Raw genomic sequence first — 275,277 nt, forward strand, 5'->3', positions numbered from 1 at the left:
TCCTCATTGATTGACAGTGTGACAGGTGAAAGTGATGGAGCAGCTAATAGCGTGTCAGTAAACGTAAATCAAGACTAATGCCAGACTCAGAGGATACGCGATTGGTGGTGGGACTTGGACGGCAGGGTCACCGACCCCTCGGCAGGGTGAGGATTGGTAAAATACAGTTTGTATTCATCTCAGGTGTCTCCTGTTCATGGTCAAGGTCAGGGGCTGGGTCTTTTTCAACTGTACTGTACATGTTTAGAGAGATAATTTGGCATGTGGGTAGACTGATGGTGGTCATATTTGATGTTGTGCACGAACATGAACGCTCCATGTTGTTGGCTGGAGTGATGTTGGTTTGGTCTGAGCATTTTTTTTCCATTTGCAAACAGAGTTGTGCAAACACTGCACCGAATGGACACCTATCAGACAAATACGAGATTTCGGTGTATCTAATAGAAAGCACTTTCAATCACCTCCAGAAGCTTTATAATGTAAGGTAAAGACTCTGCAGTAACAGACAGAAAGTCCCAACAATCAGATGCTGATGAGCAAATGCTTAGTGACGGTGGTAACAGGAAGAAACTTCCAGCAGAACCAGACTAAAGGAGGAGAAGCAAAAGACACATTGTGGAAAAGAGCCAAAGATTAATTAATATATGGTAAAAAATTAGAGGGATGTTTGCTTATGTTATCTGTCGATTATTGCTTAAATCAGATCAAAACACCCCAACACAGACCCGATGAAGCAGGCTAGCTGAGTTTCGGAGCCTGCTACTAAAATAAACTCACCAGCTCCTTTGTTAGGTACACCTGACAAACTGGTTTAACTGCTTGTTAACACAGAATTTAATCAGACAATCAAATTGAACCTGTGGATCTACACATGGTCAAGATGACTTGTTGAAGTTCAAACCGGGCATCAGAATGGGGACAAACAGGTGATTTAAGTGACTTTGAACACAATACGGTTGTTAGTGCTATTTTGAATATTTCAGAAACTCTTGAGCTACTGGGAATTTCCCAAATAACCACATCTGAGAATGGTCCAAGCAGCAGTTCTCTGGAAGAAAATGCCTTGTCAGAGAAGGTCAGAGAAAAATGTCCGGACTGCTTCAAACTGATAGGAAGGCAACAGTATCTCAAATACCCACACACAGCAACCAAGCTATGGAGAAGAGTGTCTCCAAATGCTCAACATGTTGAACCCTGAAGCAGATGGGCTCCACTAGCAGAAGACAACAATGGGTACCACTCTTGTTAACTAAGAACAGGAAATTGAGGCTACAGTTCACATAGGATCTAAATCTATGCTATGAAGAGTTAAAACAGTACTGAAGGCAAAAGGTGGCCGAGCACTACCAAGGTGTACCTAATAAAGTGTTCGCAAGTGTATAACATTATTTAACGTATGGACATTGTTTACAAGTATAAACTACATGTAATAGTTGTGTATGTACTGTATCACTTTCTATTTATGGTCATTCCAAATATATAATTGTATAGTTCATAACTGAGAACTGCTGTTTGTAGCTGGAATTTTTCTAAACAATTAGGAGAATGTCCAGGTTTAGAACACAAATACATCCATTTTAATTTGAGAAAAAATACAAAAAGAAACCATGTACAATCTATGTACATTTTTTTTGTACAAGACAGTATATTTATCAGCAGATTATATTTGACAGAGTCAGGTAGATCAACTCAGCACCATCAAATAATCCATTTATCCATCACATCTTGAACGCATCCAAACTAATTAGACTGCTGTGTCAAACTTCCGTTTGCTGCAATGATGATGTACTAAGAAATCCTATCTGTGATAAACAAGAGCAATATCTTGAATTCTTCCTGAACTGATAGGCAGCCAAAAAAAGCAAGTTTTCTTTAAAAGAAAATGCTGAATGCAGTTTTCATGTATTATTAAGACTTGAGACCCACCTCCTATCCCCATAAGTATTTTATGTTCTATTATATATCTAGTACATTTCCCAGCAAATAAGTTTCTATTTCCATCCTTTACAGCAAAAAAAATAGATTAACAAAATTAATGCAACATACTGTAACAGTAACATATGACGCGTCAGTCTTTTGATTTGTTCAGTGGATAACAACACATCTGTGCATCTTTCAGTCATCCATATCTCATTACACTGTATGACACAACCTGCTAACCTTTAACAAAGCATGTGGCAGATAGGACATGTGTGATTTATTGACTGAAGCTTGTATCCATCTGCCCCATCAGCCCCTCGGGCCTCCTGTATGCCACTTTTCGCTTTAGTGGGACTTAATATGGGCCCTCCTCTTGACCTCCTGCACTGCCTGGCACTATACTGGCATGGAGGCATTGATGGCTTGGATGTTCTCCATGTCAGTACAAGACTTTATTCTCACAGTGGAAAACACGTGGACTCCCTTAAAGGAAGCCTGTGTCCCTGAATGACTGAAGGATGCCTGCTCAACTGAACTCTTCATGGCACTTAAAAAAAAAACACTCCAAAAACTTTAGAGGTATACAATGCAAAGAACATCTGAAAAGATGTAGGAAGGAGAGACATCTCAGTCCAGTGTTGTGAGTAATGCCAGCCTGAATGAGTTGTGCAATGAGGGTTCAGGTCTAAAAAAAAAAAAAAAAGCACAGTAATCAAGTATAATGAAAGTAAATGGTGCATTACTTTTCGAGTTTATGCCGGTTTGCAGCATGTACCACTTTGCTATGTTTAAGTGCCTCAAAAATATTCTGTAAACAAATAAGAAGCAGTTGTGACAGTTTGTGATAGATAATGATGAGCTGACAAAATGGAATGTAAACCCTGATACAAAGCAAAGTAATAGAAACAGGAAAACGAAGGATGTCCTGTCTTTCGATAATTGCTGAATTGGTGCTACCTTTCATCTTCGTGATGGCTGATCAAATTCTGCCTAACCTATCCATGTGCCACATACAGTACTTGAATAGTCTCCGCATTCCTACAATAAACCAAGATCTTTTATTTTTTTGAGATACATATTCATCTTTTTTTTTTTTTCTCAACAGAACAATCAGTTTGTCGATTTTTATGTAGAGTGAGCGACCGATGTTACCAAATATTAATTCCTTAAAGTTCAGGCTAGAAAGTATGGCGTTAACAACCCAATTATACGTACATTTTACTCACATATTTTTCCAAAAAGAAACCTATTTGCTACAATGTGTGACAACGATGTAATCACAGTTCAAAAGTTCACTTCAGGACAATGTGTATGAGGCTTCAGCATAGTTGTACCACACCCAAAAGACGGACACTGAGGCTCAGATCATTTTGATTGAGAAAGAAATGTCATCTATATCATGGGTTGAGTTTACACAAACATATTTAGCACAGTATCATCTTTTCCATTTTCCAAAATTGTTTTCTATTTTCAGAATGACGTTCTCTTTACAATCTATAGAGCAGGATCGCTGCAATAAACAAATAGCGTCTCCCGGTCATATTCTGTGGAAAATACCAGCACACTTTGTGGTAGTGTACATACTCCTACTCCATGCTAGGGACCTAATTTAGGTCACAGTCATCTAATAAAGGTCGTTCGGTTCTGGTCTGCACACAGTGGGAGAAACTTTCTATTCATCCCGTCATTATTAACCATTCTAATCCACTGCTTAGTTAAGTACATTTACCCTCTCCCCCAAAACACAACTCCTTTACGCCTTTCTTCCCTTTATGCATGTTCTCAGCAAGGGACGCTTAGTAGTAGACACATTATTTAGTAGACACTGCATCTGTGCAACCAAAGGAGGCTTCCGATTAGCCTAAATTTATTTCTACAAGCACTCAACAGAGCTGAGCTGCCAAGCTGAAGATGTTTTCACAATGCAAGCTAGTCTAAGCTATGTTAGCTCCAGAGTGATGCAGTCTGTCAGAGAGGGGCTAGGGTGATTAAAAAAATAATCATTTGTTTTAGTATACGTGACAAAGTGACAGTCCAACATAAAATCTTTTGATATGTAGTTGTAATTAAATATATCAATTCAGTCTTCTCCTAAAGTACTTTTAACTTTGCTCTTGACTAGAAAAATAAGTACAAATTGATTATGTTTATGGATATAAAATAATTATGCTGAAATGTATAAATCCCACTACTTTTTTTTTTCTTGGACAAGGTTGACCATTAGGAGTACGAGGCTACCGGGTCAATCCTCCATCCATGCAGCAGCCTCATTTGGATATATAGGCGCGTTAGCATACAGAAAATACACTCATGTTGCACCCGAGCACGTTCCACTTCCTTGTCCTTATGCCTGTGGCATTTGTTGCATTTCCACCAACTATGCTTGAGCATTTCCTCGTGTTCGAGGACTGAACACAGCAGCTTGGCGTGCGACATCTGGGCTGGCAACAGAGAACATCCAAGCTCTTTACTGCCTCTGTGCCAACCCCGTGCCAGGCAGTTGCTCCGATCAAAGGAGGACCCACTGATGCCCACTATTACGCAATATGTGGCATTTCTTTCCTCATATATTAACTTTATGTTACAGGCAATACACCACTTTGCTGAGTGGTCCCAGTGCTGTTACAGTTATAACGCCATGCAGCTGCTGTTCATGTTAGATACGCTCAATCATAGTTGGCTATTTTGGTTTGGTTTTGGATGCAACTCAATGCCTTTGTTAGAATATCCAAGTGATTTATGATCTACTACTGTTTGTGTCTATTATGACTCTTTTTTTTTCTTTTCAAACATGCTGTTCCCTCAAAGGTCCTTCATCACATACAAATCAGTGTTGGTGGGGAGTGACAGTGCAGCATCAGAAGGACAAGTGGCTGTAATACGACACACACATACACACAGTTTATACATAAACCTGAATGCATGAAGGACAGAACAGGTTTTTGTTGTTGTTGTTTTTTTTTTTTTTATCCTTTTCATGTATTCAGGCTGATTAACCGCGATATCTACTGGGCTCAAGCACAGGTATCTGACATATCAGCAGAAGACTCGGGCTCTCCTTCCAGCCAGCATGCACCAACACTGCACCATTGTCTTGAGTTTTTAGATTACCAATTTGCAATATTTGATATCCTTTTTTTTTTGTTTTTTGTTTTCAGGCCTGGATTGATCTCACTCTACATGGCGAGTCAAGGTGAAACAGCAAAACCTTAAAGCAATGACACGATGAGTAACAAACTGAGAACAAAATTAGTATGCCTCCAAAGCCGAGCAGCCCTTCCTCCGTCATCTCCTCAATGACTCTTTACTCAGAGGTGGCGTGGGGAGGTGGGGGGTGTTGATGTTTCCAGTTGTTCTGTGGAAAGAAACTTGTTCAGTTTTAGTGCAAATAGAACAGAAGCAGACGGGAGATATGACGGCGATGAACCCAGCCGGTTTGACGCAACTGAGTTAATCTTTGGGAGATGATATGATCAGTTTATCGCTGCAACCCTCATCCTCCAATAACCAGTCACTTCAGCCATGGAGTCTGGTCACATGAAGAGGTGAACTATTGCAAAGAATTACAGGAAGTACTCTTCTTTCTTTTTTTTCCATCAACTCTCAAAATAATTCCAAAAAGTGCTAGAGAGAAGGAGCTGTACAATCCTTATTTGATTGTCATTATGTACATTTCTATGGACGCATAAATAAATAAAACAAATGTCCAAGAGCATGGAAGTAACATTAAACATATACACATAGGAGGTCCCTTCCCAGTCTGGGTTCCTGTCCAACCCTCAATTAGAAGAATGAGTGAGGAGAAATGTGTCAATCTTCACCACCTCTGTCATCATCATCATCATCATCATCCCTCCTTTGGTGATCTCTTCCAATCTCTTTCGTAAAGAGCGTACAGATGTCTGGTGAGTCAGCAAGAAAGCCTGGTGTTCAGCATTCATCTTCAACTTCTCTGATTGGTGGAATCAGACTACTAGTGGATTTGTATTGGTTGACTTGGTTGGCCATGTGAGTGCTCATGGGCTTGATCTGAATGTTCCTTGGGTAGGCATTTTCTGGTTCATCTGTAAACCATTTCTTTTCTAAAGGGGAAAACGTGAGAGAGGAAGAAAACAAGGGTTTAGTTAGAAAAAGTATGCAATGCTGGTTTAGTTACAACCATACTGCCTCAGTTTAAGTGAGATTAAGATTTGCATGGCATTCTTTGTCGTACGCAAGGTCCACTTTCAGTTTGGTTTCTGGTGACCTGAGACAATCTGAAGTTGATATGGTGGCATTGTCCATAACTGACTTTGTATTTATGTGGGTATGTTATATCAGATTTCTAATTAATTGTGGGAAGACTGATAAGACAAAAGAAAAAAGAAAAAAGAAGAACAGACTAGTATGCTATACAGTACATACTAAAGCATATTTCAGGATCTGCTCACCCAAATTACAAAACAGAAAACAATGTTTGTTTGTTTTTAAACCATTTCTCCTGTTTTTGGATAGTTTTGGTTTTATTTCCAGATTTTGAGACATCCATTCCAGAGATTTCTGCTGTCACCACAATACAGAGTCAATGTCAGTTGACTCTGTGTTGTCAATTCTTAAAAATTAGTCTAAATAAAGACTATTTTTTTAAGAATCTCTTTATAGCAAAGAAATAGTCTGTATAAAACCTCCAATGAGTGTATTCCTCTGACCAGCCAGACTCAAGATGTGGAACGGGTGGATTCAAATTCAACATAAATACCCTCAAATTGCCAAGGGCAGTGTGAGTGGAAGCAAATGTGGGACTTTTTTTTTTTTTTCAATTAAAGGAAAAAAAATCTGGGTGAATTTAAATATCAAGCCTTTACAATATTAAAGTATAGCAATAGATTTAGAAATCTTGGTATTATCATTAAAACTATGTAGATGCATTGCCATTTACAAGAATACACATTTGACACATTTTTACAGGGGCTCATTTACCATTCTAAGAAATATGGTGTGTAAAATATATACACACACTATAAATAATATATACATAAATTTGCAAGTCATTTAAACATTATTTACATAAAAGTAATAAAGACAAAATATTAAGTGCTGGTGCTAAGAAAAAAGTTCGGAAGGGAACAAAAAAGCATCTCTCCATCTGTACTAAACTGGCCTTCCTGTCGGCCTGTCCCATCACCCATTGAAAATATTTGATAATTTCCCTTAACAACAATAGTGGATTATGATGAATTATTTAAAAGCTGAAATTCAATATAAGCAAAAATGAGGAAACATTTTGCCTTGAAAGCAGCAGAATCTCCTCAGTTCACACCCAGAAAAATGAAGGATTAGAGTATTAAAAGAAGAGGGAATGCAACATAGCTTTTAGTAAGTCTGTGTCCCGATTTTTTTTTAAGCGTGAAATCAAGTTTAGAAAACAAAAAGAAACCAAAGAAAATTATTTTTAAAATATTTAACCGGTTATTTGTTTTTTGCTTTTTTAAATTTTTGCATTCTGTTATTCTGCTACACAGCTTGCTCATCAAAGATTGGCCACACTCATGATAATAGTATAAAAGATGATATAAAAGGTACCAACCCTAACCCTACTGATCATAGTTTAAAAGACAGATTTTAGCACTGAGATTTAACACAATGATTAAATTAGTCCCCTTATGAAACCTGTTCTTCATGTAGTGAAACTGAATGCAATGTGCAAGGACCTGACTGAGAAATGGGCTAACTTGTGAATGACAAGTTGCTAGCTGATGAGCATGTCCCCTTGAACTGGTTCATTGCTTTTTCATGTAAAAAGTGGCATAAGCACATGTGTGCACAAATGTGCTGGTATATAAGATGGAACCATCAAACATCAGTGAAGCAAACATCAGTGAAGCAAAAGCATCTCACCGAATCATAGATACAGTTTGCAGATTTTTCTTATTAATTCAATTTTCAATTCAATTCAGTTTAATTTTCTTTATACAGCGCCAAATCACAACAACAGTCACCTCAAGGCGCTTTATATTGTAAGGTAGACCCTACAATGATACATACAGAGAAAAATCCAACAATAATATGACCTCCTATGAGCAAGCACTTTGGCAACAGTGGGAAGGAAAAACTCCCTTTTTAACAGGAAGAAACCTCAGACAGAACCAGGCTCAGGGAGGGGCAGCCATCTATTAAAGCTTTTTTCAAATGGCTGTTACCCAAGCGTTTGCTACTTGAAGCTATGCCATGTTCTACCATTAAGCCACTTAAAAATTGAGCAGGATTTCAAAAGGTAAAGGAGAGGACTGGTTCTGCACCAGCACTACATTGGTGGAAAAGAGGTAAAAGGTCCTAGCTGTGAGCAGGGATGTATTATTTCTTGTTTGGTAAAACTGGGGTTCTGTTATTAAACTGTTATTATCCAGAGAGGTCCCACTGTCTGTGCTTTTCAGATGCAGCATCTGAACATTTTCAGCACACACAATAAACCTGAATTACTCCAACTAAACAAAAACCAAATAAATAGCTCATCTCCTCTGGAAAAACAAACAAATAATAGTGGATTAGGATTGACAGAATAACAGGTAACCAGAGGATGATCCACAACTGAACCAGTACTTTGTACTTGTGAATCTTTTCAAATATCGACAGGAAAATGTGCCTTTTGTGGTAAACTCTAAATTGTTAGTGCTGTGAAATTCTATTCACTTGTGTTGTATTTGGATGGTCGCAGAAATCAAAGAAATAGATACCATGCAATAAAACCAGAACTTTTTGTAGGACCATTTACCGATAGTGGAATTATAGAAAATGTGTCTTTTGCGATTTGGGTGATCTGGTTGTTTAGCTAATAATTTAAAAAAGTGCACCATACCCTAAACAGTCGCATTTCGGAGTGAGCTCTTAAAATCACTGTCAGCATGAGAGCAGGAAGGAGATTTGAGAGGGTTGGATGTGTCATCTAGGAGAGAATCTCTTCATGTTTAAGTAGGCTATGAGAGCAGTGTTTCTGAGGAAAGGGAAGTGTGTATGCCAGCTGTCAGAAGTTTGTAAACTCACTCCCAGCACTTCACAGGCGACTGCAACGCCATTCAAGATGTCACTTCCTTTTGGGTGAAGTTGTAATATCAAATTTTAACTTTGCGATGTGGAGCACACCCTGTGCACGCATCCGTGCGTGTGTGTGTGTGAAAGTGCTCGTCTACATGCAGGACTGCATGTGCAGAGATTCATTTGTGTGGGCTTGAGTGTGTGTGTGTGTGTCAGCAAGCTTGAGGCTGCAGGGCTGTGTGTTACAGCAAAGACATTTGATGTGTAGAATTGTGCCTGAGGTGAAGCAAGATGTCTGCCATCTCTCTCCGGAGTCTACTGCTGATACGGTGAACTTAGTGATGTCGCCTCAAACCACCATATCAGGCGTGCAGGGTTACAAGGAGGAGACTTACAGACTCATATTCCCCCTTCAATTTAAACTCTAAATTGGTCACACCTCCCACTTTTGCAGTGTGACCGATGGCACAGGGCTGGACACACTTTCTTAAAGTTCTGTGAAGAAGTAAGCAATTTGGCTGCATCAGGGGGATTTGAATCAGTCTGACCTACATGTGAGCTATGGTACATGTATGTACAGTATTACAACACGTAGTTGCTCTGCGGTACATGCTGATGCTGTTATAATAACATAGTTGCTGTGCTAAATGAGAGGATAAATTTTACATCTGAAAGTCTGCTACAGTCGTCTCATAGCATTCAATAGGAGGGAAGATGCGCAAACACACAGACCTCTCACACAATGCAAACCATCTCAAGTTCAAATAAACCGTAAGAAGGCATGATAGATAATGAGAAAAAAATGTGGAAGATGATTTTGTCTGTAGGAGAGAGGAAAAAAATCATATCATGAAATAAATAACTGAGGTAGAGGCACAAAGGAGGGGGAGGGCAGGGTGGGGTGGGGTGGGGTGGGGTGGGGTGGTAGGGTGTAGGGGTTGTCTCAACCTCATGCAGTGTGGAAATGGTCCTGATCATGGCAGGGAGGCAGGAGCAGCAGCAGACATTTTGCTTTCCAGATGAAAGCAAAACTTAAACTGAGGCATGGTTTACTTAACGTCTGAAGAACGTAAGAAATAAAACAAACTCCCCTCATCATAACAATATCCACAGAGGACATAGTTATGATCAGAACCCCAGGTAAAAAGGTTGCTAAGTCATGCAGAATCGTTAACTTGCATACCTTGGCCCATTCTATTCATCCTTGTTGCACTTCAGAAAGAGAGGTAAGTAATCTACTGTAAGTGAGGCGTATTTACAGTTAATACACAACTAACAAATGGCTACCAGTCTATCTTATGCGTACATGTTGTCATTACAGCATTCGGTTGATATAATACATCTACGTTTCAAGATGTATTCAGGACTTTTCCTTTACTCCTTAACAGCTCTGGAGTACGATTGTAACAAATCTGCATGCTTTTAGAATATGTCACGCTTCAAAAATGACTTTATTCTCCCAAGTCAAAAGAAAATTACGCTCATTTTTGGGAGAAAATATGGAATAAACACCAAGTATTGTCAAAAATATTTCACCAAATTTGAAAATAATCTTATAAGTGAATAATAAAGTACAGGAAATAATAGCCTGCTCAAAAGGGCTACCAACATGGACATGCAATAAAGCAGTACAGATGCACCATGATTAACAAAATATCAACACTGCTAATGAGGGATGATCTTATGAGTATCTGTAATGTCAACTTAATAATAAATATCAGCTACAGTAGCCAAATCACAGTACGTTACATCCATGATCCAGGTGTGCTGATCATGTGCACAAATATCCAACACATAACAGTTACTTACTCCACAAATACTACAAGATAAACACAAAACAACTAACTATTAAGACAAATACAACAGGTAGACCAAACAACATATTGAAAGTGAGTTGTGGTTGGGGCTTTTTACTGTAATCTTCTTTCCAACCACAATGGCCGTTTAATCCAAACAAATGGCCTTACTGTTTACAAAAGAGGCTCGAGTCTTTGAGGCAAATAAATGAACCCAGTTCTCCACAAAGTGAGTTTACCATTTTGCTTATGCCATGTTATGACTGCAGTGATGTCAGAGTGAAGACCACATGCAGATGATTATGAACAAAACACACAAACACAGGGCATGGACGCAAAGCACAAACACATAATACACAGTAATCATCAGTGCATGTGTCATCACCGTCTACACACACAAACACACACACACGCACGCACACACCTATAGCATACTGTACAGGTTGGGTATAAAACACTAATCAGGCAGATTGCAGGACATGTGCGTATGCGTACTTCTGTTTTTCGCGGGACTCCCGGGTCTTGCTGCTGCGGTTCTGCCGGTTCGATGGGGGGATGGAGTGCACGGATGAGCTCTTTTTGCTGGAGGAATGGGAGGAGTGGGAAGAGTGGGACAAACTTGTCCGGGACTGGCCGGCGTTGTGGTCGAACTGCATTAGGCAGAAGATCAGGTCGGTGGGCACCAGTTCAAATTCGTATGGAGGGTTTGTGATCACATACCTAGCCGGAAAACACATGTTACAGACGATAAGACTCAGATACATCAATGAAAGAGCGGCAAAGCATTTACTGCAACATTTAAAAATTAAACATAAAAGTCATGTTAAAAATAAAGTTTCCACAGGCCTCTAAGTACACCCTTACCTTTTCTAGAGGGATTAAATTAATAAGTAGCAGCCAGGCGCTTCTAATCAAATGCAACTGAAAATCAGCAAGCGTGATCAACTCTGTAAAAGCATGGGTTTTGGCAGTTTGCAGTCTGGAGCATTCAGGTAAATGTTAACACAATAGCACAATCTTCCCAGGAGTGGAGCTCCCAGCAAATTCACCCCAAGATCAGAGAAAACGATCAGAGAAACTCTGACATAAAATTGCATAAAACCCAAGAGCTACATCTCAGACTCTACAGGCTCTAGCTAGTGTTTTAAATGTTAAAGTTCATGACTGCACAATTAGAAAAAGACTGAATAAAAATGGCTCATTTGGAAGGGATGCAGGATACCAGAATATGAGCACAAAGACATCGACGAACTGTCAAGCACGGTGGTGGAGTGGTGATGATTTGGGCTTGCTATGCAGTCACAAGACCTGAACACCTTGTAGTCACTGAGTTTAATACAAATGCCTCTGTATACAACAGTACTCTGGAGTCTACAAGCGTAATCATTCATTCTATTACATCAAGATATTCATTTTGTCAATGAGCAAAAGCTTGTATCATACCGTTTTGTACATTGGCTTGGTGCACCGAGATGTGCATCTCTTAATCTGTAGATTCCGAAACACAGCATGTTGTATGTCTTCAGTGCTTTGCAGAATAAATCTCCGTAGCAGCCGCCATCCTGGTGAACAACAGAACAAAGAAACCATGATTGTGTGTTAGGTCAGTCAGGTTAGGACAATAAATGGAATTGTTAAGTTGTGAGATTCATGCGCTCTGTACCAGTCTTTTGCTTGCCAGTAAACACCAACTTTTGGCAGAGGAGACTGCAATAAAAACTGGCAGTGTTGTAAAATTATGCCAGAGTTCATCCAAGAAAAAAACAAAACAAAAAAAACTTCATTACTCATAGTTCACAAGATTAAGAAAACCTGTTAAAAACAAGGTTGGAACCAATTAGAACCAACACCATGTTGGTTCATTGTTCTCTTCAAAGCGATCTTCCCTTTCCACCCACTAAGGCTTGCTTTGCACAATCACTGTTCTTCACATCAGATTAAGGCCCGGGAGCAGCAGAGGTGGGCAGATGTGTGCTGCTGGGTAGTGGCAAAATGTGTCATCTGCACTTAAACATCCACTTACCCCTAAGTCAGCAAATGGCCCGTCGTAGAGGGCTAGCTGGGCGACGCGACACCTGTCTCTGTTGGCCAGAGTTTGCGGTGTGCTGTAGCCTCCTCTGAGAGCATTCTCTTCAGCCAGCAGACCCTCCAGCTCTGGCGTGGCTCCCCCTGTTACCAGCGTTCGAATCAGCGTGAGGATATTATCATTAAAGTATGTCTGGACAGAGAAAAAAAGGTATATGTATAAGCAGATGTCATTAGAGTCACCAGTAGAGCTGTAGCAGACATAAGTAAAAAGTGCTTAGACCTTACTACCTCTCACTACTCATTAGTTATTGAAAACATATTTTCTTCCTTACCTCTTGTGATATTTCACTGTAGGTAGTTTGGACTTTATTTACTGAAGTTATTAATCTTTAGGTTTCTGATAATAAATGAATTTATTTGAAAAGTCAACAGAAACACATCTTTGTAGAAACCACTTTGCTGTTATGGTCAATAACCCACAGATCTCAACACTGACATTTTTCACTGTGCCCGTTTCTTATAAAATATAAATTTTTTTAAATGCTGATCTTTTTATGCAATAGTGAATATTTGCTTTAAAAAAAATGATATTTTAAAATCTTTCTTTTCATGCGCCATTCACCAAGATGAATACATTAAAATATTTTTTTAAAAACTGACTTTGAAAACAGAACCATATACATGAATAAATACAACTAGATATAAGTGCAAACATGCTTTTTTGGCTTTTTTGGGGGGGTTAGTTGGTGAACCAGCCCTTTAAGTATTCAGTATGAGAAATGTTGCATTAGGTTGCACTAAAATATACATAAAATTCAAGATACATAAATCTATCAAATTTTAGAGCTACATGGTCAAGGACATTTTGCTAACCATAGTACATGTGGGATCATTGCATTAAATAAAACACTAGTACTTCCACAAAACATAATTCTTTCCTCTACGCACCCCACAAGGTCTGCTTTGACTTCCGAAACAACAATTTGACTGCGATCTGCAAGTGTCAGGTTCTCCTGTCCTTCAAGCCGATCAGAACCTGCTTTTGCTAAGAGTGAAGACAGCTGATGTCACCAGGCAGACGGGCCGTAGTGGCAGCGCCCCTCACTGGGACCCTGACAGGCCTGCAGAGCCTCATGATGGATGAGCAGTGTCCATTAGCTGGCTTCACCTCTGACCAGTGCCAGACTACAGCTGACGCCCGCTATACTCCCTGCACAGCTCAGCTTTGCACGCTACTCTAACCCCTTATTCGCAGAGAGAACTGCTGGAATTAAGCCATCACAGCACCAAAGGGAAACAACACACTTGGTCATCGGGAGAGGGAGAATTTTTCTGTAGCTTGTTTTCTGCCCATTTCATCTTTTTTCTTATCTCCGGCTCAGTGATCACAAATGACAAAACAGCATTTCTTTGGCCCCTTTCTAGCTGCACATATATCACCACTACTACACTAACTTTTAGTTTACTTTGTTAAAATAAAACTCCTGAAAGTTAAACAGTCAACACTTAGGGTGAGTGATGCCAACTATTTCTCTTCTGATGTCAGTGGAGTTGGCAGGCATATGTGATCAATGTACTGTGCCATTTCATTTACCAACTTCTGCCTACTTGAAATGCCAAAACTGCGCATCTACTTAAATTTATGTCAACACATCATCTCAGGATGTGTTTTTTTTATTATATACACCAGCTGAGTTTGTAACTTATAGGCAAGTACAGGTACATCTGAAAATTTATTGTTCTAAAGCAATTTAATTGTAAATAAGGAAAATAAGGAAATGATCTGGGTTTATTAACATAATGCAATGTCTTAACTCTACCTTAATCTACAGTCTCTACCTGAGCAACAGCATGCAGTTAAGTCTTTATGTACTTTATTTGAAACTCTTCTCTAATGAATATAGCTATTAAAGCATGCAGATGGAGAATTTCAAAAATAAAAATTGTAAAATTTAAAACAAGCACAGTGGGTTTTCAGTCTGTTTAGGAACTCACCGCACTCATCAGGGAGTCGAGTACACTGACAGCGAAGGCGGTGCCACAGGCGAAGGGCTGAGTGAGGTACAGCTCTGTGTCTGGGTCGTCATCATCATCTTGGTCCAGGAACTGAACGTTTGAGTCGTTCACTGAGAGAGGGGACACAGCCGAGTTAGAGACGGGCAGAGTGAAGTGCACACCTGAGAGTTTAATAGCATACGATACACTTCTTCTTCTTCTTTTTTTTTTTAAATGCTGAGTTACATTTTAAAAGATTAGGACTCATCTTAGTAATGGAAGAAGAAGGTCTCAGGCATATAGGTATTGCGGTATGGTTGGAGCTTCCAATATAATGCAACATCAGATGCACATTATATCTCACTGCATATATACACCACTGCACTTACTTTAAAACACAAGAAAAAAAAATAAAATTCATTTCTTCTCCAAACAATTGACATGTTTTCCACTGATCATGAAATCAAAAATTATTGTAAAATTGATGCCCAAGTTTAAAAATACTCTTGTTTTGTCCTCATATGTTTAATTGTTTGGAATGTGACAAATATGTGTTGCTGAATAAAATACCTTTTTCATTTTTTAATATGTATATTGTAATATATGTAATTCTATGTACTGTATATAACATGCAGGGTGCGTTTCATACATTTAGGCAAACCACAACTTTAGATAACCATTGAAGAAGTCCCCAATCTTAGCATCTCTGTAGCTACTATATACTCATTTTGGTTTTCCTTTTATTATTTATTATATTGCTATCCAAGGTACATAACTGCACAGAATTTCAAAATACAGTGACAGTAGCATACATAAAAACAAAAACAGATATGTATTTAAAAAAAAAAGCATATATCTATATATTTATAAGGGTTCATTAAAAAGTAAAATTTGAGACTTCAACAATGGCTACTATCTCACATGAGAAAACCATGCACTTAATGACATGCTATGTTTTTTTGTTTTGTTTTGTTTTTTAGGAAATTCCTTCTTGATGGATGTGTTTGTCACATCATCACCATTGTGGAGATACATCTCACATATTTACCTGCGCCCCGAAAGTCAAATTAAAACCAGATAACAACACACTTTTTATATTATGATGAAGAAAAACATGATCTGCACAGTCTAAATGAAACTAGCCTGATAATAAATGGATTTTTTAAAAAACCTCTTAAGTGTAATAAAAGAATGAGTTCTTGCTGCAAATCTTTTTCCCTATAATGTATTTCTAGCAGCAGTGGACAGCGATGAATCTATGAGCCAACATTACTCTAAAAGAGAGCATCACACAAGTTTTCTGTTTGACTTGTGCAGTATCTGTGCCTCAGAGTTATGGCATGAGGGAAAGAAAAAAAAGAAAAATACATTTTAAAAATAAACAAACAGCTTAAAAGATTTTGTTCGTTGTTGTTATTTTTGAAATTTGATTTCTTCCCTTGTTTCCTGTGAGCTGTGGAACAAAAATGTCAGTCAAAGAGAGAAGGGGGCTGATGCAAACGGGCCTGGGCCAACGGAGTGAAGGGGGGGAAAGCGGGAGTTAGTGTGTGTGTGGAGGTGGCAAGGAGGGGAGGTAGGGGTGGTGAGAGGCCGAGGGGGTGTTGCTATGAAAACAGCCACAAGGACAGACTGAACATGATCAAAGGCCTAGCGAAGCTCTGCAAAAACCCAACTGGAAGAAAGAAAACAAAAAAAAAATGCCCCAAAATAAATAAGAAAAATAAAAAAATCAGTAAAAAGAGGGCCAAAACAAGACAGTCAATTTCAGCCAGAACGAAGGATAAAAATGTGTTCAAAGTGAAGCCATGGGAGCGGCGAGAGCCTTGACTGCAGCCAGATAAATCAAGACAAGCTGATGAGGAGCGGAGCGACGGAGCGAGGGGGAACGAACGGCAGCAGAGGACAAAGGCTCAGCTTACCCAGCTCTGTTATCATTTGTATGCTGGTTCCACTTTTTTTTTCCTGACTGAGTGAAACCAATGGCAGTAGTTTGCCAGGTTTAGCTAATGGTGATGAGACAGTGCAGAGAGAGGGAGAAATTGTGTCGTTATTGAAACAGTTTCAAAGACTGCAGTAAAGGCATTCGGGTGTCTCGAGACTGCTCGCGTCAACTTCGGAATTACTCTGAAATATTCACGGCTGTCCGGTGTCTAAAAGTGAAGCACCCCGGATTAGAGTGCACAGTAGATACGAAGCCCGAGCTGTCACAGCACCTTGCCGCTTCAACAACAATAAATAATTTCATGGTAAAGCAGTGAGACGGATAAAGAAAAGGATCTTATCCATAAACACACCTACTTCACACGCCATGCAAACAAAATTGATCACGAAACTCAGATGAAGCGTGTTTTTTAGGTTTGAAAGTGACTTTAATATGCTTCTGGCACTGTAACCTGAACATATGACAATGTAAGTACAGCATATATTTGGCGTAAGACATGCAGCCACTCTTCCCTTTGTATTCTCTTACTTCTTCCTTTCCTAAAAGACAATGTTATCACATCTAGTGATGCTGCAGCTTGAAAATTTTCTAAGCAAAGACCATGCAGAGAGGCAACTCCAGAGCCATGAGCATTAAGGTCCAGGACAGAAGCCTTTGGCTCTAACGTGGACTATCTAGTTTTGATGATTACATATGCGGTTAGGAGTGTAATGGGAGAGGCTCAATTCAGGTAATGGCTGTGCTGGTTACAAGTAATATTAGGCAGCTTCTTTCTCTTTCTGGCCTTTTCTTAGCTGGCCTCATGCTCCATTGCTCCCTAATTGGGTCAGAGGAGACAGAGTAGCTAGTCTCTAGTGCTTTAGAAGGCCCCTCGGAGATCTGAAAGTTTCATGAGTCCCCATCACCATTGGGAATACAACCAGTGGTATTGTGATTAATAAATGGACCCATTTTGCAACCAAGGCACTTTTCCTCTTCTACCTTTTCTCTTCCCTTTTCTCCCTCTCTCCATCAGGCTGAGTTTCTCTTGTCCATTAGTGGACAAATGGCAGGAGATGTGGCTTTTGTCCCGAAAGTGCGTGTTTGATACCTTTAAGTTGAGTCACCACTTGACCAAAAAAAACAACAAAAAAAAAAAAAAAAACCTTGCAGGATCCAGTAACCCACATCCGAATATGAAGTTGAGTTGGGCAAAGCTATCAACAACATGAAAGTGGACAAAAATTCCACACCGTGCATTCTTTAGTCTGTTTGACCTCGAATGAGTTGGAACTTTTGATAGCAGAATGATGCCTGAGATTATTAGCTCTGTGTGTCTACATCTGGAAATGAATAATGAGTTGACTGGTAGTTACTGGATGTAACATGCAATGTTTGCAACTGAGGTGGGTGGAAACAGTTTTACCTAGTTCTGTGATGATGGGGATGTTGGATCCGGTGGTGACAGATGCCTGACGCACGAAGCCATGTACTGGACTGCTGTCTGGAGATGACCTGTCCATTCCAGGAGGCGTGAAACCTTTACACATTCGGAAACAAAGACATAGGCTGAATACATCAGCAGATAAAACAGCGTTATGGATCAAGTATTCAGGCTGGTCAGCAAACTTTATAGCTGATGTAAAGGGTTTAAATCTTAATATCTACTTAATACAAATAAAGTCATGTGAAAAAGAAAGTTTTCAGTTCAATGCCACCCTCACTGCTTCCACAGGCATTAAAGCCAGCCGGGTGCTGCTAATCAAATGTACCTGATTAACTGACCATCAGCAAGTGTGAGCACCTCTATAAAAACACAATTTTTGACAGTGTGCTGGTCTGGAACATTTGGGTGTGCGTTAACACAATGCCACAATATTCCCAATAGTGGACATCCCAGCATCACCCCAAGTTTAGACCAGGCAAAGCTAAAAAAAAAAACTGCATAAAACCCAAGAGCTACAGGTTTGACCCTATAGGCATCAATTAGCATGTTAAAGGTTAATGTTCATGACAATGTAAGTAGAAACAGACAGAATAAGTATGGCTTGTTTGGAGGTGCTGCCAGCAGAAAACCTCTTTTTACTATATAACAGCATAACTTCAGTTTAAGAAAGTTAAATTTAAAAAAAAAAAACAACCCAATGCTTCTGGAAACTGTCCTCTGGAAGGACAAGACCAAAGATGAGAGGTTTGGCCATAGTGTATAGCACAGAGGCAAATCTACAACAGAATGGCTGAGAATAAAATGAATCGAGGTGCAGCGATGGCCAGTTAAAGCCCAAACTGATAATAAGGAATCTATGGCAGGACCTTAAGAGACATGTGCATAAATGAATGCCTGCAAACTTCAGTGAACTGAAGCAACATTGTAAAGAAGCCTGGGTCAAACTTTTCCCACAAAGATGTAAGAGATGGATAAAGTCATGCAGAAAAAAATTACTTTAAGTTATTGGAGTTAAGATGGTTCAATAAGCTACTGAATTCACACGACTGGGCATTTAAAGAAAAAATTGTTGCTTCAGCTTCAATTTATACTAAAAAATAACTACATGATTTTGATAGGTTTCTATTATTACTATTTACATTTGAATAAATAAAATATAATAAAACAATAAAAAATTATTAAAGTTATAGCAATATGTTACTTTTAACTAATGTTTTCCTACTAATTTACTAATTATTTATTCTTTGAGCCCTAACTTACATTTTGTGGTGTTTTTTGAATTTAATTTAGTTTCACCTCAAACATATAATGCTATTACCAATGCGACTACTCTTTATGAGGCATAATAATTTAATAAACATAAAAAATCAGATTCCAACTTAAATGTCGTCACTGTGTATCGGCTTAATGTGGGTCTTACTCTTTATGACAAATAGCAAAACAAAAATGTGCAGTCTGTATGTTTTATTGTAGAAGTATCACCGGCATGAGGGCATGACCTAAAACTCTGCATCAGTACAATTACAGATGCATTCTATCTTACCCAGCATGAAGTTTTTGATGTGCACTTTATGTGCGATTCAAATGTGTGGATTGAAGAACACACACGGACACAAAGAAGGCAGCTAAGTGAAGCAGGCGCCTGCCTAAAAACTGCAATAGTGATACTGTGCTTTTAGGGGTCAGCCAAGACATATTTAGCATTCACATCCCTCCATCAACTGGCAGACATAAATTTTATATGTTGTTCATTTTGTTACAATAAAATTGGTGAAGTGGATCCTGAAAACCTTTTATCGAAAATGGTGTGGCACAGAACCATGAAATACAAGTGCAAGTGACAGGAGTATGAATTCACATGACTTCACATTTTTGCATTTCCTCAAAGTGACAAGTAAACACCTTAAATCTGTAATGCTATATGCATAATGCATCAACTGTGTTTTGACATCCATCATTTAATGCTGACTACAGCAAAATGTCAGCTTATAGTGCCACCACCAAGGAAACATAATGCAGGGAATATATTCAGGTCACAAAGTTTTAAAAGGCTTGCAAATTCTCTCTGTGTGCGAGTGTGTGCGTGCCTTTCTGTCAAGAAACTCAATGAGCTGCTTACATTACAAAAGAGATCTTTCAGCCCTTTGCAACGGAAAAGGCACCAAATAGTTTAGTACACAGCGGGAAGCACACACTGAACTGAAGCATGGATAATCATAACTTTTGTTACACCAATTATTGAACTAGGAGATAGCAGCGGTTTGACACTTCAACCAGGGAGCACAGCTCAGATAGTGCAAGCATCATTTTGTCGATGTCCATAAAGGATGATGTTTACTCCACTGGAGAGTGACAGCAAGTTTTTTGGATTCTGCCTCTAAAACGCCGCGCTTATTGTATCATAGTGAACATGAAGACTGTGGGAAGACGTAGGAGAGCGCCTTCCACTCTGCGCAGCGCAACCCCAGAAAGTGGCGTTGGTGAGAACAGGGATACATGAGGCCTGCTGTAGAGCTGCTTTCAAAACCTGTTAGGTTACAAACAGCTCAAAAGTCGTTATGCAGTGTGAGCTGGCAAAATCCAAACAGAGAGCTGAGCCTCTACTGAGCACTGAAAAACAGAAGAGCTCAAATGTGTTTTTCATATGACCCATATGAAAAACACTGTTTATCTCTAAAGAAAGACACTGTTTATCTTTATAGACTAGTCTTGTGTCCTTGTGATTGAAATAACAGTATGCTTCTTGAATTGCCTAATTATACTTAAAACAGTCAATTTTCCTCTTTTATATGTTTTATATTAATGCTAACTTTTTTTTTTTTTAATGAAAAATGAAAATGATGCCCCAAAGCAAAGACGCTGGCTTTTGCTTTTGTTAGACTGTAACTTAGTTTATTCAGCTACAATCTACAATAGATGAGTGAGATCTGGGTTACATGCCCCCTTATCCCTGTAGCCCTGCGGGCACAGCTATGCTCTGTGGTTGACTACATGCTACAGCAGCCGGGAGAAGCTCTCCCCCAGGAAAGCGCATGTTTACTTATTCATTTGCACCTCTAAATTCCACAGACAGCGTCTGAATGAGAGCATCGCTAGGAGGAAGGAATCCTCACAGCAATACCCATGATACAATAGCAGCGCCTGGTTATATGAGTGTATTTTCTTATGTATGCATGATTGCATGTCACTGTGTTTTCTTAAATGGGCCGTTAAAGTAAGACCCGGTTATTGATAATGCCAGTCTCAAACCATTGGTTTGGGTTAGAAGACATAAACCTGCGAGCTTCTGGATGGACGTGGCTTTCTGCAAGTAGTGCTCCCCAGAGTGGACGCGCTCTCAGATTTACTCCTGCCGATTGTTGCTTGCTGGCACTATTATCGACAGCGTATCGCTCACACAGGCTGGAGAAGTAACTGCATCGGCATTCTAATAAAAATGTGGATATGCCCTCCATTACGAAAAGAAAAGAAAAAAAAAGGCCTCTTGAACCTTCACTTTGATTTGTATTTACAACAGTCGCTGTGGTGGCACTAACTGCTTACCTCAAGGCATGTAGAACCTTTCAAGCTAATCATAAACTGAGGATCACCTGTTTGTGAATGTTTGTGGATAGGATGCCTTGGCATGAGTAACCGAGTGTGTTACGCACCCAAACGCGTGCGCACGCTATGAAGCACTGAGGTGTGTGCGTGCATGTGTTGCTGTTTTGTTGTGACTAATGAGGAGCAGCTGAATTGGCCTGCCTGGTGATTTGTACTAGCTGCTTAATGATGATGAGGCCTGATGGGATGCCTGGTTCGTATGTTTGTCTGCAAACATCAACAATCTGTTCCAGACGATCTGCCAGACTCCAGATCAGGGGGAACAACATCAAATGACACAGTCATGTTGATTACATCATTAAAAAGTATTATCAAAGGTTTAGCAGCATCTAATTGCCAGGGACAAGACTGAAACCATCAGAAAATTGCACGGAGTAAACACTCTTCAAAGGCTTGATGAAGGTATAAACACAATGTTTCTGTGTGTGCACATCTTCAGTTAGAGTTACAGTAATGTCAGTTTACAGACGAGACTCAAAGCAGACTTTCAGAGAATTTCAGTTATGAGCGCTTAGCAGACTCTGTGCTCGACAAACTACATCTACCCTTCCTATGTGGCCTTCTCACTGCCCTCCAGTCTTTTCCTCTTTTCCTTTTCCATTTTTTGACTACTCTCCTTTCCTCCCTCCCATAACCTGTCCCCTTTGGCCAGGAGTGTACATGGAGTCTAATGGGACACTTCTTACCTTGGGAATTAGCCTGTAAGACCCCAATGCTGTCATCAAACTGCATAGATTTGATGTTGAGTGTTGCCAAGATGCATTCCTTATCCTGCAGAGACGCATCTTCGATATTGTTCTGATTGGCTGACAGTATTACACACATGTCGCAGAGGTTGATGTTGACAGCCCTTAAATCTGCCCGACTTAATGGTGTACCCTTCAGGGCGAGGGGAACACAGAGAAAGAGCAAGACAGCGAGAGAGAGAAAGCAAAACACAGAGAACAGACAGACATGGGGGAGAGAAAAATAAATTTAAGAAGTGAGCAGAGTGGGGCTGTGGGAAATTAGTTAACAAGTATTCTTGTTTTGAGGCGATGACATTCCACTGATCTAACCGGGCGTTGGAGATTCAGAGACATGGACTAATCTAAAGGCTAGCCTGCGCTGAGGGCTGTGTTTGTGATTCTCCTCTGATCATCAGTCAAACCAGGCCTAACAAGCTCTAAGGCAGCAAGCCACGCCATCTGTGATGGGCACTGCAGCTGCAACGCTCATAAACTCCACTTTGGATATGCAGGATGTGTCACTGCTAGGGATGAGGGAGGCTCACTGAGCTCTCATGAAGTAATCATTCAACTGAGAAATGCGCGATCAAACTCAAAATGACAATCGCTTGAAAGATTTCAGCATGAGTGCAACTTAAAATGTCAGCGCCTTCTAGTTGGACAGATATTCAACATGCAGGTGAAGTAGTACACTCACAGGTAAGATGGAGACCTTGGGGAAGTTGTGTAAAGTTTCCCACTCTCTCCGAAGGTAATCCAGCGAGCCCACAAAAACTATAGGCTTTAGCTCGTGGTAATGGAAGTTGCTGGCTCTTAAAGGCATCACCAAGTTTCGCAGCCCCACTAAAGCGGACGTGACATCCCCAAATATACAGACCACTACATGGCCGCTTAGCACTGTCATGGAGGCTTCACTCCGGGTCTGTAGGGAAGAGAGGGACACGGGGAAGGGGGGGAGAGAAAAGCAGAGAATGAGGAAAAAAAGCGAAGGCAGAAAAGAGATGAGGAGGCACATAGAGACAAACACAGGTTTACAGAATAAAAATGAGTGCCGATAACAGAAAACTGGGTCAGGTGCATGAAGTTAAAACCCCCCCAACATATCTAGAGTTTAAATGTGCTTAAAGGCATCACATAAACTGTTATATATCCACATGTAATCATTTATTAACCATGTGTTTGGTTTTATTATTAGCTCTTCATTAGACAAATTAAACACGCACGAATGTAAGCTGTAAACTGTTACATTCATAAAAAAGTACAGCTGCAAATTGTATCATATTTTCAGCTGGCGGCAAATGATGTTTATCTGTGTATCTGAAACATTTTGGTGAAGCAGCCTTCATATTCCCTTGAGTTGAGTGAAAACAGCACCTGGGTCACTCGAGTCTTAGACAAAGCAAAGATATGTCGTATCTTTACTATGCACAGTAGGTGACTGCGCCTCCTACTTGATCCTACACAAACAATTTATGCACTAACATAAATGCTTTAAACCGTCTCGTTAAAGCATCTGAGCAAAGTCATGCACCGAGTGTTGAAATGCTGCTCACTCATTCCTTGGTGGATATACACATATACTGTATATATAAATATAAAAACAAACTCACCTTGAAACAACAGAGAGGCAGTGAGAGAAATTTCAATACACATTAGTATGTGATTGTGTTACTGCAGTACTGAGGGGAAACATTTGCTCCTGAGCATACTTACTAGTACCTTCTTTTTTTATATACACTATTTTTCCCCTCACTGGGTAGCAGTTACAGAACTTTTGCCCCACTTACCAGGATGACTTTTTCGATGTCTTTTGAAGGGCACCAGTGAAACATCCCTGTCGAGTCATACCTCTTCACGTTCATGTCCATATTCTCAATTTGTTCATTTCCAGGAATTAGAAGGGGATCGTGTCGACTGGAAAAGAGAAAATATTTACGTTAGGCTGTTTTGTGGCAGAAGCCAGGCAGGGTTTCTTGATATCTGTGCTGTCTGATCGTTAAAAGTCCATCTCATTCTCAGAGTATGAAACTTTCTACTGCACTGCATAACTAGAATATCTTTCCCTCCAATCTGTCTCATCCCCTATGTAGAGGCATCAGAAAAGTCAATGACCCTTGTGCTCACTGTGGTACAGAGGAGAACAGCAAGATGTGAGTACTACTGACTGAATGGCATGACAACACAAGGCCAATTACCAGCTTTTACCCTCTCTTCCAGTTCCTGACGCCATGTGGCGCAAACAGTAAAAGCTCCAACAGGCTCGCACTTTAAATATTTCAGGAATTTGCCCAATCACATTTTGCTTTCCCAGCTGATGGTCATTAATGTTTCAGCAGCATGTCACAACCAAACAGGCTAATCCACAGCAGTGGGCTGCTGAGTTTTATCTGCTGTAACACTGACCATGAAAGGGTTCCTGTCAGTGTTGTTACGCTGCCTCTCCTGTTCTTGAACTTATTCTACAAGACATGTTCTCACAGCCCCTCTGAACACGGTCCAGAAAATGTCATCAAAAACACAGAGTCAAGATAAACGGCGGAAGTGCTGTTTTCCCACAAAGGCCCCTTGTTTTGCAGCAATGTAAATGTAGTTTATTGAGAATTTAAGAAAAATTATGAAAATTCAATACTGCTGATACTCCTAAAAAAAGGGGGGGGGGAAACTGCAGAGATAGACATGTGAGTAATATGGGAGAAAATATCTCAAGAATTTGACATACATCTCTCTCAGTATCACTCTCTCTATCCTCTATCAACACTGTCATTCACTGACAAGGCTTTGATGTTGTTTCTTCCTTCAACCTGCATTTGGATTGCATGCCATCGCAGGCAAAAGTTAAAGTTAAAGAAAAAAAAAAAGCTGTCAATTAGCCACCCTCTCTCTCTCCACCTCTCTTTCCCCCCCTCTCCCCTCTATCAGTTAGAGCAGGTGATAATAACACTGACAGCATTTAGTGTTTTTACACTCAGCCTGAATCTTTCATCCAGAGCCGCGTGTTGCGCCAATCAACTCCACGGAGCCCCCCGTCACTTCAATCTGCTCAGCTCTGCTCGCCTCCACACAGGGGCTGACTGGCGCATGCAGACGGGCTGCCGCTCCACCTCTCACTGCCAAGACAGCTATCTTTCACAGAGCTGTCAGCGGTGTGACTGGCAGCCTGTCACAGGCTCCGCACACCTCCTTCCTCTTCCTTCTCCGCGCCTCGGGTTGAACCTACCACAAGGCTCAGGCAGAGCAGACATGACGTCTGTGCTACGGGGCCACGCCCAAGGGATATCAGCTGCAGATGATACTGTGACATCTTCTGCAAATGGATGCGTGTTGTCAGTCATGACCCATCGTGAAGGTTTGTGTGGGTGTGGGGTGGGATGGGATGGTGTTAGCGCCACGGCAGGAATGCGGTTCATTAGGAAATTTACAAGCTGGATTGGCTACTAATAAATTATTTAACACAGGGCTCCTAAATGTCACCCAAATAGCAAGCGAAGTGACAGATAAATGCAGATATTCTCTGCTGAGAATTTTCAGTCCTGAACAAGTAGATGCAGAATTACGTGAACTTTGCTTAATTTCTAGCATTGTACCAGAATGCAAACTAAATGTTGTGCTCGGTGAAATACAATATTTTATCAGATGCACTTTTATGGAGGACAAACAGTATTTCCCTTACAGCATGTCTCACTCCGGTGCCTCCCTCCCTCCCTCTCTGTCTCTTTCTTTCTCTCGTACCCTCTCCCTCAGTATATTTCAAACAGAGTTGAATTATTCCAGTGTATCACTCTGCAGTCACAAAGCTGGGGATGGGCGTGCTCCCCCAATCCCTCTCTGCCAGACTACGAAGGCAGCTTCTTGCTTTGAAAATTTTTCCCATCATGCAAACTGACAAAGGCATGCTTTTCAAAAGCCCACAGCCAATCTGTTGATCATTATTTATTTACAAAGGCCTTCAGGCTGCGAGTCCTGTAAAAACCATACTTGATACGTATGTTCGCTCTCTTGCTAGCTCTCCACTGTGTTTTCCCCCTTCTTGCTTGTTGAATAAAGTATCCCTAAGGCTACCTCAAACAATCACTTTTCATTCTGCATAAAATCCACCTCGCAAAGCACAACGGTTTATATAATATATATGGTCTTATATGTTGACAGGGGCAGCTGTGAAGGGGTGGAGGGAGGGACTGTGGACTGCGATGGGTAATTTGATGTTCTGCTAAAGGCTAATACTTGGAGGGGAAAAAAAGAAAAAGCTACACCTATAACAGAGGACCTGTCATCCCAGCACCCAAGAGCCAGCAGAATACAGAAGCAACCCTAAAGCAGAGAAAACTTTGACACCGCTTTGAAGCGTTTTCAAAACTGAGTAAATAACTCGCAAGGATTATTATCACTGCGAGATCAAAGCGCAGATGCATATATTACATGGCAAACGGGGACTGTCTTCTAAGCAGAAAAGGAAGAGAAGAAAAGGTTTTGTGCTTTAAGTTAGGCAAACTAAAGAACCTTTTAAAACAAGCAGTTATCTGGAAATGTGCCAGTGTCTCGTTGTTTTTGTAGCAGTTTGCTCCCTCTGAGCAAGGGCATCTGAGCTGATGCTCTGCTGCGAAATAGACTGAAGGGTATGACTCTGTGTTGGGCTAATGGTTTGGCAAGTGTGAAGGCTTATTAAGTGCTTGTTTTGTTGTGAGGGGGAGGCCGACAACTATACTGGACAAAAATCACATAGGCATGCCAGTGCAGTAGGAGGATTGCTGCCTGAGGGAAACTAGCAGGGCTAACGTACACGGCACTCAACCAGAATGGTACAGTAATAAGTGAAAACATTATGCAGTGTATGAAAGAGAACAAAACAGAACTACTTTGTATAATAGCTCATATTTATATTGACTTTATTTGGAAATGTTAACTATTCCACCTTAGAGTTTGCTTATTTTTTAAAGGGTTTAAATTCCATAAATAAGATTAAGATTATATATATTACGAGGTCTCTCTTTAGAGTTCCTTAATGTAAACCCTCGCTCTCATTAGGAGACGAGCAGTGTAGCTATGAGTGTTTCTGTCCTGTTAGATCTTCGCCACCGTGCCTTCATCCCGCCGTCCCAACCCGCACAGCTCGGCCTCCCTGCATTTTCCTCTCAGTCGTGCGTCTAACCCCGCCTTGCAGTCAGAGGAGCACAAAAACCTACCCTTTTTATCTTTCAAAATCAATTAACAGCAGTTTAATTCCAAAGGACAGGATAAAAGGAAGGTAATATTTGAATTCATATTTGATTGTGACGATACATCTCGCATATGGCCTTAAGTACCAGATACACTACTCACAGGGGTTCCCACAATAGACGAGTAGCCCGAGGGCAAAGTAACCATGCAGGTCTCTCTGATTGGTTGGTGGTGTCATTAGTGCCAGCATTGTTTAAGGAGTACATGTGGACCAGAACGGAGGAGGTGACAGCTGGGTCTTTAAAGCCAGAGGAGTTTTCAAACGGCTCCTCACAGCCGCTTTTCATGACAGAAATATTATTTCAGCTCTGTCATTAACAGCTGACAGCATGCCATCCTAAACAGCCAGCACCTAACAGGGCATTTCTCTTCTCTTTTTCACTCACAGAGTTTCTTACCTCCCTCTTCTGCCACCCCTAATTTGCCCCCTCCCATCCATCCAAACTCCCACCATCTCACCATCAGCAGCATACGCCTCTGAAGTATCTCTCAGACACATACCCCCCTCCCCATGCTCCCTCCCATCTTCCTTATATCTGTCTTCCTCTCACTCCCAGTTTGAAGGCTGGAAGAAGAATAAAATCAGCATCTCTTACCTCATCATTTTGGGCGAGCAGTTGGGTGAGTTTCGCATCCCTCCGTTGCGCTGCTTTTTTTTGGGCGAGAGCGTTGACGGATGCTCGTCTTCGACTGAAAACACATGCGCACAATGTCAGAGCAGAGACAGACGGTTCAGAAAGAGAGCTGGACCTGACATGAAAATAGGCAACAATCAATCAATCATTCAATGCAAACCACAAAAAAAGAAACTGAACGCAAGAAAAGGAAAATTAATAATTCAATGTGTCAAAATGGAAGGGAAATAAAAATAGAGAGAGAAAATATTAGTAATGGACAAATGATTAAATCTGAAAAAAGCCGGAGGAAACCACGGAGAGAAAACAATTCCTGACCTAAAAGGAAGGTTTATTTAAAAAATAAGAATTTTTTTTTTAAATGTCCCCCATGTTGTGGCTATACTAAGGTGCAATATTGCACATCCTCCACTGACACTTCACTGCGTCTGTTCACCCACCGAACTCTGCAGGCGGTTGGACCTCTAGCAGTTTACATCCAAGTGACCATGCTTACCTAAAGCATTAATTGCAATGTGATGCTACAGACTGTTATTGTCACTGGGGCATGGGCAAAAGCAATGACAATGATATAAATACAGGTTATGGAGATGAATTTTGAGTGCGTAGTTGACTTCCTAATGAAACTACTTGAACCCCAACACTTGTGAAAACTTGTGTCGGATTAAATATACAGCGTCTTTGTTTCATGTTTTGCTGAACAATGCTGTGTTATTTTATAGTCCTCTTTTGTTTGTTTTTTTAAAGATTATTTGATCACATTTGAACTCGGTTTTCTGTCAGCCATGCTTCGCTAGGTTGAAAAAAAAAATCATCTAAAAACAAAAACACTGTTTCTGAAACTTTACTTGAGTCCCAGCCAGACAGAGAGAATGAGAAAGAGCAGCCGGAGTGAGTCCAGGCCCAGCTGTCTGAAGATTTCAGTCAAGCTAACAGTAGTCTGATCTTCTTCACTGTCTGTGAGTGTCAAGAGCTTTCAGACAGGCACCCAGATACTCTTATCCAATCTACGCTCTCCCAGCGCAAATGTCAAGTGCACCGTCACTTCAAACCCGCATTAGTCCTTTGGTTAGAAATCAATAACACAGCATGATATTAGTGCAAATCAATGTGCGCGCTGCAAGCCGCGGTTATTCCAAGCATGTTGAATTTCATTATTCTCTGAGCACCCATTCTATGCTGTCACCTAATTCTGCTAATAAAAGATAAGAAATATGGCTTTGCCTTCTAATAAAATGTCATTCTCTGACATTTCCTTTATGCAATTGGGCAATCAGAATAGCTAATATCACAAGCATTTTACACTTTACAAATAATTCTCTCTCTGATGTACTTTGAAAATACCACACAGCAGAAAGTATGCTTTCCTTGCTATACCATTTGACAAACTCCTCTTGGTTTAAACTTAATTTTTTAACATTAAAACAATTGAACTTTTTGCTTTCACGGACACCACGCTGCATTTCCCCACTACATAATGATATTAGTGCAAAATCCCTGAGCTCACAACACCTAGAGCCACTTCTGAAATAGCACGTTGTCTACAGTAAATTCACCTGTTTTATCCCGGCGCTTAAAAGTTATCTCATATAGACAGTAGCAGCCACTGCACTAGCAGCCAGATCTGTGCAAAGCAGCAGAAGAAACAACAGCAGCAGCTCCAGCAGAGTGAGCCGTCATGCAGCAAACAAGACAAAATGAAGAGACGGGACAGCATTACTGACTGATGCATCCCGCTAAGGGGCCAACCTACAGTGCCTACTGTGACTGAGCAGCATGGCATTACTGGGGTGGCAGCGGTATTTCACTGGCAGACTGCGGGCCCGGTTCAGTCGACTTTCAGCCAGGGATCTGGTCGCCACGTCTCCTGGACCCGAGATACTGAAGCGCAATTGCGAGGGGTCGTCCCCGGGCCCCAGCCGCATGTGGAGCAGGCATCCTTTACGGTTATTAACGAGAGGGATGTTGACTGTGCCAGGGCTGACCAGGGGGTCCTGGCTGGGGTGCAGGGCATTGGGAAGGAATACATTTGAGGTGATGGAGGTGGAGATGCAGCCGGTGGTTTTAAGTGTTCTGTTTTGAAAAGGCGGTCTAACTTCATCCGTTACTGTCAAATAGTGGAGAACAAAGAGTGTGAAAACGCCTGCTTTAAATGCTCAGAAATGACTGAGAAAAGAAGTGTTATTGTATTTCAAATTAGATTTTGTTAAATAGATATTTCAGGGTAAATTCCATAAAACAATCATTATTTCACAGTATGTTAAAATGAATATCTGATCACTATTTAAGAAAAAATGCAATTTAAGTTTTGACTGAACCAGCTTAAAGCAAAAATATATTAATAATAATGTTAATAAATAAAGGCAGGAACCATGTAGAATTTCCTAAAAATAGTTGAAGCCTTCTTAATTTGCTTTTCATTTGTGTTAAATTCATTAGAAGCCTCTTAACTTTACTTCTCATTTGTGCTGCGCTCGGGTAGAACAAAGCAGAGGCATGGCTTGGCTAAAGCCAGTCAAAACCAATTAGATATTGTCACTTCAAGTGAGCGTGGCACACCACAATAATGTCAACAAATAGAACTAAATATTTATAATATTATAAATTCAAAACATCTAATCATTAAACATGTATTGGATTCCTTTTGGATTATGTACACAAGTGTGATTTAATTCCGCATGAAAAATGTTGAAAAACAGAGCATTTGGAATTTTCACTATTACACTAAATCGCTTGAGTATGAGAATAAATACTCGCATATGTACCAAATATGTTCAGCAAGTCGTTTCACCAAACTCACAGAAACACACACTCACACACAGTCCATCTGTGGCTGCAGAGTCAACCTGCATGTTTGTATGTACTGAAAGGGTCATGGCACACTGTAGGAAGACAGCAGTGGGAGATGAGTAAAATATCTGGTTGCAAAGTTGACTTGGAGAGGCGGAGCCCTTTTCCTCCCTTTGGTTGAAGGGTGGTTGGTTGGTTGTTTGGAGGAGAGAGCATGCTTGGGTGGCCCTGGGCGATAAACAGACGTTTATCCCAGCCGTCAGCTGCCTCCTTGATTTACAGGGCGCCACCGATAGCTCCTGGATTCATCTGGCCCTTGTCAAACACGTGCAGCGTTACAGAGTGTTCACCCGCCCTGGCAGGTCCACTGTGCATCCTGAACAACCCAGACGGCAACTGTCCCTTCTTGAAATGATAATCACATGACGGTACTGTCCTGCATGCAAGCCTTATCAGATCGCCGTGACCCAATGTAAACTGGATGATGAGGCAGAGGAATAACAAGTAAAAATGTTTACTTTACTATGTGAGCTAAGCTGGCTTTGCCTTTACAGTGTTTGCTGCATGAGCGAGCTTTGTTCTTCAGCTGCATTGCAACTGCATGAAAGAGCTTTTTAAAGCCATGCATTGTGGTCTTTACAGTTAAAAAAGGGAAGAAAAAAAAACTTATGATTACTGCGCTTCCTTTTAGTTTGCTTAACAGGTGAGGCAGCCATTATTTAATAAAGGAAACCAAAAAAAAGCCCTTATTGTCAGTATGCCTAATAATAACAAATACATTTAAAATGTAGACACAAAGTGTTAGAGGTGACAAATAACATTTCAAAAGTGAAATGTATTCTTAACCAGTAAAATAAAGGAGGGGGGGGGGGGGGAGTCATTTAACAATTATTTACCAAAGATTTACCTATATTGCAATCAGCTTTGAATCGAACGCCAGCCTCTTTATGGCTTCCACTGTTTCCTGGTGTTGTAGCGCCATCTGCTGCTACATGCAGCACAATACAAAAAGAATATTTCATGGATCTACATAGTGTTATCAAACACAAAATGATCTCAGTACTTTAGTTTGCTGTCAAAATATGTTAAAATGATTTTATCATATTTAAGTTAAATATAAATAAACTGGATATTTTAAAAGAAACACTGAAAGTTTTTCAAAAGTTGGTTTCCTTTTTTTTTTTTTTTTTTTTTACAGTAAAAATACAAAAATACTTAAGCAAAGCATCGCTACTAAGAATGTTATATGACATGCTGAGGGAGCTATACTCTATACACAAAGCTATGGCAGAAGGACAGGGAAACACACTTACGTGATCTGACAAATCCGTTATACTTATATTTGGCTGGGGAGGATGCAAAGACAAGTGGCAGGTCACACACAAGGAGAGAGGGTGTAATGAAAGAGACACATTAGGAAAGACATCAACATAAGAGCCGTAGATGGAAATTAAATCAAATGTAAATCTGATGTTGTCTCACCAAAAGGTATGAGGGCACAAACCAAAAAATGAAAGTATAAATAATTAAAAATCACTGTAAAACCCTAATGGTGGCACTGATTACAGTATGATGTGATGGCACATAAAAGGCAGACAGATGAATGAAAGAACTGTCCATTCACAGAGTGAGCCATGCTTTTAGGAAAGTGTACTACACCTGTAATGAGATGTAATGACGGTCTAATGGCTGGTTTTAATACATTTGAAAAAAAAAAGGAAAGAACTACATTACATGTCACATCATTTCCGTGTAGATTTAGCAATTCCATTTTTTCCCCATTTTATAATAGAGTTTCGTGGGGGGTTTTTATATCTAAAAATGATGGGAAGTGTGAGGCGGAACAAATAAAGCCACAATGGGAAATAAAGAAAACGAATACATACTTCAGTGCATGTATAAATCCAAAACAGACAACAGCTGCTCAAAACAGCTGCGCTAACAGAGCACTAATGCATAGATACCTGATTTTCGCATGCAGTCCAGAAGTCTTATACAAATAGAGATTTTAAAAATTAGGGGTTTTTTTTTTCATAACTTGAGCTCAGTGCACGATCTTTGGGGTTGTACTTTTAAAGGGTTCACAAAGGTCTCCACTTTTGCCAGTGCAGTTAATTCTCTGGTAATTACAGTTTTTGACCTTGACCAAGAAGATATTAAAGACCGGTACCACTAGAACTACTAATGTAGTAAGCACTTGAACTCAGAGCTGCTGACACTCCCCACTCTCTCCCAGAGTATCTTCCAGCAGTAAAGGTCACAGTGAGGGCCCAGGGCTGGCCTATAACACAGATCCTCAAAAAGAGACCCACAGTGGCCCTGGCATCTGTCTCTAGCAATCTGCCCGCACCGCAAAGGCGGCAGACTAACTGGCTAGCATCTGGGGCATTGCGAGGCGGCGTAGGACAGGGTGGGTGGGGGAGGGTGGTCGAGGGGGTGGAGGTCTGCCTGGTGGACAGGAGCTGTCAGGGCAAGTTTGGTGATGAACCAGCAGGGCTGGGAAAATGCAAACATAATTTCTGTGTCAGGATGGATAAGGTCCCCAGCAATGAGATGCAGATTCACACACATGCATAGACACCGAGATACAAGTGCATGTTGTTGCGCACACAAGATGTGCACATGCGCACATATACACAGCCCAGAAGGTTGTGGACAAGCCGAAACCATCTCCCTAACCCCAGGCCCACATCCCTTGTCCAGAGCTTAGCAAACCAAGTTGAAACCTCTTAACTGACTAAAGATTTTCTAAAATAGTGAAAGTCAAGTCACAAAAAAGACTTGTTTCATTTACAGACAAAAAAACCTCTTGATGTAGCCAAAGAATTTAGAATAAAGTAATATGTTAACTGCCTATAATAAAAAAGAACAATGGAGAACTACATTTTTCTAACCACTTCATCTGCATACATATCATTACTCATTTAATGAGTTTGTGTTAAAAGTTGCCATAATAAATATTGTATTAGTCGTTAAAGCAGTTTACAGTTGTATACTTCTGCCATCCTAACTTGCTGATAGCTGTCTGTGCTACACACAGACATGTGGCCCTAATTTGGCACGTGTAGGAAAACAGCAGCTTAAACGAAGCAGTGCTATCCAAGAGATCAATAATCAAAGTGCAAGAAAAAAATTAGTTCAGAAGCGTATGAAGTCATCGTGGATAAAGATGTCTTATCCTCTCAGCCTGGTGGAAAAAAAAAAAAAAGAGGAAATAGGGAAAGGAAATCCAACAATCCCTGACTGACAAAGCCCAATGCGCTCCTTCACTAAACTCACTTTGTTCAGATGAAGTCAGGGTTAAAAAGAGAAAGAAATCTAAGACAGAGGAGGCTTTCCTGAAATCCTACAGGGGGTTGAGGGAGAAGTGAGATCAGTAACCATGTAATGGCCAGTAATTGGTACCGAGGGATATCAGCGCAGGCCCAACTACAAGAGGCCAAGCCAAACTCATCATGGCATGTTTGACACTAATCTAGGCTGAGTCGGCAGACGGTGGGAGAATGTTGAGAAGGAAATCAGATCTGTATGTCTGAACCCAAGGCTTTGATAGCTAGGCCTACTGCTGCCATGTCTAATTGACAAACAATTTAGTATTTCCCATCCACTCAAAAGGAAAACAGATTTAAGGCGATCTTCTAGGAGCCTCGGGCCTCTTACCTTTCCTTTATCAAGCCAGAAGCACTTTTTATAGTTTCCTTTTTGATTTTAATTTCTCCTTCTCTTTGCTGTTCCTTTATCTATTTTCTTGTACTCTTCCCAGCTACATAAAGCATTCTTTTTCTCTCATTTGATTTTTTCCTCCTTCCTATTTCACTGCCACGTTCCTACCGTATAAATGTGACAAACTATCAATGGCTGCAGGACAGATGAAGTGCAGGAAATACAAGTCTGAACAATACAATTAATGTGGGGGGGAAATGCATGTATGTTTTCTTAACCGTTGCATAAGTAAAATTTGATTTCAGTTCCATTATTATCTGTGCCCTGCTCATCATTTTTAAGACCTGGCAAGATGATAGAGGCTTAAACGGTATTTCATTTATGATTCATTTAAAATCCACATGAAAGCAAAGCCAAAATCTTAGTATAGTTTCTCATCAAGGTTAAAAGAAAATGCAGAAAAAAGCAAAACCTACGTCAACTGAAAAGTGTACAAACTTAAAAAAGGATTAACTCAGAGGTTTGAAAGAGTCTTCAAAGTAAATGTACAAAAGGCACAATTAACAAATGTTATCATTAAAATGCAGAATAAAATCTTTCATTTTTGTGTATTCAGACATCTTACCTGAAACAGTTAAAAAGAGACATAAAACACCACGCTCCAACAGTGACATTATCACACGACTGCATGACTGGTGCCGCATGCGGGAGCCACATGTCTAACATCTACAGTACTTACAGCACCACCACTGAGCCACGTCACCACTTATCAACCACACATACTATAAATCAAAGAAAATCTAACCAGATATAGAGAAAGAGAGAGATAGATACAGAAAAAAAAATAAGATCAATATAGAAAAAAAAATGTAAAACAACACAGAAACACATAGACCACGGGTACACAAACAATGGGGTCACAATAAACAAATTACACCTCACGCACGCACGCACGCACACACGTACGGTATGGTACACGGTACGATACACAGAGCACACACCACAGACACGTAACAGCATGTGTTGGGCGGTGTAACTTACAGGCACGTAAAGTGGTTGCGCAATCATGAACAGAGACAGAGGAAAGTGGGTAGGCCCTCTGAAGGGTGTCCATGTTACTATGTACACTGCCTGACATGCAAGAGCAGTCTTGCTCTGAACGGCCGCAATCAAAACAACATGCCAGTTTCATTCGTTTGTAGACGGACATCTTGGCTACAGTCATGTTTTGGGATGAGAGGAGAGGAAAAGCAGCAGGTTAATGGCAAAAGGAGAAATATACATCTAGGGGAAGTCGGAAGGTAACTTCATCAGAAAGTGCAAGCCTTAGTCACCTGCTCCCACAGGCTTGAGCCCCAAGTTATATTAACAAACTCCAAGAGTTACATTTACCTTAACAAGTCAGCCGGCACATTTCATTTTGCCATTTTAAAAGTGTCTCTAAATTGGACACATTATCTATTATTATAATATTATCAATTAAAAATACAACAGTCATAATGCTGGTGATTCTCTTAGGAGTTCAAGCTGTGCGCTAAGGCTGTAACAAGTCAAAAAGGCAAAATTATAACAGTGGGAAAGAGAGGTGGGGAGAAAGGGAAGAGGGTAGGGAGGCATTCGGGGAAGAAAGGCATGAGCAATGTCTTCAGCAGCAAACCTCATACAATGTTTCATACATTTGTACATCCTCTATCCATTTGGCTAAAGGAGTGGATCACGTACCTGTATCCCATCATGCAGCTGTAGCGGTTCTGTCCAAGGCATCACACTAGTCTACTGGCTAGACTGGCTAAATCATGCTATATTCAAAACCTGTAATTTCACTGCTGCACTCCCCAAAGGGACTTCACTCTGATGTGCATGTGCTTAAACGGTATTATTACACGCTAAAGTGTTAGTTACACAGTTGTTGTTTTGATGTAATTTGAAGTCATGTTTGAAGATACAAATGGGAAGTATAATTCACAAGAAAATGAAGAAATAACCATTAATTTGATCCTCTACTTAATATCCCCAAATTATCAATTGTTTGCAGTGTGCCTGATTTTAAACACTAGTTTGTACCTGGGAAATTCTGAATTTCCGTTTAAAGAATTTATCTAATGTTCTCCGTATACCATAAATTTATAACCATTCACGGGCCATTATAATTAGAGATGGCACGATACCACTTTTTTATGTCCGATACCGATACCGATATCATAAATTTGGATATCTGCCGATACCGATATGAATCCGATATAGTGTTTTTTAATCAACAAAACTGTTTTTTAAAATATCTTGCTGCATTTTGCAAGTCTGCAAGTTCATACTCAAGTTTAAAACAACAACTACACTAAAGCTATTCTGTTATACCTGTGTACAAAAAAAAAATTTAATAGTTCAGCAATACTGATCAATCTAATAAACTTAGACCTACACCATCCTCCCTATTCTGGTATTTTAAAGAGTACTTAGCGTAAATATTAAGCAACCTAACTAATAGGGTTCCAACTCCCAGCAACAACAAAAATAATTAAATAAAAAATAGGGAACCACCCCTCATGCGCCACCTCATGATGCTTAATCGACGTAATCAACCTTAATTTGATGCAGTGTGAAAAAAAAATGCACAGAAATCAATTATTTTTCAAGAAATATTAAATAGATTCAACATCTTTCTTCAACAAAATTGCAGACTGCACAGATGGTACCTTCCCAAAGGAAAAAGTACTATAGCTTACTAGGGTATATATATTAGACTTAATAGTCACTATATACAGTAATTGACTTCTATTCATTTTACATCAAATTAAAACTTTGTGTGTCAGATAATTATTTATTAAAAGCTAGACATTTTAAATGAGAATAAGAAAGAAAAGTATGTCTTTGTGCCCCCTTTTCCCTGTTAATGCCCTATCGGCCCCCCTGGCTAAACTTTGCTAGATCCGCCCCTGCACAGTTACCAGCGTCAGCTACGTAGAAAAAGATCCTCGAGTAGAAAGTAATATTAAATACATTCTAACAACAGCTTATCAAGCTTAAACGTGCTGCTGTTGTTCAGCCGCTGGTTTCCTCTTTCTGGTGCAAAGTGGACCAAAAACAAACGAGAGACAGACTCGCGACAGAAAAGCCGATCAGCTGATCATTTAAGCAGTTTCACGATTGAAGTAGCAGCAAGAAGAGGCAGTCGCTCGTTAAGCTTAACGCAGGAATGCTTTACAAACATTCAGAGATGGACTTACACACTTGCTTTACTTCTCTCGGGGATAACTTTGTCGGAGATGAAATGCCAGGTTGCTAGCGAAGCTCCAAATGCTATCCAGACCACCGACAGGTCCCGCATGCCACAGCCGCTCTATCACGTGATGCATACTGCTCCGACGTGCTAACGTTCTGAGGTGAGTTACGGCGTGTTGCAAGTTTTGTGAGGTGCTTTCGTGATATTTAATGGATCGGATTACATTTTTTATTTTTCTCCGATATCCGATCCAGTCATTTAGGTCAGTATCGGACCGATACGTAATATCGGATCGGTCCATCTCTAATTATAATACATGTAATTTTGTCTTTCAACCAACCAGCAAAACTGGTTCCCAACTAGCGTTTCCAACATACAATATAAAAGCATTTGAGCATTTACATACACCTACGTTTTTGTTTTTTTCAAGCTCGCTGTTGTGTGCATCAATTCAGCACATACAGCCCAGTGAATCTTTCAAATGGTTCCAGTCCACTTATGTTTCTTTTCAATCATCGCCCAAGTAGAAAACAGGCAAGATGACGATCTGGTGTGCTAATTAAGTAAAAAAGGATGTAAAAGTAGTATTACGCCAGACAAAAGTTTTAGCTACAAAAGTCAGCCTACAGCCAAGTGTATGTGTGAGTGGTGTGTGAAGCCCTTGAACCCTGAGGGAAGCGGGAGTGAAAGTCCCCAGAGTAGCATCTCTAGATTGCTGTGACTCTGGACAGAAACAGTCCCTGGTCCCCATTCTCTCATTGCCAAGGTGTAAACAGACAGCAGACTAATACTGTCTGGCACCTTTCAGCATCTTTGACTCTGACTCACATTGGAAAATAAGACCTTGAATGAAGTAATATGTTTTCAGCTCCTGGCCAAGGAAAGAATGGGAAACACAGATCATATCCCATAAGATGAATGCATCAGGGACTGCTGTATCCTGTGACATGCATATGTGCCTTACTAGCATGTGGAAAGCATGCAGGAAATGTAGCTTAAGTCCTGGCAACAAGGAGAAGTACACAGATAACTGTTCACAGTAATGAAACAGTTTTGGGAACATGGCGGACAAGTGCAGTGAGGCCGTCAGGTCATGCTGAAGTTTCTTTGCTTCGGTGTTTTTGTTTGGGCGCTTGGAACATATTATGTGGGCTCACTGGCAACTTTATTAGGTACACATGTGAAATCTAACATAACCTAATACAACAGCTCTGCTGTAAACTCTGCTTTTACGAGGCTTCTTTATTTTTTAAGTAAACGTGAGTTGTCACGTTCTGGCCTGTAAACATGTTCAGTCTTTAACCCTCTTTGCATGTAATCAAGTGGACAAATGGAGTAAGATGAAGAATTGAAATAAAAGTAGACTCTATGGCAGAGCTGTTGTATTGGTCTGCATTTAGCGTCACAGGTGTACCTAATAACAGCAGCCCATGAGTGTGTATACCACAATGTAGACTTCTGACAAATGGAAGGGGAGCAATGGAAGACAGAAGACACATACACGCACACACGCACACACACAAAGACAATGTATTTTACTTCTGACTTCACAAATACCTAGATTCTGGTTTAGGATGACAAGGTGTCCATTTCAGGGCATTCCTAACTGAAGATTCAACATAACAGCGACCCTGATCAACTGTCTGTGTGGGCTTGATTGGCTACTACTGCCTACAAACCACTAATATTCTGTAAACAGAAGCTATCAGGGTGCTACGTTGAATATGAAGGATGTCCCACAGAAAGCAACATTCTGATATCCACCTAAAGCCTCCTTATTCAGCAACAGTGCAAGGAAAAAGATTACTGCTGGCTCAAGAGGTGAACCTTTGAGCAATAACTAACAGAGAGTGCAGTATCCTGTCAGAGTGGGGCACATAAAAGTGGACAAAACAAATACTTTTTTGCTTGAAAAAGCCAACTTTGTACACAAGTGCACACCCCTCCCCATACCCTGCTTTATATTGTAACATATAGATATAAAAGCAATGTGAAATAACATGTTAAGGATGATAAATCTGTAAAGCCGTACAAACTGATTTATTATCCTAAAACAAAAAGGCACCCATCTGATCCTTGCAATTTTGTTGAACAGGTCTCAGGGGATTAGAGTTTCCTCTACAGACATCACCATTTAACTATGGATATCTATTACCGCACAAGACTCTGGCACGGCACTACCATCTAGTGGGAACTGAAAATTATGACAATGCCGCGTATTAATCCTAGACTTGTCTCCCAGTAAAGCGAGTTAAACAAAATGGCCCAACGACAGTCTGTGTTTGAAAGGCACAAGGCTCGTGCAGTTCTGAAAAGAACCAGTGATCTCTGAAACATCAGCCCAGGCTGGGCCAGGGCCCGGAGTTTATAAAGGGGCTGAGATCACAGCAAAGGGGGGTAAAAGGGGAGACCAGATTGTTTTGATTGTGTTTTGGCAACGTAGCTTAACAGGATTTGAAGAACATCCCAGAAGGACGTTTTCTGCTCTCTGCCACACAAAACTACCTTTGACAGAAAGCAGATCATTTTAAATAGCAGTAGATCTTTCCCCCGTGTGTTAGTTCCTCTAAATCTGTTTTTAATGTACGACATCTCAGATTTTTATTCTTCTGTTCTTTCTCTGAGCAAATACACTATAAAGAGGTTAATCACATGTAATGACACAAGACTCGCAGCAGATTGGCTTTTAAATGCCAAATACGTGTTTGGTTTGATGATCAAAGAGTGAGCAAAAACTGCACACCTCATCGGCCGCATCCAATCGTGTAGCGCTTTATTTAATTGTCATCTCCAACAAATCAGATCATCAGCCGGCTGAGCCTCTGAGGAGCAGAGGCCTGATGCTGGTGCGAGTTCAATATCTGCTGTTTTGGATTCAGTTTGTTCTGAGCACGGTGTAGAAATGGGAGGCGAGGAGAGGGATGCAGAAGCTACACCGGTAACATGCAACATAGATACAATATACTATTTGCTGAAAAGGAAGAGAAATAAAAAAAAAACAAAAAAAAAAACACTTGCACTGCACTCTGGGTAATTAGACACCCATTTTCATTTTACTCACAATAAATCACTACCAGTGAGTAGTTAAAATAAAGTGGTGTTTTCCAATGGCAGCAGGGAAGGAAATACATCAAAAGTGTGTCACTGGTCATAAAAAAACATGGGAAAAAACAACAGAAGAGAACAAAACATGACAGAACAGAACATACAGTTGGACAGAATCCCATTACAGTAATGGAACTGTCATCTTTTTAATGCAACTCTCTTGTCAGCAACAAATGTAATAAGATAAAACATAACGCCATCAGCTGAGTCTCAGACATGGAGATAGTAGGAAAGCAAACAGAGGTAAATAGTTGTGGTAAATAAAACTAGAGTGTGAAAAACCTGTTGATTCTATTGAGTTGACAGAGCAGAAAGCGTCTGAATAATTGAAATGGCACAGACAAAAGAAGGAACTGGAGGGTACCTATTTTAAAACCAGGCTATGTCTGTAATGGACTGCTCACCGTAACAGCCTGTGACCTTTTATGGAAACATAGAATATTAACCTGAATTATTTATCCATCAGCTAACACATTCTGACAAGTGTCGCCTGCACATAGGTCAGGATGTATTTGCGTGCATTTCCTGCCTTAATGGTAATGTTGTATCTGCATAAAACATTCACTGATTTGATGTGGGTGTTTGCATAGCTAAATTAGAAAATTAACAGCTAGCAACCCTATCCATAACATTTGTGACCTATAAAACAATTGAGAAGAATGAAACAGCCTTAAAATATTTCACTGAGAGCATTCATATGTAAGTAAGAGGATAGGTTTCCTAATTCCTCCACCAAGCTGAGGCTGAGGCACAGCATGTGATCAGTACTCAGAAACTACCAGGCTGAATTTCATTAAACTAGGTGAAGCAGGTAAAGCACTGGCAGAACCTGAACCCATCCTTTATAATTGCAACATAGGGCACTTGGTGGATCTGCTCTACTTTCTAATGTTTCAAATGCGATACAGAAACAAGCCTGGTTTAGACTCTTACGCTTTCTACTTACATGTTAGCACTTTGCATTTCATTCACTGCAATACAGTCTCAGTTTGTGCAAATAAAGTGGTGATTCAGTGGTTAAAGCAAGATGAATAGACATTTAAAGATGGCAACAGCTACATTTTGACAAAGAAACAAAAGTGCTTTGACTTATGATCATACTATAATGGAGGTTATGGAAGCTCAAATGGGACCAATAACAAACACTTTCCCTAAGAGTATAATGGCAATATAATGTTTAAAACACAGATTCAGAGTACAAGAAGAACAACAACACAATGAAAGGCATAATAACCATGTGCACACCTATGAATAAAGAGAAAGACGAGACCCATAGGTTGGTCTTTGGAGTGAGAAGGAAGGGAAGGAAGGGTGCCAGTGGGGCAAAATAAAGGCACAGCTACTCACGTCGCTTGCAGCCGCACTTCTTGATCCGTTTGGGGTCTGTGATGTCATCATGACAAGCTTTGCAGTAGAAAAATGCTCTAAAAGTGACACAGTAAACATGTTTAGCGCTCCTATTCATTTGTCAACTGACACGGTTAGTGACCCCGCCGTTTGGCAGGATGGCCCAATTACCTTTTTACTTCTTTGGCATCACTAGCGATAAAAAATCCCAGTGTTCCCTCCTGCAGCTTGACATGGTTGCCCGGGTTGATGAGAATGCTGGGTAATCAAAGACATACAGACAAATAATGCTCATTAACATCTGGACATACACAAAATTCATGCACACAACATGCTAATCAAGAGGAATGGTACACACACTTGTTGAAGCCCTAAAATTGAATCTGGACTTTGCCGGGCTTCCTTTTTTGCATCATTTTAAACACATTATCCTTCCCTTTGTTACGTGTGTCTTGTAAGTTACCACAAACACACTTGCTCCTTCTGATTTGAGGCAATTTACTGATGCGATACTCACACGGATGGACAAAAATGTACAACAGTAATGATCGCACATTGAATTTTAATTCTTTTCTCTACGAAGTGGCATTGGATTGCCCCGGGGGTGGAAGAGAAGGACAGAGAGATACAAGTAGAGGGACGAGGGCAGAAAGAATTAAAATTATGGCCATGGAGTGGTTTTAGTCTCAGCACTCAAATGCAGTCATCTAGTCAGAACAGATGTTATGATGTCCACTGAGACACGGCTGTCGTACAGAGAATGTCCAGTAGGTGTATCTCAGTTAGTACTTGACAGTGGAATGCAAGGGAATGAACAGCTCTTTCTGTTTATTATACTGAGCTAATTCTTACAATTGAGTCTGCTCTAGACTCTGCTAGGGGAAAATAAGACTGGTCCAAATGTGTTGCTCCATTACAAATACTTGTAATGCATGTCTAGTTAAGTACAAACTGCTTTAATCATTTTCATTATATTTTGATTTAAAAGAAATGTGTTACTGTAATAAATAATAATTACTCGCTTCTTTTGTGATAAAGTGGGATTTGGTTTAATAGTCAAGGGTACTTTAAGTGATTGGCTGTATCATTCCCCATTAATTAGACTAAGACAAAAAGTAGACTCCACACACAAATATGCACACACGCACACGCACACACACCCCGGTCATTAATGGTTACCTGTGGGCAACAATCATCAATGAAGTGAGTGTGAAGTAAGATATCAAAACACTGTACCCACAAACCTTTAAGGGTCACTCTTTCAAAATACAAGCCCAGATGAAAGATGATCTTGATTCTTTTTTTTGTCTCATTCGCTGCTCTGTTTACATTTTAAGCTTTTGTAAATTTGCAACATTGATAAACGAGAAAAGCTCGACTGATTGTGTGTTACCAACTTGATTCACACTTACGCGTGTAATAACTATTCACGGCATTTTAGTCATTCATTTTGAAAGAGTATGTGAGGTCTAGATTCGGGGGAGAAGGGAACAAGTATATTATCGCACAACATCTTTCCTCTGAGCTCTGGAAAAAGGTTACATTAGGGAGGAAATTAAAAAAAAACTATTAAGGGAGCAATTGAATCCATATACATATTGGGATGTGATCAAATTGCACCAGTCATGCAGATCAGAATTTTCTTTCCATACTGCAAGAAGTAAAATAGCACCTAACATACGCTCAGATTGAATGGCCCCCAGAGAAGTTAACAGGCATTATATCTGGCATGCTTTTTTAGTCAAAAATAAAACAAAGAAACCAATCAAATCAAGACAGTTCCACAAACATTGCTGCCCAAATCTGAGATTTTACAGGTGTAACTATCCAAGACATTTTTCTTGAGTCGTGTGCAAACTGGTGAATAAAAGCCAAGAAGACGCATCAAAACCTCATATTGTGAGCAACAAGGCAAGCATCAAACACTTTATGTGATAGTGTCGTAGCATGCAGTTACCAAACAGTATGAGGAGGACAATAATAAAACAGAAAGGCATAGCCACTGCAGTACAGGTATAGGGACAGGTACGTAGATGCAGACGGTTGCAGTAACTTCTGTGCAGTTGGATTGTTTCTCAAACACCAAACTGACAGGAAGTGACCTCACTTAAGAACATCTACTCGAGAGACGCACGAGCATGACTGTACACGGTGGCTGAGACGCACAAAACTCCGCACTCGCACACGCACACACACTCAAAACACAAACTCTCCCTTCCGAGGTGATTGCACATACGCAGACGCGCATACATGCACAGATGGATACACATTTGGGAATGAGGACATGAGAGGGTGATGGGATGCAAGAGTGAAATGTGGGCCACATAAATAAAACTTCAGTTTGGATAAACCCAATGCTATCCAAAATCAACAGCTCCATGCCTTTTCTAGTGTCTTAAAAAAATCATGAAAAAACAAAGATTGGTGAGGTGCTGCTGGTATAATAAAACCATGAAAAACAACAACAAAAAACATACTGCTATATCAATCACCGCCTACAGCAGTGGCGTGTAATCAGTCATTTTATTTAAAGATTATATCCAAAGTTGTAGGATATCAGTGCCTATCAACACCATATCTGATGTCTGAGATATGCATACAGAAACTCCTCACTGTACTGTTCTGGTGAAGACTTTTAAACACCGATGAGTGGAAAACGTGGCTCGTCAAAGCTAAGAAACAGTAGGGTAACGACTGAGCGACACTGAAAAAGAACTGAAAGTGTGAGAGAAAGAAACTAAAGGAGCAAAGGAGTTTGCTTGAGGACAAAAATGAAAAGATCAAATAAGAGGTAGATATGGAGAGGGTGAGTGTTTGGCCTTGGTACAGCGACAACAGCAAAGACAAAAAGAAAAAAGAAAAGAAAACAGCACTTCTACAAACATGTCCAATTTATCTATCCTCTCTCTGCCTGCAAAGAAGTTAGTGCATTAAGCACAAGGGACACCATAAAAAGGAGTTAGAAAAAGAGGCCTGTGAGATAGTGTTTGGAAAAATATCCTTGGGGAAACTCCCAAAGTCAGAAGCTTTAAAGTGGTGACGATTGGGTGGAACTTTGGAAGTAAGATAAGGTAGAGGGCATACCGCTTTCGGCTTCTGCAAACAACAAGAAAAAATCTCAAATCAAACAGTTATCATGAATATAAAAGAAGAGGAGAATATAGCTGTTGCTAATGCTTCTCTGCCCATTTACAAGCTATGCTTTCATTATATGGCAGCGTGTGATGCAACTTTGTCTTTGTCTGAGGGCCTTGCAACTCAGAGTCATAAAAATGAAGAAAAAACAGTGTTTGAAGTTATTCATCTTTTACAAAAAGTACATAGAGGGCAGAGAATATGTTTAATAAAAGGTTTGAAAGTATAAATAAAATATTCTAGGGTGTCACTATAAAATGTACAAAAAGAAAAAACGTAAAAGAAAAAGCTCAACTACCTTGAAAGTGATTGGACCATGGACACAATTTAGCCCACTGGGTTATATAAAGTGTATTCAATTAGTATCAACTAGAATTTACATCATCTTTAATTAATATTAAATTAACCATGCAACCTCGTTAGTACACAAACATTTGACACAGGTGAATGGGGAAGGGTGAGTGGGATTTGGCAAATTGAGACTACTGAAAAAATGCATTTTGTGTCGTTATTGGTGATAAAACCAGCACTCATGTAGAGTTAGTGATAATCATAAAGACAGAGCAGGAGCACAGTAAAAAGTGCAGGAGACACATTATGTGAAATTTAAACGTGAAGCAAATTTGTTATTTAGGTGTGAAGTTTGTCTCTGAAAAAGGACCGTGAACATGAAGTTAATCCAGTGCAGTACCTAGTACTTCTCTGAAACCAATCACAGTTTAACCACATTTCAAGTTTTTTTTGTCCTGCATACCTGCAAGGTTTACCTAAAAGCTTGTGACCCGAATCCTTGGCCAATATCAATCCCATTTATTTGCTTTTTAAAGAGGGTAATAGCTCAGAAAAAAATAAATACTGAATTATTTATTATAGGGAGTACCTCATGGTGACACAATAATGCTCAAGTGTTCACCAAATTGATCTGAAAAATGAATATCAACTGCATAGATAACAAGCTGCAAAGAGGACTTGAGAGGAAAAGAAAAATCGAGATATCTTATTAGAAGATCTACTTTTAGCAAAGTACAGTGCAGTTCACTGTTATCACAGCTGTATCAGATGCTCCGGAAAGATCCGCTATACCAACCTGCTCTCTCTCTGCTCAGACTTGAATTCAATGGCAATAAGCAACAGCTTCAGTTTCACGTAACACAGCCTGTAAAACAAGTGCACTCATTAGAGAAGAGCAGGATATAAGCAGATGACTGATGTGTTCAAAAACCGTTAAAATCCACAGCCTTACATCCCAACACTCCTCTTTTTTGTCATTCTTACTTTGCATTATATATATTTTTAAGCTACCTACCATTGAGAGTGGTCGTGTTGATCAAAGAGTGATACTTACTCGCAGACCATGGGGAAGGAGAGGCCTACAAAGGCACTGGACAAATACTCTGTGTACATCTCATTAGCCACTCCTTCAAGGTAATACTTCTGCCATGTGTCCTCCTCGATCTGATAAAAAAAAAAATGAAACAGGGAAATGTCACATGTGTTGGTTAAGAAAAAAAAGTAAGAAAAAAAAAAGAACAGTTTTCCTTCCAAAAGCAGCCTAATCTGGTCAGCAGATGTCCCACTGCACAACATCAGCCTGGTCATTATAAGCTGATCTATCATCTTTATGACATGAGAACAGTTTTTTGATAGAAGCAAGCACCTCTTCAATTCTAAGCCGCAGAGAACACTGAACAGATTCCACATGACATGTCACACAATAAAATATGATGTGCCAGAATGACTGAAAACACACTAATGGAAGCCCGTCTCTGGACAGAGATGTCAATTTTTTTTTAGGGAATGCACTGTTTGACAGACCTAGTCCATGTGTCAGCAGAGAACCTTCTTATTTAGCCTATAATCCCTTAATAAATCACCTCATGTGCAAAAAATGCAATGTGAGAAATCATTCGTCAATAGTCCACTCTGTTACCTCAATAAAGGACCTCATGGAGAAGAGGTTGGCTAGCATTGTCGACAGACCCTGGGCCAGACAACTCTGCGCAATGAAGCCTGCCTTCAGCTCTGCCAAGCAGATAGCATCATCACCCTCCTTCCAGTTCCAGCTTGGAATATTCAGTAGATGGGCCTTCATCACATGAAAGTTAGAGAGGTCAGAAACACAGAAAACTGTATATATGAGTCACATTTCTTTTGGAACAGATAACATTAATACAACCCTCATATCTGCTTGAACTGGGAACTGGGTTAGCATAAAAACTGGAAACTGGGGTAAGCTAGCTTGGCTTTATGCGGTGGTATTGAAATCCAACATTCAGGATAACAAAAGTCCACTAATTAACATGATCTACCTCAATTAGTTCAAAGCTGAAATGCAAACATGTGAATGCAAATTAAATTAAACAGTTACAATAAACAGCCAGTTAGCTTAGCATACAATAAAATAAATAAAAACTAACTAGCTTATCCTAGAAATGTAGAGCTGTTCCTTTCCTAAAGTCAGCTAACTACTAGAAAAGTTAGCATCCTGGGTAAATCCCTTACAATGTACAAGTCTCAGTTAGTGTACCAGTTTCCATACATAAAGGGCATCATTCACAGCAATTTAAAAAAATATATACATATTTGCATATCTCCTTGCCATGTCATATGACAGATGCAGTGTTTCAGACACACAATTATTAAATATAAAAGACACATTTTCAAAAGCTCACATTTTCTCCTGTAATACTATTTACCATGCTAAGTGCTGCTCTATTAATTCTTCATTTAAAAAAGTGAGGTCCATTCTTCAGGAGCATGCACAGCATGTAAGCAGCTGAGCGAGTGGATGCTTTAAAAAGTCACTTATATGTCAAAGTTACCATGAATCCTTAAAAGCACCACATAGCTCTCAAGCTGACAGGATTGCCATTTTACTGCAGCCATAATCTTTCTGTGAGGAAAGGTTGGAGAGCGGCCAAGATGAAGTGAAGCAAACATACACTACACAATGCAGGGCACCGAGACGTCTCACCTTATTGTGATACTGCAGCATCTGTGTGATTATTCTGATCTTGGGGTGATAGTTCTTGATGGAAATGACCCTTTGAAAAACAGGCAGATAAAGTGAGCAAGGAAACATAACACCTCCGCAAGCCAGTTGTTACTGATTGTCCAGAAGAGAGAATACCTCATGATGTTGGAGGCATCTTCAGCATCAGGATCTGCACAATACTTGTTGGCTAGGATTAAGCAGGCATCTGCTGACTCGATCTATGTGTAGAGTACCAAAGAAACAAATATGACAACATTAAAGTGCACGTCTGTATTTAATAAAAAAGTATCCAATATACCAGATGGTTTAAATCTGCTCAACAACAACAAAAAAAGTATTTTCTTTCTTTCTTCTGTCCTGATATATTTTGGCTAAAAAATTGAAATGGATATCATTAGATTATCATTCTTCTGCATTTTTTCTTTACTCTCTTTGTCAGCTGAATTTATACAGTAATACGTTTATAGCCTGCTAATCAGTGACGCACACAACTGCAGCTAATCTGTGAAAAATGTTTCTACTCTTAAGTTCAACAACAGCTGTCAAAAATGTTAAGGATTTTCATTGCTCCAGGAGTCTCGCCACCAGCCGGTACCTTCACTCGGGCCAGATCATGAGGGTTGAGAACCGATCCCTGGTAGAACTCTACTTGGGTAAAATGGCGTTTGAACAAGGCTTCCAGCTCAAGATTAGGGGAAATACTAAAAAAAAGAAGATGGGTTAGCACATAAATATAGCTCCTATGCAATAGTTCGTTTGTTGCTAAGCTACAAAGGGTGAGAAAGACAAAATTAACTTACTTATGGAGAAAAACAATTTCTACATTGACATCATCCCTGTCCTTGTGTAGGAAGTCTTTGAGGAAGTTGGAGACACTTTCGAGGGTAATATGACCACAGACCACAATGTGCCTGAAAGAGGGAGGGGGGTGAAGAAATCATCTTGAGTGGGCAACATAAATCACTGCAGACACTGGCATGTCTCCCAGAGATAATCAGTCAAACCAAAGCACTCTAACATCTAACTCAAATAAAGACTGAAAAAAATATATATACATGTCAAGAAATGTCTTTTCGAAGCAAACAACTAACCGAATTATCATTTTTGCCATAAAAGTGAATATTTTCCTCGATGCAATGAAAGTGGTTAAATTCTGCACGACAAGTACAATCAAACACTCAACTCGCGACCACTTGAAAAAAAAAAAAATCTAAGATATAATCACACAGCCCACAGTGGTTGGACTGTCATCCGTTCTCAATAAAAAAAAATTGTCCCTTCAGCCAAACCGCCCCTTTGTGAGCTGAATAGATGTTGACAAAGACATGTACATCAATATGCTTGTGCTTTTACACAGAGCATTACTAAAACTCTCAAAATGATTTGGAGGCCTGTGGTTGACAAGAATTGTAAACAGGGCCTCGGAGTTTTTGACAGGTCTCTGGCAAGATTCGGTAGTGCATTACAGCAGAGGGATCTGTCAGAAGCTGTACGGGGCTGATTACAGCCGTAAGGGAGTGAGAAAGGTTTGGAACGGTTTGAGGTTTGAGGTTGTGTCCCTGTTTATCTTCTGACGACAATATAAAGTGATCAAGTTCAGGTCAACTTCATATTTATGCCAACTTTATGGACACTCGGGGCAGTTTGGATGGACATTGTTCCAGCAAATAAACTTGTGGTGCTTCTGTAACTCGAATATTTTAACATCCTAAATCTAAGAATTCAAATATTGGTGTTAATAAAAAAAACATTGCCTTTATTTTACATATTTCCATTGCATTTTATCCTGTTATATTAGGTTATCTTACTACTTTATCTCGTTTTTTCTTCCTAATAAAGTCATAGTCATGGCTGTTGGTATTAAAGGGACTTTAAGCACGAGCATTCAATAATTCTGATTTAATTCAATCACGCTAATGTGGATTTAAAACCCTTCATAAGATTAATTTGCACTATGGTAAGCTGAGCTACTCTGCTGGACTTACTGCTAAATGTCATTTGTGAAGTCTTATTGCCAAGCCTTGCACAGTAAAACCCAGACCTAATACTGACATAGATTAGTGTGGACACTCGGCAGACACCCTAATTACCCTATGGAGACCTGTAAGGCAATCTGTGTAATGACAATGGCCTTATCCACCACTTGATGTGCCAAGAGACAATTGAACCACTTTAGTTTTTGAGTGCCTGGGTACTGGACAGCTTTGCACTTAACACAAGGTGTATTGAGTTACTTTTTCAAAAAATAAAGAAAAAAAATTGGTGGTCATATTTGTTTGAAGTCCAAGTTCTTATCGTGTACATTTGTAGGAGAGATTTCTATTATCAAGTGCTTACACAGAAGAAGGGAGTCGTGGTGAACAGACTGGCCTTTAAAGTTGATGTCTAAAGCTGTATAAAGCATTATTGAAACCTGAATCAGTTTGGCAGGTTTAAAGGGAACAAAGATATTTATTGATGTTAGATGAGAACCATAGTCCAGATCATTGAGTGTTCTTCTGCCCTGTACCTGAACTGATGTGGACTTGGCAAAGTAATGCGACGGGCATATTGAGGGAATGACAGTTTGTGGATGTTACAGGATATAATGTTCTTCGCAGATGTTGCGTCTGTCCTTTAAGAGAATCTAATGAGCGGTCGTGATTGCATGGTTGGCCAGAGCTGAGCAAAGGGCCGTGTGGTCTTACAAGCTGATGAGCTGGGATGTCTGTGGGCAGCCAGCAGTATCTGGCACAAGAAGTCTCTCATTTTATGAAATGTTAAAAAAAAATTTTTTTTAAAAACCCACACACACACAATCAGTCATGTTTTCCTATTCAAGTATCCCGATGCTCGTCCGAGGGTAGAGGAAGTTTAAAGATTTATAAGGCAAATTATTTGATTCATGTGGGTTCAATGGAGGTTGTGGATCTTAAGCACAAACTTGGAAGTGTAAATGCATCTCCGTGACATGTGCATTTTTCTAAATAGGTTTTTAATCAGGGAAGCAAACTTTTCTTCCACATCTTGAACACGCCACTAATTTAGGTCCTTATATTTAAGATGGAAATATTCACTTGATATCCTTAAAGGTTTCCTACTTCTACTTAGTTTCCCTCTCTATCTCTGTGCCAAAAAAGGCATCAAGCTGAATACCAAGATCATAAGCTAGTTAAACAGGACATGGGGGGAAGATATTAAAGATAATTCAACCATTTATAATTACCCAAAAACTAAATATCTCCCTTTTTAGTCAACCTGATTGTGCAGTACAGTTTTAGCTAGACATATACAGAAAGAATCAAAGGAAAACAAATAAACATAGCATTTAGAGGGAACAGGTTTCTTTCTTTTAACAAGAAACCATAGACAACAACTCAGAAACTAAAAAAAGGTGTGGCACAGAGTCACATTAATCAAATCCAATGGGTTTTACAGAGCATGCACACAAGAACATGCAGCCAGGAAACATCTCAGGATGTCACTGGGGATACACTTAATACAGCGAACAAACACAGAGCTCAAACGTCAGCAACAGAGGTCACTCACTTGGTACTGCTCTAATCCTTAGGGTGACGAAACTTACTGCAAGAATCATCTTTATGAAAATGTTGCAGTTTCAAAATCTGTGTTCCCTGTTTTGGTGTATCACCTTTCAGGGAACTTAAAGAAAGGGAGGAATAAACACCATCTCCTGTGTTTAATGCCAAGAATCAGCTAGGTGAAATGTTACCAACACTAGCCAATCAAATTAAGCTCACAGACATAACGTACTTAGTGCATTTTGTCATTGTGTAATTACATGAAATTGTGTTGGAACCTCAACTAGGTGCATGTTTTGTGAATATGCAAATACGTGTTAATTCCTGACACTGAAAGTCTCCGAGTCTGCACGCTTCAAGTTTGTAGCCTCGATGGAGGACTTTCAAAGTTGTGTGTCAGAGTTCAGCCAGGGTTGAAGCCAGTTTTCATGCCAAGTCCTCTCTTGAAGTTGGGGCTAATGGAAACCATAGAGTCATAATGGAAACCACAGAGCCCCGAGTGCAGTGGGCGCCAACAGAACGCAACACTTGTCATTATTATATCAGCGCACACAGGCTGAGAGCTGTCATTACGCTCACGGGTGTATGCTACACTACACAGAGTACTATAAGCAACGCTAGCATGAAACAGAAATCCAGTTCAGATCCAATCCAACCTTTCACTTCCAAATAAGTTTTGAAGGCCTGGTTCAAATGACAGCAGCCAGGCCCAGAGATGAAATGAGGGCTACATTTAATAAACTTCACTATGTATCATGACTTCATTGTTTGTGAGCTCTGTAATCAGGCAGATACGTGTAATCCCCTAATCTTATTTCCAAGATTTGGAGGATTGTGGGCTGATAGCTGCGAAGTGATAATGCACTGAAGCCCAATGAAAATCCTAAATCCACATGGCAAACCACTTTTTCATTTGCATTACATCCTATAAGCACATATCCAAATGAGAATGTAAAAGAATGTAGCTACTCTTGAGTCTTTGATGAATATCTTCCAATTGTTACAATATGTTTGCACTCTAACCAGAAGGAGACATGGAAGGGGGGTGTGGATGGAGAAAATAAAGTGTGTTGGAGAAACTATCCACGATTTTGACAAGGGCTTCTCTCAGCACCCATCTGTGAGCCTGGGTTGAGGTCACTGGCCAAACATAACATTTCATCAATCTTATCTCAATGACAGGCAAATGTTACTGCACAAAGGCTTTTTTTTCCCCCTAACGTCTTGTTCTACTGCTGACTCCTCAGAATCTGCTCCGCTGAACAGAATGACTGAAACTGGTGGGGGTGAGATTGGAAAGAGAAACAGAGTGAGAAAGAGTAGACAGCAGATAGTAGCAGATGCTGGCTGCCGTACAAAATTAGAAGAAAAGAGACTGAGGACAATGAAAAGAGCACTTTCCCTGTTCTGTATACGCTCCCTTTGGATTAATTTAAATCTGTGTGCTGAATATTTCAAGGTTTGAGCCACAAGGAGGGAAGAGGAGAAGAGAACTTCACAATAAGTATTGTGGCACGTTTGTACAAACACTATAATAACCACAGTGTCACATATACTTCACAGTGTACTGGAGCCTCGGCTGCGAGAGGGCAGTCGCACATTTACATAAATATGAGAGCCTCCAGAGATAAAGTCCACCATCACCACCACCACACACACATAAGAGCCAGGCGGGCATCAACGAACCAAGCAGGCAAAGCAAGCCAAAAGCAATTGAAAGCCTCCAATGGGAACGAGGCATCCAGCATTCAGGGTGTGGGAGCTGACTGAAGATCAGGGCCAGAGTAATGTCAGGCATTGATGATGCGATGCGCTAGCAATGACAGACAACAGAAGGATGACTTTATCATCCATTTAGCAATTAATGACAAAGCCACAAGACTGCAGGTCATAGAGAACATGCCCGATATGATGCAGTTAAGGAAAAAAGTAATTCCACAAAGCATGCAAAACGAATTCAAGCAGGGAAAAAAATGCATATAATAATTTAAAAAAAGCAAAAGTAAAGAGAAAAACAAAAAAACAAGAAAAGAAATTGTATCCTGCAATGCTCATTGAGATTGATTCTTAAAAAAAAAGACCACCAATAATAATGCACTTGCAGATGTTTAAATCTTTCTATTTTTTTGTGAGAAAATGCTTTAAAAGCGGATAGTAGGGATTTCATGACTGTTTTGTTGCTTTTTGATTTGGATTCTAATTAATCCCTGTAGGCTAGCCTGTATTGATGAGACACACTGGGCACACGTTACATTAAATAGAAGCACCACAGGTTAGTTTCCTGTTAGGCTAAAGTGTAATAGTCATGAAAGCTCTATTTTCCAAATTAAATTAAAGCGCAACACAGGATGTTTCAAGGAGGACACAGAAAGAAAATGAAAAGCACACAAATGACTTTAGGAAAGCTTTGAATGGAGGATAGATAAAGGCAGACAGAGGAAGAAGACAGAAAGAGAAAGACTGAAAGAGAGAATTAAAGGGCATGGACATGTGTGTCCTATTGGCCAAGGTCTCCAGTCACGCAGTGTGACTTGACATAATGTACCTTTACTTTAACTGCGTTTAAACTTTACCATTCTAAAAAAGTCAAGTTAACTAACCCCCAGTAACTACCAACTTCTGGAGGTGTACCTTAGTCACACAACCACACCTTGTCTGGATTTCAACTTACTTTCTGCCTCGTGTCGAGTTATAACTCCCTCCGAATTTCTTCCGATTAAGGATGAGAGCAGCAATTTCTGGCACGTAGCGAGCAAACATGGCCTACATGCATGGAATAGAAAAAAAAAAGAAAAAAGCATGCAGAGAGGGTTCTACCGCACACAGAAAAACAGCAGAACCATCTGGAATACTTACTTTCTCCCATTAACCGCACTATAGGAACCACCATATTTCTTGCGGTTTCCTATTAACTCTATGATTTCAGGGACGTAGCTGGCAAACATGGCCTAAGGAGAAGATAGAAGACAGAAGAAGAGACTAAAAAAGAGACTAGTATGGCGCAGAGTGGGTTGTGGAGCGATTGGTGCGTGAATCCAGATTTCTGAGGATATAAAAAAAATATTAGCCTGTAAATCCCATCGCTCTCATTACCTGGAGAGACTCCCTAAAGTTCACAAAAATCAGTGGAGGGAAAAAAGAAGTAGCCCCAGTGTTTAAAAGTTCAGAACGGGTTTGGTTAGTGGGCAATAATTTTGTTACAGCTGACAGCTAGTCAGTCTGCAATTAACACCCAAAACCTTTCTTTGGAGAAAAGCTGAGGAAGAATAAAAACCTATGTGCCATGTTTTGTCCAACAAACACAGATGACCTGGCAGGTTGATTTGAATAGGCACACCTGATGGTCCACAGCTGCAAAACACATTAAGACTCATTTGTTGGGCTAGAAAATGAGCTGGATGCATTTTGCAAAGGTTGACAGCCTGTCGTCCCAGCACAGAGTTATGTTTAAGCTCACTGCTTACCAGTGGCGTATACTCGCTGGCGTTACTCGCGTAGGCTTGCATCTACAGTTAGCAACACAGAGATGCCCTTGCTCGGTAAAAGCATACTTCACTCGTGCCTGGAAAAAATGTACTGTTACATTACCAGGAATAGTGTGACATTATGTGAGTTTGATTTTATCCTTGGCTTTAGCATACCTTCACCCTGGAGTCATTGCTAAGCCACTGCTGCTGAGAGGAAGCAGGCGGAGGTATTCGCCTAAAGACTTCCAGAACTCGCAGCACTAAGAAAACCTTGCAATCTATCACCATGGTCACAATATGGTACACATCCACACAGCTGTAGGTCATCAGTGCATACTGATAGCTGTCTTTGTACAGAATTTGGCTAAATCCTCCAGTCTTTGCGAGCGAAGACGAAGGGCGTGCGCGCTCTTCTGTATGCGACCGTGTGTTCGAGTGCTTACAGGTGTTTGCGTTCATGCGTGTTTACATGTGAGTTACTGTACTAGTGTCAGCCCAACGGGACGTTAGATCAGAGGAAGGTAAGAGGGCAGGTTGTGGGAAGCTGCCGTTGCTATGGTAACATTCAGGCTGGCCTAAGCTTCATCTCCCTGCCCCTGTGTTTGTTGGAATTGTGGGAAGAGACACGGAAGGAGGGGTGTCCTGAAACCGCAACTGCTTTTAAGAGAATAACAACATCATCAGACAAAAGCTTATAATCTAATCAAACAAATATAGGGAGGACACATAGGGGGAAGAAGACAAAGGAGCACAATGATCTGTGACTCCAGGAGACAAGATACAGTAGGCTAAACAGGAGGATACAACTACACTGTGACAAAGATATAGCATGTACTGTCTAGGCAATATAGTTCTAACAATATAAAAACACTACACTAACATGTTATACAGTATAGATCATTCTAAATATTAACATCACATTTTATTTATTTTATTTTTAGACATTTTAAACAGTTCTAAACAGTTTATTGATGGGGGCAGGCAGGAATTTATAGGGAAAATGGGATATAGGGAGAATAAAAAGTCTGATTTTACCAAACCGCCAAGGATGAAGAAGACCATAAAGAGGCGCCCCAAGGTGGTTCTTGCATAGACATCCCCGTAGCCCACTGTAGACATAGTCACCATCAGCAAGTAGACACATTCCCAATATGATAGTGACTGGGAATTTTGGAAGTTTTCCCAAGGATCCCCTGAGTTTTCCACCTAAAATTGACAAGGGAGTGATGCAGAAGGATCATTAGATACAATTCGCACAACCAATTTGTAAACAGAGTTTTTCTAAAAAGAAACAGTTTCCTGAGATTTGATTAAATCCAGCTGCAAGTGTGCCAGCATTCATCTCACTTTGTGACATCGTCTTCATTTAGTGAGCCTTGACTACCATCTAGTGGTAAAATCATTTAATACCTCACGAGTACGGATTTTCACTTTAAAAGCATCTGGCTTAACTGAAACCAACACTTTGATCAGAATAAAGGGAAGGTGAAGGAGGAGGCAGTTTTATGCTCCATTTTATGTGTTTGTAATATTAAATACCACATCCCTAATTTTGGTTCACAGGAAAGTTCCAAGGGTTAAAAACCCTATTTACAATTTACACGCATCCTACATGTGATCAGTATTAAAATGACATATATGCAGAAATCTAATTTAGTAGAAATGATCTCAGGCAGGAATAAAAGCAAGTCATGCAGTGTGATCACATGAAAAAAATCTGCTTTGTTCAACACAACTACTTTTTCCCGCCACTGGAAGTAAGCCTGATAATAACTACACGAAGTGCAAAAAAGAAAAGAGGAACGCTTCACCTGTCCTGGAATGTGACACGTGTCACCAATTTCTCCATTCAGATGGGATTCATGTGAGAGTTTAGCCGAGATAACAAGAGTAGATTTCAATAACAGGTCTAAATAATAAATCTGAATACAGATCACATGGAAATTCCAGGCATAAATTTAATATAAAAATCTGAGCTGATCTTTCAGAAAATACTGATGATTCACACACATAACATGCTGGTTATTTGCTTTGTGACAGTTAGTTAAAATTTGCCCTACAGAATAAACACAAGATATTTACACAGATAGGGCTTGGCTTTAATATCCCTGATATATTTTATGTACATTAAAGTTAAAGTCACTAAAATGTCTTTAATTATGCTGCCTCCTAAGTTTTAGTGGCACAGCAGATAGTGCCCTATCCACATATGACATCACAGCAATGTTTTAAACTTGGAGAAATTTAATTTTTTACTAGCAAATACCATTAATTTAGGCTCTTTATTCATACTATCAGACTCACTGAAAGTGCTAGGTGTCACACTTGTGTCAGTGAGGTAGTTACAGTTAGTTCACTACAGTATCATTCTTTCTGGAACATTTAACTCTGGATGCCACTGGCCGTCACATCTGTCCACTTACCAAATGTATGAATCCAGCAGCTGTGAGCCATGTGCTTATGAAGATGGAACACAGGTTCACCAGCTTGATGGAATTGCTGCACAGAGTGAAAAAAAAATAAAACTCATTTAAGGCGGCGAGACCAGTGACAGAAAAAAAGAGATTTGTTTTATTCATATATATAACAAAGTTTTTTGTTTTTTTTTACATCTTACAATAGTTGAAAGGAAATCAGGTTGAATAAAAATGTCAGAATTTTGTTCCCTATTATCTATTGTTTCCTTTTGTTTACTCCAAATCAACCACAGTGTTCATCACACACTCATGGTAAAAAGAAAGTCCCCAATCTTTCAGTTCAAGGTTTAACATAATAAAAACAATCATTTAATCCCCACCAGGTTTTAAAATTAGGTCAATGCAACCTCAGATGAAGAACACTTATATTACACTGTGTCGTCATTTATTTCACAAACATCACTGTGCAGAAATTTTGGCCCACTCTTCTTTAAATATTGCTTCAGTTCATTGAGGTTTGGGGAATTTGTTTCTTTTTCAGCCATTCTGTTGCATGTTTGCCTCTGTGCTCTGGGATCACCGGCCTGTTGCATAAGCCAGTTTGGGCCAAGTTTTATATGCTGGATAGGTGGCCTCACATTATACTCCAGAATACTTGAGTATACAGATTGCTTAATGTGCCACTCGATGATTGCGAGGTGCCCGGGTCCTGTCCCTGCAACACAAGCCCGAAGCATCAGCTCTCCTCCACTGTGCTGACAGCTGATGTTTGGTTTTCAAATGTGGCACTGTGCATTATGCCCAAACATGTCCATCTTGCTTTCTGCCCAAAACAAGCCACTCTTGTTCAGTCAGTTGCACTGACATGAACCTCAACATTTAGCAGGCTGTAGAGTCTGAGGTGTAGCTTTTTTATTTATTTTTTTAATTTTTTGCTGAGATGTTCACTCCTGGGATGATTGCCAACTGTCTTGAAAGTCTAGCTGTGAATGACCTTCATCCCCCGTAGAATACTGGATTACTTCTTTAAGATCATTGCTGATGTCTTGGCATCGAATGCTCCAGACCAGCAAACTGCCAAAATACGTGCCTTTATAGAGGTCCTCACACTTGCTGATGATTAAGTTAATGAGTTAATCAAGTACATTTGATTAGCGGCAACTGGTCACCACTTACCTTCTTAATATATATATATATCGAAGTATTTACCTAATTGTTTATACACCGCTTCTGTATTTTGGCCTAATTTGTGTGAACTATGGTATGGCTATATTATTATGTTATACATAATATATGACTTGTTGTTTATCTGAGAAGATATTTACTAAATTTTAAGAACTGATAAGGACCAGATGATTTGTATTATGTCCTGATAACCAAAGCATATTTATTTAAGACTCTAGGTGATAGGTTGGTCTTAATACTAAAAATTCTGTTGTCAGGGTATGTGTGTGTTTTGTAAATGAAAAAAAGAAAACACTTTTCTTACCTTGTTTTCAAGATATTTAAGAATTGCAAAATCTCTGAGAACTGTATCAATCTTAGTGCTCTCAGGAATCTTAAACCTGCGTGAACAGAGAAGAACAGAGAAACGTATCAACATGTAACATGCACTGACAGGAGGGAAATGTAGAGACAACACCTGTGCAGACATTGTCCTGAGTTCAAACAACATGAGGTTCTGCATGTTGGCAGATCAGCTAGTGATGCAGCCCACATGTTACCACAGCATTTAGGCACAGTACAGAGCAACATCATCCAAATCATCAAATGTAGCTTATAACATACAAGAAAACAAAACAAAAATAATACATCAATAAATAAATAAATAAATAGCACATTTTCTGAATAATTATGGTGTCAACCAAGTTAGAAGGAACATTTTAAGCCGTGAGTGTCAGTGCAAAGAGCAGGTCCCTCATGGATTATAGAGCAAAGTGGCAACTGTCTCATTGTCTTTTTATATAACAGGTCCAATCCCATAGAACAAGCATACATGGATTTATGTCAGTGATAAAAATTCCTACTGAAATTATACAATCAGACCCCACAAATATAAGGTTGTCACAGGCACATCAATGATTCTGATGAAGCAATCTCACGTATTACACTTAACCTAAGGCTCTTACCCCAGTTGGAGAGAATGTGTAAACAGGACCAAACAGAATAGTAAAGTCCTGTCTGGCTTCCCTTTTTCTCCTGTCCATGATGGCCCTGCCTCACCCTGTATCCATTCTGAAAAAGATCGCCACAAGACTTCTTTCGCCTCCATGTCTCTTGGAGGGTTTGCAAATTTACATCACTGTGTGTACGACGGTACACAAGCAGTTTAGGAGGAATCATTGTTTCTGGACCAAATCCAGTACTTGGGACTTGACTTCAGGTCAAGAAGTCTGTAATCCTCAAATATTTAGGGTCTTTAAGTATTCCTAGTAAAATAACCAAAGAAAAGGCTTTAAAAAGAAAGGCTTCCTTGATAGGACAATGTTGCTTCTGTTGGTGTTAAATCATTGGTCTCCGTGCATTCAGCTGCAGTTGTATAGGTTTTCCATGTCAGTCGCATCAGAGAGTGTCTCTGTGAGCAAAATGTCAGCTCTAATATAATTGTTTTTTTTCTCCTCATTTTTTGTTACAGTGCCTTTAATCCCCACAACCCAAACAGATTTACCTTTCTCCTGCCCCTTTTAGTGATTTACTACTAACCCCTATAAAGCCACGTCTCCATCAACACAGCTGTGTCAAACCTTTCAAAAAAGTCTGAACCATGCCAGGGATTAACAGAGATGAAAATAAAGCAGAACAAAAACAATAATCCGTACATAAAATGAGAGACCTGTTTTCACAATGAAATTTCAAACAACTCTGTCTGACAGTAAAAAAAAAAAAAAAAAGTAAAAAAACAAAAACAAAACCCATCTCTGTCAGATTAGGACTACAGATAAGGAATCTACACTTCCATGTAAACATGTATTTAGGGCATAAATTCCTGAAACTTTTTTTTTTTTTTTTTTTTTTAAACAGACACAAATGAATCCTCCAGCTCCAGGTATTTTAGCAGAATCAAAGGAAAGACTCCCTCTGGAGCTGGAAGCAACAAGACGACATAAAATCCAGATTATATTGTCATGACCCTCAGTAATCACTTTGTATCTATGGCAACTGAAGCTGTGTTTTTCTCATGTTTATGGCCCAGAATGGGACTGAAATCTGAAAGAGAAATCTGATATTGTACTTTTGCAAAAACCTGTTTGTTTGTTTTTTTAAACCCAAACAACAACAACAAATTATAAATACACTCACCAGCTCCTTTGTAAAGTACTCTGTGCTAGTACTGAGTTGGACTCGCTTTTCTCTTCATAACTGCCTTAATGCCTCTTGGCACAAATTTAGCAAGGTGCTGGAAAATATTCCTTTTTGAGCCATACAAACATGATAGCATCACACAGTTGAATTTACAGTCATCTGCACAAGATACACATCTTTATTTCCACTAAATCCCAAAGGTGGTCTATTAGACTGAGATCTGGTGACTGCAGAGGCTATTTGAGTACAGTGAACTCACTGCTGTGTTCAAGAAACCTTTGTGACATGGTGCGTTATTCTGCTGGAAGCAGATAAGCAAAAGATGGGTACACCGTGGTCATAAAGGAATGGCCATGTTCACCAACAATACTCAGATAGACTGTGGTGTTTAAATGATGATCAGTTGCTACTAGCAGGTTTTCTTGACCATGTCTAAATGCACCGAGTTACTGTCATGTCGTGTGGCTGATTAGATGTTTGTGATAAGCAGCTGAACGATTATATCAAACAAAATTGCGTTTCTCCTGTCCATGATGGCTCTGCCTCACCCTGTCATGTCGTGCGGCAACACAGATACATGTATATATAAATAATGCTTTTTAGTTTATTTTTAGTTTTCTTTAGTTGTAACAACGACCATCTATAAATAATGTCAATGAATAATAAAACAGTTGAACAAATGTACAATATTAAACTTAATATTAATTAAGGAAAATAAATTAGCAACATAAGTTTAAATTTCATATTTTTTAATGACCACAAATCATGTTTTCATAGACGCTGATATCCTATTGAAAAAATGTAATACTCCCCTTGGTGTTATGCTGCTTCCTGTTTTTACTCCACTACATGATGGATGCAATTATTGTAGTTTATTTATTTTAAAGCTTTAGATGTGTATTATTTCGCTGATATATCAAGAAATCTAGCCATATATGGTGTAACAACAGGTCAACAACAGCTGCAACATTAAATGTATGAATCAATAAATTCATAAGTATTATACTATGATATCATTTATACAGATGATTCTTGAAAGTTTTACTTCAACTACTTTAAATATGTTTTGTTTATATCATTGCTAGCCTACTTAAGTAGTATTCTAATTTTACTTTAGTATATAAAAAAAAATCCAACTGATGGTGTGGATCGTAATTCATACTGCACACATGTAATCCTAACTGACCTCACTGTGTTTTGCCTTTTCGCATTGGCTTTGGATGCAGTGATTCACACCTGTTTAACAATAACAAACAAAATTGTACATAAAAACAAATGACTACGCTCCACAAACTGAAACTGTATATTTGTTCGACTGGCAAACACAGAAATGCTGTGTTGCACTTACAACACAAAACATAGCAGCCAGCTTTTTGACATAAAACTGATGTGACAACATCAACAAATACTTCGCAAATTTGGCGTTCAGATTGCAAATATCAGACATGCCACCAAACACACAGTGATGCTGCGATGCAGGTGGCTGCAGAACACATTTTTCTCAATTAGTGTGAAGCATCTGTGTTTGTGTTATGCTGTACATCTGTGCGTGTGGTATTTTGTCTTGCGTTTAACACTTTGTGAGACTTTGTGGAGAAATATCTGTTCACGCTATCACATCTGAGACTTCACCTACACTGAGTGAGAGCAAGAAAAACAGCCCCACAAAGGCCTACAACAATTATAACACACAATAATTTCTTTTCTATAAAAAAAAATGTGTATTATGTAAAAATCATGTTAAAAACAAACCAAAAAAGAAACCTCAATGAAATTCTCTTGCTGTGTTCATGTATGAGAAAATCTCTTTCCCGCACATGCTAAAGCCTCTTGCACACATGTGTCAGCTTGCCAGATGCTCATTCAAAAAAAAAGGTTTTCTGTTCTGTGCCCGCTCTTACTTAATTGAGGCTTTGCAAGCCCAAGCACTGACTCTGTGTCACATGTCCTGGACGGGCAGCTTTCTGGGGCTTTTTATCAATCGGCAGGCTGGAGCAGTTCATCTGGGATAACACTGACAGTAAACCAAGCCAGGATTAGATTATATGATGCTACGCTAATCTAAACACACAGATCCTCAGCAAGTGTACACAGCACTGACTCTTCCTGCTCATTCATGGAGGATAAACAGTCCATATTTATCAATACATACAAAAAAAAAATGTTCAAACTGCAACACGCGAGAAGCCTGGCTATACCAAAGAGGCTTAAACTTCCCTCGAAACAGTTTCCCTTCCCTACCATGGGCTGAAGGGCCATATAAAGCGATCATGCCCATATCAGGTGCTGTAAGCCTCTTTCAGCAGGAAACCAACAAACTAACCCACCACTAGGAGGCAGTAGCATGTCAGAATATAAGGCACGTCTGAAGGCTACAAACTACTGCACATTCTTCAGGCCAGTGAAGCTTCAATAACATTAGATTGACACCATTTCTTACTGGCTATCCAAAAACAGCACACTTTAATCAAATACAATGAAATAGAAATAAAATAGACTTTGCAGTTGTCTTTAGGTATTTTCATGATGCCATTTGTCTTTAAAAAATTGTTTTATTCCTTAAATATTTAAAACTGGGAAGGTAGTCCTCTGTAATGGCTGTGGTGGAAAGGCATGGAGTTAACTTACAGAGTGTGAAAGCTAAGGCTCAGTAGCCACAAGATCTATGAGCATCTTTCAAACGGCAAATCCCACACTGTCAGGACTCTTGGGAGAAATGTTAAGTTCAAGTAGTTAAAGGAGATTAATTCCTTTTTCCAAGGAAGAACTCTACATGCACTCTTACATTAGCCTCACATCATTCTCCTCCCCTTAATCAATGTCCAATTTGCAAAGCCAAAGAGAACATGACTTAAAATGTGCACAGCATATACAGGCACTGCCTTGTGTGCAAAGTGGGTGAATACTCTACCACAGAGCACAGGGCAGAGCCCTTATTAGTGGGCTTTTTATTAACCGGGCACACCTCCACTGAATTTCCACTGGTCTTCTCCAGGACTGAAACGAGAGGTAGTATAATTGTGATATATTATGCTGGCTGGTGTGTGGTGTGTATTCCCTACCAGCTAATTGAAGTGAAGATGAACCAATCCAAGGGGATTGAAGAGCACAATACGCACTCTTAACAGCCACCATGGCTTCTAACAAAGCCTGCGTTAAGGAACAGTATGGACACTTAACTAAATGAAAGTAACAGCAGTTGTGCATTAGCTCGTTTTGGCCCTGTTAAGCTGTCTGATGGAAGTGAACAACCACATACACAGCTAAAGCAAAACGGGCAATTTCATTTATTTAACAGTGAATTGCAAAGGTCACCATCAGAAAGCAGATCAGGTTCTGACTGATACCGTTTAATTGTGCTTATTTTCCTCCCACCACAGAGTTCCATATTAACTCCCTTATTAATACAGGATATAAGCAGTTAATAATGACTGCTATTCTCAGGTTCTCGACCTGAATATGAAGACACTTTCAGCACATGATTGGTATTCTAAAATCGACCGTCACATCCTACTGCAGATCGACGCTCTGTTAATTTTATAACATGGGCTTCGCAGCACTTTGTTGCTATTAAACACAACGCCCGGTAAAAATAAACCCATCCCAACGCATGACAGAGGGTTTTCTGTTCTTTTACTGTGCTGCTGTTAGACAAGTCCAGCACTAAAATAAAAAATGTCTTCGTTTTTATGAGGTGGAGATGCCACCTCTCGTGTCACCACTGTGAAACTGAAACGCACTGAGTCTCCCCATTTAAAAATAATGAAGAGCCCTGGAATCTAGGGCATCTCTAAATAAAAAAAACATTATAGGCACATTTTGTTTAAGGATAACAGCTCACAGTGAAGCTGGATTATATGTTAAGGTGTTGTTCTTTCCTGCATCAGGTCTACATGCAGGATATTTAATAATCATTACAGAACATCAGCCAGCAACCAGACCACTATTTCACAATCTTTCATCATCCTCATCAAGGGCCTAACGCCAACAGTCTTCTGGGGAGGAGATGAGGACACCTTGCATCATGAAACCAGACTACTTGGCTTGGCCACGTCTAATTCATTACACAGCTTGTTCCGTGTGAAATTCGCGAACCACTCTGCGCTTCTTAAGAAACCTTCATCAACTCAGAGATCAAACATTCACAGCCTCACATTACTTCACAGAGTCAGTGATTCTGGCGGGCATGTAAAAAAAAAAAAACCTGAGGAAAACCAGCATTATCGAGTGATTCCTCGTGTTTCTTCTCAAATTTAACAAAAACCTTGCCAATGGCAATATCGATTGCTCTACTCTTTTAAAACTCAGTGAAATCCTTAAAAATGTAGCAGTGAACACCAAGAGCACCCTGAAACGGTCACATTTAATTAATTGTAATATTTGAGCACTCCTACTGTTACTGATAAAGAGTGTTGGAGACAAACTCGACAAAAATGGCAATTTGAAGGAAGGCTAAATGTCATTATTAGTGTGACTACTGCATTAACATTGTCGCTCAGCAATTTTTGTATTCCAGTGACACAATAAGACCAACGCTGGAATAGTGTCGGCACGAACGAGCTTCTTTTTTGAGGTTTTTAAAAGCAGAGAGGCGAGAGTGTGTATAAGTGTGTATGGGGATATCACATGCTTTTACATGTGCATTTTTTTGTTCGCATGGATGTGAATGAGTCTAATAGATGGTACAGCACTGTGAGGTACCCCAGGTGCAACGCCTCGACGGACCAAGTACTAATGAATGTGAAGCACAAACATGGAGAGTCACCGAGCCACAGCCCTACTTTGAGTCACTTTCACTCCCATTAGTTGATCCACTCTGCTGTGTCTGTGTTCCCTGAAACATCAGAGGAACCCAGCCCTGTCACTTTCAATGACGAGGGAACATTGACTGTAGCCGCAAGCAAGAGAGCCTCCGAGATTTGCTCCCAGTGATGGGGAGACGGTGGGAGTGATAGGAGGAGATAAAAAGGAAGGGTGGCATTCAATGACAGAGGGCAAAAAGGAATAGAAAGACACAAATGTGAGGATGAAAATTATTAAAAATAAGCGGAAAGGAAAAGCAATAGGGTCGATAGAGTGAGAGCTATAAGTTTAAGTTTATGGATATGGAAACTTACCAAGCCAGCTTCTGTTTAAGTAGACAGAGACGAACACAGGAGGAACAGTGAAGAAGTCAACCACTGAGTTGACCTCCAGCCAGAACCACAGCTTGTCATTGGCTGCTATAAACTGTCAAAAAGAAAAAAGGTGACAACTGAAGGTTAATTTTGCACAAAACATCCTGACTTTGCCACAGCCCGCTCTTCAAACTGCTGTGTCTTCTTTTGACAATGCTGACTTATTATACACAATGACAAAAGCTTCACCCTACTTGCTGAGTCATGCAGTAATGGTTGTTGGTGTAAGCAGCTTATGAGTTTGTTTGTTTTTTTCATTCATTCAGGATGTCAAGCATCCGGATAGCATTTGCACCATCGGAATTCTGCTCTTGCATGACAGCCATGCTGGGAACATCGTTACAGCAATGTCAGCTTAAACTAAAGGTACGCTGTTTGAGTAATGGGTGACTAAGGTAAAAGTCTGCACATGCATGTCCAAAAGATTACTGTGTCTCAAAGTAACTGTTTTTTATGCCATCATAAAAATAAAATCAATAAAAAGCAGTAAATGAATGAAGTCAGATGCATTAAAGAGCCTTTTTGAAGATAAAACAACAGCTATATGGCTGTATTTTGTAGTACATTCATTGCACAGCTGATGCATGTAAAAAATGGGTGTGTGCATGCACCAGCTTACCCGCAGGCCAAAGTAAAGAAGGAAGAATACGTTGAAGGCCATATCAATCTGTAACGTGAAATCTTTGTAGAAGTTCTGGCAGGATTCTATAGGACTAGAGACAGAGAGAATTATCAGTTAACAGCAATTATCAGTCAGTAAATGTGAAATAATTTGATCAAAATATGGAGTTATAACCACTGTAATAAAACTGAAATCTCCCGTAATACTGAGCTCAATGCAATGATGGTGTTTTACGTCGACTGAGTCCGAGGAGTGAGTGGGAGGGGCGGGTCATAGAGCAAGATGAAAGACTTATGGCTCTAGCTTAGCTGTAGAGTCAATCGCATCTAGATGAAACGGCCAAAAATATACTGAAAGTGGAGTTTGCTTTGATGTGACAGTACTTTCAACACGCATAAATTATTCCTCGTCTGTCACACACAAATGTTCCAAAAGATAGTCCCTCATTTGAAGAGAATGTGTGGAGACTGCAATCACTGGGCTGGTGATACTCTTCAAAAAGGCAGATGATGAAAAATGAGTTATTAACTGTCTGGTCTGTCATATGATCCATTTTCTTATTTACCGCGTGATGATTAACCATTAGCGAGTTGGTGCTCGCAACAAAAGCAATAACAGGCTCTGTGCCCACCCCATTCTTCACTTGGTCATGGGCCTATAGTATTTTGCTCTTGAGTAATGAGGAAATCCCACTGTGGGGATAAGCATGAATATGCATTACGGTGTGGCTGACTATAGGCGACCTTTTGGGAATGTATAGAGCGGTGAGGGAAGACACACTGGGCTATTACCACAGCACACAGTTCAAAGTCAAGTTAAATGTTTAAGTCTACATGTGTATGTAGGGGGCCCATGGGGATGCAGTGTATGAATCAGAATGGAGTTTACCACATAATGAGACCCCCAAAGGAAATGATTAGTGAAACTTAATCATCTTCCAGTTAACATCAGACCCTTGATCACATGATGCTTTTTTTATAATGGCTGACTAAGTAGAGAAGGAAGATTGCTCGAAGAGGATGATCCAACTTCTAATACGTGGCCTTGTTGGGCATATCCTAAAGACTGATGCGATCTTTTAGACACTGATGCTGAGAGCTAGGATGATATGGATTAGTCTAATTTATGCAGCAACTGTTTAAAAATCTAATCCTTAGAGCTAAAGTAATGGACCACCAGAAGTATCTCTACGCGATATCAGATCAAATTGAAGCAGCTCACAGATAATAAGTAAATAATAAGTATTTGGCATCCAAAATATTCATCCGCAAATCTTCTAACATCTACACAGTGAAACTCACACAATGATTTAGAAGTTCAACCTTAGCTAATGTTTGCAGACCTAAGCGCAAGTCAGTGTCTTAACAAAGCACATATGATCATAAGCACACATTTATACACATGCAGATGGTGCATACTGAAGACACCATTTGGAGCGGTCACTGTGGAGTTTTCCCTTGGGCCCAGCTCTGGCCTAATTCTGAATAACCACTAAAGTCATGTGACTGACTCTTGACAATACAGAGAAAGCATGGCAGCAGCAGCAGGGCTCGTGTGGTTCACTGAATCTGCCGTCTATTCGCTTTAGAAAAACAACACAATGGTTACACAGAGAGCTCGTGTTTAGTCATTTTATAATCATCATTGGAAAGCAAAGCTCATCATTAACTAAAGTAGGGGGAAGACACAGTGAGATGATTTCATCAGTACAACATGGGTACAGTCCAATTATAGAGCGGCTGAATTTTAAACTGCATATTACGGCAATGTGAACTACAAAGGAAGAAAAACAAGAACAGACAGGTGACTTTTTTCAAGTCCACTGTTTTTTCCACCTTCTCCCTGCATTAGATTTGCCAACCTTGGCTGTTCTTTTGTGGACATTTTTAAAAGCACAAATAAAAATGAAGCCACACTCCTAATACAGGTGTGCTAATAAATGGATTCGATGTACTGCAGTCATAGAGTTGAGTGCCATCACACGCGTACAAATTGTTATGTTTTGTCTGCTAACATTAAAGCAACATTTTTTCAAATAATGTATTCCTTTAATTTAATCTAAAGCTGCACTAAATGCAGCAGAAAGCAGTTCCCAGCCAAAAAAAAAAAAAAAAGCTGACTGTGCACTACAGTACCTGAGCCTCACAGAAAGATACACAAAGCAGGAACTACTTGACAAACTAAGTGGAACATTTAGAAGCTAAAAGGCCAGAGAGACTGTTTTATATTGTGAGGCCAGGTTTAATATTCAGACGATGTTAAGTAGAAATATTTGTTCCAGAATTCTGCTAGAAAAATGTTATTTATTGAAACGTGCAAATATACATGCAAATATCTCTTTTATGACTGTCTGCTGCCTTTTGTTCTGCTTTCTGTCAAGATGATCCCACACTGCCTCAATAATGTTGGGGTCCAGACTCTAGGGAGGCCAATCCATGACTGACAGTGTTCAATTTTGTGTTTTTCTCTCCAACTATGCTTTTACTGGATTGGCAGTGTGTTTGGGATCATTGTCATGCTGAAAAATGAATTGGATGCTGTCTGCATTCATAATTACATGCATTTTGTCAACACCACTGGATGAAATCTTAATGTTTTTTTAGTTTTTTTTTTAGGCCCGATATTTTGTCTTCCACTTTTCCAGTTTCCTCAGTTTTGTTGTAACCGCACACTGAGCACAATAGTGAGATAGCTGAGCTAATAGCTCTTTAGAAATCATCTTACTTGTACCAAAATACTATTGTACGCCTTTCAAACTGTGTTTTCTTTATACATTCAAGTAAAGGGATGGGAATATATTATGTGTTTTTGCGACTGGCTACTAGTAACAAAGCACGGAGACCATGTTAAAAATTACAAGAAAGTATGAAAGGAAATGGAAAGAAATTACGGCTGACCCAAGAATTTAGCACAGTATGTATTATACATAAACAAGCAATTCATTTGTATTACAATTCTCTGTCTATCCGTCAACCATAGAAAACAAGAATTTACACAAGACAGATTTTGCGAGAAAAAGATGGCATTACTATTCAGTTTACTCCTGCTAAACTTGGATTTAAGGAACTCAGTAGGTCCTTGGCACAGAAACAGATGCCAGGTCATTATATTCCTACTGGGTGTAGCTCAGGAGGTATAGAGCAGGTCAACTACTGATTAAAAGTTTAGCGGTTCGATCTCTGGCTCCCCTAGTCTGTATGCCAAGTATCCTTGGGTAAGATACTAACCCCAAGTTGCTCTCAGATGCATCCATCGGAGGATGAATGCATGTGAATGTTAGCTAAAAAGCACTGAAAAGCATAGAAAAAAGTGCTGGTGTGAATGGGTGAATGTGGCATGTCGTATAAAGTGCTTTGAGTGCTCCATGAGGGCAGAAAAACGCTATATAAGAGTCCATTTACCATTTACTGATTCTGATGAGTGAACTCTGAGACACCCCTCCTCAAACTGACCCCTTGCAACTCAACAAAAATTTCTTCAGACATGGCATTTTTAAGTTAGGGGATTTATAAAGGATAACCTAAGGCAAAATTCATTCATAGCATATAATCCTAAGTAAGAGAGCAGTGGGCGACACCTGAGAACAAGCTCCAAGTTACTGTGCCTTGATCAAGAAAAATTAACCCAGCAAGTTTCTTCCTGTGACAGAAGGAAACCAATGAAAGCCTGGAGACAACATGTAAACTTTAAAAGTTGACATTACTGTCACGTTAACACTTTTAGTCACACATACAATCAGAACTGCTCCCAACAAACAGATGTTTACATCTGCGCTGTAACTGCAATAATTTAATCAACCGATTTGCACTACAACCTGGTTTGCCTCTTATCTGTAGTTAATTTTATTTAATTTTAATAACTGTACAGTACTCTGTTTATAGTAACCATTGTCCTTAATGTAAATATGTAAGAAAAATTGTGTATGTTTCTGTTCTGTGTCCTGTTTACCGTTTGTTGTATATGTGTCTTTCTGGCTGCTGTTACAACCAAATTTCCCCTTGTGAGACAATTAAAGGATTATTCTATTCTATCTATTCTTCTATTCTACATCTCCAAAAGTTGATTCTGTTCATCTGGACGTAGCGTTTTGTGGGAGAAACGTTTCGTCACTCATCCAAGTGACTTCTTGGATGAGTGTTTTAGTCACACAGCTCAAAAGTAGTCATGAAATAGTTAATGAAGCCTTAAAGTTAAATGTTAAGGACAAAAGCAAATAATTAGCAACAACTGTGGCCTGACAAAATTCAATTCAAAATCCCTTAAAAATGGGTTCATACTTGAGAATTCTGCAGCCATGTCCAGGTGCCACTGCATATGCCTTCGTCAACGTCACATGTTATCAATTTGTCATGGGATAAAAGTGGGTTGCCCATGAATTCACTCATTATTGACCTGAACAACTATTCAAAAAGATGATAAGCCTTTTAATTCTGTTATGCATTGCCCAGCAATAGGATGGGCGCTTCTGTTATTGAACCCCACTATCTGTGTCACCTTCCCACACAAAGAGTGTGTAAGACAAGACAAAATCCAGATTCCTGCTTTCAATGTCATTTCACACTCTGCAATCACAAGGGATTCCTGGCCACATGCTGCCAGTGTCCTGCAGAAAATAGATCTGCCCACCACAGGTCTTATTACTCCTTAAGCTCTGCCACAGCCTGGGGTTACACCATCGTGCCTGACAGGAAGAGGAGACGAGAGAGAGACGGAGCAAGAGGAGGGAGCAGGGGTGGTGGGAGAGAAAGAAAGACAGCAGCAAGACATGTAGAGATTAGACAAGGAGAGAAGAAAGGTTGTGACATAAGAGGGAGAAGAGCCGAAGATGTAAAAGTGACAGCGGAAAAACTCTTCATCTCCAACCCCACTGTGCTTATTACCTAAACTAGGACTAGATATGCACATGTATACACACGCAGACACACGCAGAATAACAATTAGGGGCAAAATCTCGCAGGATATTAAAGGTAGAAGCATCAAAATCCTCTGATCCCCACCTAACCCACCGCAACATGGGCCAGACAGGCAAAAAGTCATTTGCGTCTCAAGGGCAACAGAGTATGTTGATGATGATGATCTAAAAATAGTCCCGAACACCTTCAGTCCGTCAGCAGGACCCAGTCATTCGTTAGCCTGCACATGACCTTGGCTAGCTGCAGGAGCAACAGCAAGGTTTCTCCCTGAGGAAACAACAACAACACGCTACTGCTGACATGACTAATGCTTACAATCACCGTGCAACACACACCAAATCTGAGTCACTCTTCATAGACGAGAAATGTCGCACTCTTTGTTTTAGATTATTGCATTTTCTGAGTCTCATTTTTTAAAAGTCATCAGGTGTTAATAAATGTGCTCGGGCTGAAAAATACGGATGTGTCGGGGATAATACCCAAACGTCTAATAGCTTAGGTGCAGCATTTCTCCAGAGGACAGCACATGGAAGCGGCACAGCAGGGTGGGGTCTGTGAAGCTGAAAGAAGGCCAGGTTGGTACTCTGATTGATTTAGGTCGAGGCACCATTACTAAAATAAGAAATACTTTAGCAACGACAAGGGCAACGGACAAATAAAATCCCTCCAGGGAAGCTAAAAATAGACAACTCAATTTTGTAATGTGAGTGCAAATGACTTGCCTCCTGCTGCAGGCGTATCCTGTATTAAGACTTTATTTTAGTCTCAAGCTGCCTATGAATGAAAATAGCTCACCTTTAAAAGAAAGCACAATTTCATATAATGCAAGCAGCAAAAAGAAAAAGAAAATCAACAGGTGAGTGCATTTTTAATATACTGCAAAGCCACAAAAGCTAAAATACATGAAACAAGCAACTCTGCTTTTGAACACAAACTAATTAAGAGATAATAAACTGTGGTTATTCAGAAAGTGTAAGTCTTTATCAGCTCACTGATGAAAGTCGTCAAGCAATTAAGTCGGCTGTGCTGAGTCCTACTCCTATTTGGTCTCATTTCAGGTCATTTAATCAGGGCATTATCACCTATTCATGTAAAATAACCTTCTTTAAGGACACAATATTAACTCCTTAATGCCTAGTCAATTTTAATGCACGAGATTTTGCACGTTTTTGAGGCTTCTACATCACCAGTGTGATTTTCTTTCCCCCTGAAAGGGCTATATAAATTGCACAAAACATTTTGGAGCAATAAATTGTATTAAGAAAAGTGCCAGATATAGCAAATATCACAAAAAAAAAGAAAATTAATATTTAAAAAATTAATTTGTCACATGGTTATCAAGAATTGTCAGGGAATTATTTCACTGAGTTTATTATATAACACATATATAATATTTATTGCAATATTCTTATCAAAAAGACATTTCTCCTAAAACTCAGAAGTAAGATTCCTTTAAAATAGTTTATCCATTAGAGAGAAAAACTATTATTTTAATTCTATCATAGTTTAATTCAGTTTCAGATCATTCACAGTAAGTGATAGAAAACTTACTTTGTGTGTTCAGAGAGTTTTAATGGTCTGAAAAGGTAAGATTACAATTTTTCCAATTTCTTGTCTTTCCATGTTAGCCCTGTAATAGACTATAGACTATAGAATACCTTGGGTGTCACCAAAGGTCAACTGGGAGAAGTTCACGATCAATAGTCATGGGAACTGTTGAGAGCAATTCATGGTATGTGTAATTTTGTACCAGTTTGTTTTAAGTTTTTTCTAGATGAGGACCAATCAAGAAAAATGAACATTTTTTTCCGATATAGAGTAATCATTTTTGTCTTCTGGGGTATCTCCCATGCTGTGTCTAAAATCGCGCTCACTTATAGAACATCAGGAGAAGAAAAAAGAACATCTTTGTTTATTAGCATCAACATGGCAAGATGTAACCATTTGTAACAGCAGGTTTCCATGGTAACTTTAAGCCTCTTAAGCTCAAATTAAGTTTTTTGTTGCTAATGCACAACCAAGTCCTGCAGTGGTACTTCTGAGTAAAAAAAACCTCATAAAATATGTATGTGGGGTAATCAGGTTGTTAGTTTCTAACTGTTGCAAATCAGCAACGTCTGCCTGGAGAGGGTTAACAATCAAACTGACAAAGTTTCAAGTGACCTGGCTAATCATGTGTCCAGTCATTTCTTTCATTAGACCTTGACCATGATGCAGTGCATGCACGGGATTCACAAGGTAACTGTCATTATAATAATGCTTTAGGACTGTTATGCTATATTGTCACATCTATAGCTTAATCGAAAGTGAACCAGGAATATTTTTCAGACTCTTTCTTAGGCCACACGCAGATGACAAAGGCAATTAAATAGCCTAATTTTAGCAGTGTAGGAGAGAGGCTCCATTGTGACCAAACAGTGCTGTTACGTTCCACAACATTCACAAAAATGTTGTTGACATTTAATCATTTCTCATAGTTTTTCCTTTTCATTCAAGTGTTGATAATCGCTCAGTTATCGGGCAAGAGAAAATCCCCCTAAGAGTTTGGATAAAAATATTGAAATGCTATTTTTGTCTCAAGTGGGAGAGATTTTGGTAAATTGATGAAAATTGCATCTTGATGGGAGTCATTTTTCTTTTTACCCTGCAAGTTGTGGATTAAGTCTGAATCCACTTGGGAATGGTGTTAACTATGACTTAATCATACTCATAGTTACACAGTCCTCGCTGATCCATACAGAAACAAAGCTATTCCATCCAGACACAACAATCAGGTGTTGCAAACACCCAACGTCCTTTAATAGGCTACCCTTCATTGTGACAGTCTCCTGTGCTTGCCTCAGTGCTCAGCCATATTTCTCACCTTACCCTATTAATGAATAATCAGGCACTGCTTCTTTGCGATCACACACCAATGATAGAGTTACGGGCACCAGATGCTGCTTTTCAAGCCTCTTTGAGGCAAAATTGAGTCTGTATGCTTATACAGACGGGCACCTCTTCACATTAACGTGCCTGTGCAAGCATGCGCATGCAGAAGCATGCATGTGTGACATGGAGGGATCGAGAGAGGAGAGAATAGTAACAGAAGTGGAGCAGGAACAAGGGCATCCCTTTAAGAGCAGCCTGCAGAGACTTTGTCCTACATTCCTCTTTGTTTCATGGGAGCACAGAGGAAGGGGAGGGAAAAAAAGGGATGAAGAACGAGGGATGGGCCAAGGTATTAAAACAGATTCAGATGTGGGCGGGAGAGGACGCAGTATTCTCCCATTGAAAACATCCCCAAAATAGCATCAGTTTGGCAAGTGAAGTCTGCCGCAGAGGAAGAGAAAAGGCATTGCCTTATCATCCATTATTATGTGCACTGTGGTAAACAAGCAGTTTGAGAAAATAAACAGATGGACAATCTTTTTCATTAAAGTTACATTACCATTCATTCGGGGGGAAAAAATCATAAGAAGCAATCTGCTTAACAACAACAACATGGTTTCCAAGTCAGTGACAAGTAATATATTTGTTCAACTGGAAGGGCATCCAATTACCAATTCCCAGCTTTGAACTCTGTCTACCTGCTTCCACAGAAGACTTTGCTGTTTTTTTTATCTGTGGAGAATACTGGCCAGCATAACTCCTGCTAGGAAAAGTCCCATTTGCCGAAAGGTAGAAGCAACACGGCTCCTAGGAGACTGACCTGGGCCTCCAGAACGCTACATTTTCTTCAGTGTTTTACCCTTATGTGGCCTCACGGGGTTTCCCTACATCACTGAAGTAGATATAAAAGCCCATCGTGCAGCTCCAGCCTCACGAGGTCCAACCCACATGCACTTACTCCACCGCATGTCTCTTTTTGCCATCACCACAGGGAACGAACCATAATCCTTCCCATTACTGTTGCCTTTTTCACAGACAATTTCAGAAGGATGTTCAGTTCATCCCATGGCCAAAATAGCAGATTGGGAAAGCAAGGCACTGAGCCTGAATAGTCCATGAGTCTGGAGTAATTGCTGCCATTAAAAGAGTGACCTATAAATCTGCGCTCATTGATTTCTCAGTCATTAACATTTAGTGGCAGGGATGCTGGTGGGAGAGAAGGTCATATCTGGGGAGCTTTTTTAAACGCAAGCATTTGGAGGAGAAGAATGCGAGTGTCACCATTGCAATGTATGAATTTTTTTTTTTATATCCGACATACATGCGTGTGTAACATAAAACAAAGGGTGATAATGAGAGAAAGAATGTGTGTCCACAACTGTGCCCTTGTGTAGAAGCTTGTTGGACTGCGTGGGCTAATCATAGCCAAAAACGGGGAGTAAAATGTAAAGCTTGCGACAGGTGCAAGTGACAGGTAGCGTAGATGCAACGTGTAATTTGCACAATGGCCAGCACGATACACGCCTTGGATTATTTTGAGGTCAGCAGCTGCAACTTTCAGATATTGTTTGCAATTAGATGTTAGAGCAGATTGGTGCCGAGACAAAGATGTCTTTCTTAGAAGACAGTTGACAGAGAATTAGGATGTGGTCAGCTGACATGTAACAAATGGCGCAGAGCACGCAAGAGGCTTCAGCTGCTGTAGTGAAAGTATGGCCATAACACAAGGCTGGTCCTATTTACGATGTGAAATGCTAAAGCGTCAAGTGGAGCTCCCTGGGGTTGATTAGTAGCCCCCCTCCCTGAGTGGAAGTACACACGTGATAAATGACAAGCTTGAGCTAATGACGACAGTAAGGGTGGAGAAAGCCTCAGGTTAGTGCGAGCATAGAGACATCAGGTCAGTGCCTCTCAGAAGTTGAGTCACAAAGAAATACACTTAAAGTTTGCATTATGACATTCAAAGGTGAAATAGTCTAAAGAAAGCTACAGCTATACATTCTTTTTTAACCCTATAAGTTTGGTGTTCAGACATTAAGCACACTGAGTATAACCTATACTTTATTACTATGTGATAAGTATAATTGAGTGTAGTATCCAAACCTTACACCTACCAGTCACTTTATTATTTATAATTTACTAATAGGGGATTGGACCCCCATTAGCCTTCAGAACTGCCCTAATTCTCTGTGGCACAGATTCAACATGATCCTGGAAACATTTCTTAGAGATTTTGGTTTGACATCATATCATCACACAGTTGCTGCAGATTTGTTGGCTGCACATTTCCTGTTCCGCTACATCCTAAAGGTGCTCTGTTGGTTTGAGATCTGGTGACGGTTTAGGCTATTTGAGTACAGTGAACTCACTGTGACGTTCATGAAACCAGTTTTAAGATTGGTTAAGCTTGGCATGTTATTCCGCTAGAACTTGGGTAACACTGTGGTCATAAAGAAATAAATATGGACAGCAACAATACTCAGGCAGGCTGTGGTTTCAAGCGTTACTCAATTGGTACTCAGGAGTTCAAAGTGTGCCAAGGAACTGATACAGGCAGGATGGACGGATGCTGTCATTTTGTTTTAAGATCCTACATGTGAATGTCACAGCAGAAATCGGACCAGACAACATTTTCACCCAGATAACTGGCACTCGGTGGATATTTTCCCCTTTTGGAAAATTCTCTGCAAACCCTAGAGATGGTTGTGCGGGAAAATCCCAGGAGATAAGCAGCCAACAACTTGTTCAAACTTACTTAAATTACCAGTCCTTGTGCTAAGTTTTAACTTCAACAGATCATGCAACGAGTTACTTCCACGTTTAGTTTAACCTGATTAGTTTAACCCGATTAGTGCCTGATTAATTTATCCCTTAATTTACATTAAGGGTTGAAACTGGTGTACATGATGAATGTACACCAATGTGTGTGCAGACTACACAGTTATATCAGTTATATGGATGTGTGATGCAATATGCTACACATATTGTCTCCAAATATGATCATTTTTGCATGAGTGTTATGTAACAGCATGGCTCAGCTGCCAAAGGACTTTTGAGACCACATTTCACTTTCAAGTATCATGTGATGAATGCCAACCAGGTGCCTGTGATTGTTATTTTTTATTTTATTTTTTAATCATCCAGCAAGGATTTTTACTTGTAAAACTGTATCTTGAATCCCCCTTTTTTTGTCCAAATAAATGAATCATAATAATAATTCCAAAAACGTTGATTAGAAAGAATCCTGGGGTTGGGGTGGGGGGAACACAGAATATATATGAAAAGATGTGGAGGAAGAAGTAAAGGTTTTTATCCTGAGGTGCAAATGACTGAGTGGATTCAGCCCATGAATAATTTTCATCTGATGCTAAGAGATAAGACTGAATAAGTTGGATTGCATTTCAGATTTACTTCTTTTGAGAAATTTGCATCTCTATTCCTGTTTCAGACTCGGTTCCCTCAAGACACAATTTCACAGTTAACACCAGTAATAAAGCAAAAATAAACTACAGAAGCAAGGCATTACTGCAAGAAATAAATATGGTGAAATAGTTGCACCCGGTTTCTTCCCTGTATGATCAGTAAGTTAGGATAACACTACAGTCAACATTCCCTTACCCGCAGCCACTGCAGATTTATTTTGGTTAATCACTAATGCATAAAAGTAAGTGCTGTCAAAGTCACTGTGTGTTTTTTTAGGGCACTGTCATGCATTCCTGATCTTGATTTTCAGCATCAACCTCTAACAAACAATTACATGGTTACAAGGATGCATATGGAAACTAGGAAGATACAAAAATATGTTCCCCGCCCCTCAAAATAACACTTCTGATACAGCATATAAACATACAGCGTATTACAGGTTTTGTTGAGCAGTAATAATATACACACTGGAACCCTTTATCACACCTCCTGACAAAGAGAATTAGGTTGATTAAATGTTTTCTGGCTCTCCATTTGAGCTGCTATATTTTTTTAGCCAATAATTTTGTATCTCGAGTGTAGTCTGGCTATGGGATGTGCTGCCAGAGCTAATAACACAATATCTTTTACTAGAGAGAACCAGAAAACTATCCCTTCAAAAGGTACAGTTAGACTGAATGGTGTGAAAGTAGCTGCAATAGATGTCGGAGAGATGCCAGGCCTGCAATCTGTCTCTGGGTGACTGCCAGCCAGGGATACACATAAACTGACAATACCCACACACCCGTACTCGCACACAGAACAAGCTCCCCAACACATACAGTATCTGCCTATCTCTGTTACCATGGAAACTGACAGGCCTCCCATTGACAAATCTTCCGATGGAGATGTGTGTATGTGCGTGTGTGTCCATACAGTACGTGTGAGCATCGCTGCTTCTTGAGTGCTTGTGGGGGTGTTGATATGTGCGTTTGCATTTCAGAGATTGCACTCTGTGAAGATGAGTAAGCACACATGTGCGCCCATCATTCAGATACAGCGCGCAGGCCAAAATAAATGCATGTAACAAAAAACTGTACTCATTTAATTTAATCTAAAGTTGTCATCGGTAACGCTGGTGGAGCATGAGTGAAATTACACCCTAATGAGACTGACACTTACTCTGAGGAGTCTATAAAGTATATTCCAAGGGCCCCGATGCTGAGTGCAAAGACTAACACCACCTAAGGAGAGAGAAAAAAGACAAGGGAAAGAGAAATTACTTTCATGCACTTCCACTATGCTCATTAATACAATTTACAGTAAACAAAACACTGCACTCATCTGGGTTGGACACAATTTGCAACACTAGTTACAGCATCTGTAATTAAATAGTGGCTTGCCTCCTGCAGGTTGCAGAATGGGTAGACATTTTCAAATAGCACACACTGAATAATGAATGCCAACTCTCATGTCAGCAAATACCGCGTATTGAACACAGGCAGTGTACAAAAGGAGGCGGCACAATTACAGGGAGCAAAGGAAGGGTGCACATAGGCAAGCTGATGAGAAGAGCAACAACAGTGTGTGTTTTAGGGGGTTAAGAGGAAGCACTTAGAGAGGACCACAACTATCAAGTGTTGACATGTGCTTCCAAGCTACTGCACTGAAACAATGTATTATGCTAGACTGGGGTCTGTAATGTTACTGCGACTATCTATCACTTCCATTAATAACATCAATACCAGAACCCTGCAGTTATTCATGTTTTTTTATATCTTGCAAAGATTTGAGTCCCAAAGCATTGCTATAAATGAGTTAAGTGGATACGGATCTTATAAACACGAAAATAGTATCATTTTCTTCCCGTCTCTTCAAATGTAGTATAAAAGAAATTCAGAAGCTGCTTGAAAACACCTTATTGTAAGCACATGCATGTCTCTTCTTGTTCCAGACCAGCAGTTAAAAAGTGCCACAATAACCCCCTGCAGCAACATCAGGGCTCAAATCATCATCATCCTCACTGTGATCATCACAATCATCGTCGCAACAGCTGACCAATGTAGCGTCGTATAATAGTTCCTCTCTGATGATCCCTTCTCCCATTCAGCCATCTCACAATAGAAGCTCAATATCCCTGCTGATTGGCCCATTTATTATTGATGATGGGAGCTTGATAACTTTCATGTGATGGGTCCTTTGTATTGATCCAGCGCATTGTGGCTGAGGTAAACACCTCCCACCCACCCACTCCTCATTGCATTTTTAATAGCTCCCTGCTTGAACAGGGGATGATGGCAATTCCGAACCCAGAGAGGTCAAGGGAAGGAATAACTAAACAAGCCAAAGACATCAATGAGGTTCCGCATAAAAGACACAAAGAGAAAGCTCAAGCTGAAACGCTACCATAATGTCAGCAATTTTGGGGTTTTTTTTTTAATGAAAGGCACTCCACTACTCTAAATAGAAGAGGTAGTAGTCCATTATGGTGCATTATCTCATTCTAATGCTGCCTTGTTGTGTGTTTTTCCCCAAAAGATGGCCATAGATAGTCTTTGGCAGATGCTTGTTGAGTATCAAAGCCAAACTGAGTAATCTTACACAAGTTTTGTATTTTCTTAAGAGAATCTAATCAATGTTATACTTTAACCTGTTTGTTGGAATACTATTGCTTATGTAAAAGAAAATGCATTAAAATGACATTGATTTCTGTAATGATGCTCTGTAATTTCTGTAACAATAAATAGTCAGGACATCTTTTCTCACTACTTGTGAGAACTGATTCTTAAGCAATGTTCAGACTTTCAGGAGGTGATAGTAGACAAGGTGTTTATGTTGCATTAGCAGACACCTAATCATCTGTGGTCTGGTATGCCAACACTTCATAATAGTAGCATGGCTACTGGTCTAATACCACATCCACCTGTAAGTTTTAGAGAATGACAGAAATACAATGAATACAGGAGAATCTAATCTACTGTACATTCTAAATCTGACAATACTACGAGAGTGCAATGTTAGTTCTCCACAAACCACGAATGGATCTGTAAGTCTCAGGAAATGTGACTAGAATGAAAGTTAGTGTCAGTCGCTTTGGAAGTTTGATGGCTGTGATGGTGGAAAATCAACATTTCAAACATAGCAGAGACTGCATGTAAAATACTGATGTGCCCATCGAGATGGACTACCATTATATGAAGCATCGATTCTGGCACTTTGGCTAGGCACCAAAGGCACCATAACCAACTTCTCAGTTACAGTAGCCATACCCTGTAACATATACACCTTGACAGATATTGGATTTTTAAGACCAATTCTGATGCCGATAATTGGTATTATATATCAGCCACAAAAAACATAATTAGATTCTCCTACCATTTGTTATGTGTAATTATTCATGAGTTCTCACTAAGATAATATACTATATAATATGATACTCTGCCCAACTCTGTGCGGATTAGCTGGTTGTGTTTGTGACATTTTAAACGCACATATGTTGTCAGCACTTACAGAGTTTGTGCGTTGTGCTGCTTAGAGAGGGCACTTTGGTGGAAAAACTATGTAACACAAGTACTCATAACATGGTCAAAGAGTGTTTCTCCATTCTGTTCATCACTTTTTAAAATTTTCATTTATCGGCCGTTATAACGCGGATATTGATATAATGGCAAATCACTAATAATTTCCAAAACATCATCATGCTTTAATAAAACACCCTATTTTGTCAACTATTTTGCTCTAGATATAACCAAAATTACAAAAACAAACAAATAAATTGGTGGGCACTGCTTGCTGGCTCTGCAAGAATGAAAATTGAGTTAAGTCATTAATCTTATAATATCTCAGTTTTTCAGTAAAATGCATTAAAGAATTAAAGCAATAAAGAAAACACAAGAAAATACACAGAAAATGAAAACAAAGCAGTTAACAGTGAATACCCAGCTCTGAGCTGAAGAGATGAGAAACGTCATCATCTTAAAATGACCCAGTTATTCAACTGTGTTTTGCAGCCCACCCCTCCCCACACCCCATACACTACACTTTTCCTCACTCTCAGTGTCTCTCATCTATAAGGGCTAACTGTTGACCTCAAAACCATAATCTACCAAGGGCAACCAACTGAGCATCCGCCACTTCAAATCAAGGAAAATGCAATGACAAACAACAGCAGCAGTAATAGCAGAAGGGGCATTTCCTCCACTTCCAAAAAGAAATTTAATCAGAAACCTCAGCAGCAGTACAAAGATTACTAAGTATAGCTCCTGCATTTGTAATACCTCAAAATTATTTCGGGGGGCCATTTATGTAAACATTCAGTGATTCACATGTGATTAAATGACATCGGTGAGTCACATTTCTTATCAACTGGAATATGCCAGCATCATGTCTGAGGAACAGCTTTCGGACATGATGTCTAGGTTTTCATTGGTGTACCCCTTTCTATATTTAAAGTGCTAAGCTAAATCTGTCAAATGCTTTCCGAGGTGCACTTCAGCAGGCACACTAGAAGACTCCAAGTGTAAACAGGGCAGCAACAAATTGTGGATGTGTGTGTCTGTGTGTGTGGGTGTATGTGTTTGTGTGTGAACTTGAAAGCGTTAGGGTTTCAGGTTCTCTTACTGCAAGCAGGCTAAAGGCGGCGGCTCTCAAATGACACGATCAGAATTGTAAACACATAATAACACTAACTTACACATATAAACACACATGCAAGTCTGACACACTGAGCTGATTTGTAAGTCTAAAGAATTTTAAGAGCCCATCACAGCTCGCCATCGGAAGCGCCCTAAAACTGAGCCAAAATTTCACACATGACTTCCTTCCCCAACAAGGATCCTATCTAATGACTTCCTCTGTCCTGTAACTGCACTTTGTGACAAGAAGACAGCGGACTCCCGAAGGCAGGTGATGTAGGGTGGCAATATACAGAGAAATCACTTCACATTAAGGCCAAGTATGAGGTCAAGAGGTCAGTGAATCAAAGCTCCTCTGTTTCTACCATATTTCTTTTAAGTGATCAAGACAGAGTACAGTTATGCATTTCTCCATGGTAAACTGAGAAAGGGTTAAAAACATGCCTACACACATTTAGATTTCACTAAAATTAATTTTAAAAAGACATTCTGCCTATAATAACCAGAATGTGGGAATGTCTTCTTTACAGTGGACAAACCAACTAAAATTTGACAGAAGTAGTTTTTACTCATGTTGATTAAGACACAATATTTTAAAAGCCAGTCTGACCTATGCCTGTTTACAGATGCAGTTTACTAAGGCCTCAGTCACACAGGCCAAGAGACTGGTTAACAACCATCTAGCAGCCACTGGTTGCAAAGAAAAAAATTAGTACTCCCCAACTGCTTGAAAGTGTTTGCTGGAAACCACTGTGAAATCAATTGCTAAAGTCCTCTTTACACAAGCCCAGAGACCAGATAGTGATCCCTTAGCTACTGCCAGTTGCTACGGAAAAGCACTACCAGTCTCAAGGCTTGGGTGACAAAGCTCTAACCAAGCTAGCTATCATTAGCTGCTAAATTAGAAATCCACTTTGTCATCCATTTAAGGGAAGTTTTTCTCACGGGTTAAAGATGACTTTCATAGCCGCTGAAATGCTAATTCATTTATTAAAAGCTTTTGCTATAGACATAATAGCAGCATGTGACAAAAGAGGCAGTCCTACTATGTATCTTGCTGCTGCTGGTACATACAAATGTGTGCATGCATGTATTTATGTATGCTAGTAAGCTTCTAGAGATAATTGAAACAATAAAGGGTGTCATGAAGGGTTTCTAGGAATCCTGATTTGTTTCCGAAGATTACATGAGTGGGAAACATCTTTGGGAAGTCAAGAATGCCCATCAGTACTGTATGGCATCAGGATAAGCTTGTTCATTAATCCAGCCTGGCTCGCTGGGTTAGCCAGAAAGAAGAGCTCCAAAATGTGTGATTGATGCCTCAGCCAGAAAGGATTTCAGAGGTCCACAGCCAAGAAAATCTCTGGCCAATCCAGTGTAGCGTTTCTGCTTTTCTATGGTTTTAATCCCCAAACACATACAATATATGGTTTGTATTTTTTCAACAGACTTCAAAACAATAAAGAACATTATGTGTTAATTCATATTCTATACAGATTTTCTCTGAATAATTGACCTGTCAGTGAAACAGAAAAGAGATGCAACACTATAGCTTTCCCTTTCTCATCAACTTGTCACAATGTTTGCACTGCAGAGCAAACATTTGCATCAATCCCAAGTGTTTGCTTTCATAACATCCACTCCTACATTATCAGTCACGGGTCTATGGTGTCAATGCAGATTGAGATGCACTAGGAAACAGAATCGTATGTCACCGTGAGGCAGAAGTGTGAGCCTCTCTCTGAGGGAATGTCAGCAAAGGAAACCTCCATTAAACTTTGATGGCATACACCCATACATCAGCACACATTGTGATATCCCCTGTCAGAACGCCGCACTCTATATTCCAGCCACAGACTGCATAACTCAACCTAGACTACTGATTCGCTCCGTGAGACTGAACAGAGGTGCCACAAGCATACCAATTCACGCCAGCGTGTTCCTATCGAATACACCGGCAGCTTCGGAAAGTACGTGATTATTAACAACAGGAGCCAAACAAATTCTAAGGCTCAGATTATGACCAGCGGACTGGAAAGAGACCTAAGAGCCTCAATGCAATTAGCAGCACGTTGCTGAAATCCAAATATAAACCAAAAGTCCAATTTTTTTTGGTTTGCTTTTGAGGCAACCTTGAATTAAAGCAATTTACTTCTAGGCTTTCAAGGGACTGAAAGTCCACTTCACACTGTCTGATGATCAGTCTGCTGATAGCTAACCTCTGAACAGACTTTCCCTTGGCCTGATTGCTAATTGCCACCTTCACTACAAAAGCATTTTACTGATTAAATGCGGTTTCAAAACTGTTCTTATTTTTCTAAAGCTGGAGCTCTGTTTGTTTTTTTATAATACTCTCTTCTCCACTGTATAAGTTTAAATTAAGAGAGGCACAGAGGACAAAAAGCAGGCAGCAAACGAGCTGAAGCTCGAGTGAGTTGTGCATCAGTGTGTCTGTTTTTTTTTTTTTCTTCCATTATTTGAATCCACTGTAGACTGAGTTTATTTTAGTCAAGTCTATTGGGGAAGGAGATGGAGGAGTTGAGTACTGAACTACATCTAGTCCCCTGTAATGAAATGTCTACCACTACTGTTAGAATATCTCGGTAATGTTTTATACTTCTCATCTGTCTAGTGTACATCTGTTTCTTTTTAACAGTTGTTATACGTCTTAGCTCCTTTTTAAAGAAAAGAATCTGAGGTTTTATGAGGTTGAATTGTCTGGTTGGAATCGAGTAGTGAAAATACTGCTGGCTCTAAATGTTGCGCTAGGCAACACAATCCTGTCTCCTTTCTTTCCACTCATATCTCGTCCTCGCTCTCACAGCTAGCTCAATTTGTGTTACCATCCAAGGTCACACAGTAGCTGTTCTCTGGGGTCTCTGGGGAACAGTTGAATAGAGACTTGGTTGGAGGACATTAACATGTCCTTCAAGAATAATCATTATCATTCATCCACCAAAAAACTTTGCTTTTAAAGCCATGAAAAGTAAAAAAGTTGGATTTTCAGCATTTACATGTTTATTCTGTTACATACACTATCACAAGCAATGTTGGAAAAAGACCTTATGTCTGGAGAACTGTCAGAATGGACGTGAGGGAATGTACGAATAAGCAGAAAAAGTAGAGGTTCAATTTTATTTATATAGCGCCAAATCACAACAAGCTGACCACAAAAAAAGAGCATGTAAACCACCAGGGCACTTTGCATGGTAATCAACACATAATGCACTACACAGAGACACAAAATGCTGGCAACAACGTCGCCCACTAACGCAGATAACATCGTAGGGTCTGTAAAAACTCCTTGCAGAAGTCTCAAATATTGTGATTTTAGAGAAAAGCATGAGAAATGGGGATGACTCAGCCCATTTCCAATAAATCACTGGAAAGTTTGAAAACAATGCAGTGCGTGGTGAAATTACAGATTAGAATCTACATCTCACTCTCCTCACATCCCTGAATTTAACGATACTTTCTTCCCACTTCCTACTTTTTCTTCCATTATTGCTTTTGCCTGCTGCCAAAGCCATAATGTCTTCAGCTATAAAAAAAATAATAATTTTAACATTGCAAAAGCTGGCAATGTGACACTGCCGGGACTCTGCCCGATTTTGACGCATGAAAATACAAACACGGTGTGAAATGTAACACTTTCAGAGCGCTGACTCTGTTTAAAATGAACTCTGGCGATGTCAACAGAACAGGTGCAAGCCCGCAACAAGCCACAACAAGAAGAGTTAGATTTCTGCATTCCAAATTCTGCATAGTCACGCTTAATTTGTTGCTGGCATGTTTTGCAATACCCGATCACACAGATTTAGAGCCATCTAGAGCTGCAAGGATTGCACAAATAAAGGCAGGTCAACCATTTTGATAATAAATGCGCACAAATCAAAGTTTAAAATTAGTATTAGCTGTATCTAAATATTCCGGTATTTTTATATTTCTATTTGGCCCAATTGTTTCAGTGAGGCACATGTAGGGGTTTGGAACACACAGAAATGCTTATATAATAATGCTTATAGCTACTGACTGCTAATTCTGAGGATTAACTACTAATGCTCTAATATGAAATCCTACCTATTCCTCAGACAGCATATGGTGTATTATTTCATCTTACATAACACCAAGAAATGACTAAATAAACTTGCTCACCCCCACAATGTTTTTTTTGTTTTGTTTTCAAATCCCGAAAACAAATGCGCTCTCATACAGTGGGGCAAAAAAGTATTTAGTCAGCCACCGATTGTGCAAGTTCCCCCACCTAAAATGATGACAGAGGTCAGTAATTTGCACCAGAGGTACACTTCAACTGTGAGAGACAGAATGTGAAAAAAAAAATCCATGAATCCACATGGTAGGATTTGTAAAGAATTTATTCGTAAATCAGGGTGGAAAATAAGTATTTGGTCAATAACAAAATACAACTCAATACTTTGTAACATAACCTTTGTTGGCAATAACAGAGGTCAAATGTTTACTATAGGTCTTTACCAGGTTTGCACACACAGTAGCTGGTATTTTGGCCCATTCCTCCATGCAGATCTTCTCGAGAGCAGTGATGTTTTGGGGCTGTCGCCGAGCAACACGGACTTTCAACTCCCGCCACAGATTTTCTATGGGGTTGAGGTCTGGAGACTGGCTAGGCCACTCCAGGACTTTCTAATGCTTCTTACGGAGCCACTCCTTTGTTGCCCGGGCGGTGTGTTGTGGATCATTGTCATGTTGGAAGACCCAGCCTCGTTTCATCTTCAAAGTTCTCACTGATGGAAGGAGGTTTTGGCTCAAAATCTCACGATACATGGCCCCATTCATTCTGTCCTTAACACGGATCAGTCGTCCTGTCCCCTTGGCAGAAAAACAGCCCCATAGCATGATGTTTCCACCCCCATGCTTCACAGTAGGTATGGTGTTCTTGGGATGCAACTCAGTATTCGTCTTCCTCCAAACACGACGAGTTGAGTTTATACCAAAAAGTTCTACTTTGGTTTCATCTGACCACATGACATTCTCCCAATCCTCTGCTGTATCCTCCATGTGTGCTCTTTCAAACTTCAGACGGGCCTGGACATGCACTGGCTTCAGCAGCGGAACACGTCTGGCACTGCGGGATTTGATTCCCTGCCGTTGTAGTGTGTTACTGATGGTGACCTTTGTTACTTTGGTCCCAGCTCTCTGCAGGTCATTCACCAGGTTCCCCCGTGTGGTTCTGGGATCTTTGCTCACCGTTCTCATGATCATTTTGACCCCACGGGATGAGATCTTGCGTGGAGCCTCAGATCGAGGGAGATTATCAGTGGTCTTGTATGTCTTCCATTTTCTGATGATTGCTCCCACAGTTGATTTTTTCACACCAAGCTGCTTGCCTATTGTAGATTCACTCTTCCCAGTCTGGTGCAGGTCTACAATACTTTTCCTGGTGTCCTTCGAAAGCTCTTTGGTCTTGGCCATGGCGGAGTTTGGAGTCTGACTGTTTGAGGCTGTGGACAGGTGTCTTTTATACAGATGATGAGTTCAAACAGGTGCCATTCATACAGGTAACGAGTGGGGGACAGAAAAGCTTCTTACAGAAGACGTTACAGGTCTGTGAGAGCCAGAGATTTTCCTTGTTTGAGGTGACCAAATACTTATTTTCCACCCTAATTTACGAATAAATTCTTTACAAATCCTACCATGTGAATTCATGGATTTTTTTTTCACATTCTGTCTCTCACAGTTGAAGTGTACCTCTGGTGCAAATTACTGACCTCTGTCATCATTTTAAGTGGGGGAACTTGCACAATCGGTGGCTGACTAAATACTTTTTTGCCCCACTGTAAATCAGTATACAACCCTAGGAATTGGTTTCATTCAACCTTTGTGGCCTTTAAGAGACAGATGTCCACAAACTGTCGTACCTAGGCAACAGAAACAGTGATTGACAGGGGGAGAGAGTGGGAAGGGGGTCGTTATGGAGGAAAGCCTTTCAGGTCTGACAGGGTGACAGATCCTAAAATGAGCATCTGTCAGTGGGAGATGAAGAGGAGGCCCGTGGAGATCCGTTACAGATTTCACAGGACAACCTTTCTGAAAAATCTCCCTAAAAGCTTTTACAGCATCATTAATTCATAAAAAGAGATTTTTTGGGGGAGGTGTTACTTGTGTACTATGAGAGACAGACAACTGCAAAATTAAACGCCGCTAACAAAGATTAGCTTATGTGAGTTGTACAGTATGTTCTAGGTACTGGAAGGGCACCCCACCCTTCTTATGTCTAATCGCAGCCTTTTCGGGAGTGACCATGACCTTGTATGTTCTCGGAGAATATCAAAAGGACAAAAGAGAAAAGGAGAGAAGGAGAGAAAATAGATGGAGGTGATTATGACAGGAGATGGAAGGATGAGAAAATATTAGAGAGAGCTCCTCACCCCTGTGGGACATAAGGAACATTAAGAGGTGGCAGAAAATGGCTTGTGGCAAAGACAGAATGAGAGCAAGCGAGAGCAGCTGAAGAGAGATGGAGAATAATAGAGCATGTCCTCTAAGGCACAGCAAGAGCTTAAATGCCACAGCGTGTACGTGTCATTGCACGTCTTCACCTGTGTGGATGTGTGCGTGTGAGAGGGTGCATGTGTATCATGCGTTCAACCTTACCAAGCATTCAACCTTTGAGTATGTCTACGAGACAGAAGGTAGGAGCCCTACTGGGATTATGCCAGCACAGAGAAGATGAGCGCATGTGACCGGACTGCAAAGAGGTGCTGACAGTGTTCTTGTGGGGTTGGGGGATATTTTTCAATCAGCCATCATATCCTTTCTTACTCTACGACATTAACCTATAGGTGGTTCCATCTGAACGCTTCACAGTGTGAGCGTTACCATAATCGTAACCATACATACGTATGGCAGCTAGAGGGCAATATTATTTTCAGCAAAATGTGACTGTTCAGCTCTTACAGCGGCGCTAACTGAGTGGCAGGTCATAGTTCAGCTGACACTACAAAAAAAATAACAAAACATAACAAACTGATATATTTTAGGTTAAGTTTGGCTTTTTGCTGCTAGGTATCACAGGTCCACAGACTTCTCCCCGAGCCCCTGGGAAATGTCGAGTGTCCGTAAATGTGCAACAGCCCACGAGTAAGCCAGAGCCTCAGGCATGGAGGGTAACACTGCAAGGACACGATCCAGAAACAAACTCAGTTTGTACACCTGAAGCACAAGATATTGCAAGTACAAAAAAGCAGCTTTCACAATGTTAGCACTCAACAAGAAACTGTAGTTATTCTGGGTATATTGTGACAGGTAAAGTGGAAGAAACTTATTAAATTTTTTTCCCTCAATGAATTTTCAATTTTTCGTCATCATACAGTACTTCAGCCTGCAAAAAATGTAAAAAATACATACGTGAACGTTTAAATAACATGATAAAAAGGTTATTGAATGATCTGCCTCATTCTGAAATCATTGCAAACATAAACAGGCTTGTTTTTCTGTTTCAGGAGTGAATTATGGTGATAGACAGAGAGAGCACATTCAATAGATGCACAGACACATAGATGGATAGGTGGATGCTGCGACACTTTCTATTCTAGTAACACCTCCGAGCCTTTGAAGTTGTTACTTTTCTGTCTAATCAGCCAAGTTTTTTCTGAGTCAACACAGTGACAACACTCCCCCACTGTTGCTAGACTTATAACCGTTTAGGCTACACACGTTATGTTAACAGGGCACTTAAACGTTCAGACTAATTTAACACACAATTGCAAGGTTAACAAGAATAGTTGTCATGACTATGTCTAAGGTGGCAAGTCTGACTCATTGCAACACAAGCAGGGAGGCTGAGTGCGCTACAGAAGACCTGATACTAGTAACGCAGGGAGGTTTGATAAGGAAGTTCTTTGTTTGATTTAAATGAGCCCAAATTCAAGTATGATGCCGTCAGCTCATGCACCTCTGGACCATTTTAATCAACACTGCGGTTATTTTTAGGGCTTTCAGCAGAATGTCTTTGCGAAGGGGAGGACAAAGTTGCAGCTAGTCAAATCTGGCAAGTGGTGCAGGTGATGAGTGAAGACTGTGCTCATATTTTAAAAAATTCCTGCGTTGTTGATGTGCTCTAAGATGGCTCAAGATGGCACACATCATAGTTCACGTTAAATCTTCCCCTGTGGAGCAATTAACTGTACCTAAGCTGATGAATGATCAGAATAATGACAAGTATTCTCCCTGCCTCACTCTTTGGGGCCCAGTCACACGGCCCTACAGTAGATACTGGTTGGTGACTACCTACAACCAACCAGACCAGTCTCTTATGTTTGATCATTGTTTGTAATGTGGAAAAAAAGTACAAGTATCCACTCGCTGGGGCGACCAAGCTAAAAGAAGCATTTACCTAAGTAAACATTTACCAACATACTCAAGTAGCTAAACAGTGCAAAGCTTGTATAGTTAAAATATATTTAAAGTACCTAAAGTAAATGTACTTATCATGTAGAATGGCTATTTTATGAATCATATATGCAGGATATTATTGGATCATAATTACTGATTTATCTCTCGCTAATGTTGGAGCTGCTGGTGATTTTAATGTATGTATTGCTCTGTAGCTTGAGATATAATATTGCAATTTGTCAGCAAAAGAATTTAAGTTCAAATAAATAGGATAAACTACTGTGTAGTGGAGTAAAAGAAAGCAGCACCGCATGGAAATACTTATATTAAGTACAAGTATATCAGTAATCCTCAGTAAAGTTCAACCCCTTATTGGACATGCCCCTGAGCTGGAGTCACTGCGGTCATTGCTTTTTTTGGCTTTTGACTCTTATGGTCCTGTTCTCAGGACTTTTTGCTCACACCTCATATTTAAGATGTGCTATGTGAGATTAATGGGGAGTTGGAGTACAGACTTATCAATCAACTAGTCCGCTTGTCTGGGCTTGATCCTGGACCACTTACAATCCTTCTGATTTAATGTGTAATAAATTAGTTTTTAAGGTCGTTGCATTCATGAAAATGAAGACAAGTAAAGTTTTATGAATCACCACTGAATAAGATTTCTACTTCTGGTGACTCGTGCACCCCTGCTGGCCTCAGACTGAATCCTGTCAAAGTCATCTTCTTCCCCACTCCCTGCAGCTTCAATCAAAAGGAAACACTTAATATCCCGCAAGACCTCACTTCAGACTTCTTCCATACTGGGAATCCTTTCAAAGTGACAACATGACACAGAGTGGGTCTCTTCTTTTTCGGTGTTTGTTTCCAAACAATAACCAGAAAATGAGACACAAATCTGAGGGGATTTTCCCTGGTTTTGTACGGAGCAGTCGAGAAGCGCGGTGACATGTCACTGCTATTAATTCATCCCTTCGCAGATGTTCTATTCAAAGCCAGATTTACTGTCTGCATGGAGGTAGTTTACCAGTAGATCTGTAGCTTGATAGACAGCAGAAAAAAGGAAAATAAAGTCTGACAGAAAAGAGCAGGTGGTGTGACAAATTAAAATGCATCAGTAGTGTAGTGTTACCAGAATCTTAATTGGTGAAAGTGCAATGACTGATTTTGTTGAGCATAATCTCTGAGCAGAAATGTATGGGTATCCCTTAATTATTAATTTCAGCATTGTTAAGAGTCTAACTGTGCCCCGTATCCACTCATAGCTAATGTGGCATTTACATAACTGGTATGATTTCCCATCGTACCACTGAATAGATCGCTCTCAAATCACAAGAAATAAAGTTCCCTGTGTGAATACTAAAAGTCTTTTCCCTGTGGTCTCATCAAAATATATGCAGGTCACTAGACACTTGTCCAGGCACCACTTACAGCCACACAGTTCCATTATGTACCTTAAATTACAGCATAAATTATCCCTGTCACAGTTAATATTATCAAAACTTTATCACACCAATCCAATTTCTGTTACAATGCGTGCAGAGCAATTACTGTGTCTGATGTGTAATGCAGAATCCAGCAGAACCTTTTTATCCCCCTCCAAAAATGTCATACCACATTTCGCTGCCAGAGGGACAGTCAACTCCTGCCAAATGTGGAATTAAAAGTTTATGTTCCTTTCCTATAAAGCAAATGGAATAACTACCAACCAAATTATAAAACCATATAGATATATGCATACTCAATAACCTTTTTTTTTTTCTTCCTTTTCTTAAATTCACCTTTTTATGACACCAACAACCCCCCGTCAGGTACATAGGTTTCAACTCAGAAGAAACGCGACAGTGACATGATCTTTATCTAATTTAAAAAAGGTTTTATTTAATTTCCTGAAGGTTAATGGGAAGTTTATCATCCGCGACAAAATCCACTTTTTCTTGCTAACAACGTAGCGGGTTGTGATAAGGCAGAATGCTCACGCTCAGCAAAAAGAAGATGAGACTAGGATCCACAGAGAAGGGAAAGCTGCATTAGTATTCTGTGTTTGCTGGCAGGTATAAAGTGCAGAGCAGCAGTCTCTGAGTTTATCCCACCCATGTTTGCTTTCTGCCACATAAGATCAAGGGTTACATACACCTGTCCAGCTAAGTAAATGAGGTGGGTGGATGCCTGGAACCATCATGTATGACCTTAACACATTTCTGATACCTTCACCCACCAGCAGGAGGGATAAAGGTGGCAGCTGTTTTAACAAACAGAGGTGTCTGGAGAGCCAAAACATCCTAAAACGTCATATAATATTTCAAATAGATTTGTAACATTAGAAACTGTTAAATTTTTGTACTACTCACACTTTTATATACACACTTAAGATATGTGGAGGGATGAACAGAAGGCTAATTTGCTAATGGTTTCTATTTCTTTCCCTTTTGGGGTATTTTTATTAATTGCACTCTAGTTAAATTGTGCTTATTCCTAAGATAAGTATTACTCTCTACAGAAAAGAGCTAATCCAACTAAGAAAACGAAAATCAATTTCAGAAACTTCAATTTAAATACAGTTTTTCACAGGAACTATCTAAAAATACTGAGAGCTTTTTTCCCCCCATAATCATAAGTAAACAAAGAAATACCATTAATTATTTAATTTAGAAAGTATATAATGTTTTTAACTTTTTGCCGTTTCTCTTGCAGCCCCAACATTAAGAATACACTTCAAGTCAAACTATACCTTAATATTCACTTGGTACAACTTTCACCTTTCACCTCTGAACATAGGCCACTGGTTACATTAACTATTAATTTGCATCATGACAATACTCATTATCCAACATGCTTCTCAGGGAAACAGTCAGCCGTGTGCTACCTGGAGAGCTGTCAGCGTTACGTTCAAAATACACAAGCACCGATCTACAGGCCAGCGAACATTTTCTGTGTTCGGCCAGTCAACCTCATGTATACAGCAGCTCAGCTAAACAGTTGCATGCACACTTGTCCTTAGTGTCGAAGCTCCTCAACATAAATGAGGACACAAAGTTTGCCAAAATAACAGCACAAGCATATTAATCTCAACAAGCCTAATCACAGATATTTTAAAGAAGCTAACAAAGGCAAACTGGCTAAAGCTAAAACTCAAAGCCAGCAGGCTCAGTATGAGCCTGAGTACAAGCAGAAGATCAGAGCAGCTACAAGGAAAATTATGGAGATGAGGGAAAAGAGGAAAGAGTTGATGTCCTGTAATCTGAAAAAAAAAGAAAAAGAAAAAAGAAATACAACCAAAATATATTTCCATAAACAGTAAGAGGGGAAGAAAGAAATGACAGAAAAGACACTCAAACTATATTATGTGCCATTTTCTTATAAGGTACCTTTCTTTAATATCCTTACACAAAACAACAACAACAACAAATTAAGAATGTTATCACTGTAGAGGCCATACTTCAAATAAATATCATCACAAATTAGGGAAAAAATTAAAAAGGTTTTGTCTCCCTTAACAAATCACAGATTTAATGCACTGCCTGGCAATCGCACAAAGTGACGCTAAAAATAGCATCCCAAAGAAAGATGGGTTTTCAGAAAAAAAGTGGAGAGGTGTTCCCAGCTTTCACAGCTCCATGAAAGGCTGTGTGGGTAAACTGTTCAATAATTTAAGAATGAAAGAGTCAGAGAATCCAGAGAAATGTCTAGAACTGAGCCACAAGCCCAAAGAATCTAATATTGAATAGCTGTGATCTTCAAGCTCTCATTCAGCACAGCATTGAAAACAGACATGTTTCTGCAGTGGAAATCGCCACATTGGCACAGGAAAACTTAAAACCTACTGTCAGTGAACACAGTTTGTCCACGCATCCTCAAATACCAGCTCAAAAGTACAATAAATAAATAAATGAACGCACACATAACCAATCATCACCTTGTTTCTTTGGCCCACGTGCATATAAGAGAGATTGATGGAAAACTCGAACCTGAGAGAAATGAATGACTTTAATATAAATTATGGACACAGAGTCTTCTGGGCTAAAGAGGACAGAGACAATCCTGCTTATTTTTAGCAAAAACCCCACATTCAGTGTTGCATATGGAATCTACCAACTGAGCATTTGCGCTCCTGTTAATTGTATCATCCTGAATATTTTTTGAGTTTCTAATGATAAACTCAAAGGATGTACCCATTTGCAAAAAGGCAGAAATCACTTAGCAATTACACATAATTATTAATTTGCTTGAAATGCCCCTTCCAGCCCATTGAAAAAAATGGATACATAGAACAGAGGCACCGAGGGATGGTAAGGAGTGAGAGAGAGACAGAGAGAGAAATAAAAACAGAGACAGACGGAGGGCACAAAGCTCATTCTTGTGAATAAGAGATGTGAGATGTTGCCACGGTGATATGCCACTTGTGGGAATAACTGTGAATGCAATGTGCCAGAGAAATGCATGCAGCTGCAGCAAAGTAATAAAAAGGGATCACAAAACAAAGGCATTATTCAGTCTTCAGAGGCTAGGACAGTCTGCCCTTTTGGCCCCTTTTTCAGAGGGAGTTTTATGCTTTCATTACTTCATCTCAGTATACCAGTGATAGATCTCTCCCTAGCCTCTGGTTTGCAGTCAATTTATCAACAAGAATATTTCCAAAGAAACTGACGTAACTGGAGGAAAAAGAGGATGTAATTTCTAATTAATTGATCTTTTTGAGGAGAAATTTTCATACTTTTTAATACAGGTATGAACAGAATTACATCAATTTAATACATTTAATAGAGTTTTAAATTAACATACCTATATAATTAGATAGATGTAAGAAAATGGTACATAATATGGTTTGATAGCTTTCACTGATAACAGCTTAGACCTGCTGCGTAATTTTTTTCTTCCTCTGTGTCTGCTTATTAAATTTTTTTGTTTGTTTGTTTTATTCCCACCTGCTTTTTTCATATGATTTTTACTACATGAATTCACAGAGGGGCAATCCCAGTTTACTTCTCTGTGAATCACTACCTTATCGTGGTGGAGGGCTTTGTGTGTCCCAGGGATCCCAGGGGAGTCCGGCTTTGTCTCAGTCTGAAGTTGCCCTTGAGAGGCGGCAGGCTCGGGTGGGTATTTAAATGTATTTATTTATTTATATTTATTTTGATAATCTCTAGTCCTGTGTTCAGTGTGTTTGTATTGCTTCCTCCCAGTCTCATTATGTCTGATTAGTTTCAGCTGTGTTTCCCATCCCCTTATCATCCTCTGTGCATTTAAGCCCTCAGTCTTCCTCTGCTCGTTGTCACGTCATCCACATTGGCTGTGCGTTCTCATGTTTGTTGCAGGTTCCCTCATTATGCCAAGTTGTGAGCTCTTCATTTCCAAAAGTCCAAGTTTCTAGTTTATCTTTTGTTTGTTTGTTTTGGTGTGTTTTCTGTATCTTTTTGGTTGTTGAATCACAGGAATAAAGCTGCCTCTGAGTTCTGCGTTTGGGCCCTACCCTCACCTGCCACACAGCCTTCTGAGACATGGAGGGGCCTTATTGAGAGGAACAGCCTGACAGATCTGAACTTGAGTGGTGTGTGTTACCGGACTTCTGTGCAAGTTTGTCCATATTAAACACAATGTTCTAATATAAGGTTGTCCATAAGTGACTCTGGATAAGCACAAGAGGAAGGATGGACGGAGATTGATCTACCTGAAGGATACTTTGTCCCCACATTCACTATGACTGTGCACATATCAGACAATCATAATAATAATAATAATGATAACAGAAAATATCTCCCTACATTATTCATGCATGCAGTCAATTACAAGTGTGTCTTTGCCAGGTGAGGAGGCGACAAATTAAATTAACACCTTGGTTCCTAAAGACGAAAAAAATACTAAGGAAAACAGTGGTTGGAGACCATTTGACCGAAATGACTGTGACTGTGCAACCTTTGCCTTTGAAATGGATGCATCAAAGACATGGTCTTAGACCACTCTTCAGTCAGTTGCTGTCTTCAAGTCAGCTTTAGTGAGTGAAGATGGCGGTAAAACAGGAAGAAAACGACAATAAGACAGAGTTAGTTTGCTGTCACTTTTCAACTGAAGTGGTTCATATTCAACCCACACAGTCTGTTTGTGAGATTCTCATGGTTAAATGTGATAAATTGCAAATTTAAATCAGAAGTGTCGACATGTATCAGAGGAGAAGGGCAAAATCCTAGGGCTAAGGGCCGACCTCTTCTCAAATAAAATGCAAGAGACTGAAGAAAAATCATGTTAACAATATTAGTTTTAACTCTTCTGGGGACAAATTATTCTATTACATTGTACAAACTATTTCCCCATAAAAACCTGAAATCTGTGTTTAACAACTATATGATTACTGCTGTGAAAAGACATGCAGAGATGTTTTCTTTGTGTACTGATTTTTATGTAGAAATGTGACTAAAAGCTTTAAACACTGGAACCTCTCTGCTCTTGAATTAAGCAGGAATGCAGGGCTCTGCACTAAACACCCAGGACCAAGTAAAGAGCAACAGGACAGAGCAACCAACTGGTCACCACAAGCACTTGCAATCAGTACTAGACACCAAAAAAAAAAAAAAATGTGAATGCAGTCTCTCACCAACCACTGCTTTTTACTCTGTTGCAAAGAGGCTGTCCTATATTTTTTTTAAATATAAATTCTCTATAAAAAGCCTAAAATAACACCTAAAAAAACATATAAATTATCCAAATAAAGCTTATGTAATATATGTGAAAGAATATTTTCTCCCTCTAAAAACTTTAGAGGGAGTCCCTTTCCCTGTATGTCTCATTTTCACCTGCCCCTTAACACTCCTCTCCCTCCCTTCTTTCCTGTGTTTGTTACATCAACTATGATCATCCCCTAATGATCTCATGGAAACTCTGAGCAGTAAGTGGCGGGCTCTGGAGGTGATGTCTTTTAGGGACACTCTGTGGCCGTCCCGTCCCAGGAAACAGAATCCCAGTGGGGGTAAACGGATCTGAAACCTGGCTTAGCAGATGGTCCCCACTGAGCTGACTCCTCTAATAAGCAATTAGAAGCACTAACATGACACGAGTGACAACAGCATATTCAGGATGAACCTGAAACCATATATATGACCAGGCCTTTTATGAGAATCAAAGGAGGGTCAGAAAGTTGCTGTTGTTTTTTAAAATAAACAAGGAAGCATGTCATACAGAGGCTACACATGGAAATCTCACACTTAATCCTGCACCTTCTAAAGCTCTGCACAGCACAAGAGGTGTTTTTCCCGCCAAAATAAACCCATTATGTGACGGCCTCTTTTTATGTAGGTCAGTTTTAGGAGGAGTACAACCATCATCATCCATCTTCCACCATGGATGTTGCTGCAATAATAACCTGTCCACCCTTTAAAGCAGAGGTTGGGAATCAGTCAGCCCCATCTCTACTGATCCTTCCACTCCCACACCAACTTTCTGTGTGACTCAGACCTGCTGATGTATAGATGAGACAGGCTGAGAAGAGGAGGCAGTTCCAGCTCCACAGAGCAATTGACATGCGGCATATAAGCCTGCACCAAGAAAATGTTGAATGTTAATAATGTGACACTTTATCAGTGCCCACTGGGAAATTCTCATAATGCTTAACCCACTCCAGGGAGACTGGGGCATGAAGCATGAAGTTATTTAGATGGCAACACGATTGGATCCATCTCCAGGTCAATTCCAAGTCACTGAGTGTACTTCTCAATTAAGGGTGATCTATATTTGTCTCTGCAGATATGCTGTTAAGTTGTTGACAATGCATCCTTCTGCTCTTCTTTCAGCTGTTCGTCCAGTAACAAGATAGTTTCCCCTCCCAGTCTCAAACCTCCTGGTCTTTTGCATGTTTAGCAAATGCTAACCTTAACCTATAAACTATGGAGCCGCTTTACAATATAGAGAAAATCCAAATTGTTTGGTTGAGCCTTTCTTTCCACTACACAGCCAAGATGGTGTCCATGAGAGCATTCAGCTAGCTCCAACTTCACTTTGTAGTTATAACTTGACCTTTTTCACTATATTGCTTTTTTTCACAATATAGAGAAAATCCAGGTTAGCTCTGTCACCTCACTGCAAGAAGGTCCTACTGTAGGTCCTTCCTTGTTGTGTTTTAACTTAAATATCTACAACTTAAAGATAACTTATTTGTATATCTGAAGGACTCTTAATACTTCACCGAAATAAGCTATAAATGATTTATTAAAAAGAACATTAAAATAGAGATCATTCACTCTTGTTCAATTTGTTTTATCAGTAGTATTGCAAGCAAAGGAATTTTCTTTCTTTGGTCATTTTGGCAACATCGTCTGTCCCTAATCTTGTTTTCAGAAAAAATTAATAAATGTGTCTGGCAGCAAGAGGGTTGTTTAAATTGGTCGGATCACTGTGATGCTGCAAGTTCTGATCCATTAGATATGCGTCATCCTGGAGGCACTGAGTCACTCAGCACTCCTCCCTGAGACCACACCAGGCAGCCACGACAAAGATGAGATGGGGAAAGCGCAGTCTTAGATCTGACAAGGGTCTCCAAATAACAAACACGAGAATGTCTGCATCTTCTCTGACTGCCTGCTTAGGTCTCTGTCCATAGCCACGTAATTTTCTGCCTGTCTGTTTTCCTCCCGTGTTGATTCTTTGCTGTGTGACTGTGTACTCCTGTCTGTCTCTCGCCTGCAGTCTAATCTGCTTGTGACTCTAAATGTAATCTCATTTCTGACTACCCTGTCACTCTTCAGCCCGAGGCTTCAGCAGAGCATAAATAATCATATTGTAAAAAGTAAACAGTCATTTGCTTGTGGCTTTAATTTTCTAATAGCATGGGCCACTTGTTTAAGAGCTAGAGTGGGTTTGCTGTAATTATCTAAGTGATTTTGGATTTCCTTATGACACACTTCAAGGGCAATGTCACCAGAGTGTTTAAAAAACAAAGACTAAAAATAACCAGAGACAAAATGAATGTGTGCTGTCGCCACAGACACTGTGGCCTGTAAGTCACAGACAAATTTGATCTAATAGGGAAAAGGTTGGGCACCCAGATAAATGAGACATTTAGTGTCTGCTCTCTTGACCTTTTCCTCTGCAAAACAGTTTGAAGGAAGGTGGGACAGACAAAGGTCGCAGGGACTGCAGCACAAAACGATGGGTGTAGGTCACCGACTCTTTAGCAACACAGGCGCAAGGTGGCAAATGGATGGGTTAATAGATGAGAGAGGAAGAGAAAAAAAAAAAAAGAGGGACGAGCAAGGATGAGTCATCGCACAAAGCCTTATGATAGGCCTAAAGGGGGGGCTGCAGGGAAAACCATTCATGAGGACAAATTGACACAAGCTAATGCAAAGTTGTAAAATTCTCCCTAGTGCTCTAGAAATGTAAAAGCCAAGGGAGAAATTGAGCAATTATAACTACACTACATACTCCAATGTGAATGGTATAAAAGAAATTTTACCCCGGTGTACATTTTAAACAATTTAATAAATGTATCCTCTGTAAATTTGCCATTTTAAGAAGTTCAACACAGATGAACAGCACTGTGTACACTTCTTAAATAAACCAATGTGTCTATTATCAGAAAATATAGAGCATGATAGCAGGGATCCTTGTTCTTTTCTTTCCTCCTATGACACGTTGCTTTCCCTCTCATCCCCCGTCCACCTCCTCCTCCTACACTCCTCTACTACTCAATACAAGGCTTATGTTTTTTATGTGGCGGCAGCCCAAAAGGAAAAAATAAGCCAGGAGGACCTGACTTCACACTGCTGACCAGTGGCAATGGTATGAACACAAATTCTGAACCACAGCTAAATCTCACCATTGTAAATCTAAATCAAATACAATAGTGTCTCTTATCTACAAAGGTACCTACAAAATAATTAATTTGTAATTGTTTGCTGCCTTAAACACTGTATGCATGAGAGGTAAAATAATCAAATGGTTCTTTGTCACCACTGGACATAATACTCTTTCAGCATACAGCTTAATTTCTCTGAAAGGGACCGAGTCTGCCACACATCCTCTGGGCACTTTAAGGATTTAAGCTGACTTTTGACTGTGGATAATTACAGGTTATTTCAAATCAGATGAGGTCAGTAATATAGAGAGCAAACGCATCCATAGATCTTGTGTTGCAATGGACTCTCACCAGGGATAATGGACTTCAACTTATTTATAGCACATATCAAGCAGGTGAATTTGCCTGTGTTTGCCTGGTGGGAGGGGTTTAGAACAGACAGGGGAGCTACAGAAGGAGCGCTGTCTATTTTCAAAATCTAGCAGGCTAAAATTATAACAAAGTGAAAACAAAAATAGATCACCTTTCATAATGAGTTTGTGTGTGAACACATTCTATGTTGCTGTATTTAGTCTTTGAGCTAAAGCCAACATCAGGATGCCAACACTGCTAAAAATGCTCATGTAAAGCCCCAGTCACAAAAGCCTAGAGAACAGTCTGACCTCCTGGTAATTAGTGGTTGCTAAGGAAAAAAAATGTGCATTCCCGAAGCAGTTGCCAAAGAGTTTGAAGTCACTGCTAGTCTAGGTGTAAATGCTTGCCTAGCTTTGGTCATGAGCAGATTGCCATGGTCGGCCATAGTTACAGTGGAAAATGGGACAAGTGCTTGGAGACAATTTGGCATCTTTGATGCGAACTACAGGCGGCTATGGCAGTCCACTGGTGCCTGGAGCAATAACAAGGAGGTTGTTGGTGCCTCTTGGTGACCAGTTTCACCTAGCAACAGCCAGCCAACTTCCAGCAACCACTCGCCAGCTAGCAAGAGAAAGGTGGCTGTTAGTCAACTGGTTTCTACGCTTGTGTGGCAGATGCCTTAAGCAAATGTTTTGAAGAGATGTATTAAAGTTTTGGCTAAATTAAAACTTTGAAATGAGATAAAGATGAAAAAACTTGAGGGAAGTTTAAAATGTTGCAATTCTTAGAGCAGGAAAATGAAACTCATTTTATGTGGGCGAAATGTGAGTGAAACTCCCCTTTTTAAGAAGTGAAGAAGTTTAACTACACACATACAGTAAAAAGGCGCTTCTACTGTAGTAAAATTGAAAATAAATGAAAGAAAGCACATCTTTGGGCTTCAAATGTAAGAAATACATCTATAAAATTACAGAAAACTTCTGGTAGCTGTCTGTCCAGACTGTCCTGTAATTACAAAACAAACTTTTTGTTAATTCATAGAAAATGTCCATTATTTACATATGGATCCATTGTAAATAACACATTTCTTTAGTAGATAAGGTAATTCATAGGTTTATCTGTTGGCTATGGAGAAGGTCTTCATCGGTAGGAAAAGATGTGAAACAGTTAAAAGTCTAAAACTTATGCCATCTTTAATATTCTCCAAAGTCGGCCAGTGGACTAGATTTGAGTCTTTGCTGGGCCAATTCTGGTCCTCAGGCCTTATGTTTAACACTCCTGTTTTAGAGGATGACTTAATGTTTCATTCCAGTCCATTCAATACTTGATTTAAACTAAAAAAATATCAGTCTTGTGGTGACACTAGGAGAAAAGTCAAGGAATCAGCAGTCAATATTCTTAAGACCATAAATTCCAGTATCACAGTCATACCATTTTCAGTCATTTATTCACCATGTAGCCATCTTATACATGTTTCTCTATACAGAGAACGCATTCATTACTTCTCCAGTGGCATAGTTGAGGATTTTTGTTTTCCTATGTACAGACCTTGTCTTGCACTAGACACATCACACTCCTTCTGCTCCCTCCACACCAATCTCTCTGCCACCGTGTTTATCCCCCGAGGTCGCTTTTGCCAAAAACAGTCATTCATCACTTTTCAGAGGATTTACGTCAATGCCAATTTGATTGCCATCAAACTGATAAATTGCGGCAAAAGACAAATTAATACACTGTGCAGCCTGATTAATCCAACAGCTGAGAGAAATGGAAGCAAGGCAAGGTGATAGCCTGGAGGTTTCAGAGGTCATGGAGTTTGAGTTAGGGGAATAGGAGCAGACTGGCTCAGAAATTGAGTTTCATTATGGTGGAACACACTGCTGAGGCAAAGTGTCATATCACCAAACTGGGGGAGTTAGGTGAAAAATGTGTCTGAGCCCACTGTTATTAATTTAGAAACAAACTAATTTGTTAAATGTGTGTGATTTCTGCAGAGATGGCCTCTCTGGATCTTCCAACATTGATGTAACTGATGATGTCTGACGGCCCCTTTTGGCACCCACTGAGGAAATTTACAAGTTTGTGAGCATTGTTGTTTTAAAGGCAGAGTTGGGTAATAAGTTTCAGTCATGTGCATTTGATTTTTAGTTATATTTGATAATGATGAATTAAAAAATACATAAAAATATGATGATTATGATAATGATTTGCAAAATACTGACTAGTCTTTCTGCATGCTGAGTATCTGTGTCTATATGTGGGCGGTTGTGTTTCTTGTAAAGATTTCTCATTGAGCTTTTACAGCAATGAAGTAAACTGCTCCCCCTGAACGGAAATAAAACATAATTTTGTAAAAACCATATGCTTGCATTCATGCAGGGAAGTGTAATTAGCAAGCACAAACAGCAACACATGGGAAACTGTCGCCACGAACATAAACACGCACATATAGCACAGAGAAACATACTGTGTCTACTCAGGCAAACACGTCTCTCATGCACACACATACATTCAGAGGCAAACAGTCTCTGGCAGTGCCCAACGTCTTCTGTAAACGAAAAAAAAGAAGTGCTTGCACAAGCCCAAGGACCTCTAGCACAAAAATGTACTTATACATGGGTGTAAACACAAACAGCGCCAGCATCATAAACAATCCCAGTCTGAAAAGTACTTTGTAGAGCACGGTGAATGACAGACGTTCTCTGCACAGGAATCATGGGGAGTGTGAGCGAACACTTATTTTCTCCCCAACAGGATGTTTGAGGACACATGGAAACGTGGTGAAACACACTTGCAGCAACCTTACACACTACGCACAATCTCACCTTGGTCTCTGCCAAGAAACGCACACAAGCACACACAAAGACACACTCACACAGTAAGAAATTGTTTGAAAAGAATGAGATAATAGAGGGGCAATCACGGGAAAAGCTACGTAGCAGGAAAGCAAGCATGTCAAAGAAATTTGTGCTTCCTGTCCTGTTGACTTCTATCATTTTACTGAAGTGTTTAAATAAAAGGAGCTGGCTAAAAAAGAAAAAAAGGTGTGGATTTGTCACAGCACTAGTTAAAATGAAAGTGTTATCACTTAGCTGTAAAGAGAAACAGATGTGTTGTATTTTCAGATGATAGGGGTCGATATGCAGAGTGCCGTGCAGTGTGTGGGTGGATGGTAGGCAGAGGGATGACCATATAGGGTTTAGGGAGCGTGCCATGTGAACAGATGGTCTCTGGTTGCCACCCAAGATCCCATTAAGAAAGATGGCAGGACTGACCTATTTCTGGACCCACCGTGTCAGGCAAATCCACTGCACCGGGAGATAGGGGGAATATCTACATTCAGTGGTTATAATCCTTCGCTGTTTTTGTTGAACATTATGGGATTACACACATTGTCACTGTAACAATAATGCAGGAATCTATTACATGATACGCTGGGCTCATGTAGCACAAGAAGTTAGCCAACTCATATTTCCAGCTGTCCGAGTAGTTGCTTCCTCAGACGTTGTGCCCTTGAGCGCTTAATTAGGTCTTTCAGGAAAAACAACTGGGATGATACGGTTGTCGAAGTAACTGATGAGCTATCCACAGCCTGACGGGAGGTGCGCTCTTTTTCCACCTATGTTCCCGTACGCTGTCCCTTTGCGTGGACAGCTGTCTCATAAGGGCTCAGGGAGACACATTCTTCTGAGTGCACAGTACAGTCAATTAGTTGCTGCTCTGCATAAGCCTTTTTCCACCTGTCGATTAATCAAAAAAAACTTCATCACAAACTGGAACCTGCTAAAAATGCTGTGATTTTCTTCTCTTCTAATTTCAATCACTGTGTTAAAAAAAAATACATGTTTTCCCTTGGACGCAAACTTAGTGTTTGTATTTGATAAAGCGGTATTACAAAGGTGTGGAGAAAAAAAAAGAGCTAAACAACAATAACTACTAACCCATACAGCAGAACAACACTGGCTCACGCAGGCAACATTTCATCTCACTGGCATCTTTTTTTGTTGGTGACATGTTGGATATACTACGTGAGGGGTTGTTGGGGGTGGGGGGGGGGGGGTCTTTTGGGTAAGTCACAAAAGCTATGGTGAGGAAAAAATGTATTATCAGCACCTTTGCCTTACACACACACACACACACACACTTTTTTGTTCTTCTGCAATTTTCTACTTGTGCAGCCTGTGGCTCACCAATGGGATTATTTTTCAAGACATGATCGCCAACAACCAGAATGATCAATTCCCATGCAGCATGTCCGGTCCTGATGGCCATGCAGCGTAGGCGAATGTGTGCTCATTAACATTTCTTTCTGATCAGAGCAAATTAGCTCGGTAAAGTCACTGCACATCATTTAAAAAAAAACAAAAAAAAAAAACACAGGCATTGCCTTACTCGTGCTGGCATTTCATCACAGTATGGAGCAGCATAGTTTCCTAAGCTCCAAAATACATTTTACAATTGCTTTCCCACTGGTCAGGTGCTCAGAGGTAACTTTTTCTTCTGAATGAAGGTAGCACCGTAAGTTGGCAGGAATTTGTTGGGGTGAACTCTGTTGTAAAAAACACATGAATAGTACAAAGGAGACAACCAGGCTCCCATCTGTGGTTAGGTTTAGGCAACGAATCTGAACATGAAAGTCAGTTTCTAACCTTAACGGAGGATTTGACTGAGACTTCCAAAATAATATATGCGACTCATTATTGCACAGCACATATAAATTTTTCTAGTAATTCAGTAAGCCTGGGGGTATAGCTGATTGTTCACAAACAGGGAAGTCATCAAGGCAGACAAATGAATGGGGGATGGAGGGCTCCGCCTACCAAAGACCATCCTTCCCAGTGTGCTTTTGTCCCTTTTCCATCTGGATAGAACCGAATGGGGTCTACATCAAGATGTAATCCCACCTGTGTGTGTGTAAATAACCTAGTTGACGACATCCAGGAGGGGCTGCGGGAAACGCTGCGTGAACTCGGCTTGCTCCGCGAACCAGGCCTCGAAGCCTCGGCGTTGCCTGATGCCGGCGGACGGAGGTGGAGACATCGGAATTGTTGCGCGAGGAAGCGGAAGCGCGGCAAGCGGGCGGGAGTCTGTGCTAGGCTAAAAACAAACCCTAGCCGGCCGGCTCTACCGTCCATCATCTTATCCAACGTCTGCTCCCTGGATAACAAACTGGATTACATCCGACTCCAGCAGGCCACACAGCGTGAGATTAGAGACTGCTGTGTCTTTGTTTTCACGGAAACATGGCTCAGCGAAAGAGTACCGGACGCCGCTATTCAGCTAAACGGGCTGGCCTCGTTTCGCGCCGACAGAAATGCAGCTCTGTGCGGTAAGACTCGCGGTGGCGGCTTGTGTGTTTACATCAACGAGAAATGGTGCAAGAACTCTGTGCTAGTCTCTAGTTATTGCTCATCGCTGGTGGAGTTTGTGACTGTTAGATGCAGACCTTTTTACTTACCACGGGAATTCACCACTGTTTTCATTATCGGAGTGTACATTCCACCTAGCGCTAATGCTAAGGAAGCGCTATGGGAATTGTATACAAAGATCAGTGAACTGCAAAATACACACCCGGATGGACTGTTTATTGTTGCTGGGGACTTCAACCATGCAAATCTCAAGTCAGTGCTTCCTAGATTCCATCAGTATGTGGACTTTGGGGAGAAAACACGCTGGATCTTGTTTACACAAACATCCCCGGCGCATATCGGGCAGAGCCCCGCCCCCACCTCGGCTACTCAGACCACATCTCTGTTATGCTAATTCCAGCATACAGACCACTCGTCAGGCGATCAAAACCGGTTCTGAAGCAGGTGAAAACCTGGCCAGCAGGAGCCATCTCTGCTCTTCAGGACTGTTTTGAGAGCACTGACTGGAACATGTTTAGAGAGGCTGCAACTTACGGCGACTTCACTGACTTGGAGGAGTACACATCATCAGTGTCCAGCTATATCAACAAGTGCACCGATGACGTCACTGTCTCCAAGATCATCATCTCACGACCCAACCAGAAACCGTGGATTACTGCGGAAGTGCGTGCACTTCTAAGGACCCGAGACTCTGCCTTCAAAGAGGGAGATAAGGTGGCGCTTAGAAGAGCGAGGGCTGAACTTTCTCGGGCCATCAGAGAGGCGAAGCGCGCACACGCCCAGAGAATCCACAACCACTTTAAGGACAGCGGCGACACACGACGCATGTGGCAGGGCTTACAAGCCATCGCTAACTACAGGACGACACCACCTGCCTGTGACAGTGACGGCTCCCTCCCAGATGTGCTTAACAACTTCTATGCTCGGTTCGACAGGCAGAACGACGTGGCGGCGAGGAAGACCACCCCTCCTCCGAACGACCAGGTCCTGTGTCTCACTACAGCTGAGGTGAGGAAAACTCTACGCAGAGTCAATCCACGTAAAGCTGCTGGACCAGACAACATCCCAGGCAGAGTGCTCAGAGAATGTGCTGATCAGCTGGCAAATGTTCTCACCGACATCTTCAACATCTCTCTGAGCAGTGCCGTTGTCCCCACGTGCTTCAAGGCCACCACCATCGTCCCCGTGCCCAAGAAGTCTTCTGTGTCCTGTCTCAATGACTACCGCCCTATCGCACTTACACCCACCATCATGAAGTGCTTCGAACGGCTCGTCATGAGACACATCAAGACCCTGCTGCCCCCCTCACTGGACCCAATGCAATTTGCATACCGCCATAACCGCTCAACGGACGACGCCATCTCCACTGCACTCCATCTTGCCCTGACACACTTGGACAAGAAGGACTCACACGTCCGAATGCTGTACATAGATTTCAGCTCAGCATTTAACACGATCATCCCCCAACAACTGATCGGAAAGCTGAGCCTGTTAGGCCTGAACACCTCCCTCTGCAACTGGATCCTGGACTTTCTGACCGGAAGGCCTCAGTCAGTACGGATTGGGAACTGCACCTCCAGCACCACCACACTGAGCACTGGGGCCCCACAAGGCTGTGTGCTCAGTCCTCTGCTGTTCACACTGCTGACTCATGACTGTGTAGCAACACACAGTTCAAATCACATCATTAAATTCGCTGATGACACGACCGTGGTGGGTCTCATTAGCAAGAACGACGAGTCAGCGTACAGAGAGGAAGTGCAGAGACTAACGGACTGGTGTAAGGACAACAACCTGTCTCTGAATGTTGACAAGACAAAAGAGATGGTTGTTGACTTTAGGAGGACACGAGGCGACCACTCACCGCTGAGCATCAACGGCTCCTCTGTGGAGATCGTTGACAGCACCAAATTCCTGGGCGTACACCTGGAGAAGGACCTCGGCTGGTCCCTCAACACCAGCTCCCTGCACAAGAAAGCCCAACAGCGTCTCTTCTTTCTGAGAAGACTGAGAAAGGCCCGGCTTCCACCACCGATCCTGACCACCTTCTATAGAGGAACTATTGAGAGCATCCTGAGCGGCTGCATCACTGTCTGGTTTGGGAGCTGTGCCATATCAGACCGCAAGACCCTACAGCGGATAGTGGGAACAGCAGAGAAGATCATCGGGGTCTCTCTACCCTCTATTGAGGACATCTACACCACACGCTGCATTCGCAAAGCCACCAGCATTGTGGCTGATCGGACACACCCCTCTCACACACTCTTTACACTCCTGCCATCTGGAAAAAGGTACCGAAGCATTCGGGCACGCACATCCAGACTGTGCAACAGCTTTTTTCCACAAGCCATCCGTCTCCTCAGCAAAAAGGGACTGACTGATAAACACGCACACACACACATACACTAACATTATCACTCAGCTTAACTCAAATACCTCAAAACATTGAGACTGGACTGACTAACCAACACAAAGCGCAAACACACGGACCTACACCACCAAACCATCGCACACACCAACCTGTAAATGCTCTTTTGCACAATATTATTACTAGATATATTATATATTATTATTTTTTTGCACTAACTTGTCTTGTAGCACCTTGGTTCCTGGAGGAACGTTGTTTCGCCTCACTGTGTATTTTTAAACTGTATATGGTTGAAGTGACAATAAAGTTGAACTTGAACTTGAACTTGAACTTGAAGTGTAAAACACAGAGAGAAAGACTGAATGTGCATGGTATTTCTACTCTGCTCTGCCCAGGCAGACGGCCCCCTAATGTCAAATGACCGAGCGCCACTACACAGCAGTTGCTATGGTTACCAGCCAGGTTCTGTGTACACGGATACTCATCGCAATCTCGATCTGCAGTGAAGCACCGATGGCAGAGCAAGAGCCCCGCAAAAGAAAAACTAAATAATATTAATAACATAAGAATTCACCTACCCACCCACATGCACATACATACACACAAATCATGTTTATACTGTATGCAGTACATGTTGAGAAATACTTGCATACATGCACCCACGAATGTTAATTCCACCCACATGAGAAGATACTGTACTCACTTCACCTTCACGTAGCACTCACTTGAGTAAATACTCAGTTGTGCTGCATATCATTAGAGTGAGCAAGTAAGCAAACACAGCCTGCTGGGCAGAATTATCAGCCCCAGCACAAGTAGCACAAATCGCAGTAGGCGATACACTGGGATATCACTATGGCTAGAAACCCCTCTAAAGCAGCCGGTGCTTTATTTCTCCCTGACTGTCACAACCACTCTGTTTTACTCTCAATCTGCCCGTCTTTCTCTCTGTTGGCGTGTCTCCCTATATGTTTCTTTGATTTATCTCTCACTCTCTCTCATATACACACACACACACCAATGTACATACAGGGCAGATTGGGAGCACTCAGTCAGAGCAGGAGATGAAAGGGAAGAGGGAGCTGTGTCCATGCCAATGGAGCTGTGTGAGTGGGGAAGTGATGAAAGAGAGGCTCATTTAGTAAATTGACAGTTCCCTTCGGGATTCTTCATCTTCTTCCCCATGAAAGGCCTGAATCTTTCTCAACTGCGAGCTATTCTCACCAGGCATGAGGAAGATGTCATATTCCAGCAAACATTAACAATGTCAGTATTTTAGTTTGGATCCATCTCTCTCCTCACTCCCACTGCTGCTCCATTCAATCCACAGATGCACAGCAGATGTCTGTGCAAAACACACCTACTTTTCATACGCTGATGTAAAATGAGATGTAAAATGAGCACTAGATGCTCCCTGACTAACATACAAATGCAATGTGTTTCATTATTATTATTATTATTATTATTATTATTATTATTATTATTATTATTATAATTATAGTTCTGTCGTAAAATTCTTGAGCTACCCATCAGTATTGGTCTTTAGCAATAGTTCTCCAGGCTTTGTGAAGGTCATTGAAAGTTTTTCTTTGTACATCTAGTCTAGTCCGTGTCTGTCCTTTTAGAAAAATGTGTTCTTTTTGGTAGTTAAGAAACTTAACATTGATGAATCATCCAGGCATAGAAAAGATATCTAACTTCAGGGATAATCCATCCAGTCTACACATGAAAGACAACTTAGCAAAGAATCAATTTTAAATTATATCTTTAGACATTTTGCTAGCAGTCTGTGCAAAAAACACATAATTTGCTCCTATTTCTGTAGCTGAATTTATATATATATATATATATATATATATATATATATATATATATATCAAACAGACACCATTTAACAGACAATTACACAAGAACTGGACAGAGAATCAGTCAGTTTTATGTAATGATGTAGGGACGAGTTCAGGAGTTTGGTCTCTGAGAAGTCAAATTAGTCAAGCATGATAGCAAAATTATAAAGTAAACGTCAGAGCCAGTCAGCAAATGTTGCTCATTTGTAACCTTAATAGACATTTAGCAGGAAAACATAATTATTATCACAAATGATTACAAAAGCCCAGAAAAAGAAACTGTGGTAGTCCACAAAAAAAACCAAAAAAAAACAACCTCAGCAATGAAAATATTTACACACAAATTTGAGCTGATACACTAATCAAGCATAACATTCAACTACTAAAACACATTTCTGTCTTCAGAAATATAAGTAAATACTAAGTAAACTGGAATTTGGCATGTTAATCTAAAAAAATAAAATAATGTGCTCTAGGTTTTTTTCAGCTTTTCTATAAAACTTTACATTTGAAAAATTCATGGATAGTAATAATTATGTCTTAGCATTGAAAATATCATTTCGATTAAAGACCTTATGCATAATTGTGGATTAGCCATTACAGAAACATAAAAATTGATTTTTGGTCATAACCAGTACTGTTAATTTAGGGCAGCTGTGGCATAAACCTTACACCAGATGGTGGACTAATAAATAGTCTAAGCACCGTGTATACACTATGTTGCCCAACACTTAAATGGGCCTCAATTTTAATCAAGTGCTGTGAAGTCTTTCCATAACTCAGCCAGTCTAAAAGGTAACAGAGGTAGCATGCTGCTCATAGTTAACTCTCTGTGCTCAGACATTAGACTGTGTGTGGAGGACATATGGGTATGCTTATAGGGAGAACACATCAGCAACTGTGCTGGTGGAAAGACTTTTTTTTTTCTTTTTAAAAATTAAAAGCTGTTTCTCTAAAGCTTTGTCATAGTAAAAATCAAACAACAGGAGAAACAGAAAGAGAATTTGACATCCTTTAGGATATGTATCCAACTTAACAGATACCTCACTACACAGACCAGCTAATTCTGTGCCAAACTATGGAAACTTGCAATATCTAAACAATGAAATTCTGAGGGTGAAAAAGGCGACTAAAAGCAACACAGGACAAGGAGTTTGTTTACTTCATAGTTCATTGTTAACAAACATTAACAAATCTTCCTCATATGCATCTAAGTATGTACATGCACACCCACACACAAAAATAAATGCAAACTCATATAGCAGAGTGAGCTGCAGTGGGCCACAGAAAGGACACTGTAGCACAAAAAAGGCCGGACAGTGCCAGCCAAATAGCCAACTGATGTTCAACTAGCCTCTGCTAGGATAAAATGAATTGCCCTACAGTATGTCTCCAGTGGGACTTGTATAAATAAGGTGAGGAAACGTGTACACGACAGTGGATTGTGCAGTGGATTTATCCAAAAGCCAACTTGATTGTGAACACTATGTGCAGTCCTTTTGCCAGAGGAAAGACCAAACTGTTGCACTTAGTTAACGGTGGCTGGGCCAAACGAAAAAAAACCTGATGTATGTGTGTCTGGGTTTGGTATCTGACATGTTCATCCCCATCAGAAAAGCGAAAACTTACAAGAACTCTGCCAGTGAGTGTCTGAGCGGAGATCATGACACCGGCCCAGTCTTTGACTGAAGTCATCCATCCCACTTCATTGGCTGGCGCCTCCTCCTTCTCATCAGGGCCCTTTGGTGCTCTGTCGGCTGCCTGATTGTTGGCGGGGTTGTTCACCTTCTGAGCCTCCTAGAAAAAAAACGGAAACGAAATCTGAGTAGGCAAATTAAGGAAACCGACAGGAACACATTGTTGATTATAAGCAGATAAGTCAGTTTGTTTAACAACAACAAATTATACGTTATCCCCCACAGTAAGGCAATTTGTCATAATCCATTATTTCCACACTTCCCATTTAATGCCTATGCATCCTGGCAGCATCATGTTCATGTTCCTTCTGAGTGGCAGAACTTCGGGTTACTCACCGTATACCTGCATGAGCCTAAAATACTTCTGGGGATACTGCAACTTAACAGTTCTAAAAAAATAAAAATAAAAAATAAAAAAAACCTGATAAAAACTTTCAAACTGGTTGTTGTGGATCTAAAATGATGGCACACTTAACAGCCCGCATGGCTTCCCACTTTTCAAACACATCTTGGTGAACTATTTCTATAATATATATCAAGGAAAGTTTGCAAAAGAGCAGCCATGTTAAAAGACTGTAGGAGATGGAGAGCATGTACTGTACGTAGTATAAGTTTCTGAACTTATGTATACCCTTAAAAAACTACACATTTCTTTAGGACAAAAAAAAGGGTGTCACTGCACCCATCACGCCATCATAGCATCCATCTGCTACTATTAATGGTGAATATGTGTGTTCAAGTCAAATAACAAGATGTGTATGAGGCCACTCTAATTTTATTGCGCATATGGCATAATTGTTCCTCGGGGTAAACTGTTGTTCTCATGCAGCCCTTTTAATGTGCCTTCTCGTGTCTGGCTGAGTGAGCAGAGTTGCATGGCACTTCATTGACATGCTTTGTTTGGCACAGTCGCTGCATGCAGCTGTTCCTCTCTAGAAATTCGCTCATTCCTGATTTGATACAAGTAAGCACTCTGCTACCTTGTCCTTCTGCCAGAAAATGAAGCAAGTGGATTTCCTCCACTTTTGTCTTCCTCAAAGAAAAAAAACCTATATTCAGGCATAATAAATGGAGTCCATAGAGAATGCCTGGAATTGAAATAACTTTAAAGCCCCTGGATTATGTGGCATCGGTCCACTCTGTGGGAACAGCCTCATAGTGCACATGTAGCACTAGGAAAACATTTTACATGTCCCTTCTCACAGTGACATCTGACAAGTAGCCATCAGAGCAGATTATGTGCTATGTCAACAAAGTAAAATTAGTGTCCCTGTTGTGTAAGTGTGGGACGTTTGTTGTGATGACCCCATGAAATTCAAAAATGGTGACGAGTGAAAACTATAAGTGTTTACAGTGAGTTTATTCTTGTTTTTAAAACCCAACACATCATAATTCCTAGAACTTTATGAAGCAATAAAGACATGCAACCAAAAGCCAGCTGACCACTGGGGTGACCGATGCACACCCACATGTGATACGAAAACAAACCAGACTGCAACTTGAGTATTTCTGCAGGGCTAAAGAGCAGATGAGCCCAAGAGAGTGCTCTGTCCATTTCAAGAGGATTGTCTGGTTAAATTGGATTATATTTGATAATGATATGGCATGGACACAGCTGCCATTTTCCTAATTTCATTCTAACCCATAACAATGCCAATAAACTGACCCTAAAAAAGCCTGCCTTAGTCATAAGATTATTATCCAGCTCTGCCGTTGGGCCTCGCAGTACTCCAGTGGGTAATTCGGTTAGTTATGGTTTATATGCTCATTAAATGACTCAGCGTTTGGAGACTCACAAACTTTTGAAGTACCTATCGTGAAAGTGACGTGAAGCATTCAGCTTTGCTTTTGAGCACCACAAGAATTCAGTATTTCCGACAGGCTGCTATCAAGCACATTTAACATTTAGAAACTTTAGCTTAATATCATTTAAATAAATAACAGCCGGTTCAGGCATTTTATTTGGCAGAAAAAGTGAATGAGGCATTGACCTGAGACAGATATAGCCTGGTTCAAAGTTAAGTGCTGTGTTTGTTCTAATAGATAATTATCGTCCACTTCACCAGCCTGCGTTCAATATTTTTGTTCAACACAAGAGGTGCTATTGCTGTTTTGTTGTTCACTTTCTTAAAAGTAATTAAAATAAATTAATATTACAATGCATTCTTAAACACAGTGGTTCAACAAAACCCATTGCAACGGTTTCTTATTCACCCATTTGTTAGCATACCAGTGGTATTTAAGGCTACTGTAGCATGTGCAGGGGCTACTACCCCGTCTCATCCCATTCTCTTTCCTCCTTAAGTCCTCCACTAATCACACCGTAACCAAGATATCTGAAAAAGTTATCAACGTTTTATAAAGTTCAAGCTCCCACCATGAAACTTTATTGTATAAGAGCTTACCGGATATGTCACACTGCAAACAGTTAAATACTTACATCTAACTGAATTTCTCCCACTCCCACTCATCCACTCACTTTATTGCATTGCCAGCATGCGGCAAAGACCCAGGAAAATTTGTATACATGCACATACACATGTCACCATCCACAGGGATGTCTACGATTTCACTCTGACTGACACTTGATAGCACTCCAGACAGGGTGTGTGTTAGTCTATGCCCACCAGTTACTTCTCACCCAGAAGAACCCCAAAACCTCACATGCTGCACAATTATACCACAGCAGGAGCACAGCACATCACACCAGGACTACAGTGTGTCGTGCAAATGTCACATCGCTTGTTTCTGGCTCTCTTTGCCATTTGCAGTGTTGCTGTTTTTTTTGTTTTATTTATTTTAAGCATGTTAAAAATCCCTGCAGTCATCTGTTTGGTCACAGTTGTGGCTTTACCTTCATGAATTACATTTCATACAAAATACAAACTGCACATTACATTTACTTTACAATGATTTCATTTCAAATGAAACAAGGATTTCCATCTTGTTACAAAATAACTGCTACTATTTTGTTTTTTCAATAATATATTATGTGAAGACCTCCATGGATGCCAGTTTAATCACAGGACAGTAGTTCTCATTACAGGGAGTGCAGAATTATTAGGCAAGTTGTATTTTTGAGGAATAATTTTATTATTGAACAACAACCATGTTCTCAATGAACCCAAAAAACTCATTAATATCAAAGCTGAATGTTTTTGGAAGTAGTTTTTAGTTTTAGCTATTTTAGGGGGATATCTGTGTGTGCAGGTGACTATTACTGTGCATAATTATTAGGCAACTTAACAAAAACAAATATATACCCATTTCAATTATTTATTTTTACCAGTGAAACCAATATAACATCTCCACATTCACAAATATGCATTTCTGACATTCAAAAACAAAACAAAAACAAATCAGCGACCAATATAGCCACCTTTCTTTGCAAGGACACTCAAAAGCCTGCCATCCATGGATTCTGTCAGTGTTTTGATCTGTTCACCATCAACATTGCGTGCAGCAGCAACCACAGCCTCCCAGACACTGTTCAGAGAGGTGTACTGTTTTCCCTCCTTGTAAATCTCACATTTGATGATGGACCACAGGTTCTCAATGGGGTTCAGATCAGGTGAACAAGGAGGCCATGTCATTAGTTTTTCTTCTTTTATACCCTTTCTTGCCAGCCACGCTGTGGAGTACTTGGACGCGTGTGATGGAGCATTGTCCTGCATGAAAATCATGTTTTTCTTGAAGGATGCAGACTTCTTCCTGTACCACTGCTTGAAGAAGGTGTCTTCCAGAAACTGGCAGTAGGACTGGGAGTTGAGCTTGACTCCATCCTCAACCCGAAAAGGCCCCACAAGCTCATCTTTGATGATACCAGCCCAAACCAGTACTCCACATCCACCTTGCTGGCGTCTGAGTCGGACTGGAGCTCTCTGCCCTTTACCAATCCAGCCACGGGCCCATCCATCTGGCCCATCAAGACTCACTCTCATTTCATCAGTCCATAAAACCTTAGAAAAACCAGTCTTGAGATATTTCTTGGCCCAGTCTTGACGTTTCAGCTTGTGTGTCTTGTTCAGTGGTGGTCGTCTTTCAGCCTTTCTTACCTTGGCCATGTCTCTGAGTATTGCACACCTTGTGCTTTTGGGCACTCCAGTGATGTTGCAGCTCTGAAATATGGCCAAACTGGTGGCAAGTGGCATCTTGGCAGCTGCACGCTTGACTTTTCTCAGTTCATGGGCAGTTATTTTGCGCCTTGGTTTTTCCACACGCTTCTTGCGACCCTGTTGACTATTTTGAATGAAACGCTTGATTGTTCGATGATCACGCTTCAGAAGCTTTGCAATTTTGAGACTGCTGCATCCCTCTGCAAGATATCTCACTATTTTTGACTTTTCTGAGCCTGTCAAGTCCTTCTTTTGACCCATTTTGCCAAAGGAAAGGAAGTTGCCTAATAATTATGCACACCTGATATAGGGTGTTGATGTCATTAGACCACACCTCTTCTCATTACGGAGATGCACATCACCTAATATGCTTAATTGGTAGTAGGCTTTCGGGCCTATACAGCTTGGAGTAAGACAACATGCATGAAGAGGATGATGTGGACAAAATAGTCATTTGCCTAATAATTCTGCACTCCCTGTATTGCACACTGAACAGCGATAGCATATTGAGCAGCACTGACGTTTAACATTCTGTCTATGCATGCGAGTGCGTTTACGGTGAATGAGAATACATGAATAATGGATGTAGTCACGAACTAAAGGCTAGGCAGATCAGGAGACATAATGTAAACAAAGAATTTCTTCTAGCTTATTTGAGCGGCCGGCGGTGGGCTAAGCTCACGCACAGAAAGCCAGTGAAGCAGACTGTTATGGGAGAATCCATCTGCTGGCTATATATAAACACATCTGTGATGTCAAACAGGGCGAGACAGGCAGACAGAGAGAGAGAGAGAGAGAGGGATTCAGAGAGGGAGCCGCAGGAGTCAGTAAATGTGTTTACAACCAAAGTCCACAAAGGACAAAAAAAGTAAATATTATAATAATAATGAAAAAAGCAAAGACTTAAACAAAAAATATATGGTTGGATGCTAATGCTCACCTGGTGGTCAGAAACATGATGTATATACTATATATAATATATATATATATCATATTACATTTTATTGTTTTCAGTTCATCTTATTAACAGGTGTTATTATTCAGTTCCCCACAGGCATATATGAAATGTAATAATTCCCTCCTGGTGCAAATTAAACAATTCAAGCTTCTACAGTGAGCTGTCACATGACACATAGGCAACACACTGTAAACATCTGCTTAAACAGAGGTTGCTGGAGCATTAACCCTGTCCTTGCCATTACCACCCCTGACCATCGCTGTAACAAAAAAAACAAAAACACTTCTGGAACCACAAGTGTTGTAACTTATTGTAACATTTTTGCAACCCTGTGCAGAGCCTATGTGAACTTTAGCCTCAGTTTCCTGTTCTTAACTGACAGGAATGGCACCTAGTATGGTTTTCTGCTACTGTAGCCCAATCTGCTTCAAGGTTCGGTGAAGATGCTCTTCTGCATACTATTGTTATAAAAAGTATTCATTTGAGTTGCTGTCGTCTTCTTATCACCTCAAAGCAGTCCGACGTTCTCCTCTGACATCAACAAGGCATTACTGCCCAGAGAACCACCGCTCCCAGGATTTATTTCTTTTTTTAGGCTATTCTCTTTAAATCGCGGAGATGGTTGTGCGGGAAGATCCCAGCAGATCACCAATTTCTGAAACATTCAGACCAGCCTGGTCAACCACGCCATGTTCAAAGTCAGCATTTTGATTCTTGGTTTGAACTTGCGCAGATTATCTTGAGCATATCTAAATGCCTGAATGAACTCGTGCTGTTGCCAGACGATTGGATGTTTTGGCATTTCTGTTAACAAGCAGTCAAACAGGGGCACCTAACAAACTGGTCGGCGACTGTATATTGGAATCCCGGCATTATTTCACTCATTTTGAGTGGGTATTTCAATTTGGTGCCTCAAATTGATGATGGTGTGTCAGTGGTTACGGCATGCAGAAATAAACATAATTGGTATCGAATATGCCAACCAATCACATTACAGTTTGCGTTACAGTCTTTTAGATAAATCAACATTATTAATTTTAGTATTGCATCAGTGCATAAAAGCATTTGCAAATGAACTTCAGAAGCATTAGTATGAGTCACGTTAAGGCCTAAAATATATGTAGTTCACCTACTTCAAGAATCTTCTTTCCAAAAATAGATGAACATTGTTAATATTAGGACTGTACCAATTAACAGAGTACACAGGGGAGGGCTGGTAATAATGAGCAAGAGAGTGGCAGAACACGAAAAAAAATATGACACAGGAAGGAAGGAAGACAAAGAGAGGAACTGACAGTGAGAAGTCTACAGGACGGGGACAAAAACACAGGGACTGTGGGGTAAAAGAGGACACTGAGTCAAACAAAGACTCGGAGGGAGGCAGAGAGATAGAATGCCAGAACAATAAAGCAAGAGGAGCAGAGATAATGACAGAGACAGAAATTAAAAGACATCAAGAGAGACAGGAAAACTGAGCAAACACACGACTGACAGAGAAGGAGAGGACAGCGACAGAGAGACAAAGATACTGAAAGACAAGGGGGGTAAACAAGTAGCTGAAAGACAGACAGCGGCACAGATTAGGAGCAAGAGAAATGGTAAGTGAGAGTGAGAGAACAAGAGACAGAGGAAAAGACAGAAAGAATAGACAACGGAGAGAGAAAGAGAGAGAGGACCATGCCCGTCTGACTCGGCTGATCTAACCGGACTTGGCTTTAACGCAGCTGTTCCTCTGGCTTTCATTCGCATTGCTGGGGAAAACTCTATTCCACTGTGAGAGGCTATTTATAGCCTCACCCTGGGAGATGAGAAACTAGTGAATCTCATAACATGCTTCGTTCCCCCTGTTTGCTATTTAAATGCCGGTACAGTTACCCAGTGTCCCTGGGTTACAGCCCTACACTGGGTCATAGCAGAAGGGAACACGGAGGAAGAACACACACTCTCCTTAGAAACCAGTTTAAAAGCCCACATAGACAGGTGCAAGGCTGGATATGATAACACCGTGAGGAGAAAAGCTATTCCTGTGTAAAAACCACGCCTACTGAATCATATAGAACTATGGAGGCCAAATGTTACAGACTGGCTATTACCGAGTGATATGCAAATCTCTGCAACAAAGAAATGAGCTCAGTTATTGTCCCAGTTGGTTTTTATGATCAAATAAATGTATTTATTTCATAGTTGCCCCTTGAGAACCCAAATCCGTTATTGCAAAGCGCAGAGAAAGAAGTTCACAAAGTTCTGATTTTAAATGATAGGCTGAGGGCTTGTTATGCTAACGTGTTTAATTCAGGTACGGACTGGAATAAAATCTGGATGGTGCCCATATTTGTAGATTATGCCCCCAAAAAATTACAAATATGTATATGTTCTGTACTAAATCTGCCTGGAGGAAAGTGACTTTATGGGGCCTAACACAAGATGTATCAAGAGTATTATGAAAGAGAGTGGCACAATGGGTTTCTCAAGATCTTGCTTTCACAATCCCCGGAAGCAAAGATTGAAATTGAAAATAATATCTGATTAATTTCCCAGCCATGGGCAGCACAAATATCCTATCTGTTGTTGTCAAAAAGAAATTCCCACTCAGATACTAATCGATACTAAAAGTCACTATTGGATTAGATACTCATTTGCGACAATATGAATACCAGCAGTGCCTCGCTTTTCAGCTGACACACAGTCCCTGCTCTCACTAAGAGGATGCAGTAATATTTCACATTCATAGCGCTGAATTTCAAGAGGTCAGAAAAGCTCCTGTCTTAAAACCATTAAAGTAATAAGGAATTATCATGAATGTAAATCTGGCCAGAGCCACATTAACTTTAGGTGCTTAATTATTAGTAGTTAGCCTTAGCTGCTAGCCACATTAGCTATCTGTTATCTTAAGGCAGGGGTGTCAAATTCAAATACACAGTGGGCCAAAGTGGGCTAACATTAATATTTATCGAAAAAAAATAATCTTCCTCCAGATATAAGAATGAATCTTTTCTTATGGACTCAAACAAGTTTAGCTGAAAAACTGAATATGGAACAAGCAAAGCTTAATACTAAACAATATATATATTAGCTGTATAATACCAGTAGGCCAGCTCTAATAGTAATTTGGTATGGCTTCGCGGGCCAAATGTAATTAGGCTGCGGGCCAAATTTGGCCCACGGGCCAGAGTTTGACACCTATGTCTTAAGGTAACGGCTAGCGGTTATAGCTAATAATAAAATGATAACATTGATGTGGGTTATTTCAATCAATTTCAATCATTTGTTAGATTTTGTACATTTATAATTTAGTTAGTTTACTCAGCTACTGTTTTTACTGTCTTGGAGCAACTGTGACACATAATTTTCCTTATTACAGTATTTTGATTCTGATTTATTTGCATCTAAAAAGTGTCAAGTTCCAGATTCCAGCTGAGAAAAGTCTACTAGCAACTAGACAGAAACAGCAGAAGTGTACTTTAAAAGTGCCTTAGCAATGAAAACATGGGGCAAAGTCAAGAGAACCAAAGCACTAAATATAGGATAAATATTTATTCAGAGCTTAATACATTTATTAAACCACCTGTCATAAAAACAAGAAAATACTTTAGAAACTTCTAAACAAAAAAAAAAAAACTTTTTTAAAACTAAAGTAAGACAAATTATATTATAATTTATTAGGCAAATAATCAGAATTCTCTTTTTTATGTCCAAATTTGAATCAACAAACTGAACTCAAAACTCACAACTTAATGAAGCAGGATGTTCAGACACTAAAATTCATTTTTCTGTTCAGGAATGGAAGAAAACAACTGTAATTCATCTTAATCAAAAAACAATAATATACATTATAATTTTTTCTACATTGTGTAAAGCATTAAATGTGAAAATTTATAGAAAAGAGCAATGTTTTTGTTGAAATTTGAAGCTCAAGGGTTTAGGTTCATAAAGAAAAAGAAAAAAAATCATAAGCTTTTCATAAATTAGGACAATGCTGTGAGTCAAAACTCCAAACTATGCAGACACTTTCAAATACGTCATCAATCAACAAAATACCATCAGTGCCGCTGAGAAGTTTGTCCATCTCCAGAAGCACATTAGCCCTGTGCTGCCCCTCTGTGCCTGAGCACTGCAGGCCAGAGAAGGATTAGACGATTTGTAGACACTGAACTATATAAATAACATCCACAATATCGGCAAAACAGGAAGACAAGCCAAACGGTTTACATCTCTCTGCATCTCTGATGGACAGCATGCCCATCTGCACAACAGGGCATGAACTCAGTCCTACTAATGGCTGCTGTTCAAGTGCACATTTTCTTTGTCCCGATTGTAACGTCTCTTCAGCTAGCTAGAGAAAAATGATAAGACATGAATATATGATCTGATGGCAGCTGATGCTGACTAAAACGTCCCTCTGTTCATACAGCAGAAGACAGAATAAAGACACATTCACATTAGCGCTGCCTTATAACTGGAGGGAGGCTGACAGAAAGAAATATCTTGAATGTACAGTCCGATCGATTCATAATACTGTACTGCACCTCTCCCATTGATACAACATTTTAAGCCCCAGTGGTCCAGGATAAAAATAGATGATGCAGTAAATTGCAAGACTGAAAGGTCAGCACTTGTCATCCGTAACGTCTTTGAGTTTTATCATCTTAATGTCAGCGGATAATAGAAGGCCAGTGGCTTAAATGAGGGCATACTAAAGTTGTAGGGTATATAATAAAATACCCTGAATGAAAGTTGGGGTTTTTTCCCCATTTGATCTGCTACAGAGCAGAGAAAATTAACAAATGCCTGCTGTGTCTCCTTAAGGTGAAGTTGTTTGGCAGTAACAAAAAAAAAAAGAGCCTTTTTCAGTCAGGACAACAAAACAAATACCACTAACTGCTGGTTTCATTTAGTTTTCGGTGTGTCTGGGCAATAAATGGTATTACAGCAGTTTCAGACCCTAAAAATCAATACAATAATTTTCTTTGCACTTTCCATTACTCTAAACCAAGTAGAAGGCTGAGATTACATCACTGGAATTTGCACCCATCAATCACCTCTGCTCTCGTCTGCGAACCTTAATTCAACCTAAACAAGGCGAGAAACTGTCAATCAAGCTGTCAGCCTCCCACAAAAAGCTTGTCGCCTCATCTGCAGAGCTTTGCCTCCACTCCATTACCCCGCGACTTCAGATCATGTCAGAATGTGAGAAAGCATAATAACTTAGATCTAGACGGAGGTGTGCAAATTTAACAAATTACTGTGCAGGGAGAAAACACACCACAAATGTAAAATCATTACAGACAACCACAAATTCTCCTCCACATGCTGTGGCCTTGCAATAATTGGTCATTTGATTCTCAGCAGGCTCAGGCTATCATCTATATTTTCTTTCTTTTAAATCATCAATCTGATGATGGCTTGTTACTATGGCGATCCACACATGCTCACATTCTCGTTTTCAGTGCAAATTAGATCTGAATGGAAACACTTTTTTATTTCCTGGTCAATTTAACAATCCATTCAGTGTGAATGCTGAAAATTAAAAGACAGTGGTTACTGCAGAGTTACGCATCTGGATTTTTATTTTTATTTTCTTACATTGTGGACATGTAAGAAACACCACAACCAAAACATGTTTGTGGGCCAGACAGTAACCCACAATAATTTCCCAGATTTGGTTACATAGCATTTTAAGCTTAACCTAAAAGTAGGTGGAATAAAAATAAATAAATAAGAAAACATGCTTGAGTGACATCAGCTTTTATCATACTACAGCCATCAGTGAAGAAATGACCTGAGGCTAAATTCTGACATTTTGTACTGCAGCCCACGAGTGTGCCTGAATGAATTTACAAGCAGTGAATAGAAGAAAAGCCCAACAAAACATGGCCAAAAACAGGTCCTAAAAGCACTTAGACTGAGGTTATTATAGTTAACCAAAAAGAAATGTTAAATCGACCTGCTGTGCTCTTGTTTGGGATGCGGACTTGATTTTTCCAGGCTGTTTCAGATTAGTTTTTCCAGTAAGTGAAACACAAGAGGAATGAAGTGCACGGAATAAACTGGATGTGGAAAACAACCCAAAACATTGTAACAAAATAAAAGTAAAAAATATAAATAATATAAACTTTAAAAAAATGATACTGTTCAGGGAAAAACACAATGCACCTATTTTTAGTAAAAGGAAAAAGAAAAACCAACAACAAAATATTAAAAAAATCAAAACAAAACTCAGTGAGAAAAGCTGCTCTGGAAACTAAATTTAAAAAATGGTAACGAAAAACATAATGACACAACTATAATAACTACTCTCATTTAGACATCTACATGTTCCCATATAGTCCACATTTTTGAAATAGAAACTTTCTGTCCTATGTAGAGTGTCAACATTCCTTAAATAATTACTTCATTAAATAATTAACTGTGTCATTAATTAATTACACTTGGAAATAATTAAATTAAATTTAAATTTATTTCATGTATAACATTTAATAAATTTTTTTATCTATTTCAAATCTTCATTAATTATTGACAGATTTAATTAAATATTTAACAAAGTATTCATTTTGGCACTCGTGGCCCGCCGTAGTCTTATACTATATTCTCTGCATTAAACGCTACTGTGACCCTTACTTGAAATGACACTGTCCTTGTGATGCTCTTGCCGCTTAAAACCTCCAACCTATATCTGTGCTGCCACTCTGTGAAGGTTCACTCTGTTTTCTATTATTGCTCTCAGAATCTGGACTTTCGCTCGTTCAAGGGCGATGGACATTTTTGCTTGCCTATGTGTGTGTGTGTATGTATGCTCAGGCCAACGACTGATTTCTGTTTCATCTGGACCACAGTCTGTGTCGACGTCGCTTACCACACCTATGAATCAAGAGGTAATAGTGTTTCTCCTAGTTTGTAACCTGTGTCAGAGCCTGAAGTGAGCTCACAGCAAACTAAGGCGCACACCACACAATAACTGTGTCACACAACCGAGGCCAGTTTTTAATTTTATCATCATTAATAAAGGTATAAACCTACTAGTTAACGATTCCTAAAGACTATAACATTTTTTTACTGGGTCTGAAAAGCATTACATGCTGTACAGGCAATGTTTACTAAAAAAATGCAAGGAAAATGAATTTTCCTTCCTCATTAAAAACAAGCAAACAAAATCAAAGACTCAGTAAAAACACTCTCCTGTCTAAACCTGTATTCTAGTCATTCAGCTTTAATGCATTTTATTGGTAGATTACCTCAAACTAATCACTTACCAAAGCAATTTAATTACAGTGATGTTGGAGGGTTTTTTCTTTAGTTTTTAGGCACACATGAATTACAGTATCCACACTGTGTTGTGTCTTTAATAGACTCACTAATTAGCAAGTCAGGCATGGCGTTTACAGAATAGTAAAAGACAGTTAAATTATTTTTTTATTTTTTTAAAGGAGGCTGTTTACTATTATCTATTGTATGTTATATCCATGTATTAATTACATGTACTAAACAGATTCAGACCGGCATTTTTTGCAGTATTTGATCATTTGAGAGTTTAAATTTGTACTTCCTTGTGTAACTTCAGCTTCAAAGTACTACGTAAATGTTTTCTGAAACCTGTTAAACTGAAAGTAAGAGTTGTGTTTCTTCCACACCTGTCACACCTGAACTCAACAGTGCAGAGAACAACAACAGACACAGCAGTACAACAGCAGCCTTATCAAACAGCCACCACCTGTCGTAGCCCTGATCTCTTATTGCCCTCGGAACACTTTAACAAGCTTTCTCCCTAAATACAGACAGACGGCTCGCTCTCTGTCAATAAGTGACTCAGCGTTCAACAGACAGATGAAATCGGGGCCCCATTATCCCGAGCAGAACAGGCCGCTTAGGTGTTTCCCAGGAGCGGAAAACAATCAAAATGGTAGCTGTTGCCCTAATTGGCTCCCTGCTGTCTAACCTGCACTGATCAATGGCTCGGCTCTATAAAGACCAACATCCAGATATGACTGGCAGATGAATCTTTTAGCAGCAGATTGGTATGTAGTGCTAAGCAGTGACGTTCAGTGTTGAAAGCAAACAAGGCAGGAAACAACAGGCCGCCAACCTCTCACTCTTTTCTCTTTTTAACAGTTTGTAGTTGTAGTTTGTGATAAAGTAATTAAATCAAAATAAAATGTGATTTGAAAATCATTTAAACCAAATACTTAACAGTAAATAGCAAAAAGTTCTGATATTTTCTTTGCTTATTGAATTTCAACAAGAAACTTGTTTCATGGTGAAAGGAAAAAAAGTTAAATGTTTCACAACTAATTAGGTTAATTAGAAGCATGATTGGGTTTAAAGAGCATCCCAGAGGGCCTCCCTTAAGCAAGTAAGATCAGGATTTCTGTGAAAGATCGCATGGGTACATTTTCCAAAGAAATGTTTCTCAGCTGAAAAATACAAAGAAGTTTGGCATTTCGTCACTTATGAAACATAATCTGATTTAAAAATCCAGAGAATCTGTTGAAATCTCCGTACACAAGGGGAAAGACTGAAAATATTACGAGGATCTTTGCTACATCCAGAAATTCAAGTTGAACCTCCACCAGGCAGGAACATAAACAAATGCCGTTACTTTCTCGATCAAAAGGTTTAAGATAGAACTGAGAGGAAATGGGAAAGTGTTCTTTGGTCTAACCAATCCATATCTGAAATTCTTCCTTTGAAATATGGGTGCCTGGTCCTCGGTACGTAAGAGGCGGGGAAACATCTGCCTTCTTATATTTGCACAGTTTAAAAGCCAGCATCCCTGATGGTATAAAGGATGCATTATTAGTGGAAGGACACATGCAAAGGCTTAGTTAAGGCTGACTCTGAATTAAGGCTGATGCCTATATTCGTTTTGGAGCAATGCAAGTTTGTGTATGACTTTCACTGATTTGACAAGGCAATGCTAAACATATTGTTTGTTTGTACTGCTGCAGAAGAGGACGAGTGCTAAACGGACCTGCCTGCAGTCCAAATGTGTCAGTATTCAAAGCATCCTTAAATGGAAACACACAGCGATCCAACCTTTTTGGACACCAACCTTCACTCACACACACACACACATACACATTTTTTTAAATCAGCAAACAGGAACAGTGTACTTTTTGAATCAGCTGGATCAATCAATCACTGTTGACAAAGCATTAAACAGCTTCGGTGTTTATCTTGTCGTTTGTTTTTGGCTTAAGCCGACAAGAGATTAAAAAAAAACTCTGATATTTAAAGAACTAGTCATTCCAGAAAATGTGTAACTACAGAACAACAAGTGAGCAGGAAAGGCTGCATGGTGGGAGTCCTGCAGTCTATGCATACGATATGAATGACTAAGTACGAACACGGTCTCTCAGCACACCCAGCAAGCAGATTTGCATATATGCAACAGCATGTCCTCGATAAGCTATGATTCACTCGATTACAAAATCAACTTCAAACGTTAAAACAGGTTTTTGGATAGCACCCGCTCAAGTTATCCCTAATAATATGTTCCTCTCTGATGCATTATCACATTTAACATGTCAAGCCACCGCTTTTACTGCTCCCGTCAACATTTTCACACTCGTTACCCCCTATTTGTGCATTTTTGTCCTCTCCACTCTAACAGCCACGTAAAAAGACCCTTTAAAAGGTATAATCACATGTACCCATTTCTTTCTATTCCCCCCATATCTATTCTCAGTGTCATCTCTCCTTGTCTATCCTGTCTATTCACATTTCCTTCCAATTCCTCCTAATTTCTTTTCACTTTCTCATCTTCTATACTCACTTTTCCCCTCCACCAGCTTAAGAAAAGTCAGAATAAACCAAGAAGATTAGGCTCTCTTTACTTGAGAGACAGATCTCAGTATCTTTATCTTATCCTGATGCAATAATACCTTAAAATCTTTCACTAATGCCAGTGAGTGCACGCGTCTATATGATTTTTTTTGTTTGTTTTTTTAAAGATGAGGTGTAGGTATGCATCGGATGTGGAACAGCAGCAAAAGAAGTAAAGGTTTGAAATTTAATCTGTTTATTTACTTGTTTGATTCCTTGTCTAATGCGAAGCACTAAACAAAGATGAGCTTGTTTGTCTTCTGATTTCTAAAAGAAAAGTGTTTGATCAGGTCCATAAACTGTATTGCATAATATAGAGGTCAACAATGTTATCTGGGAAGTGTTCTTGTTGAAGGCAGTAAAAAAGGCAGTCATCTGAGCCTAATGATTCAGAGCCGTGACCTTGATTTGAGAACAGCTCAGAGGCTAACAAATGGAAGTGCAAATGATTTTCTTACTCTAGGCTCATTTAATCATTTTAAATTTAGATCTCACGCCTCCCACTGGGGAAAAGAAATCAGCTTCTTTCATACAGAATTTGCATGTTTTACGCCTGAAGTTAGGAAAAGGAATTGGGGAGAGGACATGGCGCAGATTGGTATGGCTTGTGCGCTCTTATCAGCCAACACCAAGGCCCCCCCGATGTGTTCCACGGGGAAGATTGCGTTTCTTTACTGTGACCTCACACAGAGAGGACTTTGACCTTAGCTAACAAGATCCATTAAGGAGAGACGAAGCCTGGATGAAACACTGCATCAAGTTTGTGTACACATTCTTAAGCCTACAGAGAATCAGTGTAATTACGCAAGATGGCAGCACGGCAAACCAATCTGTGCGTTTATAAGAAAGGTCAGTGCCTTTGGAGGAACGCTGGAATGCATTGCACAGCATTAAGCCTCCATGTGATGTCAAGTGTAAAGCATGCTGCCGGGGAGGACTGAGGCACTCTTGCTCGGTCTAGCTCCGACTGCGTGGTGACCAACTTTACCAAATCAAAGGATTTTCGCAATCAAATCAAACATCCACAGACAAGGCACACAGAGCTTAGAGGAACCACTATGTGCCCAAGCCCAACTACATTTGTTTGTGCTCAGTGTAAGACGGGCATTGGGGTTTGGTTTCCACTGTGATCTGTCCGTTCCTGTTAGCGCCATTGTTGTTAGAACAGGTTTGCGATTTGAGTAGCTGACAGAAAGTGTTGCGGGATTGCCTTTCGCCTGAGGTCAACAGAGGCATTCCCTGTGATGGTGCTGCGATGTGAGGGTGGTTGGTGCATGTAGGGGTGGAGAGAACCACCTCCCCAGACTCAGCAATTTGACCCTTGCAGGCTTGGTACAGGCTGCACTGTTAAGCTCGAATAAACAACACGGAAAATTCAGCACAAAAATGAAAATGTGTCAGGGTGCGTTAGAAGGAGAGTTGGCAACAGCTTTCACAGGGGATGATGTGAAGACTGAATCAGCTCTCCTTCACTGTCCACACAGTCTGCACTTGATCACTGCAGCACTTTTAAAACCAAGGACAAGTCACTGAGAGTGACATAAAATGTGTTGCGGTTACATTTGCATGACAGGGGGTTTTAATTTATAGTGAAGCAACAATACGCCCAATAAGGGGGAATGAGAGAGTCAGTGTTTAATAAAGGTGGTCACTTTTAAAATAGAATGTCCAATACACATAGCAATTAAAGCACCTATAGTCTCTTCTAGCAAGTAGAGAACTATGCAAACAGTTTATGTGAAGGACACATTGTGCATTATGTTATAGAGAAGACAGCTTCAGGTTTTGATAACTTAGAGTGCCCGTCAAAGTGAAGTGACCTCAAGCCTGTGAGCTTCTCTTCAAACGCAGTAGTGAGTAAATCCGCATCGCTAATCTTCAGCCTTAGCGCATTTATTTAACCCGCTCTGGATATCATCTTATGGTTTACTGTAAGAACGTCTTTGTTTCCCCTTCCACTGGCTAATAGCCAGTGTTAATCAATACTGTTGTAAGTACTTTTTAGTCCTCAGCACTGGGCTCATTTGTCAACATAAAAGCCGCAAGGCCCCAAAGGACTAATCAAAAGGAATGAACTAACAGAGAAATTCACAGCCTGGAAACATGAAAAGCAGCAAGGACGTGTAAGGAGGGGTGTAGCAGTGGTTGAAGCATGTTCAAAGACAGCTTTAGATTACAACATACAGTGTGGTGGCAACTGATAACCCAGAACCGAAGACTGACCAAAACGAGATTCAAAAAAAGGTTTAATTCAAAGCCAATGACTCATTACAGCCAAACAAGTCCAACATGGGAGAGTGAAGGAAATTACCTGAAGGCAGACTCACTGGGAAACTTCATGCAGAAGTATCACATTTCTTTGAGACTTCTCCACTTACACATGCTATTTTGATTTCACTGGTTTGCCTAATACTGCTACACGCAGATTACTGTGAGTACTGAGATGATGCTGTCTAAAGCTGAGTATGAAATGCGGTATGGTTTTTTTTTTTCATCTGCAGTGGTCACCATCTTGGCTAAGTAATGGAAAGGAAGAGGCCACCAAGTAATTTTTAACAACTTGGTCGATATTATCAGTGCTAGCTAGCAAACTGACTGATATCAGGCATTTGCTTTGCACATTAATGCATTGTTTGGGGCTGTTGTAGAACAGTGTTGTATCACATGTGTCGTTAGAGACTCAACACTTTGATGATCACATATCAAAAATTGTATATATGTGCGGAGATTAGCCCCAGAGGAGAGACAAGGAGAGTGTTTCTCCAAAAACCATCTTGCGAGTGCTTTATGAGCTTGCCACGGTTGCCCATAATTTACATGGAAGACTCCAACTTGTCTGCAAACACTTGTCAACTGCTAACAAAGCAGAAGTACACAGACAAGTCTGAAATGGAGAGCATTCACCTTAGAATTAAAAGCTGTACCTCGCTCATGCAAACAAACGGTATCATTTTCACTACGAAGGCAAAAGTTCTCAGTTTCTGGTTTGCTCTTTTTGCATTTTTTGCTCAGAAAGTAGAGGGCAAGTGTTTGCAGAAGTTCATATTTTACATGCAAAATATGTATGACAGCTGCTAGTGACCAAAGCAACTGCAAGGAGGTTTTTGGTACAGCACTGTATACCTCTGTGCGCCCAAATTCATCCATCCCCTCACCAACAGAGGGGGAATATACATTTTTTTCCTTGCAACCAGTGGTGGCCAGTTGCCCACACAAGTCTCCACACTTGCAGGACTTGGGTCTTCTTCAAATTAAGACAGACAGGAAATGACAATTAGATACATTTGACAGGCAATAAGGCAAGCCTCGGTTAATCACACAATAACAGAAAATATATATGGGAGAATCTGGAATAAGTGGAGACATACATATAACAAAATATAACTGGAAGCTAAATAAAGATGTCAGTAATACACCAATAAATTCAGTTACAACTTCCACTGTGTTTGGGAAACACTTGATTCAAATTGTTAATATTATGAGGAAATTACATAATTCAGATTTGATCTAGAGTACCACATGCTACAGTGAAAGTCTACAAAACTTAATAGCTGATATGGGAATAAGTTTGATTGCTGAATAAATACACTTAGTGATTTAATTTGTAAGTCACAATTTATCCCAACATCGGCTCCAACTGCAGTATTTTTTCATTATTGCCTCAATAAGTATCTCAGCCTCTTCCAAGCCTCTGCATTCATTTTCCAATAAACTACGCAAATTTAATCAATGACATTTTAAAAGTCATTTTATCAATTGCTTCAGTACAAGCACAAAAACCTCAAACGCATGCTTAGATTTAAATGCACTTCTGCCACAGTTTTCTTTTCACCGAAAACCGCTTCAACTCTTTAAAGAAGGTCCGGCGTACGTGCGGCCGGCACAGGGAAGGATGAGATCATGATGGACAAACGTCGCTCTCATAAGAGCAGTCCAGCGCTCGCTGCTTGTCGCTAAGCAACAGAGACCTGGCAGGCAGACAGTAGGTGTGTGAGACAGAGTGCGTGGGAAGGGGAGGTTTGGAGCGGGGGGTAGAGAGAGGGACAGAAGCAGAGAACAGGGAGAAAAAGACACAGAGCCAGGCTGAGAGCGAAAGACAGATAGGAGGTGTGATGCAAGACGCCAGTGGGAGAGATTTGACCAGTGTCAATAAAGGATTGTGTGGCGTAATCAGAGAAGTGATAATTCAACTGTCTGAGAAGTAGATATAAACACTGGTGTGCATCTTAATCATAAGACAGGCAGTGGTGTTTATAATAAGCAGCTGATTCTTTTTTGAGTTCATTCATATTTCTTGGTTTCACCGTTGTGAAACATGTCAGCATTGATTTGCTGATCTGCAGAATTAGTTTCGATGTTCAAGACTCAGTCCACCGTTTACATTATTTCTTTATTCACATTCGCTTGACGGTCAGAACTATTGCGTGTCATGAACAGTGGGAAGCGAAGGAAAATAAGGCACCTGTGTTGTTTGTGCATTTGCAGGCCACCTTAAGGCAAGATGTTTAGTTTTGTTGTTACAGGAATATATTAATTATTTTTACACTGCTGACCACGTTTCTGTTTATAGCTATTCAGTTCACGCCGTGATTTAGTTTGCTTTATATGCTCTCAGAATCAAAGCACTGACAGAAATTAGATCTAACACTGCAATGCCATAAATGGAAAGGCTTATAAGTAATGCACCGTAGGGCCTTTTGATAAGATTATCTTTGCTCCAATTTTAGCCTTAAAGTAATCTGGTCAAGGAATTGACATGCAATAGTCGGAGAACAGCATTAATCCTGTTATTATCAAATTATGGTTTGCACAAAAATGCATAGCTTCGGTTGTATGGTCAACGTGTTCACAGTGTTTATCCAACAGTCCCTGGGTAATCCAATCTACAGTTTTATGATTTGGGACTGAAATCGAGAAATTAGCAGGTATGAAAGATACATGCTCATTTTAACTATACAAAAAGCCACTTATCATGTTTGAAACTGGACATCACAATCCAATGGAGATCTAACTGAGATCCTGTCTACATGTAAACTGGCAGTTTGGTAAACTTAGCTTTTTCTGTGTGTTTTGGCCTTTTGTCTGCAATTTAAATCACTGAAAGTTGGAGCTTTAGAAAAAACTGCTTCCAGGTGAAAATTTATCAGAAACTCTGCTTCTGCATTTGATGGAGACCAAAATAAGTCAGACTGTGCGCTGTGTCACGGTTTGGTGACTTCTGATCAGCCAGCACTTCTATACATTTGGGGTTAGGTTGCTACGTTGTTAGTTTGGTATGCTCTTGACTATGCTTGAGATTTTTATGTGTGTTTTCACGTGTATGGAGAAAAAAACCCACTGCCCACTCTTTTCAGTTTTGTCAGGCTAAGTTTAAAGTGTACCCTGCTTAACTATAATACTACTTTTTATTTGACTGTAATTTACAATAAAAGCCTAAGTGTTAATGGAGGTCATATATAAAATGTGAAAAATAATGTAACTGAAATTTGTTTATATACATTTATATATTTATAACAGTCACCCCAAGAGGCTTTGTATTATAATTTAACAAAATTAGAAAGAAAACCCCAGCATTTAGACAACATGGCAACAGTGGGAAGGAAAAACTCCATTTTAACAGGAAGGAACCTTTAGCAGAACCAGGCTGGGGGAGGGGCAGCCATATGCCACCACACCACGTGGTGACTGCAGCCATCTCCAGACTTTTTTTGGAAGACCTCCTTCTGGCTGTTCAAATGTCCAGCAGGGGGTTGCATTGGCTTCAGAGCCATCTTTTATATACAGTCTAACAGTTTTGGCAGAAAATTTCATTTCACAGTAACACAAAACCTGAGCCAAAAGTGGGACCAATAGCTTGACACTAATATTAGCACAGGAATATCGAACGTCTTTTTACAATATTTGTTAAAAAAGTCAAGATTCCAGGTGAAAAAAGCAACATTTCTTTCATAACATTTCATACTTTTAACCATAACTGAAAGAGTAAAGCTTACACATTTTAAATTCTTATTTCCACATTAAAAGGTGCAATGCAAAGGAAGCATGCTCTCTTAGTGCAGGTGGCAAAATACTAAAATACCATCACTTTATTTTTAGCTTGGTGAACAGTAAAAAATAGCCCAAGTGCAACCTTGGTAAACACTCAGTCCTCGCTGCCTAGGCTTTACAAGACATATATTCTCCTGTGTGGCCTAATGTCACAAACAGCAGCCAAGTCTCAAGGAAATGTCAATGACAACGAGAGTGCTGTGCTGGGGTAACATAAGGTTGCCCTAATTCATACTAAGCTTTAATGTGGTCATACGTGGTCATCGCAGCCAATATTAACCTATCACAGGCTTTGCATGCTCTGTCATTCACTCTTTCAGTGTTTCAGCAGCAGCTTTCATCCTGTCAGTCAAGTTAACTTCGCTAGCTTTTCCCACAGCATGATCAAGCAAATAATATTTTGTGCACTATTATGCCATATTTGCAATTCAACAAACCCATTAGTGGTAACATTTCCACTGAGATTTGTGGCCGCAAACTAAATAAACGTTTAGCGGTAGCATCTTCCCGTCGATCATCACGGGGCACCATAAATGCTCCAGGAAAAGCACCGTAACAAGAGAGACTCTTAGCAAAGACGCTGCACATCCCAGGGACCTCAATAATGGACCCAACTGACAGCACTCTAATTCAATCACGTGTTGCAGTTGCAGCTAAGCTGCCTTCAAATACCCGTATCTATTTTAAACCCTGTTCAACAATGATAGACCAAGAAGAGCCCAATATGCCTGTAAAAACATTACGCAAAAGGAAAGAAACATACACCGCCGGCTCTTCTCAGTTTGTCAAGTGTTAATGTGCATTTCAGAGTATGTGCATGGATAAATGCCTCTGCATAACCTCAATGTCCCATTATATTAGTATATAAGTAAAAGGCACACTTGATAGACCTTTTTTTCCTCCCTTTTTCAAACACAATTCTCATATCAGAATTATCTCTGGATCATCTCTGAAGGCTTAATTTATAAAAGGAGGACCTATTTGAAAGGATTTCCAGCAAGATTGAAGTCATTTCTTTTGCCTCTTAATCGGAGCATACTTGAGCCTTACAGCTGTTGTTTACTATTAAAGCAGGATTAGGGCCAAGTTTTGCTGGGTAGTTCCAGGAGATGTCACTGATCACATGGTCATTATCAGAACGCCTGGGTCTTTCAGATCATTTCCTGCAGCGTGTCAACCTAATGGCCTCAAGGCCGTTTCCTCATCTGCACTCTAGCCACGAAGCTAGAAAGAAAATTAGTCACGTGACAAAGGAGAACACATACAACCGCAGACATTACAGGCTAGGCCTATGCTTCCTTCTTTTTCCTCTGTACAGCAAATGTGTTTTTTTTCCTCGTCATTCACAAAAGGCCAATGCTTTATTGTGAAAAACACCCTGAGGCCTTTTGTTGCTATTGATTTATGAATATCAGGGTAAAGAACGCTACCTCCAGGTAAGTCTCAGCCCCATCAATAATGCAGCAACACTATCTGTGTCCACACAAAAAATGCACAACACATCGGCGTCTCCATTATTCATGAGCGTTTCCACCTGTAGCACCTCAGCTGTGTTATATGCGTCCCATAGGAAGGCGTGCAGGAGCTCAGTGGAAACCACTCGATGCAGTATTTGTAGTGGCACTACATAAACGTTATGTTGTAGGAGCTTACACACCATAGTGCTTTAGTAGAGATAACACATATTCTTTATATAACCTCTAACCAATAGGAAATGCCCTAATAATTAAGATCCATGTGGTAACACACATTATCCCATATTTATGTCATTTCTATTAAAAAAATAAAATAGAATACTACAACAGTATATCAACAAAATCAAAAAAAGATGCCATTTGGATTACTTTTTCTCATATTTAATGATTTCTGCTACAATAAACGAGAGCTACCTTTAAAAGAGGGAGTTCCCAGTGCTTCTGTTTTGTTTTGCTTTCCTAACACAGAGGACAGAAAGCATCAATCCACAGCAGTAATTGGAAAGATGAAACAAACAACAACAACAAAGGAAAATGCAATTTGGCTAAGAACATTGCTGACGCAGAAAGGAGAAACTTTAAAGGACCAAATGGCTGGAAGAATTTAATTGCCTTGATTTTTCTTCCACTTTCAATTCCCAAAGCCCATTTAGCTGCTTTTAAGTGCCTGTAAAACTAAATCTGAATCTAGACTTCTGTTACTTTTTGGCATATGGAAACAATTCTAATAACTTTTCAAACTGGAAGGTCATTAGGCAGCCCTGTGGTTCACGTGGTAGAGCCCTCACTGCAAGTGGCCCAGGCTTGATCCTGCCCTGGTCCTTCTAATTCATTTCCATAACTCTGTGACTTTCCCTTTCTTCAGCTTGTACAGGTCATTCCTCACCAAGAACAATGTCCTGTCCCAGAAGACTAAATGAGGCAATCAGATCCATGGAAAGATTGTCTCCCTTGTGCCATTGAGTATCATGAATTCTTGGATTCTGCGTGGCAGTTTTTACATAATCCTGCTGACAAACAGCAAATACATCTTGCAGTACATGTAGTTTTATATTTATATCTATGAATGCTGTTCTGCTGTAAGGCCTATAACATAGCAGGGTTCTCACTTTCACTGTGTCACAGCAAATGGCCCATGCTCCTTATTGAACTTACAACCAAGAGGTCACAGCCAGGAGGTTAAAACTAGGTCAGACAACTGTACTGCCATAATTCAAGCAGACAGTATTTATATAAGATCACTGCCATGATGCCTACAAGTAGCCTGCCTGTATTTTGAAGCTATTGTTATCATTAATATTAAGATTACATTAAAAAAAAATTACATTTTACGTTCGATTTTTGGAGTAACAGCTTCCACATCTGGTGGATGAGCAACTTTATAGCAATTCAAGTTAGATTTTATCCTATTTGTTTTCTTTTTTTTTCCCCCCACTGTGCCCTAACTGCTCTGCTATGACACAGAGGCTGCACGGAAAAACAAAACCACCACCTGCACGGCATACAGTGCTTAAATGTCAGATTCTCGATACTGCTAATGGCGTGCAAGCGCGCACGCTTGTGTGTTTTATATGTGTGTTTACTTTATGTGTGAGTAAAAACAGCAGGGCCAAGGCAGGCCTTGAGAGAGCAGTAAATCATATTATCCAGCACAGTCTCTATATATCACAGCTGCTGCCATTCTGCCCACTGGCTTCCGACTGCTGTTCCAAGTCCCCTCTCTATATTTCATGCCTCTGAACAGACTGCTAAAACTCGAGCTATCTCGGAATTACATTGATGACTTCATAATGTTTTAATGAAATTTTTTTTGTCATCGTTTGAAAGTGCAGAATGTCCTCATCTCAAGTATAACAAAGAAGCTCTTTTTCTTTATTGGACCAGTGCGTGGAAATGGACGTAATGACTAGACTCTGGAAGGTTGAACAAGGCTAAGACAGATCCTCTTTATCTATTTATAACAAGGAGATGTATTTCCCAACTCGTGTGTCTTTGTTCTTATCGCCTAGCATGCATTTTTAAATCGCATAAACCCTGTATTTCTCACACCCACACGCACACCTCGCCAAGAATGGGGTGCTTTGATCGACGGGGAGCGTGGCAGCGATGGTCAGAGGCTGCGTGTCAGAGTAATTACAGAGCAGCCATGTTAGCAGGCCAGAACTGGTCCCACGGGAGGAGGAAACAACTCGCATAGGTAGGGTTTCACCTTAAAAGTCAGCTCGCCTCTGTACCGTTCACTGCCTGGACTGACATGTGAGAACACTTAGGCTAATTTCTCCAGCGACCCTTGTCAACTTTGACTCTGACCCCTTTTGGAACAGGTGAAAAGCTCGTTCTCTAGTCGCACACAAACTGGAAACTGGTTTCCATTTCTAATCCCGGGAGCAAAGGTTAAGTCCTTAAGTTTGAATGCAAAATCACAATGAAATAAAAAGAAGGCAGAGGAGTTATTCTCACAAATTGTTAAAAACGGACAGCAGACGTCTGTTTTCTCCCTTCCTGCTGACTGTTTCTCCACTTCAACCCTCTCCTGTCATACTCTTTAATTGCAAGTGACTGGTGAAGGAAAGTCTTTCCTAATATTTTAACACTGGTATGTTTTCACGTGTCATCTGTGATTTGAGTTACGATCTGTTTATACCCCCCCCAGGGCAGGGAACCAATTGAGCAACAACGGCTTCCCAGAGACCAGTCTTGCCTGGCTACAAAATTCACAAACCGTGGCTCCTTTGGGGAAACATCAGGGAGACCCGAAGGACAATGACCGATGACGATGCTTTAGGACAGGAGAAAGGGAGATGGCGGCCGACGCAAGGGGAGCAGAGAACATGCAAACAGAGGGAAAGCCCAACGTATGGAAACTAATAAGGATAAGCAAGAACAAGGTCAACAGCAGATCAAACTAAAGAGGACAGATGAATAAAGGGAAAGAAGGTGAAAGCCTGTGGCATTCTGAACACTTGCCAGAGTACTTCTGTTGCTCATGTTCACTTGAGACAATGTGCAGCAGAGCAGCTGCTAAGCTCAGCTGTCTCCTATTGCATCGCTTTGAAAAGCACAGGAAGGCAAAACCATTCATGGGTACCTGGGCTGTTCATCAGGAATGACCATCGCAGTCACTTAATTATCAGGACACAAAGCACAGGATAAGCTGTAGCATGCGTAACGACACATGGAAGATTATTGAAGATGAAAAATGGAAGTTAATGAATATGACAACAAGATGTTTTTATTACAATTTATGGTGCACAGTTTTATCCATTATTATTCATTATACTGTTTAACTACCTCTCTATATAGCAATTTGCATTGTAGTAGCATGAAGTGCTATTCACAAGCTGGATTTAAATGCTTCCGATTGTTCAAGGGATTCACACAAAACTAGGAGTGCATTTCATTCATTTTTATCTCACTGACATGAGCCTCACTGCGTGCTGCTCACTTGCTTATTCTTTCCACTAGTGTGCCTAGGGTCTAAAACTGTGCTTTCCATTATTGCTCATATTGCAAAGGTAGCTTTTATTGTGAGGTAGTCACATCAATTACTGCGTTTTGGTCATTAGAGTTCGGAGGTTAAAACCATCATTTAGCAAATGAGTTTAATTATTTACAAGCAGCTCCAAGCCTCCAAGTCTTCAGCCAGGTAGTTGGCTCTTGTCGGGAAAAATGAAATTACTGTGTGACGGAAAATAAAGATGCAAACAGTCTACTGTGTTTCCAAAAAAAAAGGAGCTCCTCAGGAAGTGTTTACTGTGCCCAGAATCCCTGAAACATGGATGGAAATCTGAAAACCAGAAGTGGCTGATGTAACTGCCATTACACACGGCTGTCTTGTACAGAGCGAAATCTTATAATGCATTAAATTTGTCAATATTCAGTCCTTGAGGAAAACTGCATATATTTGATTTATTTAAGGCTACTTTCAGCTGCTCCCTTATTCACAAGGGTGTCGCCACAGCGGGTAGCGCCGCATGTTTGATTTGGCAGATATTTATGCCGGATGCTCATCCTGATGCAACCCCAAAGGGATTTGTGTCTCCACATAGGATCGGACTGCGGTTAGGTGTAAACCAAGAGAGGAATTCAACCATCTCACAAAACTGCCAAAATGTACAAAACAGCAAAATGGCTTTCAGAGAATCTATAAACATAACCGCTTCTTAAAATGATCAAAACAACAATGGATGATTCCACTCAGAAGTGTGTGTGTGAGTCTTATGTGAGTCTAATGTCTAATTTAAAGGTTTGCCTTGGACTGTTTTCCCCAATCCCACACCTGCCCCTTCCACAGATTTCAGACCATTAGTGTCTGCTCCTGCAAATGCACTAAGTCACTCCTCCTGGCACAAATAAAAGCTCTCAGCCCTGCCATGTTAGCCCTCAAATCTTTTGCTGAAAATCCACTGTTTACCTGGAATGCACATTTCAGTAATAACTGTATGTTATTTACAGATCAGAAACATTTTGCAGATTATAGATAATGAATAAAAGAACCAATAAACAATCGTTTACTGGTTTATTCAAGGAGCAAAAGATTCTAGTTAACTCGAAGCAATGCAGTGATGTTCCTTCTAGATGAAAAAACAAACAATAAACAGTTATAATGATGAAATATTAACATTTCTGTAGACAAAGTGTCAAGCGCCAGAATGGTATTTTGTATAATCAAAATTATCAGCTGAAATAAGCTTATCGAGCATTGTTATACAAAATACATTGACTGATCATCAACAAGACGTGTCAGTAGAGATATTTCCAACAGAGACTAAGATCAACCAAAATAATTCAGAAATGCTGTTAGCACCATCTGTGCTTCGTGTATTCACCACAGAGCACCTATGAATTAAGGTGCACCTTAATAAAAAATGACATTTGAGAACCTTCCATCCATTTTTTAAACAACTCTAAAACTAACTGCATCATATCAACCTTAATATTTCTGCTTCTTGATTTCTGCAGGCTAGACACTGCGGTTGCACAACCGTTTGGAGATCCTTGACATTCACTGAGTGCATTTTTGTTCCCCAAAGAATGAACCGTGTCGATTCTGAACATTTGTGAGCTTCCTCCCAGTGGCACCCTCAGGCTAAAATGTCAGCTTTGCACATAATGCAATCTAATATGCATAATCTAATAAGCAGATTGCCATGAAATTTGCTGACGAAATGCTCCCAGGGGAATAACCCCTTTTCTTTAGCCCCACTTTCATGACTTTCATGAACTTTAAACTTTTTAGCTGGTAAGCGTCTAAGAATAGCATTATCCCTGCGGCTAACGACTTGCAGAAATTTGGACCTCTTCTCTTATCATTTTGCTCTTATACACCAAATTTTAGCTTTAAAAACATGTGAATGCTGTGATGTTTTAAGGCACAATAACAAACTAGTTGTGCAATGCATGAAGAACCGTACTTTAAATGTTAACCAGTTGCACACCAGTTGTTTAATTAACTAAACATTTGAATACTGAGTACTGTGTGCATTACTGTGAGACACTGAGTACAACCCATGACTCGGTAGCTTGTAGAACCACCTTTAGCACAATCTTCTAAAACACTTCACATCAATTCATTAAAGTTTGCACACAATTGTTTATGCACAGCTCTGACCCGCCCACCACAGAATTTCATTGTAGTTCAGGTCTGGTCTTTGACTGGCCCATTGCGCTTTGATTCTTCTCTTGATGGCCTCACGTTTGACTCTGGAATACTTTGCTATGAAGAGGAGTTCATGGTCGATTGAATGACTGCAAAGTGCCCAGGTCCTGTGCCTGCAAACAAGCTCAAATCATCACCCCTCCCCCACCGTGTTCTTTAGAGAGAAGCGGCTGTAGCGTCTAGATGCAGCTGAGATGCAGCATTCCATGGTCTGACCTTGGGCTGAATTTCCTGGGACATCCACTCCTGAGAAGATTGCGTGCATTAACACACACCTAAATTCTTCAGACCGGCAAACTCACAACATCTACTTTTACAGAAACAGATGCTCACTTACGTATGATCAGTTATTCACGTGCACTGATATGCAGTGTGATGGAGAGGCCATCACTCCTATATTAACAACCTATTCACACCCCTTTTTAGTTTCTGTGGAACCAATTAAACCTGCTTTTGGGCCATGAGCTTTCCAACTTCATTCTTTAGTAAAGAGCAGTGAGCAACAGAGAGTTGCTCCATAGACAACCGAGAGCTCATAACAGGTTATCAGTCTAAATTAAGTTAAAATTTTCATTAGCAATTAGCTGTATGCAAAATTGTTGAAGAATTTTCTTTCCATGTGTTGAGTGTGAAAAGGGAAACTTGATCAAACTGAAAGATGAGAAAATTTACTTCTGCATCTTTTCTAGACATAACTTTTAAGGCTAAGTGATGATTTAACATCAGCTCATTCATCTTCCCCAGCTCTATTTTTATATTACAAAACAACAAGGTTCTTGATTATTTAAACAAAAGACACAAAAATGTCTAACAACTACTTTTTAAGTGCTCACCAGCACTGACACCGTCAGGAATGTATGAGCACGAGAAGCCTCGCTCATGCTCCCTTCCTGCGCTCTCCATGGTGCTGAAAGTCTCTACTTGTGTAAAATAACTGAGACCGGTAACGATCATGCTTAATAAGCCCTGTCAACACACAACAGAGATGGAGCACAATTGCAGTGTGTCACTGTGGCCAATGGATGTCATGTCTTAGATGAGCAACACTGATAGAATTACGTAGTCTGAATATTAAAACTAGTCCCCGCTGCTCCCGTGGACAACATCATAACTGAAATAGAAATTTCAGAACAGACCACAAACGGCCCCTAAAGATTCAGGATGTTCATTCTAAATGATGCTAATAACGAGAAAAATATTGTGGTAGCACTACTAATTTACAACTTTGGCAATGCCATAGCCAACTTGATAGTGCATGTACAACATGGCCTCTAATACTCTAAGAAAGTCCATGGTTCGAATCCCAGTGAAGCAGTTTTTGCATGTCATTATTCTATCTTGTGAAATAAATAGTTAAATAAAAATGAAAATCATAGATGTATTACTTATCATACCTACATATGATTAACGGGGAGGCCAGGAAATGGCTGGATCTGTCCCATGGTGGTGAATGTACAGCCTGCCTTTCAGAATCTGTTGTGAATGATCAACAGCACTTTCTGTACAAGGCATTTATCTAGTCATTTGCTTCTCCTCATCAACAAATAATATTTCAAGTTGCTGGTTTGCCCACTGAGAGCAACTTAGTACTCTGCATCTTCCCCAAGGACACTTCAAATTGTAGACAGAAGAATCGAACCGCCAGCCCCCGCCAGCAGCGAACAAGCGGAGTGTCAATAATTACAGCAGAGCCACATTTCTTTAACTGTAAGTACCATACTGTTTCCTAAAGAAAACTGGCCCTGCCAACACATAAAACACTTTGTACAGACTCATCCACAATGTCACACATATGCATAATGTATAATGTATACCCCCAAGCAGCTTTTCCAAGTCTGTGTAAAACGATGGGAGTAAAGAGTGAGGCATTACATCTGACGCTGACGCCCTAACCAGCAGCTTCAGAGGAGACACCTACTAGAGATATACAACTCTGTGTATGGGCGTCAGCATTTAAGGCACCTTACAGCAGGAGATATAGTGTATGCATTTTGTGTCATTAAAGTTTAAACCGATCCATGTTTAAAATGGCTTTAATTGATAGAAAACACACTGCTTAATGCAGATTAAAAGCTAACAGATGACTAACAATCATCATATACAATGCTGCTTAATCTCAATAGCAGAGGCTGTCAGGGAGAAGTATGGCAACTCTGCATTATCATCCATCTTTAATGAGAGCAGCAGCGAAGCCATGCACTCTGCGCATCATCTGTACATCATGTCTACACATGCTGTCATATGGAGCTCAACACTACGGGATTCATCTTACAAAGCTCATGTCACTCTGAAATTGGTCTGCATCGCTTGGTTCATGTCTAGATACATTTCACAGCATTCAGAGCAACGCTGGGCAACAGACGGAACCTGAGTGAGACAAGACCTTCTGGGATTTCACTTCTGCAAGCATCAAGCAACACTGTAATTGACAGCTGGGCTATTCATTCTGCGCAGCCACTCTGGAAAATGTCAGAAGAAGTCAAGAGGTAAAATCATTGTGAAGCAGGCCTGCATACTTTGCCTGAACAAGGTTCAGCTACTAGGCTGCCCTTTGCTGTCATTCATGTTTGCATTCACCCTTCAATAATATTCTCTTTAATCCGCGTCTACGCTTCTGTTTACTAATAGAAACGGACTGGGTTGCTGCCATATGAGGGGCAAGCTAAGCAATGTAGCATGCTGGCTATGAAGGCAGAGAAACCTGATCCTGCTGTTAGCCTGCAAGGAGAAAAACAATTAGCATATTAGCCTGGCTACCTAGGAGGTTAATCGAGACTGGTTGCTGAGGGCAGCGGCTGTGGTGGTGGTGGTGGTGGAGACGAGTAATCCTAACACTTTACCAACCTTCTCAGAAAATGGAAGTTTTGCTTCTGTGCTCACCCACAGATTCGGCCTCACAGAGTCATTTCTGTTGCTAAGAGAGAGAGCAAGAGAGAGCGAGAGAGAAAGATTGGATCTCTAAAGCAGAATCACCGCCTGCTGGGATCTGTGAAGGTCACTGCCATGTCCTCTGCGCACTCCCTCTCTCTATCGCTCTCTGTGCATCACCGCTCACAGCTCAAAGCACCAATTATAACGTTAACCATGTTTTGATGTCCATGTGTCAGTGCACCACTGGCATTGTTGATATCCGAGGTGGGTGGTGGGCTAAGGGGAGTGGAACGAAGATGAGGGGGAGGCTAGGAAATGGCTGGCTCTGCCTGATAATCAGCACCAGAAAATGCGAGTCCCATGGCGGTGAATGTGCTGGTCTGTCTGGCTGCTGTGATTCCATGCAACGACATGCAAGGTTAGGCTGTTTCTAGTACTTTAATAGCTCTGTATGGCAAACATAGAACATCCGAGTATATTTCATAGTTTAAACAGTCAAAAACATTCTGAGACAGTTCCTTTTTTACCACTGCTAAGAAACATACAAACATGTAAGTGACTTTTTAAATTAAGCTATAAAAGAAAAACTAAATCCAAGACATGCTGCACGAGGGATGATTATATGCCGCTATCCCTCTATGAACGTCCAAATATAAAAACCAGCTCAACCTTTCAGGTGAAAAATTGTCAGGCATAAAAAAAAGCTTTAAACGTTGACTTCTACGACTTGACTATAGGTCGTGCAGACCCAACCAATGCAAACTCTGACATTGAGCCGTTTGACTACAGCTGAAAAAGAGAAGTCGTTAAACACTAGAAACCATAAGCTGTAAACCAGCAGGACAGCCAGGTACTAGCTAGCTATCTCCCTCCTGCAGGCCTCCCATGCCAGCTTAGGTCTCAACCAGCAGAGATATATGCAAATGCGTTTCCACTGCCAGTTTGACTGGAGGAGGATAAGGTGGCTTAAGACAGTATCGCACACACTTTGAAAATGTTAGAAATATCATCCCAATGCTCTTCGCCCTTGTGGAGCCAGGTACGCATTGCCCCTCTAACCTTTCACCTTTGAATGCTTCCTGGGGCACGGATGTCCTTTTAATAGTTCAGAGACTGGCCAAAGAAGACATAACAGCCTGACAGCAGGGTAGCATAGTGGCGGCCCTGGGTGTAGGGGGGCGGGGGACCTCTGTCTATCCCATGATATACATAGTCCAGCCTGATATGTGGCCACTTCTTGTCTGTGGATTAACATATATCCCTGTGGCAAACTACAGTTGTCCCTAGATGGCCATCATTTCAGGCCCAGGGAGGATCTTCACTAGATAATAACTCATGAGTCACATGTTCCACATTAGAGGAGTATGAGAAAAGAAGGTTAATCAGTGATACCGAACATAGCCAGTTTGTAAAAGCTTGTTAAATCTAGTGTGTGCTGCTCAAGTACAACATCTATTTCTCCATCTGCTCAGAATCTAAAAGCACATTAAAATTGTGAGACATTTTTACTAAACTCCACACAGCTTATGTCTTTTTCTTTTTGGCTGGATCTTAAAAATAGATTAATGGGTTTTAAGTGAGCTATGAAGGAAAATTTCTGCTTTCCTTCTTAACATAGCTGACTGGATATTTTTTTGAAGAGGTCATCCTTGCTCTGGAAAATATTGCCAATTTGAAGCATTTTTCTGACTTCTTATAGACTGAACAAAGAATTCAAATTAAATAAGTAGCCAGCTAATGATTATGAAAAGAAGGGCTGGGAATAGGCATGTGAGCTGGAGTGGAAACTGGTCACGCTCTGCCCTGGGACAGCTGTGAGGCATGCTCTCTCTCCCGCAAGTGTCAACAACACATGACAAGACGCGTGCAATTCAGCTACTTGCCACAAGAACATAGTCCACCTACACGCATGCCTTCAGTGCACTTGTGCATGTGTGCAGATATACAGCTCTTTAGGAAAGGGTTTGTTTTTTTCATGTATTTTTTCAATTAGTTCTGGATTTTCGTAAGCTTTGGGTTGAAGGGGACCAAGTTGGGCCAAGTTAGGCCGGGGTTAGTGAGAGCGACAGCTGATGGCAGGGTGTGTGCACTATGCTGTTCTGGCAAAATGCAGCTGGTCTGTTGCCAAGAGCAAGGGATACACAGGCTCACAACAGTTCCTCTCTGCAGGCACCTCAACAATCTATTCTGCTTAAAGGCGCACCGAAGAGTGCACCAGCGCACCTCATTTCCTCTGCCGTGGAATATTTTTTTCCTTGTGATACGGGGAAATGTTGCCAAAGACACGGAAACACTGAGGTGGGGTTCGGACTCATCTTTCATCAATTCCTTAGAATGAAAGCTAAGCCTTAGTGCATAAAAATCAATAACAATCTTCAATTATGGAAAATGCATTGGAATGATTTAAAATCCACCAGGGTTGCCATATTTCATTAGAGAGGCTCATTGGATTGATTTCTCCTCGCAGTTTGAAAGCAGATTTAAACAATACAGATTTGCCGTTCCACCGTTAAACAACCAAGTGTTAGTTATTAAGACTCTGATCATGTTTTTACCACGAAAACTTAAACCACACACTGACACGGGTCAGAGAAGATGGAGCCTCAGGACCAAATACGTTCTCAACCTTAACTTTATTAGTGAAAATGCACAAGCACAGTCTGGCCAACACATCAAACTCCCATTGAGGAAAACAAACCTTTAATAGCCTTGTGATTGCCCTGTTGACACTTGTCTGTTGCAAACATCAGAAACAGCACATGCTTAATTCAAGGTTTCAACGATAAATGGGCTATTTTAAATTAAATGTAATTATTTTAATTTATTACTCCTGCTGAAGGTTAGGATTTTGATATCAAGGAATTTAAAAAAAGAAACTACAATAGGCTAAAATTTGAATCATTGTACAGTCCTGTACAAGAGTCTTGAGCCATTCATTACAATTTGCTAGGAAAGTGGTGCAGTTATTTATTGAAACATGTAAACATACATGGAAGTACAATGCGGTATATGAGGCATAAACTGTTTGGGCAATTCTTATGAGCTTGAAAATCAATATATGCTATGACCACCTTTTTACTACAATACAGTCTAAATCAGGGATGGGCAATCTCAGTCCACGAGGGCCGGTGTCCTTGCAGGTTTTAGATGTGTCCTCGAACCAACACAGCTGATTTAAATGGCTAAATTAGCTCCTCAACATGTCCTGAAGTTCTCCAGAGGCCTGGTAACGAACTAATCATGTGATTCAGGTGTGTTGACCCAAGGTGAGATCTAAAACCTGCAGGGACACCAGCCCTCGTGGACTGAGATTGCCCACCCCTGGTCTAAACTCTTAAAGAAATTACAAGAAAGCTTCCCTAAGTAGTTTTCAGGAATAGTTCTTCAGGCTTCTTCACAGCTCTTCTTTGGCTGTTGTTGGCTACCTTTTGCTCCTTTCTCTCTCAAAATGGTCCTACACTGCTTCTATAATGTTGAAGTCTGGACCCTGGGGAGGCCAATCCATGACTGATAGAAAAAACACACAGTGGAGCACTTTTATTGTGATTCTGAAAAATAAAGTCATTGCCAATCATTGTCATTGACAATACTTTTTTGTCCTCCACTTATCTAGTTTCCTCACTTTTTTCAAGGACACACTGCACACCATGCCAACATATGCCAAGTTTTGGGTAATAGCACATAGCATCTCTTTGGGAATCATCTTGTTGGTTTAAAAATAAGTGGAAAGAAAAATGCTATTTTATGCCTCGCAAACTGTTTTATCTTTGGCTTTTTTAAGGTTCAACTAAAGTGTTTGTGTTACAGTGTGCTAGTTACAAAATGCATGAAAAGATTTGCATTTGGTTTTTTACAAAGTCATCTGTTATGTGTAGACAACACTGGTCCATCGGTGCGTTGTTTTATGTGTGAACGATTCAGAGGTCAGTATTAAGAGGCTTAACAAATGAAAAAATACATTCCTCTGAAGATGGCCAGGTACATCGAGTGGACTAAAGATGACTGAAAAAGCAGCCAATGTCCAAACTTTGAAAGCGCTTCAGAAAGTCTGAAGAACTGCTCCTTGAAAACAAAATATAAAAATATATATAAATTAGGGCTGAACCCAACACTTGCACAGTATTTAACTTCAACACGTAATTCATCAGTATTACAATTTCCTATAATTGGGACGACCTTTAAAATAGCAGCATTACATATGAAAGATTTTGCAAGAAAATTTGACAAAATTTAAAGAAATAGCAGGTGACTCAAGATTTTTGCACGGTAATGTAAAAATGAGCAACAAATGCCGTATCACATAAAGCAGAATTTATATTTATAGAGAAAAATGTAACACTGGTGACGGAGAGGGTCAAACAAATTTTATGTGTCAGACCGCAAATGTAAAACAGCTATATTTGCTGTGTAATTTAATGAGTAAACAATAGTGTATAATATTTGTCATCATTACTACAAAGACAAATATAGAGTGTAGACCCAGGACAAAAAAAGCATGCAAATATATCAGATTTGGATACAGCAAAGCAAATACAGAGTCGAGTGTACATGCAGAGCGAGGAGCACTGCTCCATCGCTGTTCTCGTTGGGCTGTTTAGACAGAAACAATTGCACAGTCCTGATGGCTGTTGGCTCTAAAGTGAACATAAAACTCTGCATGTTGCACCTTAGGGGGATGAGGGGGAGGCTGAAGGTAGCTGCATCAGCTGTTGTACTGAGGTGAGGTGGGAGGTGTATTTTTTTAGCCTCATTTGGTGTATATGTCTCATCAAAACACAGAGATACAATGGGTGGTGTGGTGCTTGGACTGAAGTACGTGACAGTTCACTCTTTTGTTGCTCGTACAGCAGCTGTGTACTGTCAGTTCATACCGGTGTGTAGCTGATGTGAAACCGCATTGTAACAGAAGCCTGTTTCTACATCTCAAAGTCCATCGCCAGGTTTCTTCTGAACATCTGTGGAGTCTTGTGTAAATGAAGTAGCAGTTTAACAGTAAAGTTGACCTCATGGGAAAAGATTTTTAAAAATTTTAAATGTTCTGATTGTGTAAACAGACCAACAGTGACAGTATATGCTTTGTGTCTGCACTTGTATGGTTACGAGACTCCTGCAGAGGTCATGGAGACAATCTACAAAAAAGAGCTTTGAAGCATTTGGTATCTGGACTTTAAGGCAAACACAGTTATTTTCAAAGTGTGACCAGGTCGATTTAGAGCCTCACTGTGCACCCTTACACTTAAATCTATCCAAACAGCAAATAAAAACATAACCCGAGTGTTAAAATAATAGCAAACAAAGTGCAAAATGCATTAGTCACAGATGGGGTTTTAAACTGTACTCTGTAAAAGAATGGCGAATGACTTATACTGCCCCCATGTTCTGCCTCTTAAATGCAGACCTAGGTTGCTGGAGCTGGAAAGAGTACACTATGATCGTAAATAAAAAGAGACACATTTGGAACCTGCCCTCAGACTGAAGCAACAATTGTTCAAAGACAGGAAAATTTATGCCCATAACCACAAAATCAATCGATAAATATTTTGATTATTTCATAAACTTCATTCGAATAATTTTATTTGCTTCTCACCTGTAGAACAGACCTGATCGAGGATTTCTCAGAGTTTTCACTGAGCCACTTTCTACAGAGGACAATGGCGCCATTCATGCTTGAATAGAAAGTGGTGCCACAAATGCAAAGCCTCTATACGCCTCCTCCTCCTCACACATTCAAAATAACACAGGCGTCATATAAGAACTCCTGGAGGTGGCATGATGCAGAGTAGATAACTAGACCATTAGATAACCATACTGCATTGAAGCATCACACCACAAAAAACGGTCCAGGACTCTACATGAGGAAAATAAAGAGCAGGCTTATATATTAACAAGCCTGTCAGCGTGGCCTTAGTGTCCTCCACTTCAGTATCTCTGAGTGGGTATGCTTACATTTCCCCTCAGTCATACATATTCATTATAATTTTCTTGAGTGAGACTTTCCCTTCTTAGGAAACCCCTTATTTAGACTGTGTGAAGTCTTTACTGTAAAAAGGGAATTGAATAATCAAGCTCACCCAGGCAGCGAGAGAACGGCTGTTTACAGGATAACTTGAAGCAAATCAAATTAGAAATGTAGTAAATATGTGGTTTAAAAATGGCATTTGGGCAATCTGAAATGCCTGGCAGATAAATGATTCCATAAATATAGCCATTACAGCACAATGCCAGAAACATCAATAGCTTTTTTTTATTATTATTATCTTATGTTGGGCTTTTTTTTTTTTTCAGTCCACATAGGAGGAAGAACCAGACCTATAAAGTATTGTTCTGTAGTGTGGAATACAAGCGTATCGCCTTGTTTTAGAGAGGCAGAGGTAATGCTGTAAACATCGCTTGTTTACGGAGTTTTGATCATTTTTCCAACAACTCTTAGGTGCATCTATCAGCTTTGCCGTTTTAAGAACAGCACAGCGCAGGTTTGCAGACTTGAAATGGCCCCAATTCCAAAAATCCAAAATACTGCACTTGACGTTTTACTTCGCTACATCTTCTCATCTTTTTCCTACTTCCAGTACGATCCTTTGATCTTTCACTTCTATCTTATAAGCCTGACAGAGAAGAGTTAGGATACAGCTGTGTATCAACAGCAGAGCACACAAGGACACTACACAAGGTATGTAACACAACACCCCCTCTAAAACCCTTCGTCACCCTCAAACCCCCCGTTTCCATTTCCTCCTGTGTCTCTCTCAGAGTTTCCACCTCTGTTTCCTTGCCCGTGATTCCAGGTTCCCAGTACCGCCACAGAAAGCTGACCACCGCCACCACGCCAGCTATGCATCCTGTTTCTGACATATGCCAACTTAGCCTGCTGCACTAGTCAGCTGAACACAGATCCAGTTTCCCCTTCTTAATACCCCTAACAAGCCTTTTCCCTCAGCAGCCAAGTGTCAAGCCTATCAAAGTCACCTAACGGGATGACTCTGCCTTCCACACACAGCAACACAAAAACAAAGGGAAAGTACGAGCACTAACTAAGATACACGCTCTCATTTTTTGCTATTTCTCCTCATTTGCAAGATATAAGATGCAAACAGATACCGACTAACAGTCACAAGATGGATACCTAATTATATTTGCATGGTTTGTTTTCATCACTTTCTCAGCGGGATGATGAGAAGTATGAGGGAAGACATATGGTTTGATGCCATTTCTTACACCAGGATCCATGAGCACAACTAAATGACAGAATCCTGACAGCTAATACTGGTGTAGAAAATGTATTTCTATTAACAGGATACGAACCACAGGCTTTCAAGGTGGCTGTAATTAAACCGTCTCAGCTAACTATAGAACATTCTACAATCTTCCTCTTATTTCTAAAATCCTTGAAAGAGTGGAAACAGTAAACAGATTATTTGCAGAGGAATGGTATATTTGAAGAGTTTTAGTCAAGATTTAAAGTACATGGTAGCATAGAAACAGCACTAGTGAAGGTTATAAATGATCTGATTGCCTTTGACAGTGAACTCATCTCTATGCTCGTGTTGTTAAACCTCAGTGTAGGATTCAATACAGCTGATCATATCATTTTAATACAGAGACTAGAATGCATTATAGGTATTAAAGGGACTACACTATAATGGTTTGAATCATATCTATCTGGTAGACTCCAATTTGTTTATGTAAAAAACAAAAAGTTAGTCATGGAGTTCCACAGGGTTCTGTACTGGGACCAATACTATTTAAATTATAAAACACTGCTTTATTTATTTCTCTATAAAGCCAGTTGTTTTAACACCTGTTAAACAACAGGTGTGTCTTAAAGACAAACATCTGGATGAGCTCCAATTGTCTTCTCAAGTCAGACATAACTGGTTATTATATTTGGAACTAAACATCTTAGAAACATGGTGTTTCACGTATCGTGGATGGCAGTAACCTCCAGTAACAGTGTGAGGAATCTGAGTCATTTTTGATCAGAATATGTTATTCAATGTTCACATTAAACAAATATTTAAAAATGCTTCCTTTCACCATCGCAATAGCTCTAAAATTAGAAATATCCTGTCTTGAGGTGATGCTGAAAACCTATTTCATGCATTTGTTACTTCTAAGGTAAACTACTGTTATTCACTATTATCAGATTATTCTAAAAGTTGCCTGAAAAGCCTTCAGTTAATCCAAAGCACTGTAGTTAGAGTACTGACAGCAACTACAAAGAGAGCATATTTTTTCCACATATTGACTTCTCTTCATTGGCTCCCTGTTAAATGCAGAATCAAATTTAAACTCCTTCTCTCCACATACAAAATTTTTAAGAATCAGAACCCATCATATTTTAAAGACCTCATAGCAGTATATTATCCTAATGGAGCACACCACTCTCAGACTGCTGGCTTGCTTGTGATTCCTAAAGTAGAATGGGAGGTAGAGCCGTCAGCTTTCAGGTCCCTCTTCTGCGGAACCAGCTCCAAGTTTGGACTTGGGAGACAGACACCTTTTAAGATTAGGATTAAAACTTTCCTTTTTGATAAAGCACATATTTAAGGCTGGATCGGTTGTCTTTGAGACATCCTATAGATATGCTGTAATAGGTTCCAACTCCTGTGAGACACTGAGCATTGATTTATTTACCACTGACGCATATCATTACATTTTTGTCCTCTCTCTCCCTTGGAGCAGATAGGAGTAAAACACACTTTTCTCTTCCTGAGCCTGGTTCCACAAGTGAGATCTTCCTGTTAAAAGGAAGTTCTTCCTTTCCACCCCCGTAAAGCCCTTGCTCATCAGACATTTGATTATTGGAATTTGCTTCCAAATAAATAGAAACCCAACAGTATTGTGATTGTGATTTGGCTCTATATTTAAAAAAAATAAATAAACATTAATTGAATTTAAGGGTGCAGCTCTTTATGTCCCATTTTATACCAGTCCTTATAAGAAAGAGATACAGGCAGGAAAGGGTCAAGTCCACCAAAAACACATGATAGCAGAGCAGTGGGAGTGAGAAGGGTCATTCATTTGAATATCAAGGACAAAGGATATCACTCTCACTCTCTGTTCTATCTGTCCATCAACACAAAAACATCCTCTTTCCCCCCAAATTCTATAAAACCGCTGAAGACAGATCGGCAGCATGACTGCACTTGCTTTCTTGTATTTGTTCTTTGGATTAATATTAACATATCTCCCATGGCAAGTAAGCATCGTAAAATAAAATACTGTAAGCCGTGTTTTGCACACTCTGCGAATTACTTTTAAAACACCCCTCTGTTCAGGGGACCACTTGGACTATACACAAGTGTGTGAGTCACGTATGAAGCTGCCTTTAATACAAATGTGAATCAGCCATGATTCATCTACCCCCAGCAAAGTAATGGGCAGTCACCCTTATTATACCGTTTCTATATTAGTCCTTCGACATTAATCATCATGCCACGAAAATATTTGATGTGCAGCACAAACACCTAGTGTAAACATTTAGGAGGATAAATGCAGGGGGGAAAGGATCCAAAATTGAAGAGGGCACGCTATCTCAATCTTAATGTCCATGAGAAGTCCCAGTGGACTTCATTAGGAGTGCAGGATCATATGCGTGGTTACATAAAACTAGTGCATGCCATGTGAAATCCACACTTTCACCTGAGAACTTAGCAGCTGACATGGCATGAGGATACTTTTGTGTTTTGCTAAAGCTAAATAAAATGAAGGAACTGCTCTCCTCTCATCCCACCCATAGCTGTCATGCAACATCACCCCCTTCATTCAGGAGTGGGAGGTAGTAAACAGCCAAAGGACAATAACAATCATGCTGAATTCATTCTAAAGGCGCTTCAATCGGCACAGCACTCCGGGGTGTGCAGAAGATGTACATAAAAAGGAAACCATCAGATTCAGCCAAGGGAAATGCAGCTTGCGTTATGAAAGCCATTATAGAACAAGAAGTCAGGTCAGTGCCATAGAAATACACAAGGATGTGTATAGCATGTGCATCAGTGATTATGTACGAGCAAATTCAGAAAGAAAGACTGTTGATGGGCCAGCAGACATACCTTGTTTTTAATGTTGCAGTGACAGCAAACAGTCCACAGATATTTGAGGGTCCTCCATAGCAGAATGATGAAGAGACCCCCAAAAAACGTCACCATGGAGGAGGCGAGGAATGCCCACCACATGCGCTGGCCATTATTGTCGCAGGGCACCTCGGACGAGTACGGGATGACAACGTCTGCCATCCTCGATATTAAGATCGAAGAGTCCGGATTTATGTTATTATTGATATTGCTTGTCCTCATAGAGCTGTCGCTTCCATGGGGAACCGTGCCATCTGCCTCAGCTAGCATTTAGGAGCCTTGGAGAGCCTGTGCCAGCGTCCCCAGCCCCACTCACCAGCCATATTGCTTGGGAAAAATAAAAACAAATCCCCCTCTTTGCTGTAGATTATGTTAACCCACCCGATAAAGTCTCTTTCTGTTTTTCACAAGCCTGTGAATTGTTTGTTCGTGACAGAAGGAGACACGGCACACGCGAACCTATCCAAAACAGCGGGTCGGTGGCCTTTGGCGAGAGGCATTTAAATCCGCAATAATGACGAATCTTAGGCGCTTCTCCTTCCGAGGGGGTTCTCTGGCTCTTTCACGCAATATGCCATGGCAGAGACGGCATCGTTTGCAGCCGTCGAGGCTGCCACTGATATTTCGGTTAATGTAAACACAGCGCCGGGGAAAATTGTTGCAGCCCAATCTCAGCGAGTCGACCTCTAGCCGTCTTCCATTCAGGTATCCTGTCGATTCACAGGCGGAGAATCGATTTCATTTTCTTGAAGCGTTAATCGAATGTGAGAGGACTGGAAAAGAAAAAAAAGGTTGGAAAAGCTGGGGAGAAAGTGCACATGAATCTAATTTAATTCTAGAGGTGTGTAGCTGTCACTGCAGAGAACAAGACTGTTTTCTTGCGGGCGTTTTCGTTGTCAATTCTGCGTAAAAGGGTTGGCGCTCGGGTGGTTATCGCTGTCTCCATTCGGTCCCCTGCAGCCCTGGCACGGAGCGGCCAGCTGAGAGCGCCTGTCAGATCCGCTCCAGAGGAGAGCGGGGAGATTTACAGGTAGGAGGGCGGAGCGAAGCGCTAATAATAAAGACGGACAGAGGGCAGAAATACCGTTTATTCCAAGTACCGACCGGAGTCCGCTGCTCGGACGTATAAAGAAGAAGTGGGCTACAGTTGCGCCTTTGCGTCTTTATTGCACGCCAGTGACGCACGTCGCAAAACAAGCAGGGATTTTAACAAAGGGACTGTGTTGATCAGCCACAAACTTCAGTATCCTGATTAACATAAAAAAAAAAACGATAACCACTCCCACCCCATCCCCACTGGGTTCTTATACAAGGCAGCATAAAACAGCCTGTATGGATATTATTGTAATGAGTGTTCATTAAGGATAGTGCTCCTTTTTCAATTACTGAGTCTGTGGATTTTCATCTATGCATGGTTCCCATTTAAAAAACTGAACTTGGGCCACAGGATAAATGCCCCTCCCAATTACTGTAATATGCTTAGGCTTTTAGCTCACATATTGGGTCAAAAACAGGTGTGGATTGGTGATGACGGCAAGCTATGACTAGCAGTAGTTTATGGCTGCCCTCAAGTAACCAGCCAGAGCAAAGGATATGTGGATACAGCTGGCTTAGGGCCCTGAATAACCACTGACCTCTCTAATGAGCAGCAGACAGGCAGGTGCACACAGCCACCTGTGTCACAAGGCTCCAGACTTCTTAGAGATCGTTTGCAATGAAGTCCCATCAAAATGTCTTTCATAATACTTAACTTTAGCTGACAGCTCAGCCAAAGGTTTCTTCTGGACTGCGATGATTGCAATGCCCGAATTAGCAAAGATCAAGGAAAGGAATATTAACAAGTGTTGCTCTAAGCCAGTCATTTTAGGGAATGAGTTTCACCATACAAATCCCCCATGAAGCCTGGTGGTATGAGACCTAATGTCAAGCACAGATTGTTTGAAAAGGTAAACATGCCGATGCATATGAAGAAGACGTGTGGTAAACTGGAAATATCAGTGTTTCAAAAACAAAAGCACCTGTAAATGCTACAAATCTGTTAAACTGGTGTAAAACACTGAAGACAAAGCTGTCTGTAAATGACAGCACTGCAGAGTTATGACTGTCTGCAGAAGCGCCTTGCAGAACAACACTTTACCCACCTTTGGTTCACATATTTAATAAGAGTAAAAGAAAAAGAGTAGCAACCTCCAAGTTTTTTTGTTGTTGTTGTTTTTTCTTAATCTTGTGATTTCCTATTTCCTTCCTTTATTTACACCAAGTTTGGTGAGAATCAGACAGGACAAATGTTAAAGCACACCTTTATTCAAGCAAGATTTGATCAGCAAGTCCTCAGCCTGGGACATAACTGTTCAAGTACAGGCATTAATCCACAGCTCTGAAGTCGTCCTCCTGCTGGTAAAACAGTGAACTGTCCCATTAAAGGCAAATGATGCTGCCCCACATTAGGTCTGCCATCATGATGCACTGCCAGGAAGCAAAAATGTTGCTTGAACTCAGGGTAGACTGGTGAAATGATAATAACTTTTAATAAGATTTCAAATGCCTTCAGATGAAAATATGTATTAATGCTCATTTTATAATACCTGGTTGTCAAATCTCATGAAAAAAAAGAAAGCACCCATAGCACATGTCCCATAATAAATAGTGCTGAGGGTTATACTGTTAGAGGGAGCTTCAACTGGTCTTTCCTGATGAAAGGCCAGCTGTTGGGTGAGTGGTTCCTGTGGGCCAGCAGAACTTTCACTCAAGGATGAGGAGGCGGACAGACGATGGGATTGGCATTAAAGCAGTCAGGTGGTAATCTGCAGGACAAATCGAACAAATCCATCCCACCGAGCGTAAAACATGCCATCTCACTTCAACAACGAGATGTGACGTGAGCCTGGAAAGGCCACGGCTCACCAGTGCGGACTACAAAGATCCTTCGCTGTCAGACTTCAGACTTATCGTGTTCAGTTGAGCTGTCAGCAGCTGTCTTGAAACAGACACCCCAGCAGGAAGGTTGGAGACCATACTCCTTTCTAAAACAGGCACGAGGAGACTTGGAGGACATAAAGATCTTGGGCACTGCATAGTAGAGCTGCACATAAAAGTCTATCAGATTTAGGGAGTAATTTGAGGCCAACATCTCGAACAACATTCTCCGGAGAGCATTTTCACTGCCATGTTTATTCTCACCATTGTACAACTACAGCACATGGCCTGATATCAGAATCAGAATACTTTATTAATCCCTAGGGAAATTATATTGCTGATTATGCAGAATCAGTGCTGGATGTTTTTTGAGACACTGGGCGCTCTCTTGCCTCAAGGAATCCAACAGGCAGCTGTAGGGTGGTCACTCGCTGTGATATTATTGGTTAGAGGGCCACATGAACCCGGATGAAGAGCTCAGAGGTATCAGACTACAGTAGCTGCAGAATTCCAGCTGCATGGAACATGATTCTCATATCTTATATAGATCTGGACTATTTGTTCATTTTTGTAAGGAACACCTTGTTTTCCAAGCAAAACTCTTGTTTGTGTTAAAGAAATTATAGTGAAGTCTTGGTACTTGTCTTTAATGGAAATCTGATTGATTTTTTAAAAATCCAACATGAAAGAAAAGATGCTGGTAGAATGTAAGAATTCAGTGCCAGATTGGCCAGCATAAACATCAAGATTACACGGGTCAGTCACAATCAGATGGCAACACTGGGCTTAACAGTGTAACACAATGATAATTACAATAAATAATATCATTTTATACTAGCTGGTGTTCATAATATACCCAGTGATAAAGTTCAATTCTATACAAATATCAGCGCTCCAAATTATGATGTAACACACTTATGTCCAAAAGAAGGTGAGATCTTTGTAGTAATCTAAGAAAAATCACTTTTAGCAGTTTGATTCATCGTGTAGTGATTTACACATTCCCAAAAGATCCACAGTTTGATCCCAGGGAGACACAAATCCCATTGGATTGTGTCAAAAAAGTAGCCTAGAAGTTTGATGTAGCTCTAAAGGTCTCTGAACCGTTTTAATCAGGTAGTCGTATTAAGTGCCTCATGTTTCTGTATTTGATAAACAACCAGTTTCCCAAAATTTAGGAGAAAAAAAAAAATATTGGTGGATATAATGGAGCTGCCTTTACAAATGACCTGGATCAAACCAATTTGCATGACTTGTCTCATGCTGCTCATACTGCTGCTTTTATGCCACTGAAATGACGCTGAATTGTATACTTTTCTTAAGTTCCAGGCAGATATTTTCCAATTGCCTTTTCTCATCTCTGAAACCATTTCATCTGCTAATTTCAGTAAAACAAGATCCCTTTTGTCCTTAAACATCTCTGTAGGACATGGCTGCATTTTTAGTGGCGCATTTGCTCTCAGCTCTCCTTTAAACCATGATCCAAAACATGAAGATGAGACTGAGAAGCATGCTGAAAATCGTACATGTTGTACCAACATATTTTCTTTGATACTTCCCAAACATAGTCATTTAACCAAAAAAAAAAAAAAAAAGACTCAATGAGCCCATGTTGTGATACAGAAAATGAGCTTTATTCTCATGTTAATGTCTTAACATACAAATCACATTCTTTTTAATAAAAGAAAAATTCAATCAGTACCTGGCATCTACACTCTTTCTCTACAAGTACAACCACTTCACGTTGTGTCCTGCTCTCTAAACATACGCTACCTACTCATAAAAATAGTAACATTACAGTTTGCTTCTGTTTACTCCTTTAGCCCAATAGTCAAACACGTGGACCTTTTTGTTTTGTTCGAAAAACTGTGCAAGAGTAGATCCCTTTTTAATATTTCAAATAAGAAGTGATCCTTTCCCCCTAATTACGAATAAAAAGGCCATCAATGAAATGTAAGGAACTGATGTGATACATAAAAACATGAATTAGCCACAACAAAAATTAGAGTACCTATTCATAATCTGCTGGAAACCTAAGAACAGTGACATGTTTAAGGTTCACAGAAAAAACAAGTGCAAAACAGAAATAAAGGATAAAGTTGACTTAGTGGATTTTGGCACAACAAGATACAGGATATGGTTTGATGGAAGGGCAGAATATCTGTAGTCAATATTTTTTGCTTCTTGAATAACAAAAAAAAAAAAAAAAAAATTAAATAACAATGAAAAGTCAGTAACATTTAAACGGATCAGAGGAAACTCCAATAAGACATTACCCTGCAAATTTTGCTTCATAGTGTCTCTGAATGAGTACGTAAGTGACTGGCAACGAACCACAGAGAGAGAAAAAAAGTCTTTAAAAAGAAACATTAAAAAAGAAAAACACATGCTAATACCTGCAAAGACGTGACTTGACTGCCAGACGTTCCTAGGCATATGACCTAGTGAAAATACATGAACTATATATTTATATATATATACTTATATATATATTTTTGCTTGTTTTTTTTCTGTATCTGCATACTGTATAAGGTATACTCTATAGTGTTGTTAAATATATGTTAAAGAGAGAATGATAGTTACACAGTGGTCTGTCTAGCCCTGGAGTGCATTCTGAGGAGTTGACCCGTTGGTCGCCGCTTCGACCTATCCTCCAAACCTCGCCATTGTCATGCGCTCTACATAGTACTGGTCTCAAATCAGCCTCTGAATCATCTAGTCCACCACGGGTGAAATGATACATCGGATCCAGATTAGAAACTCAGAGAAAAAAAAGAAAGAAAGAAAAGAAGAAAAAAAAAATCCTCAGCTTTCTGGCTAAGTGATCAAGGGCTGGTTTCAGATCAGGCCTTTTCTCCGAAGGCACTTCCGAAAGGCCCGTAAGCTGTCCACACACCCAGCTACTACAGAAACACAATGCATAGAGCAAACATCAATGTGTTTAGAGTTTTGATGGCCATCACTGCTGAGATGGGCTCAGTAAGACCACAGCTACATACTTCAAGAGGTTTGATACTTCTTTTCTTTTTTTTTCCTTCTTTTTTTCCTGTTTTGTGATGAAACACCACGCGAATGTGATGTCTGATCCTGGCATTACATTTCTATAGCATAGTATCAATGTGATTCAACTCATTTGAAATTGTCATTACAATTGTGTACAACAGTCTCAATGTTGCTTTTTTTCCCCCTCTCCACACTCAAACTCACACGCACACACATACACACACACACACAATACAATTAGTTGTCAGTCATCATCAAATGGGTGCATAATTTCAGGGAAACCACAAATGTCATCTGGTACACGGGCGGGTCAGAGGTGGCTGAACTTCATTAGTAAGGAGGTTTGCGTACATGGGGGCGGGGCACACGCATTCAAGCAAATATTGAACACCAATAGTCAGACTCGTCTTTTGACTGTAAACGGACGCTTACATTGCAGCATCACAAATACACCACCACAAACCCTTAGGGAAGACTGAAAGAACTCTAATGTTGATATCCAGTGCTACTAACCTGCTCCCGAGTACATCACAAAATAAACGAGGTTCTGATTAGGAATCATAACAAAAGACAACATTAAAAAAAATATAGCAATAATTTACACAACTAGCTCTATGTAGTGTACCTAATGGTGTAGTGTGAAAGGGTTAATTAGTGTGCGGGGAATGGGGATGAAAGCCGAAGCTTGCTGTAATAGCTGCTCGTCTCCTCTAGGGGCAGCCGAGTGGAGTCCACAGGACTTTACTTTGTTCTTGATCAACTATAGTCATGATCTGAGTGCAAATGTACGGGAGGGTGCCGCCTTGGACAATACCTGAAAAGACAAAAATACTTTATTAAAGCCAAGCGTTTTTTTTTCTGTTTGTGGGTTGTTGTTTTTTTTAAAGATAACTTGACTGAATACATACCTGTGAAGAATTTGCTGTATTCTTGTTCTATCTTCTGTGCACTTTCAAATTGCTCCTTGGAATGTTTTTGAGACACTTTGTCTCGCAGATAAATCGGATCTTTCTGTTCCCTGTGAGGGAAGGAAAAAAAAAAGTCATTCAGATCACAGTCACACTTAAATGTTTCAGAACACATTTTTAAAAAAAAAAGAAAAAAAGAAAAAAGAAATCAGGAAGGGGGCAAACACGTATTCGTGGAAAAGTGTACAAAACCATCTTTTCTACTCTTCCATTGTGTCCAATTAAGCTTTTGATAACTCAAAACATTTAATACAAACTGACACTTTCAGGTATTAAAGTCCCAATTTTAAAAATACAACAACAATGTCCAACAAACACCTACAGATATTAAGTGATAAAAGGCATACAGCACTTCAACTTGGGGGGGCGGGAGCCAGGATGTTTCACCAGCTGTTTCGGATTATGCAAGTGTGTGTTGGAGCGTGGTGCTTTTACAGATGCGCCAAAGGGTTCATGGTGGGATAGAGAGTGTGAAGGCTTATCCTGCTCCATTTATCCATCCATCCATCCATCCATCCATCCATCCATCCATACAGACACACACACAAAAATACCGGGACATCCCCAAGTCATGCTGTCCAAATTTGTTATAAAACAGGTTGATACTTACTTGATCTGCTTGGCGTTTTTGTAGCGGACAAAGACAACAATTGGATAAATGTGAACACTGTGGAGCCTCTCAATGGCGTGCGGGGCGATGTCGAGCAAACAGTGACAGCCCTGCATCAAAAAGACATAAAAATAACGGCAATCATCGACGACCGTTTTCACCATCAGCGATCTTGCCTTTTATTGTCCACTGTCAGAGATCAAAGAGCCACAGCTGTGATAGCTTATCTTGACCAAATGCAGACAGTCGTTTCATCTTGTCCGATAAAATCTGAAGAGAAAGAAAAGCACAGAATAATACCTTATCTGTTATTTCTTTTATAGAAGCAACCGTGGTCACATCAAAATGTCCACTCCTGCGCTTGTAGTCGATGAAGAGGCAATCTTTGACGCCCCGCTCGATGGCTTGCTGGGACGCCTTCATCACCTCTGCAAACGAGACAGAAAAAGTACGAGAGTGAAGATTCCTGCTATGAAAGAAAGTAAACACTGAAATGAGAAACTAAATGCTTGCTAAATTACACCCTAAAGCTTTCCTCCTAAAACGTTAGTTGCAGTTCACTGATGTACATGAGGTATTCATTCTCCAGATTTACAGGTCTGAAACATCTGCACGACATCACCTTACCCAGTACACATCTGCAGAACTTTCCGGGGGATTCTTTCACCAGCATCTCCTTGACAGGGTCTGTGAGAGGCCCGAGGATGAGTACTGGTCGGGGAGAGGTGCACTCCACCTTCTGGACTCGCTGGTATGCCAAGCTCACACAGTCTGAATAAAACAGGACAAGCAGGCCAATCAAAAATGCTGTTCAACTACCACTACTACAACAACACATCTAAGCCTTTGATCGCACCATCAAGGAAGGGGATGGAGTCTGTGCTGATGGTGTCCAAAGCCACCATCTCTTTGCTGTCTTTGGAGCTGCTGCGTTTGTGTTTCTGTTTCCTCCTGAAAAAGGATCTGCGGGCTGCTGCAGAGAGAGTCTTACTGGAGTCTTCCTTCATTTCCGTCACGCTGTGTCTGCGGTAAAACTCTTGGTCCATCCTACACAACAGACACAAAACAAAGTTTTAATGTAAGAGAATCCAAACCAAAGGTCAGTTTGGATTCCTATTGTAGATATTAGACTGCAGTTGAGGAGTTGGTTTCCAAAACAGGATCACCTTTAATCAGAATTTAAATGTTATTGACTAATGTTCCTAATGCCAAGACAAACTAGAAGCATATTGTTTAGCACCACACCTCTGCAGTACGACAAAAATAAGGCTACGTTCACACTGCAGGTCTTAATGCTCAATTCCGATTTTTTGATCAAATCCGATTTTTTTGTCTGCTCGTTCACACTACAAATAAAATGCGACAGCAAACGCGCTCTAGTGTGAACGCTCAAAGCGGCCCGCATGCGCAAAAGAAGCTGTCACACACAACGCGCTCTGTTTAGACCCAGAGCAACAGTATTGTTTGACTGATGGCCCTTAATATGCAGACTTCGGACTTCGTTTCCCAATTTTTGCTTTAAGTTATTTTGTTATTTACATAATAATGTAAATAACCTAATAATGATCCTTATTGCTGTTTAAGAGAGGAGCGGTGCTTCAAATGATAGCTGCAGATTTCTGTCAGAATCTGCAGATTATACAGTACAAATAAAATGTTCACATTGTCTTCCCAACAGTTTCACTAACATCTACACTGGATGGCCAGGAAGCGTTCGCGATGTCTTCTCGGGCGCTTCTCTGGAGCTGATAATTGGCTTCAGTCTTGTGTCGGTGACGTAAAAGGCGGATTTAATGCGACTTGACCGTTCAAACAGCAGTCGCTTTCTAAAACATCGGATATGTATCGGATTCAGTACCACATACGAAAGTGACCCAGATCGGATTTGAAAATATCGGATTTGCGCCGTTCACACTGTCATAGCATGATCGGATATGGGTCGCATAGGGTCAAAAAAATCGGATTTGATGCGCTTTCGCCTGCAGTGTGAACGTAGCCTAAGATCTTGCAGTGCAATTTAAAAACAAATGTAAGTGATTTTAAATGTGCTTCCTAAATTGCAGCAGCATGGCAGGGATAATGGTCACAGCTGCTACAAGCTTAAAAATATGTGTAAGAAATGGGAAAAAACAAGCTCAGATTCATGGAGAATTCAAATGGAAGGTTATAATCTGATTTTTCAGAACAATAGAAGTGATGGCAAAAATTTGCCCACATACACGCTACATTGCCAAAACTATTCACTCCTCTGCTTTTACACACATATGAACTCGAGTGATATCCATTCTTAATCCATAGGACTTAATATGATGTTGGGCCACTCTCTGCAGCTGTAACACAAGGCTCAGAAGCTTTTATGGGAGTTTTTAACCGTTCTTCCAGGAGCACATTTGTGAGGTCAGACACTGATGTTGGACGAGAAGGCTGGTTTGCAGTCTCCACCTTAATTCATACTAAAGAAGTTCTGTTGGGTTCCAGTGGCAGCGTGCTGTAATCCACTGCATCCAACACTTTGCATTGCGCTTGGTGATGTAATGCTTAGATGCAGCTGCTCAGCCATAGAAACCTATTCTATGAAGCTCTCTACACATATTTGTTCTTGACCTAATTTGATGGCCACACAAAGTTCTCAAGATGGTATTTCACCAAAATCACGCAAAAGAGCCCAAGGTCCCGGGTTAATTCCTGAGTATAAATATCTGTTATAATTACCACTGACAGCAGCAACTAAATTAAATGCATTGCAATTAGATGCTTGAAGCTCGACCTTCCAACATATGTGGTTGGATAGAATTTGGGAAATCTGATGGAATGAACGACATCATTTTTCTGGAGATAAAGACCTATTTTTATTTTTTAAACAACAGCGAGACGTTAATACTAAAGTCTGTTAGATTTTAAATATGTGTGTGCATTTTTCCTTCCCTTCATTTATTTTTTCTTTAGATTTTTATTATTATTGAAGAAAAAAGGAAAACTGTCAATATTGTACTCACAACAACTGTAAATGTGACGACAGCAATGTAAATATGAATGGTGATGTACAAATTGTTTATGAATGGTGATGATAGAAATATATTGTGTATTTGCAGTTTCCACCCACATGTACTTGCTGGGGATCTGCCCCCTCTGGATCTGCTGCGCGTTCTCATCTAGCTGCCAGGCCATCCAGGTCCCAAAGATGCCCTTTGGTAAAGACTCATCCACGTACAGGATGTCATCCTTCTTAAAACTGAGGTCCCCCTCGGCCTCCCCCACCCTGTCGTAAAGTGCTCTGGTGGGAGGAAGAGACAAAGATAGATGGGGAGTTATGAAGAACGGAGCAGAACGAAAGGAGCAGAGGAGCATGAAGTTGATAAAGTGAGAAAGGAGGTGAGGAATCACACAAGATAAGTGTGAAGAGAACAAAACGAAGAATCAGTAACACATGAGCAAAAGAAAGAAAGTGTCCATTTCATTTTCAATATAAGCCTTGCTTTCCTCATACTGGAGGTTTGTAAGTCACTCCCGAGCAGCCCGTCTATGACAGCCACAGAAGCTGAGTATATTTACTGCAGATGACATCACAAGCCCACTTGCCTATATGACAAGTGACTGCAGCAGCTGCGGCAACAACGCCCAGACTGACACCCAACAATAAAAGTGACTATTATAGAACTTAATTTTCCATTCATACACCGTGAATCTCTAATGCCCTGGCAAACACTGAGAACTAAAATGGATGTGGTGTTGCATCTGGTGTGTACTGAGATCAGATAACCTAAATCTGTAGCGTGATTAGCTTCGCTGCAGTGATACAGTGGATCTGGGACATAACTGGTTAGATGAGAAAGAGTCCAGCTTGTCCAAAGGCTCTCTCGTGATGGTTCTATATTTAGCAGAAGAAAAAGAGATGAGGCTGCTGTGGGAAAATTAGCGGTCTCTTTTTAGAAACCTGGATCACAAAACTCTTACGTGACCGTATGTTTAAGGCAAGTACAAGCACATACCTAATGTAAAAGCCATCTCCTGAAATATCTTTGACCACGTTGAAGTCATCAGGCCGATGCTGCACCTTTAATGTGACTGTCTCCGCAGGCTTTAACATCTCAACATAAACCTCTTCGGCTGTCTTATTCTTCATATTCACCGAGTTGTACTGAAAGAAAGGAGAATGCGAAAAAAGGGAGGCTTATTTCTCGTTACATCACGAAAATAAAAAGGGCGAAATCTGATGAATGTTTACACTCCTGTAATCATTTCATCGGCATGTGAATGGTGCACAAGCAAACAAGATTTCCTCCGAGCTTTCAGCTGTATTAAAGCGTCGCAGTATTGATTTGTGCCATGTATGGGGGAAGAAAACAAACGGGATGCGAGTGTGACGGACAGACTGATGCTGTGCCGCCTGGTGACAAAGCCGCATGGCAATTCACAACTGCAGGCTTTTTGTGGCAGAGAGCTAAAAAACAGGAGAATGGCAGGAATTGTCTTGTATGAGTTTGTGATGTTCTGGAGAAATTGCCAAGTGGGAGAGAACACAGATGAAGACGAGATCAATGAAATCAATGAAAAACAAAGACAGGCGGGGGGGGGGGGGAATGCCAGCACTTTCTGGCACTCAAGTTGTAAGAAACATCCATCCATCCATCCATCTTCATCCGCTTTATCCGGGGCCAGGTCGCGGGGGCAGCAGCCTAAGCAAAGAGGCCCAGACCTCCCTCTCCCCAGCCACCTCCTCCAGCTTATCCGGGGGAATACCAAGGCGTTCCCAGGCCAGCCGAGAGATATAATCTCTCCAGCGTGTCCTGGGTCTGCCCCGGGGCCTCCTCCCGGTGGGACATGCCTGGAACACCTCACCCAGGAGGCATCCTTATCAGATGCCCGAACCACCTCAGCTGGCTCCTTTCGATGTGGAGCAGCAGCTGCTCTACTCTGAGCCCCTCCCGGATGGCCGAACTTCTCACCCTATCTCTAAGGGAGAGGCCAGCCACCCTTCGGAGGAAGCTCATTTCTGCCGCTTGTATCCGCGATCTCGTTCTTTCGGTCACTACCCACAGCTCGTGGCCATAGGTGAGGGTAGGGACGTAGATCGACCGGTAAATTGAGAGCTTCGCTTTTACACTCAGCTCCCTCTTCACCACGACGGACCGGTGCAGCGTCCGCATTACTGCAGCTGCAGCCCCAATCCGTCTGTCGATCTCCGGCTCCCTTCTCCCATCACTCGCGAACAAGACCCCGAGATACTTGAACTCCTCCACTTGGGGCAGGAACTCATCCCCGACCCGGAGTGGGCACTCCACCCTTTTCTGGCTGAGAACCATGGCCTCAGATTTGGAGGTGCTGATCCTCATTCCCGCTGCTTCACACTCGGCTGCGAACCGTTCCAGTGCGAGCTGGAGGCCCTCACCCGATGAAGCCAACAGAACCACATCATCCGCAAAAATCAGAGATGAGATTCTGAGGCCACCAAAGCGAAAGCCCTCCGCCACTTGGCTGTGCCTAGAAATCCTGTCCATAAAAATTATGAACAGAACCGGAGACAAAGGGCAGCCCTGGCGGAGCCCATCACCCACCGGGAACGAGTCCGACTTATTGCCGGCAATGCGAACCAAGCTCTTGCAACGGTTGTATAGGGATCGAATGGCCCGTAGCAATGGGCCAGACACCCCATACTCCCGCAACACCTCCCACAGGACACCCCGAGGGACACGGTCGAATGCCTTCTCCAAGTCCACAAAACACATGTAGACTGGTTGGGCAAACTCCCATGCACCCTCAAGTATCCTGGAGAGGATAAAGAGCTGGTCCAGTGTTCCGCGACCAGGACGAAAACCACATTGTTCCTCCTGTATCCGAGGTTCAACTAGCGGACGAACTCTCCTTTCCAGCACCCTGGCATAGACTTTCCCAGGGAGGCTGAGGAGTGTGATCCCCTGTAGTTGGAACACACTCTCCGGTCCCCCTTCTTAAAGATGGGGACCACCACCCCCTATTGTTTTAAGAAACAATAGCACAAAAAGTTACAAGACACAGCAAAACAACAAATTAGTATTGTGGCTGGTATTACACCTAAATATTTTTACCGTTTATCTATAGGAAACAAGGACACATCTTTATGTTTGAAAATGCTGTTTCAGGTATGATTTCATTTGGATGATCAGTTCTCTCATATCTTGAATGAAAGTTTTGCATGACACTTTCACAACCACAAACCACCTGAACGGCAGGCAATTACGGTAAATTGCAGCCATGCTGCTATGATCAGATTATCAAACTGTGGGAAATGTGCAGGAAAAAAAACAAACAAAACCACTACAAAAAGAGCATATAAACCCAATTCCCAAAAAAGTCCCTGTGTAAAATGTTAATAAAAACAGAATGCAACGGTTTGCAAATCTCATGCACCCATATTTTTTTTTCTCCACAATAGAATACAATGAATTTGATGGCATCAGCATGTCTAAAAGAGGTTGGGACATGGGCAACAATAGTAAGTGGAACTAAACACAAACAGCTGGAGGACCATTTTGCAGACAATTACATTTAATTGCCAACATGACTGGGTTTGCACACCTATAGGCAGTTAGCAAACTTGTCCTGCTCAGACATGTAGTGTATAGCTGGTAGTTGGGTTTATCGAGGTCAGATCACATGTCTCCTCTCAAGACAGTAACATCACGTGTCTGTCTTAGTGAGGCGTTTAGGGAAACACTGCATCTACAGAACAAAACATGAATGAGGCTTTTACTAGTTACTAATACAATATTCATGCAAAAATGACAAATTTAAAATGACTGATCTTTCCAGTTACCCATCCGACTGAATATGAATACACTGTATGAAATCTATCCAGGTCCATTATAAAATTCCATGTGTCTGTTTGTGAATGTGGGGTAGGGTTACAGTATATGTCCCTACCTCCAGGATGAGGTCCCCAGGAAGCAGCCCATCGGGACCTCGAGCTGGACTGTCCTCATCCAGACTCTCTATGTAGACACCCCTCAGGTTTCCTCCACAGAGTGTGACCCCTACTTCCACCCCAGGCCTGCGTACTGTTACGAGCCGCGGCTCACCCGCTTTCCTGCCCCCCTCAGACGGCATCCTGGAGGGCAACAAGAGTCAGTTACAGAGATAATGAAGTGTAATTGTGTGTGTAATTGTCTTCCCATCTTTGCCTACATGTGTACCTGATAAAATTGTGAGGGCTGGTAGTGGGCGTAGTCTGCTTGGAGGAGGGAGTGAGTGTGCCCTCGTCCTGTTCACTGAGTGTATCGATGGTGGAGTGATTGTCAGGTGTAGCGGCCCCACTGCCCTGCGGAGTTGGCTGAGTACTGACCGGCTCCAGACGGGAGCTGCAGTGCAAAATAGGTTACACTGATTGCATTAAAAAGGGAGTTATGATTGATGCGCTTCATAAATGTCACAAATGTTTTATTTGACCTGAACGTATTCTGTAGCCAATCCAAGTATCAAAAAAGTCCAAATTTAGATTAACACCAGCTTTTATTGGACCCAGTGCAAACTGGCCAAGTGCATTAATTTTAATTAGAGTGACTCAGACTTTGTAACTTTGTTCCTTGCTTTATATTGTGCGTTTTCTCTCGTTAAGAACTGGTGAAAGATCACAAGAATTTAAATAATAGAAAAGCATCAGGCTAACAGATGAATCATTTTAGGTATTAGTATTTTTTTTGCTATATTCTGCATATGTGGAGATGCTTTAAAGCTGACCTATTAAAATTAAAAAAAAAAAAAAAGAATAGAAGGGCAATATGAACCCCGAGCATTTAGCTTGTACCTACACTGGCTTCATTATTTGAAACTTCATTATATACATGGCAGAATATAAGGAAAAGCATAATAGGTCCACTTTAATGTGTCAGGATCTTATTAAAAAAAAAAAAAGATACAGTCAATGCTGAAATGAGCCTAAAACCTTTTGTGTTGGTCTGACTCTGTGCACATTTCTAATATTTAAAGACAAACAGCTACAAAGTTAATCTTTTCACCTGGGTGATCAAGTGCTGTTTCAGATATTACTTTATGTATACTCAGCTAGAAAAGTGCAAGTCAATAAGATGTAACACCTGGCCTCACTGCCACAGTGTATTTAAAATGCAGCTGGAACCGATTTAAAAATTAGCCAAATGAAACAGCTGAGATTCCGATAAAAACTAACCCTACACTAACGCCACATTACCTCGAGCGAGAGTGGTTGCCCAGCTGGTACATGTGTGGGTTGTACTGTGCCATAATGGTGATGGTGTCGCACTGCTGGCCAATGATGAGACGAGCTTGCTGCTCAGTAGCGTTCCGCAAGTTGATGCCATTGTACTGATAAAGTGAGAAAAGTGTGATTAGGACAGGGAATGAAGGAAGACACGGGAATATATTCTATTATCAGTCTATTAAATGCTTTAAGTCACGGATGTCAAACTCATTCTAAATTGTGGGCCACATATAGCTTTGATGTGAAGTGGGGAGGACAAGTGAAACGAAGAAAAAGAAGTACCTCTGTTTATCTACATGATAAAGAAATGTTGCTGTAGAATTATTTTTTACAATTTAAGAATCAATACGTAAAATTACAGACAAATTTCTAGAGTAGACAGAAAAGTTCACTAACATTAAAAAAAAATTATTTAATTTGTTTATATATTAGTTAATTACTTTGTGTTGTATAAATGAGAATGGGGGGGGGGGGGGGGGTGTCTTTATCACTAGGAACTGCTATAAAACCTATGAAAATACAGTTAAAAGTCCAAAATTTAGATGCAAGATGCCTTCCTTTACTTGTTCCAAAGCCATCCAGTGGGCCAGATTGGAATCTTTGCCTGGCCGATTCTGGCCTCCAAGCCTTATGTTTGACACCTATGCTTTCAGTTATTTGCAGCAATTGGTGAAGAAAGTAGTTATGAGTTATGAGAGCTGACTAGTCATTAAAAAGGAAGAGTGTACATATGCATGAATGTAGAGCTGAATGCATGCACCTCAGCCCTTAAAATACATTATAATAGTCAGAGCTCCAGATCAAGGAGGCATCTGCTTTCATTTTTACTGAGCTTCAACAACTAATAATAAATATATCGGTGACATATCTATTAATATCTTGCTTCGAAACAGATATGCTAAAAAAAAAAGAAAAAAAAAGAGATATTTTTTGGACTCACTCATATGCTGTTGCATGCCTGTAAAAATGTGAAGAGGGCACGTTACACTGGAGCAGCCCAGACGCTGTGGCTCTTACTTAAAGGGAAGCGACAAGCCGAAGCACTGTTAAAGGCTCCACTACTTTATGTGATGGTGAAATAAATCAAAATTATGGAACACGCAGCTAAATTTCTGCAAACGCAGTGGGGGTATATTTCTTCACTTCAAAAACATTCCTACTAAGTGTTTCTCTTTTTTACTACCTAAACTGTGCATCATCTACAGCTACAGTAAACTCACAATTGATGTGACAGCTTGTGCAGTTATTTTACTTGTGTAGAGGGAAAAAAGAAAAAGGCATTTCAGCAAGTATTAAAATACTGGGAACAGCTTCAGCACTAATGAATACAGTCCTCCAGGAAGTGAAGCCAAACAGAATAAATGTATGGTAGGCAGCAAAATGACTGTGCCTTTGAAGACTGAATATATTTGTGGCATCTGTATTACTGTGTTTCTATTTTGCAGGCATCTGCCAGTAAACTCTTATTTATGTTGCTTGAAGGTATGTAACCTTTTTGACCAACAGTAGGTTGTTCATACCTCCAGTAATTGGTCTCCATACTCCAGTCCTGCCTGGTGGGCGATGCTACCTCCAGTGACTTTAGACACAAAGATTCCTCCGTTCTCCCCACTGACAATGGAGATGCCCAGAGGCTCTGCACCTTTGTGCACAATGACATTGCGGGGTTCCTCCAGGTATGGCCTAATGGGGGAAAAGAGGAAAAAAAAATATATACATGAATGAACAGAATCACATAAATGCAGTTATAAGTAGGTCACCACACAGGAGTACAAGGTAGTGAGGGTAATATGTTTCCTTACAGATCTGGGGAGTTACTTCCTGACTGGGCTTTTCCTTAAGTTACACAAAATTACATCTGGTTCAAATTCTAAATAAGTTATGAATAAAAAGCTTATCTTCAAATTTAAGAATATTTAACACCAAGCTTCAATACCACCCCCCACCCACAGGTATGTAGTGGATCATCTCTGCAGAGTGCCACATTGTGACCGTCCTATAGAAGAAACCGCAGCTTTACAGAGACAATGTGCACAAAAGTGAAATCACAGCCATGTGAAATCCTTTCACATGAAGAAGATTTGCATGAATTTTGTGGGTCTTCATAACAAGGTGGCTTTGGATATGGGTTACAGTTTCATGTAGGTAGATAAGAGGGAGTGGATTAGCAGCCAGAGACCAGGGTAAAGAGAGTGGTGCGGTACAAAAACAAACAAAAAGATCATGATCTAGAAGCTTGAGGCTGAATAATAATGATACCAGTGCATAACATACATACTGCAGACTAAAGGGTGACTTGGCTTAAAAACCAGCAGTGCACACATGCATAGTGACTATGGTGTTATCATAGAGCACGGATGCTACATGCACCCTGCTAGATTCAAATGGCTTTCTGACATGGAGAGAGATATGGGCGGGGCACATAAACAACACCAAACCTTTGAAGTTGAAAGTGTATCTAATCAAGAGTTCTGTGTCCTCAGGCACAAATCACACTGCTGCATGCAAACAACCATCTGTCTCAGAATTACACAACTCTTAGGGTGGGTTAAAAAAAAAGTATAAAAAAAATAAATAAATAAAAACCTCTTTTTGCATTCCATATAGTCCACATAAACCTCACAAGCCTTTCTGGTCCTCCTTTTTCTCTATCCAACTATTACATGTTGACAACATGGGCTGGGGAGAAGGCTGGGGGAAGGGGGGGGGGGGGGGGCATATCCTTGTTTGTATCACTGTGAGAAGGAACAAACCTGAGGCTCCTGAGAGAGGAGAACCTCGGCCTTGCAGCCAGAGGAATCCTTAGAAAAGAGCGATTACGGTAAAGAGATCTGGAAGTGGAGGGTTGCAGAGAGGCAAGAGGAAGATAAAGAGGAAAATGGAAGACAGATATCATACAGAGATAGTAACATGTAAAAGAGTGGTGTTGGTTATAAAATATGTGGCAGGAAAGTTAAAAGATAGAAGATTCCAACAAAACATTAAAAAAAACTGCTTTTTTGAAAAACAGCAAACCATATTACCATATGGAGTTTTAATAGGATTTCAATCTGAATTTCAATGGGGGGATTGCACAACTGACCATGATGGACCTGTTGCCTAGCAACACCTTTTGAAATAGCCTAGGAGGATCCTTGAGGGCAGACACAGGCTATATAGTACCAGCTTCTAATCATCATTCAGCCAACAACTACACCATTCGGAGGGAAATTTTTGCAGCATCTCAGTCCGATAGCAGACGCTGCAAAAAAATCTCTCAACAAGATGGTCACACACAGTTAGCATCTTCTATGTTCCCTTTAATTTAATTTTCTTTTTAATGTGGGAATAGTTCTCTACATCATACCTGTCTTTCCTGCGCTCCCCTATTGGCACAGGGCTGACTGAGATCCGAGGTAAAGTAGAAATGGATCCTTGTGATTGGCTGCTGGCAAATGAGGAAGTCTCCAGATTGAGTGGTGATTGTGGAGGCGTGATGAGGCTGGGACTGCTACACTCGGAATGCGAGAGGGAGCCTGGGTTTAGGTAAAGAGGAGCAGAAAAGAATAAGGACATTCCTAAAATACACACTGAAATATGAAAACTTCAACTTCATAACATTTTCCCTCCCAGAAAAGATCATTAAAAACCTAAATTTTCTCCTCAAATCTTAATTTTTTTATTTTTTATTTGCCTCATGCAAATGTTAGTTTGACATTTTGAATCAGAAGAAAAATTATTCTAGCAACCTGAGGAGTGTTTGGATTAATCACTTAGATCTAGATGTTATTCTTGTGTCTTAACACAATTTGACTACTGATCCACATGAACCCAGAGGTGATAAGCAAACCACTTGCTGGTTTGCTTATCACAAACTGGTAAAGATTTTTCTGCTTAGGCAGTTTAACCTTAGTTTAAACCTCTATAAAAAAAAAAAAAAAACACTGAACTAACCAAGCTCAACAATAGTAAAGCAGACATTGAAAAAAATACAAACAAACAAAATAAATAAAATAAAAAGTCTGGAATTCTGCCCCCTCAGAGTTTGATCTGAGAGACTTCAATAGTCATATTTTAACAATCATTTGATGTGTTGACTGTATTTTACCAGCAGGCACAGTACCTCTGTCTGAGCCCAGCATGGAGCGCGGGTAGCGGGGAGTAGAGGGGATTTTGATCCTCTCTGTGCGGTAGTGAACATTATTGGAAGAACCTGTCAGAAGCATGAGAAGGATAAGACACGAAAATGAATGCAAATAGAAAAAGTGGTGTTGAGCTTTGGGACTGCTGGTGTGTGCATGTGCGTGCGTGCGTGCGTGTCAGACTGACCGAGCCGTGCACTGGATGGCAGTGAGTTTGTACCGTGTGAAGCTCTGCTGCTGCGTGATGATGAGGATTCGGAGAAGTCATTTGAGCGTTTCTGCTGGCTCAGGTCCAGGCTCAGACGACCCTGGTGTTGTGGGCTGCACAGGGAAAGAAAACAAGCTTTGAGACCATCATAACTGAACACAGATTCTTTTTTAATTATTTAGGCTGATTTTTACAAATTTACTCAGACCTGTAGACTAAAGAACTCTGTTCCCCACTGCCTTTAAAGTTCTAACACTTGACAGGAGTTTATTACCTTTTGGACTACTTCAGTTTTGCAGACACACAAGTGCACACTCAATGTTATATCATATGTATAAATCTTATTATTTCTACTGTATTTCTAATGTTTTTAATAATAGAATAATTGATAAACTATTTATTTAGTTTATGTGTTTGTTTTTTTGTACAGAGAAGCATGTTTTTTTACTGTATATGACAAAACTTTGAAAACTGTGAGTGGCTGGGCTAAATTGCAACATCTCGATATTAAGGCAAAGCAACAGCAGGTATGTAAAATAACTGTCAGTTTGCCTTGGGGAACTGGATAATTTTAAATCATTAGTCATTACAAAACACTAAACTTCCAGTTAAAGTAGCCTGAAGATAAACCGTCAGTTTTAAAGCTGGGTTCAAGGAAACTGTGGGCATTTAAAGGCTATAACCTGGTGTGGGTGTGCTGGTGGCATATCTGGGATGCGACAGATGGACAGTTGCTGGTATGAACACGGTGACTGCGCACAGTGTACACTGGATTCCTCATCACGGCCGTCACAGCGGGGCAAGGTGACAGTCCACGGTGGGTGGAATCTGCCAATTACACACATTCACACACACACGACCATTTTATAGACGCTGGAATCTGTGATTATCCTGAGAGCACATAGGGACCGACCTATGCTTCAGCAGTCTGCAAACTTACTCGGAGGTAGGGATCCACCGTAGACTGTGGGGACAAAGCCGACACTGTGTCTATGAGAGCGGCTGGGGGAGGAACGCAGCATGTCCCTGGGCTCTGGTGAATGCTCATCATTAGAGTAGCTCTGTGATTAATGACAGTTAAAAACTAAACAGTGGGGCAAGTACCATATGGCAAGAATGACAACCTGAACATCTCCTAACACTGAAAATAACATTTATCCTTAATGCATTCTCCAGGTATGGTATTTGAGCACTCGATTCTGACTCAGCTTGTGCACGGGGTGCAAGGCATCAATCACTCCGACAGACTGGCAAGAGGCAAATCCCAGAGGCTTTACTCTGTCTGGGCTGTAAATTCTATTATAAAATGGAAGCTTTGGCCCACCGGGATGATTTGAAAGGTCCCATTTTGAATTTTCCCTCAAATACATCATATTCTCTGCATTACAGAGGCTTCTAATCAAAACTACCCCATTTTGACTGAGGGTGAAAGCAAAATAATATTTTATGGGAAAAGCAAAAACAAATGTGACTCAAACTAAATGCACTTTTGCACCTCTGAGCCCCTCAACTCACTTGGAAGGTGGGAAGAGTAATGGTCTGAGGGGTCATCCTACGTCGAAGGGCAGGGGCAGATTTAGGGCGCGGCCTCTTCACCTCTGGCTCCTCCCCTCTGGTACGACCAATGTCCTCATCACAAGACTTCCGTGAGGTGAGGACCTTGCCTTCCACAAAATAGTGGTTTCCGTTCCTGTCCCTTTCTCGCTCACTCCTGTCTCTGCACTCGCCTGCTGCCATGGAGATGGCAGCCTCTCCCTTGCCGTCAGAGGTGATTGTGCAGTCAGAGGCAGAGCTGCTTTGATGTTTGTGTTTGAATTTGAAGGAGTCGCTGCGAGTGGGTGGGGTTGGGGGAGTTGGGGTAGGGGTTGATGAGGAGGAGAGGGACTCTGTCTTTGAAGGTTGTGGAGAGTGAGAAGCTGCTGCAGCAGCAGCAGCCACTGCTGCAGTCTGATTGGCTGCCATGTACTCCATCTTAGTGGAAGGTGTTTCAGGGCGTTTGAAAGTGTCTGGGTCAAAGATGGACTTCCTCTGCTTGGGTGATTTGTAGATGGAGAGTTGGGTGGCTGCAGAGACTGGACTAGTGTCTCTAGTATCTGGAGCGACCGACATACTTCCCACTATCATTTTTGGCCATGTGCCGCCACTGTGCTTCTTCTCCATGGCTGCATCCATGGTGATGCAGTCTGCAGGTGAAACTTGCTCAAAGGGCAAAGAGGAAGGCGCTTTCGTGTAGGGACAGCACTCTTGGAAAGCACTGGGCCCATACCGGCCATTTCCCAAGTCTGAAGATGGCCGAAGGCTGGTGGCATGGAGGGATCCTGTGGAGAAGGGCCTGCTGATGTCACCATACATGTCATCAGATTCACCTCTGACCTTTCTCCTCTCCCCAGAAATGCTGCCTGTGCTAGCGCTTCCAACATCTGGGCAGAAAATGTCCGTCTGTGTCGAGCTGTTATGTTTGAGATTCCGACTGTTCCGGGAGTGAATCTCCGACAGGTGAATGCGCCCGTTTGACTTCTCTGATGACTCGCGCAGACTCTCAAAAATGTTCTGGCCTGATGTGCTGTGAGGGAAAAACTGTAGAGAGAGCAATGGAAGCGATTAACCACACCTGATAAACATACTTTCGTTTTTTAAAAGAATACACTGACAAACAAAATGAGTCCGTTTTCTCAGTTCTCACAAACCACACTGTTGAATTTGTAAACCTGCTATGTAGGACGGACAGCAGTAGAAAGGAAATCTTTTAAAAACTTTCAGTCAGGCTCTCAGAGTTCACAGAGTGAGATGAATACTGGCCCACCTTCATAAGAGAGAGGCTGAGAGAGTCCCTGCAGCTACGCAGCAAAGCCTCACACTCTGTCACAGACTTGTTATCCAGAGCGATTCCGTTTATCTGCAGAATGGGGAAAAACACTGGAAATAAAAGCAGGTCCTTCAACACAAAAGCAATGCACACTTGTCTTTCCTGATATTCCCCCGATGCATTTGTACATCTTGGGTAGCAGTATCACTATAACAGATACACATCTACAAACACATACAGGTGACAAATCTCCTAAACATGAGATTCCCAGGCTCCGAGATGTGGTTTTCCCACCGCAGTAGCATATGACACAAGAAATCTAGGCCAATACATTTCAGTCTCAACAACCCCTCACACTGCAGTCTGCACATTCCTTTAGAACAGACGTGACCTGAGGATTCTCCAAAACACAAACAAGGTCAAAGATACTGAAGAGCAAACTACGTACTTTATTACAGCTGAGATTTAACATAAATTATGTCCTGAAAGAACATCATGCCTGAACCTAGAACAAGCAGGGGAAAGAAACCTTCACTTCTGATCTTTAGGGTTCAGTAGCGGGCATTCATTTGCATTTTGTACTTATTTCACCTCCAGTTCAGCACGCTGTTCTCTTTTTTTGCAAATGCAACTATGCATTTATTAAGTCATGCTAAAGAGATTATATAAAAAGGGAGACAAGGTAGTCAAATCTATATGGGAATTCTGTAACATCAAAGTTGCTCATGGCCACAAAGAGCCAAAGAATCACCAAGGTGAGAAACATGAGCCAATCGTGTTGTAACGGACCACTTTCATGCATATTTCTGGATGTCAGTGGGGCAATTTGAACTCTTGTTAGAAGAGTTGGGAACACATCTGAGGAGGCAGAGAAATAATTTCAGAGAGCCGATTGTCCCGGAGCGGTGACTTGCTCTGTGTCTGAAGTAAAATTGTGTTATTAAAGTGCTAGACTTGTTGCCAAATAGAGTGGTCTGATTGGTCAGATCTGTATATTCGGATTCAAAAATTTAAAAATCATACTGCAGATTTATCTAGTTATACGACATGGTCAAAGTGAAGAGGTGCATTAAGAAAATATTTTTAACCCACTAAATATTTGCGCAGATTTTACGTGCGTTAAGTCCTTTAAAGGTGATGCACATGTTTCATGATTCTAAACAAACCAGGGACCTAAGAATTCTGCTGCTGCTGGAAGATTAGCACTAAATACAAGGCCGCGTTTCCATCTCCTTTAAAAAGAAGGATTTCTGACACGTCTCTCTTCAGTTCCCCTCTGGGGTGAGTATACTGCAGCTATGTGCTTGGAGACAGCTCCACCTACCACTGCAGAGCTCCAAGATTTTGAGGATTTAATCAGAAGAGGAGACTTCCCTCCTTCCACTTCACACCCTCAGCCAAATCCCACCTTATCTACTTTTGGAGTGTGGATACTGAAATGGATCAAGGGCTGGATTAGAAACCCAAAGAAACCTCTGTGAACTGCAGTGTGCCAGACATACAGGAAGAGAGTATCAAAAAAAATAGAGAGAGGGGATTTCATAGAAGCTGAAACTAACTCACAGCAATGAGTCTGTCTCCAACTGTGAGAGAGCCCTCCCTCGCTGCTGGACTTCCCTGGACAATGGCAGTGACAAACACTCCACTTTCCAGACCAATGCCACTGTCTAAGATACAAAAGACAAAAAGAGGTTGATGAACAAGGAAAATGCAGACATCTATATAAATATTTCAATCCATTTATAGAGACAGTAGTATACCTTTGTGTCCCATAAGGTTTATATGGACAGGAGTGACCAGCCTTCCTCCTAGAGACTTCCTCCTTCGTACCACCATATTGATCAGTCCTCCGCCATTAAGAACAGCCTTCACCACCTGCTTCCTGTCCTTATTGGTCAGGTCGATGTCATTAATCTTCAATAGCCAATCATTCACTCTAAAAAACATGAGAGAACAAAGGGTGAGGTATTTAATAAAGCATTAATAAAGCCACATAAACAGATCTTTTCTTGAGGCAGCTCATACCTTAACCTTCCATCTGCGATACTTCCTTTGTCCACCCGTGTAACAAAAATGCCACAATCTCCAGGTAAATATGGATCATTTACCCCCTCTGCAATATCAAACCCAAGCGCCTTCAAATCCATGTCATCCTGTGAAGCCAATAACATAAGTGTCACTTGGCTCATTCTGAAAAACCCATTTTAATGCCATCATGTTTTGACAGATCTTAGGGGTCTGCTGGCTCTCAGGAGATTAGCATGTGACCAATTCAATCTCAGCAATAAGACCTGACCACTACTCTTACCCTGTCCTTCTCAAACTCCACCACCTCCGTCTCCCACTCCAGGGAGTCTGTGTCAATGGCCGAGTCATGAGAGCTGTGGGCCATTAACTGACAGAACCGGGCCTCCTTGTCCAGCTGGCTTTCCATCTTCTCCCTTAACAAAGGCAGACATAACACACACAGAGTCAAAGGTTAGTCACTTGAGGAAGGATGGGCAGAGAGAAAAAGAAAGAGCAGGGAAAGAAAAAAAAAATACGGCCTGGATCAAAAGGGAGCTGCATCTACAGATTGCGCAGAATTTTACATATTTTAATCTTCGTGTCAGTCTCGAGCTTTGTTTCAAAACATCTGACGTGCTCTCATTCTTACGAACACTTTCCATTTAGAGGTCCAACGAGTTCAATTTAAATTTATTCCCAGAAAAAAAAAAAAAATCTAAAAGTAGATTGCACACAATGCCACACTGTCAGCAAGATATATGGTGTCCTACTGAGGCATGCCTTAAGGGTTGCAGTGACATTAAAACCCCAATTGTACATCAGTCTCTGATGAGGATAGAGGAAGAAACTCAAAGTCACTGTATGGTGCATACTCTATATAGGGAAAATGTTAGATTACTAGTTAGATAATAATTGGATACAAGCACCATACATTACAAGTGGTTATAGTTAGATAATGTTAGGATTAAATTAGTAGATGGGGAAAGAGACTCGACTTTCCCCAGAATCTACCCTCCAGCGTGCAGGGACCTGACACATAATGGTTGTCATACACACTTTCGCCAGCAGAGGGAGCCTCTACATGCATTCTAAACACAGTCACATGAAGGGCCTTGAAGACAGCGAGACAAAATGTGTGTGTTCAAAACACTGACACTTTGCGGGATTACACTTTAATCTGGGTGTGTGGAAATGTTGCCAGAAACACAACTGCACTACACCATGTCTCCAAAGGCTGAATGTCATAGCTTATGCCCAGCCAAGCCACACACTGACTACAACAGCTTACAGAGACAGCACAACACACACAGCTGAGTGAGTAGAGGCCATGTTGTTTGCACTTGCTGAAATGCAGAAGACCTTTCCACTTATTCCTTATGAGTCTTTATTGGGATTCAGCTTTTATGAAACAAATGGAGAATAAAGTTGGAAATGTGGAAATATCATGCAGTGAGGGAGTCAAACAAGAGACTTCAGAGCTGACAGCAGCTTTAAAACCACGGTGAAGACTCACTTTAGTTCTTTAAGTTCTCGCAATGTGTCATTCTTCTGTTTTCTCATATCATCCAAATTACGCAGGGCATCAGCCAGATCGCTGACTGCCCGGTCCCTTTCTCGCCGCAGGTTGTCACACAGAGTCCTACAGAAAGGAGAGAAGGGAGATTGTGAGTAATTAGTTTATTGGAGAGGGAGATCAACTACAGACCCTCTCAGCTTTGCTAAAAGTCTTTTAAAAACCCATAAACGCACTGACCTTATGCTTTCCCTCTCCGCCACTATTTTGTCTCTCTCCTGGAAGGCCCAATCCCTTCGACATTTGGCCACCTCAGCTTCCTGTGTGGCCTCCTTCAGCTCCTGGGACATCGCTTCATACTGTTTCCTTAGCATCTCGATCTCCTTATTGGCTCGTTCCATGTCCAAGGTGGCAGAGTCTTGTTTCTAAGAACATTAAGAGTACATGAAAAAGATTAATTTTATAACACACTACGTCTCGTTTTTCATCTTAAGCATTCTAAACAATAGTCCCATACAACAAACCAAGTACTTTTCATGTATATAACCCTGCACAAGGACTATTTAAATGGCTGCTTAGTGGGTAGAAAGAGATGCTTTTTAATCATACATTTTGGTTTATACTGAATTACATATCATGGATCTAGGAAGAAAGGGCTAGATATAAGTGCTTGGCTACCTTTTGAAGAAAAAAAACAAGTTGGGAAATTGGTTCACAGGCTACACCAGTGATAGTATATGCTATAAAGAGGACACCACAACAAAGACGTCAACAGACGCTTCCTGAGATTTTATGAAAGAGCAGTGACATTTACTTGTCTGGCTTGATAGTATTCTCTGAGCAGCTGATCCCTTTGAATGATGGCCTCTGTTCTCTCCTTGCGGGCCACATCCCTCTCCTCCCGGACCGTCTCGATGTCCTTGCAGGCCTGGCTCAACTCCTTCTGGGCCTCAGCTTTGTCCTTCACCTCATGGCAATACTTCTCCAGCAGCTCATTCCTCTCGCAGATGGCCCTGTCACGGTCCACCAGTGACGAGTTCAACTCCTATCCCAGAACAAAAGGCAAAATAGAATGAGGGCATCTCAGCACAGTGAGTCATTAATGTGATGTGAAAATATTGTTGGGGGTCTAATGCAGAGTGATCTGATACTAGCTTCAAATCCTTTTGCAGTGTTCAGAAATATCCTCCAAAAAGAAGCAGAACCATTCGTGTGTACAGTTTGAGAAGGTGTCTAGTGATCAACTGATGACGCAGATGTGCAGATTTATAGATTTTGAAGGTTATGGTGAAAGTAGAGTCAATTCGGTTTTATTTAGAAAAACAAAATGATCTCAAAAAAAAAAAAAAAAAAAAAATCAAATAGTAAACCCAAGACCTTCAGTATTGCAATAAGAAACCAGTTGCATTTTGTTAGCCTTGGAAGCAGCTTGGCTAAATGTTTCCCCCACTCCAGGCTTTAAGCTACACTAGATGGTTGCTGGCTTCAGCTTTACCATGACAGCCAATGCTCCTTTCAGTTTTTTGGGTTGTTTTTTTTTAAATGACTACTACAAGTCAAATTCTTTGATGGATTTGGCATGTTTCTTTAAGCAGGTCATATTCAGTGCCAATTTTCTTGTCCTGAAGTCTATCAGTTATAAAAGACATATACACCTGAAGATATGCTGTTGTTTTAACGTGTTTTAAAGCCCGATACCTGTCTGAGAGCCTCCAACTCTTCACTGGCCACCACCCTCTCTGATGAAGTGTTTTTCAGTCGAGCCTCAGCTGCCTCCAGTTCAGTTTGCAACTTGTCCACCTCCTTGATCACCTGGTCCCTTTCACTCATGATGAGGCGATATTCATTAAACACAGAGTCCCTCTCCTCCTTGTACTTCTCGCAGTCCTTGGCCGACTTCAGCTGCAAGTTCTTGTAGCGCGTCACCTCTGACTGCAGCCGCTCCATCTCTCTCTGCAGCTCCTTGTTCTGAGCTGAGGACTTGTTCAGCTCCTGCTGCACTGAATCAAACCTGGAAGAGGGGAGAAATGCATGTAGTCTGAGTACAGCACTAACCCTACTTTGACTCAAACAGACAATTTAATTTAACCCTTTTGTGTCTTTTTTGTGTCACGTAATGATGCTTTCACCTCCTCATTGAGGTAGAGTACTGCTGCTGGTAGTGCATAGCTGAGTCTCGCTGTTTGAGCAACGCATCCATCTGCTTCTGCAGCCTCCGGTTCTCCTCCTCCGCTTGCTCCAGGCGGCTCAGGTCTGTGTTGTGGTTAGCTACCTTCTCACTGTAACGCTTGCTCAGGGAATCATACTCCTTCTTTACAGCCTCCAACTTCTCTATAGCAGTGTCGTACAGCTTATTTAATACCTCTGATGAGCCCTTCTCGCTCATTACCTGGTAACAAAAATGCATACAAAGCAATTAGCGTTGGTCAAAATGTTAATACCACAAACCTGTATGTACTTGTTGTACCCCACCTTAGCAGCAGATGGCGTTAATGTGCGGACAGGAGTGTAAGTGCAAGATAATCTGTGCCCACTTAAAACAAACAAAAAAACCAAACAAAAACAAAACAGATTTTATAAGGGCAAGTTTATTTCTAGGACTGCAGTTACGTACTTAGTTAACTGTGCTGGTCAGTCATTTGTCTTTAACTGTTTTAAGCACAGAGTGCGCCCTTCAGACTGCACTACTTATTCTCTTTCATTTCTGCAGGTCTTGCTGATATAGTCTTCCAGATTCCCAGAAGAGCTTCTGTGACCCGAAGGCTGTATTGACCTCTGCGAAAGCACACACTGCAAATGCACCAATGTGATCGTTACGTTGTTTGGGTCAGAGTGCCCTTTGCCCAAGCCAAGCCCTTTTCTTCTGTGTGTGCCCTTTTCAGAAATGCTCTGTGTGCATTTCCCTCTGCTTGGCTGCCCTGTGCTTGCAACTACTGCAGTGTCCCCATGGGTACTGTGTAAGACACTACTTCACAATATGGGTCACTGTCCCCTTGTGCTCTTAGAAGAAAGTATTCAGTACATAAAACACAAGAGGAAAGACTTTCTGACATCCCAAAATATATGAGGTGCGATCAAAAAGATAAAAAATAAAAAATCTGTGGCTGCCCCTTAGAAATGCAAGAACTGAATCCTGTTTAAATCTGATCACTATCAACTTTGAGATAGTCTCCTCACTAAGCAAGAACTTCTGGGAAATCGTGCTTTCCCAGCACATCTAACACCATCTCCAACGTGCACATTCTCTTATACACTGGTTTTTTTTAGGGGGGAAAAAAAAAAAGATACAGTCATGTGTGGTCAGTAGAGTTTAGGGAGAATGATTATAGTGTTGGTGCAGGAAAAAGACTTTGACTGTACATTAACACATTATGAGCACGGACAGCTCATGTAATTTAGCACAAACATTTGTCATTAAATGCCTCAGGATGTTAAGGTAGAACACTGTGTTAACTGACCCTTGGTGACTAATTCACTGCGTACAATCCTGTGCGTGCCAACAACAGCACCAAGCACGGGTTTGGTCACACTGTGGCCTTTACGTGTGTGCTCTTGCACTTGAGTTTCTGTTTATAGCAGTACACCCAAATCGCACAACCAATGACTGTCCTTTAGGAGAGCTGCCGCTCACACCTTGCAACACACGCATGAGCACGCCAGCCTCACATGCTTTCAGAAAGATTACAAATATGTGGTGCCTTAGTAAAGGAACAAATATTTACATGAAAAAGCAGTTCGGTTTTATATATGCAGGCCCACCATCTGTGCCATGTCACTCAATCTCTTATATAACATCTGGACAGCAACAGCGGTGCGTCTGTGACCGCGTTATACCTGCTGTTGCTGCAGCCGAAGGTCCGCCAACTCTTTCTGGTCTTGACTGTGCAGTCGTTTGAGCTCCTCACAGTTCTGTTTTAGGTGGTTGTGCTCCCGGACAAGTTGGGCATTGTCCCTCCTGAGTGTTTCCATCTCTTCCTTCAGCTGTGTCTGGTCGCCCAAGACACGGCTGTGCAGCATGCTAAAAAGAGGAAGAGTGAACATAGATGGACGTGCAAACATACAGAGCAGAAAGCAAACTTTGATTAGATTAGGTAAACACAGACAGAGGATACGCAAGTACATGCAAAATGTAAAACTAAAATATTATTTATTCTACATCATCTAAAATTTGCAACCAAAGTTCAAACTGATTGAGAATAAAATTGATAAAAAATATTTACTCAGAGTAGAAGTTGTGAATGAATTGTTAAATTGTATTAGGTAAAAGCACACAATCATTAATGATATTAATTTACTTGCTTAGTAATCTAGGTGTGTGGAAAATATAAAAATATTGAAACACATGTTCTGCCTCTGTGCTCCAGAAATTTTGGCTGGGCTCACAAGCTATGAGGCTGAATGATTCAATCATATAAATGGCTCCATTTTCCAAGCTTTTAAAACCATGCACGTTGTTATATTGTAGTGCCAGTTCCCTTTAAACGTGAAAGCCGACTGTAGCTCCGAGCGATGTTCTTTCAGTCGGGTTAACTACAACACCACGCAAGTGTTTGTTACAGCTGCAGCAAAACAACGCAATAAAACTTGATTATTTCAATGCTGAAAAGCAGCAGATTGCAGAATCCCACCCCAAGCTTGTTTATATTCTCATTTTAACAACGGTTCTGAACAACACTTACCACTGATACCACATGGAAATCTAAACAACTGATGAGCACAAACTGCATAACAGAGATACATATGACAACAGAGTCCTTCATCAACAACAAGAAAGACAAAACTCGTTGCAAGGAAGACTTACTGGTAGAAGTCAGCCTCCTTCACAGCCTCCTCGCACCTCTTGAGTGTTTTAGTATGCTGGTTCTTCAGAGACTGCAGATCTGCCATGGCCCCAATGCACTGACTTTTTAGACGCTCATAGTCATGACTGGCTTTGGAATTTGGCCTTAAGAAGAAAGGCACCAAACCAAAATTTTATTACACAAGCCTTGAATGATAGCGTGCCCAAGCACATCGCAGATAAAAGAGCTGACCTTCTCTTTGTACAAAAATGCATAGTACTGGCATGTTTAATCCTAATAACAATACTTTAAAACTATGCGTGCATATAGGCATTTTAGCCTTGGTATCATGTGTTGCAAAGGAAACATCTTGTTTCTAGAGCACATTAAACTTTATTAAGCCGTCAGTGTCAATGTGCTCTCTCTGCAAGGCAAGGTCAACATTTTCCCAGACAGGTGAGAATTATTAAACATGGCAGCCAGCACTGAAGACAGCCAAGAGAGAGTAAACAATACCAGTGGAGCTCTGCTGATTCAAAGAGCAATGAATCCCAGATTTGATGCCTTTCATTTAGGCAGAAAAGGGAGGCATGAATGTCAACACTTTTATAGTCATGAGGCAAATTTAAAAAAAGTGTTACCAGGAGGTAACAAGAAACAGTGACAACAACAACAACAATTTGGCAAACAGGCCAAGATTTGCACCTGCAGTCGTCGAAGGTGGTCCCAGGCGATGCCAACGCCAGACGCTTACGAAGCTCATCCCGCTCCCTGGTCACCTGGCGGAGCTGCAGCAAGATGGTGTCCAGGTTGTCACCGGAATGCCGGTTGTCATTGATAGCTGGGGGTGGGGAGGATGCTTCACCATTAACAGGAGAACCTGGAACGGTAAACACATTACTGAGAAGCCCGTGACCATTTATCACACACTGGATTGTTTTATCTCATAAATTTGTTTTATCATTAAGAAGTTGCCTAGAGGATTTTATTTATTTTCGCCCCCCAAGAGTCTTTAGCGAGAGACAAAGCATGAAGGAGTAGGATTGTGAAAATGATTTCTTCCTAGTTTTGTTCATTTCTTCAGGTATAATAGATTTTCTATGACCAAATTAAGAAAATGTACAGATTTCTGTCAAATAAAGACACACAGACATAATTTCCTGCAAGATCACAGATCGTGTTTACACACGGTGTCACCCTCAATGGTTAATTCCAACCCAGGAAAGAAACAGACATACAACTGTCCAGATGTCACTGAATGCATTCCATTTTCTGTGCCTCAAAACAACATCAAATTTAAACATTATGACCCATCCAGAAAGGATACTTGGTCAGAGTGTGCTCCCAACTTTAGAATTAGGAAGCAAAAGTCCCATCCAGCTGTGAGGGCAGCACCTGGTTGTTTAGAAATTCCTTTATAATATGCCAGGGGTTTTTCCTGAGACGCTGTGCAATAAAAGTTGGTGGGAATTACATTCGATTTAAAAGACTACACCTTTTGTAATGTCAGATGTAAAAAAGGAAAGAAAAAAAATGAAAGGTTTGTGCTGTATCTCTGGTATTTTCTTAACAAGGTCCCCAGAGATTTATCTTTAATCAAATTAAATGTCTACATAAATGCCTGCAATACAAATCCACTGAAATCTTGTTTTATGGAAAATATGTTCTTATATTTCAGATTTTTTTTTTTTTTTTTTTTTTTTTTTTTTTTTTTTTTTTTTTTAAACCGAGTGTCACTGATGTGGTGCCACATAGATCGAGTCTCATAAATCATATATACACCATTACAAGTCACGTTCTGGGTTGTTTTCCTTGAAACATGAACCAGGGCAGGAAATCTGGGGATTATGTTCATCTTTGAGTCATTTTTTGGACCTTTTGGAGGTTTATGTAACACAGCTGAGTCATTTGGACCTTTGTCAAGCCTAGGGAAAGGAAAACATGGCTTAAGGAACGGGAGATGTGTGGCGAGTGCCCCAATGGTGGGTTTAAAGGAGAAATAAAACCGCTAGATCCTTCACTGTAACGCTACAGGAATTACGCCAATATCAGTGTAAACAGCTTCCCAACAGTGCACTGTGGGCATCATACAGAACCAGTGTGACCTGACATGACAAATAACTTCTTAAAAAGGCTTCTTGGGTCGTTATACATACCAACACTGCTGAGGGAACTGCTGCTTTCTGAGTCGGAGGGCATTGTGGAGAGAACGCTGTACGTGGAACCTGCCAAGAAAAGCGATGCGGTCAGACTTACAGCACCAACAGAATGATGAACCACTTACACACGAGCCTGAATTAATTGCCGGTAAAATGCCAAATGAAATGAATATTACATAGCCAGCTTCATATTCCCTGCACAGCTGTATTATAAATGCGGTACTGGGTTTATACTTGGAATAATAACTTCAATTCTCCTCCTTAGCAGCTCTATATTATCACTCCAGACCCCTGTCGTCATTAAACCTCCGTTCCCTCACTGTGCACTCTGCCTTGCTTTGATGTATAGTCCCTGTATGTTTCTGCTACACAGGCAGAATGTCACGGCTGAAATGGGATTTTCTCTTTTTATGTCAAGCACATAGAGAGAGTAGGAGAGAGAGAGAAAGAGAGCAGCAGAGAGAAAATGATTCTCTATCTGAATAGCTATGCACAACGTTAAGCTAGGGGATATTTCACACAGGCTACCACAATCCATAGGAAAGACTCTACAGATCGCCATTATAATGCAGAGTCCCTGCTCCAAAGGGTAACATAAACATGGCTGGCAACACAAACTGCCCTTTTCTTAAAAAACACATCTTTGACTTATTGCAAAATGCATCATCCATCGTCCTCTACAGCTTTCTTAGATTCACCAACTAGCCACTTTTCTATTAAGTTTTTACTTTCCAAATGCTAGACTGTTATCTTCAGCAAAAACACTCAGACGATCATTGTGTGTAACAGTCATCTTGCAAATATCATACTGAGTAAACAGTTGCACTAGTATAAACATTCAGACTTGTGTAATTTTGTAATACTAGTATTTGTGATGAATTGCACAATCTCTAATCTGAAATGTAAAATAGATACTGATGCAGTTAGGGACTGAAGTGTTTTGTTTTTTTAAATACAATATTGATATATAGCATACAAAATACTCGTATTAGAGAAACTGGAACCAATGATAATGTTTTTCCATTTTCACATGTCTACAACACTAAATTTGTCCTGTCTGCACTGTTAAAGTGGGGGGGAAATGACGCCGAGGTAATTTATTAAAAAAAAAAAAAAAAAAAAAAAAAAAAAAAAAAAAGCACAATGAAACTGAGATAATACTAATCTGATGTGATAAATGAAAGCCAAACAGAGGGTTTAGGAGAACAAGGGATTGGTAGCTGTCAGCAGCAAGCAATTGACGCCAATAGTTCTAGACCTCCATCTCTGTCCTTGCTTCCCCACTGGGTTTAGCTACAGCTCTGGCTCCAGCCCTCAATGTGTGACAAGGCCAAGCCTAATTAACTATGAGCTCTGTGCGACTGAGCCGCTCCATCTTAGGCCCCGCAGACAGAGGAGGGAGGGAGGGGTGCAAAAGGAGAAACATGAAGAAGGCATGGAACAGAGCAGAACAGATAAAAGGAGATAGCCTAACTAAAGTTGCACAGGCGATAAGGAGGGAGAGAAGTAAGGAGAGAGACTGTGAAAATAGAGAGAAGCAGGGCGGAAAGGCTTTTAATCTGTTCTGACGTTCCCCGATGCTCAACACTTTTACTCCATGAAGTGCTCGGAGCACACGGCTTTGATTTCATATTGTTCCATCAGACACAATGAGCACCACTGTGGGGTTGCACAGCATTAATTCTCTACAACCCAGCTATGCAAAAGGCTCATGTGCATTTCCGAAGAGGCAACTAAAAGCAACCAAAAGCAACTACTGACTTCTTGAACCCAGTACGTGACGGTTAGGGTTTTAGAATAAAACTCATGAGCCAATGGGAGGTAATGTCAGCTCTAAACCTTGAAGGAATAAAAATAAAATACTGAACGGAACAAAACCCTCAATTTGTGCTGTTTTTGGCACAAACAAAGATCTTACAAATCTAGCTACTTGGAGCAATCTAATAGAGTAGTTAGGATACATACAGAACAGGTAAAAATTCCCTTTTGCACTCGACTCCCTGGTTCCACTCCCAGCCTGTCAGACCATAGCTGCAGGTGATTTATCTACCCTTTTTCTAAATAACATCTAAATCAAGGAAAACAAAATGAATATCAACATAGAACGCTTGCTTGCTTGCTTTTTAATCAGTTAATTCCATAAGCACCCCAACAACTGTACACCTGATTGGCATGAACCAGCCGTTGATCTGAGGGTCAACAGCACTGGAGTTTTCCTGTAGCTTTTAGACACTGATACCAATTAGCACCAGCCACAACAAGTGAGGCTAATCATTTGTAAGCATGTTCACTGCATCAATAAAACAGACATCCATTAAGGCGGCATAGATCTGATGCTCTACAGAGGTAGAATCCGATTGAGTCTGCCAATAGGAGGCACACAGGACAGATGAGACCTGAAAGATTGCTTTCAGCCTCATAAATAGAAACATGACAGCTTTTATCAGGAGATATTATACACGGGGTGCACAGACTGAAATTCTTGACGATTACTAATACTGATATTTAATATAATATTTCAGGCAATGCCAGTACACATTGACTTCACACAAATTCAAAACTGAAGCAATATACTGATAAACCACCGATGGTCTACAGGGTAAACAAATGCCAACAAAAGAGATGCATTCTGAGGTGAGAATATAATCCAGTAGAAGACCTGATGCAATGGTAACAAAAGACTGTCACAGTCACCTAAATAGGTTAGGGGAGTACTTGCCATTCCTAAGGAGCTCCGCTTTCCCCACTTGCCCATCTGCTTCCCTTTAAAAAAAATCAAAAAATGAAAAATAAATAAATAAATAAATATTGGGATCGCTACCAAAAGTTGCTTCAAACAACGAGATTATGTTCTCAAGGACATAAAAGGAGATGGCATAAGTTGCCATAGTGAAACTGGATGAGAGGAATAGTCAAAGAGGACGGCATGAGAGTTGGAGGAAAGCCTTAATCAAAGAAAGATACAAACTCTGCCTCCTGCAGTGGCTGAGACTAAATTATTCATCAATTCCAGAAAATTCTGACAATGAGATAGTTTCCCCCTAAAGTAAAGACACATGATTATCAGTGAGATGGGCTCCTTGCTGCTGCCGCTTCAAAACCCCTTATTTTTTTAGAGCACATTGACAAGCCTCATTGCTTCTGATTTAAAGCAAGCAAGGCAACTGTGATATTTCAAAGCCCTCTACAGACAAACATTTTGGGGCAACTTGGTAGAGCAGCAGCATTAGCATTCCAAAAATAATACAGTGCGCTTTTCTTTATTAGCCACTGTCAGCTCTTCTCACTGTCAGTGAGCAACAGTGATTAAAACAAAGTTGAGGCTAGCAGAGTCTGTGCCCTTTCTCCTTCACCATCCTTAGCTTTACAGCCATTTAACCACAGAAGCGCAAACAATAGCAACACTAATAACACGGTTGACAACAACCCACTCATTTTACAGTGTGCTTAACTGAGGCTGAAGGATGTGTCAGCGCTAAGCCAGAGAGCAGAAAGAATGATTTATGCTGGGTAAGCTAGACCTCCGAATGCTGGCCGTGTCTCTGCACACAATAAGGACAATGTTGTTTAAATTAGCAGTGTACAACACCCCCCAATCATTATATCATGATACTGGTACACAAATATACACACGCTTATGTCCAAACCTCAATATCTCTACTCGGGGAGCTTCAGAAAGTAGTGTGCCAAACTTCTGGTGAGGCACTGACACCACATGGAAAATTCTGGGAAATGAGCCAGCTCAGCCTTACTACTGGGGTAAAGGATCGATCGTCTGATTTAAAAAGTGTACAATTAGCGTAAACACGAATCTGTCAAACATGACGATGTCATGAGCAAGGATTACTCCACTGCACGCCCGCCCACCCACCTTTTTCCACTTAGACTTGAGTCTGTCCTCTAGCATGAGTCAAAACTAAATCTGTTTTACCACCAAGCAAATAGCAAGATCACCCAAATGTAACCTTATAGTAATCATGGATCCTTGCAAACAGTTTGAAACATTACCCTCCCCAAAGAAAAAACAAAAACGCTACTGCCATCCATCCCAGCCTATTATGAGCAAACCATAATGTGGCTTCTTTATGCAAAGAACCCTTGCTCAGCATAAATGAGGCATGATTTGTTTTAGATCAGCTTACTCGTGCCAAGGGTTGGGTCAAAAAGAAAAAAGGTGCCAGAAAGAGCCCAATACAGGTTTTTGAGAGGAATGCTGCCACTGATCTATGGCAATAAATTTCTGTACATACACACATTGTTTTCAGAATCAGAATACTTTACTGATCCCTTGGGGAAATTATTTATTTATTTTTGTAATTAGCTCCATTTGCAAACCAGTAGGTAACTTATATTGGGAAGACATCAGTAATCTTGCTCCAACTACTGTTCTGCTATGAGGCATATTCTGCAAAGTCAGTTTGAATTTAGTGTGAGCTGTCCTCACAGCAACAGATAATGAATTTTCTATTCCTCATGGTTGTTAACATTTTGAATTGTAGGAAAATTAGCATAGCACTTGGTCCCAGAGGTACAATTATAAACGTCCTCGTTTCTGCTTGCTATGAAGCTGTGATTAATAAAAACACAACAGATGTGCTTGCCATTGAGTTGAAAAAGGCTACAGACACTGCTGTTGTCTAGATTTTACCCCCAAAATATGGAGAGCAGCATCAGTAAAAGTACTGTGAATATCAGTATCAGTCCAAACCATACCTCCCTCTACCAGTTACATGCCTCAGCAAGTGAAAAAGCCAAAACACTGCCAAAAAGCCAGTTTGCATGGAAAAACCCCACTGCTCTAATTTCAGCAACCTTTGTGATGTTCCCTTTGCGTTTAATCACAGGGCAGCATATGTTGATTCACAAACCATTTTCATTTTGCGTTGAGGTAACTCTGTGATTAAGCCAAACTACCATTTCTTAAAAGGTCAACAAGAGAAAGGAGAAGAAAAGAACATAATCATTTTTCAGACCTGCAGATGTGGTGGGTAGGACTTTAACAATTCTGGGCAGGAAAAGCAAAATATTCTACACTGCAGTTCTCTGTGTGAAGCAATTATGCTAAAGCTTGGTGAGGTATCTAAATAATAAAAGAAAACACCCCACTCCCCCCAAATAATCTATGTAGCTGCTATAAAGTCTTTGCTGATATAAGTGTTTTCTCAGGTTTCCTTACATGTGCAGAGCCCTAATGCAGTGGAATTATTAGCAAGCACTAACCAATCCTCGAACTTTCTGTCGCCTTCGTTCGTCTGATATTAAAAGCATATGCACTAATTGATCTAAAGTAAAATAACAAATCACCAACTAACCACGACTACGCATAATACTTTAGTCTTATCTAATCTTCAATAAGAGGCAGACCCACATGCAATAACGATTACTATCATGATTATTATAGTAGGGGTGCAACGATACTCATATCGATATTGAACCGTTCGATACAGTGCTTTCGGTTCAGTATGCATATGTATCGAACAATACAACATTTTTTATTTATTTTAATCAACTTTTCTTCTGACGATACAGTCTGTGTTGAGCGCTCAGTGGATCTGCGTTCGACTACTCCACCTAGGCTGTACTGTCGAGTGCAGATCCACTGAGCGCAGCGCAAACTAGCAAGACAGAAGCTAAGCTCGTTGCAACATGGCAACTACCTCAGTGCTACCCAAAATTGAACCTCCCCCACCCTCATTCAGATCTGGCGTTTGGAACTATCTTGGTTTTCATGTGAAGCGTGACCCTGATGGTAAGTGTGCCATGGAAAAAAGTAAAACAGTATGTCGGATGTGCCACGCAATGCTCAATTTGTGGGAACTAGTGCGATAGCGCAGTTAGCTTGTTAACGTGTTGACGCCGTCCAGCCCCAAGCACGGGGAAATCCGCGGTAACTTGTTAACGGAGATTTGCCGCGTTATGACGTTAATGTGATTTTAACGAGATTAACCCTGACAGCACTAGTGGGAACACAACGAATATGACTCCACATTTACACCGACATCGTCCTAGTGCAAAGACAAGTGGAAGCAGACAAAAACAACAAGCACACATGCTACACACTTTACCCGAGTCATTTAGACAGCCGTTAGCACATGATTCTCCTTATGGGGACCTGATATGTTTAATATGCTGCTGAGAATATACCCCAGAAGAAGCGTATAGTATAGCTTTTATTTTGGAAAGAGCCATTTCTCTGTAAAAAATTCTCTTTTCCAAAGATGAGCTATTTCTCGAGCAGATAGATTAATTTTTTTTATTTTGTTGTTTCAGCAACATTAAATTTAAAAACTGTACTTTTGAGTTAAAATATATATTTATAATTTTAATGAATGATGAATTAAAAAGGCATGAACATTTGTTTTTGTATCGAACCGAATCGTGAATTTTGTGTATCGTTGCACCCCTATATTATAGGTTAGGTTTGACCCAAGATCACATGACAAAAGAAAGAGACAATACAAGCTGACGGAGAGAAAGATAAGACGCCAAAATGGAAACAGAGTAGGTGGAAGAAAAATATAAACAGAGAGAAAATACAGCACAACAAAGACAGAATGGGGGTAAGGATGGTTAAACAAAGAGAGAAGCTATTCATTTCCATGACTTCACGATGCTGGTAAACATTTATATTCTGGCATTTCCTCCACTTTGTGGGGTAATTAGGAAGTGAAGAAACATGTGTAAAATGGTAATGTAGTTCTGTTCCACTATACTGCCTCCTGGCTGTTGATCTCGCATTCAGAGTGTCAATAAGCCCACCATCAGATATTAATCCTAGTAAAAGTGAAAAAAGAAAAAAAATACACATTTTACCCTGTTAGAAATCAATAGAATTAAATTGGAACAACACCACTGACCCAAAGGAAGTGGTGAGGTCAGACTCATTACTGTGCATCTCTGGCTTTGATTAGATGGATTTATTGAGTTAATACTGACAAGAAACCCTATACCATTAAAACTGGTAATTACAACTCAACTAAGGCCCTGAAACTAATGATTTCATTATTTTCTGTTGAATGATTAGAAGATTAATTGGCCAAATGTTCCAACACTAATGTCAGTGACACACTATTAATGTCCTAAAAAGTATGAGGCATCCTGTCTTGATGGTTATACGGATATACAGCAATTTAAAGTCTTCATCTTATTTTAAAAAAAAAAAAAAAAAAAAAAATGCTTCACGACAGCTGATTATCAAATCTAATTAACAGTTAAGCCTCTATTATACTGTGTAACATGTTCCAAAGTAACTTGTTACTGTACTCACATCACATTTTTCAGTTACACCGTAACAATTTACTGCATCAACTTCGGTAATAACAAAACAGTTACAATTATGTTGTTATTTTGTGACTTGCGTTACTGAGGCTCTTCACTTATTTGCATCACGAGCTGATTGCACATTTACAATCAGCTGACATTAGTTTGTGTGCACAGAGGAGAATAGACACTTATTTTTACTGCGTGAAAAGATAAGAGTATAACAATAAGATAAGAGTGTCCAGAACAGAAAGAGTAGGCTGCTAGCACAACATCATCTATTTGCAAGCATCTGCACAGATCGCTAGCTTTGCGTTTGCATGCTAAGAACCTCGAGTGACGTTAAAGTTGTTAAAGTTAACTGTATGTCAACCCCAAACCAGCAGCCAGAGCCTGATCTTCAGCAGGTAAAAAAGGCAGCGATGAGCAGTCAGGCTTGTAGTAATATGGCCCCCATTTAAAGTCACAAAGCAATTATGTTTTTTGAGTATCAACCCAAGACCTGATGGCCAAGTAGCTGTTCCTGTTATGCTTCTTTGAAATCCACTTGAAGCCCACTGCCTGGGGGACATGCGTACTTGTTGCATTGTAATGGAGATTCTCTGCAGACAAGTCCACACAGTCACAAAAAACAGGCAGGCACACAGACTTTCGCATGGACTGATGCAAAAATTATGTCACTCAGACCCTAGCAGACTTAGACGAGCACGAATAATCTAGGCTTTAGGTATGTTAATGACATCCAAGGAAGTGCAGTGACAAGATGAAAGTCATCTACGTAAGCAGTTCTAATATTATGGATACAAGTTAAATTCCCACTGACGTAGTCTGACACAGGGAACAGAGGACAGAACGCTGCAATTGGCCCATTCTGCACCACCACATTCTGAGTAAACGCTGCACTTATAAATATGCACGCCTGCACTCAAAATGCATGTGGAATCTGCTCAAATATCAATCACACTAAGCAGAAACTAAAGGGAGCTGAACTGATGGCCTTCTCTGCGCAACTAGAACACAACAGACTGAAGCACACCGGTTGGTGAAAGAAAGGAGAGTGCGTTGACAAGGTAAGTGGCAGTGTGCATCACAGAGTGACAGACACTGACAGACACTGACGGAGAAAGTGAGGTCAGGTCTGGACCATGGGAGATATTTAAGGCCAGTTGCCATGACACGAGAGTTGGGGTCATAACTCACTCTGTCTGTCCACCGTGTTTTATGGAGTGGGACAGAAACTCCCCCTCCAATAACACTGGCCTATGTCCTAGGCTGCTGTACACAGAACAAGCTGCTGACTGGGCACTTTGAGCCTGCTCAACTTGTCAACAAAAGGTCTGTTGTCTCCCGCTCTCTTACTCCCTCTTTCAATCACCCTCCTCTATCTTTCTGACGCGTCCTTTTATTTAAGTGTGCAGAGAAATGAAACCACTCAGTGGGGGAAAGAAATATAATGGGTCATAGAAAGAGAAAGTTAAAGGAAATAGATTGTGACTCAGAAAAGGACAATAAAGGAACAAAAACCAAAACCACTGATAAAGCAAAGGCAAACAGACAGCAGAAGAAGATTGTGGATGTTGCATCCTGTCAGGAGATTTGTGTTACCCTCCTCTTGCAGTGTGTTTAAATCACTGTCAGACTCTGAAAAGAGTGGGGGGTGTGCAGGTGCATCTTTTCTACTACACTTTTCTTTAGGTACGTCACTGTTGGTATAATGCAAAATAAGGCACAAAAAAACAAAACAAAACAGCATGATTGTTGCCATTGCATGAATTTATGAAATTCATTCAGTTTCATTTAAAAGCCAAAACAATATTCTAAGGGAATCTTTGCCGTTTAATGAGAGGTAAAAATGTTGTCAAAAATCAGGAAGCCAGACTTGGTCCCCCCAGCACACAGATGCGCAAAAACAGGCTAAATAATGAATGTGTTTGCGTGTTCTCTACAGCAAATGTGCTGCAGGTTGCCACTGAAACACTTATAATTTACAGAGCCCGAGCTTTAAAGAATACAGTACTTATGCGTGCATCTGTATGTTTTTCCTTTGCGCTGAGGATGCTTCTTTGGATGATTTCGTGTGTGTGTGTGTGTGTGTGTGTGTGTGTGTGTGTGTGTGTGTGTGTGTGTGTGTGTGTGTGTGTGTGTGTTTGTTTAGAGGCTCAGCTGGCACAGGAGGCACATCTGAGAACAAAAGCAGGCAGGCAGCCTGAGAGGAGAACAAGTTGAGAGCAGGTTGCTATCAGCAAGACTCATCACACTCATATTCTCTCTTTTTACACACCCTGCATTGTTCACAGATACACCGCAGCTTTGAGGATTTCATCCATTTGTGCTTTTTCTACCAGATTCTTTGCCTGAAGGTGCTCCGTGAGCAGCTTGTCTTCAGTCTCTTGCAAGTATGGCTAAAACATGGTAATCGCATCATCCGAATTACTATATTAAAAGATAATAAAGAGCACATTAAAGAGAAGCACAACACTTGAGTCAAAGCAGAGGGAGTCAAAAGCGTGACAGCTAATAAAGAGGACTGTAGAAGTACGATAAAGCGCGTCTCACAGAGAGAATTTATACCAGAGAGAGGAGAGCAGGCCCTAATCCTTTGTTGAATAACCACAGGCTGACAAGCCAGACTCACCATTTGTGCTTGCATTCTCCTAATACAAGGCAGGTCAGCTCTGAGGCCCGGTGTTATGATCTATAAAGGTGAGCAAGTGAAGAAAAACCCAAATCCAGACTGCCAAGTACTGCCAACAGCAAACAGACCAGACCAGACCAGACTCTCAGCTGCTCACAGAAACACAGTGAATGTGTTTCTTAGCATGTCAGCAGGTGTGTTATTCTGCAGCAGCAACAGTCAATACAAGGAAGTAATCAAGCTTAAGGAAGCATTAGTGATCCAGTCAGCAGAGCAGCAAGACCAAATCAGCATTACCTGCTAAGATCTACTTGCTGGTAGTAAAGTGAGGCGTGCTACAACTTGGCAGCCGTAAACTATGGACACAACTGTAGCCGTTTCACACAGGGTGGCTTCAAAATTATTCAACATTGCCTGCATTGCATTGCATTTAATGTGAAATGTATCAAAAGCCAAGCATGGTGCTGCATCTCTTCCCCAGATTTGGATCTCAAGGCTCATCCTGCATTCAGGCCCTCGGGGCATGACACTGTTTGTAAGCCACTGGCTTCAGTCATTCAGACAAAGTAAAACAGGCAAAACTAGATGAGGCTTTTACACTTGGTTGCCCTTTGTCTCCATGCAACAACAACCCACACCGCTGAAGAGGAGGGCACTTGCTGTGAGGACAGAGGCCAAATGAAATGAATGCAATGAATAAACTCTGATTAAAAATACAGCATTAATGCACAACTGGAGAAAAAAAAAAATCAGTCCTTGTTAGAATAAAAGCATGGTTTGCTCCCCCAAAAGGGGAGTGTGGCCTGATGCAGACCAATCCATTTAGGCATGGGCAGGCTGCATGCACACATCACGCACAAGGTACAGACCAACATGTGAGTGGTACACCCGTTGTCATGGAAACAACTCGGATTAATCTAATGTACCATAGCCATCGCATGCCACTAACAACACATGAGAATTTGTGGTGGTTATTAGGTGGTCTGACTTTATTTAAACAGAACACTGATATCAACACTTAAAATATTCTGAAGCTATAGCAACTCAATCGAATTCTACACTATTGTAATGATTTTTATTGGACTGTAGAGTAGAGAGAGGGCATAATGGCGAGCAATGACAAAAGTCCTTAGTCCTTGCTTGTGCATTATTTCTCCAGCCTGCAGTTTAAAGATCAAGGCTAGTGCTTTATATTCTGCACATTTAACAGCACAAAAATTTGCACATTGCCATTAGTTCTTACAAATTTCACAGCATGCATAAAGGAGCACTGCTGCAACCCCCCTCTACAACCTCTTCCCGTTCACCTTTCTCATGGCAAAGCAAGCTTCCAGCTTGAGTATTGTGTAGCTATCCACACACACGGTTTCTTCTGAGAGACCACCCAGATTGTCGCTGCTTACAGTAAGTAGTACTCATTTATAGATTCAAGTGAAGACCCGTTCAGGAGAACTGAGAGTCTCAGCTCTTACCGGTGGAGTGGTCCACAGGTCCTCCCCCGTTGTTCCCGAACAGAGCAGCATACAGGTCAGGGTATGCCTTCTCCAGGGCCACACACAGGTCGAGGAAATGGTCGCTCTCCTTGTTCATCAGCATCTTCAAAAGGTGGTCGACTTTCTCGGCGCTGGACGAACAGTTCTGGTCCAGCTCGAACCTGTCGAGTTGACTCAAAGTACCGGAAACTATCAGCAGCTCGATCACACGGTCCGCATCTGTTATGGACTCCAATAAGTTCTGGTGACACTGGTCTAGCAACTCTTTGTGCTTTGGCTCCATTGCTATCCGCTGTAGTTCCGTAGCTTCCCAGCTAACCTCAGACGGCCAAGTGGATGCAATATCCTTCCCGATCAAAAGTACTGAGCGATTATTGAACTTAACTTGTAGCGGCTTGCAGAACTTCGCCGGAGCCACCACGGCATTAGGTTGCACGGGAGAACAATTTTTATAGCATACTGAAAAAGGCACAAGAAGCCATATTTGTTGCCCAAGGCTGTTGACTGCACTAAACAGCGATACATTTTTCCATCTTACCAACGTGTGGCGCTTCTCGTCGTTTTTCGTTCCCTTTCAGAGTACGCTTTAACCGAACACATTTTCCTCTTTTTATGTATCATTTCATGCGCCTTTTGCTGACTCAACTGCTGGGAAAACTCACGTAACTCCGCCGCTGCTGCCCAGTTACACTGTATCCTCCGCCATGTCTGAGCAACTCAGCAGCTGCTGCTCGCTGTCAATCAACGGTCCGCTCGGTGACCATATAAGGCAAAATGAGGCGGGGAAGACGCGACGACACGCCCATTTTTTCAATGGGCGTACACATCATCCCCGTACTACGTCGAAAATCCCAGGTGGAAAAAAATCACAACGAACAGAATGAAAATATTAAATAATAATATTAAAAATATCGACATGGCGGTAAAGAACCACAAATGCTGCACTTCTACCCAAAGGGGGAACGTTCTAATTTGTATTCTTATTACAGTACTGTAATAAGAATACAAATTAGAACTACTAGTTAGTATATACATACTAGTTAGTTAGTATACATTTATATATTCCTATTTTGAGTATGTATATTATTAATATTCATATAGAGATTTATTTGTTATATCTACAGTAAATGCCATATATTCTATTTCTGTATCACGGATTTTTGCATCATGACAACAAGAAAAATATGTGCAAAAACCTGTGGACAAACTTGCCAACAACAATAAATAAATTCTGATTCTGATTCTTTAATAAGATTTAATACGATTTTGCAGTTTGAAGCCATTGTTATACTTTTTACTGCAGTAAGTGTAAATTGAACTCTACTAAGTCAGATTTTACTGATGCAGTCTCTATCAACCGGCACAAAACGACAGTGTGTTGCTAATTACATGATAATTATTTACGTAATGCAAGGCTTTGTGATGGAGGATGTTCTTGCTAGTTTTACCTAAAGCATATATCTTTCCTCAGTGTGAATCATCTCCTATGTCACCACAGTGCATGAGATGAATTTGAGAGCTAAAAAAAAAGAGATGTTGCCAAAAATAGGCTGGTTGATAAACCGGGTGATATTAATTCATTATTCTAATCTTTGGATTTAACACTGACACATCAAATCAGCAGAGCTTCATGCTAATCCTCACTGACTACATTAGGAATTTTATTTTGGAAGAAATGTTAAAGCAGTGATAAAAACATAGGGATTTTTATCTTGCCCTTGCATAATGCTGCTGCTGCTGAAGCCACATTATGCGCCCTGCTTCGAAAACCAAGCCGCACTGCAACCAGTTTTACTCTGCGCGCTAAGTATGTGTGCAGGATTAGGCAGAAGAGGGCAAAACGCCATTTGTGAACGTATATGCGGTGACAAATGATATGTGTATTTGACTAGGCTTTGTGAAATGCAGTGTGATGATGATGGATGCACTCTGCCTCTAGTCTACAGATGAATAAAGACTGCTGGCACAGAGGCAAGCATCTGCGGGCATACCTCTCAAACCGTGACCTTATTCATGCATGCACTGAATCTCATTGTGACATCGCCTCCAAACCCACACCTCCTCCTTTCTGTCTATCTGCCATGCTGGCTCCATAGCTTGTGCAACCATGTGCTATCCCTTTAGATGAAAAATTAATTACAATTCATTCATATCAAAGGGAAGCAGGTCCCTAGTGCTGACACTGATTGGACAATTGTGTCTGTATCCTACTTCCGAGGACAACCCATTTAAATATAGAAGACAGCCTGATCCTTTTTATCTTGGGGGTATGAATGAGTTTATTATTTAGACTACAAGGGTGGTGCTTGTGGCTGTCTGATAATTTACTGAATTTTATTAAACAAATTATACGTCAGGCAGCTCAGATCACAGCAGATAATAGCTTTATCTTTTATTGAAAAGACTGTCAACAAGTATATCCATCACCGATCCCGGTCAAATTGTCTCAAATGGAGACAACAAATCATTTTCGCGTATTTTTTCTTTTCTTTTTTTATTATCAGCTTCGCTGTCTCAGCTGAGAGTAACAAAGCAATTGGTTTATTAGACACTTACTTCTCACACTAATTTCCTGCACGAATGCATGAGAGTGATAGCATTCCCAAAGCAGTGAATACACAATGCTCATTTAGTGAAATGTTAGACGGGCATGTGCTTGCTGCTGTCATTTATAGAGTTTTATGTTTCATAATGTAATTTCATCTTTTCCCCCACAATACCTCAGACACTGTGAGAGGATTCCCAAGTGATTAGATCAGTCATAACAGACAGTAAATTAGGCAATTCGTGGTTTTTAATTAACGGTGAATTACACAGCCTTCAGCTAGACGCCTGCAACAGATGAGAGGCTGATGGTTGTAATGATATCAAAACTGCAATGTTGGCATAGACATGCCAGAGACACTTTATTTTAAAAAACTAATCTAATCACATCTAAATTATCTTTTCAAAACTGATGTAATCGCATTCAGGATTCATTACACTTTTAGCCATCGCAATCTAAACAGCCATCTAAAGCCCTCAAACCTTCTCTGCCATTTCTAGTCAGTTTTAACGTGAGGTGATCAAAAGCGATTCCTCCAGCATGGCTCTTCCCTAAGGGTCCCCCATGCATCTGACAGCACCACAGTCATGGTAGAGTCGTTTAATGTGGGCATGGCAGCTTTATGGATGCCATTAATTCCACAGGCTCCTCCCCCGCCTCCCCCCTTCTCACTTCACAGAGTTATTGATTGTAGTGCACTTAACACACACACGTACACTACTATGGCCAGCCAAGCGCATAGCCATGTCTTTACAGTGTTGAACAGCATTTTAAGTGAAGCCAACAGGATTTAATAAGGCATACAGAGCTCCTTCTGCAGCCACACATGCTGGCCTTACGCCCCTTCAGGAAAGAAAAAACAGTTATCTGTATTGATTGAGCAAAATACAGTGCAGGGCCGGCCCGTGGCATAGGCCGTATAGGCAAATGCTAAGGGCGCCGTCCATCAGGGGGCGCCACGCCAGTGCCACAAATGTTGAAAAAAAAAAAAAAGTTGGTACTATTATTTCTAAATACAAAAAATAATCCCACGTTAATTAAAATGCAAAGTAAAGCTTATTTAATAGAAATATTATTTGTTAGAACATTACGCCCCCCCTCCCCGCACGGTGCGCCCCCTCCCTTCCCGTATCATGGTTCCTTTTGGACGTCACCACATCAAAAAATCAACACAAGATGTCAAAACGGCCAAAACTGTCAGGTGCCCAGGGAAGAAAAAAGAGAAAAGAAGAGGAGGAGAAACGAGAAAAAGACAGAGGTAGGTAACGTTAGCCTACATGGAATTATTTGTCTGAATGTGATAGTAACCTAAATTTTTAGCATTAAGCTAATGTTACATGATTCGCTAATTGCTAATCAATAAATAGCTAGTTAACTGTTTTAACGTCAGTTAATATTGTGGAGGGGGCTAAATTGTTATGGAAAATAATAATGTAACGTTAGGTAATTACAGTACTCCCACCTTTCCTCATTTGTATTCATCTTTTAAGCAGGTGTTTTTTGTTTACATTGTTATTGCCTTCTGGTTAGCTAACGTTTACCCTGCAGGTAATAGTCACTTTTCCACCCCTGTATATATTATAGTTGTAAGCCTAGTTGTTAAAGTGCACATCATTAATGTTAATTAAGCAATATCACATGAGAGGGAATGTTGTTTTTTAATATGAGCACTGCTGTGATTCGGTCAAAGATAATCATAACATAACATTCTCATATGATATTATACTGTTACTTTGCATTCTGCTATTCAGCATTTCACTGTAATGATGACAATAAATTGAATCTAATCTAATTTGCATATCAGTTAACATCATACATATATCTCTTTGGTTTTTCATTTATATTATATCATTTCATTTTATTCCTGGAATCATATGTTTTTATTATTAGACTTTAATACTCAGTGGTGTCACATACTCCTCTCTTCAGATGCACTGTTGAAGTTTCTAAATCCCACCCCTGGGCCATCTACCACATGGATAGTGTCAGGAGAAGACATACCACAAGTTAAAGAGCATTTCCTGGGCTTTCTTGTTGCAGAGGAATCAACAGGAGATCATTTGTCAACTCTCATGCTAAAACGGATAGAGGAGCTTAACATTCCTTTTGAAGACTGCAGAGGACAGTCCTATGACAATGGGGCCAACATGAAGGGAAAAAATAAAGGTGTTCAGGCAAGGTTGCTTCAGCTAAACTCAAGAGCTTTTTTGGTCCCATGTGGTGCCCACACTTTAAATCTGGTAGTAGCTGATGCTGCAAAAAGCTCACCAGATGCCCTTGGGCATTTAGCAAAATTATTCAAGCTCCTCTCAGCCTCCACCCATAGGTGGGGTGTTCTCCTGAAACATGTGAAAACCACCTTGAAATCATGGGCTGAGACCAGATGGGAAAGCAGGATAAAAAGCATTGAGGCAGTCAGATATCAGGCTCGGCAAGTCAGAGAGGCTCTTCTGGAGGTGAGGGAAACAGCTACAGACCCTGTGGTCAGAGTTGAAGCCCAGTCTTTGGCTGAGGAGATTGGATCCTATCGTTTTTGCATTTGTACAGCCATCTGGTATGACATTCTCAGCAAGATCCAGTATGTGAGTAAACTCATGCAGTCGGCCTCCATGCAGCTAGATGTGGCTGTCGACTTGCTAAAGAAAACCAAAGATTCCCTCACCAGCTACAGAAACACTGGATTTTCTGATGCACAGACAACGGCAAAGGAGATGTGTGAAGAAATGAATGTGGAGGCTGAACTCAAACAAAAGCGATTGAGAACCACCAAAAGGCACTTCGGTTATGAGTCTCCAGATGAGCCCATACAAGATGCACTTAAAAAAATGGAAACCACATTTTTTAATGTGGTAGTGGATACAGCCATCTCTTCACTTGATGAGAGATTTCAGAACCTTGGAGAGGTGAATGACAAGTTTGGAGTACTCCTCGATTTCCACAACTTACAAAAAGAAGAGCTGCTACAGCAGTGCCAAACACTGAGTACTACTCTGACCCATGACAGCCAGCCGGACATTAATGGCACAGAACTTGCAATGGAAATGCAGAATTTCCCACCATTGCCATCAAAGAACATGACAAACATGGAACTCTTGACCTTCCTGCATGAGAAGAAGCTGGTAGAAATTTACCCCAACATGTGGGTTGCTCTGAGAATCTTTGCCACTCTTCCTGTTACAGTAGCTGCTGCTCAAAGAAGCTTCTCTAAGCTCAAACTCATTAAAACCTACCTGAGATCTACTATGATGCAAAAACGTCTCAGTGGACTTTCCATCATAAGCATAAATCATGTGGTCTCAAATCAGTTATCATATGATGATGTTGTAGATGACTTTGCTGCAAGAAAGACTAGGAGAGTAAGGCTGTAGCAGGTGATGTGAGGTTGATGAGGGGGTGGTGTACAGTAATTTGTAAGTCATTCTAGTTAATGCAGTATTAAAAAGCACAACTAGAGAACTCTGTAGGATCCCCTTTTTTGTAATATAGTTGTTAAAGTCATACTGGTTTATTTAATATCTTGTTTTGTGCAGTGCCTTATTTATATTGTATTTTTAATTTATTTTATCCAACTTGTTGACACGTTTTATTGTGTTTATGTATATAAAATTTATTGTATTTCATATATTCATTTTTTATTTTTTGTATTCATTTATTTATTCATATCTTTTTTTTATCTTGTTAATTATTCTGATTGTGAATTTGCTTTCTTTAAGTAAAAAAAAAAAGGTCAAAGACAAAGCTATTCGGTTTCTTGTGAGTACATACACTACACTGCCGATGTAGGGGGAGCGCCACCTAAAATCTTGCCTAGGGCGCCAGATTGGTTAGGGCCGGGCCTGATACAGTGTTTAAGTCTCACACTACTTTATGGCAGTGATTGTGAGACTTTTAGCTGATACAGTGTGAAAGAACTAGCAGCCTTGTTTGGTGGTTTGTACATGTGTAAACTGTGACCGTGATGATTAATTCAGTGCCATGATGTGACTGATTTTTGCTTGCTGCATTTTTTTTTTAGAAGTAAAGACATCACTGCCCTCTGCTGACAAACCAAGTCTACTACCAAACCCTTACAGCATCACAGTGGTACAGCCAAAGGTTTGGTTATTAAGCATCACTGCAAAGTTTGAATGGCTGGCAATACATTTTACTTTTTGACCTAAAATACAGTAACCAGTCAATCAGTATCCTTGACAATGGCAGTTTAGTGAAATTCTATTCTTTTAGTGAAACTGACCAATCATTTTAAAACAATCTGAGTAATTTCAGACTTCCAGAGTTGACTTAGGTGATCAAACGTGTGATTTAATTCAAAAAGGTAAGCTTAATTTTCTTTATCAGAAAAAACTAAAAAAAAAAATTCTTGCCTTCATCAATGGCCAAATTATCATCTTTATGGATTTTTCAAATGGCTTTGAACAACCTGTGAACAATTTCTCTGTAATGTTATCTGCTGCACTATGTATTAACATTTTTTTTAGACAACTGTATTGTGCAAGGGTTTGTCTGCTTGAGGCAACAGATGTTGGTAATGTGGTGTGACACAAATAAAAATGTAACTAAACTTGGTTTCTTCTAAAAAAAAAAAAAAAAAAAAAAAAAGCATTACTGCCATATTCATATATTCACAACGCCTTTTCACCAGAATCCACTTGCGCTTGTGATCCAATAAATGGATGTGACATACACTAGAGTGTATGCCCGTTTCCTAAAGCCTTTTCATCGAGTTTGTTGCAGTTTTATGGTTGAATGAACAAAAAAAAAAAAAAACAATCCCAGTGTACATTCTCAGTATTTATTTCCTGAATCCCCTGAAAATGGCACCTTAATTATGAAACATCATGCTCAATGATGAACTATAGTGACCTTTATGTGACAAAACTACTGCAAACATAGCTTTTAGAAACAAAACTCAAGACTAGAAAAAAAATATAGAGAAGAGATTGTACAATTGCAAGCATCATCTTTTACTTTGGTACTTAGCTGCTATGTATTATATGCCTCACATGAGCTAGCTGCTAAACATCAGATACAGTTCAGTATCTGATCATATTGGCACAATAAAAAAAATCTTTTAAAATATATATATAGCTCTTCAAAATCCAATGTAAACTCTTACAAATCTATTTTGTAAATCCATGTACTGTCATATCCGGCCAATATAGTACAAACAAAAAATATATAAAAAACATGTTTTGCATAGAAAGGCAACAATATGTATGAGCTTTTCAAAGCTAGGTAAATTTTGCATTGAAAGCATTGACATGGCATGCAAGTATGCAGTGTGTGTATAGTGCATACAGATGACTCAGAAAGATTATATTTGAAGAAGCATCTGTAAAGAAGTCGACAGAACGTCTCCCTTTTTCAGTCACTGCCCCCGCAGAGCTTGAGTAGGAGTTTCTTGTAGTCTCCTGATGTGTCTCCCTGTTCAACACAGGCCAAGAAAATTAAACATCGGTCTCTTAAAAACAGATTTTAGTGGATACAGTGCTTTTGTATCATAGTGGATACTTACAGAGATCGCAGTGTACAGAGACTTGCCGTAATTTTTCAAATACTCCTGGCGAATGTCCAGCATGTCAACCTCGGAACGGGAGACCATGATCCGGATCAGAGTTTTGTCTTTTGTCCCAGCTCCCTGCACACAAAAAATAACACGCACAAAAAATGAATATGATGCTCCATCTATTTAGTAACGCATAGAAAGGGAACAGGCTGTCTCACCTTCATGGCCTTGTAGAGTCTTTCAGCAAAATATGCAGGTGTATTTTTAATGCACTTCACTAAAACAGAGAAAACCAAGTCATTACCAAGACAACAACAATATATTATTAACTGTACAAAAGCAGTTTATTTCTCTAAAACACCACAAAATGACATCTGTGAAATGGAAACAAAACAACAACAAAAAAACTTCTTAAAAAGAAGTATCTGAATGTTATTGTGTTATGTTATTTAAATCTTATTAAACTGGACTTCCTGATGTATCCACAACAATAACAGCAAGGTGAAACAAATTAAGTAACATAAAACAAAAAAACAAAACAAAAACACCCCAACAGAAAACACAACAACATCAACGTCAGGCTCAAATCTACTGTGAAATAGTAAATGTGACATTAAATATTCACATGATATTTACTCCACCACCACCTGAGCATCTACATAAAGCAATAAAGCTGAAAAATTCTTCTAAGCCCTAAAGGTGATGTTAGGTTTTGTATTGTTGATTGTCATTTATGCTTAGAAATATCTACTTATATATGCTTAGAGTTTTATAATTAGTTTTAGATTGGTAAAGGTTTGATCCTTGATAGTCTGCAAACTTTGTGTGCATTAGAGAGCACTCTGGGAGCATGGGAGAGGTCGAACCTTCTCTTATTGTTTTATGGTAGGATAAACGTGGCTATATCTGTTTTAGGCTAAGTGCCTTTTGTTTAGATGAACTGTTAGACTTCCAGACCAGCAGGTTTAGGGAAGTCATTTATGGGGTCACACACACACACACACACACACACACACAACTCTTTGTCTGTATGTAGACGTCGTATGTTAATGAACCTATGCATATTCATGTAACCTCAATAAAAGAGCAGTGTTACGGGGGAGCGGACGAGAGCAACTGGGGTCAAGCGAAGGAACGGCGTTTGTCCGGTTCTCTCCCGTGCACGAGAAACATGAAGAACTCGTGTCTTGTTTTGCTGTGTAGCAAATTGTCCTTAACGCTCCAGCGAATAGGTTCAAGCTACAAACCTATCAGGTGAGGTATTGGTTGAAGCTTTAGAGCAAATTAAAAAACAAAAAAACCCCAAAAACAAAACAAAAAAAACCAAAACTGTGGCAAACTTTCAACACTGCACTGCACAAAACTCAGAATGATAACACAGAGGGGATGTGGAAAACTAATGAAAGAGTTCACAAAAAATAGAAATAATATCTAAACAAAACAAAACAAAAAAAAACAGGTTACTCTACCATATCTCTGTGAATTGATGGCAAAAGGGGGAGAAGGAGGAGGGCAAGACAAAACAAAGATTAAGCATTTGAAGGACCCTTGCATCTGTACAACACATTTAGCAAAGTTAACTGCAGTACAGTATTAATCCAGTAAGGCAGTTTAATAGTTAATAGTGAATCCTTTACTGCGTGCATGCCTCTACAATCATTGACCTTTTACGTAGCACACAGTCTAACTTTCCCAGCACATGGGAGTGGCTCTTTTAAGTAAAAACTTGAATAGGCGTGTGCGCATTCTTACCCACTGCCAACATGCCACTCTCAAGATCGCCAGACATTTCCCTGCCGATGCTCTTCTCAATATCCCTACCGCACATCTGCTGGTACTCCAGGAACACTACACACATAACCACAAATCCACAGGAAACAGGTAAACAGACTGAAAAGGACGCCAAAGATTTGCCTTTGTTTACTAATCCAGAATTTATACCTGCTCTGAGATGGGATTTGCTCCTGGCACATAAAATGGCATTGAATTTGGACTCATCTGTTCCCAGTTTGTTTTCTCCAGCAGCATACAGGGCCTGTTTAGACAAAAGCCAGGTGTGACAAACTGAATGTCCTTGCACTCAAAGAAATCAAGGATTGACCATTTTAAGACATGCAGGTGAATCACTGAACATAAGTCAACAACATGAAATCCGGAGGTTTTACCTGAGCATCTTGTTTAGCCAGCGAGATGTCGACATTTTCTCGTTCATCCCGATTACCCTGCAAAACAGAGAGCAGCACATTTCCTAGTACAAATTCGAAAGTAGTTTCTAACAAAAGCAGGTGGTGCACAAGTGTTTCACAACTATACCTGAGCGAGAGAGACCAGGAGCCTGCGGAAGTGGCCTGAGGTGTCTCCACTAATTGAATCCTCCAGTGACTTCTTGTATTCTGATATGGCAAATATGTTTTTTTTAAACATATCAAATGTGAGAAAAATATCAAATGTGACTAAATTTCTCAGATCAATATACTACAAACAGCTATCTGGGAATATTTTGTAGCCCAGATTAGTGACAAAGGGGAAAATGGGACACAAGTAGATAAATATAAAGAGCTAAAAGAGCAAACAGTGAATGATTAAGTAATTAAAATAATACCCTTATTTTATATGTTTTGATATTAGAATTGCGACAGCTTTCTTGCTATCAAATCAGAATTTATAGGCGTTATCGTGCTACCCACATCTAAATACACTAAGCTTATCCTCTATGCAATCAATCTCAGTGGTGTCATGCTGTGAGACTAAGGTTAAGAGAGCAGTGAGGAAAAGCAGCATTTAAAAAAAAAAAAAAAAAAAAAAACCCTCAAGCATCAAACCTTGTTTGTAAATACGGTTAATCTCCTTGATTTCAGCATTGGAGCGAGAAGACAGGATCTCAATTAGACAGGCCTCATCAGTTCCAGCTCCCTATTAAGAGGACAGAATAATGCTATCATAAGAACCTCTTTGTCTGGATTGCAGCAGCCTGTGTATGTCTTTTCAATGAGCATGCATTCAGACCTTCGTTATGATGCGACACACCAACATGCATTTTCTCAGTATTTACCTTTATGGAACTGTTGAGTTCAGAGGCATCAAACTCAGTGGGGGTCTTCAGCATGGCCATGACGAGCTTCCTGAAATCCCCAGACAGTTCTGAGTGCAGATCCTTAATCAGATCCTGAAAGCGGGGATGGTTCAAAACCATCGTTAACTGCTCCTTGAAAATTTTGCTGCAAAACACTCCACTGTGGCCTAACAACAATCAGCTTTAAGGACATTCAATCCCCTCTGAATCTGACCGGCACGATAGACTATGTGCACGTTAGCATATGCTACTTCCGGTGTGGAAACTCCTGTGGGGAGCTTTGTTTCCGGTGTCCTATTCGCGCCTTGTTTAGGGTCCAAAACAAGTTAAGCAAATGAATGAATCAAGCGGCGATTTACATTTCTATAGATGTCTTGGGCATTTACCCAATATATCTGTAAATGATGTCCATCGACTTGTCGATATTTTTTCCCCCGCGCCTCAGAGCAAAAGAGAAAAGGGATTCAAATTTTATATTTCTCAGTATCTGTAAACAGCGGTCCCTGGTTTATCGCGGGTGTTATGTTCTAAAAATAACCAGCGATAGGTGAAATCAAGTAGCCAATTTTATTTTTTGATGGTGCAAAACGTTTCGTCGACATACAGTACTGCACTTCAGAGTCACACTGCTAGCGATCGATGCAGCGATTCTGTACTGTACAGGAGAGACGTCACGGAGGAGATCGTCTGCAGCGATCAGGACGCAGGACACAATGTAACGTAAAAATAAGCATGCAAACTTGCACTAAAAAAAAAAATCTGCGAAACAGCGAGGTGAAAGGTGAACTGCGTTATAGCGAGGGACCACTGTAATTTTGAAGATAAGTCACAACATACCCTTCGTAAATACTAATGTATAGAAACCGTTACCAGCAATCATTCATTTTTTGTGTGGCTTTTTTCACGGTTTGTTGACATGCTGTGTAGGTGTGTACTTGACTAGCTGATATCGACATAAAGGGGAAACATCTGGTTTGACTATTCTTCACCTGTAGTTTGAATGCTGAACATTTGCCTGTTTAAATCATAAGACCAGTCACTATACAGAGATGTGCTTCTGAATGTGGACGATGTGTCTTCTGATTTTGTAATGCAGTTCTGCTTGTGTTGAGTGATGTAAACAAGTGATCGATCTAAACTGTTTAAACGTCAAAATTGATCATTCGACTTTTTATGACACAACAGTGGTGAGTGTTCCCACCTTCTGCTCTTTGTAACTTAACGCAATCTTTCCGTTTTCAAGTTTTGGACATGATTTTCGAGTATATCTTCGCAGTAGTGATTGACCGCAAAGTAAAGCTACCGGAAATGTACAACCCCACATCCGGTCTCAAACCAGGAAGTTAGCATTTTCTCGTGCACATGGTCTATTAGCATGATTTACCTACTGCTATGTAATGAGACAAAGTCATGTTTCTATTTTGGCAAATTGTTTGTATACACAGTACTAAGAGAAAAAAAAAGAAAAAAAGAAAAAGGCATTAGTTATGAGAATCGTTACCTTGCCATAGGCGGTTTTGTAAGACCGGAGCAAAGGAACGCGCTGTTTGTTGGACCGACTCCCGAGCAACTCAATGATGGCTTGCTCATCAGTTCCTGCACAGACAAGCCAGAGATGTCAAGTCAGGCACAGATCAATTTAAAAAAAAAAAAAAAAAAAAAAATTGGCTTCTTCTCACATTTAATTCACACTATGAATGAAATGAAAATGGCATAGAAAAGAAGAAAACTAGGGCTGTGTTGAGCTAATGACAATAAATGACTATTCACTAGGGGTGCAACGATACACAAAATTCACGGTTCGGTTCGATACTTTGGTGTCACGGTTCGATATTTTTTCGATACAAAAAAAATGTTCATGCCCTTTTAATTTGTCATTTATTAAAAATTATAAATATATATTTTAACTCAAAAGTACAGTTTTTAAATTTAATGTTGCTGAAACAAAAGTAATTAAAAAAAAATAAATATATATATATATATATCTCTATCTATCTATCTCAGGGGTCTCAAAATTTCAAAATCCCTGGTAGCCCTTCGGGCAGGGACTCTTCAGTTTTTGGTAGCCCAATAACCCGAATTAAAAAAAAAAAAAAGAGAGCAATTTTTTGATTGATGTTTTGTTTCCTTTACAATATTATACATTAAAGTATAATATTGTAAAGGAAACAAAACATTAATCAAAAAATTGTTGAAAAACAAATTGCAACATTGTATAAAAATTACAATCATCAACTCAAATACTTGGTTCTAATTGAACAGAAATTTCTATGAACTTGTAAGAACTGTGTAGGACATGAATCAGTCTGTGTCAGATCCTGAATTTGAAATTTCCACCGAAGTCACGGGTAAGAGGCAAGTGGAACCAAGATCTAGGCCATTTGCTTTTTGAAGTTTGCAAAGACTGCTACATTTTGCCAGTGGTAGTTCACTCTTTGCAACATAGTACGCTGTTCTAAACAGATTTTTCAGGTTTATTTTTAGTATGTTATTTGCAATTGGTGTTTGTTCTGGGAAAGATATTGCAGACTGAGCAATAATGCATTTCTTGCATTTCTCATGGGTTCTAATGGGGGCCTTTCTTAAAATGACTGGTCCCAGTAACAAAGGCGCTTGTCGACTCAGAAATCGAGAGAAAACCAACAACACACCCGGCAGAACATTATGTTATTTACACGGGTGCACATAAGTGGTCCGCATGTGCGCATTCGCTGTCAAAATAAAAGACGCGCACCAGAAGTTGCAACGCGCGTTTGCGTCCATATAAAAAGCACTGTTTTTGTCCGCTAGAGTGGGATTTTCACGGCACATTCCGCACCACATCTCTGTGTGTTCATCATTTGTTTGAAGCCAGCTCACGTCCTGCAACCACTTTTCCGAGGATACGCGCTTCTTTTGTGGTTCGGATTCCATCTGACATTTCTTTGGAGGTGGAGGAACACCAAAGTAATTGCTTAAAGGAGCTTCTTCGACATCTTTAAGAGTTTTAAACAAATGTCTGTCCTCCTCCAGAAAATCTTATGTATGCAAACACGCGTTGCAACTTCATATCTTGTGTGCGTTTTTTGTTTTTCTTTTTGACAGCGAATGCGCACCTGCGGACCACTTATGTGCAGCCCCGATTATATAGCTCGTCATATTGCAGCCACAGAAATTCTTTTGTCCATGAAACCATAAAGCTGCACTTTCTTTTTGCCTTGTAGTCTGATTTGTCATAACTTTTCCGTTTTGTGGTAAGCTTTTCTTTGTGTCACTTCTTCACCCTGACCTGTCTTATTTGGCTCACCAGGGGCCCGTTCTTCGTACGTCACTTACTACATCCAAGATCAAATAACACATCCAAGACCAAATCATCGCGCTAACTGTGAGCTCGCTAATCCGGTTCTCCGAACACACCTGCTGTTGACGATTAGTACAGCTGGATGAAGTAATGTGAGATCACTGGGTATCGTAAAAGGGGCTACGCATCGATAGTAGAAACATTGATCGGCAACCCTCTGATTGGTCGGCGCAAATGTCGAAGGAGCGTGCTCGGTATTTTTCGGCAGCAGAGCAAGAACTCTTGAGTGAGGGATTTCAGGAGTTTCAGAGTTTAATCAGAACGCAAGGGAACACTGCAAAGGCTGCAAAAGCAAGGAGAGAGGGCTGGCAGAAAGTTGCTGACAAATTAAACTCGTAAGTGATTTAATAATAACAATAACAATGGAGTGGATTGATATAGCGCTTTTCAAGGCACCCAAAGCGCTTTACAATGCCACTATTCAGTCACTCTCACATTCACACACTGGTGGAGGCAAGCTACGGTTGTAGCCACAGCTGCCCTGGGGCAGACTGACAGAAGCCAGGCTGCCATATCGCGCCATCGGCCCCTCTGGCCAACACCAGTAGGCGGTAGGGTAAATTTATTATATTACACTATATTATCCAATATTATATTACATTATATTATGTTATATTATATCCCCTTCCACATTAGAGCCACAACAGGACCCACTAGAACATGGGAACAAGTAAAAGTGAAATATAAGAATATTCCACAGAATGGTAATATTTATCACTTATATTGCTTTTCGTCTCTTGGAAAGAGACCCTGAAATAATCTGTTTGTTTGTTCATAACAGCAACCAAGAAAAGGGCAGAGCAAAAAAAGACAGGTGGTGGTCCTGCACCCCCTCGTCAACAAGTTGGTTAAGTAAATAATACCCTCGCGGGAAAATCGATATCTCTCTATGAGCACACTGTCGCGCTGAGCTAAAGGATCCTGTCTGTCCCGCAATATACGCTGAATTCTGAGGACTCTCCTTATCAATCTTGCACCTTCCGCAATGGGCTGCTCGCGTATACGGACAGGACATGGCTGCGACAGGCTTCCCAAATCCACCTTCGCTTTTATAGCCGTGGTCTCTCATCTTGATTACACGAAGTAATTTGCAATTGCTACTCTGAAATCTGAATTACATCTGTAATAATCACATACATGTAATAGAATGTTAATAGTACATTTCCCTTTTTTAGGAAATGACCTGTATGTATCTGTGTGAAATCAATAAAAGGATCAGGTGCTGCATTATCTTTGGTTACATTGATGTTATTTATGGTGAAACAGTGGTGGAATATCGCTGTTGCTTTCGTATAAATGAAGCGGACATACCTGAGTGGCCGCGATCTAATCCTGTTTACATAAAGTAAACCTGCTACCGAGCAGGTTTACGCTTACGGCTCTGTTGCTACGACAGCAAGTCCCGGATGAGCTTCGGGGAACCGAACGATCCAAGATCACGCGAAATCGTCAACAATCAAATCCAGCTAACTTACTTAGCGAGGTACGAAGAACGGACCCCAGAACTAAAATATATATCCTGCTGCTTTTACACACGCACACACACACATAACGGTCAGCGATTCTCTGCGCGATCAACCGCTCACATGTTTAAGCTTGCTGCGGGAGATTTCACTTGTCATGTTTGCATAGTAAGCTAACGATTGATAAGACGATGTCAGAGGAATTGGTGCGCAAATTATCATCACTCACCAATCAGTACTGTCGCTCTCTATACACAGTTCGCCTGATTGCAAAGTGAAAGCAAAAAAAACAAGCGCAAATTCAAACGCGATTTCAATATGTCACATATTGACAGTGGCTCCCCGATGCCAATGACATAATTACCCAGCTACATTTCCAAAAGAATGCAAAAGCATTGACATATATTTTTCCTTTCTACAATAGCCCGACGGGCAGGGCAGAGATAGATTTTGGTAGCCCGACTGGAAAAAAATCGCTAGCCCCGGGACGTCGGGCTAGCGATTTTGCGAGCCCTGTATCTGATTGAGGAATCACTCATCTTTGAAAAAGAGAGTTTATTACAGAGAAATGGCTCTTTCCAAAATAAAAGCTATACTATACGCTTCTTCTGGGCTATATTCTCAGCAGCATATTGTAGCGGGTCAGGGCTGTTCGGGGTTCTGTTTGTACAGTTATGTTTTGTTTATGTTGCCATAGTGACGGGTGACGCCCTCTCGCTGCGACGGTGCGTCCTTCCGGGGTCAGAGGGCGCCCTGTGTGTTGTTGTTGTTGCTGTGCGGTTGCCGCGCTGAGCAGTTAGCTAGCGGCAGTGTTCTTCTGCAGATGTCAATAAACGGCTGTGCTCCCTGGCTAGCTCACGGGAAGCAAGACCAAACGATACCTCCGTCTCCTCCTTGTCTGAGCTCGCCACATTGGTGTCAGAAGTGGGATGATGGTGGCACCCCATGTTCTGACCCGAGTGACTTTTCCCCCGCCGGTCGTGACCAGCCGGTGCGCCAAAATAAGGCACCTGGACATTTGCAGGACTTTGTGTGGGGTAATGGGGTCGTCGGGGACGACTGACCCCTTAGGTGGGGGCTATGTAGCGGGTCAGGGCTGTTCGGGGTTCTGTTTGTACAGTTATGTTTTGTTTATGTTGCCATAGTGACGGGTGACGCCCTCTCGCTGCGACGGTGTGTCCTTCCGGGGTCAGAGGGCGCCCTGTGTGTTGTTGTTGTTGTTGCTGTGCGGTTGCCACGCTGAGCAGTTAGCTAGCGGCAGTGTTCTTCTGCAGATGTCAATAAACGGCTGTGCTCCCTGGCTAGCTCACGGGAAGCAAGACCAAACGACACCTCCGTCTCCTCCTTGTCTGAGCTCGCCACAATATTAAACATATCAGGTCCCCATAAGGAGAATCATGTGCTAACGGCTGTCTAAATGACTCGGGTAAAGTTTGTAGCATGCATGCTTGTTGTTTTTGTCCACTTGTCTTTGCACTAGGATGATGTCGGTGTAAATGTGCAGTCATATTCGTTGTGTTCCCACTAGTGCTGTCAGCGTTAATCTCGTTGAAATGACTTTAACGAGCTACCCCTGATCGCCCCGTGTGTGGGGCTAGACGGCCAACACGTTAACGAGCTAACTGTGCTAACACACTAGTTCCCACCCATGTAATTGAGCATTGCGTGGCACATCCAACATACTGTTTTACTTTAGTCTAGGGCTGCCACAAACGATTATTTTGATAGTCGACTAGTCACCGATTATTTTTGCGATTAGTCGACTAATCAGATCATCATCCATTGGACGTAAAACGTACAGCTTATTGCACCAGCAGCATCTGCTCTTATATAACTATCATTAGCTTACAGCTTTAAGTGTTTAAGGTCTGTGCTAACTAAAAATAAAGACAAGATGATAGTTTATTAAATTTTAATGAAATTTGCAGATTGTTTCGGTGAAGTTTAATAAACTCCTTGCTATCTAAAATATAACAGGACACCGGAGTAAATTCTCCAGCATCTCACACTTCTGATAATCAGCTGTCTGCTTGACGTTTATTCAGCTGTGTAAAAACTATAACTTTAATCTCAGCCAAACAGATTTACTCAGGAACAAATAAAATACTAAAAAAAAAGCCAAACAATAACATTGTTAAGTTATCTAAGTGACTTATATTTAGGGATGGGTACCGGTGTCCCGGTTCTGACATAAACGGTAGTAACCAGACCGAAAAGCAGCGCACATTTCGGTGCTTTATTTCGGTGCTTTTTTTTCCTGAGCTGTGATACACTTCTAGCCAATCATTTTACGTTTCCGAGGATAGTAGGCGGGGCCAGGTACGTACGTTCTGTTAGAGCAGAGCTACAGATTAAAAATGTCCAAGGCTAAGCGGTCAAAGTCTGGCTGTACTTCATAGCAAAATATGCAAACTCAGCAGCCTGCAACAAGTGCTTTAAGCTGATACTGTGATACTGTCAAAGGAGGTAACACCAAGAATCCGATTAAACAGCTGGCGACGCATAGCGTTTTTTTTTAAAAGCCCAGAAATGCGCCGTATTTGATAGCGTGCTGCGAGACCTCACACCGTGCACATCTACTGCGGGTGGGTTGCCTGTTATGCAACATCCCCCAAAAACACGAAGAGGAGAGTCCTGGCCCCTAGCCCTGCCAGTGTAGCAGAAATGATGACGGATGATGATGGCAGCAGCAGCCGTTCTTCTCTGCGTGAGTAGCTAATTTACGTTGAGTAGGCTAACCACGTTATTACATTAATGCATGTAAGGTGAACTAGCAAACATCATCATAGCTACATGCGGCTGTCCTCTTGTTTGATGGCAGATACTCCCTTCACCCTGGCCAAAAAGGCTAAAATGACCAAAGAAAAAGTGGAAAACAGTTAAACATGAGAGGTTTTGGACAAAGTTTGTGTTTTTTCCATTGTTTAAGCACTGCTTCCAGCCAAGAGTGATACCATATATGCCCCATAGCTGCAGAAAAGGCTAACATTGTTATCTTTTTACAAAAAACAGCTGAACATGAGAGGTTTTTGGACCAATTTTGTGTTCTCCATTCTTTAAGCACCGGTTCGAGCACCGTTTAAGCACCGGCACCGTTTCAAAAGTACCGATTTGGCACCGGTATCGGATAAAACCTAAACGATACCCATCCCTACTTATATATCATGTTTAACCTGAGTAGCGAAAGATGGCGGTGGGTTTGAAAACGATTTGCCGGGAGTCCGGTGTTCTCACGGCTCTAGTGAGCCTAGCCCCCGGCTCGCTATCAAGCTAGTGGGTAACAGACGTCTCCGAAAACGTCGGAGCGCTTTTGAAAATATGTGGTGTCTTGATAAACTGAGCAGATATTTGAGGTTTACACAGCTACATTCTCGCCTGAAAATATGTTAAACGTTTATTTTGTGACCCAGAAAGAATAATAAGAGTAATATTAAAACTAACTAGCTGCCGCCATTGTTGGAAACTGAGCTGGGCTGCGCTATGAATTCTGGGACGCTGCTGCTGCTTCTTCGGGGTTTAACGGCAGCTGGCATCCTTGTACATGCAGTGCTGCCATCTTCTGTTTCAGTCCGTTATTACACTCTTAAATCCTACTACTTATTCCTGCGTCTTGTGGGATCTTACAAAGCTTCAAACGACGCGTCGACTATTAAATCAGTCGTCGACGATTTTGATAGTCGACGTAATCGTGACTAGTCGACTAATCGTGGCAGCCCTACTTTAGTTCATGACGGGCTTACCTTCAGGGTCATACGTCACATGAAAACCAAAATAATTCCAAACGCCAGATCTGAATGAGGGTGGGGGAGGTTCAATTTGCCATGTTGCAAGGAGAGCTTAACTTCTGTCTCGCTAGCTTGCCCTGCGCTCTTCCTTCTGAGGATGCTGTCTGTGTTGAGCGCTCAGTGGATCTGCGCTCAACAGTGCAGCATAGGCGGAGTAGTCGAACGCAGATCCACTGAGCGCTCAACACAGACAGCATCGTCAGAAGGAAAGTTGATAAAATAAATTACAAATTTTGTATTGTTCGATACATATGCGTACCGAACCGAAAGCACTGTATCGAACGGTTCAATATCGATACGAGTATCGTTGCAGCCCTACTATTCACCCATAGTTTTAAAAAGGCTACCCTGCTAAACATGTGCTTATTTATCAGGCTGTGAATCAGGTAAAATATTAAATGGGATTATTCCCAGAAGAACAAACAGAACACAGTTTCCCAAATGTACAATATCCAGAGTGTCTTGCCTATTTGCCTATTTTCTGGGATGTTTAAGCTGCACAAGATAGAACAATTTACATAGACAGTATAAAGCTTTTCAAATTCCCCCCACCTAAACTGGAAAGTTTCTCTGTTCTTGCTTAAAATAGAGTTTATTCTTCCTGATCAGAGTCTATGTCCATAACACTCACCAAAGCCCTTCATGGCCTTCCTCAGGACCTCCGCATCTTTGAGAGGGTCAGCTCCAGGAAAGTCCTTGATTGTTCCCCTGAATCCTCTCTGGAACAGGTTAATTTGAACTAGGGTTATTAAGTTAGTTTTGCAACACTGCACTGTAAACACAAAGTACATTAAACACATTCAGAGAGGAATAACAAGAATACATTTAATTGTTTTTAAACAAATAAGTTAAAAAAACAACAACAAAAAAAAAAAAAACTACTCTTACATTGATAGGTGGAGCTATTGGCATGGCTCCTCCTCCACCATAGGCTGGCATGGATGGATTTGCTGATGGGGCATTTGGGTACCCAGGCATAGGTGCTGGTGCTCCTCCATAACCTGGCATGGATGGGTTGGGTGATGGTGCACCCGGGTATCCAGGCATTGGCTGGCCAGGCTGACCAGGGTAACCCATTGCTGGACCCTGGTTTTGTTGTGGTGGCATGGTTCCTCCTGGCTGTGGGTACAGGCCACATGACTGTTGGTTAGGGATGGGGCCACCAAACCCACCAGGTTGAGGGGCAGGTTGGTAGCCCCCAGGGACTTGGGCAAACATGGACGTGTTTGGAGGAAACCCCCCCATGGATCCAGAGATCTGGTTAGCCTGTGATTTGGAAATATTGTCATCCCATAACATGTGCACAGATTCTTGAAGATTTTTTAATTTTTAATACAGGTAGCTGGTCACACCTTTTTTGGTTACACTTGTTTGTCAAATTACCATGATTAAAATAAATATTTCCAAGTAAATACTCAAACTGAGTTCAATATTCCTGGTGTTTATACATGATATCCTCCTAAGACCCAACACTTCATTTTTGTTTTCCTTTTTTGTTTGGGCAGGCATGAGTCTGAGACCTCTCCGTCAAATACTATTTATGCAATCTGTATTATTCCTCTGTACCGGCGAGGGGATATCATGGGCTTTCTATTTTTTTTAGTGTCCTTACTAACAGACATCTGGACTTACTACTTTACATTTTCAATCTATGTACATACTTTAGGAAGCAGATGGCAGAGTGAGGCAAAACCTTTATTCAGAAATGTGGAAGGGCAGTTAAATTAAATACACAGTATTTGTTAGCCATGATGGACTTGTGTGGTTTGTCTGTTAAGTCCTCCTCTGTTTTTTGTTAAACTTACATTTCAGTAATCAGATGGGGTTCTGTCATCTAACCATTTTTATATATTACACCACATCATTCGGTCATGAAATAAAACCTGAACAATTTTAACCCCTCCCGGAAAAAAAATGCTCCATTGAACCACTAATAACATTTATAGTTCTGGGTCTCAGGAGGATATAAAGAAGAATCCAAAGAAAGTGTGGCCAAGCTATTAAAATGTCATTGCATACATCTGACAGACCAAATAAAAAGAAAATGCATGGGGAAAGTCAAAGAGTAAAAAAAAGGGCATTGGTATCTTTAAGAACAATACACAGAAATTAAGTTTATGACTGCTTTTCATGCAGGAAAAATTGAAAAAAAAAACAGGTAAGGGAAAAAAAAAAAAGCAATAATGCTGAGAATTTAGGGAGACGTATTTTGAAACCATCTTACCGTAAAGTGAAAGTGCGTGATATTCCATTAATGGCGTGTAATTCTAACTTGAATATTTAAGGCAAAAATCCAGTGATCATGCATTAAACAAAATTTTACAAATTTCTGGGATGTATATTTTGAGATCAAACTTACCATGCCAGGATTGTATCCAGGGTTGGATAAGCCATCAAGACCAATGGAGGGATATCCACCTGTAGGCCCTCCACCCCAGCTGCCTGCACAAGTTAACAAAGAAGAAACTATTCAGGAAATTTAAGGAACTGCACTTGCTCCTTGTTTTCATTTAAAGCTCATTTTGAGATTCTACGGATCATTTTAAAATTTGCATGTGGGATGAATAACGCCAACAGCTGGAACGCAGAAATGCTGACCAACTACGAATCCGTTCATATTCTTCGATTTTAGATATGACGGTACTCCTTCCATGAGTAATGTCCTTCAAGTCATGTTGTTTGTTTTTAGGTGATGTCATCTTTTATTGTCCTTAATGGTCATCACTGCTGTTAGATATACACTTTAATTTTCCTTTATCATATCATTTTCCTCTTTCTGTTGTAATGGAATTTCCGAAGCAATTTGTAAACACTGTTGTCAAAGGTTAAAGGACACATAAACAAAGTTATGAACTCCAGTCCATTAAGTATAAATTCTCATGATCCCAAGTTGCCTGCAAACACCACTTAACTGAAAGTAGGCACCATTTCACATTAACCAAAACACATGTTAATAAAAAGATTAAGATCACTTTCATGTCTGAATGATAAATATGAAGCTACAGCTAGCAGCTCGTCAGATTGGCCTCGGATAAAGACTGACTATTGAGCCTGTAATAAGCAAATCTTCAAATCAGCAATTATATGAAAAGTTGTATAAATGTTACTTCTTTTCTTTCCAACTTCTTTGCATTCGGCTTAATGTTAAGTGACAGGCAATCATTTTAATTTATTTAATACATCAGTAAGATATGAAAATGATATTTATTAGTTGGCCGTGTTGCTGTATGTGTCATTGTCACATACAACAACAGTTAATTTGTGTATATACGGTGCAGAGCTGTGTATCGTTGTGCAAACAGACTTGTTTTGTGTGCAGATTTCCTGAAGATAAAATTAGATCACATTCAAGGTCTGCTGGACTCTGAACAGGAGACCAAATGACTCATCCGCTTCAGTCATTACAGTCAGAGTTTGACAGGACATAACGATAAACACATTTAACTGATGGATTAATCCATCAATCAACAGCAGCAACCAGCGCTACATGCTAAGATTTAACAACCTTGCTGCAGAAAGTAGAATTATATACATCACAAAATCTTTACAAAGAAATGAATCTTCTCTTTACTTAAGTGTGCAAAAGTGTGCACTGACTTTAACAGTCCTGCACAGTGGCTCACCTTGAGGTGGTGCCTGTGGGTAACCTCCAGCCTGTGGTGGGTAACCTCCAGCTTGAGGTGGATATCCTCCTGCCTGTGGTGGGTAGCCTCCAGCTTGAGGAGGATAGCCACCCGGCTGTGGGGGGTAACCTCCCGCTTGGGGAGGGTAAGCACCTGGTTGTGGAGGGTAAGCCCCAGGCTGAGGTGGGTATCCTCCTGCCTGTGGGGGATATCCTCCTGCCTGAGGGGGGTATCCTCCTGCCTGAGGGGGGTATCCAGGGTAGCTCATTGCTTTAAACATAAAACAGAGCAGTCAAAGGGATGCCCACCATACAACATAACCTCTTACAAATAATAAGAATCTGCAGCATCATTATCATTTTGTGCAGCTGCCTCCATTAAAAAGTACATCATCTGTTGAAAATGAAAAAGAAAAGTAAAAGATCAAACGTTTATATGAACTGCACCTTTAAGTAATATGCAAATGATGCAATGTGCATCGCATTTCTAAACAGAGTCATTATAGTTTAGCATTTTCAAATGAGGTTTTATTATTTACTCTAACATGGAGCAGAAAATGGAAGATGAATGTTACGTTTGAGTGTTTTTGTCTTGAGTTTAATTTCGGTTAGCCCCCTGGAGCCGATTTGCTCTTTCAGTTTTGTTTTTACCGTTTTATATGTTACTGAAGTTTTTATTACTTCCGGGTTTGTTTGTTTTTTTAAATAATTATTACATAAATGGTATTTCCACAATGTAGTGGTTTACACATTTGTGTAACAAGCAAAATGTCCCCAATTAAATTCATCAACCAGTATAAAAATCTGCCAAATCAAACATGTGAAACTACCAGCTGTAGTGAAGGGACCAGCTGAAAGGATCTTCTGTTACGCAGAGGTTCTTTGTCAGAGGCAAGATTTGAATTCCTGGATATTAGTTAATTATTTAGCATTACAATAAAGCACAAGACTCTGTGAAAACAGTTGACTCACAATCATGTGCGTCTAAGTCTCAAAAAAAAAAAAAAAAAAAAAAAAGTAAAACTAAGTACATTTCCTCATTTTTTAGTTAGTTTTCCCTCAAAATCTAGTTTTCTTGTACATTTTACTTACCTTTAGTTGGCTTTACTAGCAATAACTTGTGGTGTTGTTAATACCACATTTAAAAGTTTTAAAATCTGTATGCTTTATGTTTGTAATCTTTTGTTGAAATGAACTTCTGACCTGAGAACCTATAACTGTGAAAAGGTAATGACTATGTGTTGCCTTGGTTTCCTGGTTTGGAGTGTGTGGTTACACCGTTGCTGCTGCTGCATGTTAAAATCGTGTGAACTACTATTCAAGGCAAGTTCACACGTTTAAAACTAAAAAATAAATAAATAAATAAACAAAAGTTTTTAAAATGTTTACAACACCTCAGTAAAGCACGTTAATTTTGCTGCTTTTCTGAATTTAACAATGATGTGCTTTAATTGGCTTCTGGTCTAATATTTGCACAATGCTTGTTTGTATAGTGATACTACAGGTTTTATAGCCGATTTATATCCCTGACCCCAAACTGTCTTTCACTGTTAACCAAGCCATGCACAATTGAAGAAACTCATTTTACGTTTCTTTCTTCCCTTAATATGAATTGAACTAGTCTTTTTCTAGTCGCCATTAACTTTTGCTAATGTAGCAATGTAGAGGCCATGGTCATGGAAACCTAATGAAGGACAGACTCTTCATTCCATAGTCATGTGATCACAGATACTTTTAGCTCAGTGGTGGGATGGTAAGGAAACTTTCATTTTGGTTAGGCATAGTATGAAAAGCTTGTCCTCCAGCAGGCCCATTTATTCCGTGGTAAAACTGACTCCAGTTGACTTAACTGGAACAGTCTTCACTGCTTTTATGCACTGAGGATGAAAACAAGCTGCTACTGCATCTGAATAAGCACACAGGGCAAGAAAGATACTCAGGGAAATGCAGAGGTCAAATTAGAATATTTTATCTTAAAAACAACACAGCACACGTCATTATCTTAAACTACTGCTGATGTCCAGCTCAGAAACACTGATGCTGAGTATTAAGGTTAAGGTCTTCGTGTACAAACATGAGTAAATACGGTTTAGTTTCAAATCTGTCTTAAACACATTTAAATGTTGTTCAGGGGGAACACATCTGACTGTTTTCCCCTGCAAATTGTAAGCAGTCACATCTCCATATATGTTCTTTTAAGGGTTTGCGGTCTTTAAAAAAAGTGACTGTTAATATTGGGAAATCGTAACATACGCAGTTTACTCGCTTTATAACTTAGGCGACTTTTGGACCGGTTAAACATCGTGACCAGTGTTATAATATGCTAAAAATCTACTATGACAGTCCTCGGAAACCAACCTTTGGCTCGCTAATTATAAAATACATACAGCCATGCTTTGGGCCTGCGTTAATAATTTTAGAGAGCTCGCAAGTTAAACTGGCTCCCAACTGTATTTACATAGAGTAGCCATATCCGTCTAATCCATTGAAGGCTCGCTCGCTTCCCGCATTAAGCTAACTAACTACAAATATATATAACAAAATATCAAGCAACAAAAACGAAACTACGACCTGCGTATGTACTTTCTAGCTTTCCTCGACTGAGCTAAAGGCAAAGGTATGTCTGTAATAACGTTGACAGAGCAGCTAGCGACTGCTTCGAGAAGACAAGCAGCTCGGTAGACGTCAAAGCAGCAAAACGCCTTAAAAAACGACACCACGATCCAGCTCAGGTATAACCTTTACTAACCTATCAATCAACGCTTTAGTCTGTGTAGGAAGCTGTTTTCGCTTTTAGCACTTACTTTAGTTTTCTTGCAGTCTCTTCCTGGAAGCTTGTATTTCTTCGACTAGCTTGGTTGTATTTAAGTGGTGTGGGTGGGACGCAGAGTTTCCATTCAAGGTTCCCACCCATCTCTCTCTCTCTAGCCGTCCTCTTTCACAACGCCTATAAACAAAAACGAATTACTCCCTGCTGGACGTATATGTGACCTATGGTGACTTAATGGAAAACATGACAGCTATTATTTCACAAAAGGTATGTTGTTTGACTGATGTGTTCCTGGAAGGTAACACCCTACTCAGGTAAGAATATCTGAGTGTATGACTGAGTTAATCCCCTTTCTTTGTACATTTCTTTTTATTTTCTTGGAGCTACAAGAAAATGTAATGATTAATGTAGCTGGCAGTAATAAGTCTTAGCAATTTTTAAAAGATAAAATGAAATAAAATAAAAAAATATTAGGAAGTGAAACCATGCTGTAGGCTTGTGAACATATACAGCCAAAAAGAAAGAAAGAAAAGAAGACAGGACAACCAATTCTGTTCTAAAGTTTTACTTATCAAGATAAGATAAGATAAGATAAGATAAGATAACACATTTTATTGTCATTGCACAGTCATAGCTAGTACAATAGTACAATGAAAATGGAAACTGTCCCACCTCGACAACTAAACACAACAAAACACAACACAAATAGTAACAACACAACACAGTAACTTTAAAGTGGAGTGATAAGCGCAAAAAGGTATAAGCAAAAAAGAAAGAAAGAAAAAGGAATGACTTCATAAATAAATAAAAGAAATTAATGAATGTTTCTTGCACATTATTATTATTGCCCTCCAAAAAAAAGTCCAGGGAGGTAGCCAATCAGGTTAGCTGTTAGCATTGATTAGGGCTATTGCCCTATTGTAAAAGCTGTCCTTGAGTCTGTTTGTCTGTGACCTTGGCAACCCAAATCTGGGCAGGAGATTCAGGTTGCTGAGGTCACTTAAACACCCGGTGACTTGGGTATGTGAAATCCCGTAGGATGCTACGTGCTCTCGTGAGACAGCGAGTGCTGTACAGGTCCTTCAGGGAGGGAAGAGGATGTCCAATGATTTTGTTCAGGACGTAATGATGAAAAGATATTACAAGGCTCCTCCAGATGGCCATACGGGGGCCACTAAAAGTATTGGGGTGGCACACCAAATGTTTTAAGTTTTCTATTCCAGTTTTATTATGCTATTGTCAAGTATAGGCTACATGAAAAAAAATGTTGCAAATTTTGTGAGATGAGATGAGCATCAACATATGACACATTTCACCATATCATTACTTATTCAAATGAACCAACTAAATACAAACTACGCCCTTACTACTTACCTGGGAATTAAGAGGGTAAATAGCAGCCATATGTTTTGATCATCAATACATTTCAGCATCTCTATGAAAGCTAAAGCTTTTTTAGCCAGTCTGGAGTTTTTAGGTATGTGTTAACTCAAAGCCAAGGCAAAAAGACATCAGCGGTGATCTCGGAGAACCTATTGTTGCTGCCCATCCATTTTGGAAGGGTTAGAATTACAGTGGGGCAAAAAAGTATTTAGTCAGCCACCGATTGTGCAAGTTCCCCCACTTAAAATGATGACAGAGGTCAGTAATTTGCACCAGAGGTACACTTCAACTGTGAGAGACAGAATGTGAAAAAAAAATCCATGAATCCACATGGTAGGATTTGTAAAGAATTTATTCGTAAATCAGGGTGGAAAATAAGTATTTGGTCAATAACAAAAATACAACTCAATACTTTGTAACATAACCTTTGTTGGCAATAACAGAGGTCAAACGTTTACTATAGGTCTTTACCAGGTTTGCACACACAGTAGCTGGTATTTTGGCCCATTCCTCCATGCAGATCTTCTCGAGAGCAGTGATGTTTTGGGGCTGTCGCCGAGCAACACGGACTTTCAACTCCCGCCACAGATTTTCTATGGGGTTGAGGTCTGGAGACTGGCTAGGCCACTCCAGAACTTTCAAATGCTTCTTATGGAGCCACTCCTTTGTTGCCCGGGCGGTGTGTTTTGGATCATTGTCATGTTGGAAGACCCAGCCTCGTTTCATCTTCAAAGTTCTCACTGATGGAAGGAGGTTTTGGCTCAAAATCTCACGATACATGGCCCCATTCATTCTGTCCTTAACACGGATCAGTCGTCCTGTCCCCTTGGCAGAAAAACAGCCCCATAGCATGATGTTTCCACCCCCATGCTTCACAGTAGGTATGGTGTTCTTGGGATGCAACTCAGTATTCTTCTTCCTCCAAACACGACGAGTTGAGTTTATACCAAAAAGTTCTACTTTGGTTTCATCTGACCACATGACATTCTCCCAATCCTCTGCTGTATCATCCATGTGCTCTCTGGCAAACTTCAGACGGGCCTGGACATGCACTGGCTTCAGCAGCGGAACACGTCTGGCACTGCGGGATTTGATTCCCTGCCGTTGTAGTGTGTTACTGATGGTGACCTTTGTTACTTTGGTCCCAGCTCTCTGCAGGTCATTCACCAGGTCCCCCCGTGTGGTTCTGGGATCTTTGCTCACCGTTCTCATGATCATTTTGACCCCACGGGATGAGATCTTGCGTGGAGCCCCAGATCGAGGGAGATTATCAGTGGTCTTGTATGTCTTCCATTTTCTGATGATTGCTCCCACAGTTGATTTTTTCACACCAAGCTGCTTGCCTATTGTAGATTCACTCTTCCCAGTCTGGTGCAGGTCTACAATACTTTTCCTGGTGTCCTTCGAAAGCTCTTTGGTCTTGGCCATGGCGGAGTTTGGAGTCTGACTGTTTGAGGCTGTGGACAGGTGTCTTTTATACAGATGATGAGTTCAAACAGGTGCCATTCATACAGGTAACGAGTGGGGGACAGAAAAGCTTCTTACAGAAGACGTTACAGGTCTGTGAGAGCCAGAGATTTTCCTTGTTTGAGGTGACCAAATACTTATTTTCCACCCTGATTTACGTATAAATTCTTTACAAATCCTACCATGTGAATTCATGGATTTTTTTTTCACATTCTGTCTCTCACAGTTGAAGTGTACCTCTGGTGCAAATTACTGACCTCTGTCATCATTTTAAGTGGGGGAACTTGCACAATCGGTGGCTGACTAAATACTTTTTTGCCCCACTGTATATCACCAAACACTATGACCTTCATTATTGTACAATTAGAAAGATTCAATACATGGGAGAATTTCATGGGACATCCCAGTAGGGTCCCAGCAGCAAGGCCATGGGGTCATAATTGGCCTGACAAAAACTCCAATCACTCCAATCCAGCCCACTGGACTGCTTTGGAAAATATTAAGGAGGGCATACATTTTGGACTTCCCACTAATAAAAGACCTCCCCATGGACATTCATACTACACTAAAGTAATAGATAAAAAGTTAAACGACAAAAAAGTTCATTTTTTCACTATTATAGAAACTTTTTGTTTCACAATAAAAAGACAAAAATGTACATTTTCTTCTAATTAACAAAACCTTTCAGTTTTATAATAACTGCAGGACAGTCTGGGTAACAAACTATCTGAACTTGTCTGTCATTTTTTACATTTATTTCTTACAATTTAAGCCCAAAGGGTCATTCTTTTTTTTTTCAGCAGCATTTCTCTGTTGTTATCTCTGAGTTCAAATGTGCAGTTGAACTTCTGTACAGTGATAGATACCCAGATAAGTTTATCTGGCCCACTTAAGATTAAAGTGGGCTGTATGTGGCCCGTAATGTAAAATAAGTTTGACATCCCCGCCTCTGCCTCAGACTCCTAAATGTTAAAGTTCATGTACAAAGTACATTTAGAAAAAGACTGAATAAATATGGCGTGTTTGAAAGGGTTGCCAGCACAAGGCCTCTTGTTTCTAAAAAGAAAACATTAGCACAGTTTAGGTTTTCAAAGTTGCATCTGAGCAAATTGAAAACACCTGGAACAATGTCGTCTGCACAAATGAGAACAAAGTGGAGATGTTTTACCACAATGTACACTGCCACATTTGGCAAAAACCAAACACAGCATATCAGCACAAACAACTTGTAGCAACTATAAGCTTGGTGGTGGAGGCATGATGTTTTGGGCTTGTTTTGCAGCCACAGGTCCTACGCACCGTGCTGTCATTGAGTCGATCATGAGCTCCTCAAGTATTCTGGAGTCAAATGTGAGGTCATCTGTTTGGCAGCTAAGGCTTGGCTGAAACTCGGTCATGCAGCAGGACAATGACAGCAGCAAATCTACAACAGAATGGCTTAAAAAGTAAAGAATCAAAGTGCTGCAATGGCAAGGTGTTGCAAAATCTAGATCTCAACCACACTGAAATGCTGTGGCAGGAAAGCTGTGCAGAAATAAATGCTTCCAAACCCCAATAAACTCAAGCAACACAAGGAAAGAAGAGTGGGCCAAAATTCCTACACATGTGAGAGACTGATAAAATAGCACAGACAACATTTACTTCAACTCATTGCTGTTAAGGGTGGTTCAAAAGCTACTGAATCACAGATTGTGCTTAGTTTTTCGCACACTCCATGTGTGTTGTGGCTTAGTTTTAATGAAATAATGTTACAATGTAATATCACATGTATTACTGTTCATCTGAAGTTGTATTTCACTAATTTTAGAACCTGGTTAGGTCTATTTGTTTTATTATTGTGTCATATGCACCTCAGAACTGAAAGAGCTTTTCACATGACTCTACTGTAAATGTATGCACATATGGGAAATATCTGTTAATATAGTTTATATATGTGACTCATTGCAAACGTCCGTTCTCCTAAAATTCTCCTAATTTAAGTCTGCAAATTTAAAAGCACAAGATAAAATTAGGTTTTGGAAAGCAGTAGTCATACTTAAGAGCCAGAATAACCTCTCTAGGAAATGAATGCCAGTATCTTCTGGATTCGTGGATATATGCAGGGATTTTTGCCACAAGAGGGAGCCGTTTTTAAGGTTTTCTCCATACTCTGCTGCCTTGAATCTGCGGGTTGGCTGGAAGCTGGGACGTGCTCGACAGAGTGTGCCCCATAGTCCTGATAAGCTGCACAGTTTATTGATTTCTTAACCGCTGGACTAAATGTCTAAAGTTATCCAGGTTTTTCTTTATAGCATATTAATATGTGTTTTCAGAAGGTGGCTGAATGTCATAAAGAATCAGGGAGGCCTGTTTCCACTCAAGAATAGAGAAATAGTAAACCATATATATTAGTAACTTGGTAAATAATAGAATATCTACACCGTCTTTATTACAGCAGTTACTCGGTTGACTCCTGGAACAAACGACGCGCTGATTGGCTGCTGGTCCTCGGTGACGCAGAGCCGCGTTCATTGCATATTCAAAGAGCTTCTCTCTGCCCCGCTGCAATAAAGGCAGATAGCGGACCATGGGGAGCAAGGGAAAACTTTTTATACTGACATGTTAACGCCATGACTTTTGAGTAACACCTAAGTGGGACGAGGCTCCCGGCGTGAGGAGGACAGGGCCTTTTACAGAAAGAAGAAGAAGAAAAGGGAGCACTTGCCATCAGTTTGGGGACGGGGACGGGAAAAAAGCAACATTTGAGACGAGTCCAGCAAAAAAGAAAAAAAAGAAGCGGTGGAAATCCAGTTTGGACATTTGAATGGAAAGATGAGCTTGCTGTCTGCCATAGACACGAGTGCCTCCGTGTACCAGCCGGCTCAACTTCTCAACTGGGTCTATCTCTCCTTACAAGACCCCCACCAGACCAGCGCCTTTGACGCGTTCAGACCCGAACCCAACTCTTCCCACCCGGATCTCAGTTTCAGCAAGACTCCCGCAGCGGCGGATTTGAGCTCTTCCCTGAACTCCAACTATCTCAACAACTTCTTCCAGCTGCAGCGAAATGAGGTGAACTGACGGCATGCTACGTACAAATCCGGGATATCTGAGGTTGTGAGACTGTGGCTGATTTTAGGGAGAGTTGGACGGTGTTAGTGTTGTTTGTCTGAGCAGCAAATGTTTTAGCATGCAGGTTGCAACATAGGCTATTCTGGTATAACCGCCATGATATTTTTAATATGGACAAAAACCTAAAATAGTCCGATGAAATAAACATTTTTGGTGGGGCTACTTTGAATGTAGCTCTATTGCTATGTGCAGATGTAAGTGTTTTACATAATATAAAACGATTGTGTAGGCTTCTGTGTATATGATTGCAATACTAGAAGAGAAAAATACACCAGAAATACTCAGTAAATATGTCACTAACCCACTCATGGATTAAATACTTATGTTAAAATTAAAATTAATGTGCAATCTTTCAAGATCTAAATATCACACAGCTCATTTCCCTCCCCCAGATGACATGATTACACATGAAGAGGTCTGCTTTCAGCATATTTATAAGTTATGGCTCAAAGTTAATGTGGTGAGGAAAAATATGTTTTAATCAGAGAGGCAGGAGATGGAAATAGATCCCCCCCCACCCTCTGCACGCCTCTGTCTGGAGAGAGCAGGCCACTGCAGCCCCTTGCTGAGGTCTGCTGTCTCTGACTCCTTCAAATAGACCAGGTTGTGCAAACAAAATCAGTCCTTGTTTACATATTCTCTATTTTTGTGCCTCCAAGTAATTTTAGGGAACCAACATGCTGATAATGTGTGCACGGTGCAAATCTGATACCCCATAGTGCACTCTGTGCAAAAGTGACCCCTCCATCTCTCCCGCATACAGAAAATGATCACACAGCGTGGGCAGAAAGGCAGTGTTATAATAAATAAAAATACACAGTGAGCAGCGTTGATTGCACTGCAGCCCAGTTTCTTAGATCTCTGTTCAAGTGACGCTATGTGTTGGAAACTTTAGTAGTGGATGGATGGTGTAGTCACCATCTAGAGCCAGTGTTCATTATAATGGTGGCAACCGCAGGGGGCTTTTGAAGTCACTTAACACGTAAAGTCATCTGAAAATGGGGTGTTCGCTTTATACATTACACGCAGTTGTGTAATGCCATAAGAGTATAAAGTGTTTCAAAGTGAGGGAACACACATAGAGTCTGGAAACGGTTTAAACGGTGGAGGGAGGGGGAGATTTTGCAACTTTCTATACCGGCTAAGCCAAGCAAAACAAACCACTGCAGAGATTTGATGATGAGATGACTAATGCGAAATGTGGTTGTTTTCACGGTGAAGGATCACACAACAGCCTGCTTGGAGTGAAATTGCGATATAGATTAATGAAGTCGCTGTCGACAGGGCACAAGTCGAGCACGCTTATCGCAGATTCGTCTGCTGACAGCTTTGCTCAAAAGCCTCCTTCACAACCCAGTTGCAGGCAGAAAAGCCCCCCTAACATATTTTTACTGTTAATTTAGAAACTATCTGGATTACTCTACCTCTTATCAGTGCACCTTTAAAGTTCCCAGGTGGCACCACAAGCCTGGCCTAAAAACAGCAGTGTTTTATTGACCTCCTGCTGTGTGACACCTCATCACCGGACCTGTGAAAACACTCACAGATGTGCTACACTTGTTCTGCCTGTCTTGGGCACACCGTGGCTGGTCATCCCCTCATCTATTGCCACACGGCACAAAACACACAACCTACCAAGGACTAGTCACTCAGTCACACACGCAAAAATAAACAAACCGTCTCACCCCACCATTAGCAGATGTGTGTGAAATCCGTTTCCTTTGGGCTGACAGTAGGTGGTTTGAAGCCAAACTGAAGAAATGCTCCGAATGTAAACAGAGCAAAGTTTCCTGTTTTTTATTTGTTAAAAATGATTTCGCAAGCTGCAGTAAAACTTAAATGTGTACATTTCCATTTGTAGGAGGGATGCAGTAGTACACAGAGCTGGAACACATGCACCAGATGGGAAACTGAGAAACTACAGAGCTGTAGTGCTTGATTTACAGCAACGACAAGTAATAAATGAACACGGCTCTTAAAGCTGGAGCTGGTTAGCAAGACAATCTTACAGTCTCCAGATAGAGATTTGGCTTTCAGCCCTGGTTAGGTTGCCAAGTGTAAGGTTTCTGTGCCGTGCAACATTTAAAATCAACAGTAACATCATTTCCCAGACACAAGCCTGTGTCCTAAAATGATGCATACCCTTCGGTTATATTAAAGAGTTTATCAGTGGATTTCCACATGCCTACGAACTCTTTGACATCTTTTCTTTTTCTCAAGAGCGGTCACTCGGATATTAAATGTCAGGCCAGATAATTAGTTAGGCTTCTCCTAGGTTAATTACCTGGCTGTATGAATATTTGCTAAAATCAGATTAATTTCACCCAGGGGTCAAATCACGTCTGTCTCTTCTGGACTGCGTTTGAAAAGAGGAAGACATGAACGAAAAGGGAAATAAGGAAAGGCAGGGAGCGCTTTCCCTGTTATTAATATTCAGAGAGCATCTTCTGCGAATTCAGTTGGCCTGGTGGCACGCAACAGTGCATCCTGTGTCTCCGAGCAGACTACAGATTCGGACGGCGGATAGTTTACCACCAGCAGTGCATGGCGTTAATGCTGATGTTCCGCTGGGTGGCCGGGGGAACATGCTTCCCATCTTGTTTACAATGAGTCATACTTTGTCCTGTGTTTCTCTGAGGACATGCGCAGTACTTTTCCAGTTCATGAGCACAGCTGGGCCTCGTGCCAGATGTTCCGAATTTAATGAGCGAAATTATCTTGGAGTTCTTTTTCCGTTTTTTTTGTTTAGTTTTTCTTTACTTTTTGTACAACAGCAAACAGGACAGAGAGCACATTTAGGAACCTGGCGCGTAATCTAAGCATTTCACGAGAAGCAGAGTTTCATGTTAACAACAGGCTGTATCTGGTGTTATTTTTCAGGCCTTAAACAACAACGTGTATAAGAACGTGTCTCCCTATGGCTCCCTGAACAATATTGTGGACGGACTCAACTCCCTGACGGACCATTTCTCAGACCTTTCCCTCTCTTCTGAAACAAGAAAACCGAACAAAAGACCCCCACCCAACTACTTGTGCCACCTGTGCTTCAACAAGGGCCACTATATCAAAGACTGCCCTCAGGTGAGACTGTTAACACACACGTATGACATAATCTAGTCATCAGGTGACACAGATGGCTTATAATCACTGTTAAATCTTTCAGTGTGTCTCATTTGCTTAATCTTGACATTAGACTTCTTCAATGACTTTTTATTTGGTTCATACAAACCAATAATGACACTAAAATCTAAGCTTGCTGCAGTCAGTCACTCTCTCCCTCACTCTTTTTCTTTCTTCCTCTCTTTTTGGATCTGGTCTGACCTACTTGTTAAACAGACTGGCCTCTGTCTTCTGTAGTCATGTGTGTGGGTATGTGTGTGTTTGTCTTGACTGGCAAAACACTGCACAACAAAAAGACTACACGTTATAAGCACATGTTATGTCACGGCCATATTTTTAAACTCCCAAGTCAAAGGTGAAGGGTTTGAATCAGATCATCATGTTGACTGTGTATAAGTAAGTAGTGTAAGTGCCATTTTCTGACATGTAGCCACAGTTTTTATATCCACAGTTGTACATCCACTTAAACTGTCGCTATTACAGCCACAGTTTAAGTGGGAAATTTCAGTGGGAGCTTTCCTGTCTCTGTTTCCCACTGAATCAGCCTGTTATGATGCAGCTTTTTATCCTTTTTTTTTTTTGGCGAGGCACCATGACAAATCCACCTTGAGGTCTAGTATCGAGGTTACTGGGTACCACCAGTGTGTGACAAATGGGGCTCCAGCTGTTGTCAACACCCCTAAACCGTAGCTTGATTTGGAAAAGAAAAGTATTTATATATTTATCCTGCCTGTCTGTCTCTCTGTGAACTATAGCGGAACATAATGTGTGAAAGGAAAAGCTTCGTTTGTAGCTGCTGTAGCAAAATTAAAGTGTATTTTCTAGGACTAGACTGTGAAACTGCTACGGTCTGATCTGTCATTATGTTGTTGTGTAGCAGCTTGTAAAGGCAAAGTCATGGAGTGCCAAGTGAGCTAATTTCATAGGGAGAACACAAAAGCACCTTCCCTTGGAACTGTGGAGTTTCTGAGTTTTTAGTTGGACCTTACACTCCCTCGTCTTTCAGTTGCCTCCCCCGTTTGTCTCCTCTCCCTTTCCCTGGGTGAGGTGCAACAGCCGAACCCCAGCCCTAAGTTTCTTTTGCATGAAAGTGTAATGAGGAGCAGATGTGAGATTAAAATGCTTTGACTCGCTTTATGACATATGATGACTGGTCTCACGAGGTCTGTATAAGACCACTGTAGTGATGAAATATCTCCTGGGCAGCCCCAAACTGCAGTGTGTGGGAATTAGATCATCTGCTCACAACTCTTCCTGGAATTTGGTTTTGTACTATATCATGCAACTAATACTGTACATGTGGATGTGAGCAATGATGAAGTGATACTCGGCGCTGGCACAGGTGCACATTAAACGACTCACAATTTAGTGTCTTTAGTACTAAAACCATATCTGCTGTATATTAAGTTTCACTTTACCGTTTCAAGATGAAAAAAGGCTAAACTGTTCCTTTATTAAATAAAACCCCTTTGACAGCAGGGAGCAGTGAAATGAATCTTTCCATTGTGTATGTCAGAAACACCCTCACCCTACTTCTGGTTTGTATTTCAGCTGTTCGTTAAACTGCCAGCAGTAACTCAGAAAGCAGCAAAGTCTCCAAACAGCCTCAACACCTACCATCTCAGTTATTTAGGTCTCTCCTGGGCTTCTCCTCCATAAGCTTACCTTCCATTTGTGCTGCATCATTTACACTATTGCCCTCTCACCTGTCACTGCATGCCTAAGCCAAGGATAGTTCTTCCTTATTTAACCAGCTGAAGATCCGAATAATATATGTGACGCACAAGCGAGAAGAGCTCTTCCTAAGAGTGCTTGCTCGCCAAGTCTGGTGTCATTCTCTAAACAAGAACTCCTCATTCTAAATGATCAGTACTCTGTTTTACATTGTGCAGTCGTGTGTTCGTACTAAGAAAGAGTTTGTCCTGTTCAGAGAGGCTTTGCCAATGAAAACAGAAGCTCTTGCTTCACCGGGTCCTGCAAAGTTTGTCATCCTAGTCCAGCACAGAGTATGTAAAAGCTTCCTCGTCTACTTCCCCTCACCGCCTTTTATTGAGGTGCTTTGCGCAAAGACTGTCAAAGGGTCAAGTAAGTTTCTCCTTTATTTATGATGCTTTCTCTAGCTTTTCTTTATTGTTTTGCTTTTTGAGTATATAGAGGTAGGCCAAAGTGCTAATACATTAATTGAAATTGAAGACCCCCCCCTTTTTAAAAAAAAAAGTTTTTACATGTTAATATTGGAAACACAGGCAAGGTTTGTGGTTGTGCTGAGAGATTTATTTTTCAGGAAACTTGTAGCTGAGTGAAAGCCACAGGTCTGGCAGCAGCTGCCCAGTGCTGCCTGTCATGGGGACAGAGGTGTTATGTAAACTGGCTTTTATTTGGGAAAATGACGTCGCTCCCCTAGTTATGAGCAGAATGCCTCTCGCTGCCACGCTCTGGCCCCGCTCCAAGATGTCTTCCACTTGCACTCATGATTTGGTTTTGTTTAGAGGACTAATCCTCTCAACAGCTGGCCCCACCTCTGATTTGAGTGATCAGAGTGATGCAGTGACTGACAGGTTTACCAGAGGTAGAAAGATGAACTCATGGAAAGTTTCTTTGCTGTAATGCAGGTTTATGGGTGGGCGGGGGTGGATCTTGCTGTTGTATGTTTTATGCGTGTCTTTGAGCTACGCTGGACTCTCGATTTACAATCCCTCATTCCTGAACATTATGCAACCCCCTTGTCCAGGATCTTCAGTTAGCACTGCACGCTCTTATGCTTCTGAGAAATGCCAGATTGTTGTTGTTGTTGTCTTTTACTGGGAGAATGCCACAAAAATGTGGTTTCTCATCTCTCATATGAGGTTAACCAAAACTGCTGAACTTTTTGGAGGCATTGTTTGACAGCTTAAAAAAATCACAATCAGCTGATTGAGAACATTTGGTCTTTTTAAGCAACATTCATTATTTTTCAGGAAAGATGCTTTTTATTTATTTTTTTCTTTTTATGAGTTAAATGCAAAGAGGCAGCTGTGGGTCAAGTGGTAAACTTGGTTGTCTACTGACTGCATGGCTGGTGGTTTCTGGCTCCTCTATCTGTCTCAACACTCAGAACCTAAAGCTTTTCCTGCTCCTATGGTAGCTTCTTCTTCAGTGGTGTCCACTCTCAAAATATGCATTCTGATACATATATTTATATATGCATTAAATATGCATTAACACGTTAATTAGTCAGCTTTTGTGGAGTAAAACAGGCTAGCGGTTTGCTCTTGTTTTCACACTTTGTGCTCAGCAGATGTTGCTTTATATCTAACAAACAGATGTGAGCGGTATAGTCTTTTGTTTTAAACGAGAGCTTTTATGCAGCTGTAGCATCAAACCAACTTACATAAGCCTTTGAATTTTCATTGCTTAAATTGCTGATGATGATATAGCCAAAGATGTTGTACAGGTTTGTCTGCAAGAGCACAGTGATCCCTATACAGATCCCTCTTTATCAAGCTTTTTTGTTCCCATTTGGACTGTGTTAGTGCGATGTCTATGTATTTTAAATATTTCCAGCAGAGTATGACAGAAGATAGAATCAAGCCATTTAATTTACCAAAGGCTTTTGCAGAGGATGCTTCACTCTAAAAGCACAGGCACTAACGTTCCCTCTCACGTCTATGGCTGCCAGTCAGTCGGCAGGCATCTCCACTTGCGTATATCTAATGCAAATCACTGCGATGGCATTTACGCCTCACGTGGCGTGAGTTTCAGCAGGAGTTTGTACTTTGTAACAAATGGTCTCCACGATCTCCCGTAAAAGTGGAGACGAGAGTTGACCTTTGAACTAAGGGCGTCCTCGGAGGAGAGGCAAAAGAGCAACGTGTGACTTTCCAGAGTGTGTGCTTTCCCGTCAGCCGTGGTAGTAAACATAATGACTTGTCATTACTGCAGCCTACTTTGTCTACCATAACAAACATCAGTGGTTTTGACAAAACATATTTGCTTTTAAATTTTCCGGTGCTTGCCTCTGACAGAGCGGCGATCCTTTTCGGATTTGGTTGGCAGTCACGCTGAGAGAATTGTGCAATGTTTTTAATGTTTCATCTTTTTGTTTGTATGTGTGTGTCTGTGATTTGTCAAAAACACACTGCAAATTTGTAATTTACCAGCGTTACATCACTGCACAGAGTGTTGCTTGTGTGTTTGCTTCACTTTAGGAAAAACAAGTATTTTAGCTCAGCGTGGGAACACCCAATTTCCTGCAGAGTGTAACTCATATTAAAGCCTTAATCGAATCTGATTCAGGTCTTTAGCCGAGTTTCACCTTTCCAGCATGTGTTATCTCTTCCAGTTAATCTGAGCACGAGGATCTAACGTCTGATCTTTTTGGGGGGCAATATTTATTTATCCGAGACTTCAAAAAGACGATATTCAGTGCTTTTAGCACTTTTAGCCAAAATTAATTTAACCATTTAACAAGGATGCTAGTTTTTTGGGGGGGTTTACGAGAGGCGGGGCTTTCACGTTTCAGTGGTGGTGTTATTGGTGTGTCAGTTCTAACAGTTAATTTAGAAACTGCTTAGCCTTGTTTGTGCAACTCTGCAGTGCTAAAACAAGAGACTTCATTACATTCTGCTGGTTATGATAGTTTAATCAACACTTCTGCCTTGCAATCCCAAAAATCTGATCATCCCTAAGACTCTCTCAGACATATTATAGCCACTATAATTAGCCCATTTACCCTTTCTATTTCCCTTATAGATTTTATGAGCTGATAATTTAATTTTGTAAGAGATTTTAATGTAATTTAAATTCCAAGTGCATCAAAACTACACAGATGAATAATTTTGGGTCTGTGTCACCAGAAACAACAATAGATGGAGTGAATGGGGCTGTTGCTCGCTCCTGTTTATTTTATTCCTCTATGTGGCAAATTTTACAAGGGTTGAATAGAAAGCAGTCCTCTGATCACAGTCACAACTTCATTTGGTCTTTCAAAGATTCACTTTTAACCAGTTAGCATTTTTTCAGGGGACAGTCCCCTGGATACATCCTGAAAGACGTATTGCAGCGGGAGTTCCTGTGGTTGGAACAAGCACAAAGGTGTGGGCTGCCTTAAATAAGATCCAGAAAAAAACAGCTGCTAGTGTAAAACAGCCCAATGGTGGCGAGACCTAAAAGGCTCAAAAGTGTGGCTGCACTTCGCTAGAAATAATACTGCCAAAACTGCAACAAGTCCTTTGCATGTTTGGCAAATCTTGTGCACATAGTGTGGCTTTTTCTGTCAGAGCTGTGGGTATGAATATTAACATAAAAGTGTCAGAATAATAGGATGCTGTCACTTCAACAGACTGTTGAAGCCACCAATATAAAGTGTCCCACATATTTAAAGGGCTCTGCACTCCAGCTTCCTATTAAAATTCAACTTTTTCAGTCAGCAGTAAGAAATTCAAGCACAGTCTAAATTCTGGTGTCATGTGCGACTTGTATCTCATATTAACAGTGCCGTCTTAAACCTTTGGCAAAACATTTTGCAACTCTTGTGTTGGAAACATGCTGCGAAATTGTCTAAACTAGCTTTCTATCCTTCCTTGCTATTCAGCCCAGTGCTGATTATTCACTAGTCCAGCAGATTATGTGAGCTTAATGTAGCTGGAGACGTTTGCAGTCTCCCTGGAGGCTAATGTTCCTGGGAGGAGAAAGAACCTACATCTGTCTTTTTGCTTTTCTAATCTATGTTTAACCCACTCTTTCCTGAGTTGAAATATATATATATTTTTAATGAAATACCAGTTTATTGATTTATTCAACATTTGTCATGAGAAAGAGTTTCACATTTTACCCCCACGATGCCCCAGGGGCAGGTTCTGACACGGCTGCACTTATTTTGCTGGGGCAGGGAGGCAGTTTGGATGTGTCACTGTCATGCCATTCAGCACTATTGTGTTTGTCTGGCACAGAGAGGGCATAGTCTGAAAGCTTGAGAAGGGCATAAGAGCCGAGAGACAGCGGACCAGTGAAAGGGGAGCGAGGGCACTTCCTCTAAACGGAAATCAAAGTTAAAAGAATGATAAAAGTGTGGTTTCCTGCCAGCTGGTTTGCGTTCTGTCCAGAAATCCCATTGTTCCTCTCAGTTTTTGCTGAGTCAACAATCACACCACTTCCTGTTTTGGTAACTGTGACACTTAAAACCCGATCTCTGGGACTCCAGCATGCTGTTACATTTGCCGCAGATAGATAAACTCACAGCTGTTTGCAGATTAAATGCTGAAATATGGACGAAGACACGGTGCACCATCTGCTCGCTTTTAGGTGAAGCTAAGCTGCCGTAAAGTCCCTCAGCTTTCTCGCTGGGAAGAGATTATGCACGTTGTGTCATTTGATTAGTCCTCCTTTTCATGCTCAGATGAAGGCTACACAGTCTAAGTGATGTTAGAGGGCTCCATTAGCTTATTTTTGGATAGTTTCTTATGTAACACTTTTTCCATCACGTTGCTGAGCCAGCACTGTAAAATGGAGGCTTCAGATAATAAAAGAAAATAAACAATAATGTGTTCGGAGCTCTTGCTCATCACACTGCTTTATGTAATTGTGTTTTTGCAGCATGAGGGAAACCAGGTCAGCACTCATTTTGGAACCAAGTTTCAGTATCTGTTATGTTATTGTACTAGAGTGAAAAATCCTTTGTAAAATGTGCAGTTTTACCTCTCTACTGTTTAACAGATGGTACTGAATATATTGCAAAATATATACATGGTGGCTATGACAGTAGTCAAGACAGTGTTACGGTTTTTCAGCCCCATAATGAGGCCTCGGGAACTCGGGAACAGGATGGTTCACTTTTCACTCAGAGAGAAAGGAGGAATCAGAGGGTCAAAGATCACATTTTCACTACAGCATGATGTCCTGTTAGCAGACAAGGGCCAAAAGCTCTGTTAGCTCATACTACTCATATTCTTAGGAGTTGTAGTAACACAGATTTATCCAACATCAATTTATACTCAATAATCCATAACAACATAAAAAAGTCGATTTTGTTCTTCTGTGCTTGAAAATGCTAGTTTTGCTATTTTCTTTTATTTCCTGTTTTTTACAGTATTGGTAATATACTTTGTTTATCTTTGGGGTTTGACTTGTTGGTTAAACAAAGGAAAGCATTTCAAGATGCAGCCTTGTGCTCTTCCCTGTAGAAATTGTCAAAGACTCTTCTCATTGGTTAATACACCATGTAGTGTGTGCGAGTCACTTACAGTGATGCTTAATAGCTATTTTGATGTTAAAATTGTGTGATTAGGTTCATTTGGATTAATTTACAGGCTCAAAGACAGATGTGAAACCCACTTTGTACAGGTAATTTAAATGATGCACCAACAAGCTATTTAACCGTGGTCTTATCTCTCTCTGCTTTCTCTCGTTAGTGAGCTGAGAAAGCCATTAAAACCTACCTCAATAAAATATCCACGTCATACTGACTTTGGCATTTGTTTTAACTAATTGCTCCTAATTGAGACGATTCATATGGAAAAAAAAGAAACAACAATTTTTTTTTTCTAAGACTAGGCTGAAGGAGGGGACGGACAAGCAGATGGACGGACAGAGACGCTGTGAGGCTGCAAGTGCTGGCACACTGGACTGAGTTTGGTGTCAAGAGATCAGGGACTGACACTGCTAGCTTTGTATCACACTTGAATGGGCACCTTAGGGAGAGACCGTGGTTCTGAATGGGAGCTATTGGGGAAAACCCTAGCGGTGGGAATGGAGGCTGGTAATTAAGGCAGTCATTGTGTGTCTGTAGGATATGCTAGACGGAGAGGTCAGGAAGGCAGGCCTGTATTGTTCGCCCAGCAGGGCCCTCACTTCATCAGAGTAGTGCGTCAGACTCAAGTATGTTTGGAGAGAGCCTTGAATCTTACAGAGAAGAAAAAAGGAGTACAACAACAAACCACACACAACGAGTCCTATATAGTCTGTTTGTCTATATGTCAACACTTAGGGGCCTCTTCTGTGGTTTTCATTTTCTGACTGTTTTTTGCTCTCTGTGTCATGAAGTTTGGGAGGCTATCCAGAAGCTGCAGCCTTGCCAGGGATCAGGACAGTGTTTGCAGATTAAACTAGAGTTGCGCTCAATAATGGGAAGCCATAGTGGTGTGTGTGTGTGTGTGCATGCATGTGTGCGTGTGCATCATTAGTAAGTTTTAAAAAATGTTTTGCACAAGGTAAAACGAATCAAAAAGATTAAAATAAGAATATAAAGTCACGTGAAGACATAGAGGGGTTATAGCTTCACAAAGCATGACCTCTAAATAACATTAAGTCAGTTATAATATCAGAGATCTGTAATAAATTAAGCATAAAATATAACATGGTGGTTTAATGCTTTTTAATTTATATTTTTAAAAAAACACAATAAAAGCTTCACATCCCTTCAGTATGTGTTACTGAATATAATAAAGATATAAGTTGTTGTATGTTGTTTATTAAAGTAAGAAACCAGGTGAAAAATCATCATCACAAAAAATTAGAAGCTGTATTTTTTTTTTAATAATGATTACTTAGTGCACTGATGGACCTCAAATAGCATGAGAAACAAATATGAATCCTCACATATGAGCAGGTAATATGGGTCAACTAATCAGGCTGCTCGAAATATGAAAGTAGTCAAAACAGATATAAAAGAGGACACGGGTTTCTAGGGTATGAAGAACTATGTTTCTGCTCGATTTACTTACTTTTTACCCCTTGTTTACTTATAGATCCAAGGTCTTTACTTTAAAAAATAATCCACATTTCATTTGGAAACTGTCTCTCTCGCCTCTCGCTATCAGTATGTGCTACCCTGTAGTGTGCTGAGACGTTTCTGGCAGGGATGAGGGCTGGGGGAGGTGCGCTATGGGAATGTTTTTACAGGGTGACCCCTGATCTTCCTTCCAGTCACAGCAAAGGCTCCGAAAAGGCCTTGTGTCTCTGTCTCTTCTTTAACACACGCTCAGTCAGGTTAGCAAAGCGAAAGACTGGGAGCGAGTGCAGACTCCCTGCTAAACAGATAAGGCTTATCAGGGATGTGTGGTGTCAGATGGATTTTTTTCTGTTTCATAGCAGACATTAAAAAGCTGTGCCTCTGTGAACAAAGCACACAAACAAAAAACAGTCAAGATATTTTAGTTTTGAGAAGTTATATTGGAAAGAGCCTTTCATAGTCAGAGCATTTAGAAACCATATAGGGCCATAGGTCCAATATAGCATTGCCACCAAGTGACGCTGAGATTAGCAACACACGTGTACGGTATATCCGGCAGAGTGACTCTCAAAAATACAGTCTGCAGAGGGACATGCAAACAAATCCTGCTACGTACAGCAAATGCAGGTGACACATGCAGCATATGCACAGACAGCAGTAGCAAGAACCTCCTCCTGCAAGCAGATGACAATATTTTGTGCACCTCTGTATGCACCAGTGTGCGACCCAACCTGCTCTTGTCATTCACAGACTGGTAATATAACGCTGCTGTGCAGCTGCACAGCTTGTTGAGTGTTGCGGGGCTGTGGCTACGTCCAAGGCTAGCAGAGGGTAAAGAGGAAATTCACACCTGTGGCCTCACTTATCAAAAGCCCTTAACGCCTAGTAAATATGGCATATGTAAGTTTAGGAGTAGGGTAAAGTTATATTATGTGTGTGAAATGAGGAGTCTTGCATGTCAAGCAGATGTGTTGATGATCCTGCACCATTGGCTTGAAGCGGACAGATCCCAAAGCCCAGTTGGCTTGTTCTTGTGTTTTCTATGAACTAAGCATGAAGAAAGAGAAAAAGCACCCTGTCAAAACCATCAGCTTTAAAACAACAGCGTGTTACTCGTATAACTCAAAACATCAACATGCTTGGCTATCAGGGGTATTCATTAGTCATCCAGCAACATGTCACTGAGATCCTTTGGCCGATTAGTTGTGGAAATCTAGGAATCTGGGAATGGGGTTTTGGCAGAGAGCACGCTGGCATCATGATATGCCTCTGCAGCTGTCTTGAACACGAATGACATGGGTCTGCTCCTAAGGAGAACAGTTTGAACATGCATATGCACAAGTATCCACAAACATGCTATATTATGCCTTAAGTCGCTGTAGCGACTAAAGGAAGCGTGAAGTTTAGAGTAAAATTTCATGTTGTGTGGGAGATTTTACCATTGAACTGCTTACCACAACATAACCTCCTCCTCCGCTTTATCAAAGCAATCACAAATTGCAGGTCATTGAATGTAATTTGCAAGCAATAACATTATTAGAGATGACTAAGCCGAGATTTGTTACGATCTGTATCAACAGATCAGAATATCATGCTTCCGACTTTGCCAATTTGGTTTCACAATACAGTTACTGAGGGCTTAATTGCCTCTGCAACTAAATTATGTTTTAGGATCCTTCTGCTAAGTTAAGCCACTCACAAAAATATGTTGTTCAAAGGCTGAAAAACATGAATGTCTGCAGGTAATTTAAAAAACAAAACAAAAAGCTAATCTAGTTCGTCCTGTGAAAGATGCTCTCCTGTGGGGATGTTTTTTATGATGCCATATTTTTATTGCTGCCTGTATTTCATTGTTTTAGTTTTTTATTATTTTAAAGAGACAAATGTAAGTAGAATTGAAAACACAATCATTTTACAATCTAGTATATTGTTCATGTTCAAATGTGTCAAGAATTTCTTGGTGGGCAGTGATGACATTTCAAAATCCAAAACACCTCAGCTTTTGCTTTCTGGAAAAGTCTCAGCAGTTATCTACATGACTGCAAGCTGTGGGATGTTTTATATTTGGTGCAGCTGTCTTGATTTACCTTTTTCCCTGTGTGATATGTCAGCTTGTCATAGAACAGACTAAACATAAGCAAAATACCTTGTAGTGTTACGGGACTTCTCAAGAAAATGTGAGAAAATGTTAAATCAAGGTACTTGTTCTGTTTTAAGATTATATTATAAAAAGCAGCTTTCGTGTGTCTTCTGTGCTTCGCTCTCTTCCAGTAGGAACACACACGTACAGTGCAGAAGTCTACAAAAACACACACGGATAGACACACACACAGTGCTCACACAGTTACTCTGCCAAAGCAGAGGCCATTTCCAAGAATGAACTATTCTGGCGCCTCCACGGGTCTCGAAATGGACTTGTGGTTATATTTTAAAACAGTTGGAGTGGCTCTCCTCTCAAATTTTTCCCTGGATATGACGGTAACAAACGCATTTATGACAATTTTGGCGGTTAAACCCTGAAACCCCTTAAGAGCAGTGTCACCATCTCACACTTGAAAATATTCAGCATCTAGTCATTTTAAATGCATTACTGTCCACCTTATATAGACTGCACTGCTGATATAGATTTTTTTAAACTGTTCCTGGTCGATGTGGGGTTATGATCCTTTAAAATAGCTGTGGATTTGATTATAGCCGAGCACTTGGTTGTGTATCAACATGGTTATGGCTCCTTTCCACATACCACATGTTTCACTTTCCTCCGTCCTCTGCGGTCTTTGCTGCTTTCCTCACACTTCACACTTGAAGGTGAGTAAGCGAGGCAAAAGACCCTATGACAACACAAATGCCTCCTAGGGCCTATTTAGACCTCGAAACACCAGGATGTGCTATTGTGAGTAAACCCCTTTTTATAGTGTAGTGAATGGTGAGGGTATATCCGAATAGCTGAAATAAAGAGCTTGTAGAATATGAAACCCTTTTAAGAATAGCACTGTGACCCACATGGGTGCAGAGCAGGTTTAGATGAGTGCTAGTTGAGTGGCTGATGACTGTGATGGTAAACTTGGAGAAGTCATATCTAGTGAGCTCACATACCTTTTGCTAACTTAGTTATGCTAGAAGCTATGTTAGAAAACACATTGTTGCTTTGTCAGCAACTTTATATTCAAGTGCAAATGTTTTATTTGAATATGCAGTCTTATTAAGATTGAGATCTAGTTTTCAGTAGCGACCTGTGTACAAAAAACATATAAAAATTGAGACAGACAGACACATAATAAAATTATACATTATACATCATCACAAATTAATAATAACATGTGCAGAAGTAGCGTCCTAATTTTTGTAACACATTGTATTTATAGGCAGCGAAGTATTTAAAACCAGTTTATTTAAAATTCAATGTACATCAAAGGTTTAAAACAATCATCTTTTAATTGTTAGATTCAGTTCAGTTATATTTATATAGCAGCAAAACACAAAAATAGTCACCTCAAAGCCTTATATTCTAAGATAAAGACCCTACAATAATACTGAGAAATCAGACGGCCCCCTATGAGCAAGCAATTGGCGACTGTGGGAAGGAAAAACTCTCTTTTAACAGGAAGAAACCTCACACTCCTCACAGCGTTACTGGAGGTCAAGGCAAGGCCACCTAGATTAGGTATCTGGTCAGACGCCATCTAAAATTTTTAGGATTTTTAGGACCGAGTATGATAACCTCAGTTTTATGTGAATTTAAAAGTAGGAAATTGGAAATAGATAAAGCTGGGTGTCATCTGCATAGCAATGTAAATATATGCTATGCTTTCTCCTAATAGTGCCTAACATCCGTATATTTGCATTTTTTCACCCAGCTCTAGGTAGCTTATTGGAAAAAAATGCTGTAACAGCAGCTGTCCTCTTGTTGCTATAAGTACAGTGAATGAGGTACCCAAGTAACCTATTAGTAAATGAAGAAATTGCTGTACGCATGCCTGTCTTAACAACTGTCTAACATCCGATCTATGATCTACAAACTTGTATTTCTTTGTGTATTTCTAGGGACCTGATTAAATTCAGTGCTGGGTTTCAGGTTGTTCAGATGCGTTGGTTTCATTGTCAGAATCTTTTCTGCTCAGCAATAAATGGGTAAATCTTTTATATCGTAATCAAAGGCAGATGTATGCTGATGTCCCAGTTCAGATAGTATTGTGGCTACTGCAACCCCTAGGCTGCAGTGAATAGTATGTGGACGATTCATGGAGCAGGTGTTGTCTGATAAAAATCCAGATTAGACTTTTGTTTCTGGGGTAAAAAGAAGGTAAAAAGAAATTGAATTTCTTGGCAATAATTTCATGGTTCAGACTTTTAAGGGCTAAACGGCATTAGCTGTTTAAGGAACAGTTTTTTCTCTTGGTGTAGCCCTTTACAAATTGAGATGGGGAAATTTTATTTCAGAGAAATGAAATAAAAAATGCATTTGTATTATCAGATTATTATTAATTTAGCCATTGTGCGTGTTTACTTACAGATGCTTTTATTCTGAAAAGCAGTTTCTAAAACCCACCCACGTGTTTATCCCACACCACTTTGAGCTTACATAACCCTGAGACAGAACCACACAAACAAATGAAAAAAGTCTCCAATAGTAAAAAAAACTTCTGATCAAACAAATCAAGCTGATTAACAATAACAAATCAGAAGACTGAATGAGAATGTTGGAACCAACTATTATATGCTTCTTTGCATCATTGTGTAGGTTTGTAATTTCATGCATTGTGTTTCAATAAATTATATATATATAATGATTTTAATCCATTGTATGTAACTTATATAATATCAAATTTGGCACAAACAAAATTAACAAAAAAAGGAGAGAAGGGAGAAACAATGGCAGCCAAGGTTTAATATGCATCATCAGAAGGACAACTTATTATCTGTAACAGTTTCATTAATGATCCGAACCCTCTGATTTGTGAGCCAGCAAACACAACCTTATTGTCATAATGTGTTTGTGTTAACTTGTTTTTCAGGATGACCATATGCACGGGTTTACATGCTTGGTGGCATAAGAAGTTTGAGTGAACCAAAGTGTATCCGACTGAAGTTAGGTGCCCTACATGATGTGTAATGCTGTGGTTTATATTTAGAGACAGCTGTAGAAGATAAGAATGCTTATTTCAGCAGTTGTAGATGTGGGGCTGTGAAACTACGATGTCGTTACTAGGCAGATACAAGCCCCTGTGATTATACTCAACAAAGCATTACTAAGGTTGTTTTGCTTGAAATTTTCCACTAAATATCTGCCTCAAAAGTCACACGTGCACTTTCGTTGAGTAAACTCAGTATATTACAAGCTTGATTATTGGCTCTTTGGCATGAGGAATGCTAAATTAAGTGAAAGGTGGATTCATAGTGAAAAATTCTATCTTCATATAGGCTAACAACAAGCTTTCTTTTGTGGTGTAACAGCTTCAACAGCAAAACCCGGGTGTAGTTTGAGGTGTATACACAGTGAAGTACATAACCATCAAAGTGTGAGGTTTTGTGTTTGAAGGCTCCATGAAAGACATTTTAAAAATGTTGGCTGTACTGAAAATAGTCAGACCCCATGATTAATAGATATCTGTTGAGGAAATATTTCCTTGTCATGTTTAGGTGAAGAATCGGGCACGATTGATCCTTTGAGCTTGCTTGATGTTTCACAGAGGAGAACCAGTTCTCAGGTTTAAACCACATCCAGGTTCCTGCCTCCCTCCTCCCCCCTGCAGCAAGCTTTCATCAAACCACTGAGACTAGCACGCTAACTGAAACCACATTAAAGCAATTAGAAGTCTTATCAGAAATGCTACGCTTAATGACCAAACCAAACAAAAACCCTGAAAGACTCAAAGCAAACATTGTGGACTGAACCCCATCTGCTGTATCTGTAAATCTATCTCTTTCTGAGCTCCAGCCAAACTAAATAGAGATCCTGAGACGAGGACACAAGAGCAGACACACATGCAGACGTATGGGCACGGACACACTCGCGCTCGGATCTGGTCTTCTCTGTTGCTCGCTGAACGATGTCCTGTGGGATGCGGAGAAGGCAGAGCGGGGCTTGAGCTCCTCCGCTGCTCCTTTGTTTACACTGATGGTTTCCAGATGCTAGGTAGTGATCGGAGCGCTACGGAACGCTGGGGAGCAGCCCAGCAGTTTAGGGTCTGTGCCAACAAGCTGGGATTAAGGCAGCTTTAACTTTGATACTTGAAAAAAAATCACAGCTTTGTTTTGTAATAATTTTGCAATTGTTTCCAATGAATGACAGAGTTTTTCTTATAAAATTTAATTATAAATTATTATAAATTATTCCTTTGCATGTGGCAGTCATAAATGTACATGCTGTTGTCTTCACTGAATTGGAGGGGGCGGGGGGGGGGGGGGGGGACATGCAACATACAATGACGTCTTAGGTCATTAAGTGTAATTATTAGTCACAATATGTACACTTGGATTAATTGCATCTGACTGTAATTAACATATTTGTTTTACTCGGTAATTTGACTGCATGTTTCTTTAAACAGGCTCCAGCCAGGCGTTTCTTCTGATGCTGATTGCAAAGAGAGATTTTGCACCCTATAATTTTCCTCTACTTGTTTTTCTGGGGCAGCCTGAGTATATTGTCTGTATTCTATGTTGCCTTATTCGGGGAGGGGGGGGATTGTTTTCATAAACAGAGGTGCATTGTGCCCGAGGGAGGGCAAATTTATCACTTAAACACCTGTTCCTCCCGTCACTTTGAGCCACTTTTCCTTACAGGCATTATAAAGAGACAGCTGCACCAGCAAAGGAGCGAGAGAGAGGTGAGAAAGATTGCAGGGGGGGGGGAGAGAAAGAGAGAGAGAGAGAGGGAGAGATGCACGGAAAACAGTGGCTGTATTTAGAGCTTGTAGTGCATGGTGGGATTGATAAACAGTTCCCATAATGCACCTGACTGAGGTTCTGGCATGAAGTCGTGGCTGTTTAGTCCAGCAGCGGAAACAGCCAATAAAAAAATGCTTGTTCTGTGTGCAGTGGGACACAGCTGAGGTGGGGACAGTGTCATTCTTGTGAGAGTCTTGGAGCAGTGGCCATCTGCACGCCCTCACTTGGCTCTGAGTTCTGACTGACATGGTGACGACTGCATCCTCAGATCTTTATTCTTTAGTTGCTGTGATGTTAAACAATGCGGGTAGTGATGGTGGAAGCAGATGAAATGGTTTAACTAAGACATGGGGAAGTGAGACGAGTCAAAGAGTGCCGCTCTGATTTCCTTCTTTGTTTTTCTAGGTACATGTGGATAGAAATACCACTTAAGAAAATGCAGCGTGTGAAAGTATGAAGCTTTAACTGAATAGTTTCCATGTTTCACATATGACTTGCTTTGATGTGGTCAGCCCAAACCCAATGGCGCAAAAACACTGTTTTGTCAGAATTATTTTCATCCGAGGAACCCGACAAATGTTTTTCTTTTCTTCCTCTTCTGGTGTGGTTTTTACAAACAACCTTAGGCTCTTCCTTTTAAATGTGAAAGGGAAGATTATGTTATGAATCACTGACCTGTCTGCATCTCGGGGATCATTTTAACTTTGTGGTGTGTTAATGGTATCATCAAATCATACCAAAGAATCTCACACAATGAACTTCCTTGGAAGGGAGAAACTTAGCTTTGTTTGTTTGCTTCTATGTTTTAAGATTTATGTTAGATAATCATTACCTATTAAAACAATAGCTGATAACTTGAGATGCACCAACTGTGAAATTACAGTACTGTGCAAAATTCTTTAGACTCATTTCTTTATATTTTGCTTGGAAAGTTAAAAACAGGCGGAGCAGTTGATTGAAACATGTGCAGACATAAGTGTAAATACAGTATATTAAACAATCTTCTCCTTCTGGAGAAGGAAGCAAAATATAAAGAAATAAGGGGTCACTTGTCACAGTTGCACTGTATTTGCTGTATTACTGAAAACGAAGTGCATTTGAGCAGATCTAAATTCAGAAATAGAGTTCTTACACATTTTTCCAAATTTGTTTTCTCAACTAAATCTCCTTCACCGAAGCCTGACTGATATATCAGTGAGGCCAATATATCAGCTGATATTAGCTATTTAACAATATATTAGTATTGAGATTTATGACGACTGATAAATATAAATTTAAGAAGTAAAGAAGAGATAGAAGAAACACCCTTTAACCATGTTACAAATATTGATGTTGCGTAGTTTGTCCACCAGGGGGCACTCTGCAACGTCCTTCTTGGGAACACGTGTTTGGAACGCCACTCGACTCAACTCAGGTTTTAGGGTTTACTTTTTTAGTACCTGCTCTATCGGGGTTCCAAGCGAGCCGAGTCTCTGTTTTGTTGTTTGTGTCGCGTAAAAATGACGTCACTGGACCTTCAGCTGGGTTGCCATAACAACCCCAAGCACATTGAGGGGGTACTCAAATTTAATGGAAAATGACCAAAAGTGAGTAGAGTCAAGATGACCTGAGTCGATCCGAGAAGCTACTAGTGGAAGCGAGGCTAAATACAACAACCACATCTGAGAATAAACAAGTCATTCTGGATATAAAACAAGATTACTTTTAAATTGGATTGCCTTGTCATAGTAAGGACTCATAGTTTGCTACTTATAACAAATATTTGGGATGTCAGTTTCTGTTTTGTGCGTCTGGAAAAAAAATATCGGCCCATATGTAGGCTTTTTAATGCACTAAATATCGGTATCGGTCACAGTAGAATCTGTCAGTCGCTGAAGTAAAGAACAAACTTTAAGTCTTGTTCACATATAAAGGAATTTGCTCGTTGTCACCTATCACTTTTTACAAACAATAACAACACTGGTTGTTATTTCAGGTTATGGCTGTTTTGTAACCTTCTTTCATACTTCCCACCCTGCCATATGTCGTACAGCAGTATTTTGTGCTCTTCAGTATCTCAGCTCAGTTGAAACTAGTTTAACTCAGTGCTCTTTTTGCTTTGCTTTAATGAATATTTCACCTGCCATTCAAACTGCTGAATTTTGATATTTTGTGGTCTCTCGTTGCTCGCTGCTATAGTTTCTTACTGTCTAGTTAAGCCGTTGTCTGCGGACTGATAATATAGGAAATCCAACTCAAGGTTAATGTCTCCTCCAATATGTTGAGAAAGTACGAAATCGCCACAACCTTGAAAGGAGACGTCTTTAGCATGATTCCTTTTTATGTTTGGTTTGGGAAGGACGTCTAATATTAAGTCTGGTGTCTGTCCACTCCCCATTGCTCTCAGCAAGGAATGTAAGATCAACACGAATGCAAGGTCAACTTTAGGCTTCAGACGGTGGTCAGGACCACATTTTTCCAGCGGTCAGTAATATAAGACATCTTTTAGAGATTTACAATGGATCAGAATTTCAGGATGGTTTTGTGGCACAATGGTATTCAAACTGCAATTTCAGAGTCAGATGCCTGGGCTGCATACCTCTCTCCATTTCACAGTATTACCTGATTTACCCAGAAATTTTAAGACGTCTCATTAAATGTAGTCTAGACTGTGATTTCTTACTTAAAAACACCTCTTAAAATGCAGCAATGTGCCAGTAATTGTGCATCAGATCCATAATATTGTTCTCTCTGTTCAACTAACGCGTGTGGAAGTGGCAGAACATTGGCGCAGCGGTTAGCACTGTCACCTCTCAGCAACAGGGTTTGAACCACCTGACCTTTCAGTGTGGAGTCTGGATGTTCTTGCATGTGTCTGCGTGTCCTCCCGTATTCTACATCCATGCATGTTAGGTTAATTAGACACTATAAATTGGCCTAAGCTGTGTTAGCCCTGTGAGGGACCTATGTCTTCTACCGGTAGTATAGGCTTTACCCTCCACGCCCCCAAATTGGATATGTGTTTAACAAAATGAATGTACGTGTCTTTAAAAATCATAAAATCAGCTCCCCCCTGAGAATTCTCTCTGCATTTCTCCACATGATAACAAGTCGAGTCCACCATAGTTTTGGCCAGCACTGCAGTGGTTAGTTAACGCCGTTTTGTTCCCCCCATCTCTCTCTCGCCCTCTCTCAGTCACTGAAATGTATGGCCTAATTGAAAGCAGAGGAGCAATTTTACGACAGCCCTCAGTGTTTCTCATGTTGCCCTTGCGGAGACCATCTGCTTTGGATTTAGATTTCCACCCTCCTTCTCCTCCTCCTCCGCTCCTTCTCTCAGTTTTTTCTTCCGTTTTTCCACCCTCCTTTGAGGGACTGAATTGAGGGTCTCTCCAAAAAATCATGGGGCTTGTGGTTATTTGTCCACTTTCCTTCTTTTCCATCAAGTTTTTTTTTTTGACCAGCAGGTTTTCAGGAGACAGAGGCCGCTTCGAATTCAACTGTGACGTCAGCTCCAGTGCTGATCTCGGTCTCTTGCGTGCCATTTTTTGTCTCCCTCTTTGTTTTACTGTGTCTTGCACAGCTCTGTTTATTCCATTTAATGCACTTTGTGTGCTCATTAATTCTGTGATATTAGCCAAAGAATGATCTGTGCTCTTGTAGCAGAGCGAAACACTTGAGTGGGAGTAATGCAGGAAACCGAGACTTTCCAGTTACGTCTCGAGAGTGTATGAAAACCTGTGTGTGTGGAATTTGCCAAGAGTGTATGTGTGTCTGTGCCGGGGTGTTAAAGGGAACAAGAAGAGGAAAAAGCATTAAATTAGGGCTTGCTTGTGCCTGTGTGTGGCCATGTTTTGTGTCAGAGAAAGTGGGTATCACGTGTGCATGCTTGGTTTAACAGTGTGTGTGTGTGTGTGTGTATGTGCTCTGATCTGGACAAGAGGAGGATATGGTAAACTAGCTGTTGTTATGGAGCATCGCTGCCTTGTCTAAGGCCACTGTCTTCCACACACACACACACACACACACACACACACACACACACACACACACGCACTGACCCTTATCTCAACACACAGGGCTATAGCCTTGCGAACTTAAACAAACACTAAGTAATATGACAAACACTGCTTGCAGCCTCCTAGCACAGATCCCCACAGGCCCATTTGCCGTTTCAAGCCCTTGTTTCCACTTGACGGACACCTAAAATGCTCTAAATTGGTCAGATATGTCCATTTAGCTCTTAACTTGTCACAAGCTTGAATGGTTTCAACTGTAGAGAGCAACGGAAAACAAAACACATCCTCCTGTGCAGGCTCATCTCCAGAGCGTTGCGTGGTGTGATGACGCAATTCCATTAAATTAGTCATTGTATTGTGTCTGCTGTGGACAGTTTGTAAATGTTGTTTTAAAAGATTATTTTCCTGGAAATGAAGCTTAACTAAAACATTTTTGCTCAGTCATTAGTGTTTACATCTGTGAAAACCGATGTAAATAGAAGGACAGGTCCTGTATGTATGGAAGAAACACAGCGCCTAATTCATTAATTAAACTCGTTCTTCGTCTAAGACCACCATGAGAGGCGGGCGAGTTACAATGGGCTGACAGCAGCTGACCACAATGTGAGTAATACTCAGATTTATGACTTCAAATGTCCAAATAAATTCTGCAGTACTTTGCAGTTGCACAAAACTGAATTTCAGACTGTGTGGAAGGCAGATGTGATGAGAAATTGGTTCATTCACTGCTTTTTCACTCACTTTTTGCTCTTTTATCAACTTGATGTCCATATTGTTGGACAGACGCAAGTTTCTTTGGTCATTTATTTGTGTGTAATTAATTTTCTAATGAGAGGCTGAAAGGCAGAAGAAAACAAAAGCACTGAGATTTGAAGGACAGAGCTGATTGGTTTGCAGAAGGAATTGATGTGAAAATGATTGGACCAGAGTATTGACTGCAGAATTAAGTTTGACAGTGTGGGCAAGTGGAAGTCATGTAAAGAATAGGCTTCATCATATACAAAACAAAAACAAGTTTTTTCATTGCAAAGTATTATTTTTGTAAATGATGACTAAACTCTGGAAGTCACAGCATCTACTCTGTCACTGGAAATGGGTACAGAATATGAACTGAAAATGAGCTGCTATACACTTGCCTTCACCTACCAAACAAAATGTTAGCATGTGGCTTTGAGTGTGCATGCGACTATTTGCCTTCGCCGTTGTGCACGTGATGCACATGCATGAGAATGCTGATAAATTGGCTAATTCTTGACTGACTGATCCATCAGTACATTGATTTTATTGTACACAGGTCCAAAACTAATAATTGTATTACTGATTTTTATTCATATTAATTAGGGCTGTGCGAAATGACCAAAATCTCAGATCCCCGATATAAGACATTTATCATCCTGACAACGATATAAATCCCAAAAATGTAATATTTTCTGTAAATTCTGTGAATCTCGGGCAAGTCGACTTGCTTGAACTTTTTCCAGCTGGGCGTCCTGCACCTGGAGTCGACTGTTTTAACCGATGCATGAAACTATATTTTTAGCCATAGGTTGTAACGGCCGCCGTTTTCTTTGTATTTATTACACGGCGTGCTGTGGGGAAAAGCCTGTTCTAACGTTTGAGTTTAAAGTTTCTTTTTTAGCACCTAACGGCTCGTTTTTGATTCTCATCCGTAAGCACTCTGCATACTTTTTCGCGTGATTCAGTTTATTTTGAAAAGTCTCAACAGGATCTTGAGCTTTATTGTGAAAGGTTTACTTGGAAAACAAACAAGCGGGCAGCGGAGCCACGCGATGGTTTTACCGTCATTGTTGCCAACGTAAAAACAGGCGCTTGTCCGTCCATAGTGTGGTTATATATAAGAGAACGAGAGAACTTATTAATAAAGCCACTACAGTAACCATCAAAACGATGAAAATTTTTTGCTGTAAACAGTTTATTTTACGACACCACGAAACAAACAATAGCGTAAAATGAAACGATAGACATTTTTATATCGTCATCCGATATATATCGAACAGCCTTAATATTAATTAAATACTATTTTATTTAACCTAAAAAATGTAATATATTCAAAACAAACTTTATTTATCAGGGACTTGTTAATATTGAACAAAAATTGCGATATCATACCTTTTAAAAAAAAATCAGTCTGTATTGATATATATATGATATAAATCAAATCACTATTTCTGTCAAGCTTAAAGATTCATTTTTTTCTCCTAAGTGAAGGCTTAAGGTTAATTTTTATTTAAATAATATTTATTTTCAGTGTGCATACTGTAGAGCATTACACAACAGTGTTTTATAGACATTACAGAGACATTAGCGATTAGCACTGTAACCTCACAGCCCTGAGTTTGACTCCATCACCTGGCCTACCGCTATAATCTTATAATTTTTTTGTATAGATAGATTTTTTTGGAAACAAAAAAACAAATAGACAAAAATACGTAGGTATTACCTGCCTTTGTGTGGACATGCTTCCAACATCATTTACAGTGCATGCTTTGCTGCTTCTTTGTCTGTTTTTAAATAACCAAAATATGTCCACACCACCAAATTCCTCAGACCCTTCTTTTCAGCAGTGTCCTTGTCTTTTGAGCTGTTGTGTTCAGTAAGTTTTTCTTAACATTTTCTGTTGTTTGCCTTTTATAACACTCACACACACCTAACCTACTGGTGTGCATGGCTGAAGTAGCCCAACCATTAGCACATATGCTGTTCCCCCTTGACAGGATGCCAGTACTTCACAGGACAAACACCTCCGGCCTGTTTAGGACAAAGCTAACAAGTACGTTTTTGGTCTGTTGGAAGAAAAACACACAGGCACAGAGAGAACAAGCATACTCTGCACAGAAAGGACCTCAGGCGACCATTAGATTCAAAGAAGAATCCATTGAGATGATGCGTGGCGCTTGCTATCAGCAAACACAGATCTTCAGATCTTGATTTTGTAGAGACAAAAATGAAATTGACATAAAATGATTGTCAACAAATGAATGTAATTATTATTTGGTTTCTATATTCTATGTGCATAATACAAGCATCTACACAATGATTGCGAAAAGAGTTTGAGCTAATCTGAGATGGCTCAGCTGCAGACAGAGAGCGCGATGTGCAGCCAAAGGTCAAAGCCGGGCCCTGGAAGCAGCATGGAGCAAGAGAGGAATGGTCATGAGGAGGATGAGTGCTGTTTCTGTCCTGCTGAGATCTGGCTACAGTGTTAGTGAGAATTTCTTTTTCTAACAAACAGCTGCACGAGGAAATTACCGCTGATTATGTTCAGATTTCTAAATAAATCTGAATAACAAGGGGGTAAGGTAGAACCTCCTTGGCAGTACACCTGGTACACTGATGATTTTGTTTTTAAACTCAGAATAGTCAGTCGTATTTTGTTGCGTGTGATAACGGTCAATCTTGCCACAGCTGGTTCTTGTACTTTAAAATTAATTTTTAGAGTAACAATGGCAGCCTGTTTATAGCTGGATTATATAACAGCTAGCTCATTTGGAGGAGTGTTCAAACAAAATGTTGCCATGGCATTGTCTCCAAGATTGCCCATCGATTGCATCAAGACAACGCTGTCACTGTATAGCGAGTGGTGTGGTGGGAGCCAGCAGAAGTCAGATTTTCCAGCTTGCATGCTGTCACAGTGGGAGATGCAAAGCTGACAGTGGCTTTGAGGTCATGCTGTTGAGGGGCCCGATTGAAGCACAGCCGCCATTACTTAGTATTGGCTTGCTGCTGCTGATGCAAAGTGCTGACGTCTGTTTGGAGAAGCCACATGCTCCTGATTAAAGTTCTTATTACTCATACATGGGCTAGGACAAAATAAGTGAAAACCAGGAATACTGATTGTACCCCTTACCCCCCTTACCATCTATTCCAGAATCTGCAAGCAATGTCTAAGTTATGATGAAAACAATCTGCAGTCGCAGGGACTCAAGAGTGGACTGGACAGGTCTGATTTCAAGTAAAAGGCGCAGCATTTCCTAACTTCCTGGAAAGCTGCCAGCAGTTTCATGCTTTGCGTGAGGCTCACTTCTGCCTGTTGGATCAGACTTTCATGAAAAAACATATTTTTTAGGTTTTAAATAAAATAAAGGACTTCCTTGGTATTCTATTTACAGTGTTTACTTCCCAAAATGAAGATATTTGTTTACCCAGATAGCCCACTCCCAGCCTGATGATGACTATCACTTGTTCTGGGATGAGTCTTCATTTTTATTTCAGTAATGGAGCTTTAACTTGATTATGACAAGTTCTGACAAAGTTACTAATCAGCATACATGTGGGTTTCTTCTGGCAAATGTCTCGCAGTCATTGCAGACATGCTTCTAGAGGAAAAATTTGTCTGTTTTCCCATTGCTGCTATAGTGGCTTAAATAAAGTTGCCAACATGAAGTCATAGAGGCGGCTCCCCGAGAAAGAACTGCCCTCGGGCTTGCGCTTTTTCATGGCTGACTGACTGTTCGTAATCATCTCCCTCACGAGAATCGTTGGGAGTAATTTAACACAGATGTAATGAAAGTTAATGTCAATTACAAGACCGCAAACTGTGCCATAACTGTTTGTAGGAGTGTCCTGTCTGATGAAGGTGAAAATATTTTAGCACAACAAGGATGGACACACCCTGCTGTCATCTCACCATCTCTTATTATCTGTCCATCTTCTGGACTGAAAGAAAAAAAACCTGCATTTCTATTTCATATAAATTTTTAACTACATAAAGATATGGACTGTATATTAAAGATGAGCAACGTAAACCTGCAATATATCTAATGCACAGCAGGGGGCTACTCTTATGGTTGCAAAGAAGTCCAGCTGTGCAGAGAGCATAACCCTACTTGTAACTTGAATTATCTCCTCAGTAAACACTTGAACAAATTTATGGTCGTTGCTGCTTTCAAGTTCTATTACACGCAAGAAGATGTTTGTTTAGTTTACCTACAGATAGGGCTGCCACGATTTGTCGACTAGTCACGATTACGTCGACTATCAAAATCGTCGACGACTGTTTATCAAAATAGTCGACGTGTCGTTTGAAGCTTTGTAAGATCGCAAAAGACGCAGGAATAATAGCAGGATTTAAGAGTGTAATAACGGACTGAAACAGAAGATGGCAGCACAGCATGTACAAGGATGCCAGCTGCCGTTAAACCCCGAAGAAGAAGAAGCAGCTGTGTCCCAGAATTCATAGCGCGGCCCAGCTTAGTTTCCAACAATGGCGGTAGCTAGTTAGTTTTAATATTACTCTTATTATTCTTTCTGGGTCACAAAATAAACGTTTAACATATTTTCAGGCGAGAATGTAGCTGTGTAAACCTCAAATATCGGCTCAGTTTATCAGGACACCACATATTTTCAAAAGCGCTCCGACGTTTTCGGAGACGTCTGTTACCCACTAGCTCGATAGCTAGCCGGGGGCTAGGTCACTAGCGCCGTGAGAACACCGGACTCCCGGCAAATTGTTTTCAAACCCACCGCCGTCTTTCGCGACTCAGGTTAAATATATATGAGTCACTTAGATAAATTAAAAATGTTGTTGTTTGGCTTTTTTTTTTTTTTTTTTGTATTTTATTTGTTCCTGAGTAAATCGGTTTGGCTGAGATTAAAGTTATAGTTTTTACACAGCTGAATAAACGTCAAGCAGACAGCTGATTATCAGAAGTGTGAGATGCTGGAGAATATACTCCGGTGTCCTGTTATATTTTAGATAGCAAGGAGTTTATTAAACTTTACCGAAACAATCTGCAAATTTCATTAAAATTGAATAAACTATCATCTTGTCTTTATTTTTAGTTAGCACCTTAAAAGCTTAAAGCTGTAAGCTAATGATAGTTATATAAGAGCAGATGCTGCTGGTGCAATAAGCTGTAGTTTTACGTCCAGTGATGGTTGCTGCATTTTATTTTTGAAGGACTTTTTGTTTATTTTGGATGATGATGATGATCTGATTAGTCGACTAATCGCATAAATAATCGGTGACTAGTCGACTATCAAAATAATCGTTTGTGGCAGCCCTACCTACAGAGTATGAAAAAAAAAAAGTAATGCAGTGTGCAAAAACCTGGCTAAAGTCCAGTTTCTTTTTCTTTTTTGCCACTTATTTTATCTGTCTTTGCTTATTTTCTATGAATTTTTAACTTGAAGATGCCAATAATTCTTTGAATTATTGTGGTTTAGCAACCACGATCAAACCACTGATTGATGACAATCCACACAGAGTGGAAAGCTCGCCAGTATCACTGAGGCCTTTTGTTTTGGTTCGTAAACATATTTTTCCCACAAGTGTTTCCACTTCTTTGTGCATTTCCTGTTCGGATAGTTTCATAAAACTCCAGGAATTTGCTGACATTAGTGAGTCCTCATCTTCATGCTACGATTACTATTCCTTATATTGAGAAGATGATTGTTATTCTCTCAGGTTAGGTGTGCACGTCAGGTTACGCCAAAAGTTGTTGCGTTTACGACGCTGACGCATAAATCCCCTTTAACGAGGTACGTTTCACTGGCTGACTGACCGGGTCACACCCCTCTGCATGCGTAGCTGCGCTGTGCTGGCGTTTTCCCCTCACAGCTGAGAGATTTGCTGGATTAGGCTCTGGGGAAAATAATGTGATTATTCTCATCAGAAACTGTTTAATAAACTATATTTTTCAGACATAGTTTTAAAACACAGTGTCATTGGTTGGATGCTGTTGTGTGTGTTATATTTGGATGGCTTTTCCTGTGCTGCGTTACAAATAAAGGGTTTGGTACCATGTCACTGACAGGTCGATACCAGTCAGATCTACCCCTCCTTCTCTTCTGGCTTCAGAATGAGGCTTTAAATATATGCAGTCTATAGCTTCCACATGTGCAAGCATCTTATTCACTTTGTTCTTTACAGGCCAGACCCAAAGGTGAAGGACTGACACCCTACCAAGGGAAGAAGAGATGCTTTGGAGAGTACAAGTGCCCTAAGTGTAAGAGGAAGTGGATGAGTGGCAACTCCTGGGCTAACATGGGACAAGAATGTATCAAATGCCACATCAACGTCTATCCACACAAACAGGTATGTAAGCCTGCATCACAGCACTCATGTCCTGAGAATTTGCAGTTGAGTTAAAAAAAAATTGCTCATAGACATCAGGCTTTGGTTTCCGTGTTGTTTTGATGATATTCCAGATGGCCTCATTACAGTAAAATAAAAATCCCACCACTAATAATTGCTTTGGTAATAAACCAGCATTGACGAAACTAATGAAATTTCCTGACTGATAAAAGTTTGGAATTATACACTGAATGCCATCAAATGCTAAAGCAAATATTTCTGTATTAATGGGTCTCAGACATAAACTAACTCAGAGGGAAGTCAGACTTCCAGCTGCAGAAATCTGTCTCACATTTAATAATAAGAAGGGAAAGCACATAAAGCAGGATTCTCTGGAGTCATTTTTCAAACAACACTCGAAGAGAAATCTGTTCAACTTAACCTCAAATAATCCTGGTAAGCAGCTGGGTACGGAGCTGGAGAAAGAATCGTGTCAGTTTTATATTTATCCTCAACACTTCATCTTTTGATATGTATGCTTTTTCACATTCTTCTAATTCCACTTCCTGAAATAAAATTAGGATCGTTGTCGGCTTGAGGCCTGCTCATTCTCAGAATACCACAACTGTCCACGCTTTGCTCTGTTAACACGTGAAATGAAGCAGGAAAGGGACATTTTGTACATCTGTCGAGCATTAACGCCATTCGGAGCCTGAAATTTTATGCATAATTTATTAGAAATCTCTGAGATCTTACCCAAACAGCTTACCTGTAGTCATAACCACAGATAGAAGTCTGCACACACTTTGCAAGAGTTCAAATATGTCTTGGTAAAACCTGCTTTGTTCCCGAAACTGGTGAGAAACCCTCACTCTGCTTTGAGTCTTGTGGCAAAGCTGCACACAGACAAGCAAATTCTCTGCATTTGCAGTGTCACCCACTTAACATACCCCCCTCCCCTTTCCAACCCAGTCAGCAGTTGAAACAGACCACTAACCTCTGTGTCCTTGAGTATCAAAGAGCTCAGCACAGCTCCTTCTCAGGCTGCGGATTCCCATAAATGAAAAGAATATGGATTTTCCAAACACATCCTCGAGTGTTCAAAATTTGGTCCTCTTTAACGTCATACAGACATGAACTTTCGACCCTTTTGATCGAGATTTTAATTTGTACCCTTTTAGATGTCAAACTCAAGTTTTTTGTCACCCTCGCTTTACACAAAACAGTCTCTCTCAGTCCGTCTCTTCTCTTGTAGCTGCAATAAAGCCAGTCAAAGCAATTAAACGTGTAAGTCATCAGCTATTGAAGTTAGGTTACTTTAATTATTCTTAAACTGAAGTGTTAAGCAGTTATTTTATATTTTGTATTGCACATTTCTAGGAGAAAAACTTGCCTAGAGTACTTTCCTGTTTTTCTGTTTTATCTGTTCCAATAAAGTCACACTTCAAATTTGGAAGTTTGTTATCAGTGACAGTAGGTCATTGGAAAAGGACAGAAAATGACCTTCGTTTATTTGTAAATGTTGCTGCCTCTAGCATTTTAAATTCTCTTGATATATTGTGATATAATTTTGAGGTTTTATTACCCACCACTTTTGGTCACGCCCAATCATAGCATCTTCAGTTCAGCCATCTTTCTTTTTTTCTTTTTGTCAGCACCACTGGCTCCAAACTCATACATCAGCAGGAGTCACTACTGTCTTGTAAACCTTCCCTTTCACTGTTAATGCTGCCTGTCTGTCACAAATCACTCCTGACACTCGTCTCCACCCACTTCACGCCACCTGCATTCCCTTCCTCACCATTCTGTGTACAGAATTTGCAGAATGCAGAATTTGGCTTGGTTTCCCCCCTCGGATCATTTACCGCTTAGATTCAGAGAAATAATCTGCCGTTATCCTTTAATTACATATTATGTTTAACTGACCAGTATTTCTGGGGCCGACTAGCAAAGGCAGCAAGGTTTTCACATCTAGTCAACTAGTCACGCATATCCTTAGTACATTTTGCAACATCTAGTGTTTTACATGCGCTGCTGTCATCCTAGATAGAAGATAGGGAGCTAACAGCTAGTACAAACTGCAGTACTTAACCGCTTTTCCACTAGTACCTACTCTAATCTACTCAACTCAGCTCTACTTGGTTTCAGTTGTTTTGAATTACAATTGAGCACCACTTCAGTGTGGGTGGAATCGTTATAGCAAGGTGGCCCAAAAGTGATGCTGCTCTGATTCTGTCGTCACTCACCAAGCACAAAAATCTGCACCTTGTTGCTGGACCATGGTGTTACTTTGTGCGTAGCCATTTTCCTCTCGGTGCTGGGTTTCAAAAATGGCTGATTTGATTCTTTTGAAGGAGTTGCTCTCGTGACCCATCCACTGACATACAGTCGGTTGATGTTGCATTTTAATCTCGGCAGCTCGCTTGAAACCCCGGCAAAGTAGGTATTAAACACATACCTGGTACCAGGTACTACCACCTAATGGTAAACCCTAAAAACCGAGTTGAGTCGAGCTGCGTTGGTGCTAGTGGAAAGGGGCATTTGAAGGTCTGGGAGTTGCCACTGCGTCAGCAAGCCTCCAGGTCACCTGAAGTTGTGACCATAGACTATATAAATGATAGATTTATGTTCTGGGTCTGAAAAGTGAAGAAAATGTGCAAGTGTTTTAAAGGTGGATTATTTCTAATGGCTAGCAAGAGGTTAGTCCATCTTCTTTTCTACCAAGGCTTACCTTGTGATTGGAAGGTCAGTATCAATTAAGCATGTAATGTCCCTGTCCCACAATCAGATCGTGTCCTTCTTCATCTTGTCTGGGTTCAAAACACCAAGATGGTTAAGGGCAAAATGCTCACGTCGAGCTTTCGCGATCCAACTTCATCTACCAGTGGGTAACACTACGGTGGCAACATGCATTTATTATATGCATGTATGCGCCTCTGTCAGTGCGCCCCAGGGTGGCTGTGGCTACAATGTAGCTTGCCATCACCAGTGTGTGAATGGGTGGATGACTGGATATGTAAAGCGCTTTGGGGTCCTTAGGGACTAGTGAAAGCGCTATATAAATACAGGCCATTTACCATTTACCATATGCAGTGTGTGTATTGAGGTTTCTCACACGACATCACACGAGTTCATCCAATCTGCCATGTTGGATGCGATATGATGCATCAACGGGTTGTTAAGAAAAAATATGTATTCCCTGATGGTTTTGCTAGCAGATTGCCATGTTAGTCTTTAGTTTTTCATGTTTATCTGCAAATGATGCCAACTTTCAAGACAAGTGATAGTAAAATTTGCAAAAAGTGACAGAAACTAGAAATGGAGAACATTTAGCTTTAGAGTAAAAGCTGTGGCTTTTTGATGTTGGTTGCAGTGCTGAAGCACAACTTTTACTTTGAAGGCAAAACTTTTGCCTCCTAAACCTCCAATTTTTTTAGTTCGCTTTTCACGCTTTGGTTTCACTAGTACTCGGAGAGTACCTGAGAGACAAGTTAACATTAAATTGTTTGTGGTCACATGTATGCAAAACCACTTTTTTTATATTTACATATAGTAGATGTTTCTTCCTTAAGGTCATTTCACTGGGTGATGCCTGCAGTACAGGGCCTTGAACTCAATTCCCTTTAGCCTCCAAGGGAACTCTCTTCCAGCTTTCATCAAGGACCTAATGTCTTTGACAAAGCAATAATACATTTTCAACACTTCCTGGAAGACTCATTAGACTCAAATATCTTCTTGTGGTGACCCATGGTAACCTGGTTTCCTTTAGCTAGACCACTTGGAATAAATAAAGGTTTTGTTCAAAGCTCTAACAAGAAAAAAAAAACAATAGATGAAAAATAAAATTTTCCAGATGGACCGTTAAAATAACCTCCAAGCGTGCTGGCCCAGAAAGGTTACCTTTGTCCTCGATAATGAGTCCAAGATGGTCAGTGCTGAAGCCAACATTTCCATACAGTCCATCACGATTAAATGCATACTGCATCTTTTCCTTTAGCACCAGGTTGTTAAAATGTATTGCTAGCCAGCATGGCTGATGGTGCATTGCCATATCTCTGCATCTAATTTGGCAAATAACACATCAGGTCTGTGAAGAATATGAGAGTTGGAGTTGTTAGGCGTATAGCTGACCTGAATCTGTTGCTAAATAAACGGCTTGCAAAATTCAAGAGGTTTATGTGTGTTTCTTGCTCGGTTTGCCCTTTTCTGTGTTTAATATGACTCATTATTGGTCTTCTGTTTGTATCTCCAGCGACCTTTAGAGAAGCCAGATGGCCTGGATGTGTCTGACCAGAGTAAGGAGCACCCCCAACACCTGTGCGAGAAGTGTAAAGTCCTTGGCTACTACTGCCGCCGTGTGCAATAAATATTCATCATTATTCAGTAGCAGAGAGGAGCCGCTCCATCCCAAACCCTGTTTTTTTTATCCGCCATTGAGACATTATACATCCTCCCTTCCCGGTCCACATCCAGATTTCCCTCAACACGACATGGCACCCTTTCTTCTTCACGTCTTCCTCCCAGTGTCTCAGAAACATCTAATGTGGACATTAGGTCTAATCCTCCCAAATCTCCTGATGCCTTCCTTTATTACCACATCAATTAATTCTGCTCCCTCTTCTCAGCCACTTGTGGAGCATAGACTTTAGTCATTTTCCTCCTCTTTCAGTGACAGTACATCCAAGAATATGTTTGAGGGTCAGCCTCTATCTCTTGAAGTGCTCTTCAACACAGCAAAAAAAAAAAAAAAGAGGCCAAAATGATTGACTTTTTATGCCTTATGTATCAGAACCACATGATTAATTTACTCAATACTCAATGTTTAACAACAGAAAATTATTATATTGATGATTTAGCACCAGGGGTTATATTTCCTTGGCATCACTGACAGTATTTGTCTCAATAGATTACCTCACCTTGGGGTTTGTTGGCTTTGTGTTTACAGAGATCCGCTTTCCATTTCCCTGCCAAGTGAAGTGTGTGGAGATGTGACGAACGTTTAACTGGGGCCTCTCATGATGGCATAATGTATTCGAGGCCTTTGATGTCTTGCCTTATTAGGGTCAGCAGCACATCTTATTAACTGTGAATTAACTGAGGGATAATGTGCCATGCATCCCTAGCTTACATTTGGCCTATTTATTTTCTTGTTGTCTCGTGTGCAATTTGAATTTTAACTGGGACATATAGAGACATTTTTGTATGTTTGTATATCGCATTATTGTGTAACTGCTTCCACTTGTCTTTAGAAACTACTGTAGGTTCAGTTGTATAAAACGCTCCTTGGGCTAGATTTAGTGCATTGCTAATAGATAACGCTTCATTTATCCTATTCCTATTTTTGTTGTTGTTCTTGTCATTCTTGCCTCTCATTTATTTGTTAGCGTTGGAAAAAATAGACACTAGATAGGCAGAAGCAGCTGTGGGGAAAAATGGTTTAGTAATTGTTGGCAGTCACATATTTTCATTGTTTCAAAACTATTGATAAAATGCTTGCCACAGCTTGTTTAGCATTGATAAACATGATTTTGGACTCTAAACTGTTCACATAAATCCTGAATAGATTTTAACCACAAGATAGCATAATACAAAAGGAGCTGTTTGCTTGACAAAGATTCAGAGAGACTTTTTTATCCAAGTTTTAGTGCCAGTTGATGTCTGGCAGCCTCAGTGGAGTCGGTGAAGCAAGATGGAAAACTTTCCAAGGGCTTGTACACTGAAGAAACTATGTCCAACAGCTAATTGCAGCGTAGAGTGCCTAAAGAGAGGTGAAGCTTTGGAGAACTTTGCTTTTCAGGTTTGTCGAGAGACAGAAGAGCTGGTTTGTGATATGTTGATGGTGAGAATTCATGGCTGTATTGAAATTTATGGTGATTTAAGTTTACATCCATTTTTATGGGGCCTAATATCAGAAACCATATCTTTAAAGTGGAACTATTATGTATTTTTTTCCTCATTTCTTGTTATACATATCCAGGCATCCCCTAAAACAGAGAATTTTCCAGGTTAGCAAGCTAGTTTCCGCGTAAAGACGATATGCCATGTTCTGACTAAAGTATTTCTAAAACACAAGCACAACATTTGGCGTAAACAAAGATGCAAAACAACAAAGCAGTGACATTTGGAGTATCATAGAGTAGACATTTGGATTACTGAAGTTGGGCTAGCAGACAATGCTAAAAATATGCTACCTGGTGGCTAGCTTTAGAGCTAGCTATTAGCTTAAGCTAATATAAATACATTTGCTAACAAAAAATGTAAGAATTGAGTTAAATTGTTCATGCTGTTCAGCTGGGAGAGATAAAGCCATTACAGAGCAGAAAGAAGATGCTAAAAACGGATCAAATTTCAGCCAAAAGACATCTTAGATTAGCACAACCGCTACATTAATATGTGACAGTATGGTTTGGATTACTTGCTGTAAAAAAGTCCTGATCCTAAGTCTAAGGTCCACACTGAAATCTTGGTGTGATTCTTCAAATATTTGGTGTTCGGGGCAAAGTCTTAAAACACATTAAAAAGATGACAACCTCAACCAGTGCAGTAGGAGCTTGGACCAGGAAACAGGGCTGATCATAAAGGAGCTATAATGCCTTTTTTAAGATTGTAGGGCTCCCCTGAAAAATATTTATTTTAAACCTAAACATCCAAAAGTACTCCACTGTAGCCCAGAAATAAAAACACTCATCTGGAAATGAGCATAATAGAGCCACTTTAAAGAAAAAGGAATACCCACTGTGGTTCCATATATCACTATGCAGATGTGAAGCACTAAAGAGGAAACTATTTTAGTTATCATTTATGGAAATCTGCTTTTCGAGGATCCTTGGTATAGGAATTGTGAACTGTTTTATATGTACTGTATTTCTAGCCTTACAAAAACTGGCTGACAATATTTTATACTATAACATACTGTATGTGCCTTAAAACGATTGTGTCAAGGCTAAGAGGCCATTTGAAATTTCAAAGATTTGTGGCGAGAGACTCAGAGGTGGAGCAGTATTATGTGCATGTGGTTAACTGTGATGCAGAGTAAGTTTGTTGTAGGTTCAAGATGTGACACAGGACAGAAAAACGATAAAGCTCCGCTATTAGCGGTTGAACTGGCATAGTGGGTGTTCGATTCATGTTGCAGGCACAGGCTGAAACAGCATTTCCAGCTGGCAAAAACAATCTTACTGTGGTCTGTTGTCATGGAATATCAACAGAGATGTTATTTCTTAGTCGATCCTCACAACAGAATGAAGTTGACACAAACTGTGGACCTCACTCATTGTTATTTTTATCTGTTATCGTTATGTTTTTTCAAGGAAACCGTGGGTTTTGTGAAAAAACATGCATTGTTACTTGCTTTAGTGGAAATGGATGATATTGGTGCATTACACTGTTGGGAAATTTAACTAAATTCCATTTGTTGATTTAAAAGGGCACTCCAGTGATTTACTATTCCAGCTTCACCAGTTGGGAGGCCTGCAGAAGACACTAAATAACAGTGCATGCAGCAGTGGATGAAATATCTTTACTTTCAGTTTGGCTCAAGCTCCAGAAATGCATCAGCTATTATGCAACTCAGTAGCCTTTTAAAGTAAGCTCCATAGACTGTATATAAACAATGGATTTCAAAAGCAGCGTCAGTGTTAAGACATCTTAAATTTACATTCTTTGTAATGGCCAATAGAGGATCGACTTCTGTGGTTGTAAATGGACTTGAAGTCCAAAAGCACTTTTTACCACAAACCTCATTCACCCAATCAAAGCACTTTTACTGTTACTGTAGGCTCTGTATAATACTTACGTTCACACTCACACTCCGATGAATGCATCGGGAGCAACTTGAGCTTCAGTACCTTGCCAAAGGATTCTTCGGCATGCAAATTAGAGGAGCCAGGGATCCATTTGGTAGATGACCTGCTCTACCTCCTAAACCACAACCAGAGAAAATGTCCAGCTCATTTTGAGTATTGAGATTTATTTGTATTTCCCAGCTGGTTGCTGGCAGTTGCTGGGATATTATTGCTAAAGTCTGAATTGTGGAGATCTACAGATCAGTCAGTGACCCCCTGGCAACCACCTCTTGCTAAGAATCCTGTATTCCCCAGCTGATTAGCAAAAACCTCCTCCAAAAAAATGGAGGCTTACCTTCAAAGTTGCACGTTTTCAAACATGTTAGCTCTCCCTGGCAACCACTAGGACTCTCTGGCCCCTACTGGTCGCCAAGGGGTCCCCACATTTTTCTTTGGCCGTCGCTGAGGAAAAATGTGTATTTTGCAACTGGTTGGTAAAAAACTTGTTGATATACCTTTGGTCACTAGCAGATGGTCACAGTTACTCTTAGTTTGCATGGAATGAGCTGACTTGTCCACAAACACTGGCCAGCTAATCTCCGCAGGGAAGTGACACAAACTGGAAACAGAATGTTTTCCTTAAAAGTAGAAGTTGTGTCTTCTGCTTTTAGTTTGCAAGTGAATGTTCTCTGTTTCTAGTTTGCATCAGTGTTTGCAGAGAAGGAAGTCGCCGTCTTTCACGCAAACTACAACCAACTGCAGCAATCTGCTAGTGACCAACGCAATTGCGAGGTGGTTTCTGGTGCAGTGCCTTATTTGCAACCAGTTTTACTCAGCTACAGGAACCACTTGCCAACTAGGCAGGAAATATACATATTTCCCTCATATAACCATTGGTTGTATCGCGTCCAATATTGTGGAAAACTCTGAAATCACACGAGGAACCTCAAGAACCCCACAAAGTCATTCTTACTTCTCAATCACTGATTTCAAGTCTTATTTAATACAGTGTGATTTTTTTTTTTTTAAATATGGCCCATCTTTCAAATTCACTTGATGAACAAGTTGGCCAAAATACTCAACTCGTAGATCAGGATCAAAGTCCAAAAACCTTGACATGTCCAAGTCCATCTTCTATATACAGTCTATGCTAGACTCCCCAGCCTACTAAATGCTGACAATAAAACTCCTCACTTTTTAACACAGGCTTTTTGATTTTCTCTCACGTGACAATGAGCCTCCACAGCCCCAAAAGATATTACAGTAGCTAAAGGACAAATCTGTGGAGTGTCCCTTTGAAGGAGTAACTGAAAGCCCCTCGTTGCATTTATAGTAAAGACCCAATTTTTATGAAAGATTCACCACTGTTGGGAACAACCCATTTTTCTTCTTATTAATGTCTGTTTTTGTTCTGTGTAATGGCACTAAGCTAACAGGTCTCCCGTAACCTTATTTTCTACATCAGACCATGTGGCTGTAGTGAAAGGAATACATACCAATTATGCCTTATGAACTAACCTCATAAACAAATAATATTATTAGTTATTGTGAATCACGTTAATGTTGATAAATCCTGTCAGAGAGTTCGATTCCGCCCAGAGACATGTTATGAGGAGGTCATTTAAAATGGCAACTCAAGAGCCAATGGAAGCAGCTGATACATTTTAAAAGAAAAAGAAAGAAAGCGAAATCTCTGCTTTCAGATGTAGTGTCTTGAATTACATATACTTGACTTTTCTAGTACCTTTTCAGTTCAAAATTGTTATTTTCTATGAATGAGATGTGTATTTTGGAACTCTTAATAGATGTTGAAAATTTTAAAGCAATCTGCAAAAAATCAAGAGTTATTTCCCTGACAAAGATCGACTGTTTTATGTATATATTTGATGGCCATCGTTTTCAATGATAGTAGCTCTTTTGAAGTGTTGAAGCAATATCAAAGCTTTTTCTCTTTCCGGCGTGAAGAAGGGCCTATTGCTGAGAAATAATCAAAGCTGGGAGTTGTTGTTTTTTTTCTTCTTCTTTATGTTTTACAATAATCTGAAGGGTTATCCTGCAGAAATATTTATGGAAAGACTTTTTACAACACTTTTTGTATAGAATATGCAACAAAGTTACACTAAGAAGGAAATATTGATGTCTACATAGAATATTATTAAAAAGAAAAAAAAGCTGGTACATAATTAATAACCTTTCTCAATTATAAGCCATTGTATTTTTTTTTCTGTGTTTTTGATTTATTGATGTTATCAGAGTTGAATAACCCATTATTCAGTTGCTATGTGACTAATTATGAGCTGCCATATGCATCCATACAGCCACGTGTATTCATTTTGTAAACGATATTATGAAAATATAATGTGTTAACATGCAGAAAAGTATGTTTTTATTAATTAGTGACGGATACTCACCACTGTATAAACGCATTAAACTGTGAGATGTAGTTTGGTTAAAGCAGCGATAACAAGAAACTATTATAAAATGTTATATTGGTAGTGTAGCGAGTGTATACTTCTGTCAAGGAAGCGTGTGTGACAAAGAACTATTTTAGAGTTTGCATGTGCATGTGTTTTGAATGAAATATCCCCTTTTTTGTGCAATGTATACCTATTTAAATACCTTACAGTAGTTTGCTAAAGTAAATATTGTTTTTAACATTATCAGCAACGTCTGATTGTTATTAGTCCTCATTTACCGCAAATGTAGCCTCTGCAGATAATACATATTTACTGAATGTAACGTGTTAACACTTAAGTGGTCGAGTCAGAGAGTCTCGTTTGTATTCTTTACTGTCTGTATCACTTGAGATGTTTGTCATGCAGTATTGCAATAATGTAATATTTGATTTGGACAGAACGCAGGCGTGCGGTCGGGAAAGACAATGATTATGGGAAAAGCAAGGACAGTCGTGGCCTCGAGAGTCGACCACAGGTCTGTTTTTCATGTCCATGAAAACGGCATTCCAAAATGTGCCTTATTTGTTAGTTGGGAAAACATTTTAGTGCTGTTCAGAGTTTGATGAATAAAAGTCACATTGAATTAAAGCCACCCGGGTTGCGCAGTTTTCATTTGTTTTCGGGTCCTGTGCCGAATTTATGTTAACTGGGAGGTGTTCGTTCTCTTGTCTGATTTCAGCCAAAAGCAACACGTTGTTTTTGTGAGCGCTCCTCTCGTTAGTGTTTTTGCCATCGCTCTTGAGTGCGAGGCTTACGCAACACTGAGCGTATAGATTACGATAACGGGGCTTTTAATGGATTATTCATGGTGGTTGTGTAACGCAGAAGAGCGAGAGACTTGGAAAACATTTTTTTTCCCCACTTGCCATGAAAGTGCTGAGAGATAACAGACATGTAAACCGGCCAGGACGCACACCCCCTCCCCCATTTCCCAACACTTGTGGACAGGAAACCCCCCCCCCACAAAAAGATGCCCACTGACTCTGTGATAACGCAGACACTTAGAGAAGCAGCAGCATGCACCAGCTGTAAAGATGTCATTGTTTTGCATGTGTGGTAAAAAGAAATGGCACAGTCGTCTCCGGAGCCAAGTTTCCATACACATTATTGGACATGCATTCCAAATAACTAAAACTAAACCCGAGGGTGGGGACCCAAATTATATCAAGTTTGTTACAACATCTCCAGCTCAAACAGAGCGAGAGCCGAAAAATCTCTATGGCAACAATGTAATCTGAGAATTCAAACAAACGGAGGAAGGTCAGCACACATATGGTTTCATTTAGGGGCAAGAGCTGCCTTTTTCTTCTTCATTATTTACTTTTATAAAGTATTAGCTCGATAAGCAGCACCACCCAGTCTCTGGCTTTCAGACATGTCTCTCTCCCTCTTCAAGACGCCCTGCGTCTCAATAAAAAAGCAATTTCAGGTCCTGAAACGACTTCACCCTAAGAGGCTCTAGCTCACATGCCCATCGTGCATACATGTGATGCTTCAGCTGCAGTGTAGGTGGAATGTCACATGATGTCACATCCTGCTCTTGATGGACAGGAAGTCAGTCGCGCTGGAGCCCGTGTCTAAAAAAAGCACGCTGGATCGTTTCCGGGAAGCTTTAAAAGCAGCAAGATTTGTGGCACATCAGAGCAAATGTCTTGCAGTAAGACCAGAGCTGGTAAAGTCGAAAAATATCAGTCATTTATTTGGCAGTTATTGGAGAATGAGTCACCACACAATTGTTTTACATGCTTGCATACAATTTAGATCAGTTGAGTAAAGATTTTAGAGAGTAAAAAGGTCTGTCTGAGTGTTAGAAACCTCTGGCTTTGCTCAACCTCAAAACCAGAAGTTAAAAAGCACAGATTTGAGTAAAAGCTGATCACCTGCGACAGCCCCGCCTTCAGCGTGCACGAACACACGAGCCAGGACAGAGTAAATACTAGATTGCTGCACAATGACTCATCCAGCAGAAGTCTGTGAGTGCGCTCGGGCGTCATTTGATCTCCCCGCAGTCTGTGATGACAATTTTTTTGATCACACCGCCGTCGTGTAAACCAAAGGATTCCATCTTGGAGACCACATCCATCCCATCCTTCACCTGCCCGAACACCACGTGTTTACCATCAAGCCTGCCCAAAAAGAAAGACAAGAAAACGAAAAAGAAAAGATGAAAAAGTGGCTCCAGCAGCTTGTGATTGATGAGGCACAAACTGGAGTCTGAAATGACTGATTAAAAAGTTCTACGGGGTGTTTACCACTCGGTTTTCGTTGTGCAGATGAAGAACTGCGAGCCGTTGCTGTTCGGGCCTGAATTTGCCATTGAAAGCGTTCCTGCAGAAAACCATAGAAGAAGAAGAAGAAAAAGCAATCAATTGAACTAGATGATGTAAACAAGATCTTCATGTCCTTTTTACTCCTGATCCAAGGACATTTAGGCCTCATTACAGCAACGTCATGCAAGATTGTAAAAAAGAAAAGAAAAGAAAAGAAAAAAAAAGGGCCACTTCTCTTGTGATCTGACGCACGCTGTGATTACGCAAAGCACTAAATAATGTGCACATGGATGATGTTTATTCAACAAACAGAGTTATTTTGATTAGTGCATGTTGACTCACTAAACTAGGTCATTCACATGAGGATTGCAAAATGTATATGCCCAGCAGTTTGAACGCTGCATGAGATTCTGCACTGCCATCTAGTGGAGAAAAAGTGGGATTAAAATGCAGAAGAACAGCTGGCACATAACACCTGGAAGTTCAGTTTTGGTGCAATTTTCACTTCTCCTAATGAAGTTCTCTAATCAGTAAGACCTTCCCCCACCTATATTGTTTCTTTGCACACAGCTCCATACTTCACTGCTAAAGATACTTTTATCACTGTGTTGATGTCCTTCTCACCTTAATTTCATCAAAACAGTTTAGACTTTTGTAAGAACTCAAACTTTTTCACTTTCCTGAACACTGTCCAGCAGCACGTTAGTGTTTTTAGTCAAATTACTTCTGTAAACTCTAGAGATCTTTAGGAGGGAAAATCCCAGCAGATCAGCAGTTTCTGAAATACTCGGACCAGCCCATCTGGCACGAACAACCATGCCACATTCAATCACCTTTCTTCCCCATTCTGATGCCTGGTTTGAACTTCAGCAGGCTACAAGCCTAAAATGCTTTGAGTTGCTGACATGTGATTGGCTGATTAGTTGTTTCAAATAAATCCTTCACATTTCATTTTTGTGTCTGAGGCCACCATAGGCCTACAGTTTTGCAATACTCCTTCCAAAGTCAGTGCGGGGTTTGATAACAGTATAAAACCACTTGGTGTTTAAGTCTTAAAACAGTGGTGAAAGGGTTTGTATTCACTGATCACAGAGTTGAAGTGACTGACTGATGTTGCATCTTTTGAATATGTGAAAAGGGTTTTTATTGTTTTAGTGTAACCCCTCAAAGCTGTGGAGCTGTACCTGGACCAGTGTGCTTTAACTTGAAGTTTTCATCTTTAAACGTTTTCCCATAAATAGATTTCCCTCCTGTACCGTTGTGGTTGGTAAAATCTCCTCCCTGCAAGAGAAAAAACAACAGCAGAAAACATGCCAAATGACACTGCACCTTCACTGTAAACTGTACCTGACACATGAACTCGGGGATGACCCTGTGAAACACAGATCCCTTGTATCCAAAGCCATGCTCCCCGGTGCACAGAGCCCTGAAGTTTTCTGTGGATCGAAAGGATTTTTTAAATGAATGACGATGAGCCCATCGTGGAAAGAACGTGGCTTCACCTACCTGCAGTCTTTGGCACCACATCTGCATTCAGCTGCAAGATAAAACAAATCACATGCACTTATCTGCACAGGTCTGGCTACTGACAGATATGAACGCTACAGGTCAGATCAAGGTCTCTGGAGGCGACTGTGATAATCGCAAGCTACCTCAATGATTATTCTCCCCAGAGGATCGCTGTCAGCGTCGATGTCCAAAAATACTACCGGGTTCTCGACGGGGCCGGAAGAAAACAGGCGCGCTGCAGTGATGCCCAGCGAGCTGTACCTCATACGATTTTTTATTTGAAGCATAGCTGCTTAGCTCACACGGTGAGGCGGACCTGCAAACCATGGCCCTTTCTCAATTCTCAAGTACGCGAGTTCTCGCGTTCTCTGCACGGGAGTACGTACTTGCCGAGAATGCGAGTACGGACCCGCGATTTGTTTTTTGTTTTTTTAATACGCTTTATTGACAAAGCACAAAATACAGATACAAATTAACAAAACACAATGTCAGGGGGTTTCGTATAAAAAAACTAAATACATACAGTCTAAAATGGTAAATGGCCTGTATTTGTATAGCGCTTTACGCAAAAAGTTCCCGTAAAGCGCTATACAAAGTCTAGTAAAGAATCACATAATATTGAACAGGGAACATAGGTCTCCACAGCTTTTACATTTTGAGAATGTTGTTTGGTTTTAACATATTTTGTTTTGTTTAAGAAGCACTGAAAGGATGGTTTCGGTTTATGTATATGAAATTTAGCCAGTAATATCAGTAAATTAATCAAATAAAATACGTTTGCCCTGTGCATGGGGTACTTAAAGTATATTCGTGTATAAGCAGGACCAAAACGGACTCGAGATTTGTACAGCAACACCAGCGTACTTGATGATGTCACACGTCCGGAGTTTTTACTGCCTCTGTGATTAATATGTTATGAAGCTTAACTTTAATCTCAGCCAAATCGATGTACTCAGGAATAAATAAAACACTGAAGCAAACCAAACATTAAGATTGATAAGTTATCTAAGTGACTTATTATCATGTTTAACCTCTGTAGCGAAATCTCTCTATTAATAAAAA

The 275,277-nt window shown here is 40.5% G+C and overlaps 5 protein-coding genes across 12 annotated transcripts; 1 reads left to right on the plus strand and 4 right to left on the minus strand.

Annotated features, from left to right (window-relative positions):
* Positions 1-5,551: 5,551 nt before the first annotated feature.
* On the minus strand, positions 5,552-154,676 carry kcnma1a (potassium large conductance calcium-activated channel, subfamily M, alpha member 1a). Of its 6 annotated transcripts, XM_085369803.1 has the most exons (32): positions 153,670-154,676; positions 112,605-112,772; positions 79,429-79,490; positions 67,058-67,151; positions 66,379-66,490; positions 59,448-59,523; positions 57,965-58,040; positions 56,577-56,747; positions 54,931-55,022; positions 49,354-49,464; positions 49,149-49,254; positions 48,689-48,771; positions 48,533-48,602; positions 47,489-47,644; positions 46,904-47,013; positions 46,646-46,714; positions 42,595-42,681; positions 42,424-42,500; positions 41,033-41,041; positions 32,402-32,434; positions 31,996-32,076; positions 28,260-28,353; positions 24,237-24,363; positions 23,147-23,371; positions 22,408-22,600; positions 18,098-18,211; positions 14,751-14,881; positions 12,751-12,945; positions 12,171-12,289; positions 11,223-11,447; positions 10,115-10,143; positions 5,552-6,002 (listed from the first exon to the last, which is right to left on the minus strand). In XM_085369803.1, the coding sequence occupies exons 1-32, from the start codon at positions 153,958-153,960 to the stop codon at positions 5,851-5,853; spliced, it is 3,738 nt and encodes a 1,245-aa protein (XP_085225929.1). In that variant the 5' UTR covers positions 153,961-154,676; the 3' UTR covers positions 5,552-5,850. The 6 variants fall into 6 exon arrangements, with proteins under 6 accessions (XP_085225929.1, XP_085225928.1, XP_085225930.1 ...); XM_085369802.1 differs by lacking the exons at positions 31,996-32,076; positions 32,402-32,434; positions 41,033-41,041 and adding an exon at positions 30,052-30,405; XM_085369804.1 differs by lacking the exons at positions 31,996-32,076; positions 32,402-32,434; positions 41,033-41,041 and adding an exon at positions 35,793-35,966.
* A 5,570-nt stretch (positions 154,677-160,246) lies between these two features.
* Positions 160,247-199,079, minus strand: dlg5a (discs, large homolog 5a (Drosophila)). Its single transcript, XM_085369807.1, has 33 exons — positions 198,362-199,079; positions 186,992-187,060; positions 185,541-185,715; positions 184,856-184,999; positions 183,889-184,072; positions 182,184-182,443; positions 181,753-182,065; positions 180,869-181,099; positions 180,295-180,479; positions 180,055-180,180; positions 178,843-178,975; positions 178,560-178,687; positions 178,295-178,470; positions 178,098-178,201; positions 176,532-176,624; positions 175,244-176,305; positions 174,669-174,789; positions 174,412-174,556; positions 173,708-173,841; positions 173,502-173,591; positions 172,746-172,914; positions 170,920-171,082; positions 169,370-169,503; positions 168,357-168,521; positions 168,088-168,271; positions 165,177-165,325; positions 164,291-164,461; positions 162,044-162,234; positions 161,815-161,958; positions 161,488-161,615; positions 161,188-161,297; positions 160,518-160,627; positions 160,247-160,423 (listed from the first exon to the last, which is right to left on the minus strand). Exons 1-33 carry the CDS (start codon positions 198,663-198,665, stop codon positions 160,320-160,322), a joined length of 6,099 nt encoding a protein of 2,032 aa, XP_085225933.1. The 5' UTR covers positions 198,666-199,079; the 3' UTR covers positions 160,247-160,319.
* A 6,651-nt stretch (positions 199,080-205,730) lies between these two features.
* On the minus strand, positions 205,731-224,579 carry anxa11a (annexin A11a). 2 transcript variants are annotated; one of them, XM_085369810.1, is made up of 15 exons: positions 224,521-224,579; positions 221,718-221,987; positions 220,454-220,536; positions 218,983-219,213; positions 218,726-218,813; positions 211,008-211,102; positions 209,486-209,599; positions 209,256-209,346; positions 208,747-208,826; positions 208,599-208,655; positions 208,375-208,468; positions 208,186-208,281; positions 206,652-206,710; positions 206,443-206,565; positions 205,731-206,351 (listed from the first exon to the last, which is right to left on the minus strand). In XM_085369810.1, the coding sequence occupies exons 2-15, from the start codon at positions 221,983-221,985 to the stop codon at positions 206,292-206,294; spliced, it is 1,539 nt and encodes a 512-aa protein (XP_085225936.1). In that variant the 5' UTR covers positions 221,986-221,987; positions 224,521-224,579; the 3' UTR covers positions 205,731-206,291. The 2 variants fall into 2 exon arrangements, with proteins under 2 accessions (XP_085225936.1, XP_085225935.1); XM_085369809.1 differs by having other exon boundaries at positions 218,983-219,360.
* A 5,299-nt stretch (positions 224,580-229,878) lies between these two features.
* On the plus strand, positions 229,879-271,020 carry zcchc24 (zinc finger, CCHC domain containing 24). The gene is made up of 4 exons (XM_085369811.1): positions 229,879-230,387; positions 233,328-233,528; positions 260,053-260,217; positions 264,449-271,020. Exons 1-4 carry the CDS (start codon positions 230,148-230,150, stop codon positions 264,560-264,562), a joined length of 720 nt encoding a protein of 239 aa, XP_085225937.1. The 5' UTR covers positions 229,879-230,147; the 3' UTR covers positions 264,563-271,020.
* A 1,096-nt stretch (positions 271,021-272,116) lies between these two features.
* Positions 272,117-274,555, minus strand: ppifa (peptidylprolyl isomerase Fa). Of its 2 annotated transcripts, XM_085369194.1 has the most exons (6): positions 274,359-274,555; positions 274,213-274,243; positions 274,054-274,142; positions 273,891-273,987; positions 272,689-272,764; positions 272,117-272,562 (listed from the first exon to the last, which is right to left on the minus strand). In XM_085369194.1, exons 1-6 carry the CDS (start codon positions 274,500-274,502, stop codon positions 272,427-272,429), a joined length of 573 nt encoding a protein of 190 aa, XP_085225320.1. In that variant the 5' UTR covers positions 274,503-274,555; the 3' UTR covers positions 272,117-272,426. The 2 variants fall into 2 exon arrangements, with proteins under 2 accessions (XP_085225320.1, XP_085225319.1); XM_085369193.1 differs by having other exon boundaries at positions 273,891-274,142.
* Positions 274,556-275,277: the final 722 nt, after the last annotated feature.

The sequence above is a fragment of the Diplotaxodon limnothrissa genome, linkage group LG13, assembly GCF_057381915.1.
Source record: "Diplotaxodon limnothrissa isolate DT_005_m linkage group LG13, D_limnothrissa_male_GT1.1, whole genome shotgun sequence".
Lineage (NCBI taxonomy): Eukaryota > Metazoa > Chordata > Actinopteri > Cichliformes > Cichlidae > Diplotaxodon > Diplotaxodon limnothrissa.

Coding starts and splice junctions, on each gene's coding strand:
- zcchc24 (XM_085369811.1), top strand. CDS start 230,148: ATGAGCTTGCTGTCTGCCATAGACACGAGTGCCTCCGTGTACCAGCCG. Junction 230,388..233,327: donor TCCAGCTGCAGCGAAATGAG/GTGAACTGACGG, acceptor GTTATTTTTCAG/GCCTTAAACAACAACGTGTA. Junction 233,529..260,052: donor ATATCAAAGACTGCCCTCAG/GTGAGACTGTTA, acceptor TGTTCTTTACAG/GCCAGACCCAAAGGTGAAGG.
- dlg5a (XM_085369807.1), bottom strand. CDS start 198,665: ATGGAGCCAAAGCACAAAGAGTTGCTAGACCAGTGTCACCAGAACTTA. Junction 182,444..183,888: donor TTCGGCTGCAGCAACAGCAG/GTATAACGCGGT, acceptor TTTTGTTACCAG/GTAATGAGCGAGAAGGGCTC. Junction 178,471..178,559: donor ATCGCAGATGGAAGGTTAAG/GTATGAGCTGCC, acceptor CATGTTTTTTAG/AGTGAATGATTGGCTATTGA.
- anxa11a (XM_085369809.1), bottom strand. CDS start 221,985: ATGAGCTACCCTGGATACCCCCCTCAGGCAGGAGGATACCCCCCTCAG. Junction 211,103..218,725: donor GAAGGCCATGAAGGGCTTTG/GTGAGTGTTATG, acceptor TTGTCTGTGCAG/GAACTGATGAGCAAGCCATC. Junction 209,347..209,485: donor AACTCAACAGTTCCATAAAG/GTAAATACTGAG, acceptor TCCTCTTAATAG/GGAGCTGGAACTGATGAGGC.
- ppifa (XM_085369193.1), bottom strand. CDS start 274,502: ATGCTTCAAATAAAAAATCGTATGAGGTACAGCTCGCTGGGCATCACT. Junction 274,244..274,358: donor TGGGGAGAATAATCATTGAG/GTAGCTTGCGAT, acceptor TTTATCTTGCAG/CTGAATGCAGATGTGGTGCC. Junction 272,563..272,688: donor TGCACAACGAAAACCGAGTG/GTAAACACCCCG, acceptor CTTTTTGGGCAG/GCTTGATGGTAAACACGTGG.
- kcnma1a (XM_085369802.1), bottom strand. CDS start 153,960: ATGCTAGCTGAGGCAGATGGCACGGTTCCCCATGGAAGCGACAGCTCT. Junction 56,748..57,964: donor CTGCTGGATTCATACATTTG/GTAAGTGGACAG, acceptor TGTCAATTTTAG/GTGGAAAACTCAGGGGATCC. Junction 6,003..10,114: donor GATGAATAGAATGGGCCAAG/GTATGCAAGTTA, acceptor TTTCCCCTTTAG/AAAAGAAATGGTTTACAGAT.